At 38.3% G+C, this 219968-nt stretch overlaps 3 protein-coding genes and 1 pseudogene across 5 annotated transcripts; 1 reads left to right on the forward strand and 3 right to left on the reverse strand.

The window, feature by feature from the left end:
* Window positions 1–19415: 19415 nt before the first annotated feature.
* LOC111162385 (C2 calcium dependent domain containing 6) lies at window positions 19416–157230 on the reverse strand. The gene is made up of 17 exons (XM_022526812.1): window positions 156985–157230; window positions 119213–119299; window positions 115842–115893; window positions 113728–113873; window positions 111657–111779; window positions 105907–105951; window positions 104938–105006; window positions 103060–103139; window positions 98797–98937; window positions 90539–90704; window positions 78790–78808; window positions 78475–78518; window positions 76914–77240; window positions 28664–28738; window positions 26131–26341; window positions 22814–26082; window positions 19416–19763 (listed from the first exon to the last, which is right to left on the reverse strand). Exons 1-17 carry the CDS (start codon window positions 157228–157230, stop codon window positions 19416–19418), a joined length of 5448 nt encoding a protein of 1815 aa, XP_022382520.1.
* Window positions 134117–134510, forward strand: LOC111142000 (annotated as a pseudogene).
* A 5589-nt stretch (window positions 157231–162819) lies between the features above and the next one.
* Window positions 162820–182082, reverse strand: LOC111144510 (transmembrane protein 237). Of its 3 annotated transcripts, none has more exons than XM_022498827.1 (13): window positions 181074–182082; window positions 179258–179289; window positions 178645–178655; window positions 177569–177625; window positions 176515–176655; window positions 172796–172910; window positions 171838–171995; window positions 169934–170057; window positions 169451–169642; window positions 167417–167490; window positions 166644–166737; window positions 165684–165805; window positions 162820–163448 (listed from the first exon to the last, which is right to left on the reverse strand). In XM_022498827.1, the coding sequence occupies exons 1-13, from the start codon at window positions 181110–181112 to the stop codon at window positions 163381–163383; spliced, it is 1227 nt and encodes a 408-aa protein (XP_022354535.1). In that variant the 5' UTR covers window positions 181113–182082; the 3' UTR covers window positions 162820–163380. The 3 variants fall into 3 exon arrangements, with proteins under 3 accessions (XP_022354535.1, XP_022354543.1, XP_022354551.1); XM_022498835.1 differs by lacking the exon at window positions 181074–182082 and adding an exon at window positions 180311–180351; XM_022498843.1 differs by lacking the exons at window positions 162820–163448; window positions 166644–166737 and having other exon boundaries at window positions 165693–165805.
* Window positions 182083–182928: 846 nt separating this feature from the next.
* Window positions 182929–219108, reverse strand: LOC111144262 (membrane palmitoylated protein 4). The gene is made up of 17 exons (XM_022498490.1): window positions 218990–219108; window positions 217857–217978; window positions 214345–214422; window positions 212266–212346; window positions 210977–211108; window positions 209997–210078; window positions 208766–208851; window positions 207201–207272; window positions 206579–206775; window positions 203727–203791; window positions 194308–194349; window positions 192319–192489; window positions 190665–190745; window positions 187298–187391; window positions 186811–186919; window positions 185529–185663; window positions 182929–183272 (listed from the first exon to the last, which is right to left on the reverse strand). Exons 1-17 carry the CDS (start codon window positions 219021–219023, stop codon window positions 183081–183083), a joined length of 1773 nt encoding a protein of 590 aa, XP_022354198.1. The 5' UTR covers window positions 219024–219108; the 3' UTR covers window positions 182929–183080.
* Between the last annotated feature and the right edge of the window lie 860 nt (window positions 219109–219968).

Consider the following 219968-nt stretch of genomic DNA (forward strand, 5'->3'; position numbering starts at 1 on the left):
TTTTCGTGTTTATTGGCCAGCTCTCCTCAAGAATGTTTAAGTTACTCCATCAAGTAAGCCATGCCAAGGTGGAAGAGGGAGAGGGCAGGAATACTGTTTGAGGCCCTGAGATCACCTGTAGTGGTGGGGGCTGTAGTTCATTCCACTAACCTCCTCCTGTTTCCTCTAGGCAAGAGAGCTAACAGGAACCATAAAACCTAGGTGGAGAGTTAGTTACAAAGGTGGAGTCTGGAAGCCACAAAGCAGTGCTGCTCAGATCTCCTGTATATTAGAGGAGTATTAGAGTTCTCAAAAGAAACAGTTCTTTGGTTCAATAAGAACCAATAAGATACTTTTTATTAGGAATAAATTTGGCTCATACTATTATGGAGACTAACAAGTCACAAGATCTGCAAGGTGAATGGGCATCCTGGAGACCCGGGAGAATGAATGATATAGTTCCAGTCCAAAGGCTGGGACGCTAAAGACTCAGAAAGAGCTGATGTTTGAGTCCAAAGGCAGGAAAAACCTGATGCCCCATTTGAAGACAGTCAGGCAGAAGGAATTATGTCATACTCAGGCAAGAGTCAGCCTAGTCTTTGAGAGTCAGAACAACGTCTCTGTTCTAGTCAGGTCTTCAACTGATGAGGCCCACCCACATCAAGGAAGGCAGTCTGCTCTATTCAGTGTACAGATTTTGTCAATTTCCTCAAAAAACTTCCTCACAGAAATAGCCAGAATAATGTTTGACCAAATAAATGGACTTCCTGTGGCCCAGTTAAAATGACACATGAAATAGACCATCACAGTAGATATTGATAGCTTCATCCTGAGATCAGTTGCTTTAAAATTTGCACCATAGGCTCTTTGCTTGTTGTATTCATTTTCTATCTCTGATGTAACAAATTACCTACAAATTTAGTGGCCTAAAACAATAGAAATTTATTTTCTTACAGTTCTAACCATCAGAAATTTCAAACGGGTTGAGAGGGTCATATTCCTTCTAGGAGCCCTAGGGAGAAATCTGCCTTTGCCAATTTCTAGAAACTGCCTGCCTGCCTTTGGACCAACATTATTACAGCTTTTGTTTCAGTGATCACATCTCTGACTGACCCTTCTGCCTCTCTCTCGTACTGACTCTTCTTTGGGCCTACTCCAAAAATGCAAGATAATCTCCCCAACTCAAGATCCTTAATTTAATCACAGCATCAAAGTCTCTTTTGCCATGTAAAGTAACATAATCACAGGTTCTGGGAATTAGGATGTGGATATATTTGGGATGAGTGGGGAGGAGAGTCATTATTCTGCCTTACAGCATGTGTCTAAATTCATCTTGCTGTCTGCTTTCTGAAGGACCACACTAGTACAGTAACCTTGGCTTCTATAATACTTCCGCCGGACAGCACTTACAGAACAAATACTTGTATATTTATGTCCCCAGTAGACTGTGGACTCCTTGGGAATATTGTCTGATTCACTACTATATTCCTAGTGTTCAGCAAAGTGTTTGGCATATTGTAGACATTTAATATCTGTTTAAGGAATTCTTCCTTGAATAAAGGTTATGAGGGTTTTTTGTTTTAAAAAGAAGGACTTGAAAAAATCTGAGAGATGTCCATGGTAATTTTGATTTCTATGGAAATTTTTGACTCTTGATATGTTATAATATTGCCACTATGTTACAATATTGCCTTTAGAAGTTTAGTAAGGTAAAGGGACTTCAGTTTTTGTTTAGTAAATATGTCCTTTACTACAAGCCAGGTCAGTAGTTTTCCTCAAGTACTGCTGGTCAATTGCCTGTTAATTCTCAAATCCATTTATTCATTCTTCTCCTCCTCTGCTTCATTGAGAACTACATTTCCCATGCATCCTCACTCTCTGGTTTCCAGGGAGGCACCATTGGAAGATCAGAGTATAAGAGGAGACAGGAGAAATGTATTTATTTCTTACCTTTCATCCCAATTCCCTGTTTTTTTTTGTGGTGTCTCTGGCAGCAGCCGTAACTTCCTTGTCTTCTGGCTTTAGGACTCTGTCACACCACTTCTTGCTGTCCCTTCCATCTGAGGGCTGGTGTCACTTCCTGCTCTTGCTAATCTTTGGATTGCCTCACCATCCCTTTTGGTTTCTCAGCCTTAGTTCCATCACCAATGAAAGCAGCTCCTTGTGTTCCTTCTACTTGAAAGATGCACAGTTACTTTCCCAAGTACACTCTGATTAATACACATACTAACAACCTTAAAGATTACCAGAAATTCTTGGTCTCCAAAAAAAAAAATTACTGCCTCTTGATTATACCATTAAGTGAATGATCAAGAACCCATTTTCCAATTCTATTTAAGCCCCATAGTCTTTATGATTTATGGTAGAAAATTTGAAACTGACCAATATTCTGTAAATTGAAGTTTTTCTCAAGAGTGAACCAAAGTTTGACAAGATACAAATATTGTACTTGATAAGAATAGAACATATAGGAACCTGGGAAGATGGTGGACTAGGAGGATCCTAAGCTCAGCTTTTCCCATGGATACATCTAGATAACAGCCACATAAGTTCACCTAACCTCCAAAACAGCCCAGGCTGGTAGAACAGGCCCTCCATAGTTAATGTAGAGAGGAGGCCACAAGGAAAAAGGGAGGGACACCACAGGCATAGAGAAAGGAGAGGAATGGACCACACTTCAGGCACCCAGACACCGGGGCCCTGCACTAGGAAGATGAGTTACCACAACATCTGGCTTTGAAAAGCCGTGGGGCTTAACTTGATGAGTTTACAATCAGCCGGGCTTAACTCCTGGTACTTTACAGATCAGTGGGCTTAGACCTGGGAGAGCAAGAGGGTGGCAGGAGACTTGAGTCCCCACCCTTAAGGTATGCTATAACAAACAACCCTACTGAGATACAGCATAGAAGCAGCAGTTTGAAAAGTGCCTGGGTACATAGGAAAGAGATTTATTTGCTAATCGCAGAACATATGCTGGAGAGGTAAGAATCTTGAGAAGACTTGTTCAAGGGCAAAAGAGCTGGCAGGAATATTTCTTCACTGCCTTCCAGCCTAGATAGCTGGACATCTACAGGAAACAGCATGAACACTCTCCACCTAGCTTGCTAACGCACCACACTCTGCCCTTACTTTCTCCTGTGGATCCACCCCCATTCAACCTATGCCACCTGGGAAGAGTCTCTCCAAAATGACTCCCGCAATGTCACATCCTGCAGGCAGCCCCCACAGTGACCAGTGCCATTCAAAGTTACTCCTACCCTGGGGAGAGGGGAAGATAACCATACACACCAGTTTGTAGCCCCAACAGTGAGCTGGAGCCAGACATCTAATCTGAATGCCATCACCACCCACAAATAGGGGACAACTCAGGGAGCATGCCCCACAGTTTCATGCAACCCTTAACCCCAGCAAATGGGCTGAGGGCAAGCATCCAGTCCAACTATATGCCCAATGCAGCTCCAGATTCGCCCCTTAACAGCACAGGGACCAAACTCTGCCCACAACAAGCAAAGAGAGCCATTGCAGAAGGCAAATGTGGCTTAATCATAACAGTAGAGTGCATACAACCACACAGAGGAGAAACCCTTGAAGCTCCTTGTTCTGATGAACAGGGGACATTGCACTACAGGACCTCTTCGAAAGGCCACTACTTCGAAGATAAAGAGACGAAGCTGACTTTCCCAATACATAGAACAGAGAGAGAGAGAGAGAGAGAAAATGGGGTGGAGTGGGGCATCAGTGGGGAGAGGACTGTGCCCCAAATGAAGGAACGGGGCAAGCTCACAACCAAAGAGTTAAATGAGATGGATATAAGCAATATGCTAGATAGAGAATTCAAGGGAATGTTCATAAAGATAATTGACATGCAAAAAGTGAGGAGGATCTCGACGAGAACCTCAACAAAGAGATAGGAAAAAAAAAAAAACAATTGGAGATGAACTCAAAAACTAAAAAATAGAGAAAAATAGTAGACTAGAGGATGCAAAACAGATCAGCAAGTTGGAAGACAAAGTAATGGAAAGTGATCAAGCTGAATAGCAAAAAGAAAATAGAATCATAATAAATGAAAATAAGGAACTCAGCGACACCATCAAGTATAATAACATTTGCATTGTAGGAATCCCAGAAGGAGAAGAAAGAGAAAAGAGGGAAGAAAATTTATTTGAAAATTTGCTGAAAACTTCCCTAATCTACGGAAGGAAACACATCCAGAAACAGGAGGCACAGAGAGCCCCCTATAAAATCAACCCAAGGAGGGCCACACCAAGACACAATAAAATGGCAAAGTAGTGATAGAGAATTTTAAAAACAAAAGAAAACAGTTACATACAAGGGAAACTCCGTAAGGCTAACTTCTGATTTTTCAGCAGGAACTTTACAACCACAAGAGAGTAGAATGATACATTGAAAGTGCTGAAAGAAAAAAATCCTGCAGCCAAAAATACTCTATCCAGTAAGATTATCATTCAGAACGGAAAGAGAAAGGAATTCTCACTAAAGCAGCCTAATAAGAAATGTTAAAAGGAAGTAATTATTTCAAGGGAAAGAAAAAAACATAAACAGGAGTAAGAAAATTAGAAAAGGTAAAAACTCCGTCAGTACATACAAACATAATAAAGGTAGTAGATAAGTCACTTATAAGATCAGTACGGAGGACTTCTGGCAAAGATGGGGGAGTATGAGGTCTCTAAACTCACCTTTCCCATGGATACAATTAGATAACACTCGTCAGTATAACCCAGAAAAAGACCAAAACACTGAGAATATCTCCACAACTAAATGTAGAGAAGAGGCCATATTCTTACCAAAGATAGGGTGGGGAGTTAAACACTGCAGGTCTGCCTGCCTGCCAGAGGTAGGGAGCTACAGGTGCAGACCAGGGCAAGAAACAGACTACACACAGAGGAAGCTGCACAGAGAAGAAAAATCGCCTGAGCAATTGGCTTCGAAAATTAGAGGGGCCAAATTCTGTGAGTTAAAACCAGTGAGACTTAAAAGCTGCAACTTTAGAAATCAGTGGTCTTAGCTCTGGGACAGCCCTGAAGGTGATAGAAAGCTGAGACCCTACCTTAAAGAGATAGCATGACACACAGCCTGCAGAGACACAGTTTAGAACCAGTAGTTTGAAAAATGCCTGGAACATATAGGAGGGAAAGTTATTGGCTAATGTCAGAGTCTACTGGGGGACTTTTTCATTAACAAAGGAGCAGGCAAGCACCCTTTCCCTCCCCTGTCCCCCAGCATAAACACACAGCCACCTGTGGGAATGAGCCTTCACTACCTAAATTGCTTAAACTGCATCCCCCTCCCTTGTGCTTCTGTGGATCTGCCCCTTCCACCGAGGCCTACCTGAGCCCTGGTGTTGCAGTTGCCCTCCCCAACTAGACCAGCATGCAAACCTTACCAACATCATATCTCCTGACTGTGCCCGTTGCAGGGCCTTTAACCTGGTGGCAGCAGCTTGTCAACTTCTGGGGAAGATGCACGTACCTTGTTAAAAGTGCACCCACCCCCATGCATGCTTTACAGAGCAGCCTTGGGTGCCCTTATTTCTGCAGCACCTGCATGTGCCCTATGGAAGAGGAAAAGTGCCATCTTGTTAAAAGTGCACACACCACCTAATCCCTTGAAGAACAGAAGATATAGCTGAGTCTCCTACTACACAAAAATAGACACAGAGAGTTAGGCAAAATGAGGAGACAGAAGAATATGCCCCAAGTGAAAGAATAGGAAAAATCACAGCAAAAGGCCTAAGTGAAACAGATATAAGTAATATGCCTTTAAATTTAAAGTAATGATCATAAAGCTACTCATGGGACTTGAGAAGAGTAGAGGACATCAATGAGACCCTTAACATACAGATTTTTAAAAAGTCAGAGACAAAGAACACAATAATTGAAATTTAAAATATACTAGGTGGAATAAATAGCAAGCTAGAAGACCCAGAACAAATGAATAACCTAGAGGACAGAGTTATGGAAAGAAATCAAGCTAAGCAGGTAAGAAAAAAATTATGCAAAATGAGAGCAGACTTAGGGAACTCAATGACTCTCTCAAGCATAACAACATTATAGGGATTATAGTGATCCCAGAAGGAGAAGAAACAGAAAAGAGAGCAGAAAATTTGTTTGAAGAAATAACACCTGGAAACTTCCCAAATTTGGGGAAGGAAAGAGAAATTCAGATTCAAGAGGCACAGAGATGCCCACCCCCAACAAAATCAACCCTAAGAGGTCTACACTAAAAACACATAGCAATTAAAATGACAAATAAAGCAGGGATAAAGAATTTGAAAAGCAGAAAGAGAAAAGAAAACAGTTACATACAATGGGAACCCCATAAGGCTATCAGTGGTTTTTCAAAAGAAATTTTGCAGGCCAGAAGGGAATGGGCATGATATATTCAAAGTGCTGAAAGGAAAAAATCTGCAGCCAAGAATACTCTATCCAGCAAGGCCACCATTCAGAATATTGAGTGTCCCAGACAAACAAACGTTAAAGGAGTTCATGATCACTAAACCAGCCCTACAAGAAGTGTTAAAGGGAACCCTTTTGGGTGGAAAGGAAAGACCATATGTAAGAGTAAGAAAAAGCACAAAAGCAGGAAAAATAAGTAAATCTGTAAAAATCAGTCAAGGAACTCACAAAATGAAGTATGGTACCATATGCCTAAAATACAGAGAGAAGAGTAAAAAAAGGGATTCAAATTTAAGCAACCATTGCTTAATATAGACTGCTATATGTAGATGTGATTTACAAACCTAATGGTAACCGCAAATAAAAAACCAATAACAAATATGCAAGAGAGAAAGGAATCCAAGTTTATCACTAAAGAAAGCCAACTTACAGTTAAAAAAGAGAGCAAGAGAAGAAAGGAATAGAGAAGATCCATAGAAACAAACATAAAACAAATAACAAAATGGCAATTAATACATATCAATACTTACTTTGATGGTAAATGGACTACACAATCAAAAGACATAGGGTGATAAAATAGATAAAAACACAAGACCATTTATGTTGCCTACAAGACAATCATTTCGTACCTAAAGACACATGCAATTGAAAGTGAGGGGATGGAGAAACATTTATCATGCAAATGGATATGAAAAGAAAGCTGGGGTAGCAATACTTAGACAAAACTGACTTCAAAACAAAGACTGTAACAAGAGACAAAGGATACTATATAATCACTAAGGGGACAAGAAGACATACAATTGTAAATATTTATGCAAACAACATGGGAGCACCAAAACACATAAAACAGTTAATAATATAAAGGAACTGACAACAATACAATAATAGTAGAGGACTTTAACACCCCACTTACCTCAATGGACAGATCATCTCAACAGAAAATCAACAAGGAAAGAGTGGCTTTGAATGACATACTGGAAAAGATAAACTTAGTAGATACACTCAGAACATTTCATCCTAAAACAGCATAATACACATTCTTTCCAAGTGCACATGGAATATTCTCCAGATCAGATCACATATAAGGTGACAAAATAAGTCTCAACAATTTCAAAAAGATCAGAGTTACACCATGCATCTTTTCTGACCACAATGCAATGAAATTAGAAATCACAAGAAAAAAATCTTGTGAGCACCAATATATGGAGGTTAACATGCTACTAAATGATGAATAGGTCAACAAAAATAAATCAGGAGGTATAAACAACAACAACAACAACAACAACAACAAAAAACCATGGAGGAGGGAGTCCAAGATGGCAGAGGAGTAGGAGAACTTAATTTTGTGTAGTCCCAGGAATTCAGCCAGATAGCTATCAAACCATAGGGAACATCTGCAAACTCAACCAGAAATCAAAGAAAAGAATAAATGCAACCCTGTGAATAGAAAAGCAACCACTTTCTGCAAGGTAGGAGGTGTGAAGTGAATCTGAAGTGCTATATAGGAAGATAGACCATAGGAGGGAGCCTCCATCAGCTGGCTACTGGCAAGTGATAGAGCACCAGAGCACAAAATCAGAAATTTTAGAAGTCTGTTCCAGTGAGGGACTTGCTCAGGTGGATAAGCAGGGAGTGGAACCCTCCCTGGGACTCTGTGGTCACAGGATCTTCAGGGTCACAGGAAGATAGGGTGCCTGAGTGCAGCAGAGCTCCCAGGTATTGGCATGGGGAAGCCAGCTGCAAAGAATAAGCCTGGGAGTGGGCTCTCAGCGTGGGTTTGCCGTAACCATGATCTGCAGCACAGTCAGGCCACTGTTCTCTAATAGGGGCCCAAGAAGCGGCAGAACTGGGGAGATCCCCCCCTCCTCCCCTGGGAGGAGCAACATGGGAGCATGCTGTAGGAGTCTGCTGGGTTTGGAAACTCCAAACGGGGTCATGTGCCTGAAATAGAAATGCTTGGTCATGGGCAGGGTGAGCACAGAGTGCAGATGGAGACCAGGGAGACAGGAGTGATTGACTGCTTTTCTCTGAGGGCTCACTGAGGAGTGGGGCCCCAAGCAATCAGCTCTGACCAAGATTGGGATGCCACCATTTTCATTCTCATCCTCTAAAGCTGCAGGGAGAGCCTTCAGGGAACAAAAGCTACCGAGAGCAAACCCGAGCAGATTACTTAGCCTGGCCCCTGGCAACGGCAATGCAGTTCCACCTGGGAAAAAGACAATTGAGAATCAATGCAACAGGCCCCTCCCCCAGAAGATCAGCGAGAACATCCAGCCAAGACCAAGTTTACTGATCAATGAGAACTGAAAAACTCCAGTGCTAGGGGAATGCAGCACATAGAACTCATAGCTTTTTCTCTATGATACTTTAGTCTTTCAGCTTTAATTTTTTAATTTTATTTTTTAAATTATTTTCTTTCCTTTTTCAACCTTATTTTATCAACTCCTTTTTAAAAATCATTTTTAGTTTTCATTTTTACAGTCACATTCTATCCCTTTATTATATTTAATCATATTTATTTATTTATTTATTTAATTCTTTAAAATTTTGGGATGTAGTTTCTTCTAACAGACCAAAATATACCCCAAATCTAATGTATGACTTTGTTCTATTCACCTGCCTGATCATATTCTTTTTCTTCCTTTTTTTTGTTTTATTAGTGTTTTATAATTTTCATCTTTACAGTCTATTCTTTCAGTGCACTTAATTTTATTTTTGTATATATATAAGTTTTTCTTTCTTTACTATTTTGAGATGTAATTTCTTCTAACAAACTGACCAAAATACACTTATGAGATAGTGTATTGCTCTGTTCTGTTCACCAATCTGTTTATATCCCTTCTTTTGGTTGTTGTTGCTTTCTCTTTTGTTTTTTCTTGTTTTTTGATTTCCCATTTTTACAGTTATATTCTATCCTTTCACTGTATTTATTTTTGTACATATACAAGTTTTTCTTTCTTTACAATTTTAGGAATCTAGTTTTCTTAAAAAAAAAAAAAGACAGGAAAAAATACACACAGAATCCAGTGTATTAATCTATTCTGCTCACTTGCCTGATTTTTAAAATATTCTATTTTTACTTTTTCCCTGTTTCGGGTCTCTTCTGATGTGTTTAGTGTATATTTCTCTGGGGTCATTGTTGCCATTTTAGTATTTTGTTCTCTCATTCATCTATTCTTTTCTGGAAAGAATGACAAGATGGAAAAACTCACCTCAAAAAGGAGAACAAGAGGCAGCACTGACTGCCAGGGACCTAATCAATACGGACATTAGTAAGATGTCAGAACTAGAGTTCAGAATAATGATTATAAAGATCCCAGCTGGGCTTGCCAAAAGTGTAGAAGACACTAGAGAATCCCCTTCTGGAGAAATAAAAGAACTAAAATCTAACCAAGTAGAAATCAAAAAGGCTATCAAAATGCAATAAAAAAAAGGAAGCTCTAACTGCTAGGATAAATAAAGCAGAAGAGAGAATTAGTGATATAGAAGACCAAACGATGGTGAATAAAGAAGCTGAGAAAGAGATAAACAATTACTGGATCACAAGGGGAGAATTTGAGAATAAGTGATACCATAAAGCAAAACATATTAGAATAATTAGGATCCCAGAAGAAGAGGAAAGAGAGAGGGGGTAGAAGGTATATTGGAGCAAATTATAGCAGAGAACTTCCCTAATCTGAGGGAGGAAACAGGCATCAAAATCCAGGAAGCAGGGTGCCTGGGTGGCTCAGTGGGTTAAGTCTCTGCCTTCGGCTCATGTCATGATCTCAGGGTCCTGGGATCGAGTCCCGTATCGGGCTCTCTGCTAGGCAGGGAGCCTGCTTCCTCCTCTCTCTCTCTCTCTCTCTCTCTCTCTCTCTGCCTGCCTCTCTGCCTACTTGTGATCTCTCTCTGTCAAATGAATAAATAAATTCTTTAAAAAAAAATCCAGGAAGCAGAGAGAACCCTCTTCAAAATCAATAAAAACAGGACAACACCCCAACATTTAATAGTGAAACTTACAAATCTCAGAGACAAAGAGAAAATCCTGAAAGCAGCTTGGGACAAGAGATGTGTAACCTACAAGGACAGGAATATTAGATTGGTAGCAGACCTCTTCATTGAGACCTGGCAGGCCAAAAAGGACTGGCATGGTATATTCAGGGTGCTAAAGGAGAAAAATACACCTCCAAGAATACTTTATCCAGCTAGGATGTCATTCAAAATAGAAGGAGTGATAATCTTCCAGGACAAACAGAAACTAAAAGAATTTGTTATCTTAGAAGAAATATTGAAAGGGGTCCTCTAAGCAAAGAAAGAGCCCAAAAGTAACACAGAACAGAACAGAATGGAACAGAGACAATATACAGTAACAATCACTTTACAGGTAACACAATAGCACTAAATTCATATATTTTAATAGTTATCCTAAATATAAATGGGCTAAATGCCCCCAATCAAAAGACATAGGGTATCAGATTAGATAAAAAAGCAAGACCCATCAATAGGCCGTCTTCAAGAGACTCATTTTAGACCCAAAAACACCTCCAGATTGAAAGTGAGGGAGTGGAAAACCATTTATCATCCTAATGGACATCAAAAGAAAGCTGGGGTGGCAATCCTTATATCAGACAAATTAGATTTTAAATCAAAGACTGTAATAAGAGATAATGAAGGACACTATACCATAATTAAAGGGTGTATCCAACAAGAAGATCTAATAATTGTAAATATTTATGCCCCTAACATGGAGGCAGCCAATTATATAAGCTAGCTAATAACAGAATCAAAGTAACATATTGATAATAATACAATACTCATAGGAACTTTAACATCTCCCTCACTGCAGTGGACAGATCATCTAAGCAGAAGATCAACAAGGAAATAAGGGCTTTGAATGATACAGTGGACCAGATGGATTTCACAGATATATTCAGAACATTCCATGCCAAAGCAACAGAATACACATTCTTCTCAGTGCACATGGAACATTCTTCAGAAGAGATCACATCCTGGATCACAAATCAGGTCTCAACTGGTACATAAATGTCCATAATCTCTTCCATTTCTATTTACTAATAATGAAACATCAGCAAGAAAAATTAAGAAAATAATCCCATTTATAATTGCACCAAGAATAAAATATCTAGACATAAACTTACCCAAAGAGGTGAAAGATCTGTACTCTGAAAACCATAAAACATTGATGAAAGAAGTTGAAAATAACACAAAGAAATGGAAAGACATTCCATGCTCATGGATTGAAAGAATATTGTTAAAGTATCCATCCTACCCATAGCAATCTACAGATGTAGTGCAATGTCTATCAAAATAGAACTAGAACAGACAATCCTCAAATTTGTATGGAACCACAATGGACCCTAAATAGCCAACACAATCTTGAAAAAGAAAAACAAAACTGGAGGTAGCAGGATTCCAGACTTCCAAGTTATACCCCAAAAGTGCAGAAATCAAAACATGATATTGGCATAAGAATAGACACATAGATCAATGGATCAGAATAGAGAGTCCAGAAATAAACTCATGATTATATGGTCAACTTATCTTTGACAATGGAGGAAGGATATGCAATGGGAAAATGACACTCTCTACAAGAAATATTGTTGGGAAAACTGGACAGCTGCATGCAAAAGAAGGAAACTGGACCACTTTCCACCATACACAAAAATAAACTCAAAATGGATTAAACACTTAAAGGTAAGAAATGTAACCATAAAAATTTTAGAAGGGAGCACAGGCAGTAATTTCTCTGACACTGCAATAAAACATCTTTCTAGATATGTCTCCCAAGACAAGGAAAATAAAAGTAAAAAACTATTTGGACTATACCAAAATAAAAGTCTTCTGCACAGCAAAGGAAACAATCAACAAAATTAAAATACAACATAGTGAATGGGAGAAGATACTTACGAAGGATATAGCCAATAAAGGGTTAGCATCTAAAATATATAAACAACTGATGAAACGCAATATCCCCAAACCAAATAATCCAATTAAAAATGGACAGAAGATATGAACAGACATTTCTCCAAGGAAGACATACAGAGGGCCAACAGACACATGAGAGGATGCTCAACATCACTCATCATCAGGGAAATGCAAATCAAAACCACAATGAGGTATCATCTCACACCTGTCAGAATGGCTAAAATAAGAAAACACAAGAAATAGTAAATGTTGGCAAGGACATGGGGAAATAGGAATCCTAGTGCACTATTTTTGGGAATGCAAACCAGTGCAGCAACTGTGGAAGACAGTCTGGAGGTTTCCCAAAAAATTAAAAATAGAACTACCTTATGATCAAGTAATCTCAGTACTAGGTATTTAATCAAGAATATAAAAACATTAAAGGGATACATATGTTTATCACAGTATTATTAACAATAGCCAAATTATGGAAACAGCCCAAGAATCCATTGATAGGTGAATGGATAAAAAAGATATGGTACATATATGTAATTAAATAGTATTCAGCCATAAAAAAATAATTAAATCATGCCATTTGCAGTAACATGGATGGAGCTAGAGAATATAATGCTAAGCAAAATAAGCCAGTTAGAGAAAGACAAATGCAATATAATTTCACTCATATGTGGCATTTAAGAAACAACAAACAAAGGAAAAAAAGAGCAAGACAAAGTAAAAACCAGATTATCAACTATAGTGAACAAACAGATGGATACCAGAAGGGAGCAGGTGGGAGAAGGTGGGTGGGAGGAGGAGTGAAATAGGTGAAGTAAGTAAGAGTACACTGATCTTGAGGAGCACTGAAATATATATGGAATTGTTGAATCACTGTATTGTACAACTGAAATGAATATAACACCGTATATTAATGATACTGGAATGGAAATCAAAGCACAAAAGCAGTAATGTCGATTATATCCATAAAAATCAGTCAAGGGATTCACAAAATAAAAGGATGTAATATATGCCACCATATATACAAAACACTGCATGGAAGGGGGGAATAAATATTTAGTGCTTTTAATACGGGTTCAAACTTGAGGGACCATCACTTAATATAGATTGCTATATGCATAGGATATTATATATAAACCTAATGGTAACCACAAACCCAAAACCAATAATAGGTAAGCAAAAAATAAACAGAAAGGAATCTAAGCATATCACAAAGCCATCAAACCACAAAATAGAGCAAGAATAGAATAGAGAACTACAAAAAAAGAACCCTAAAACAAGTAACAAAATGGCAATAAGAACGTATGTATTAATAATTACTCAATGTAAATGGACGAAATGCTGCAATCAAAAGGCAGGATGACTGAATGGGGGATAAAAGCAAGATCCATCTATATGCTGCCTACAAGAAATTCATTTCAGAGCTAAAGACATATGCAATTGAAAGTGAAGAGACGGAAAAACATTTATCATGCAAATGGAAGTGAAAAGAAATCTGGGGTGACAATATTCTATCAGACAAAATAGACTTAAAAAAAATGACTAACAAGAAAGAAGGACACTACATAATTATAAAGGGAATCACTCAACAAGAAGATAAAATGTTTGTAAACATTTATGCACCAAACATGGGAACATCTAAATACATAAAGCAGCAATTAATATTCATAAAGGAAAAAATAGTAATACAATAATAGCAGAGGACCTAAACATCCCACTTAAGTAAATGGAGAGATTATCCAAATAGAAAATCAATAAGAAACATTTGATTTAAATGACACATTGGACCAGATGGATCTAACAGATATATTCAGAACATTTCATTCTAAAAATTCTTTGCAAATGTACATGGAACATTCTCCAGAATAGATGTTAGGCCATACTATCAACATATTTAAAAGACTGAAATCATATCATACATCTTTCTGACCACAACACTATGAATGTGGAAATCAATCACAAGAAAAAATCTGGAAAGAATACATAGATATGGAGGCACCTGGGTGGCTCAGTGGGTTAAAGCCTCTGCCCTCAGCTCAGGTCATGATCCCAGGGTCCTGGGATAGAGCCCCACATCGGGCTCTCTGCTCAGCAGGGAGCCTGCTTACCCACCCCCCGCCTACCTCTCTGCCTACTTGTGGTCTGTCAAATAAATAAAATCTTAAAAAAAAAAAAAAGAAAACATATACATGGAGATTAATTAACATGCTACTAAACAATGAATGAGTCAACAAAGAAATCAAAGAAGAAATGAAAATATACGTGGAGACAAATGTAAATGAAAACACAACGGTTCAAAAATCTTTGGGATGCACCAAAAGCTATTCTAAGAGGGAATATTATAGAATATAGGCCTACCTGAACAAGTAAGAAAAGTTTCAAAGTACCTAACCTTATACCTAGAAAAACAAGAACAATGAAACCCAAAGCTGCTGGAAGGAAGGAAATCATGAAGACTAGAAGAAAAGCAAATGAAGTCAAAACTTAAAAAAAAAATACAACAGAACAATGAAGCCAGGTGCTGGTTCTTTGTGAAATCAACAAAATTGATGACTGTTAGCCAGACTCATCAAGAGAAAAAAAGAGACAACTCAAAATCAGAAATGATAGAGGAGAAATAACAACCAACCACACAGAAATACAAAGGATTATATGAAAATATTATGAAAAATTATATGCCAACAAATTAGACAACCTAGAAGAAATAAATAAAGTCCTAGAACCATAAAAATTTCCAAAACTATATTGGGAAAAAAAAGAAAATTTGAACACTGCAGTTACTAGCAAAGAAATTGAATCATTAATCAAAAAAACTCTCAAGAAACAGAAGACCAGGACCAGATGGCTTCACAGGGGAAGTCTACCAAACATTTAAAGAAGAGTTAATACCTATTATTCTCTATTAAAAAAAAAAAGAGCAAGGAAAGCTTCCAAATTTGTTCTATGAGGTCAGAATTACCCTGATATCAAAACCAGATAAAGACAGTGTGAAAAAAAACCCCAAACCCAATTTCTCTGATGAATATAGACCTAAAAATTCTCAATAAAATATTAACAAATGGAATCCAACAATATACTTTAAAAAATCATTTGTCACAATCAAGTGGGATTTATTCCTGGGATGCAAGGGTGGTTCAATATTTGCAAATCAACACATCACATTAACAAGAAAAAGGATAAAAACCATATGATCACTTCAATACATGCAAAAAAGCATTTGACAAAGTACAATATCCATTCATGATAAAAATTGTCAACAAATTAATCTCAGAGAAACATATTTCAACATAATAAAGGCCATATATGAAAAACCCACAGCTAATATCACACTCAATTCTAAGTTTTCCCTCTAATGTCAGGAACTAAACAAGGATGTCCATCCTCACTACTTTTATTCAACATGGTACTGGAAATCCTAGCCACAGCAATCAGACAACAAAAAGAAATAAAAGGCACCCAAATTGGTAAAGAAGTCAAACTTTCACTATTTTCAGATGACATGGTATTATATGTAGAAAACCCTATATGTGCTATGGTAAGTGCTGTGAAGTGTGTAAATCTGGTGATTCCTAGACCTGTAACCCTGGGGCTAATAATACATTATATGTTTATAAAAAAATTTTTAAAAATTATTGAAAAATAAATAAGAGAAAAAAAGAAAACCCTAAACCAAAAAACTACTAGAACTGACAAATGAATTGAGTAAGGTCACAGGATAAAAATACATATCAGAAATCAGTTGCATTTCCATGCACTAATAAAGAAGTAGCAGAAAGAGAAACTAAGAAAACAATTCCACTTACAATTGTACCAAAAAGAACCAAATACACGTAGAAATATACTTAACCCAGGAGGTGAAAGGTCTCTACTCTGAAAACTGTAAAACATCAATGAAAGAAACTGAAAATAACACAAATAAATGGAAAGATATTCCTTGCTCATGGACTGGAAGAACCAATATTGTTAAAATGTTCATACTACCCAATGCAATCTACAAACGTAAGGCAATCCCTATCAAAATACCAACAGCATTTTTCACAAAACTAGAACAAATAATCCAAAAATTTATATGGAACCACAGAAGACCTTGAATAGCTAACCAATCTTAAAAAATAAAAACAAACCTGGAAGAATCACAATCCCAGGTTTCAAGGTATACTACAAAACTGTAGTAATCAAAATGGTATGGTGCTGGCACAAAAACAGACACATAAATCAGTGGAGCAGCCAAAACATGGAAGGAGAACAAATGTCTATCAACTGATGAATGGATAAAGAAGTGGTGTGTGTGTGTGTGTGTGTGTGTGTGTGTGTGTATACACACACATGTGATGGAATATTACTTAGTCATCAAAAAGAATGAAATCTTGCCATTTGCAATGATGTGGAAAGAACTAGAGTGTATTATGCTAAACGAAATGAGTCAGCAAACAAATACCATATGATTTCACTCGTATGTGGAATTTAAGAAACAAAACTGATGAACACAGGGGAAGGGAAGAAAAAATAAGACTATGGACTCTGAAAAACAATCTGAAGGGTTTGATGAGGTGGGGGGGTGGGAGGTTGGGGGAACCAGATGGTGGGTATTAGAGAGGGCACAGATTGCATGGAGCACTGGGTGTGGTACAAAAACAATGAATACTGTTATGCTGAAAATAAATTTAAAAAATGATTAAAAAAAAAGATTAAAAACAGAGAAGGAGGCAAACCATAAGAGACTCTTAAATATAGGGGTGAGAGAACGGGGAAATTGGTTGAAGGGCATCAAGGAGGGCAGTTGGTGTAATGAGCACTGGGTGTTATATGCAACTGATGAATCACTAAATTCTATTCCTGAAACAAATACTACACTATATGTGAATGAACTTGAATTTAAGTAAAATTTTGAAAGGAAAAAAAAAGGATCAATGGAACAGAATAGAGGACCCAGAAATAAACCCATACTTTTAAGGTCAATTAATCTACAACAAAGGAGGCAAGAATATCCAATGAGAAAAATAACAGTTTCCTCAATAAATGGGGTTGGGAAAACTGGAAAGCTACATGCAAAAGAGTGAAATTGGACTATTTTCTTACATAGTACCAAAAAACCCAAAATGGATTAAGTATCTAACTGTAAGACCTGTAAGAAACCAAATTCCTGGAAGAAAACATAGGCAGTAATTTCTTTGACACCAGCTGTAGAAATATTTTTCTAGTATGTTTCCAATGGCTAGGGAAATAAACAAAATTAAAATATTGGGACTACACCAAAATAACAAGTTTTTGCATAGCAAAGGAAACTGTCAGCAAAACAAAAACCAACTGAAGCGAGAAGGTATTTACAAACGATATATGTAATAAAACAATATCCAAAATATATATAAAGAATTTATAAAACTCAGCCCCCAAAGAAATAAATAATCCAATTTAAAAATGGACAGAGGAGATGAATAGACATTTCTCCAAAGAAGATAGACACATGAAAAGTTGCTCAACATCACCCATCATTAGGGAAGTACAAATCAAAATCACAATGAGAAATCACCTTACACCTGTCAGAATGACTAAAATAAAAAACACAAGAAATAACAAGTGTTAGTGAGGATGTAGAGAAAAAGGAACCTTCGTGCACTGTGGGGAATGCAAACCAGTGCAGCCACTGTGGAAAACAGTTTGGAGGTTTTTCAAAAATTGAAAATATTATCATGTGATCCAGTAATTCTATTATTGGATATTTACCCAAAGAATACAAAAACACTAATTTGAAAAGATATATGCATCCTTATGTTTATTGCAGCATCATTTGCAATAGTCAAGATATGACAGTAACTCAAGTGTGCATCAATAGATGAGTGGATAGAGAAGATACACACATACGCACATAGAGGAATATTATTCAACCATAAAAAAGAGTGAAATCTTGCCATTTGCAACAACATGAATGGATCTAGAGGGTATAATGCTAAGGGAAAGAAGTCAGTCAGAGAAAGACAAATGACGTATGATTTTACTCACGTAGAATTTAAGAAACAAAAGAAATAAACAACAAAAGAGAGACAAAAAAAATAAGAGACTCATAAATATAGAGAACAAATGTTACCAGAGGGGAGGTGGGTCAGGGGATGGGTGAAATAGGTGAAGGGGATTAAGAGTACACTTACCTTGATGGGCACTGAGTAACGCATACAATTGTTGAGTCACTATATTATACACCTGAAACTAATATAACACTATGTTAATTACAGTTGAATTAAAAAAAAAAAGAGTAGAACCAATTAAGTCTCTGATTTTTTTTTTTTTTTTAAGATAGGGATAGTGGGGTGGGCAGGAGCAGCAGAGGGAGACAGATTCTCCCAGCGCAGATCCCAATGCAGGGCTTAATCTCACAGTCCTCACCTTACGATCAGAGCCGAAATCGAGAGTTGGGTCACTCAACGGAATGAGCCACCCAGGTGTCCCAGGAGGTCTCTGATTTAAATCCTCTGTTGATTTTGCTAATTTTTATGTAGTTTCTACCATTTTATGTAGTTTCCTATGTTTTGTGCTATTAAAGAGGCCCTTTCATAGTGTTTTAAGTTCAAAGTGTTCAGTATAGGAGTCGTCTCAGGAATTACTATAAAATCTGATTAGCTTTATTTATAGTGTAAAAGTTGTACCATCAGAAACTAAAATTAAGAGATGTTCTCTAAGCCCAGAAAATGACATACTTTTGCGTCTTATAGTATAATTAGAACTGAAGAATAAGAGTATATTCATAACAAATGGCTAAACATAAATAATGGCAAATAAAGACTCTGAGAACTGGGTGGACAGGAATAATTAAGAGAATAACAAAGATTTGGGAAATCAGAGAACTATCAACTGGAGTGATACTGCTATATAGTGAAAAGGGGAAAAAGCTGGGAAATAAAACTTGATATGAACTGAATATATATTTCTTGCTCTGTTCCCTAAAGTTCATAAACAAAAACACATTTACATCAAAAGTGCTTCTTTTTCATTTTAATTAAAACAAAATGGTTCTAACAAGGTGAAATTTGGTTGTTGACATCTATCACACAGAAGGACAGATCTCCAAACCATTTTGTTCATTGGAGAAATTGACTGTTGGCCTTACATATTATTCTGAACTTTTAACATTTGTATAATATCACAAATGAACGAACACTTTTCAATATTCTCTTTTAATTTCTTTTTTTGCCTCATTTTCTGGATTTCATAATCTGGGATTGCATCATTTATGTGAACTAAGCCTGCTGAAATCATTCGAGGACTTGTTAATTTTCCGTTGTAGCTCTCTCGCCGTTTGTGAACCTCTGGAGCAGTATTCGGTCTTGCAAAGTGTTTTAACTGATTATGGTTATCATCCGGGCTTTTTCCTAAAAGCCTTGTTCTTGATTTTGCTTGCTCAACATGCTTAAATGAGGTCACGGGTATATCCTCAAATCTATCCGAACAATCCTAAATAGTAAAATAAAAGATCAGGTTGGTGAGTTAGTTTTCTTAAAAGTACATTTTAAATTTACAAGAACTCAAGTGTAGAATATCAATAGTTAAAGACAAAGAATGAAAGCATTAAATATTTTATAGGCAGTCCCCAAATTCAGATCCAACACCCAATGCTCCCTATTAGATACTATCAAAGAAATCATGCTTTAAAAAAAAAAAAGTCGTATTGTTTCAATGGATCTGTTATTTTACAAGGGATAGAAGATATGAAGCTGGAAACCAGAAAAACTTAGGAGAGGGGTCCTTAAGAGTCAGACACCTAAAGGCAGTCTGCCTATTCTAGAATTCTCCAAATTATATTTTCTGCAACCCTAAATATAAATCATGAATCATACTTCATATCATCCAAAGTTTCATTCTTTTAAAGTTAATAAACATCTTCTTTAATACACTTTCACATGCTCATAGAGAGCCTGGCATCTAAGGATAGAGTTATATACTGTTCATATTAAAGTAATAAAAATTGTTATGTACAATCTGAGAGTAAAGCAGTAAAACATTTAGGAAAATAACTGGAAGGATGTACACAAAGTAAATTTTTAAAGAAGATGGTTGGGTTAGGGTGGTGGGATTATGGGCTTTGTTTTCCTTTTCTTTTTTCAAATTTATATAATATGGCTCTGTTTTAGAATAAACCTATAATAACCTACAATTACCCTAACGAGGGTATGGAGTTATTAGTCATTCTTAAACTAGTTTAAACTAGTTTATTCTGCAGTATGAGCATCTTGTCCCTTAACACTTTGCTGAGATGACCACACCAAATGGAAAAGCTACTCTGATTTAGAGAGAAGGTGGGAATGAATTAATAGAATTGGAGGGTGGGGGGAGGTTGTACAGGGCTGAGAATTAGGGCAGCAAGAAAGATTTACAAAAATAGGGGTGCCTGGGTGGCTCGGTGGGTTAAAGCCTCTGCCTTCGGCTCAGGTCATTGTCCCAGGGTCCTGGGATCGAGCCCCACATTGGGCTCTCTGCACAGAGGGGAGCCTGCCTCTCCCTCTTTCTCTCTGCCTACTTGTGATTTCTGTCAGACAAATAAATAAAATCTTAAAAAAAAAGAAAGATTTATAAAAATGAGGTATAAGAGTCTAGAGATAAGTTGTACCTACTTTACATTTTTGCCTGGGTTGCAAAAATGCAAGGAAACATTCTCCCTCTCCCTTTTTAGGTACATGGAACAATTAGGTAAGCCACATTATTAAGGGAATTTCTGCTACTTTGGTGAGTAATACTTAATTCTTGCTTCACAGATGAAATAACTGATTACTAGAGTACCAATAGAGGCATGGAGACACCACAAACGGTTACTTTTCTGGATGCTCCTACAGTTCAGTTTCTCTGTGTTCTACTTTGATTCCTTTAGGAGATTCCTGGATTTTAGAAAAGAATCAGATGAGCCAGTCTTTCTGAGGATCTGAAAAATGCCCTCCTACCATTCAATTCTCTTTTGTCAACTTCACTGGGGAGAAAAGTTTAGGGACTGTTCTTTTAACAGAGGAAAATAAGGATAACTCTATCTCTTCTGCCTACTCTTAGGACAGATAAAGTTTCTGAGATCCTATATGATCTCCTATTATACAATATAAACACAATTTATTGTTTTGTTTGGAAAACTGACATTAAAGATTCAATTTGTCTAAAGGAACTTTAGAAAGTCGGTTCCCAGAACTATGAACCCATCTTCTACCTCTTTTTCCTAGCGGATACACACATTTATGTGTACAACACACACACATACCACTCAATATTAAATTACCAAATTTAAATAGAAAAGAGAAATCCAAAGTTGAAAGCATAAGCTAAATTGATAATATTTTTCCAGCTACTAATTTTACTATTTACTAAAGCTAAATATTTGCTTTACTACAGAAAGCTAATTCAAAGCAACTGTTCTAAATTGGAACTATTTTTCTCATTCAAAGGATTATGCACATCAAATTATCAATGTAATATCATTTTGGGATTTATGAGTTCTCCCAGGTGTAGGGCATGCCTATTTATATACACAAACAGAGAAGAGCAGCAGTCCAGAAAAGTAAAATAAGTCCCTTCCATTCCTAGTTTTTAACCTCAGAATGGTTTGTATAATGTCTGGTAGCAGGTTTACCTTCCTAATTGTTTTCTGTTAATAGGTTCAAATTCCCAAGTTCCTCAGCCCATGATAGAGCAGAGGGGCAACGGGAATAGAAGAGAGCTGAGAAGTTAAAATTTTTCCATTCATGGGGCGCCTGGGTGGCTCAGTGGGTTAAAGCCTCTGCCTTTAGCTCAGGTCATGATTCCAGGGTCCTGCGATCGAGCCCTGCATCAGGCTCTCTGCTTGGCAGGGAGCCTGCTTCCCTTCCTCTCTCTCTGCCTGCCTCTCTGCCTACTTGTGATCTCTATCAAATAAATAAATAAAATCTTTGAAAAAATTTTTTTTCCATTCATAATCCAATAGATTATAAATTTTGCATATCCATAATACTCATCAGGATAACCGGCACATAATATCTTTGTTTACTGAAACGAAGATAATTTAGCAATCTGAAGAATACTATTTATACTTATATCTGCACGAAAACAAATCCCAGCTATGTTTCCATGGGACAGAGCCCCTGCCAAGAGCTGTATAGGTTGTGCTGGCCCAGCAGTCCCCGGGCTTAGGGCTGAGTCAGAGCGGAGACTCAGCCAGTTCTCCATATACAGGGCTCAGGGCTCTGGCTCTAGGCTGTGGCCCTCTACAGAGTCTGCCGGAGGAAAGGGTGGCTTTTTCTGATTCATGCTCCAGAAGGAGTGCCCTTCATCTGTTTCATACAAAGGCAGTCCCTTGCTTTTGTGACTTCATTTCGATCTGGGTGAGGTGAATTTGAATGTCAAAAGAATTCTTGTAAGTTTGACAGTCTGTGTATCTTGGGACAACAAAGGTTACACACATACTTGCATACAGACATACACACCCTAAAGTAGATGATTGACAAACTTTGCCAAATGCAAAAGGAGAAGATTTAGAAAGACAGTATTACATGTATAGTTGTTCTCGCGGTCCAGTGAAGCAATGTCCTTGGAACAGATTTCCTTAGAATTTTCGCGGAGGGCAGTGAGGCTGGTAGTATCTTAACCATCTTGCTGAAGGACTTCTTCTGTTTGTTGCCATGGTCTCTTTCTTTTCGGACCTTGGGCTTTAGATTTTCTCTCTTTAATACTTCTGGGAAGAGGGATGGTTTTGAGTTTTTCTCAGCTTCCACACCTTTGTATTTAAACGACTGTGATTCAGGGAACCTGGCATGCTTTTCATTACAAATTCCATTTGTCCGTACAGAAAGAGTATGTATTTTTCTGTATTGTGCCAATGTTACTAGATGTTTTTTATTATTATTATTATTTCCTTTCAACCTCTGAATATACTGGTCTTCTAGCTTTGATTTCTCCCCAACCTCTAAACTGAAATAACTTAAAATGTTATTCTGCCTGGAAGGAAAATTGTATTTGTATATATATTCTTCATTTTCACTTGACATTTCGTAATTAGGAATTCTTGGATATGGAGACAGTACTGCTTCCGGTTTTTCCTGTGCCATCAGTTTATAGAGATTATGCTCCCTTTTTTCAAGGGACTTCATTTTTAGTGTCCTTTCAAGGCAAATATTTGACTGAGTTGCTTTTGATTTACCACTCCAACCATGTGAGTCTTGAATTTCTGTTTTAAAATAATTTTCTGCTCGAGAAAGCTGCATGAAACCATGTTCTTTCCTTTGTTTCTTAAGCACTATATCTGTAAGTCTTTCTGATGACTTATTTAATGGAATCGCTTGGGTATTTCTGATGAAAGAAGGTTGTACTTTAATTAATCTCAGGGGTTTGGCTCCTTCTTTAGGATAGTGTCTTTTCTGTTCCCCAATTATTGATGGATTTTCCTTAATATTCTGTAAGGAAAAATATTCCTTTTCTTCCTTTTTGGTTAGTTCTGTTTCTACAAGTCTCCCCTCAGGATCTTTTTGTAGAGTAGTTTTTTGAACAATTTTTGAATATTTATTTTGCTTTTCTGAATTCTCCTCCATAAATTGGTTTTCATTTCTAGAAGATAAATCTGGCTTTATACATTTTAATGGTATGGAACTAGAATTGATCAAATTTATACACTGGTTGAGCCCCTCTAATTGCCTTTCTGTGATTAGTCCTGATTTTGAAAGTCTTTCTATTAAAAGGCTCTGGAAGTGTTTGCTTAAATCAGCTTTTAGATTTAATAGTTCATTTTCTGATAAACCTGTAAGATAGTTTTGTAGAGATTTATTTAAGGGGTATTTCATGTTTAATTCAAGTCTCTTCCCAAAACTCCCCCTTGAAATATCTTGTCCTAACTCATGAAATGATATGGAGGCACTTTTAGTTCTTAGAGAAGACATGTTTGAGTTGATAGTCTCAGATTCTGTCTCTCTAAATAAACTGCTTTCTGAAAGGTTTTTTAGGAAATAGTTTTGGAGAATTTCATTTAAGAAAGATCTTAGCTTTATTTCCAAATGTTTATCTATGAAATGATGATTAAAATTATTTACAAAAGACATGATTTCTTTTACAGTTTCTGAATATTTTTCCAGAAAAATATTTTGCCCTTTTGGTTCCACTTTCTCATTCATCAAATACAGATTTTGGTAGATTTTTGGTAAGTCTTCTTTGGTGATGTGTCCAGATTCTGAAAGTCTTTCTACAAGGTAATGTTGGATATGTTTACTTAGTTCAGATTTTAAATTTTTAATTTCTAACTCCGAGAGTTCTTCTAGAAATACACACAGCTTTGGACTCAACATAGGTTTTCTGTCTAATTTATCTGTTTTATCAAAATTCTCTCTAATTTCTTCTAGGTCTTCTGTGTTATTTGGAAAAGGATGCTGAATTAGTCTTTCTAATTCTTTCCCTGGTTGTCTTCTTTCAGACTGATTATATTTGAAAAAAATATTAAACATATGTTTTAAAAAGGATTTTAACATTATTGCATCTGTGTCATTAAGTTTACCCATTAATGAGTTACTTAAATTTTCTAAAGCAGAATTTAGATCATTTTCTTCTCTATTCAACCTCTGACTATTATTTAGCATATCTGTTTTTTTATCTGGTGTTGACTGATATTTTGAATCTTGTAAGGATATATTTTGACCTTCATCCATATATTCATTGCTATTAAAAGAAGTGGTTTCTTTGGGAATGAGGAGTGTATTCTTCTCTAAAAGAGATTCTGTTCCTCTTTGGGTTTCTGAATAATCCTCTGTGGAATACTTCGGCTCTTCTTCAGCAAAGACTGTCTCTGTATCCTGCACAGAACCCTTCTGATATTCTTTATCTAACTCTATCACTTTGATTATCCCAGATTCTAAAAGAGTATCTACAGGAAATGCTTGTATTATCTGGCTTATGACAGATTTGGCCTGTGGCAATTCTATTTCATCATCGTTTTCTTCATAATGAAGTAGAATATTTGAAGATAAACTCTCCCAAGCTGTGGGTAATTGATTCTGCAAATTTACTGGTGTCTCGCTCGATTCTTTCTCTCCTACTTCCAACTCTGAGAAGATAGGTGCTGTGAATATTTGCTTTATAACATAATCATGTGCAATGTCACTTACACCTGGTTTGGATCTAGACACTTCAATTTTTGAATGCTTCTGGAGATTATTTTTTGTAAGTGGAAAATTGATCTCATCAGCCTCCAGGTGTTTATCACCTGGAGGTGAAACAAGTGCTCTTTCTACCTCTGGAGAATTTCTTGGTCCATCTTCAAGTGATGGTCCACTTTCAAGTAAATCTGCAAGAATATCTTTAGTTACTTGTCTTAAAAGAGACTTTGAATGTACCATGTCTTTTTCTGGAAGACAGATATTTGAGTCTTGGACTTTTTCAAATACTTTACTTTCCAAACTACTTTGTGATCCATCATGAATACTCAGAAGTGGAGAACTAGGACTTTTCTTTCTTGCTTCAGTGTCCATAGGAATCTCTGGTTTAGAAAATAATTTATCTGCTAGGTCTTGCAGATTTTTACTTAAAATTGACTTGAGCACCATTGATTGTTTTAAATTTTCTAGGTGGGGAGTAAGACTTAATGATTTTGAGAGGTGATATGTATTCACATTTCCAGTCACTGATGATTCTCCTTCAAAATTAGGTAGAGATACATTTGATAGTCTTTCTTTTAACTTATTCTTAGTATCTAACGTCTTTATTGTGGTCATATTAGGATCACGGGCTAAATTATTCTTAGTGTCTAAAGTCTTTACTGTGATGAAATCAGGATCACAGGCTGACTTTAACTTAGTCTTGGTGTCTAAAGTCTTTACTGTGGTGATACCAGGATCACAGGGCCAGGTTTTATTAGTAGGTGTTGCAGTTTTTGAGTATGTTGGGTAAGGAGGATCTTGGTCTTCATGCTCTATAATCTCTGCACTTGAAGTGTTTCTATATTTGGACATATCTTGGTCTTTCCTTTTACTGACTGATGTTTTGTTGCTTATATTCCTTAGAAAAGGATCAAAACCATTCTTAAGGTTGAATTTCTGGAACTGTAATATTAAAAACAAAAGGTAAGAAATTCTGTAGTATTTAGTTGAATTTATAATAAATTTTCTAGTTAATTTTCTTTGAGCAATCTGTCAAATTATCTATTCATTCACCCACCTTCTACAAAGAGAAAATTGACTTTAATTATTTTAAAATACTTGAAATTGGAATGATGAAAATGTTAATGCAAAATTTTAGAATTCTTAATTCTGATACTATTTTGTGTCCAAGAGCTTTTCGTAACCTAGAATATTTAAAATACTTAAACAGCATTCCTACATAGTTGTGTTTTGTTTTTTTTTAAGAACTTGATTTCCAGTGTTGCCTACACTTACTTAGACAATGGCTAACATCAGGATCTAAGTCCTATCTTATAAATATTTACCATTTTAGTGACAATACATGAAAAAATTAAAATGCAAAGTAAGTAGTAGATATCCCATTAGAAGTATCACAAATAGTTTCTAAAGACTAACTTGGGAGCATGTATCATCTGCTTTTAAGTCTGGAATTTCAACAATGACAATAAGTTCCACCCACTACTTAGCATGTCACAGTAGCATCTTACTTTTTGATGAATACCATACATGTCTTATAATGGTTATGAGAGAGCAGTACAAAAAAGTTCTGGATTGAGAACACAGGTAGCAACCTCTTCGACCTCAGCTGCAGCAACATCTTCCTAGGAACATCGCCAAAGGCAAGGGAAGCAAGGGCAAAAATGAACGATTGGGATTTTATAAAGATCAAAAGCTTTTGCACAGCAAAGGAAACAGTTAACAAAACCAAAAGACAACTGACAGAGTGGGAGAAGATATTTGCAAACGACATATCAGATAAAGGGCTAGTGTCCAAAACCTATAAAGAACTTAGCAAACTCAACACCCAAAGAACAAATAATCCAATCAAGAAATGGGCAGAAGACATGAACAGACATTTCTGCAAAGAAGACATCCAGATGGCCAAAAGACACATGAAAAAGTGCTCCATATCACTCGGCATCAGGGAAATACAAATCAAAACCACAATGAGGTATCACCTCACACCAGTCAGAATGGCTAAAATGAATAAGTCAGGAAATGACAGATGCTGGCGAGGATGCGGAGAAAGGGGAACCCTCCTACACTGTTGGTGGGAATGCAAGCTGGTACAACCACTCTGGAAAACAGCATGGAGGTTCCTCAAAATGTTGAAAATAGAACTACCCTATGACCCAGCAATTGCACTACTGGGTATTTATCCTAAAGATACAAACGTAGTGATCCGAAGGGGCACGTGCACCCGAATGTTTATAGCAGCAATGTCTACAATAGCCAAACTATGGAAAGAACCTAGATGTCCATCAACAGATGAATGGATAAAGAAGATGTGGTATATATACACAATGGAATACTATGCAGCCATCAAAAGAAATGAAATCTTGCCATTTGCAACGACATGGCTGGAACTAGAGGGTATCATGCTTAGCGAAATAAGTCAATCAGAGAAAGACGACTATCATATGATCTCCCTGATTTGAGGGAGAGAAGATGCAACATGGGGGGCTAAGGGGGTAGGAGAGGAGTAAATGAAACAAGATGGGATTGGGAGGGAGACAAACCATAAGTGACTCTTAATCTCACAAAACAAACTGAGGGTTGATGGGGGGAGGGGGGTTGGGAGAGGGGGGGTGGGGTTATGGACATTGGGGAGGGTATGTGCTATGGTGAGTGCTGTGAAATGTGTAAGCCTGGCGATTCACAGACCTGTACCCCTGGGGATAAAAATATATGTTTAAAAAATAATAATAATAAAATTTAAATTAAAAAAAAAAGTTCTGGATTATAGTGAAATTTCAGTGTAATATCCATGGGCAGTTTTGTAGCTCTGGGATCAAGATAGTCTATAACTGAAATAGCCTTTGAGGTGAAGTCTGTTATTCAAATGTTTCAAACATATTCTTATATTTGTTCATACAACCTCTACATTAATCAACTGAAAGGGGGAAAATGTGAAACTGGTATTTCAGTTTATTTCAACTTAGTTGCTCAAACTTCATTGTAGTAGATACATTTTATTACATCTGTTTTTCAAGTTTTAGTTGATATCCAGATGACAGTATAAGAATCCCCTGGGTTCTTCTGAGAAATACAGATTTCCAGGCTCCATTTCCAGATCAAGATTCATCAGGTCAGAGGTAGAATCTGAGAACATGTATTTTTTCAAAGACAGCCATATGTTTCTAATGGGTAGTCTGGTTTAGGAACCACTGAAATATATAAAGTATTAGAGAAGCCTAGTATTTAAATATAATTGTTATTGGGATAGAATAATTCAGGACTCACCTGATATTTTGGTTTGGATTCTATATATTCTGGTCTGAAATATGGTATAACGTTTTCCTTTGGTGAAAAAATCACCTTATAAAAAAAGAAGTTTCAATTTTAGACTGCTTGTAATACAAGGATATTTCCCAAGGTAACTGTATTCTTTCAACAGTTATTAAAGACATAAAAAAACGTAAAACCTAAATATTTTTCTCATAGCTACTATAATTTATTTGGCCAATTATAAGACATCTATACATATATATTTACACATATAACCTTAGCTTCCTTGATACTATAATTTTCACACTATTGAATTTATAAAATCAAAACAGTGCACAGCAACTTCAAGCAGAAACAAAAGTAAAGAAGAATCGGAATCGTCAGAATTAATATAAGCTCATTTTAAAAGGTTGTAAAATGCTTTAGATAATAAATGACATTTGAGGGGCCCCTGGGTGGCTCAGTTGGTTAAGCATCTGACTCTTGATTTTTGGCTCAGGTCATGATCTCAGGGTTGTGAGATCAAGTCCTGCATTGGGTTCATGTGCTGAGTGTGAAGCCTGCTTAGGACTCTTTCTTCCTATCCCTCTGCCCCTCTCCCACCCCTAGGGGAAAAAAAATGGCATTTGATATTGTATTGGGCTAGAAAGCATTTTCAATAATTTCTTAACCTGTAATTGCTAAATGTGTACTTAACACTGCCTAAGGAAACACTTGGTGCTAGATTAAGGTGTATAGGAACAATTATAGAGTCAGAGAACCACTGAATTTTTGGAGACGAAAGGTGCTGCAGAGATAATCCAACCCTACTCCTTGTTTCATACAAGAATCTGAAGTTCAAGTTTGTTGTCCCAAGTTAACCAGATGATTAGTAGTCTAAATCCTAAGTGTCCCAAATTTTCATCTGATATTCCTTTTGCTACACAATCAAGACTGCAGTGACTGAGAATGATGCTTTGGAAGCATCATAATGTGCATGCACACTGCCCACTCATCTAGACCAAATTTGACACCATCTCTTTGAGCATACATAGTACTACAAACTACTTTCAAATATACTCTCTCCTGTAGACAGCAGAAGGTTCATTATATATCAAATTAATTAAAATAACAGTTCAATGAATGATCTTTCCATAAGTAATACTTTTGGTTTTAAGTGTACATTAATATTAAGCAGTTAATAACATGACTTTTCTTAAATTTTCAGCAGCTTCCCATTTTTGTTGCTATTCATTGCCCTAACACATTGACTAAATTATTTCTATGAGTTTCTCAGTCTTCCCCATTAGAGTTTCTCTCCTTCAGACAACTGTGTCTAACTTTGAGTTCTTGAAATACATCTCAGACTTTTCCACATCAGTTCTTTTGCTTGTTTTTTCTTTGCTTAAATTTCCCCTAAAAAACAATTTGAACTCTAACATTTGAAATGTCATTACTTTAAATGAATAGAGTTATAAAAATTAAAAATAAATGAAATATATATGGGAAGTAGAAGAACAGTAAAAAACCAAAACAAAAAAACCCACATGAACTCTTTTTTGTAAAAAACACAAAAGAAAAAAATTCTTCCCTAAGATAAGCTTGAAAGAATGTGTGAAAGGACATAAAATGCTAACATCTCTGGAGGAGAGGAAACAGGACACTATTAACTTTTATTGTTTAACTCTGTATTATTATTTAAATGAACATGGAACACTTTATGAATAAAAAACTCTAGTACATTTATATGAGCAGAAATGCTTTAGGCATTCTTCTCATGAAGCTAGAAAAGAATAATAAAACAAACCAATATAGGAGCTTCAGGATGACGGACTAAACATGGGGCTCTCTTCTTTCCCACGTCCCAAGGTTCTAGTAAATTAACAGAAAACAATATTTCAAAAAGAAAAGTCCCATGGCAAATACAGGTAATCAATAAGGTGAGACACCAGGATTTAGAAAGTTGAGAACATTCAGAAAATTTGAAAGCAGATGAGACTGATTGAATGGAAACTCGCATCAAGAAAATTAGAGCCTTGAACTACAGAAATCAGGTGGGCCTGAGAAGCAAAAAAATTCAAGGACAGCATATACAAAGAGAATCAGATGATAGTACAGTTATCATAGTTATTAATTAGAGAGCTACATTCAGAACAGCTGAATCTTCTCTTTCTCAGCCCACAGAGCACATGCTGCTGGCAGCGTTGTCTTTCCCAATCAGACACACAAAAGATTTAAAAACAAAACAAAACAAAACAAAACCCCAAGGGGATTATGCTAAATGAAGTAAGCCAATTTTATGGTTTCATAAACCATAAAGACAATTTTATGGTTTCACTCATATGTGGAACATAAGCAATAGCATGGAGGACCATAGGCAAAGGGATGGAAATCTGAAGGGGGCAGAAATCAGAGAGGGAAACGAACCATGAGAGACTATGGACACTGGGAAACAAACTGAGGGTTTTAGAGGGGAGGGAGTAACAGGGTGATGGGTATTAAGGAGGACACGTGTCATGTGTCCTGAGTGTTATACATAACTAATGTAATGTGCTCAGTGTTATACATAACTAATGAATCATTGAACACTACATCAAAAACTAATGATGTACTATTCAGTACATACATTTGGAAAGCAAAAAATTGCTTTCCAAAGAAAATGTGCCATCTGTCCAGGTGGAGATCCTGTGAATTTTATGCCTTGATAGGGAAGCAGAATAGAGCTTGCTGTCACTGACATTTCCACATCAGATAACAGCAGGGGTTTAAAAAGAAAATTCCATCAGGAGAGAAACACATGGGTTCTTTGGAAATGTTGTTGGGTCCCCAGCCATCCTGCCTACTCTCTTCCATCACCATATACACTCCTGGGAAGCCTGCCTGTCTCACAGAGCTTACCTATACAATCGACATATTTCTTCATTCGCAAATATAAAATAAGCCAACAAAGTATACCAGATATATGAGGAAATCAATACATGCAAATGAAGAATGAATAAAAGCAAACAGAAAACTGCAGAGTAAATAGAGATATTTCTGAGGAATGTGAGGAGAGGGTGACCCTTGGAAAAGATTCTAAATAGAATCTTGAGAAATTCTAAAAGGTATTGATTTCCACTTAACTATATAATAGGCATCGCAAATTTAACATATCACAAAAGAAAATTCTGGATTACTAATGCTTCTCCCCTCCTTCCTTCCAAAGCCCCACAAAACCTTGGCCTTTCTCTCTTTATTCTCATCTCAATTATTGGTGCTACCATCTACTAGCTAGTAACCCAAGTATCACTATTTCTCTCCTTCTCGTTACCATATCTAATCCAGCATTAAGATTTCTGGTTGCTGCCTTCAAAATATATTAATTACATCTCACCCACAACCCCACTACCACTACCCCACTCACTGTAGCACAAGCCACTATCATCTCTTTCCAAATAGTCTCCTAACTAGTCTCTTATTTTCTGTGACAGAGGCTAATAATTGCCTTCCCACAATATATATTATTTCAAGAACATAATTTTTTTAGCACTTAGGTAGAAATGTTCCCTGCCTTAAAAATAAAAAAAAAAGAGGTACATTTTCCAGCCTCCATTGAAGAGTTACCCTTGTAACTATAAGAGTAACTATGTGACAAGTTTCTGACCAACTACATATAACTGGAAGTTGTTGGAAGAATTTTCTGAGGGGGTATCTTAAAATAGAGGCAAACTCAGCCGACAGGAACCTAATTACCTGCCTACCTATGATAGAAATCAACTGGTCAGTCTTTCACATATCCACCCAGCAAAGTTAAAACATACATACACAATGATTTGCACATAAGGTTTTCCTACTCTCTATCTAGTTCAATGAAGGTAATGGAACTGGGCTGCCACTGCTCAAGACCAAGAGCACTGCCATCTGACGAGGGAGTAGAGCAAGAGTAAAAATGCCATGAAATTTCCTACCATTTTGAAGATGGCTTTTTCCTCATTGGGTATTTGCTTGGTTGCCAAAAACTTTGTCTTCCAGAGCTCCTATGAAGCTGGTTCAGAGAGCTTCTGGATGATTTTTCAGTATTTTTCAGAGGAACAAGAACTTGGAGCTGTTTATTCCACCATTTTTTTTTAAGTATTACTTTCCTTTAACATTTCTTATGGTGGGAGTCTTCTTGCAATTAATTCTCTCACTTTTATTTGCTGAAAGGATATTTTAATTTCTGTTTTGAAAAATGTTATAACTGATTAAAGAATTCTAGGTTGGTGATGCTTTTCCTTCTATTAAAGGTGACATTCCATAGTCTTCTGCCTTACATAGTCTCCAACAAAAAGTCTGTTGTTTTTCTATCTCTTCCTCTATTATAAATGTGCCTTCCTTTCCACTCCCCGTAAGGTCTTCTCTTTACCACTGATTCTCAGCAATGTGATTATGATATGTCTGAGAATTTTTTTAAAGGTCTATTCTCTTTGACTTCATTGAGTTTCTTGGATCTGTGGGTTTACAGTTTTAATAAAATATTAAAACCTTTGACTGTTATTTCTTCAAATGCATTTTTTAGTTTCCCTTCCCTATAAGTCTCCAATTACATGTTCATTTTACCACTTGATATTTTCATACAAGTTACTGATGCTCTACTTTTTAAAAAATCTTTTTCTCATTGTGTTTTGTGTAATTTCTATGTCTTCAGGTTCATTGATCTTTTACAGCACCTAATGTGCTGTTACATCTTTTTTCATCTCTAAAAATTCATTTAGTCTATCTGTACCTTCCATATCTTCCCTTATTAGGTTTATGTTTATTCTACCATTTCGAATATATAGAATATATTTGTCATAGCTCTTTTAACCTCCTTTTCTGTTTCTTCCATCTTCTCTGTCATTTCTAGATCTATTCCTATTGACTGACTTTCCCCTGTATTATGAGTCATTTTTTCTTCCTTTTTTCTTTTTTTGAATGTCTGTAATTTCTAATTGGATGCTTAGAAGGATAAATTTTGCATTTTTGAGTTACTAGATTTTGCTTTATTCTTTAATCTAGTATTTGATTTATTTTGGTACATATTGAGATACTTGGAAACAGGCTCCTTTGAAGTTTGCTTTTAAGCTTTATTGGCGGTGAGGGGGGCATTGTCCAAAAGCCTTTAATGTAGGGCGAACTTAGTCTCTCTACTAAGATGATGGCCTTCTATTTGCTGTCATATGTGTTATGAATCTTTCCTCTCTGGCATGTAGGAAAATGGTTTATTTCTAGCTATGTGAATTCCTAGAATGTTCTACCCAGTCCTTTCTTTTTCTTGCCTCCAGTATTTAACTACTCAGATTAATCTCAAAGACTGAAGGGGACCTCCTTCACAGTTATCTGGAGATTTCTTGCTCCACATTTCCTTCCATTCTGGTACTCTACTCCACAAATTCTGCCTCTGCCCACCAAACTCTAATCTCCATCTCTTCAATTCAGTGAGACCTCCGAACTCTGTTTTGGTTCTCCCTCCTGGTGCTGCTGTGCAGAAAACTGGTGCAACTATAGGGTTTACTTTGTGCTTTTTTCTAAGAAATCACAGTCCCATACTGTCATCTTCCCAATGTCTAAAAACAACTTTTCCATAATTTTTTTCTGGTTTTATTATTGTTTAATGAAGAAAGATAAATCATATCTCTGCCGGCTCCATCTTTATTAGAAGCAGAATTTGGACATTTACTTTTCATGGATCTATCACATACATTATTTGTTCCAGCAGAGATTTATATTTAAATTATAATAATACGATATATAATATATATTATAACAGTTATAAATTAACTTTTCTTGGGTTTAAAATAGACTCAATCTATAAACAAAGCATGGGAGATTTAACTAAAGCCATATAACAGAAGGTATTAGAAACCTTAACAAAGAAATGATAATATAGGAATAACAACAACAAAAGGAAAATGGAAGAGACAGGAAAATGAAACTTTTTAAAAAACCTTTTCATATTTCATAGTGGGAAGTTATAGATAATGCCTATTGGTTTACATGTCAAGAAATATTTTAAACATATTAATCGGAGCCTTACAAATAGCCATTAGAAAAATAAAAACTAATATTAATAAAACTGGGAATAAAAGTCGTAGAAGGAAGGTTTAAAATATTATAAATGCTCTAAATCATCTTTCAGAGTGTGACATCAACATCAACACAACTTCTACCTGCAGTTGATTAGTAGGTAAATCAAATAGAATTTGAACTACATAATTTAAAACTATAATAAAACTTACTAGAAGAACTACAAACAAACTGTTAAAAGTAGTTGTCTTGGGTTAATGAAGCTGATAGTGTAGCTATGGGTGGAGAAGGTTACATTTTTTTCATTTTATACCCTTCTGCACAGTCTGATTTTGGGGGGGTACTGTGTAGGTATAATTTTAATTAAAAAAAAAACAACTGGGGATGGGAAAACATAAAAGCTTGAAATTTACAAAAAACTATGAAGGGCATTGTTTTTTCCCTCCAAAGGACATTCTTAATAGGACACTGATTAAATAATTTTTGTACAGGCTTACAATAAGAGGCAGTAGAATTTAGTTGTTTGCAGCACAGACTTCAGAGCTAGTCTGCCTCAGTTCAAGACTCAGGCTTACCACTTGATTGTCCTCAGACAAATCAGTTAGGTGCTCTATGACTTAATTTCCCACATAAAAAATAAAGTAAAAAATATCTATTTCACAGGACTGTTATGGAGATTAAATGAGTTAATGTATTAAGATACTATTATAAGAACTTGCAATGAAAGTACTGGGTATTATTACAAAAAGAATGAATTATGGAATATAAAAAACAAAATAAACAAACAAAAAAAGAAAATCAGTGTCTTAAATATGGAGAACTCGTGGTTGCCAGAAGAGAGGTAGGTGGGGGGATGGGCAAACTAGATGAGAGGGACTAAGGCATATAAAATTTCCAGTTGCAAAATAAGTAATCATGGAGAGAGGGGGGAGCAGCATGGGAAACAGAGTTAAAGGTATTGCAGTGGCATCATGTGGTGATAGATGGTGACCACATACTTAATGAACACTGAATAATGTATAGAATTGTTGAATCAATATATTGTACATCTGAAACTAATATAACATTGTATGTTAATTATACTTTAATTAAAAAAAACTACTGGTTATTATTAAAATAAAAACATTATGCCACTTAAAATAATGAAATTGATATATAGGTTGTATAAGCAGTGTGTTATTAAATGAAAAATTATGGTACAGATGATTAGCTGATCGTAATAAGCAGTCTGGGAAAGTGCCAGTGGTATATAGGGAAGTCTTTGCAAAACTGACTTAAATAAATGGGAAAACTTCAGTAGACAATGATTTTTTTAAAATTTTAAATAATTAAAACACATGATTATCCATTTGCCAAATTCAAAACACATGATTATCCATTTGCCAAATTCAATTGTTCTGTGCTTCACAGAGAATGAACACTAATGAGTGTAAACTAAAACTAAGACAATAAAAAACAGAATGTCGGTAGGCCAGAAATAATATAGACATTGACAAATTAATCCACCTGTACTTATTACAAATGTAAGATATATAACTACACTGAAAGGGGTAGGAGAAAAAAGGGAGTGACCTTAGTAACTTTGGAAAGTAATGTTTTGACTGGAAATTGTAAGACTAAAGACAAAGTAAACTGTACATAAACAATGTGTGCTAGTAGGTAAGTTTGTACTTCATGAGTGTAGTATAATTTAGTAATTCTAACACTGCTTTGCATTTATACTGGGGTGGAATAAATAAATAAATGAATAATGGATAATGACAACCAGGTTTCTCACTGTGGGAAAGAGAAGTTCCATTAGATACAAGTAAGAAAAGAGGGTTAGAATAAACTCAGTGATACTGGAACCGATTCAGAGATATCAGTATAAACTTACAATTAGCAAAATATATAGAGAGACAGATATATACAGAAACAAGTATAGATATATGTTTATACATGGGTTTGTATACACACATATATTATTTAACTGTCTGCTGAGAAGGCCTAGACATAATAGCAACAATACACCCAATTCCCAGAGCCTGGTTTAAAAATGTCATTCTCCAGTAAAAACCAGGGCTCCTTGTAGAAATGATTGATTCTAGGACTGGGGCAAGAAAATTACAAGACAAACCTGGAATATCTTATAGACAAAAAGTAGGAAAGTACTCAAAAAACAAAAGGAAGGAGGCATGTCAAAGGGGACACAGGACATACTGAAAGAATTCTTATTGGCCAAAGCTGGAAAATTTTACGCAAAAAATAAATAATATCATTTTGGATTATAACAAAAATATAAAATATATTTATTTAGAAATAAAATCCTTCATTAAAAAAAGAAATTAATTGGCTAATATAACTAGGAGATCTGATTCCAGGGACTCAATGTGGCCAAGTCACTATCTCTCCATATCTTTCTTCCTCTGTGTTGGTTTTCTTATTTATTCTCTCTTAGATCACTGCTGGCTCTTGATGTAAAAGCGGAATAAAGACTTCTCTTAATATTCTTATATCAAATTATGTAGTTATCCTTGTAGCCACAGAGGAAGTGTCAAGTTTGCCAGTTACACCAAGGATTAGAGTTGGGGCAGGGATGATACCCTCAAGAAGGGATAAATATACAAAAATATGTTAAGTATATGGATAATTAAAATGTACAGGCATGCCTCATTGTGTTTTGCTTTATTGTACTTCCCAGATATTGCATTTTTTAACAAATCGAAAGTTTGTGGCAATCTTGTGTTAAGCAAGTGTATTAGTGCCATTTTTCTAACAGAATTTGCTCACTTTGTGTTTCTGTGTTACATTTTAATAATTCTCACAATATTTCAGACTTCTTATTAGTTTACTTGTGATTTGTGATCATTTATTATAATGCTGAAAGCTCATATGATTTTTCGTATTTTTTAGCAATAAAGTATTTTTTAAATTAAGTTATGTACATTTTTAAAGATATAATGCTATCGCACACCTAATGGACTACAGTATAGTGTAAGTGTAACTTTTATATACACTGGGAAACCAAAAAATGCATTTGACTTGATTTATTGTGATATTCACATGGTGGTCTGGAACCAAACCTGAAATATCTCTGAGGGTACCTATTGTGTTGAAACAACTGCCTATCTTTTTTTTTTTTTTTAAAGATTTTATTTATTCATTTGACAGACAGAGATCACAAGCAGGCAGAGCGGCAGGCAGAGAGAGAGAGAGAAGCAGGCTCCCCGCTGAGCAGAGAGCCCGATATAGGACTCAATCCCAGGACCCTGAGACCATGACCTGAGCCCAAGGCAAAGGCTTAAGCCACTGAGCCACCCAGGTGCCCCAACAACTGCCTATTTCAGCAAAAATATCAGTAAATTCTTACCTCGTACCAGAAAAAAAAAGTACAAGTTAATTAAATGTAATTAATGTAAACAGAAAAAAGCATACACTAGGAAAACACCTAAGAGAATACTGACATAATCATGGGGAGGAGAAATACCTTCTAAAAAAGATTTAAACTAACAGCCACAAAGGAAAAGTTGTCAGATTTGACAACATGAATATTTAAAAGTGCTATAAGGGCCCTAAAGAAGTTAAAAAACATAGGTAATAAACAGCCTAGATCAAAAGCATTGTTATTCAAAATATATAAAGCATTCTCACATATAATCAAACCCACAACCCAATTTGTATATATAGGTAGAGATTATGAGCAGTTAAATAACAGAAATACAAATAGCTAATAAACACATGAAAATTGTTCCCTCATTAATAATCAGAGAAATGCCAATTAAAATAACAATGGAATACCATTTTTGTGTGAACAGTTAACAAAAACTAAAATGAATAGGGTATGGAATACTGAATATTTCCTTACATTTTGGGTGCAAATGCAAATTAGTAAATCTGGTTTAAAGGATAATCTGGCAGTATAGATATTAAAATTAAATATCCTCATTCATTTTGATCCAACAAGTCTACTTCTCATATTTATCCTATGGTATATTTGTACAGGTGAATAAAGATAATACTTACCATTTAGCAAGTGACTATTATGTTCCAAGCCCTTTAAAATTCTTTGAAATAGATGATAATATAATCATTTTGCAGATGACAAAACTGAAACTCAGATGTAAATTGCCCAAAGTTATATGACCATGAAAGTGGGAGAATCTAGATTTGAACCTAGATATTTCTGCCTGTAAAATCCAAGGTCTTTTTACTATATTAGTCTAATTCTCATACCATCGCCAAACAATGCCTTTAAATGGTAGGTAAAATCAAAATCCCCATTTTCCCCCCACCTTTCTTTCATCCTGACCTTTGGGGAAATGATTTAGCATCCCATCATGGTCAGGGTTTAAATAGAAACTAATTATATCTTGAAAGTCTTAATTTATGAAGGGGCTCTAAAAATGTGAAGGAACTATTGAAAGACTGTCACCTGAATCAGCTATGAGTTGAAAGAGATGTTTGTTAGTCCTTTGCAATTCAGATTAGCACTCCAGATGTTTGTCTCAAAATACTGCATTTCTTTAACACACTGTCTACCTTGGTTCATAAAAAAACTCTTCTTTTAATTTCAAACAACTTCAAACTTTATTTCCCTACAGAATTCTGAAGATTTTGTGACTTTGTGAAGCAATTACCTTAGACTTTTAGGAATTTGTTCTAGAATTCTGATATGTCTTCAGTTTATAAGCTTGTTGCCCTAGGTGACAGATTCTTTCAAACTTTTAATCTGTTAAAGTGTATATAACCTATGTTTTATGGTTTACCAACTTAATTTATATTGTTCAATTTAATTAAGTTTTATCTATTTCATATAAGGTCTGACTACCACCCTAAAGGAAAATACTTAAGGTAAGTTTTCTTTTTCTTTACTTTATAAAAACTAAATTTTTATTTTGAAATACTGCAGTTTCCCATGAGTTCTAAGAAATCAGAGAGAACCCACATACCATTTATCTAGTTTCCCTTAATAGTAACATTTTATAAAACTAGTAAAATATCACAACAGGATACTGACACTGTATAGTCAAGATCCAGAATATTTCCATAAGAATCCCTAATGTCCTTTTATAGTCACATCCACTTTCCTGCCTCCACTCCCTATTTAATGCCTAACAACCACTAATCTATTCTTCATTTTTGTAATTTTATAATTTCAAAAATATTATATAAATGGAGTCATACAGAGTATAACAGTTTGGGATTGGTTGTTTTCACCCAGCATAATTCTTCAGAAATTCATCCAGGTTGTATATATCAATACTTTGTTCCTTTCTATTACTATTATTCCACAGTATGGATGTACCACAATTTGTTTAGACAATCACTAGCTGAAGGACAAACTGGATTGCTTTTACGTTTTGACTATTATGAATAAGGCTGCTAGAGAGTATTGTGCTAAGCAAATAAGTCATTCAGAGAAAGACAAATACCATATGATTTCAGTCACATGTGGAATTTAAAAGATAAAACAAATGAGCATAGGGGAAAAAAACAGAGACAGACTAACAAACAGACTCTTAACTATAGAGAACAAACTGATGATTACCAGAGGGGAGGTGGGGTGGGGTGGGGATGGGTGAAATAGGTGATGGGGATTAGGGTGTGCAGTTGTTGTGATGAGCACTAGGTGTATGGAATTGTTGAATCACTATATTATATACCTGAAACTAATATTACACTGCATATTAACTAAGTGGAATTCAAATAAAAACTTAAAAGACATAAATTATATTAAGTCAACAGGTCAGTCTGGGGAGAACTGGCATCTTTACTATGTGGAGTCTTTCAACCCATGAACATGGTATGTCCCACCATTTATTTGGGCCTTTGATTCCTTCTGCAAACATTTTGTAGTTTTTAACCATACAGATCATGTACATTTTTTTAAAGTATTTAATTTTCTCTGGAGTTACTATAACTGCTATTGTGTTTTAAATTTTTGTTTCTACATGTTCATTGCTAGTATACAGAAATGCTATTGATTTTTCCATTTTGAATTTGCATCCTCCAACCTTGTGGAACTCACTTACTAGTTCTCGTATGTGTTGTTGTTGTTGTTTGTAGACTCTTTGGTATTTTCTAAATAGACAATCATCCATCTAAAAATATAGTTTTATTTCTTCTTTTCTAATCTGTGACTTTTCTTTTCTTGCCCTATTACAATGGATAAAATTTCTAGTACTATATTGAAAAAGAGTAGTAAGAACATGTATCCTTTCTTGATCTTGGAAGAAGAGCATTCAGGCTTTCATAATTAAGTATAATGTAAACTATAGGTTTTTGCAGATATGCTTTATCAAATTGAGGAAGTTAACTTTTAATACTAGTTTGTTGAGAGTTTTTTTTTAAAGATTTTATTTATTTATTTGACAGACAGAGATCATAGGTAGGCAGAGAGGCAAGCCCCGACACGGGGCTCGATCCCAGGACCCTGGGATCATGACCTGAGCCAAAGGCAGAGGCTTTAACCCACTGAGCCACCCAGGCGCTCCTTGTTGAGAGGTTTTTTTTTTTTTTTAATATTTTATTTATTTATTTGACATAGAGAGAGAAGCAAGAGCGAGCACAGGCAGACAGAGTGGCAGGTAGAGGCAGAGGGAGAAGCAGGCTCCCTGCCAAGCAAAGAGCCCGATGTGGGACTCGATCCCAGGACGCTGGGATCATGACCTGAGCCGAAGGCAGCCGCTTATCCAACTGAGCCACCCAGGCGTCCCTTGTTGAGAGTTTTTATATCAAGATTGTATGTCAAGTTCTGTAAAAAGCTTTTTTGGTGTCAGTTGATATCATATGATTTTTCTCCTTTAGTCTATCGATACAGTGAATTACATGATTAATTTTCAGGGGCTGAACCAGCCTTGCCTATCTGTACATGGTGAATTACATGGACTGATTTTTACATGTTGAACCAGTGTTACATGGTATATGATGCTTTTTATATATTGCTGTATAAGCATGTTAATATTTTGTTGAGTATTTATGCATGTAAATTCACGAGAGATATTCATTTGTATTTTTCTTTTTTTCTCCCTCTCTCCCTTCCTTCCTTCTTTCTTTTCCCTTTCCTTTCCTTTTCTTCCTTCCTTCCTTCTTTCTTTTTTTTTTTTTTAAAGATTTTTATTCATTTATTTGACAGAGATCACAAGTAGGCAGAGAGTCAGGCAGAGGGGGGAGGAGAAGCAGGCTCCCCGCTGAGCAGAGAACCCAATGTGGGGCTCGATCCTAGGACCCCGGATCATGACCTGAGCCAAAGGCAGAGGCTTTAACCCACTGAGCCACCCAGGTGCCCCTCTTTCTTTCTTTTTTTCTTTCTTTCTCTTCTTTTGTCCCTTCCTCCCTCCTACCCTCCATTCCTCTCTTTCTCCTCCTCCTTTCTCTTCTCTTCTCTACTCTTCTCTTCCTTCCTCCCTTCCTTCCCTTCTTTCTTTGTTCTTTCCTGTCTTTATTTGGTTTTGTTATAAGACTAATTAATAGCCTCGGGGTGCTTTGGTGGCTCAGAGGTTTAAGCCTCTGCCTTTCGCTCAGGTCATGATCTCAGGGTCCTGGGTCCTGGGATCGAGCCCTGCATCGGGCTCTCTGCTCAGCAGGGAGCCTGCTCCCCGCCCCCTGCCTGCCTCTCTGCCTGTGATCTCTCTATGTCAAATAAATAAATAAATACATACATACATACATACATACATACATAAATAAAATCTTTAAAAAAAAAGACTAATAATAGCCTCATAAAATGAGTTGGGAAGTGTTCCTTCTTCTTCTGTTTTTTGGAATAGATTGTATAAAATTAATGATAATTCTTTCTTAATTGCTTGGTAAAGTTCTCTAGTGAAACCATCTGTGCCGGACAGTTCTTTTCCAGGACCTTTTAAATTACTAATTCAATTTTTTAATGGCCTTAAGACTATTTCGTTCCATTTGAGATCTCCTCTTTTACCCAAGGATTATTTAGAAGTGTGTTGTTTAATTTATAAGCATTTGGAGGTTTTTTCTGTTGTTTGTTATTGATTTCTGGTTTGATTCAATGTTATGTATATGGACAAAGATGGCCTCTATATACTACCACCAACCAGGTTGTTTACATCTTCACAGTAGGCTGAGACCCATTAGCTTAAAAGCCTGCAAGCACCAAATTAAAACTTGTGCACATCCAATTGTTTTAAAAATAACCCTCAAAAGCATATTTTTAACTATTTATAGCCCGCCTGCTTTGCATAGCACATGAAACTGTGCCAACCATATGCTATCCATAGATAAGATAAAACCTGGGGACATAAAGACCTCTGCTGCCTTTGGACTTCTCTGACCCAAAGAGTCCTTGCTGAGCTATTTGCATGAAATCACCTAGACATGCAACACCTTTTCTAAAAACCTTGTCTCCCAGAGATTTCTTTGCCGTCCTTCCCTTCTGAGTGGCGGTGTCTGTGCTATAGCCTCCAGATGGTCTCATGCTGTGAGGGACTTCCGTACATGCAAACCTATTACATTGTTACTCAAATAAGACTTGTGTGTGGTCAGAGAACACAACTTCTTATGGTTTTAATTATTTTAAATTTGCTTAACTTGGTTTTATGAACTAAGATGTGGTCCGTAAAATCTAAATATTCCATGGGCACTTGAAAACAAGTTGGGTAGAGTGTCAGAGCTTGTTGACTTATTGTGTTGTTCAGGTCTTTACATTCTTGCTGATTTTCTGTCTTGCACGTCTATAAATGACTGAGAGTGGGCTGTTGACATCCCCAATTAACTGTGGATTTTATTTCCTCTTTAAGCTCTATCAGATTTTGCCTCATGTATTTTGGCTCTTTTACTTTAGGATTATTATGTCTTCCTGGTGGATTGATACTTTTGTTATCATATAACATCCTTCTGTGTCTCTAGTGATTTTCTTTGTACTGAAATCTATCTAGTTTATCTTATATTAATACAGCCATTATATAATCAATATATATCTGATTAATATAGCTTTTTATGATTAATGTTTGCATGTCATATCTTTTTCCACTCTTTTGTTTTAACTTTCATATTTAAAACAAAATATTTTGTTTATATATTTCTTATAGAAATCATATTGTTGGATCATATTTTTTATTTACCCTGCCAACTCTATCTTTTAAATGATATATTTAGACCCCTTACATTTAAAATAGTTATTGACATATTAGAGCTTAAGTCTGTCATTTTATCATTTTGTTTTCTGTTTATTCCCTCTACTTCTCATTCCTCTGTTTCTTTTTCCTTATTTTTTGTGGGTTAATATTTCTTAGAATTCCCACACTGATTTATGCATACTGTTTTTTAGTATGTTGCTTTTTATAGTTTCCTTAGTGGTTGTGCTATGTATTATATTTACATAACATCACAATCAATGATAATTGATATTTTACCCTTCAAGTGAGGTACAGAAATCTTACTTCTATTTAAGATCCTTCCCTTTAAAAAAAAAAAAGATTTATTTATTGTAGAGAAAAAAAGAGAGATTGGCAGACAAGGGCAGGAGGAAAAAATTTGATTCCCAAACAGCCTAGGTGCTGAGTGCAGAGCCTGACATGGGGCTTGATTTCATGACACTGAGATCATGACCTGAGCTAAACCAAAAGTCGGTTGGTCAGCCCACTGCACCACCCAGGCACTCCTGAGGCCCCTTTATTTTTAAAATATAATTGTCTTAACATTTTCTCTACTTACAATGTGCATCACAGTAGATGGTGTTATAATCTTTGCTTTGACCATCACATATTATTTTAAAACTCATGAGACACAGGATAGTTTGTAATATCTGCCAATTCTCATGTTCTTTTCTTTCTGAAGTCCCAAGCCTTCATTCTGTTCTTTTTTCTTTTCTTTTCGAGATTTTCCTTTAGCGATTCATTAAGAATCTATTTGCTACCAACAAATTCTCTTGGTTTTCCTTTATCTGAGAATATCTTTATTTTTCACTCCTGAAGGAAATTTTTGCTGGGTATAAATTCACATATGTCAGTTCTTCTCTTTCAGTACTTGAAAAAATATTGTGCCACATCCTTCTGGCCTCTATGATTTTAGATGAGAAAATCAGTCATCCTTTACCCTATTACCCTATTACCCTATTCAATACTCTATAGGTAATGCATTCTTTCCAGATGCTTTCAATTTTTTTTTTTCAGTTTTCAAATGTGTAATGATGATGTGACCTGGTGATTTTTTTGGATTTATACTCTTTGAATCTGAAATCTTGAAATAGTTTCTTGAATCTATAGATTTAAGTCTTCCGCCAAATTTGGGAAGTTTTCACAATTATTTTTTAAAATATCTTCTCTTACTCTATCATTTATTTTTCTTTTCCTCTCCACCTTCTCCCCTTCCATCTCCCCCTTCTCCTCCTTTTCCTCTTGCTCTTCTCTATCCTTTTCCTTCCTCTCCCTCTTTCCCTGTCTCTCTCATTCCTTCTGAAGCTCCAGTAATATGAATGTTAACTCTTTTGCTGAAACTCTGTTAATTTTTTCAGTCTATTTTCTTTTTATTCAGACTGTGTAAATTCTATTGATATTTTTTTTTAAAGATTTTATTTATTTGACAGAGATCACAAGTAGGCAGAGAGGCAGGCAGAGAGAGAGGAAGGGAAACAGGCTCCCTGCTGAGCAGAGAGCCCGACATGGGGCTTGATCCTAGGACCCTGGGATCGACCCTGGGATCATGACCTGAGCAGAAGGCAGAGGCTTTAACCCACTGAGCCACCCAGGCGCCCCCTATTGATATTTTCTTAAGTTTACTGCTTCTTTCCTCTGTCATCTCCATTCTGTTATTAAGCCCAAACAGTGAGATTTTTATTTTGGTTATTGTCATTTTCAGTTCTATAATTTCCATTGGTCTTTTCTACAACTTCTGTGTCTCTGCTGATAATTTTTATTTGTATCAAGAGAATTTCTGATTGTTTGATGAAGTATTTTTATGATGGTTGCTTAAAATCCTTGTCTGGTTATTTTAGCATCTGATTCATTTTGATGTTGGCATCTTTTCATTATCTTTCCTCATTTATGTTGTGATTTCCCTGGTTTTTGGTATGCCAAGTAATTTTCAAACATATCCTGGATACATAGAATCTTTTATTATGAGACCCTGGATTCTTAAAAAAAAAAAAAAAATATATATATATATATGTGTGTGTGTGTGTGTGTGTGTGTGTGTGTGTGTGTGTGTGTATGTATACATATATATAAGAATGATTATATACATATATATGAATGAATGATTATATATATATATGAATGATTATGAATAAATGATTATATAATCATTCATTCATTCATTCAAAGTAGGTAGTTACCCTGTTGAGAGGTAGAATGGGGCCAGCCTGGTGAATATATTTCAAATTGGTGAACTTTTATGTGTATGTGTTTGTGCATATTTCTAACAAAGAAATTGCAGGGTTTTAGCCAAGTTGAATATCCCTCTCCCCACATGAACCTTCACTGCCTCCAATCTAGATCCTTGGGAATTGTGGCATGTAGTTCCTCACATCCACAGGTGATCTTTGGCCTTGGCTGCAAGTGATCTAGAGGGGGTGAAGAGTGTAGTACACCTGGGAGTAAAAAAATATAGAGTATGCTTGTGGTCATTTACCTAACACACTACCAACACCTTTGGGGGGATGTCACAGAGCATTTAATAGATAGAAACTATTAGTGATAACAGCAAAAAACCAAAACCTACATGACAAATAGACAAAATATAACATCTGTTGGTGGCTACTTTTTATTACTGTGCCAGGTGCCAGAAGAAAGAAAGATAAGATAAATACTCTACCCCAGTGTAGTAAAGGCTATGGTTATACCATCAGCTATAAAGGATGGGATATTTCTTTTGGTGGTAATATGCTAAAATGGCACTTAAAGTAATCAAGCTCTATCTGAAGCTATTTGTCAAATCATCTTTAACTGTCAGTGCTACTTTGCTTATGCCTATTGCACTTTGTAAATTTATCTCACTTAAAACAATTATTTACTGTAATATAACGGTTTATCCCATTAAGTCTTTCCCACTACCTCATTATAAGGTCTTTCAAGTCAAGAGCTATATTCTGTTCATTTTTGTATCCACAGTTCCTGGTACATAGTAGGTACTCATTCAGAAAGTATTTGTCAAGTGCCTAGGTTTCAGACACTGTTCCAGATAAAAGGAATATAAGACACAGAATCTCCCAGCTCTCAATATCCTTACATTCAGGTAGAAAAGATGGACAGCTATGGTTAAAGATCTTACCTACCCTGGCATTTAGAAGATGGCTTGCACATTGCTTAAGAGTCTCTGAGTCCCTTGGAGACCCTTATGGCTATAAATTTCTGATAAAATTTATCTTTCTGATAAAATTTATCTTCATCAAAATATTTTGAGTTAGATAGACATAAAAATCTCTCTTTAGCTCATTGATCTTATCACAATATGAATTGTTTGAATGGACTTGGTAATACTACTGCTATGAGGGTTCAGTTCATTTCAACCAATACAATGCAAGTTGTATGTGTAAAGCACTGGAAAGTATTTTATATATATTAACTCACTGAATCACCACTTTGGTTAAAAAGGCCTTTCATTACCCATGTCTACCCTCCTTTTCTGCCCCAGGTCCCCGTAAAGTACATTTTTCATGGAATATTCCCAATGCACCCTGTGTGTTAATCTAGTATGCTAGATTATAATTCCTTGTTTACTTTTATGTCTGCTACATTCATTAATATACTTTTGGTTACTCAAAGTCAGGGGAAGAGGAGAAGGTGGTTGATTATATGTGCTCTAGGGCCATATCCCAACTGCCTTACTAACTATGTGACCTTATACAATTTATCTAATCTCACTGAGCTTCAGTTTCCTCATCTGCAAAATACAAACAATAACAATGCCTACTTTATTGTGAGGATTAAATAAAATAATGAATATAAAATGCTTAATGTGGTGCCCATCCATATTATCATTAATTATTAATTAGCCATGGTGCTTCTTATCTAGTAGGTATTCAATAAATGTTTTGTAATTAATCCCCTTTTAACCTTCAGCCAATAGTGAAAAGACTGCTGCCAGAATTCAAGTCTTCTGACTCAAAATCTTGTTCTTCTGTAACAGTAGGATGTTTTGTAGATATTATGCATTTTTTTCCTAAATAAAAGTTTAGGCCAGTAATCAGATGGGATTTTTGTGCTATTTTTAGATGCGGGAATCAGTCTGGAAGAAGTAGTTTTAATTCCAAATCATTAACACATCCAGGATATTTTGATGGTTTATTGGAACAACCAGATTGAATATTAGAATCAGTAATGCCCTGGCCAGTTGGGATTGATGCCTTTAAAGTAACTAAACCTTTTTGCATGGAGTTCAAGATATTCATACATCAAATTCTACCATCTACAAAAGAGTATTAGTATGGGGTTCCAATGTCTTGGATTAAGGAGTCAGTTATTCATTAAATTACAAAAAAAAGCACTTAAATTCTCCCTTTAGTGAGAGATGGTTCTTACCTACTGAGTGCAAAATATGAAGTAAGCCAAATTTTTCTTTCTCTTCTCACCTTCCAAGTCAGTATTTCTTTCTTGCCTAATCATTCCAAGCCGCATAAGCCCTGTCCCATTTCTGAAATATTATTAGCCTGGCGTGGCATTTAAACAGCTGAATCTTAAGCAACTGTAAGTTTTCAAGATGTAGAAAAAAAGAATCCAGTATACTTAATTTCAAGTATTAAAGGACAAATGAGGTGAGGAGAATGGATTCTTTAAAATTGTTCATATCAAAATAGACGGGCAACAAATGTAGGGATCTGAAGGGGCACATGCACCGGAATGTTTATAACAGCAAGGTCCACAATGGCCAACTATGGAAAGATCCTAGATGTCCATCAACAGATGAATGGATAAAAAAGACGTGGTACACACACACACACACACACACACACACACACACACACACACACACTGGAATACTATGCAGCCATCAAAAGAAATGAAATCTTACCATTTGCAATGACGTGAATGGAGCTAGAGGGTATTATGATTAGTGAAATAAGTCAATCAGAGAAAGACAATTATTATATGATCTCTCTGATATGAGAAATTTGAGAGGCAGGGCAGGGGGTCTTGGGGGGTAGGGAAGGAAAAATGAAAAAAGATGGGATTGGGAGGGAGACAAACCACAAGAGACTCATGAAATTTCATGAAACAAACTGAGGGTGGCTGGGGGGTGGGGAGATAGGGATAAAGGCGGCTGGGTTACGGACAGTGGGGAGGGTATATGCTATGGTGAGTGCTGTGAAATGTGTAAGCCTGATGATTCACAGGCCTGTATCCCTGGGGCAAATAATGTATTATATGTTAATTAAAAAAGATAGATGGGCAGAGTAGTCTATCCTTCCCTAGTGCTACTGTGAGTTGCACTAAGCAATAGCTATATGGGAGGAGGCAGAACCAAAGAATTCAAAAGTGTAGTCTGCTAAAGTTAATGTTATGTTTACATTGCTTTATAATAATTTATAAATTTAAAATAAACTATTATAAAATATCTAACAAAGTTCATTTATAATAAATTAATAATAATAAAGTATATGTTTATTGATGAAAGAATGTCAGTAAAAATTCAAAACAATAAAAAAATGAATAATGATTTTTAAGGGATATATCAATCTACTTACTGATTTTCCTTTTTTATTTGTATTTTTTTGTCCACAGGGATAATCTGAAAAAGAATGAAAAAAAAAGATTATAAAAGTAAGTTGGCACAGGTGGCATTTGACAGACATGTTCTACAGGCATATCTCTAACTAATGATGGTATAGCAAAGCAATTAAGAGCATAGGCTCTGAAGTCCGACTGCTTGGACTCAGTCCCTGCAACTAACGATCTGCCTTTGGACAAGTTATCTTGGCTCTCTGTCTCAGTTTCCTCATCTGTCAAGGGATAAAGATCCTATGTCATAGAAATGTGTGACTTAAAGGGCTAAGGCATGTAACACTGGGTCTGGGACATAATAAGCACCAAATGAATGCAAGCTTTGTTGTTTCTGTTACTATCACTACTACTCCCTGTACTCTGACTCCTGACACATTGTACCCTTGGGTTTGTCACCTAATAAGTCCAATTTGATTTTCAATAGTATTGTTAAAGTGCATACATTAAGTGATTAAAATGAAATGTCATCATGATCTAGATTTTTATGTACATAAAAGACTGTCTTTTAGTCATATGATAGTAAATGTTTGTATGGAGTATTACTTTTGTGGTTCTTAATGCTAGTTCAAAAAGTAAGAACTAAAAAACAATAAAAAAACAACTTATCATTGCACTCTAAGTGGTTCTGAATGTTTTTGTGGCTGTTAAATTTTATGCACATTATTCAAAGTGGTGCTTTACTGAATGCTTAAAAGATTGGTTTTACTCATCCTTCTAGGAGCACCTTTTCAGCCTATCCTCTAGCAGTCATTTGGGTAAACTTCCATCACACATTTCCTAAACATATCTACCTCTATAAAGTTATATAGACTGACAACTTACATTCTAGAAAGCTTCCATGGATAATTCTGTATTTCCTCAAGAATTCATGACCATAGAGGAGAATCTTATGAAATAAACTAAAAAAATTTATAAAGTGTGTGTAATGGAACAACTATGGTCTTCAATGATTAATGGTGCTAGACTGAAATATATATATATTTATGTTCAGGGGTGAACGGTATCTCTAAAAGCAGCTCCAAAGTAATGGGGCTAGGCACATTACTCTAATTTGTTTGTTGATAATAATAAATCAAGGAATTCAAAAAGAGCAAATAAACTCTAAATGTACTGCTTTTCATCTCATATAATGTATGTATAGATATGTATTTTTGTGAAAGCAAAACTAACCTGTGCTTTCATTTTTACTTTTTAAAATTTTTTCAAGTTTTTATTTAAATTCTGATTAGTTAATATACAATATAATATTAGTATCAGGTATAGAATTTAGTGATTCATCACTTACATATAACACCCAGTGCTCATACTAGTACCTTCCTTAACCCATCACCTACTTAATCCATCCCCCTAAACAGCCCCCCCCCGCCATGTCCCCTCCAGTAACTCTGTTTCCTCTAGTTGAGGCTGTTTCCTGGTTTTCCTCCTCCCGCTCCCCCGTGTTCATCTGTTTTATTTCTTAAATTCTACATATGAGACACACATTTCACTTTCTGACTTATTTAGCTTATCATAATACTCTCTAGCTCCATCCATGTCATTGCAAACGGTAAGATCTCATTCTTTTTTAAGACTAATAGTCTGTTGTATATATTTATATTCACCATATCGTTTTTACCCATTCACCAGTCGATGGACATGTGGACTCTTTTCATAATTTGGTATTATTGATAATGTTTCTATAAATATCAGGGTGCATGTATCCCTTGGAATCAGTATTTTTTTATTCTTTGAGTAAATATGTAGTAGTGCAATTACTGGATCATAGGGCAGTTCTACTTTTAAATTCCTGAGGAAACTCCACACCTTTTTCCAGAGTGTCTGCACCAATCTGCATTCCCACAAATAGTGTAAGAGGATTCCCCTTTCACTGCATCTTCGCCAGCACCTATTGTTTCTCGTGTTGTTCATTTTAGCCTTTTTGACAAGTGTGAGGTGATATCTCATTGTAGTTTTTATTTGTATTTCCCTGCTGATGAGTGATGTTGCACATCTTTTCATGTGTCTTAGCCATCTGCATGTCTACTTTGGAAAAATGTCTATTCATGTCTTCTGCCCATTTCTTAACTAGATCATTTGGTTTTGGGGTATTGAATTGTGTAAGTTCTTTATATATTTTGGACATTATTCAATATGTCATATTGTATTCATATGTCAATGTATTCATAGGTATTCATATGTCAATGTCATATTATTTAATATGTCATTATGTCATTTGTATGACATGTCATACAAATTATTCAATTATTCAATATGTCAATATGTCATTTGCAAACATCTTCTCCCATTCTGTAGGTTGCCTATTATTTTCATTGATTGTTTCCTTCGCTGCAGAGCAGCTTTTCAATTTGATGAAGTCCCAACAGTTTATTTTTATTTTTGTTTCTCTTGCCTCAGGAGACTTACTTAGCTGTCTAAGGTTGCTATGGCTAATGTCAAAGAGGTTACTGGCTGTGTTCTCCCCTAGGATTTTAATCTTCATGTCTCACATTTAGGTCTTTCATCCATTTTGAATTTATTTTTGTGTATTGTGTAAGAAAGTGGTCCATTTTCAATCTTTTGCATGTTGCAGTCCAGTTTTCACAACATTATTTGTTGAAGAGACAGTCTTCTTTCCACTGGATATTCTTTCCTGCTTTGTTGAAGGTTAGTTGACCATATAGTTGTCGTTTTACTCCTCGGTTTTCTGATCTGTTCCACTGATCTATGGGTCTGTTTTTGTGTGTGTACCATACTGTCTTTGATCACTACAGCTTTGTAATGTAACTTGAAGTCTGGAATTGTGATGCCTCCAGCTTCATTTTTCTTTTTTCAAGATTGCTTTAACTATTTGGGGTCCTTTGCGGTTCCATACAAATTTGAGGACTATTTGTTCCAGCTCTGTGAAAAATGCTGGTTGTATATTGTTCCCTGTCATTAAATGTGTACATTGCTTTTGGTAGTATAGACATTTTTAAAAAAAATTTAAATTCAATTAACCAGTGTATAGCACATCATTAGTTTTTGATATAAAGTTCAGTGATTCATTAGTTGTGTATAATACCCAGTGCTCATCACATCACATGCCCTCCTTTTGCCCATCACCAAGTTATTCCATCCTCTACCCAACTTCCTTTCCATAACCCTCGGTTTGTTTCCCAGAGCCAAGGGTCTCATATGGTTTGTCTTCCTCTCTTATTTCTTCCCCTTCAGTTTTCCCTCCCTTCCCCTATTGTCCTCTGCACTATTTCTTATATTCGCAGAAACCATGATATGCATGAAACCATATGATAACTGTCTTTCTCTGATTGACTTATTTCATTTAGCATAATACCCTCCAGTTCCATTCATGTCAATGTAAATGGTAGATATTCATCTTTTCTGATGGCTGAGTAATATTCCATTGTATATATGAACCACATCTTCTTTATCCATTCATCTGTTGAAGGACATCTCAGATCCTTCCATAATTTGGTTGTATAGACATTTTAACAATATTTGTTCTTCCAATCCATGAGCATGGAATGTCTATCCGTTTGCATCGTTGTCAATTTCTTTCATCAGTATTTTATTGTTTTCAGAATACAGATCTTTTACCTGTTTGGTTAGTTTTATTTCTAGGTATCTTATGGTTTTTGGTGTGATTATAAATGGGATTGATTCCTTGATTCTCTTTCTGCTGCTTCAGATGAAATGCAACAGATTTCTATATACTGATTTTGTATCCTATGACTTTACTGAATTTGTATATCAGTTCTAGCCATTTTTTGGTGGAGTCTCTCTGGTTTTATATATAGAGTACCATTCATCTGCATATAGTGACAGTTTTATTTTTTTCCATGCCAATTTGAATGCCTTTTATAACTTTTTGTTGTCTGATTGCTGTGGCTAGGACTTCCAGTAGTGTGATGAATGAACATGATGAGAGTGAACATCCCTGTCTTGTTCCTGATGACAGAGGAAAATCTCTGTTTTTCTCCACTGAGGATGATATTAGCTTTGGGGTTTTTCTATATGGCCTTCATTATGTTGAGTTATGTTTCCTCTAAACCTACTTTGTTGAGGGTTTTTTATCATGAACGGATTTTGTGCTTTGTCAAATGCTTTTCCTGCATCTATTGAGAGGATCATATGATTCTTATCTTTTCTTTTACTGATATGGTGTTATCACATTGACTATTTTGTGAATACTGAACCACCCTGGTAGCCCAGGAATAAAACCCACTTGATCATGGTGAATGATTCTTTTAATGTACTGTTGGATTTGATTTACTAGTATTTTGCTGAGAATATTTGCATCTGTGTTCATCAGGGATATTAGCCTGTAGTTATCTTTTTTAGTTGGAATCTCTGTCTGGTTTTGGAAGCGGGTAATGCTGGACTCACAGAATGAGTTTGGAAGTTTTCCTTCCATTTCTATCTTTTGTAATAGTTTGAGAAGAATAGGTATTAACTCTTCTTTAAACGTTTGCAGAATTTGCCTATGAAGCCATCTGGCCCTGGACTCTCGTTTTTTGGGAGATTTTTGATTACTGATTCAATTTTATTGCTAATTATCAGTCTGTTCAAGTTTTCTTTTTCTTCCTGTTTCAGTTTTGGTAGTTTATATGTTTCTAGGAATTTATCCATCACTTTCAGATTGTCCGATTTGTTGGCATGTAATTTTTCATAATATACTTTTATAGTTGTTTGTATTTCTGTGGTGTTGGTTGTTACTTCTCCCCTCTCATTTGTTATTTTATTTGAATTCTTTCTCTTTTCTTTTTGATAAATATGGCTGGGGGTTATCTATTTTATTATTTTTTTCAAAGAACCCTGTTCTGCTGTTTTGTTTTTTTAGCTTCTACATCAATTATTTTTTCTAATCTTTATTATTTCTTTCCTTCTTCTATCTTTAGGCTTTATTGTTCTTTGTCTAGCTCCTTTAGGTGTAAGGTTAGATTGTTTCTTTGAAATTTTTCTTGCTTCTTGAGGTGGGCCTGTATTGCTATATACTTCCCTCTATGACCATGTTTGCTGTATCCCCAAAGTTTTGGACCATTGTGTTTTCATTTTAACTTGTTTCTATGTATTTTTAAATTTCTTCTTTGATTTCCTGGTTGATCCATTAATTATTTAGTAGCATGTTGTTTATTCCATGTATTTGTGGTCATTCCAAATTTTTTCTTGTGGTTCACTGCAAGTTTCAGAGCGTTGTGGTTAGAAAATATGCATGGCATGATCTCAAACTTATTGCATTTGTTGAGGCCTGATTTGTGACCTAGTATGTGATTTATTCTGGAGAACGTCCCATGTGTACTTGAAAAGAATGTGTACTTTGCAGGATGCCTGGGTGGCTCAGTCAGTTAAGCATGTACCTTCAGCTCCGGTCATGATCCCAGGGTCCTAGGATGGAGTTCCACATGAGGCTCAGTGGGGAGCCTGCTTCTCCCTCTGGCTGTCACTCCCCTGCTTCTGCATGCACTCTCTGACAAATAAAAAAAATACATTTTTTTTTTTTAAACAAAAAGGGTGTGTATTTTGCTGCTTTAGGGTGAAATGTTCTGGAGGTATCATTTAAATCCATCTGGTCCAGCATGTCATTCAAAGCCACTGTTTTCTTGCTTATATGACATGTACATTGATGTAAGTGGGGTGTTAAAAGTCCCTTACTAATACTGTATCTTTATCAATGAGTTCCTTTATGTTTGTTATTATTTCATATACTTGGTATCTCCATGTTGGGGCATAAATATTTACAATTGTTCTTGTTGGACAGTCCCCTTTATTATGATATAATGTGCTTCATCTCTTGGACAGTCTTTGGTTTAAAATCTAGTTTGTCTGATTTAAGCATTACTACTCCAGCTTTCTTTTGATGTCCATTTGCATGATAAATGTTTCTCCATTCCCTCACTTTCAATATGCAGGTGTCTTTAGGCAGCATATAGATGGGCCCAGTTTTTTTTTTTTTTTTTTAAATCCATTCTGACACCCTATGTCTTTTCATTGGAGCATTTAGTCTATTTACATTCAGAGTAATTATTGATAATTATTGATAATAAATACATGTAGCTCTGTATTTAGTACCATTTTATTGCCTGTTCTGTCATTGTTTCTGGAGATTATCTCTGTTCCTTTCCAGTCTTTGTCACTTTTGGTTTTTCCTTCCCAAAGAGTCCCCTTTAATATTTCTTGCAGGGCTGGTTTAGTGGTCATGAATTCCTTTAGCTTTTGTTTGTCTGGGAAACTCTTTATCTCTCCATCTATTCTGAATGGTGGCCTTGCTGGATAGAGTATTCTTGGCTGCAGGTTTTTCCCATTCAGCATTTTGAATATATCACACCACTCTCTTAAAGCTTGCCAAGTTTCTGTGGAGAGATCTGCTAGTTTTCTTGGTCTTTCCTTATAAGTTAGGGACTTTTTTGCTGCTTTCAGGGTTTATCACTATATTTTGCAAATTTAAAGTATATGTCTTGGTGTTGGCCTGCTTTTGTTGATTTTGATGGAAGTTCTCTGTGCCTTCTGCATTTGGATGTATGTTTCCTTCCCCAGCTTACGGACGCTTTCAGCTGTTATTTCCTCAAATAAACCTTTTTGCCCCTTCTTTTCTTTCCCTTTTTCTGGGACTCCTAAAGTATAAATGTTACTACATTTGATGGAGTCACTGAGTTCCTTAAGTCTACTGTCATGATCCATAATTCTTCTTTCTCTCTTTTGTTCAGTTTCATTATTTTCCATTATTCTATCTTCTGAACCATGTATTCTTTCCTCCCCCTTTTTCATCCTTGTGGTCATTACATCCAGTTTTTCAAATCTCAGTTACTGCATTTTTCTTTTTTTTTTAAATTCTTTGAACTCTGAGGTAAGGGTCTCCCTGATGTCTTCCATGCTTTTCTCAGTCCAGTCCTTATGATTGTTGCTTTAAATTCTCCATCAGACATAAAACTTACATATGCTTCTATTAGATCTCTGGCTTGACCTTTTCCTGTTCTTTCTTTTGGGATGAACTCCTCCTTTTGGCATTTTGTCTAGGTCTCGGTCTTCTCCTGTGTTAGAAAAGCCAGGTATGTTTCCTGCTCCTTAGAGTAATGGCTTTATGAAGAAGAGGTCATATTGTGTCCAGGACCTGGCATTTCAGGGAGTGTCTCTTGTGTGTGCTGTGTGCACTCTGCTGCTGTGTTTTGGCTTCTCTATTCCACAGATTAGTCATCTGCAGAGGTTCTCCTTGCCTGCAGCGGGGAGTGTTTAGATGTTGGGCAGAGTTTTGCTAGTTTCAATTAGGGGTGTTCTGATCTGCTTGTTAAATGAGACCTAATGCTACTTCCATTAGAACTGTAGCCTTGAGGAACTCAATGGTTGGTAGATGGCTGCATGCAGGGGTTTCTACTGATCTTCTGGGGAAGGGGCCTGCTATGCTGGCTCTTAGGCACACTCATCCAAGAAAAGCAGCACCAGCAGAGTGCAGGAGGTGGGACTTGGTATAAGCAGGTTAGGCACCAGTGTTGGCATTGTGCTATTTATTGAAGTTTGTTTATGCTGAAAGGAGGGGGAGGGAAATGGCACCAGCCAGTTGCTTTGTCCCCAGAGCTGGGATTTTGTACTTGCTGCTCTCAGGGAAGCATTCCCAGAAGAGGGAATAATTCCCCCGTGTGTGTTCCAGATGTTTTTCAGATTGCTATTTTCATGTTATCTGTCTTTGGGTTGCTTGCCTTCCTGGAGCCGCTTTGGGTTCTATCCCAGTTGAACCTGCCGACTTTTAAAACTCCAAATTTTAGGGACCTGGTGTGGTGGGGACATGCACTGGTCTTCTGGGGCCAGGTCTCACTGCACCGGAACTGATGTAAGTTTGACCAAGAAGGGAAGTCACGCTAGAGTTCAGGGACATGGGATTTGGAGGAAGCAGGCTAGACAGCCAGTGTCTGAGTTCACTGCCTTCAGTAGGTGTCTCTGCACCTATGCTGGGGGATGGGGGAGGGAAATGGTGCCCACCAGTTCATTTGTCCTCAGACAGGCAACTCTGTGAATGCCACCTCTCACAGATGTGCTCCAAGTAGAGTGAAGTCTCTCTCCCTGTGTGCCTTAGGTGATCCTCAGATCATACCATCTGCACTGGGGTTGCTTGCATGCCTTCTCTCCAGGGTTAAGGCAGCACCTTCAGGTCTCTATTCCAGCCAAGCCCACTAGTGTCTAAAACTCTAAACTTTGAGCCTTGTTGTTTGCTAAAACACAAAAATCAGTCCCTTTCATTTTCCCAGCCAATGGCTTTGGGGAATTGTGCTCCTCTCTCCCTCTCATCTTTCTCCTTGACCAGGGCTCCCTCCCCACCATAGCACCTGTGATCCATTTCTCCCCCAAATCATGTCTCCACACTTCCTACATTCCTCGATGTAGCCTCTTCTCTCCCTCTAGGTGTGCACTTTGTTGTGTCAGTCCTTGGGTCGATTTCTTGGGTATTCAGAATGATTTGGTACTTATCTAGCTGTGTTCAAGGACTGAGGCAAGCCTACGGTCCTCATACTTATGCCGCCATCTTAGTTCCCCCCTCATATAAAGTATTTTTAAAAGTACTGGGTTAATTATGTAAGACGGGTCTGCATGAGTAAACTGAAAATAATAGTTCAAAGTACAACAAACCATTTTTTCTTGATTTATGTATTTATTTTAAAATTCCAGTATAATTAATATACAGCATTATTTTAGTTTTGGGTGTACAATATAGTGATTCAACAATTCTATATGTTATTCTGTACTCATCACAGTAAGTATACCTACACCTATTTCCCCGCTTCTCCTCTGGTAACCACCAGTTTGTTCTCTATGTTTAAGAGTCTGTTTTCTTTGATTTGTTTCTTTACTCCTTGTTTTTTGTTGTTGTTGTTGTTGTTTTTAAAGATTTTATTTATTTATTTGACAGAGAGATCACAAGTAGGCAGAGAGGCAGGCAGAGAGAGAGGGGGAAGCAGGCTCCCCACTGAACAGAGAGCCCGATGCGGGGCTCGATCCCAGGACCCTGAGACCATGATCTGAGCCAAAGGCAGAGGCTTAACCCACTGAGCCACCCAGGAGCCCCATCCTTGTTTGTTTTGAAAGTATAACAAAACCATTTAAAATGTATTTAGGGGTGCCTGGGTGGCTCAGTCGGATCACTGACTTGGTTCACATACTTCTTTTACATAATTTAATTTTCCAATTACTCAGCCTTTCCATGCCTCAGTTGCCTCATCTGTAAAGCTAGGATAGTAGTGTGAACCCTACACAGTTGTGTGAAAATTAAATAAATATATGGAAAGCGTTTACAAAATTATGAAGGTTAAATAAGGAAATATCAGGCAATGGCAAGGAAAGTGTTGACACATTTATTCTTAGTATTTAGTTCTGCACTTTTGTTTTGAAAATGAGAAAATTAAGTTTTTTGTAAGACAAATGATTCCCTAAGGTTGCAGAGTTAGTACCAAGGCAGAGGTGAGGTCCGATTAATCCCCTCATTAATATTTTCTATTATTTGATAGAGTATTTCTTTCTTTTTTTTTTTTTAAAGATTTTATTTATTTGACAGAGAGAGAGAGAGATCACAAGTAGGCAGAGAGGCAGGCAGAGAGAGAGAGGGAAGCAGGCCCCCGGCTGAGCAGAGAGCCCGATGCGGGGCTCAATCCCAGGACCCTGAGATCATGACCTGAGCCGAAGGCAGAGGCTTTAACCCACTGAGCCACCCAGGCGCCCCTGATAGAGTATTTCTTTTTTTCAAGGAATACTTTGAAATAATAGAATAAGGAACCTGTTTGCAATCGTATCAGATTTACCCCAAAGGTTCTTTATGGTTAGAAGAATCCAAAGGGTATTAGAATGAAAGTTTTGTAGGAATCCTATTATGAATACTCAAGCATCCCACTCTCCCAAGTTGTCCTTTTTTTAAAAAAAGATTTTATTTATTTATTTGACAGAGAAAGTGAGAGAGGGAACACAAGCATGGGGAGTAGGAGAGGGAGAAGCAGGCTTCCCACTGAGCAGGGAGCCTGATGTGGGACTTGATCCCAGGACCCTGGGATTATGTCCTGAGCCAAAGGCAGATGCTTAATGACTGAGACACCCAGGCACCCCCAAGTTGTCTTATTACTCCTGAATGTTAATCCAAATCATCATTTTTCTTCTAGAATAAATAATAATTCAGATGTACTTTAAAACTTTCCTGACATTTAAAATATTAGTTCCTGAAACTGACATCCTATGTTTCAAAATAGCTTCCTGCACCCCAACATATATTCTTAGAATTGCTATTGATGTATAGAATAAATGTATAAATACATATACAATAGTGTACATATATGTAAATACAAAAACATATATGCCTAAAGTATTAATTTCTAATCATCTTTATTTCATTATATTCAACTATTCAAATAAGCAAAATTTCCCTTTTGGGGAAAATCTCTGTTCTAAAAACATTCTTGTCAATCACATTTTCATCAGATAGCCCATAAGATGGAGTGTTGAAGAAATTTTGCTTGTTACAAAGAAATGTGCTTGCTTGCTTATTTTTCCTGTCAAGAGTTCTTGTTATCTTATTTTCTCTTCATTTTAATTAGATTACTGTAATCTCTCTGGAACATTCTGTACTAATTTATAAAAAGTTGCTGCCTCACGATGTTCAAATGCCCACCTTACGTTCATTGCTTTGGTTACCTGATTCCCTTAGAAATCTATCATTTCCCTTAATCCCAGTACAGCACAGTAGGGGTCCTTCTAGAACTCTAACCCAAATTTGGTTGTTCCATGCTTATGTATGTAATGGTTGTTAAATATTTTGATTGTATCCTTTGGGTTTACTGATATGTCAAATACGTCTTTATAATGATATCACTGAACATCTTCAATCAGAAAAATATCTTCACTGGGTAGATTTACAGGGTAGATAAAATGTTTGTAAATACACAGAAATCAAGTAAATTGTTTAGTAAATTATAATCATGTAAAGTAAGTATTATCCAGGATTTTAAGGTGATCCTTATTTTGCTTTGCTTGATTTCCAATTAATATTGTAATTCCCATAGGTTTTTTCATGTGAATAACCACAAAGCATCATAGCATAATTTACATTTTGGAGGAAAGTCTTGATAATTATAACTTTATGTGAGTTCATATTCTCTATTTCACTGAATATTTGAAAATCTAAATAATATATATACAAATAATAACTTACCTACAGTATAAGGAAGTTTTATATTTTCATTCAATGTGCTAGTGGAACAATAAGGGCTCTGAAATAAAAACAAAAAAAGTGAATGAAAACTAAATATCAATATGATTTTTAAACAGTATTATTGATGGCTATAAGTAATAAAATGAGATCTAATGTTACCATTTGGCCTTACTATATTAAGGAAAAGAATTCATTTACAATTTAACCTCCAGTGCAACTGGAAATGGTGAGATAACTTGCATAGCTGAAACATTGTATTAGTAGGTTGTTGAGGTAGGAAATGGTAAGCATAAAAGAAAGTGCCATTATTTTATTATTAATTGGGCAGAACACACCCTTTACAGTTAATCATACAGAGGAGGCCACATCAGAAAGGGTAGAAAGGACAGACATGGGGTGGGGTCTAAACACCCAGAGAGATTAACCACAAAAGGGGGACACCACAAGCACAGAGAAGGAAGAAGAACAGATTCCACCCCAGGCACCCCAGGCAAGGGAGACACTTAAAAGACGAATCCCTGCAACATTTGACTTTGAAAACCAGAGAGCCCTAACTTCACAAGTTTTTAAGGTCAGCAGGGCTAAACTTTAGAAACTTTAAAAATCAGCAGGCTTTTCTCTAAGAGAGCCAGAGGACCAGAAGCTGAGCCCCACCTTAAAGGGCCAGTATAACAAACAACCCCACTGAGATAACAACACTAGAGCAGCAGTTTGAAAAGATCATGGGGTACGTGGGTAGGACGTTTAATTTCTTTTTCTAATACACTACTCCAAAGTGACTCCTACCCTGGGAAGAGGGGAAGATAACCACATACACTTATTTGATTGAAACCCAAACATATGTACTAGAGTTGGACATCGGGTCTAAGTGCCGGACTCACCCAACAATGAAAGACTCTCAGGGGACAATTCAGGAAGAGCACCCTGCCATTTGGTGTGACCACAGTCCTGGCAAATGGGCTAAGGGCACTCATCTGGTTTGACTAAACTACAAGCCCAAGAAAACCCCAGACTAGCATCTTAACAGCACTGTCCACAATAGGCTAAGTGGCCATTGCAGCTGACTGGACTGGACGCAAACAGGCTCATTCATAAGAGTTGGGCACATGCAACACAAAGAGGAGACACCCCTGAAGCTCTTGGTTCTGGTGAAGAGGGAACATCACTACAGGACACCAAAGTACCTCTTCTTAAGGTCACTACTTTCAAGATCAGGAGATGTAGCTGACTTGCTTAATACATGGAAACATATACAGAGAGACAAATGGGGAGACAGGAAGATGTACCAAAGGAAAGAACAGAATAAAGTCACAGCAAAGAGCTAAATGAAATGGCTATAGGCAATATGCCAGAGAACTAATTCAGAGTACTGGCCATAAAGATACTGGACTTGAGAAAAAGTAAAGGATCTCAGACTTTCAACAAAGAGATAGAAAATATATAAAAAGAACCATTCAGAGATTAAGAGCTCAATAATTGAAATTAAAAATACACTAGAGGGAATAAATCATAGATAGAGGAAGCAGAAAAAGGATTAATGAGCTGGAAAAAACAGTAATAGAAAACAACCATATGGAACAGAAAAAAAAAGAATAATAAAAAATGAAAATGTATTAAGGGATTTCAATGACATCATCAAGCATAATAGCATTCACATTATAGGTGCCCCAGAAAAGAGAAGAAGGAGAAAAAAATTTATTTGAAGAAATAAAAGCTAAAACACTTGTAGAATCTGGGGAAGGAAACCAACACCCAGATCCAGGAGGCATGGCAAACCCCAACAAAATCAACCCAAAGTGGTCCACACCAACACACATAATAATGAAAATATCAAAAAGTAGTTATAAAGAGAGAACCATTCTTCACTACTAAGTTGATCTCAAGGGGCTCCCCAGGTAACCAAATGGTTTGGGAGAGGGGTGATCTCCTCCATTACTGTGGCACCTGGCAAGGGACTGAGTACAGAGGACCCACCTTTGGTTCCATCTAGCAAGAAGGCTTTGGTGGTTGTGCTGAGTTGGCCAGGTGCTAATTCCACGACCAAGGCATAATGGGCAGCTAAGTATGGAGGGTCACAGGCTCAGGGCCTGTGAGAATCTCTATGCCAGTATATGGCCAGCAACTGCCACCATTAGACCTGCTTTACCAAAAAATGCTGAAAATATTTCTTCAAAATGAAAGGATACTAATTAATAACATAAAAACATATGAAAATATAAAATACACTGGTAATGGTAAGTATACAGTCAAAATCAGGACAGTCTAACACTGTAATATGATGGTGTATTATCACTTAACTCTAGTATAAAATTCATTTTTCTGCATGTGGTTATCTGGTTGTCATAGTACTGCTAACTGAAGAGACTATCTTTTCCTCAGTGAGTATTCTTGGTTGCCTGCCAATTGTTAGTTGACTGTATTTGTGTTGGTTCCTATCTGGGGATTCTGTTTTTTACACCCCCCCCCAAGATTTTTTATTTTAATTAATTAATTTTTAAAATTTTTTAATTTTTTATAAACATATATGGGGATTCTGTTTTATTCACTTAGTCTATGCATGTGTTTTTATGTCAATGCCACACTATATTGATTACTATAGCTTTGTAATACAGTTTAAATTAGTAAGTGGGGGCCCTTTAGCTGGGTCCTTTCTCAAGTTTGCTTTGGTTATTTATGGTCCTTTGTAGTTCCACATACATTTTAGGATTTTTCTCTGAAAAATGTTCTTGAAGTTTGATAAGTATTGCCCGGAATCAATAGATGGCTTGTAATGGGGACATTTTAACAGCATTCATTTATCTGATCAATGAACATAGAATATCTTTCCATTTATTTGCATCTTCTTCAATTTCTTTCATTAGAGTCTTACAGCTTTCAATGCACAGATCTCTCACCTCCTTGTTAAATTTATTTCTAAGTATTTTATTGTTTTTGATGCTATTACGAATAGGATTGTTTTTCTTTTTCAGATATTTCATTGTTAATATATAGACACACAATTGATGTTGTGTACTGATTTTATATCCTCCAAATTTACTGAATTAGTTCTAACAGACTTTTTTTTATTGATGAATCTAGGATTTTCTACATATGGAATGTTATCATCTGTAAATAAAGACAATTTTTCTTCTTCCTTTCTGATTTAGGAGCCTTTTATTTCTTTATCTTGATTTCTCTGGATAGGACTTCCAATACAAATTGAGTAAGGGTGGTAAAAATGTCTTATTCCTGATATTAGACTAAAGCTTTTAAACTTTCATCAGTGAGGATGATGTTAGCTGTGGGCTTGATATATTTTGATCTCTATTATGTTGAGGTATGTTTCTTCCATACCCAATTTGTTAAGATATTTTATCATGAAAGATCTTCTAGTGAAATGTTTTTTTTTCATCTATTGAGATGATAATTTTTATCTCTAATTCTGCTAATGTGGTATATCACATTTACTGATTTGCTTATATTGAACCACCTGTGTATCCCAAGGATAAATCCCACATGATCATGGTAATATGATTACTTTAATATGCTATTGAACTCAGTTTGCTAAGATTTGCTGAGAAATTTTTGCATCCATAATCATCAGGGATGTCAGTCTACAGTTTTTTTTTCTTGTAGCATCTTTATCTGATTTTGGTGTCAGGGTAATGCTGACCTTGTAAGAGGAGTTTGGGAGTTTCTTCTTATTTAATTTTTTGGAGGAGTTTGAGGAGGATTTCTTTTCATTCTTCTTTAAGTGTTTGGTTGAATTCATCAGTAAAACCAACTGGTCCTGGGCTTTTCTTTGTCAGGAGGGTTTGGTTATTTTAATCTCCTTACTCATTATTAGTCTATTCAGATTTTCTATTTATTCATGATTCAGTCTAAGTTGTATGTTTCTAGGAATTAGTTCATTTCTTCTAGGCAATCCAATTTGTTGGATATAATTGTTCACAAGAGTTTCTTATGAGTCTATGTGTTTCTGTGATATCATTTGTAACATGTTTCGATTCCAATTTTATTTGAGTCTTCTCTTAGTTTATCTCTTCAAAAACCTGCTCTTAGTTTCATTTATCTTTTCTATTGTTTTTCTGGTTTCTATTTAACTTATTTCTTTTTGATCTTTCTTATTTCCTCTTTCTGCTTTGGCCTTAGTTTGTTCTTTGTTTTTCTAGTTCCTTGAGGTGTAAAGTTAGGTGTTTTACTTGCAATTTCTCTTTTTTCTTAATTTAGGCATTTATCACAGGTTTAATTGGATTAAATTGTAGATCTCTTTTTCTTTTTCAGTGTATGTTTATTTCCTCTCCTGCATCCACATTTTTTTTCCTTTCCCTTTTTCTTCTTCTCTGTCTTCACCTCTATTTCCTCCTTCTGCTGCTGTTTTTTGGTAAGACTATTTCTCATCTCATTCTATAACACTAGTCTAAATTGGATATCAAAAGTAAACTAAGGCAGGGGCACTTGGGTAGCTCAGTCCATTAAGTGTCTGACTTCAGCTCAGGTCATGACCTTGGCATCCTGGGAGTGAGCCCTGCATTTGGCTTCCTGATCAGTGGGGAGTCTTCCTTCCCCCACTCCTTCCCCTACTTGTGTTCTCTCTCAAGTAAATAAATCTTTTTTTTTTTTTTAAAGACAGCAATGCAAGACATCAAAGAACATGAGAAATCACTGAAATGTGACACTACACACCAAAGGAAAACAATAATTTCTCAGTAACTGGCCAAAAAAATGGAGATCTGCAATCTTCCCAATAAAGAATTCAAAATAGTTGCTTTAAGCAAAGATCAGCAAACAACAAGAAAACAGAGACAAACAATTCAACAAAATCAGGAAAACAATATAAAAACAAAATGGTAAGTTTCATAGAGAAATAGGTCATAAAAAAGAACCAAATAAATTCTGAAGCTGAAGAATAAGTGAAATAAAAAATGCAGTAGAGAAATGGAATCTGTGAACTCAGATTATTTGTAACTAGCTATGACACAAATATAGAACATAAATCAACAGAATAGAATAGAAAGTCAAGAAATAAAACCACAATTATATGGTCACTTAATCTTCAACAAAGGAGGCAAGCATATCCCATGGGAAAATGACAGTCTCTTCAACAAATGGTACTGGGAAAACCGGACAGCTACATGCAAAAGAATGAAATTGGACCACTTTCTTACCCCATACACAAAAATAAACTCAAAATGGATTAAGAACTTAAATATGAGACCCAAAGCCATAAAAATCCTAGAAGATAACATAGGCACTAATCTCTCTGACATCAGCTGTAGCAACATTTTTCTAGATATGTCTCCTGAGGCAAGGGAAACAAATGCAAAAATACACTACTGGGACTACAAGCAAAATAAAAAGCTTCTTGGGGTGCCTACGCAGCTCAGTCAGTTTAGCATCTGCCTTTGGCTCAGGTCATGATCTCAGGGTCTAGGATCAAGCCCCACATTGGGCTTTCTGCTCAGCAGGGAGTCTGCTTCTCCCTCTCCCTTCATGCACTCTCTTAACTAAATAAATAAAATCTTTAATTAAAAATAAAATAAAATAGAATAAAAAGCTTGTACAGCAATGGAAACAATCAACAAAACTAAAAGACATCCTACAGAAAGGGAATATATTTGCTAATGGCAAAATCAATACAGGCTTAGTATTCAAAATATACAAAGAATTTATAAAACTCAATGTCCAAAACCCAAATAATCCAGTTAAAAAGTGGGCAGCAGACATAAGACATCTCTCCAAAGAAGACACATGGATGGTCAACGGACACATGAAAAGATGCTCAACATCACTCATCATTAGGACATACAAATCAAAACCACAATGAGAAATCACCTCACGCCTGTCAAAATAGCTAAAACTAAAAAAGCACAAGAAACAAGTAGTGTTGGCAAGGATGTGGTGAAGAGGATACCCTTGTGCACTGTTGGTGGAAATGCAAACTGGTACAGCCACCATGGAAGACAGCATGGAGGTTCCTCAGAAAGTTAAAAATAAAACTACTCTGTGATCCAGTAATCACACTGCTGAGTATCTGCCCAAAGAATATGACAACACTAATTCAAAAGCTATAAGCACTCTTATATATATTGCAACATTATTCACAATAGCCAAATAATGGAAGAAACCCAAGTGTCCATCAATCGATGAATGGATAAATCTGTAACGTATATATATTTATATATATGGAATATTATTCAGCCATAAAAAAGAATGAAATCTTGCCATTTGCCACAACATGGATGGATCTGGGGAGTATAAAACTGTCCATTATCAAAGACAAAGAGGGTATTTTAAAAGCAGGAAAAGGAAAATAATTCCTTACATACAAAGGAGTCCCCATAAGGCTATCAGCAGAGACCTTGCCAACCAAAGTGCTGAAAGAACAAAAATCTGTCAACCAAGAATGTTTTACTCAGAAAAACTGTCCTTCAGCAGTGAAAGAAATAAAGACTTTCCCAGAGAAACAGAAGCTGAAGGAGTTTATCATCATTAGATCTGCCTTACAAAAAATGCTGAAAGTAGTTCTTCAAAATGAAAAGATGCTAATTAATAACATAAAAAACAAATGAGAACATAAAACACAGTCGTAATGGTAAGTATACAGCCAAAATTGGAACAGTCTAACACTACAATACGAAGGTATATTATCACTTAACTCTAGTATAAAGGTTAAGGGACAAAGTATTAAAAATAACTATATAATAATCTATGAATGGATTCACAATATTAGAAGAGGTAAATTGTGGCAAAAAAATAAAATGTGGCAAAGAATGAAACTGGACCATACACAAAATAAATTTTTTGTGTGTACACCATACACAAAAATAAATTCAAAATGGACTAAAGACCTAAATGTGAGATCTGAAACCAAAAAAAAAGTCCTGTAAGAGAGAGCACAGGCAGTGATTTCTCTGACATTAGCCATAGCAGCTTCTTTCTAGATAAGTGTCCAGAGGCAAGGAAAACAAATGCAAACTACACTATTAGGACTACATCAAAATAAAAAGCTCTTATGTAGCAAAGGAAACAATCAACAAAACCAAAAGGCAACCTATAGAATGGGAGAAGATATTTGTAAATGACATATTTGATAAAGGGCTGGTATCCAAAATATATAAAGAACTTATAAAACTCAATGCCCTAAAAATAAATAATCCAATTAAAAAATGGGCAGAAGACATGAATAGATATTTTTCCAAAGGAGACATACAGATGGCTGACAGACACATGAAAAGATGCTCAACATCACACAAAGTACAAAATCAAAACTACAATGAGGTATCATCTCACACCTTTTAGAATGGCTAAAATCAACACATGAAACAACACTTGTTGGCAAGGATGCAAAGAAAAAGGAACACTTGTACACTCTTGGTGGGAATGCAAACTGAAGCAACATCTATGGAAAATAGTATGGAGTCTCCTCAGGAAGTTAAAAATAGAACTACCCTATGATCTAGCAATTTTACTACAAGATATTTATCCAAAGAATACAAAAATACTAATTCAAAGGAATACATGAAGTTTACAGCAGCACTGTCTACAATAGCCAAATTATGGAAGTAGCCCAAGTGTCCACTGACTGATGGATGGACAAAAAAGATGTGGTGTACACACACATATATATGTACATACATATATATGTATATATACACAGACACACAAAATACACACACACACACACACACACACATATATACACAATGGAATATTATTCAGGAAAAAAGAATGAAATCTTGCCACTTACAATGATGTGGATGTAGCTGGAGTCATCTGAGTGGACTGAAAGTAATATCGTAGCCTGAAAAATTATCAACCAATTACCACCAAAGGTGTCCCAAAGTCCAATGCTGAGAGGAGGTGGGATACTTGCAATGTAAGCTCTCCTACCATAAGTCAAATGGGTCAACATTTGGAAGGAATCAAGTTGGGCATTCAGTGGTAGCCTAGTCTACACATCAGAAACTTCACCAAAGTTGACTTCTTTACTTTGTTCCCAGCTATGAAGGTGAATGTGTTGCTGTATCCAGTATAACAATAACTCCAGGCAACAAAGGTGGCAACTTGGGGAGTAAAGGTTCAATCAGCAGCTTGACTCCAGTCAGTCTCATCAAGAACATGCCCTTACTGTATACATCTGCATAAGTGACCTGGGTGGTTCTTTTCATAGTAGTAATTTGGTTCTGTAGTTTGCAGTCCCAAGAAAAGTGTCTTCAATCTGGCAGTGTGTGATTTTCCAAACGATGAACCAGGCAGCTAAGCCATTGGCACAGCCAAGAAGTAAAAATATAACAAGGTTCTTAAGAGTAGCACTGGCCAGAGTTCTGCCCAACAGAGTCAAGTATCACATCCATTTTTGCTTCTGCATAGCTGACCCTTAAACAGCCATAGTAGCTAATTGACACCATCAGGTTTCAGATTAGCTGAACCATCAGTGAACTTTGCCTAGGTATATAGGGGTACCTCTGTGAATCCCAGGGCTCCCCTGAGTCATTGGCTTTGCTTCAGGTGGCAAATGGAGGGTAAGTTTGGGGTCAAAATCAGTAGCTTCTACTTTTTCATGCAAAACCAGAATGATGCTAGGACCAAGTCAGATGCACCCCTCTAACATACTACTACCACTTGGCCAGTAAAACCATCTGGTTTATAGGCTCCACTCAAAGCATGCTGAATGCTTAATGATGTATATAGAGTGTCTCATACCCACAGTTTAAAAATATGCTGGGCCTCCTTTTTGGTGATAGGTGGTTGGAACAGCACTTTTTCTTTGACTGCTAAAAGAACTGAGAACTGTGAATCTGTCCATATAGTCCCAAGAAAATCTATTTGGCAAGCAGGTCCTTGAAGTTTTCAGGGTTTATCAGCCACCCCTGAAGGCAGCCATGGGTGAGAACTGAGCCACTGAGACAGAGACTTTTGACTTGCTAACCAACAGAACATCTTTAGAAATCAGAGGGTGGAGGCACTCACATATATCCTGATCCACCATTGTGGCAAATGACAAGGACTTCTATACCTGTGGCAGTAATCCTGAATGGGAGAATGTCTTCTGACAATCTGCGAGTGCCTATGCTATGCATGCAACACATCAATTTCATTATATGGTTAGTGGTGAGCACTATAATAGTACATTGGATCAGCAGAGAGGATCCTACCCATTAGGTCACTTTAACTTTCTCCCCCATTGCAAGTTTTGCCCAAACTCAATCAGCTGATTTCAGGTATTTTTTCCCCCTCCTGTAACACAGACTTTCCTTCATACTAGGGGCTACCAACAGTTAGAATAGCCATCAGAAGATTATTATTTCCAGATTGGGAGCACTGAAAGAAAAAGGGTGTGAGGGAGGCTAGCCTGTGGAGGACATCTAGAGCAACTAGAAGGTTTTTGTTTCTTGTTTTTTTTAAGTAGGCTCCATGTCCAGCATGGAGCCCAAAGTGGGGCTTGAACTCACCACCCAGAGATCAAGACCTGAGCTGAGATCAAGAGTAGATGTTTATCTCTCTGAGCTACCCAGTTGCTCCTAGAAGGCTTTTGTTTCTATTTTGGCCCTTTATCTTATCTCAACATCAGAAGCCTCACCTCCCTCATGTACCATCCTGCTTTCAAAGTGCATCTGTGCTCAGGGGCTCAGACCCACTCACCGGGTAGAAAGTAGCAGGTAAGTAGGTGTCCTGGCTAAGTATGAAAATCACATGCAAACTAGCTTGACCCTCAAATGTCAGTGGTATGGCAAAGGTGGTGTTGGCAGTGTACAACACAGGATACCAAGTGCCATCACTCTTGTGTAGTAGATAGTTATAATCACAATATCTGAAACAGCTGGGGCACAGAAGCAACAAGTGGATTCAGTTGGTGATAACTCTAAGTCTCCAACTTCAATAGTGAGTTCACTGGCCATACAGGGATGGGGTATTCAGATAACGCTGCTCTTACTTTCCCTGCTGCCTTTAAATCCTTAATGAAGGCTGTGATTTCCCTATTCCTTCTAGGATTTTGGTCTTTCTGTTGGACCATCTGAAAGGGCACAGGGAGATGAGTTGGGTAGCAACTTACATGTCCCACCAGCACTTCTCTACATGTGGCTCTATAAGATGGAGACAGACAAGTATATAACATAATAATTCCTACCACATATTCAGATGTGGAAACAACAGTACATTCAATTGACCTACAGAGACCCATCCAGAAGGTGATATTAATTTCCTTCTCTATGGTGAACACTGCCCCAACCCTGTAAGTTGAATCCAGCTTATTTTTTCTTCCATACATCTGGATAAGATAGAGACTTGAACATTCATAACCAACAAACCCATAAAAGATTGGGTCCCCACCCTCTCTGAAATTCCCCAGTGCAGTGGCTGCATAGAACCTTCTATCCCCTTTAGGGACAGGAAGATTTTGGCTCCACCTTAAATCATGTTTCTCTTTAAAGCATCTGGGATCAGGTTAAGAGGAAAGGAAGGTGTCAAGGTATTCAGAAGTAGGAGGCCACTCCATGCCATCTAATAAGACTTCACATTTACTTTTGGTTTGGAGCTGTGTAATAGCAACCCGCGGTTCAATCAAATGAACTTCTAATGTTGCTCGTCTGTCCAACACTCTATATCAGGCAACAAGGTCTTCATAGTTGACACCATCTACTTTGCCTTTGGGAATTATTTGATTTGAGAGCTGTAGCCACACTGCATTCTGGATAGATTCATGAGGTGTGTGTGTGTCCTCAGGTGACTTAAGCTTGTTTGGCTTGCACAGTAATGATGCACTGTGTGAAGTCCAATTCAATCGAGGGCATCTGCGGTCCCTTTAACATGATGACATCTCAAATTCTTCCCTGGCTTCCACATAAGGGTTGAGGGAGTTTTCCACGGCACCAGAGCTGACTTCAAGAATTTCTATTTCTTTGGGTCTGTTGCTTTGAGTCAGTGGATCATCGTCATCGGCGTTGTGTACACAATTCAAGGTAGTAAGTGCCCGAACACTAGTCAATGCCTATTATGATTTCCCACCAGGGTTTGTCCGTCTCAAGATAGACAAATCTTTTAGCAGCCAGAACTCAAGACAAAAAACTGAGATCTCTCACTGTTATTTTGGAATGGATACAAGATTATCACCATATACTTCAGGAATACTTACCCTCCTAAGATGGCCCAGCCATGGCCATCCTTCTTTTATAGATATTATATAGCCTACATGCTCATCTCCCAAGAAAACCAGCCAAAGTTTTAATGATTCGTTTGGTTTCTGTCCATAACAGTCATGAATTTCCACTCTCTGATCCTGAGTGTAGGTATGCAACTCTGTAACTGTTGTCTAAGAGCAGAATCCTCTGCTCACTCAGGATTGACCTTGGGACTAATTGTTAAAATGGGACAGACATTGAGGTGGATCATCAGACCGGCAAGGAAGTCTCCCTCCCTGAGGATAATTAGCAACATCCAGGGAACTGTTCAGGCAGCTGTTTTTAAGCCTAACTCCCAACACTTAACTTGCAACCATCTCTCCAATAGTCTAGAGTTAAGGACTATTTATTGACTGACTGATCATACAACTTGATCATCACTTTCCACCAATTCCTGTGGGCTTCCCCCAAATGCAACTGATCAGACCACAAGGTTCTGGTCCTTCATTCAGTATCCCATACTGTCACCAAAGCTGTCAAGAATGTACCGTGCTTGTAAGATAACTAGTTAGCTTGTCACAGTTCCATGGAAGCTGATAGAAGAAGTAAGTTTCCTGGGTCAGAAACAAAAGTTTATTACTCAGAGTAATCACAGCAGCCAGAGTATAAGCACTTTTACATCAGTTCCCCAAGCCTGATTCCCAAAGTAATGCAAAGTGAGCCAGATAACAAGATCACATGCAACTGATTATGTTATAGGAAAAGAATCCTATACCTCTCAGAAGAACCATGGAGAATGTCTCCCCAAAATACGGAAAGATTTATGAAATGATGCCACCAAATATTAACACTGGTAATTTCTGGATGGTAGAATTATGGCTCTTTCTTACATTTGGGGGGGATTGCTTGAATTTTAATAATAAGCATACATCATTTTCAATTTTGTACTTTAAAAATGCATGATGAACCTTCAGATCAAAATGAACATTTGAATACAAAGCTGCTGTGAAATGAGCAAAAAAACAAAAACACGGGAAACTGTGTATCAACTATACTGCAAATTTTTAAAAAAATTCAGAGCTAAAAAAATAGAGGAAAATATGCATGCATACCAGAAAACTGGGAATATTACTAGTTAGAGTTAGGGCAGGAATTAGTATTCCTCTAAAATGGTTTAACAAAAAAAGCCCTACTATTAATGAAAGTGTATTTATGGGTAAGGAACCAATAATGAATGTTGAGGGAAACACTGAAAAGATGTTACCACTCCAGGCAAAGCCTGGTAATAGCTGGAGTCATAGAGCTGGGGCCACTCAGCTGAAGATGTAGATATGAAGGAAAATTTATTGTCAGAACCACAGCACCAAGGCAGGAAAACAGTAGGACAGAAAAACTCAACCTTTCTTTCCCTATCGACCTCCAATGTTCTGCCAGTGTTTGCCATTTCCTGGACCTAACAAGAAATCAGCCAGGATGACAGTCTCATAAGGCATTCCATAGCAGTTATCTTCTTGGAGCATAAAACAAAGAAGGGCAGACAGCAGACCAAGGTGGAGACAAGACAGAAAATAAGCACGGGTGCTCAACAGTCCAAAAATGTTTCTACTATGGTCAAGATGAAAATAGATTAAAAGGCTAACGAAACCACCTGTAATTTACCATATTCAAGTGAAGACTGACTTGGAAGAAAGTGGACAGAACCTTCTACTCCTCAATAGAGACACGCATTTCTTCAAGCTCATAGTACATGCAATTAGTCTAGGGTGCCCAGCTAAGTCAAGGAATGTTGGCTCAATGAATATGAAAACACTGAAAATTCAGTGATGTTCTCTGAAATGTATTGCTTCCAATTATATATATATATATATATATATATATATATATATATATATATTTCTGTTTCTCATAGGCAAATAAAAGCCTAAGAGAGCAATATTAAAACCATTGAAAATATAAAATGACTCCTTTTCCTTTTTCTGAAAAGGAAGGATTTAAGTAAACTATCTCTGACAAAATCCATCTCAGATACTACTGGACAAACAGATCTTCGAGAGAACAGTATGAGCAAAGAGAAAAATGATGAGAAATTTTAAAATTATCTGTTTCAAAAGAAGGTCTACTTCGATTAATTGGAAAAGTTCTCCTACTCCAAAAATCATGGAAACTATTTTTTATCTCTATTTTTATAGTCTTAATTAGTTTGAAGAATTCACAGATGTAATTAGATTAGAAAAACTTCTAGGTGAAAAAAATTACTGAGTTAAAAAAGAAAGTGGATAAACTAATTGTAAAGATGCATTTCATATATGCATGAGTTGGGTTGATTCAAAGAGAAGAATTAGCAAAGATAATGAATTTGAGAGATCATAGAATATTTCCCACCAGTTCCATCAATCATCATGCAAGGGTTTACATTTCATGAATGAAATTGATAGCATAAGGAAGGCAGTTAAATTCAACAAATTAATAAAAGGTTAGTGGCATCACATAACATAATTCCATCTTCCTTAATCCTAGTTTTCCGTAGGCACTAGAACATGATTGCTTAACCTCCCATTCTTTCACCTGCCTTGATCTACCTATGATGCCTAGGACTGAAGCAAACATCTTGTGACCATAAAGTAACAAGCAGGAACATGAAAAAGAGGAAAGGTAAGAGCCTGTTCTGGTCTTTAAAGACGTTGTTAAGCCATTGAACCAATGACAGAAATCCTTGCCTCCTGAATTCATTGATTGGGTTCCAATCAGGAAAATGTGGTTTCAAGGTCAAGATCACAAGGGTGTGACTGTAAGATCTCTTGTTCGGATCTCAAAAAGTTTTTTTTTTTTTAATAAAGATTTTTATTTATTTGACAGAGAGAGAGAGAGAGAGAGCGAGTACAAGTGGGCAGAGGGGCAGGAAGAGGGAGGAGGAATCTCTCTGCTGAGCAGGGAGCCTGACACGGGTCTTGATCCCAGGACCGTAAGGTCATGACCTGAGCTGAAGGCAGCCGCTTAACTGACTGAGCCACCCAGATGCCCCCAGATCTCAAAAAGTTTTAAAATAGTGTTTCACAGACCCACTCGGCTAAACAAAAAATATTCTAAGTATCTTAGGATATCCTGTTAAATCCTCTTGGCTGGTTAAGACAGCATCTGTGATTCTTTTTTATTTTTTTTAAAGATTTTATTTATTTATTTGAGAGAGAGAGATCACAAGTAGGCAGAGAGGCAGGCAGACAAGTGGGTGGGGGGAAGCAGGCTCCCCCACTGGGCAGGACCTCAATCCCAGGACCCTGAGATCATGACCTGAGCTGAAGGCAGAGGCTTAACCCACTGAGCCACCCAGGCACCTTGAGCCTCTATAATTCTTAAGGATATTGTACTACAGCACCTTGGCTCTCAACCAAAGGCAAACTGTGGCCTGTCTTAAAGATATTCAGAAGTGTAACAGTTGGCTAAGATCATAACTTGATAATACAGAAAATCACAAATTAAGAATCACAGCATCTGGGACAGGAACAGAGACAATTTAAATGGAAAGAAGTTTCTGAACCCTCGGCCTTCGGCTTTCTACAGAGAAGACAGAGGCTGCAAAGTTACTCAGTTACCAATATTATCTCTTTCTCATGGAAAGAGAAGGTAAAGCCAAGCCACGAGGGTAGAGGCAAGAGCTTCAAAGTTACTATGGCTCACTCACTGACTGCTGTACGCTTCACTTTCCCCCTTTTCCACCTTTGGAATATAAGTGCCTATGTGTTTTCCTGTTCCTTACTCACTGCGTATACAGGACACAGATAACTGGTCTCTTCAATTCACAGATTTTAAGACTGAGAGGTGCCATACTCAAGCAGCCTCATCCACCTGGATCTGATTTAGATGCTCAAATTCTGTACTTCAAGGCCAAGCCTGATGCAGCAATAGTATGAGGCAAGGATCTTAGAAGGGGAGTAAAAATAGTTTGCATGTGGGAGGCACATGAATGACTTGTGGGTATATATAGTTAATTTGTGGCAGTTAAATCTCCAAATGTGGGCCCCCAATGAACATCACTTTCTAAGATTCCTGCCCTTCTGCAGTCCCTTCCCATACCGAATCAGGCTTGAGCATGAGACTTGCTTTAACTAACAGAATTCAGTAGAAATGACCCTGTGTTTGTTCCATGCCTAGCTCTTATTTTTTTTTTTTTTTAATTTGACAGAGTTCACAAGTAGTCAGAGAGGGAGGCAGAGAGAGAGGGGGAAGCAGGCTCCCCGCCGAGCAGAGAGCCTGACTCGGGGCCTGATCCCAGGACCCTGAGATCATGACCTGAGCCGATGATCTCTGGGGTCTGGCACTGAGCCGCACATTGGGCTCCAGCCCCATGTTGGGCTCCAGGCCAGCACTGGGCTCCTTGCTTAGCAGGGAACCTGCTTCTCCCTCTCCCTCTGCCTGTCACTCCCCTTGCTTGTACAGACACTCTATCAAACTAATTAAATTAAAAAAAGAATTATTCCCCAAATAGAGATATTTAATGAAATTATCTTAGAATTTGGAAGAGAATTTAGAAATGACCTGATATGATCTACCATTCAACAGATGAGGAAATAGGTCTACAGGTTTAGATGTTTAGGTGGTTTAGGTGCCCAAGTTTGCTGAAGTATTTGGAGGCAGAACCTTAGTTAGAATTCAGATTGTTTACCCATTGACCAGTATACATTTTTACACTGCTTTAGGAGCTACCTATAATAGTGATTCAAATAAGAAGTAAAGATCTAAATAGAATAACTGTCATTTTGAGAAGTGCTTTAACCCTTTGAATTTATATTCAAATCATTCACATTTTAAACTATAAAATTATATGTAATAAGAATGTTATTTTCTCTAACAGTTTTATTAAAAATTTCCACTGAAATAATTTCTCCAGATTTTGAATTTCCTTTGAATTTACATCTCCCTGTTGTTACACTTTCAGCTGAATTTTATACCCACCCATGAGACTAGTTTGTACTACGGGTATCTCACACCACTCTGCTTTTCCTTCAAGGGTTTTTTTTCCTCCTTACTTGAATCTAAGTAGGGTAGGAATGTTTAGTATACTTAGACATACTTCCACTTGGGAGACTTTTGAATGCATTTTCAATTTTTTTTTTTTTAAATGAATTATTTTGTTTTCCCTAGTCTTATACTTCTAATACAAGGTCTTCCTCTGGATCTTGGGTTTGAGACCTACCTTTGGATTTTGAATCTGAGGAAACTAAGCTTGTGCTCTTTTTTCTAGCTAAGCTTAAATTGTTGCTTTGCCATCTAAGTTCTGTTGGTGATGACTCTAAGTTCCTCCACTTTATTTTACCTGGATATATATAGCTAGTTTTCAATTTTACCTCTGATGAAGATGAGTCTGTTTTTAAAAGCCTTGGATATCTATCTTTCAATTTTACATCTGATGTTAAGAACATATTTTTTTCCCCCTCCAGCGCAGCTTCTGATTGGTAGTCTTCTAGAGGTGATGTTTGGTTCTCCTCTGTTATTTTCAGGATAGGAATAACAGGCAATGGAGTTTGCTTTGTTGATTCATTTGTTTGCTTTGTTGACTCATCTGTTTGCTTTGTTGATTCATTACTTTCAGGAGCAACAGCACTTGAATTATCTTGATTTGACTGGTTCAGAGTTGGTAGAGTCAGGCTTTTCTTATCATCATTATCCAGCAACTAGAAAATATATCAATAAAGCAAGCTACCAATTAATCACTAGAAAATATTTAAAACTAAGAAAACTGGACTTAAAAAATCATTTGTACTACCTTATTCGTTATCATAAAAAGTGACCATCAATATCTGTCAGTTATTACATTCCTTATTGAAAGAGTTAAACTCTTCACTTGCACGAAACCATGGACTACAGAATATTATTCATTAAGATGATCGCGTAGCTCTTTTTTTTTTTAAAGATTGTATTCATTTATTTGACAGAGAGAGAGCACAAGTAGGGGGAACAGCAGGCAGAGGGAGAAGGAGAAGCAGACTCCCTACTGAGCAGGGAGCCCCATGCAGGGCTTGATCAGAGGACTGCAGGATCATGACCTGAGCCAAAGGCAGACACTACACCATCAGAGCCAACCAGGAGCCCCAATCACACTTTATAAAGCAGTGGTTCTCATATATTCAGATTTTGTAAATCAGCAACATCTTAATAAAGATAATTCAGTCCAACATTTTGCTGTTATTATGCTACACCAATATATTACAATAAAAGAAATTTTAGGGATGCCTGGATGGCTCAGTCCATTGAGTGTCTGACTCTTGATTTCAGCTCAGGTCATGATCACAGGGTCATGGGACTGAGCCCCCTGTCAAGCTCTGCACTCAGTTGATTCTCTCTTTCTCTCTCTCTCTCTCTGTCCTCCTCCAGCACTCAAATATGCACACTCTAAAAGAAATAAATCTTTTTTAAAAAATAAAAATAAGGAAAAAATTTAAAAAATAAGGGAACTTTTAATAGCAAAATAGCACAAAGAAAATATCATTAAATCAAATATTATGTGAACTCTATTTTTGCTTCTATCTTAAATATAGATTATAAATCCATAGAGAAAGTAAAGAATGTGGTTACGTCTGTAGCATCCACTTCCAAGATCATTGTGCAGAATTTCATGCTTTTACTTTTACTTGTTGCCCACTTTCTCTTTATCAACATCTTTTGTCCCCTATCTTTGTATGTATTTTAAAATATTATCATTTTATGTTGTAATTTCCCTTTTAAGAGTGTAACTTAATTAAATAAATAATGTAACTGTAGAGACAGTGCCACAACAGAAATGACCATAAAAACCTGAATAACTTCCTGGGTGCTTTTTTTCCTATTTATAAAAATTTCTTTCTTTATAAATGTTACATCCCCTTATAAAATAGTGATTATTAGAAGTTCTCTTCCAAGTTCCCTCACCTCACTTGGAACAGTTTCAACTTCCTCCATTATAAGAGGGAAATCTGTTAATAAATTAATAGAGTATTTCATTATTATATTATAAAACAAACACATTTAAACATATGTACACCAATGCTATTTTAATTTTTCTCACAAGAACAAAGAACAATTTAAATCAAAGCAGTTATTCAAACATAAATACTATTTAGTAAAAACAGGCTGATGAATCTCTGGGAAGATAGGGGATTTGTAAATTGAAAAAGTGTGGAGATAAAAATGAGTACATGCATTAAGTGGTAAGATTTCAGATCCATCAATGTAAGATATAAAAACATATATACAGTATATTCTGCTACGAGTTAAGAGGAAATAAAATAAATCCCAGATGGTCTGTAATAGGGTTGGGATTGGAAGAAGAGACTGGAATAAAGTTGCATGTAAGCAGAGAAAGTAGGACCATTTGGAAGCTGATTGAAGCTCTTGTAAAATTTTCCTACAAATATAAAGATTATATATTTAGCAAGTAGAAAAGGAAAACCTTTAAAGGAGACAATAAAAATTTGAGATACAAAGGAATGTATTAAGTCTAGTATAACACAAAATTTATTATGGTCACTGTTAGCTATGTGACTGTAGTCAGCTTAGCCCATTTTTCTGAGCCTTGGTTTTCTCATATGTAAAATAAGATTAATAATGCTTATCTTACAGGTGTGATACAAGTACATGTAAGATGTGAGCAGCAATATGGCTAAATGCTTAATCTGTTTGCTCAAATGTACAACGTTCAAATTTAATCCCTATCAGTTGATGGCTATGTGACTTCTGACTTGTTTCTTAATCTTTCTGATCCTCAGCTTTCTAATCTGTAAAACATGGATAAATAATAATAGCACCCTCGGGATGCCTGGGTGGCTCAGCGGGTTAAGCCTCTGCTTTTGGCTCAGGTCATGATCTCAGGTCCTGGGATCAAACCCGCATTGGGCTCTTTGCTCAGCAGGGAGCCTGCTTCCTCCCACTCTCTCTGCCTGCTTGTGATCTCTTTCTCTGTCAAATGAATAAATAAAATCTTAAAAAGAAATAATAGCACTCTCAAATGGCTGCTGTGAGGACTGATTTATAAAATCTAGGTAAAGGCCTGCAACACAATGGTCAATAAATGTTAGCTGAAGCTATAAGAAGCTAGAGAAATACCAGAAAAAAGAAGTCACTAGACTTGAAATAAACTCTTCAGATAAGAAAAAAAAAGAAAGAAAGAAAAAGAAAAAAAATTTGGCAACCAACAGTGACTGAGGCATGTTAACCTCAAATCTTCAACAGTGATACTGAAGATGGAAATTGTGATTCTCCTACACCTGAAAATTGAACGTTTCAAGGTAAAGAGTAGGCTAAAAACACCATAGCTCTGCTAGGCTGGCTGATTCTCAGAGGTTATGAAATGAAGATATCAAAGGCTGAGGTAGCCAGGAAGTAGAAGTAAGGAAGTAGGGAAGTAACTTGTGGCACAAGTCTTGCAACAATAAGTCATTATTTAACACCTGCAGAATCCAAGATTTTACAGATATAGTCTATGCAACTATTTTAACTTACTTTCAATGAATGTTTAATGGAGATTTTTTTAAAGGATACCAAACAATATCTTCCATTATCTTACTGATAATTTGTAAAGAGTTCTCAAATTTAATGCTAATTGAACTTCCCATCTCCCTCTCTCTGTCCTTCCTTACACACATACACACACACACAACCACACCTCTACTTAGAAGAGACCAATAGCCCTAGAGCTAATGTTTAAGAAAAATACTTTTTCACAGATTATAGTTAAGATTTAACTTTTTTCTTGTCCTTAAATGAGGAAAGGAGAATTTTAAAAAAGAAAAACAAACACTCTTGGGTACCTGGGTGGTTTAGTTGGTTAAGCATCCAACTCTTGGTTTTGGCTCAAGTCATGATCTCGGGGTTGTGAGATCAACACCCACACTGGGCTCCAAACTCAACACAAAGTCTGCTTGAGATTCTCTCCCTCTTCCTCTGCCCTCCCCCTGCTCACACACATGCTGTCTCTCTCTCATATAAATAAAATCTTAAAAAAAAAAAAACAAACAGCTCCTAATTGGGTCAAAGTATTTTCTTTGGAGTGTAACAAAATAAATAGTATATACTAAAACTATGAGAAGTATATTTATTTCAAACAAAAAATGAAATCCTCTTAAAGTGAATTACTAATTTTCTTTTTGTGATACAACTATCCTCTTTTTAATTATCTTAATAATAAACACAAATGTGAATAGTTTCTTAACCCGATGCTTCAAAAACTTCAGACTCTGCTTCACGTAGGCTTTTTAGTAACTGCTCGGTATCAGTTTCCTAGAAACAAGAAAAAAAAAAAAGAAAAAGATATTGGAGAAATGTTTAGAGAGCCAATCTGCCTTTATAACTTCTTTTATTATGTTCTTTAGAATTTACAGAAGAATATGGGTTTATGAGGAAAACCATCCAAACAGCACTATTTTAAAGAGAAGTATACCCTGGCAAGGAATTATGTTTCAGGGAGAAGCTAGCTATCCAAGAACTGACAGGGTATTTGAGTGACAAATATATCAGAGAAAAAGATTATGAGATAAATGACATAATATTGTAGCTTCAAGAGATAAAAGAGGATACCCCCAGAAAACAGATTACTTTTTTATTGGAAACCATTATGAGTTGCAAACTAATGTGGATCTTTAAAAAAATTCCAAGAGGAATTATACGGTAGAGTGATCACTGACTCTTACAAAATACTGATCTTTTAATAAGAACCAAAAATCGGAGTCAAGATGTCAAAGAGTAGCAGACCAAGATGACATCTAGATTGTTATCAAACCATTCCGAACACCTACAAACCCAACAGGGGATCGAAGAGAAGAAGAGCAGCAATTCTAGAAACAGAAAATCAATCACTTTCTGAAAGGTAGGACGTGTGGAGAAGTGAATCCAAAGCTACGGGAAGATAGACTGCAGCGGGGAAGGGGCCAGCTCCCAGCAAGTGGTGAGCAATGGAGTACAAAATCCGAACTTTTAGAAGTCTGCTCCACTGAGGGACATCGCTCCAGAGGCTAAGCAGGGGTGGAGCCCTTGCAGGGACAGTGTGGTCTCAGCTCCTGCAGGGTCACAGAAGGATCAGGGGTTTCTGATTGTAGCAGAGCTTGCAGGTATCAGAGCAGAGAAGCCAGCTACAGAGACAGAGCCAAGGAGTGAGCTCTCAGCTCGGGGTTACCTTAAACTGTGATCCACAGCACAGTCAGGCCACTGCTCTTTGAGCAGGGACCCCACAAGTGGCAGATCCAGGGAGACCCATCTTCATCCACTGGAAAAGCAGAGCGGCAGGAATCTGCTGGGTTTAGAGACTCCAAATGGGGCTGTGTGCCAGAGACAGAAATGCTTGGTCACAGGCTGGGTGAGCTCAGAGCGCAGCTGGAGACCAGGGAGATAGGAGTGATTGAGCGTTTCCTCTGAGGGTGCACTGAGGAGTGTGGCCATGAGCTCTCAGCTCCTCCGGGCTGGAGATGGGGAGGCCCCCATTTTCATTCCCATCCTTCAGAGCTCTACAGAAAGCGTTTAGGGAACAAAAGCTCCCAAAATCGAACCCAAGCAGATTACTTAGCCTGGCCCCTGGCAAGAGCAGCACAATTCCACCTTGGGCAAGGATATTTGAGAATCACTACAACAGGCCCCTCCCCCAGAAGATCAAGACCATCCAGCTAAGACTAAGCTCACTGATCAAGCAGAACAGTGGAATTCCAGAGAAGGGGAAAGCAAAGCATGGAATTCATGGCTTTCTCCCCATGATTCTTTAGTCTAGCAAAGTTAATTAGTTTTTTTAATTTTATTTTTTTTCTTATTCTAATTTTTTCCTCTTTCCTCTTTTATTTTATTTTATTATTTTTTAAAGATTTTATTTATTTATTTGTCAGAGAGAGAGAGAGAGTGCGCGAGAGTGAGCACAAGCAGATAGAGTGGCAGGCAGAGGCAGAGGGAGAAGCAGGCTCCCTGCTGAGCAAGTAGCCCGATGTGGGACTCGATCCCAGGACGCTGGGATCATGACCTGAGCCGAAGGCAGCGGCTTAACCCACTGAGCCACCCAGGCGTCCCTCCTCTTTCCTCTTTTAATGTTTTTTTAACTATTTTATCTTAACAGTACCTTTCTAAAGAAAAAATCTTTTTGAACCTTCATTATTATAGTCATATTTTATCCTTCATTGTGTCTAACTTTATTTTTTGTATACATATAGGGTTTTTTCTTTGAAAAAATTTTGGGATACAATTTCTTCCAATAGATTAAAATATACCCTAAATCTAGCACAGGGCTTTGTTCTAGTCTCCAGCCTGAGCACATTCTCCAACCCCCTCCCCGCTTTTTTCTTCTTTCTTTTTCCAAACAACTTATCAATTCCTCCTTTAGGATTCTTTTAAAAATTTTTCATCTTTACAGTCATATTTACAGTCATATTCCATCGCTTCATTGTGTTTACCCTATTTTTGCATATATATATATAAGTTTTTCTTTCTTTAAAATTTTGGGAGGTAGTTTCCTTTTTTAAAAATTTTTATTTATTTTTTAAATTTCTTTTCAGTGTTCCAGAATTCACTGTTTATGCACCACACCCAGTGCTATGGACAGCACATATTGCAGGGAGGTAGTTTCTTCTAAGAGACCAAAATACACCCAAAACCAAGTGGGTGGCTCTGTTCTATTCACCAGTCTAAAATATATATTTCATTTTATATATATATGTATATATATATATATATATATATATATATGTGTGTGTGTGTATATATATATATATATAATTTTTTAAAAAGGTGTGTGCACCTTTTATTTTTTTATTTTTTTTAAAGATTTTATTTATTTATTTGACAGAGAGAGAGATCACAAGTAGGCAGAGAGGCAGGCAGAGAGAGAGGGGGAAGCAGGCTCCCCGCTGAGCAGAGAGCCCGATGCGGGGCTCGATCCCAGGACCCTTGGATCATGACCCGAGCTGAAGGCAGAGGCTTTAACCCACTGAGCCACCCAAGCGCCCCGGTGTGTGCACCTTTTTAAAAAAATTTTTTTAAACTTATTTTTATCCTCTTTCTTCTCCCCACAATTTGGGGTCTCTTCTGATTTGGTTAGCATACATTTTTCTGTGGTTTTTGCCACCCTTTTGGTATTTTATTCTCTTGTTCATATATTCTTATCTGGATAAAATGACAGAAGAGGCAGAAAAACTCACCACAAAAAAAAGAACAAGAGGCAGTACCGAAGGCTAGGGACCCAATCAATATGGACATTGGTAATATGTCAGATCTAGAGTTCAGAATGACTATTCTCAAGGTGCTAGCTGGGCTCAAAAAAGGCATGGAAGATATTAGAGAAACCCTGTCTGGAGAAATAAAAGCCCTTTCTGGAGAAATAAAAGAACAAAAATCTAACCAAGCTGTAATCAAAAAAGCTATTAATAAGGAGCAATACAAAAATGGAGGCTCTTACTGCTAGGATAAATAAAGCAGAAGAGAGAATTAGTGATTTAAAAAAAGACTAAATGACAGAGAGTAAAGAAGTTGAGCAAAAGAGAGACTACAACTAGTGGACCATGAGGGGAGAATTTGAGAGATAAGTGATACCATAACACGAAACAATATTAGAATAATTGGGATTCCAGAAGAAGAAGAAAGAGAGAGGGGGGCAGAAGGTATATTGGAGCGAATTATTGTAGAGAATTTCTCTACTATGGCAAAGGGAACAAGCATCAAAATCCAGGAGGCACAGAGAACCCCCATCAAAATCAATAAAAATAGGTCCACATCCCGTCATCTAATAGTAAAACTTACAACTCTTAGTGACAAAGAGAAAATCCTGAAAGAAGCCCAGGACAAGAAGTCTGTAACATACAATGGTAAAAATATTAGATTGGCAGCAGACTTATCCACAGAGACCTGGCAGGCCAGAAAGAACTGGCATGATATATTCAGAGCACTAAATGAGAAAAATATGCAGCCAAGAATACTATATACAGCTAAGATGTCATTGAAAATAGAAGGAGAGATAAAAAGCTTCCAGGACAAACAAAAACGAAAAGAATTTGTAAACACCAAACCAGCCCTACATGAAATATTGAAAGGGGTCCTCTAAGCAAAGAGAGAGCCTAAAAAGAACAGACCAGAAAGGAACAGACACAATATACAGTAACAGTCACCTTACAGACAATATAATGGCACTAAATATCTCTCAATAGTTACCCTGAATGTAAATGGGCTAAATGCCCCAATCAAAAGACACAGGGTATCAGAATGGATTAAACAAACAAACAAACAAACAAACAAAAAAAAACATCAATGTGCTGTCTATAAGAAACTCATTTTAGACCCAAAGACACTCCAGATTTAAAGTGAGGGGGTGGAAAAAAATTTACCATGCTAATGGACATCAAAAGAAAACTGGGGTGGCAATCCTTATATCAGTTAGATTTTCAGCCAAAGACTATAATAAGAGATGAGGAAGGACACTATATCATATTCAAAGGGTCTGTCCAACAAGAAGATCTAACAATTTTAAATACCTATGCCCCTAACATGGGAGCAGCCCACTATATAAACCAATTAATAACAAAATCAAAGAAACACATCAATAATAATACAATAATAGCAAGGGACTTAAACACCCCCCTCACTGAAATGGACAGATCGTCTAAGCAAAAGATCAACAAGGAAAGAAAGGCCTTAAATGACACACTGGACCAGATGCACATCACAGATATATTCAGAACATTCCATCCCAAAGCAACAGAACACACATTCTTCTCTAATGCAAATGGAACATTCTCCAGAATAGATCACATCCTGGGTCACAAATCAGGTCTCAGCCAGTACCAAAATCATTCCTGCATATTTTGGGATCATTCCTGCATATTTTCAGACCACAATACTCTGAAGCTAGGACTCAATCACCAGAGAAAATTTGGAAAGAACCCAAATACATGGAGACTAAAGAGCATCCTTCTAAAGAATGAAGGGTCAACCAGGAAATTAAAGAAGAATTGAAAAAATTCATAGAAATAAATAAAAATGAAAACACAACTGTTCAAAATCTGTGGGACACAGCAAAGGCAGTCCTGACAGGAAAATATATAGTGATACAAGCCTTTCTCAAGAAACAAGAAAGGTCTCAAATACATAACCTAACCCTACACCTAAAGGAGCTGGAGAAAGGACAGCAAAGAAAGCCTAAACCCAGCAGGAGAAGAGAAATAAAGATCAGAGCAGAAATTAAAAACAACAACAACAGCAACAGTAGAACAAATCAATGAAACTAGGAGCTGGTTCTTTGAAAGAATTAATAAGATAAACCCCTGGCCAGACTTATCAAAAAGAAAAGCGAAAGGATCCAAATTAATAAAATCATGAATGAAAGAGGAGAGATCACAACTAACACCAAAGAAATACAAACAATTATAAGAACATATTATGAGCAACTTACGCCAGCAAATTTGACAATCAGGAAGAAATGGATACATTCCTAGAGGTGTATACACTACCAAAACTGAACCAGGAAGAAATAGAAAACCTGAACAGACCCGTAACCAGTAAGGAGATTGAAGCAGTCATCAAAAATCTCCCAACAAACAAGAGCCCAGAGCCAGACGGCTTCCTAGGGGAATTCTACCAAACATTTCGAGAAGAATTAATACCTATTCTCCTGAAACTGTTCCAAAAAAATAGAAATGGAAGGAAAACTTCCAAACTCATTTTATGAGGCCAGCATTACCTTGATCCCAAGACCAAACAAAGACCCCATCAAAAAAAAAAAAAAAAAAAAAGAATTACAGACCAATATCCTTGATGAACACAAATGTGAAAATACTCACCAAAATACTAGCCAATAAGATCCAACAGTACATTAAAAGGATTATTCACCATGACCAAGTGGGATTTATTCCTGGGCTGCAAGGTGGGTTCAACATCCCCAAATCAATCAATGTGATACAATATATTAATAAAAGAAAGAACAAGAACCATATGATACTCTCAATGGATGCTGAAAAAGCATTTGACAAAGTACAGCATCCCTTCCTGATCAAAAATGTTCAAAGTGTAGGGACAGAGGGCACATACCTCAATATTATCAAAGCCATCTATGAAAAACCCACAGCAAATATCATCCTCAATGGAGAAAAACTGAGAGCTTTTCTGCTAAGGTCAGGAACATGGCAGGGATGTCCATTATCATCATTGCTATTCAACATAGTACTAGAAATCCTAGCCTCAGCAATCAGACAACAAAAAGAAATTAAAGGCATCCAAATCAGCAAAGAAGAAGTCAAACTCTCACTCTTTGCAGATTATATGATACTATATGTGGAAAACCCAAAAGACTCCACTCCAAATCTGCTAGAACTTGTACAGGAATTCAGTAAAGTATCAGGATATAAAATCAATGCAGAGAAATCAGTTGAATTTCTATACACCAACAACAAGACAGAAGAAAGAGAAATTAAGGAGTTGATACCATTTACAATTGCACCTGAAACCATAAAAGATACCTAGGAATAAACCTAACGAAAGAGGCAAAGAATCTGTACTCAGAAAACTATAAAGTACTCATGAAAGAAACTGAGGAAGACACAAAGAAATAGAAAAATGTTCCATGCTCATGGATTGGAAGAACAAATATTGTGAAAATGTCTATGCTACCTAAAGCAATCTACACATTTAATGCAATCTCTATCATAATGCCATCCATTTTTTTTTCAAAGAAATGGAACAAAAAATCCAAAAATTTATACGCAACCAGAAAAGACCTCCAATAGCTAGAGGAATGTTGAAAAAGAAAGCCAAAGGTGGTGGCATCACAATTGCAGACTTCAAGCTCAATTACAAAGCTGTAATCTTCAAGACAGTATGGTACTGGCACAAAAATAGACACATAGATCAGTGGGACGGAATAGAGAGCCCAGAAATAGACCCTCAACTCTATAGTCAACTAATCTTTGACAAAGCAGGAAAGAATGTCCAATGGAAAAAAGACAGTCTCTTCAACAAATGGTGTTGGGAAAATTGGACAACCACATGCAGAAAAATGAAACTGGACAATTTCCTTACACCACACATGAAAATAGACTCAAAATGGATGAAGAACCTCAATGTGAGAAAGGAATCCATCAAAATTTTGAGGAGAACACAGGCAACAACTTCTTTGACCTCAGCCACAGCAACTTCTTTCTAGAAACATCACCAAAGGCAAGGGAAGCAAGGGCAAAAATGAACTATTGGGACTTCATCAAGATCAAAAGCTTTTGCACAGCAAAGGAAACAGTCAAAAAAACCAAAAGACAACTGACAGAATAGGAGAAGATATTTGCAAATGACATATCAGATAAAGGGCTAGTATCCAAAATCCATAAAGAACTTATCAAACTCAACACCCCAAAAACAAATAATCCAATCAAGAAATGGACAGAGGACATGAACACACATTTCTGCCAAGAAGACATCCAGATGGCCAAAAGACACATTAAAAGTGCTCCACATCACTTGGCATCAGGGAAATACAAATCAAAACCACAATGAGATACCACCTCACACCAGTCAGAATGGCTAAAATTAACAAGTCAGGAAACAACAGATGTTGGCAAGGATGCAGAGAAAGGGGAACCCTCCCACACTGTTGGTGGGAATGCAAACTTGTGCAGCCATTCTGGAAAACAGCATGGAGGTTCCTCAAAAAGTTGAAAATAGTGCTACCTTATGACCCAGCAATCGCACTACTGGGTATTTACCCTAAAGATACAAATGTAGTGATCCAAAGGGGCATGTGCACTCGAATGTTTATAGCAGCACTGTCCACAATAGCCAAACTATGGAAAGAACCTAGATGTCCATCAACAGATGAATGGACAAAGAAGATGTGGTATGTATGCACACACACACACACACACACACACACACACACACACACACACACAAACACACAATGGAATACTATGCAGCCATCAAAAGAAATGGAATCTTGCCATTTGCAACGACGTGGATGGAACTAGAGGGTGTTACGCTGAGCAAAATAAGTCAATCAGAGAAAGACAATTATCATATGATCTCCCTGATATGAGGAATTTGAGAGGCAGAGTGGGGGTTTTGAGGGGTAGGGGAGGAAAAAATGAAACAAGATGGGATCGGGAGGGAGATAAACCATAAGAAACTCTTAATCTCACAAAAGAAACTGAGGGTTGCCAGGGGGAGGGGGGTAGGGAGAGGTTGGTTGAGTTATGGACATTGGGGAGGGTATGTGCTATGGTGAGTGCTGTGAAGTGTGTAAGCCTGATGAATTCACAGACCTATACCCCTGGGGCTAATAATACATTATATGTTAATTTAAAAAATTGAGGGGTTTGAAGCAGTGGGGGGTGGGAGGCTGGGGGAACCAGGTGGTGGGTATTGGAGAGGGCATGGATTGCATGGAGCACTGGGTGTGGTGCAAAAACAAGGAATACTGTTATGCTGAAAAAAAAATTAAAAAAAATCTAAAAAAAAAAATTAGAAAAAAGAAAAAAACCAAAAGTCTATAGTTCCTTTAATGAATGAAGAGCCCTTCAAATTTTCCCTAAAATATTAATTCTGTATAAGTGCTGATTAATTTATCCTAAGGTAATACCACTATGCCAAACTAGAATGAGGCACTGAAAAACATTAATATATCAGTATGCTATGACTACCATTTCAAGGCTATAATCTTAGTAATATTTTTATTAATTCACTGAAACTCCTATGAATCCCTATTGCCAGGTCAAAATGTAAAGGTCAGACTGTATTTCTAAATATTAAACCTTACTTTTATATCTGATAAAGGTCTAGTACTCCAAATACAAAGAACTCCTATAACTGAACAATAAAAAAACCCAATTTAAAATCAACAGAGGATCTCAATAAACATTTATCCAAAGAAGATATACAAAAGGTCAGTAAGCACATGAAAAGATGTTCATATTATTGGTTATCAGGCAAAAAAACCACAATGAGGTAACACTTCAAACCCACTAAGAGTTCTATAACTGAAACAAACAAAAAAGGAAAATAACAAGTTTTGGAGAATATACGGAAGCTTCATACATTGCTAGTTAGATGTAAAACTGTGCAGCCGCTATAGAAAGCAGTTTGGGAGTTCCTGAAAAAGTTAAAGAGGGAACTGCTATATGATCCAACAATCCTAGTCCTCAGTATAGACCCAAGAGAATTACAAACGTATGCTCACATAAAACCTGCACAGGAATGTTCACAGCAGCATTATTCATGACAGCTAAAAAGTCGAACAACTCAAATGTCCAGCAACTAATGAGGATAAACAAAACGTGGTACATATCCATATAGTGGAATATTATTTGGCAGTAAAAAGAAACAAAGTGTTGATACATGGTACAATGGGGACAATCCCTGAAAACACTATGCTAAGTGAAAGAAGCAAGTCACAAAAGAACCATATATTATATGATTTCACTCAAATGAAATGTTTAGAATAAGCAAATCTATAGAAACAGAAAGTTGACTGGTTATTGTCTAGAGAACAGGAGTTCTGGGAGGTTTGGTTAAGGGGTGTGGAGTTTCTTTTGTGGGTAATGAGAATATCTGAAAACTGATCATAGCAATCGACATACAACTCTATGAATATAGTAAGGGCCACTGAATTGTATACTTTGATTTTTTTTTAAAGATTTTATTTATTTATTTGACAGACAAAAATCACAAGTAGGCAGAGAAGCAGGCAGAGGGGGTGGGGAGGAAAGTTCCCTGCCAAGCAGAGAGCTCGATGCGGGGCTCGATCCCAGGACCCAGAGATCATGACCCAAGCTGAAGGCAGAGGCTTTAACCCACTGAGCCACCCAGGTGCCCCTGAATTGTATACTTTGAATAGGTGAATTACATCTTAACAAAGCTGTTAAAAAATTAAATCTTACAAATTATTAGTCAATATTTATCTAATGTCACATTACCAAAATAGTAAAGTACATGAGCCATGAATAGCATTTTATATATCAAGAATAAGCAATATCTTATTGCTTTTAATTATCACAATCTTTTTAAAATAAAAAGTATTAGAAGTTATATGTAGAGAATGTATTATGTTAATTACCTTAAGTTCTTTATGGGCCATTTTTGGGTTAAGAACTCTTTCTAAATAGTTAGCTTTTTCTATCCATGTATTCAGATTTCTGTATTCTTTTTTCATTTTTTCCAGCCTAAAGAAATAAGTTATACATTTAAAATGTGACAGAAGAACATATATGGTATGATTCACAAGAGAATACATTCAGTATGATCCACTTACAAAATTTTTCTTAGAGAGGCAAACCAGCAATATTTTGTTTAAGGATACAGTGAAAGGAAAAGGAACAATTACAACAGAAGTCAGAGCTGTAGTTACCTAAGGATGGGTTGGGGAGAAGATGGAATCTCACGAGGGCATACAAAACACATTTTTACTATTGATGATGTTCTATTTCTTTTTTTAAAAGTTATTTAAATTCCAGTTAAGATACAGTGTAATAAGAGTTTCAGGTGTACAGTTTAGTGGTTCAACACTTCCATACAACACCCAGTGCTCATTGCAACAGGTGTGCTCCTTAATTCCCATCACCTATTTAACCCTTCCCCACCACCAGCTCCCTTCTGCTAACCATCAGTTTGTTCTTTATAGTTAAGAAGATGTTTCTTGTTTTGTCTCTCTTTATTCCTCCATGATCATTTCTTAAATTCCACATATGAGTAAGATCACATGGTAAATACCAGTCTTTCTCTGACTGACTTATTCTGCTTACTCTAGCTCCATCCATGTTGTTGCAAATGGCAAGATTTCTTTATCCATTCATCAGTCAGTGGACTTTTGGGCTCTTTCCATAATTTCTATTGTTAATAATGCTGCTATAAACATTGAGGTGCATGTATCCCTTTGAATTAGTATTTTTGTAATCTTTGGGTAAATACCTAGTAGTGCAACTGCTGGATCATAGTGTAGTTCTACTTTTAACTTTTTGAGGAAACTCCATACAGTTTTCCAAGATGGCTGTACCAGTTTGCATTCCCACCAACAGTGTAAGCTGTTAGTAAAGGGGAATAAATTCGCCTTTATTCCACATCCTTGCTAACACCTATTGTTTCTTGTGTTGTTAAATTTAGGCATTCTGACAAACGGAGGTGATATTTCGTTGTAGTTTTGATTTGTATTTCCCTGATGATGAGTGATGTTGAGCATTTTTTCACGTGTCTGTTAGCCATCTGTATGTCTTCTTTAGAAGAGTATCTAATTCATGTGTTCCGCCCATTTCCTAACTGGATTATTTGGTTTTGGGGTGTTGCATTTGATGAGTTCTTTATAGACTTTTGGATACTAACCCTTTATCAGATATACGTCCTTTGTAAATATCTTCTCCCATTCAGTACATGGCCTTGTGGTTTGGCTGACTGTTTCCTTCGCTACACAGAAATTTTTTATTTTGATGAAGTCCCAATTGTTTATTTTTGCTTTTGTTTTCCTTGCATCAGGAGACATATCTAATAAGAAGGTGGTATGACCAATGTAATAGAGGTTACTGCCTCTGTTCTCCTCTAGGATTTTTTTAATAGATTCCTGTCTTATATTTAGGTTTCTAAACGGTTTTAAATTTATTTTTGGGTACAGTTTTAAGAAAATGATCCCATTTCACTCTTTTGCATGTTGCTGTCCAATTTTCCCACACTACTTGTTGAAGAGACTTTTTTTCCATTGGATATTCTTTTTTCCATTGGATATTCTTTCCTGCTTTGTTGAAGATTGACCATTTAATTGTAGGTTCATTTTTCCATTAATCTATGTATCTGTTTTTGTGCTAGTACCATACTGCCTTGATCACTACAACTTTATAAAATAACTTCAAGTCTAGAATTGTAATGCTTCCAGCTTTGCTTTTCTTTTTGAAGGTTGTTTTGGCTATTTGGGGTCTTTTGTGGTTCCTTACAAATTTGAGGATTGTTTGTTCTAGCTCTGTGAAAAATGCTTTTAGTATTTTATAGGGATTGCATTAAATGTGTAGATTGCTTTGGGTAGCATAGATATTTTAACAATGTTCATTCTTCTGATCCATGAGCATGGAGTGTTTTTCCATTTCTTTGTTTCATCTTCATATTCTTTCATCAGTGTTTTATAGTTTTCAGAGTACAGGTTTTTTACCTCTTTGGTTACGTTTATTCCTAAGTATCTCATGGTTTCTGGTGCAATTATAAATGGGATTGGTTCCTTGATGTCTCTTTCTGCTGTTTCATTATTGATGTATGGAATGCAACAGATTTCTGTATATTGATTTTTGCATCCTGCAACTTTACTCAATTCATGTAGCAGTTCTAACAATTTTTGGTGGAATCTTTTGGATTTTCTATATAAAGTGTCATGTCATCTGCAACTAGTGATAGTTTAACTTCTTCCTTGCCAATGTGGATGCCTTTTATTTATTTTCATTGTGTGACTGCTATAGCTAGGACTCCAATATAGTGATATTGTATTTCTTTCATTTTTTTTTTTTTTAAAGATTTTGTTGTTTGTTTGAGAAAGAGAATATACAAGTGAGGGAAGGGTAAGAGGGAGAGAGGCAGGGAGAGAGAATCTCAAGCAGACTCCATGCTGAGCATGGAGCCCCTTGCAAAGCTCAATCTCACGACTTTAAAATGATGACTTGAGCCAAAACCAAGAGTCAGAAGCTTAACCAACCGAGCCACCCAGGTGCCCCAATGTTGTATTTCTTAACCCGAATCATAAATATCTAGGCATCGTCTTATTATGTTTATTTAAACTATATATAGTTTTAGAAGTTATTCAATATATATATTGGTCTCATTATCTAAAGTTTTAATATATATATGTGTGTGTGTGTATGTATATACACACACACAAACAATAAATTATTCAATATATACATGATATTTTCTGCAACAGAACAAAAGAAAAAATAGGAATTTAGCTTCTAATCCAAGAAATTTCAAAAGGCTTTGGTCATCTTGGTTCTTCCCACAGTTTGGCAACTGTGGCCATTGCTGCTATGAACATTGGAGTACAGATAGCCCTTCTTTTCACTACCTCTGTATCTTTGGGGTAAATACCCAGTAGTGCAATTGCAGGGTCATAGGAAAACTCTATTTTTAATTTCTTAAGGAATCTCCACATAGTTTTCCGAAGTGGCTGCACCAACTTGCCTTCTCACCAACAGTTTAAGAGGGTTCCCCTTTCTCTACATCCTTTTCAACACACATTGTTTACTGTCTTGTTAATTTTGGCCATTCTAACTGATGTAAGGTGGTATCTCAATGTGGTTTTGATTTGAATCTCCCTGATGGCTAGTGATGACGAGCATTTTTTCATGTGTCTGTTAGCCATTTGTATGTCTTTATTGGAGAAGTGTCTGTTCATGTCTTCTGCCCATTTTTTGACATGATTATCTGTTTTGTGTGTGTTGAGTTTGAGGAGTTCTTTATAGATCCTGGATATCAGCCCTTTTTCTGTATTGTCATTTGTGAATATCTTCTTCCATTCCATGGGTTGCCTCTTTGTTTTGTTGACTGTTTCCTTTGCTGTGCAGAAGCTTTTGATCTTGACGAAGTCCCAAAAATTCATTTTCGCTTTTGTTTCCTTTGCCTTTGGAGCCGTATCTTGAAAGAAGTTGCTGTGGCCGATGTCAAAGAGGTTATTGCCTATGTTCTTCTCTAGGATTCTGTTGGATTCCTGCCTCATATTGAGGTCTTTTATCCATTTTGAGTTTATCTTTGTGTATGGTATAAGAGAATAGTCGAGTTTCATTCTTCTACATAGCTGTCCAATTTTCCCAGCACAATTTATTGAAGAGACGGTCTTTTTTCCACTGTATATTTTTTCCTGCTTTGTCAAAGATTATTTGACCATAGATTTGAGGGTGCATATCTGGGCTCTCTACTCTATTCCACTGGTCTATGTGTCTGTTTTTGTGCCAGTACCATGCTGTCTTGGTGATCACAGCTTTGTAGTAAAGCTTGTAATCAGGCAACGTGATGCCCCCAGTTTTGTTTTCTTTTTCAACATTTCCTTAGCAATATGGGGTCTCTCCTGATTCCATACAAATTTTAGGATTGTTTGCTCCAGCTCTTTGAAAAATGCTGGTGGAATTTTGATCGGAATGGCATTAAAAGTATAGATTGCTCTAGGCAGTATAGACATTTTAACAGTGTTTATTTTTCTGATTCAATGGCATGGAATGGTCTTCCATCTTTTTGTGTCTTCTTCAATTTCTTTCATGACTGTTCTGTAGTTCCTTGAGTACAGATCCTCTACCTCTTTAGTTAGGTTTATTCACAGGTATCTTATCGTTCTTGGTGCTATAGTAAATGGAATCGATTCTCTAATTTCCCTTTCTGTATTTTCATTGTTAGTGTATAAGAAAGCAACTGATTTCTGTACATTGATTTTGTATCCTGCCACATTACTGAATTGCTGAATGAGTTCTAGTAGTTTGGGGGTGGAATCTTTTGGGTTTTCCATATAAAGTATCATGTCATCTGCTAAGAGAGAGAGCTTGACTTCTTCATTGCCAATTTGAATACCTTTTATTTCTCTTTGTTGTCTGATTGCTGTTGCTGGGAATTCTAATACTAAGATGCCCTTCAACCTACGAATGGATAAGGAAGATGTGGTCCATATATACTACAGAGTATTATGCTTCCATCAGAAAGATGAATACCCAACTTTTGTATCAACATGGATGGGACTGGAAGAGATTATGCTGAGTGAAATAAGTCAAGCAGAGAGAGTCAATTATCATATGGTTTTGCTTATTTGTGGAGCATAAGGAATAACACAGAGGACATGGGGAGCTGGAGAGGAGAAGGGAGTTGGGGGAAATTGGAGGGGGAGATGAACCATGAGAGACTTTGGACTCTGAAAAACAATCTGAGAGTTTTGGAGGGGCGGGGGTGGGTTGGGTGAGCCTGGTGGTGGGTATTATGGAAGGTATGTATTGCATGGAGTACTGGGTGTGGTGCATAAACAATGAATTCTGGAACACTGAAAAGAACTTTAAAAAATAAATAAAAATTTTTTTAAAAAAGGCTTTGGTCATCTTAAGATATAACTGACAAGAATTAAATAGAAAAGAGGGAATGTTTTCCAATTCATTTCATGAGGACATTACTACCTTGATGATAAACTCTAATAAGGACATTATAAAAATAATCTCATTCATTAACATAGATGCAAATGTTAAAAATATAATTTTAATACAAAAAATCCAGTAATATAGAAAAAAGATAATATATTATGAACAAATTAGATTTATTCCAGGCATACAAGGATATTTTGACATTAAAATTAGAAAACATAAATACAATTTAACTGATTAAAGAAGAAAAAACATTTGGCAAAAATCCAACAACCATTTGTGGTTTTAAAGAAACTTAGAAAACTGGAACAAAGTGGAATAATTTACTTAACGTGGTATAGCATATCTATATATAAAAAACCTATATAAGCAAATGCTCTTAACTATTAAATGCTAGAAGTATAGCCTTTAAAGATCATGAACAAAAACAAGGATGTCCACCCTTGCCATTTACATGAGACATAGACTGGCATGGTCCCAGAAAATCCTAGAAAGCAACTCATATTTTTAAACACCAAATGAAAACATTAATAGTGGGAGTTCTGTGAGGCTCAAGAGGCTTTCTAAACTATATCTCCTATTAAAAAATATCAGGAAAATTAATTCCACATAAAACTGAGTAAGATAAAACTATCAGCACCAAGTTCCAGAGTAGTTATAAGAAGAAGAGAATAAGGAGCAGAATAACAACCCGACTTTGAAAGCATGCAAGAAAAATACATGTAGAGTCAGTGAACACAATGGCAAGATGACTCACTGGGACCCATTTTGCTAAGAAGAAGGGATCAGCTGGTGAAGCTACAGGAGCGAAATGAGAGCAGTAGCTGTCACTGTCACTATGAGCCATATAAGCAGAGGTTCTGCAGCTGGAGCCACTGTGTTTAAATGTGGAAGCAGTTATGAGGATCCAGTTGCATACTATTAGGCAAGACATTAAAGAAATTTGCAGTTTCTAATTCAAGATGGTAAGCAGGCTCCTGAACTCACCTCCTCCCATGTATGCATGGTACCTACAGTTCTTTTTTTTTTTTTTTAAAGATTTTATTTATTTATTTGCCAGAGAGAGAGAGAGAGAACAGGCAGGCAGAGTGGCAGCAGAGGCAGAGGGAGAAGCAGGCTCCCCGCCGAGCAAGGAGCCCGATGTGGGACTCGATCCCAGGACGCTGGGATCATGACCTGAGCTGAAGGCAGCGGCTTAACCAACTGAGCCACCCAGTTGTCCCGGTACCTACAGTTCTACAAAGAGCAATTCTCTCTGAAAGAAATCGAGAAATAGGCTGAGCAACTCCTATACATCATGCAAATGAGAAAATACACACATCAAAACAGCTGAGAAAGGATGAGGCACATACCAGAAACTCTACCGCTGGCACAGTGTCATACAAACGGGACAGAACTCTCAACTCCCAGCATCTCCCTGAGGAGAAAAAGGGTTGGACAACACACATAGCACCCCACCTTTCAAGACTCCCATCTGAGGGACAGGCCCCCCCAAACACCTATTTCTGTTAACACAGTTAACACAGTTGTGACCACAAGACCCATAAGGCTACAGAAAAAATAAAAAGTTTTTCATAGGTCTCCTATGACTTACCACGCTATCTGCTCAGCACTCAGCACAGAAGAAATTAGTGCAAAAATAAGTTCATCTCCCAGTTAGTCTCCAAAAAGGCCTACTGTATTTAAAAGCTACTATTTGGAGGTCAGGCTTCTAATTGAGTATGCATCCAGGGGTTGATTGCAATCCTTGTTAGAGACCTGTGGAAGCCCGGAGACACTATCTCTTCCTCTCTCTAGCCCAATCCAGATCATCATTATCTCCCTGGAAGGAGCTTATACAGACATCTGGCACCCCAGACTTTGTGGCCATTGCCAAGGAGATGGGCCCCTAGATTGTTTGGCTATCATAACCAATGGGGCTTGGACTGGTGACAGTCCCACGGAACTTCAGCACACAAAGAAGCAGTTCTCAATGGGTGCAGGAATGACTTCCACCCTAGTGGCTACACCCTAAGGGAGCTGGGCACAAAGGGAGCAGACAAGAAAGCCCTTCTCCTGGTTTCTCCAAGAAAGAGCTCTAGGTACATACTTTCCCATCAGGTGACTTGAGGTTCAGCTTCCAGTCAGCCTGAATCTAGATGTGGAGATCTTCCCCTTTGGAATACTGACAAATCCTGACACACTCTCAACAACTGGAAGCCATTAAGAAAAAAAGGAAAGCTGCTTGGACAATCACAAGGGTTTGAGAGACAGCCAAAATCTTGGGCTGGTTTCCTTGATAAGTTTCCTTCTCATTTCCCACCATGAGACAACTTCATCTAGACTAGGAAAGGTGGCAGTTTCATCTAGTGCTCAGAAACCAACACAGAGAGTGAGGGTAAATGAAGAGAGAAAACAATGAGAACAGAACAGCCACATAAAATTCCAGAAACATTAAGTTCCAAACAAATAAATAAAACAAAACTCTAGAAACAGGCTGTAATGAAATATAATGAGGGGCACTTGGGTGTCTCAGTAGGTTAAGTGTCTGCCTTTGGCTCAGATCATGATCCTGGGGTCCTGGGATTGAGTCATGCATGGGGCTCCCTGCTCGATGGGGAGTCTGCTTCTCCCTCTCCCTCTGCCCCCACTCACTTATGTTCTCACTTACTCTGTTCTCTCTCTCTCTCTCAAATAAATAAATAATTTTCAAAAAAAGAATTCAAAATCATGGTCATAATGATGCTCATTTTTCAGGAGAAAAATTCATAAATGAAGTGAGAATTGCAACAAAGAGATATAAAATATAAAAAAGTACCAAATAGAAATCACAGAGCTAAAGAACACAATAACTGGACTGAAAAATTCAATAGAGGGCTCAAGAGCACTAGATGATGTGGAAGAAAGTACTGGAAAACTCAAAGAGATGGCAAAGGAATTTATCTAATCAGAAGAACAAAAAGAAAAAAAAATGAAATAGAGTAAAGATAGCTTGAAGGACTCATAGGACACAACAAAGTGAACCACCATACGCATTACAGAGTCGATAAACATTGACTTTTCTAAACAAATACCTAAAGCCCATATGCCCCCCCATGCAAAAAAAAAATAATGTCCCACTAACACATAAATAAGATGAAGATTGTTTGGGTTGTGTTGGTATATATGTATGTATGCATGTATGTATGTATGTATTTACCTTTCCCGAGGTTGTTGCTGAAGTTTTTCAAGTCGCACTACAGACGACTGGTTGGGCACTACAGCTGGCGTCCCAACAGTAACATTCAGGTCTGGGGATAGGAATGCTGGATACTCTATCGGTTGTGGTGTAATAACATTTCTGCAAAATGTTTATAATGTTAAATATTGCAATTATACAAAACCACACTTCTAAAATCAGTGGTAGCTATCACTTTTGAATCATTCTCTCTTTTAGACTGTAAGTTCACCTGTCTACCTTGAACCATCAGAGGGTAGAGCTAGGGAAGAAGACAAAGGTCAGAAATCCTGACAGAAGTGCGCCTTTGAATACTCTTACTACTAAGATGAGCAGCAGGGATGAAAAAGGAGATAAGGACCTGGAATTCTAAAGAGAAGTAGACAGTGTTTGAGCCCAGACCTCTCTCCCAATCTTTAGATACAAATTTCTATTTTATGGCCCAGTCAAGTTGACATGTGAAAGTAATCATCACAAGTCCACCCACCCCTTGCCAACCTGGCCCCCATAAGCATCTCTTTAAAACACATTTAATCTCCAAATGAGAACAATTAACAGGTCATAATTCCACCTAACATGATACAACTATCCTGCATACAACCAAAACCTCATTAGCCTCTTCCCTAGAAAAGACTATCAAGTCTTGGGACACTGAAAAAACAAAATAAAAATTTTTAAAAAGTCTTTGGATGATGTTTACTCTTCTTAATATCCTGAAACTTAAAAAATAGTATGCTATAAATTTAACAATACTTAAATATTACAATATAAAGTCAATAAACCTTATGTTACATGAGAAGGAGATATGAGATGGAAGAAGATACATTTATTATATAGATAATTTTTTTTCAGGTCACTTGGCAAATGGGCCAGAGTAGCACACCCAAATAAGGAATATGTTGTCTCCAAAATCCAAAAAGGCCCAACTGGTGTTGTGCCTCTGTTTTGGCTGTAGAAGGGGCCAGATACAACAACTTATCCTTCACCTTAGCAGAATTATTTTGACAATCCCCATACCACTGAATCTTCAAAATTTCAATGAGGTAGAAGAGCCCTGAATTTTTTTAGAACACTTTCCACCCTCTGACATGCAAATGTCCTATCAGACAGTCTAGATTAGTTACTACTTCCTGTTCACTAGGTCCCATAAGCGTAATGGTCATCACTGTGATGGACCTGTGTAATATCTTGTATAAGGGAAAGGCAAGCAAGACTCCTGTAAACTGTGGGGCACCTGAGTGGCTCAGTCAGTTAAGCATCCAGCTCTTGGTTTCAGCTCAGGTCATGATCTCAGGCTCCTGGGATACAGCCCTGTGTCAGGTTCTACGCTCAGTGTGGAGTTTGCTTGGGACTTTTTCTCTCCCTCTCCACTGCTCCTCTCCCTACTCATGCTCTCTCTTTAAAATGAATAAATCTTTAAAAAAAAAAAAGCTTCCTGTGAACTAAATGAATGACATAAGGCTGGAGAAGTTGATACACCTGAGATAAGACAGTAAAGGTGTATCACTCGGCCTTACCAGCTGAAAGAATCTACTTCTGGTTTTTATATGGGGAAAACGGCATTTGCCAGATCAACAGTTTTATACCACGTACCAGAGGATGTGTTAATTTGCTCAAGCAATGAAACCACATCTGGTACAGTGGCTACAATTGGAATCACTGCCTGGTTAAGCTTATGACAATCTACTATCACTCTCCAAGATCTGTCTTATGCACAGGCCAAAATAAGTAACATTTGGATCTTCTGGAACTGGTGTCAGTTTAGAGCCAGTGTCCAGTAGACTCTGAAAGGTCTGATTATTTCCATTTCCCTAATGCATAGTTACCCTGGTAAAAGGCTCTCCTTCCCTTTTGGGAAAGCTTAGAGAAAGATTAACATTATAAACTTTTGTCAGCATACCAGTGTCTCTCTTTAAGGGGACGAAGCCTCCCCTACATTCAAAGGCTTTTGGGTGTGGAAACTGGTTCAACTCTGGGAATTGACTGAGGAGCTATGACTCTGTTTTTATGATCCAGGTCACACTTTCATTCACTTGACCTAGAACTTTTCTGCTTATACAGATTAAGAATTGGGGAGGCTGGCGCCTGGGTGGCTCAGTGGGTTAAAGCCTCTGCCTTCGACTCAGGTCACGATCCCAGGGTTCTGGGATCAAGCCCCACATCGGGCTCTCTGCTCAGCAGGGAGCCTGCTTCCTCCTCTCTCTCTGCCTGCCTCTCTGCCTACTTGCAATCTCTATCTGTCAAATAAATAAATAAAATCTTAAAAAAAAAAAAGAATTGGGGAGGCTTTCTATATATTTTATTTCTAGGAACATCATGATCAACTAGCCAATGCTATAGGTCTGCATGAGTCAAACTGTTCTGATTGCTGCTTTGACTTTACTGTCCACTACAGTAACCACACTCATCTTGCCTTAGGTGGTGGTGCCATCACTGGGCTCTGACACTGCAGGACGCTACACTCCCATCGCATTTGGGTTTCTCAGGTCAGTGACTGCAGCTTCCACTCTAAGGTCTGCCTAACAGCGAAGATCACAGAGCTCTTCAAGGGTAGGGCTCCCCTTCAAATTTAGTTCTCACAGTCATGGTGAAAGGTCTATCTTCTGGAATCTCCCTGGATGAGTGAGTAGGTCTTAAAAACAAATCCTCACCAACATCACCATCTCTTTAACCCTTTGAATACCTTCCTTCTACATTAAGCCAAGGTAGTTCTGGCATTTCCAATCCACCCAAGTGGGCATCTCTTCGTACATGTTTCTGCAACCAAAGAACCAGACTGAGTCTTTTCTAATGCCCTAATCTGTAACATTAAATGCAGAATCTCTGTTTAGTGAGCTCATATCAATAAATTTGCTGTGACCTAACTTTATGTTCCTCCCATCATTACCCCACACCCTATGTGCCAGGGTTCCTTACGTTTACCAGCAGGAAGCTTCTCATCTCATTTGTGCTATAGTTTCTGTTCACAAGTTATCTTTGCACACTAAACCATGAGCTACCAGAGGGCAGGGACCAGGCCTCATTTATTTTAGTATTTGCAATGGCTTGGGGATATAGCAGACATTCAACGAATGTTTACTGAATCCATTGGTGGATAAAGAATTAATGATTGGGGCGCCTGGGTGGCTCAGTGGGTTAAGCTGCTGCCTTCAGCTCATGTCATGATCTCAGGGTCCTGGGATGGAGTCCCGAATCGGGCTCTCTGCTCAGCAGGGAGCCTGCTTCCCTCTCTCTCTCTGCCTGCCTCTCTGCCTACTTGTGATCTCTCTCTGTCAAATAAATAAATAAAATCTTTAAAAAAAAAGAAATAATGATTGATAAACATAAAACATTCAAATTTTACTATTTCAACAAATGACCAATATCAAGTGGGCAAAATTTATTTTTAATGATAATACCCAGTATTGGTGAGACTATAGGACAATAAGCACTTCAGAATATACATTCCCATCCTATACCTAATTTCCTCAATCCCTTTTTTCCCATTTCTTAATCTGGGAAAGCACTATAGATTACACTCGTCAATCTATTTTTACTGTTGAAATTTGAAGTCTGGTTGACAAATTTTAAGTTACTTTTGGTTTGCTAATGACTTTTTTAATAAAGATTTTTAATTTGACAAAGAGAGAGAGAGAGATCACAAGTAGGCAGAGAGATAGGCTGAGAGGGGGAAGCAGGCTCCCTGCTGAGCAGAGAGCCCGATGTGGGGAATGATCCTAGGACCCTAAGATCATGACCTGAGCCGAAGGCAGAGGCTTAACCCACTGAGTCACCCAGGTGCTCCACTAATGACATTTTTTGAACATAAACTTTTTGCTGAAGATTTGGAAAAAAACAATTAGAATGTGTGGAATGGAGGTAACACTACTATATTGTAGAGGAAAACTGACAACTATTAGACGCTTTGATCTTAGAAGTCCGTCACCTCTTTCTAGAAAAGGATATCTCACTGGCCAACTTTCCTTATCAGCCTAACCCGGTCTTCTCTCCTTCAGCCATGAAGCTGGCACTCTCTTCTCTTCTTTATCTTATCTCCAGAACTTCTCATGTCCTTTCGCCAGGGCTATACCCAGAAACCCAAAAATGTCTCCCACCTTATTAAGCATAACAATTCACTGCTCTGTTTTCCTTAGAGTCTAGCCCATTCTGGCTATGTCTTAAGACAACCAAAATGGTCCATAAAATGGATTAAGTGTTTTAAATGGCACATAATCCAATTGTGCAAATAAGACTTCAAACACTTACGTCACAGGATCTATTCTTCCTGGAGGTGGGGCAATATTCATAAACATGGATGGCTCGATAATTTTCTGAAGAGGTTTTAACTGAAGAAAATGGTAAGTGTGTTATAACACGGCTTAGTTACAATTATAGTTCACTCTAATACTATATCCTCTAGGACTACAAAATAGGCCTTAAGATGAAGAAAGAACCCTCTCTAATGATTGCATGGAGCACTGGGTGTGGTACAAAAACAATGAATACTGTTAAGTTGAAAATAAATTTTAAAAAATGATTAAAAAAATGAAGAAAGAACCAATATTTATTGAGCACTAGATATCTGTCAGGAACCTTTTATCTGTAATATTATTTTTAATTCTCTCAATAATCCTATGATGTAGATAACTGTTGCTATTTTACAGAAAATGCTGAGGATCAGTAATTTGTTCAAGGTTACCCAAAAGACATCAGAGCCAGGATTTGAATGCAGCTTTATCTGCTCCCCCGCCACCAAGGGTAGTACCCTTTTTACATTATCAAGACAGATGAGTAGGGGACTATATTACCAAAAAGTTTACAGATATAAAATCAAAATCAAGAACTTTTATTGTATTTCCCACTCTTTTCCACACAATATCTTGGTTCCTTGTTTTTGGTAGAATCTACCTCCATAAAACAATACTTTCCTAATTTATCTGAAAAGGAGACATCTCCCTAAGAAGGTGATTATTACATGTTTTACTTATATTCAGACACAAAACCTACCTCTGAAGTTGGTACTTATAAACTATGTCACGAAAGGAACTCAACAGTTACAAGACCCTATAAGGCCCAATTCATACAAATATAAATAAAATAGGCAGAAGGAAAAGAAAGAAAAATCAAAGCAAAGAAGGAAAAAAGATGAAAAAAAATTGTGCCTAGTGGCTTTCTTCTGTGTATTATTTATTTCTGATTTGAAATGCATTAAAAATCATTATGATATACCATAGGCAAAATTTTAGAATAACATTTTACCAGGGCTGCTCGGTTAACATAACAGTAGGTTTAATAAAAGTAACGTACCACTCTGAATTCCTAATTAAAAGAACAACCAAGACTATAAAAAAATAGCCAAAGATGGAAAAGAAAGAGCATATGCAAAGTATAAGGGTCACAGTCCCTGTATTATAGCAGCACTAATGTGCTTGGATTTATAAATGCCCCAAAGTGGTGATAATACCTGGGAATATGAAGAGTTCTTTCAAACACCTGGTGAGAATATATGTTGGTACACCATTTCTAGAACAATTCTTTGACAAGGTCATTGTTTTTGGACAATAATTTCCATTCTAGGAATCTAGCTTAGGCACATAATAAAAGGACAGGACACAGCTTACTACACAAAAATTTTCACAGGAACATGGATATATGTAATAAATTTAAAGGTCCAGGACAAAGCAAGGAAGATAACTTCTTTGAACATATTACTCTCTTGATAAATCAAGGAGGCCTCAAGTAACACCGGGCACTGAAATACCATGGGGGTAAGGAGCATATGTGATCAGAATAAAAAATGTCATGCAAATATAATCAATTACTCCATTTTTAATAAGCATTTTTATATATAAAAATCCACACTCCTTATATACTTAAAATAATTTTGTTTTCACACATGAAAACACAGACACACAAAAGCAAGTTTTCTGATAAATGCATTTTGAATTAAAGATTATTTTAAAATGTATATGCAAATAAAAAACAGTAGTTTCATTTTTCCTTAAGTACGATGGAGAAAATAGCATTCTTTAAAAATATTCTTTTAAAAAATATATATTTTAAAAATTTTTATCAAACTGGAAAGCAAAGAGGCTCAGAAGAGGTTTTAACTTCAGTGTTATAGAATAAAAAAGAAGAACTAACCTGATGTGAAAATCCATAACCAAAGTTTCCATAGGAGAACATAAATTCCACCGCCACCTTGCAGATAGGCTAAACACACAGCACATTTATTTTATTATTTTATCAGAAAGATATTTTAATGAAAAAGGGGTAGCAAGTAATATTTCTATTTCACAAATCTATGTTAGAAAAACCAAAGTGTGAATCTCCTGGTTAAAAAAAAAATTCACACAAGGAAATACTAGAGAAGAATCTATAGAGTTCCTGAAGGGTTAAAAAACTTTATGTTATAGAATATATGATTATAATATAGAAAACATCAGTTTATAATTAATAGGATCACCCTGAGATACATATACGTGTGTGTGTGTGTGTGTGTGTGTGTACACACACATGCATATGCTTTTATTTACTCACACTTCCATTTACTTCCTACCTCCACTTCCATTTTCAGATGAAATTTTCATCTGGACAAGTGATTTCAAATCTCTGAACCCCAGCTTGCTCAAATGTGAAATGAAAGACGGTGTCAGAGATTATGACCCCAAATGTTCATCATTCTCTGTTCTGGCTATTGGCAGCAGAGTTCTCTCTGAATAGATCAATTAATCAAAATAATAATTTTAAGTATTTAAAAAGAAATTCAAGTGAGAACTGTAAACAACTCTTTAAAATCTCCTCAAGGAGAAAATATTTCCTCAATTAAAGCTGCACAAAGAAGCAGATAGGGCATTTTGCTCTCTAATGCAATTATTTCAATTTTCCTGTTCATCATTTAGCAGTAAAGTAGCATCATTAAAAAAAAAGGTGAAGATGAAGATTTTGTGAATATTGTTCTTTCTGTTTAATATATTTCCATTAATTCAAACAGTGATTGGTAGGGTAACGGAGCATAAAAACAGTACCAGGAGTTAAAACAGTATCAGAGTCAAGTTGTATGAAATGTTAAGTGTATGCACAAAACTTTGGAAATTTCAGTAAAGTTCTTACCATGTTTTTATGCAACATTTCAAATTCTTCAATAAAGCACCCTTTCTGGAAAAAAGAAAAAGGGAAAGAACAATAAAATCCTCAAATACAGAGTCACTCATGTAGCCATCTGTATATAATCTAAAACATTTCACAAATTTTGAAAAATCAGGTAATGATTTTTAATGCACATGTTAACTTAATAGCTAAAATACAACCGTAACGAATGTTTGGAAGAAAATAAAAATTCTAGGCTGCGCCAAAACCAAATGCTAATATTTACATTTATGTTTTAGACAAAAACGTTCCTGCTAGTCGTAGTTTCCCCTTCTCTAAGTCTTAAGGGAAGTGCCATCCCTGCACTCCTTTGGTGGGTTTTTTTTTTTTTTAACAAACATGTATGAATAACTGACTCGTGACAGAACCGAGGGCCTCTCTCATCCCTTGGGGACTGCTGGGATCTTTGTAACCAGGTAAACCTTGGGTATCCTTGGTCCCCACCTCTGGTCATCTCTGCTATCCTATCAGTCCTCCCATCTAATCCACCATCCCACAGTTCCCTTTCTTCCCAGTGTTTTCCACTGCAATTCATGGACTCCCCATTCCATGGTTAACAAACAACCTTACGTCCTTGACTCCTCCACCCAACATGCCCTCTTTGCTTTACCTCAGACTTGGCTTCCACGAAAGATGGTGCTTCCCTCACAGATGCCTCAAGTGAAGGCCCACACTCCCCAAGGCCAAGAGATGGCATAGCATCCCCCATGCTCCCCTTCTACTGCTTCCAGATCATACTAGTTCACACGGACATTAACAGTCTTCCATTTTTAAGCTTCATATTGTCTGGCATGTGTTTCTGACATTCTGGTCACTAATTCTCATTTAGTGAAAACCTCAACACCTGGCTCACACATCCTCTCCACCCCCAAAACCTAGCAATCTGCAGAACTTATTCATTTATAAAGATTTTATTTGAGAGAGAGAGAGAGAGAGAGAGCGCACATGCGCGTGTCCATGCTCAAGAGAGAGTACAAACAAGGGGAGCTGCCGGCAAAGGGGAGAGGGAGAAGCAGGCTCCCCGCTGAACAGGGAGCCCCATTAGAGGCTCGATCCCAGGATCTTGGGACCATGACCTGAGCTGAAGGCAGACACTTAACCGACTGAGTCACCCACTCGCCCCTGCAGAACCTATTTCACACCTGCCCTCTCAGTTCCTGGTGAAGCTATATAATGAAGGACATAACAGCTAGTCATGCAATGGCAGACATCACACAGAATTAGCATATATGTTTTCTTCACATAAAAACAGAAGATTTCTCCAAAAATTCATAAATAACTGCAATTGATTTCCTTAACAATCCTGTCAATCTGCTCTTTATAGCTTCTTTCTCTTGACAGTGTCCCTTTTCCCAAAGTGGGAAGGAGGGGAATATCTCACTGTTTCAAGACTGCCTTTTTCTTCTCCTTCATAAACTGTGCCTCTGCTTCTGATCAGAGAGCTTGACCTATCAATGGATTCATCTCCTTCAGATGTACAGTAAACTTTTAATCATCCTTTCAACTGCGGTAAATGTCTTTGAGTTTTGTCTGTCGGTCTCACTGAGATCTGCCCAATTAAGTCTTCGTTGGAGCCAATTAAAATATTCATCCCGAATGTGCATTTCGTCTGAATCCACTGAGTTTTAGGCTTGCCTTCACTCAGCTCCTCTGGTGAGTTTCAGTGTGTGGCAATAAGCTATTTGGCAACCTCTCCTGATCTGGCTTTGCTCCGCCCAAAGCAAGTTACATGTCTAAGCCTAGTCCAAGAAGGGCAGAGGGGTGATGCTGTACTGCTCAGAGGTACGGGTAGAGGGAAGTATGATTCTGTAGGAGGCACTACTCTAATAATATTCTACACCTTTGAATTTTCCCTTCTCAAATAATTACAGTGGCTACCAATCTTTCTAACTGTTGGATTTATCATTTAGTCCTAGGCTTATTTGGTAAGGATCATATAGCTAAAATAATAACCACAAGTAGTACTACAGTTCATCCCCAAATTAATAATCTTACTCCTGTTATAATCTATACACGAATATTATAAACTCCAATATACTTATATGCTTTAACTGGACACTAAGCCTTAACAATTAGCTAGTGTTTTCTGGTTTCTCCCAGGGCCTCAAAGAAATCCAAGACATTTCAGGGATAAGAAGAAATAAGGGATTCTTGGCACAAGCTACAGACCAATTATTTTTTACAGAGCTTTGCAAGAAAAAATTGTGATTTTTAAAAATTCATCTCAAGGTCTTCATCCTCCCCAATCAGGCCAATTATATTCAGAAAGTCACTGACACTAATTGGTAATCATAACAACACACTGTGTCCTCTTCATGTATACTCATGAAATAACTGTGCACTCAAATGGCTTTCCCATGCTTCCAAACACGATCTATACTTTGGGTCCAGTCATCAGGTCTTCCCAATTCATCTGAGTACTACATTTGACCAGTCTGCACAAGGAATTCTACCCTAGCTAGTAGTTCTAGAATTAAAATATAATCTACTCTTGCATGTGATCCAAAGAGCAAATGATACAACTCAAGCTTTTGAGACAAGACAGATAAGCATGAGTTTGTGGTCTAGAATCATTCTAGGTTATAATATTTTCCTTGACCTTTTACTGCCCTATGCGGTATGGTCTGTGCAGTAGCCTGTGTACCTTGCTGTCCCCAGGCAAACACTTCAGGAAAAGTAGAATCATTAATAAATTAAGAGGCCTTCATGAAAAGATGTTCAACATTATTGGCTATTAGGGAAGTACAAATTAATAGCACGATGAGATCTGACTACAAACCTATCCGAATGGCTAAAGTATAGAATGGTGGCAACACCAAATGCCGAAGAGGATGCCGGGACACTGGATCGGTCATGTCTGGGGAAGATGTGCAATGGCTTAGTCACTCTGGAAAACACTTCGGCATTTCCTTTAATAACTATACATGCAAATATCTTACAAACCAGAAATTTATCTGAGAAACAAACACTTGTACATGAATGCTGATAGCAACTTCAGTCAGATCTGCCCCAGACTGGAAACCCAGATGTTCTCCAATGGGCAGATGGTCAAACAAACTGGGGTACATTCACACCCCGTGGTACTACTCAACAGCAAAAAAGAAATGAACTAGTGATATGCGCAATGACCTGAATGACTTCCTTGGAAATCATGCTGAATGAGAAAAACATGAAAAGATTACATACTACATAATTCCCTTTATGTAACACCCTGGAAATGAGAGAATTACAGAAAGGAAGAACAGATTAGTGATTGCCAGGGGTTAAGGAGGGGCAGAGGCAGGAGCAAAGGAGATGCAGCTGTAAAAGGCAACAACATGAGAAATCCTGGTGGGGGTGGCACGTTCTGTATGTATCTTGGTTGCGATACAGTACCTAAGTTTTGAAAGATGTTACCATCCAGGGAAACTGAGTAAAGAATGCAGAGGATCTCTCTGTATTATTTCTTTCAAGTGCATGTGAATCTACAATTATCTCAAAAGTTTGGTTTTTTTTTTTCTTAAGACCGTGTGTCTATTTACAGTGGGCCAGATTTATCCATGGGACTTATACTCCATTAGGCTACTTTAAATAGAGTGGATACAAAGTAGATTCAAAAAATTTATTATTGGGACGACTGGGTGGCTCAGTGGGTTAAGCCTCTGCTTCGTCTCAGGTCATGATCTCAGGGTCCTGGGAACGAGCCCCCCATTGGGCTCTCTGCTCAGCGGGGAGCCTGCTTCCCCCCCTCTCTCTGCCTGCTTGTGATCTCTCTCTGTGTGTGTCTAAATAAATAAAATAAAATAAAACAAAACAAAACAAAAAGCAAAAAATAACCAAAGACATACCAAACTCCTTATGATCAGCTTTGTACTTCTGGGATCAGACTTTTGACCAAAAGAGGGTAACTGAGAAATTCTAATAAGTAAAATGACACAGTTCTTTCAGTAGAAGCGCCTACAGGAGGATGCTGATAGATATTACACACAGACAGCGTATCTTGAACACACCACAGCTAAAATCAGAAGACTTTTGGGGAAATCCATAAATAACCGACGTTGCTTTCCCTGATGACTCTGTCCATTAAATAACAACGGGTTCTTTACCATATGAGGTAGAAGTTCAACAGAGACTCAGCAATTTATCACAATGTGAAGACTTTTTGCAGAAATGCACTGGAAGGTAGGTTCAAGAAAATTCACAGCAACAATGAGCATAACAGTAAAAAAAAAAAAAAAAACAAAAACAAAAACAACAGAAACGATCCAAATAGCCATCAACAAATTTAAAATTTTATTTATTTATTTTAAAGAGAGCAAGTGAGCATGCGAGCAGGGAGAGGGGCAGAGGGAGAAGGAGAATCTCAAACAGGCTCCCCACTGAGCACAGAGCCCAAGATGGGGCTCAATCCCACGACCCTGAGATCATGACCTGAGCCGAAATCAAAAGCCAGACACTTACATGGTTGAGCAACCCAGGGGTTGCCCTGGGTCAGGGGCCCCGACCTTAACTTTTTAAAGAATCTAAGCTGGTATGTCCCATATTATGTATTTACCATGTACCATCATGGTATTAACTTTTTCCCTACCCCTAAGTTCCTATAAACTAGAAATTCGATCTAGATTCTGATTGGTTTGATTTGGGATGAACATTTTTGATGAGTACAATTCACAGGTAATGCTGTATACTTCATATCGTATGGCCACAGGAAGCATGTGATGTTAAGTTGCCTATAGTTACTTATGCTAAATTCAAGCTCTTGGTTCAAGTGGTCACCAAATCTTCTACTGTAGAGGCACCTTTTCCCCTTTGCAGAAATTAATCTGTAGACTGTTACAGTGGTGTGAAAATATCTTGTTCCCCAATAACCTTTTACCGAATATTTTACGTAGCATTGGTAAGTCTCAATTGAACTAATCATCATTCACTATAAAGAACTGCAAAAACAGTAAATCTGTAATTCTATCATTCTTTCCACACTGACACTCTTCTGTTTCTAAGTTTTTAAATCCCATTTTTCTTCCTCTGCCCTTTTTTTTCTTAAGATCACCAAGATTTATGGATTTTTCTTTATCCAGAATTTATAATGATGTCTTTGATGTTCAAATTATCCTGAAATTGGCCAACAGGAGCCCTTGAAGTCTCGCTCCTGTGTCCTTTGATAAAACTCCATTAGTCTTTGAAGGCCTCCTTGCTTTTGCATCCTAACAAATACTCCTGAAAATCCTTCAGATGGTTTAGATTGGTTCACTAATCAGTTCTCTTCCTTTGAGTCCAGGGCAGTATGGCTGCTGGCAAGTGAGAGAGTAACCCTAGACAGGAGAAAGCAAAAGAGAAAGAACGACAAAATCTGTGTACAAACCTTGCCCCCAACTTCTGGTGACCCCTGAACAGCACAGGCCCAGGGCAGATGGCAAGCGCCCAGCCAAGGAGAAAAACAACTGAAATCTGGGCAGTCAATTAAGAGACAGAGTTTGTGATTTGAGTCCTGTTTAGAAACACTCCAGAAAACATAACAGAACATGCGTATGTAGTCTCCTAGGTTGTACTACTGCCACACAATCAGTTTTTAAAAATATTAGGCTGTTCCAAGCCAACTCTTTTTTTTTTTTTTAATATAGCCAGAGCGAGACATATGAGTTTGAAAGTAGATAATAAACCAAAAGGAGTCCATCAGATACAGATAAATAATAACAATGTGATACCACGGTGAAAAAAACAACCTTGACACTTACCTGAATTACATCATAAAGGTGTACCTTAACACTCCCTAGTAAGAGAGGATATTTTTCTGTACTTCTATATTGCATTAGTTCCAAGTATATATTATTCCGCTGATCATCTTGACGCCTGGGAACCTTGACATAAGATGCATATGGAAAGAATTATCCCGTTTTCAGTCTGAATTTCAGATATAATTTCTGAATAAGTACATCCATAAATTAGATTTTGTTATATATACATCTAATGGTTAGTTTTCACCTTTCAAGCTTCTAAAGTGATTGTCTGGTTTCTAAGTAACAAGCTTACATTAAGTGATATTTTAGTTTTAGATCCTATCAATTAACTGCTTATTGTGGAAGGAAAATATTAATTCTCAACACCCGTCCCCACAATTTTAACATTCTCTTCCTTTCTTTCCTCCAATATGTTATATATAGATCATACTTTTTTTATTAGTTCAATACTTAGTGTTTTGTGTGTATGTAACTATTTTGCAGAGTTTAGCAATAGAATTACAACTATATTTCTTTTTCTCTATCACTTCTTAATTTCCCTTAGAGTTAATAATGTGTTTTGCTTTTTCATATTTGTTTCCTTATTACTAAATTATTCCCAACTTTCCCTTGGAGTTCCATTAAAATTCTCCTCTTAATATGCTCAAACTAATAGCTCCTCTTAAAATAGGGGAAAAGATTTTGATTATGCTAATAAGGATAAGCACCCTATTAATTTATACTATTTTCCAGGATTAATTTCAAGTGTTATTTAACTGGACATATACCCACAATATTCTTGAAAACCTGGCAAGCTCAGGAAAACTATTTTCAAAGTAAAACAAATAGTATAGATCGCCTTTAGCAAAGCTATGTCGGGTTTTTTTTAAACTATGCTTGAAGAGCTATATTCTATACTCAAGACTAAAGCAAAATAAAGTTTTGAAGATTAAAAATGAAGGTTAAAAAACATAGAGCACTGAGGAAATGTTTTAGGATTTCATTAAGATTTAACCAATATAATAAAACTATGAGAACTTACAACTGGACTCATCAATGAATCCTACAGCTACATGAAATAGTGTCGCTCCCTTAAAGAAAACTCTGAGACACATTTAAGATTCTAAGAAGCTTAGCTATAAAGAGACGCAGACTCTTAGCACCGGAAGCTCTAGTGTGAGAGGAAGTTTAATAAAGTATAGTCTGAAGCCGGACTGACTCCATTCCCAGCTCCACCATTTACTAGTTCTAGGACCTTAAGAAAATTCTTTCCTCATTGGTAGAATGGGGATCATAATAAGAGAAAAAAAAAAATATATATATATATAGGGGGGGGTTGTTATAAAGACTAAATAAGCTATCCATGCAAAAACGATTAGACTTTATGTAAGAAGAAAGGAGAGAGGGAAATGAGGAGGAAATGAAAAAAAGAGAAAGGGTATGCTCTGGGCTGAACATGTGTATCCCCTCAAAATTCGTACACTGAAGCCAAAATCCCCAATGTGATGTTATTTGTAGGTGTGGTGTTGGGGAGGTAGTTAGGTCATGAGGGTAGAGCCCTCATGAGTTGGATTAGTGCCCTTACAAGAAGAGACCCAAGAAAGATGATCTCTTTGCTCTCTTCAAAGAGATGGTCAGCAGGAACTCAGAAAGCAGGCTCTCACCAGACACCAGGTCTGCCAGCACCCTGATCCTGAACTTTCTAGCCTCCAGAAAGCTGAGAAATGAATGTCTGTTGTTTAAGCCACCCCATATCTATGGTCATGTGTTATAGCAGCCTAAGCTAAGACAGGATGGAAGAGGACAGAGGAGAGGAGAGCAAGATAGAGAAAAATGCATGTTTCATGAACACTCAGAACCACAGACAGTAAGATCTTAGGGAAGAAGAGCATCAGGATTATGCATTTTCTACTAAGTTGTTTATTTAAAAACAACAATATATCCCATAGTACAGAAATAGAACCCTGTAAAATATCAAAAAAGGCACTGCATTTGTTTCTTTCCTACCCCTAAGAAAAGGATATAATTAGTGTAGATTATTTGAAACTATAAAAATGCATTCTTATCCAGAATAGAACTTTAACATTACCTGTACAGAAAAGTACTTTGTGTCATCAAAATTAACTGTAGTGTACTTTTCACCATTTTGGGATGCCAAGCTACATACTTTTGTACATTTCACAATGTTGTTTATAGAGATGCGAATGAACAAATTATTGAAATGTTGTAAATGGACTGGAAAATACACAGATATTGAGGAAAAAAAATTTGTTGTCATTGTACAATAACACAGTATAAAATTAATCCATTAAACAATTTAGGCAAAACTTAAGAATCAATCAAATAAAGAAAGAAATTGTAGAAGGGGAGGAGGGAGAGAATCTTAAGCAGACTTCCTGCCCAGTGTGAGACTCTGAGATCATGACCTGAGCCGAAATCAAGAGTCATATGCTTAACTACTAAGCCACCAAGGAGCCCTTCTATATGTTATTTTTAAGGTGACTAAACATTTGCAATATATAGTTAAAAACTTTTCTAAGCATAATTATATAGAAATGCAAAAATTCAAAAGTCACTTATTTTTAACATTAAGACAAAATTTAAAGCAGTTTTCTTTTGTGTGTGTGTGTGTGTAGCACGGAACTTTCTCTCTCTTTTTTTTTTAAATTGTGTTAGTTACCATACTATACATCCTTAGTTTTTGATGCAGTGTTCCAAGATTCATTGTTTACGTATAACACCCAGTGCTCCATGCAGTCTGTGCCTTCTTAAATACCCAACGCCACTCATCTCCCCAACCCCCTCCCCTCTAAAACCCTCAGTTTGTCTCTCAGAGTCCATAGTCTCTCATGGTTCATCTCCCACTCCGATATCCCCCTCCTTTACTTTTCCTTTCCTTCTCTTAATGTCCTCCATGTTATTGCTTATGTTCCACAAGTAAAACCATATGATAATTGACTTTCTCTGCTTGACTTATTTCACTCAGCACAACCTCCTCCAAGTAGTTTTCTATTCTTATTCATGTCACTATATACTTCAGTTTACTATATTTTTATCTTTCATAGCACTCCATGCATTAAAACAATTTTGTTTTTATGATTTAACTAATTATCTTCAAAAATCTCTTCATGTAGAATTGTCTTCAATAATTTACTTTAGAGAGGCGCCTGGGTGGCTCAGTTGGTTAAGCATTTGCCTTTGGTTCAGGTCATGATCCCAGTGTCCTGGGATTGAGTCCTGCATCGGGCTCCCTGCTCAGTGGGGAGTCTGCTTCTCCCTCTGCCCCTAACCTCCAACTCGTGTCCTTTCTCTCTCAATCTCTCTCTCTCGCAAAAATAAATAAAATCTTTTAAAAAAACAATTCACTTTATATAAAAAAGAAACACCAAATCTTCATAATGAGACTGGTTTTATGCCATGATAATAAGCAATCAGTTTATTTAAAGGCATCAAGATGAATAAATCCTTCAAACAATGTTTAAGGTAGCACAATTATTACTTAGAAATAATTAACATTATCATCTAAGATATGTATTTTTCCTTTTTTTTGTAAGATATATATTTTTCCTTTAACTTATATGGTGATTGAGGTTTTTCACCATATGGGTGAAAAATTTCTGTCACTTTGCACATCAAAAAATGGAGTTTATTTTCCTCTGCTCTTGAATCTGGTCTGGTCCTGTAACTACTTTAATATGCACTGGACACGATCAGGGCTAGGACTAGGACAGGATAAGAGAGGCACCGGCCACGGTCCAAAATTGAAGGGGACGTCCAAAACTTCAGTAATCAAAATAAATATTTTTTTTTTATTCTAATGTAATATTTTTTTAAAAAGATCAAAATTAGTGCAGAAAAAAAAATATGATGGAAAGACAAGACCTTGGGACTCTATGGCAAGAGAGAAAGTTCTAACCATTTCAGCTTCCCAGCTAAGTCCAGTCTTCCAGCCATCATCCCTGAAACACCAGGTATGTAAATGAGCCATTTTCGACATTCTAGCCTGTTTGAACTGCAGGGCGACCGCAGAGCCTGCTGTGATCATGGGGAGAAGTGGCACCTAGCGAATACACACGGTGATTGATAATAAAATGATGCAGGGTTTAAGCCACTAAGTCTTGCAGTGTTCTGTAAGGCAGCAATATGTAACTGAAACAGATGTATATGATCATGGTACGACTCTTAAATCAAAAGAAAGGATACTCTTAGGCGTGAAATGTCTGCAGTTCTTTATATGAATAGCAATGCAGCCAACCTAAAATAATCAAAGTAAAAACACAGCCAATGAGTTTTTAAAAGTTAACTTTCCTTGCATTTTATTCTATACCAAACTATATGTTTTTAAAAGCTCCACTTTGCTAATTCTCTTCTTAAAAATATTGTTTCCCATTAGAAATATCTCCTTGAGAGAAAACACCAGAAAACAGAAATACAGAAGAAAAATAGGCAGGATTTATTCAAAGTAAAACTAAAATGAATAAGAATACAAAACAAAACAAAAAAAAAGCATTATTAACTTAAATCCAACCATCACTCTTTGAATCACTGTTATTTTATAGTAGGTGAGCACTGACAAAGTGTAGCATCCTGCATATAATAATAAAAAATATGCCTTGGTTCAAATGGTCTTTTTTATCCAGTATCCTAAAACCACTCTATTCATTTAACTGGATCATTCATCCAGTACAATGTCCCAAAGACTGTGAAATATTCATTCTCTCTTGTACAAAGTATTTCCAAATGATAAAGAAAATTATATCTCCTGTTTAAGCATAAAATCAAATAAAAAATGAATACAGGAATATTTGAATACTGATTTGCATTATCACCCAAATATATTTAGCCATGTTTGGTCTTAAAAACCAAGTAAAAACAACAGCAATATTATATTAAACACTGTGAAGCAAAATAAATGGCCCAATAGTATTTTTAAATGTAAGTAAATAATTTTAAAGATTTGGTTTTAAAATAATACAGAAAAAGAAATTAGCATCCAGAACTCCTGGGTGGCTCAGTCGTTAAGCGTCTGCCTTCAGCTCAGGTCATGGTTGGGGTCCTGGGATCCAGCCCCGCATTGGGCTCCCTGCTCGGCAGGAGGCCTGCTTCTCCCTCTCCCACTCCCCCTGCTTGTGTTCCCTCTCTCTCTGTGTCTCTCTCTGTCAAATAAATAAAATCTTAAAAAGAAAGAAAGAAAGAAAGAAATTAGCATCCAGTATTTAATTAAAAGACTATGGCATGTGAATGATGAAATCCTAAGAAGAAAGTACTGTGGTCTACTTCTTACAGAAACTTTGATACGAAATGTTATGTTAAAGGGAAGTTTCCAAGTTTTCAAATGCAAATGTGTGTAATGCATATTACATGATCTAGGCAGGATTTTAAATGGTCCTGTCATAGGTGATCCCATGAATCATCATCTCTTAAAACTGGAATTATATGTGAGGAGGGTAAAACACGGAAGTATAACTACAAGGTTATATTGCATAATGTTACACATTAACATTCTGTGCCTTGGGCAACTACCCCAACTTTCCTTATATTTCAGCAGCTCTTTATACTTTAATATCATAGATTCATATAAAATAAGAAAGAAAAATTTCTATTCAAATATATTCTAATTTAAACTCAATTAGCCAACATATAGTGAGCACATCATTAGTTTCAGAGGTAGAGTTCAGTGACTCAACAGTGGCATTTAACAGCCAGTGCTCATCCCATCATGTACCCTTCTTAACATCCATCACCCAGTTACTCCATCTCCCCACCCACCTCCCTTCCAGCAACCCTCACTTCGTTTCCTGGAGTTAAGAGTCTCTCAAGGTTTTTCAAATACAGAAAAATATTTAACACTTAAAAAGATAATGATGACCATTCCCAGGCTATGGGTGACAAATGTTGCCACTGACTCTGAGACCCATCTGTGGCCCAAAGCTATAACCGTGTCACCAACCCCCGACATGCATGTACAATAGGAAATTAACTAGAAAGGTGTTCGCAAAAGCACTTTCGGCAGCCAATTTGAAGACAGGATTTTTCACATGTTTTCTGAAAAAGGGCTCTATCAGAAAGAGGAACAGTGGGTTGTGATGTAGCTGTCATCGCAGACACACATACAAGCCTTGCCAAATACCTCAGAACAAATCACAGAACTTTCAGAGAGAAAGTCGTGTGACAAATCGTATGCTGAGAGGAGCTATCACATGTCAAACGCCTGTCAAAAACTTCCAGCTGACTTTTAAAAGGAGGTTGTTAATGTCTAGCGATATGTAATTCAACTAAGGAAAATATAAACTATGAAGTCAGAAAGTGTGAATGAAATCAAAGTATCAGCTCTGAAGGAAGGAAGGCGCCACCCTCAGGAGCACTGGTGATGGAGAGCAGTCTGTCAACACAGCGGCATGCATAATAGCTTACAGCCAAAAGTGATTTCAAGTGACTTCTTTTTCTTTTTTTTAAAGATTTTATTTATTTATTTATTTATTTATTTATTTATCAGAGAGAGAGAGAGAGGGAGCACACACAAGCAGGCAGAGTGGCAGGCAGAGGCGGAGAGAGAAGCAGGCTCCCCGCTGAACAGAGAGCCCGATGCGGGATTCCATTCCAGGATGCTGGGATCATGACCTGAGCAGAAGGCAGAAGCTTAACCGACTGGGCTACCCAGGCAGCCTGGAATCTTTTTCTAATTTTAGATTCAAACAGTGACTTTGACCGTGATGTTTCATACATCACTATATAATTACGTGGATAAATGCACACTGTGCTTGTTTTGTAAAAACAAAACATATGCATGAATACAGTTTTACTTTTCCCCCCAAAAATCATGGTGTTAAATTCATCATATATTTTGAAGTCAAGAAAATGTATAGTATATGATAGGATCTAGAGAAGAAGGCCAAGGGGAAACTCTCTCTCTTCATACCCATTAACTGTTCTAATGATGCTCAGGAAGAAAGATAACTGTAAAAGAATACCACAGCATTTAATAATTCTCAATGTACACAGATCCTCATGTCCCATACTCCGTAGCACCCAAAAGAAAAACAGAGATTTTTCTGGTTCTCAGCCTAGTTCTCAGTTGGTCCTACCTGTGTGTTTGGGTGTATGTGTCTGATTCATGAGTATGTCTGTTTTTGTACCTGGGACTTGAAGGAAAGATGTGGGGTCAATTTTTAAATCATAGCTCAAAGCCTCCAAAATCTGACAATAAATATAGTCACCTGACCAGCACATAAAAATACTGAATCTTCGGCCCCATGCCCAGATTCCAAGTTAGCAGATCTTAGGTGGGGACTGAGAATCAATGATTTTAAAATGTATCCCAGATGATTCTGATGTAGTGAGACTTTGGGAACCCCTATATAGAAACAATTTTTTCCCTGTGAATCAAAATGTCTTCCTTAATTTCACTGATTACAGAATGCTTTTCTGACTTGATGAAAAAATGAACAATTCACAAATGTTATCAGAGAGAATCATTTTCTATATATACTTGTTGATTATCAAATAATAATAACTAGTCTTCGCATAAAATAAGAAATAACTTGTACAAGTTTGTGGAGGCAAGTTTCACATACCACATCCCCAAATGGTATCAAAGTTGGAACTTCAGGTGTTATTTCTGGTTCTTTAATTTCAGACCCTTTGAGAGTTATTCTCAGCATCTACGATGTAAATAAATTAACATTAGACTTTAGAAGGCAAAGAAGAAATAGATAAAAGTTCATTTCAACAAATATGAGTATCCACTAAGTAACGGGTATTATTCTAGGCAGTAGGATATTAGTATGAGTAGAAATCTCATCCCTACCCTCAATAAGTTTATTAATAAGTTAGCAGAGAAACAAAATGTAAACAATTAAATATAAAATCATTCAGGGAATCATGAGAGAGGAGAGAAGGGCATAGTACCATGAATAATGAGCTCTGCTTGCTAACTAAAAATGACCACCATCATGATCCCAGGGTCTTGGGATCAAGCCCCGCATTGGGCTCTCTGCTCCACAGGGAGCCTGCTTCCTCCTCTCTCTCTGCCTGCCTCTCTGCCTACTTGTGATCTCTGTCTGTCAAATAAATAAATAAAAATCTTTAAAAAAAATGACCACCATTACCACATTTTAATCTTAACCTGGCATGGACTAAAAACTATATTCCACAGATGGCAGTGATCCTGCTCGCAAGTTATTCCAATATTCGTTCAGTTGATTAGCCTTGGAAGGAACTGCGATTTAATACTTTGGAATAGTAGGTAAAAGGGAATGGAGCAATGGACAAATGGCTTTTGGTTTTGAGTTGTGTCATTTCTCCCGGAGTAACTTCACTAACAGGTATTTGTGAGTTGGTCTTTAACTTTGTTCTTAAGGGCTCTGGTCACTACATACGATGGTTAGCTTTTAAAAATTACAAGACACTTTACTATAGATTGTAAAGGGAAGGAGAAGGAAGGTAATGGAGGGCAGAGGTGAGGGGAATATGGAAAACACCTATGGCAAATCTAGCTTGAAAAGAAGAATTGTATTTAGCCCCAACCTTTGCTAACTTGAATCAACATGGCCTGACTTATAAATGTTAACTTCCCAGGAATCTGTTGTTTTGTGTCTTTGCAAGAATCAACTGTTCCATTGTTAACATATATAATAAATCCTCAATTATGTTAAAAATTTTTGCTTCCAAGTATATAACAAACACTGTAGTTTACTGAAAAAAATTGTATATATGTTGGGTCATTTTGCTAGTGCTGCTGCATCTTATTGGCTTAATGGGTCTTATACATATTTTTATATATTTGTACAATGTGTAGTTTAAGGTAACTGAGTGACAATTACTGTATTGTCACAAAAACACCAAACTGTGGTATATTATATGTGTATTCAGTGTGGACCCTCATGCTTTCTAATGTTATGATAACCTTATTATGAAGTCTACTTTGAATGTGCATTTTAACAAATACAAAATAATTGGGGGAAAATCTTTTGGAACACTCGTGCTTGATTTATCCTTAGCTATGTGGCAAAAATACCAGCCCCACCCTCAGGTCACTACCTTTTTACTTTACTTTCCTTACCTGAGCAGAGTTTTCTTCAGCGGCAGCATGAGCAAAACAACTCTTCGCCAAAATTCTGTTAGAATCTTGAACAAGAGTTCTAAAGACCGGTCTCATAAGGCCTACTTATACCACCTAGAATTTCTCCTGAACCTGCAGAGAATTTTTACTTCAGTTAATTCCACTATGCCTTTCATCTCTGTCACTTTTGGCTCCACTCCGAATAAAAGTACCACATGGCACGTCTTTTAATTAAAAGTCTATATATTCGCTTACGTTGTTCTGCACTTCTTCCCCCAATGACCTTTTGTACCTACTCTCCTCCATTCCAGTTTTATTTGGAAACCCACTAGCCTACACGCTTAGCTTTTCCAGTATATTCCTACTTCCTTAGTCCTAAAAGAAACCTCACTGACTTTAATGAACATTTACTATGTGCCAGCACAGCTGTATGCTGGGCACTGTACTGGTTCCACCCTGAAGTGTTCTTGCCCTTGAGAAATTCAGTCTGTTGTTGAAGACAGAGAGGTGAAAAAAAAATTATGGTTTCTCTACCAGATAAACGATGGCTGAAAAAGAGACTTTTATCTTTACTTTTTCTTTATCCAACCCAGATTTCCTACATGGGAAAAAGAATAACTTATTTGATTGTTCAGATCTCCCCATTCATTCTGCAAACTAAAAGTACCTGGAATTATTAACTCTAAATAATATTTTTTTTTGTTTTTTTTTTTAAGATTTTATTTATTATTTTTATTTATTTATTTGACAGAGAGAGATCACAAGTAGACGGAGAGGCAGGCAGAGAGAGAAAGAGAGGGAAGCAGGCACCCCGCCGAGCAGGGAGCCCGACGCGGGACTCGATCCCAGGACCCCGAGATCATGACCCGAGCCGAAGGCAGCGGCCTAATCCACTGAGCCACCCAGGTGCCCCATCTAAATAATATTTTTTAAATCTTCTTTTCCCCGCCTAACTCAGGAGCAATGACTCTTTTTCACCCTCTGTGGTTCTGTCTGCCTGAAACAAGGACACTCAAAGCAGGGCCCAGGGATTATCCCCTAGAGTAGTGGAAGTAAATATTAGAATTTAACAATTTTCTCTAACGAATAAGAAAGTGAGCACATACAACTATCTATAAGCGGTAGACAAATTCTGAGGAAAAGTGTGAGTTTTATACTCAAAAAGGTCGCACCACACCTTCATGAGTTCAGGGTAGTGCATTTGCTAGTTAGGTGAGTAACTATCTTAAGCAGCATATTCAGTGTGCTTTACAAATAGATGAGGACTGAGCATAAAAAATTTCCTGGCAAAATATTTTTAAAAGTTGGCAAACAAAGATATACCATGTAATTTGGTCTTATAAAAAGACAAGTGTTCTAAATTTGCTAACATTTTCTGGGATAACAAATAACTATCAGCAGTATGTAAACTAACAAATATTTTAAAATGAATATTTCTTTTATTTTTGGCTACTATGAAACTATCTTTTTATTATATTCAGTTGGCCACTGTATAGCACACCATTAGTTTCTGATGTAGTGTTGGGTGATTCATAAGTTAGATATAACACCCCGTGCTTATCACAACACGTGCCCTCCTTAGTACCCATCACCCTGTTATCCCCACCCCCACCTCCCACCCCTCTGAAACCCTCAGTTTGTTTTCTGCGGTCCAGAGTCTCTCACCATTTAATTCCCTCTCTGAGTTCTCCCCCTTCAGTTTTCCCTCCCTTCCCCTATGGTCCTCCGTGCTATTGCTTATGTTACACATATGACTGAAACCATAAGATAACTGTCTTTCTCTGCTTGACTTAACTTCACTTAGTATAATCCCCTCCAGCTAAAATAGATATTTCTTAATCTGTCTTTTCAGAGTAAAGTAGTGACATTATAATGAGTGTAAAAATAACTTTTTTGAAATGAACTCATGTTAAGATAAGAATATTTTGAAAACTACTAGAAATATTTTCATCCAATGTTATTTTCTGTGTGTGCAAATGTGCTATGATCACCTACAAGCTTGGGGTATCACACTTTAACAACTTAGAAACCATTTCCTCATCTGTTTAAAAATCTCACAAAGGAAGGGTTTCAGCAGATTAGGAGACCATTTTTCCTTTCAAAGATAAAAATATGCAACACCTTCCAATTAGTTTGCCAGAACTAATTACTTAGAAAAGATGAAATCTTACTGATAAAATCTGGACTAAAAACTTTGCAAAGTAGAATAGAAATGAGAAATGTGGTTTTACTAAGCGCAACCAGGGTGCACCTCTTCCATTTGAAATTTCAAATACTGAAAGTATCTTTTTCAAATACAATGGCATTAAAAACCATATGCTGAAATAATAAATTTGCCTTAGAATGAGACCTTCAAATTACTACATCACAGATATTAAATCGCACTTTTCAAAAATAGTAGTGCTTATTGAACTCTATACCACTAAGAAACAACATGGAAATCATTTTTTTGAAATAGTGCTTATAATTTTTAATTTTTTGTATATTGTATAATTTATATAGCAAATTACAGTACATTTAAGTAATGTAGAAATAAATATACGAACACCGGTGATAGATGTTCATATGTTTTTTACTGATAAGACAGTGCAATCAAAGCAATTTGGAGACTACTTCTACGGAGTCATAGCTAAAGGCCTATCATATGTCTCACTTTCCCCAATCTGCCTTTCTGGAGGCTGTAAGCTGCCAGTTCCCATGCATATTCCCACCTAGGCCCAGTCTGCTTAGAATGAAACAGGTTACTTTCCCCATTTCATAACATGCTGCCTTCATTCTGAGATGGAGGTAGGACTTCCACAATAGTTTCCAGTTTAGACTCGTTACCAGAAATCCTGAGATAAAACTGACATTAATTTCTCATTTGATTGTCCATTTTTTAGCAAATACTAATGGCCACAACCCTAGAGCAAAAAAGAAGCAGGAGGTAAGATTCCAGTACCAAGTCCCACCCAGGATGCCTACAAAGTATCTCATCAACCCGTGGCAAATAAAGGGAGTGAGGAGAAAGTGTTAGGGAAGGAGGTAATGATAACTTCAAGTGAGCTTGAAGAGGAAAAAATTAAGAACTAGAGGGAGAGAAGCCTAGACAGAATAAATAAGTGTAAAAGCATAAAGAAGAGAGCCATAGTTTAATTACATTATTATATTTATATAATACACATATAATATGTATATGTGTATTATACTGAGATACACATACTTAGGTATAGTAAGTATATATACTTACATGGAAATATATAAATACTATTATACACATGTTTATATTATACTTTTATAGTTATATATGTAAATATTATTGCTTCATTATATACACACACACACACACACATACAGACAGACAGCTATCAAATAACATGAATTTGAACTGTGTGGGTTCACTTATACGTGACTTTTTTCCAATAAATATATGTATAGTAATATAAATGTATTTTCATTTCCTTATGATTTTCTTAACATTTTCTTTAGTGTAAGAATATAGTATATAATACGTACAGCATACAAAATATGTATTAATCAACTATGTCATCAGTAAAGCTTCCAGTCAACAGTAAACATTAGTTCCAAATTTTGGAGGGAATCAAAAGTTATGCATGGATATTCAACTGCATGGAAGTTAGTGTCCCTGACCCTCATGTTGTTCAAGAGTCAACTTTAAATAATTCAGCTCCTCAAATTGCACTATAAATTCAATGCAACCAAAATGAAAGTCCCAAAAAGTTTTCCTACTGGAATTGATGATATTTTCCAAAAATTAATATGGAAATGGAAAAACCAAGAATAGCTTAGATCATCTTGAAGAAGAAAAACAAAATGAAGTATTTAAAAATTGAAGAAATAAGAACATTTTTTCTTAACATTTTTGCTGTCTGAAGACATTAGCAAAAGCATAGATAAATACACCAAAGAAACTGATTAGAGTCTAGAAATAGACCCCAACACAGGCACTGCACTTGTGACAAAGTTGGTAATGCAGAATAGTAGAGAAAAAACACTCTAAGGTAGGTCAAGTAAAAATTACCATGCCAATAAAAAAAAAAAAAAGAAGAAGAAGAAGAAGAAAAGGGAAAAGGTGAGAGAGAGAAAAAAGAAAAGAAAACATGACTTATAAACTCACACCATATACACAAAAATCAGTTACAGGTGAATTGTTGATCTCAGTGTCAAAGGAAAAAAAATAACAAGATAATACATGAAATATTTCCATGAGGTTAGAGTAGATTTCCAAAACAGAACACAAAGAGCAATAACCATAAGAAAAAAGTTTGATACAGTAAACTCCATTAAATTTAATAACTTCTGCTTATCAAAAGATGTCATACATATTTGGAAGAAAATATTTACAATATGTATGGTACAAGTAACAAAGAGCCCATAACTAGAATATATATACATATATATTATATATGTATATATGTATATATATTAATAAGAAAAAGGTCAAGAGTCCAAGAGGAAAATGAGAAAGAAACTTCAATAGGTACCTCACAAAAGAGTATATATAATGGCTAGTAAACATTTGGAAAGGATCTCACCCTCATTAGTCATCCAGGGAAAAAAGTTAACACCACAAAGAGATAGAACTAACATATTTCCTAGAGAGTTAAAAATAGAGACACCAACAATATCAAGTGACAAGGATGTGGGGTCACTACAATTTTAATACACTGCCAGTAAGAATATAAATTGGTCTAGCTTCTTTGAAAAACTATTTAGTATTATGTATTGAATTTGAGCATATATGTAATTATGACCAGAAATTCCATTACTAAATATGTCCTCAACAGCATACCTCTACCTCTCTTTTTTTTAAAAGATTTTACTTACTTATTTGACAGAGAGAGAGACAGAGAGAACACTTGAGCAGAGGGAGGAGCAGAAGGAGAAGCAGGGTCCCTGTTCCAGGAAGCCCGATGTGGGATTTGATCCCAGGACCCCAGGAGCAGGACCTGGGCCAAAGGCAGATTTTAACTGACTGAGCCACCCAGGCACCCCTCTACCTGTCTCTTATAACGGCATTTGTGATTACTTTGAGGGCCTAACTCAGATAATCCAGGATGATCTCCCCAACTCAAAATCCTAAAGTTCATCTTATCTCCAAAGCTCATTGTCATTTAAGGCGTATAAACTACTACAGCTATAAATAATTTTATGCTAACAAATTAGACAACTTAGGTGAAATGGAAAAATTCCTAGAAAGACACAAATTACCAAAACTGACTCAAGAAAAAAAATATCTGAAAAGACCTATAACAAGAAATTGAATTAGTACTAAAACTTCCTAAAAAGAAAAACTCAGGCCCAGACTCTTTCACTGGTGAATTCTACCAAACACTTGAAAAAATTATAACAATCCTTCACAAACTCAGGGAAAAAAAGAGGGAGTGTGGGGAGGAAGAGTTGAAGGAACACTCCCCAAGATATTCTATGAGGTCAAAATTATGTTCATACCAAAGCCAAACAGATAATGCAAGAAGAGAAAACAATAGGTAAAAAATCCCTCAAGAATGAGGCAAAAATCCTCAACAAAATATGAGTAAACCAAATCCAGCAACATATAAAGAGGACCATACACCATGACAAAGTGGGATTTTTCCATCTGAATATTAATTAATGTACTAAGCCATATTAATAAACATGTCCAATAAAGAACAAAAATCACATGATCATTTCAAGAGATGCAGAAAACATATTTGATAAAATCTAAAATTCATTCTTAATAAAAACTCTGAACAGAGTAGAAATAGAAAAGAACTTATCTAACATCACACTCCATGGTAAAAGACTAAATGCTTTTCCCCTAAGATTGGTAAGGCAAGTATTCACTCCTACTAATGCTAATCAGCATTGTACTATAGGTTATATCCAGAGCAGTCAGACAAGAAAAAGAAACAAAAAGCATCCACATTTGAAAGAAAGTAGTAAAACTGCTCTTTATATAGAGGCATTACAATCCCATATATAGAATGTCTAAAGAAATCCACACACACCAAAAGAAATTACTAGAACTAGTAAATAAGCTCAATGAAATATCAGGATACAAGAACAAAATGCAAAAAAAAAATCTTTTGTATTTCTATATAATAACAATGAAAACAAGTATATATGAAATAGCACCAAAATAACAAGAGCCTTAGGAATAAATTTAACAGAAGAAGCATAATAAAGTAATAAACCTAACAGAAAAAAACATTAAGACTTGTGCAACAAAACATTTCTGAGTGCAATTAAAGACCTAAATACATGGCAAATATTACATGTTCACAGATGGAAAGATTCAATACTGTTAAGATATCAATTCCCAATAAAATACACAAACCACTAGTTAACTTAATCAAGAAAAACGAATAAAACACAATTAAGACCTTCCAGTCCATGACAGTAATATGGGAAGACCCACAACTCACTTCCTCCACAGAACACACCAAATTATACCTATTAAAAGAACAATTCCTCCTGAAGAAAACCTGAAGGCTAACTGAAAACCAAAGATAGATAAGTGGGAGAAGAGCAAGAGAAACAGAGATGTGGCAACAAAGGGAGCCCCCCAACCTGATACTATGAATGGCAGTGGGAAGGGATAGTACTGAGGAACTGGGAATAGATTCCTCCATCCTTGGGCAAAAACAAACAAACAAACAAACAAAAACCTACAGTTTAAAAGAGCAAATAAGAGACAACAAAGCCTAGACCAGAACGGTGTTCAGACATGATAATGGGGAGATTCAGTTGTCACAGCGAGCTTGCAAGCTGAGCAAGCCCAGGATCCACAAGACCACACCAGCCCCAAATGCACTGGGGCACGGAAATAACAAAAACAACAACAAAACAAAACAAACAAACAAACAAACAAAAAAACAGGGTTTAAATAGGCCAAGGAACTGGGAATGCTCTCTCCCCTTCCACCTAAGAAGCCCAGACCAGAAGAGGATCTGGCTCACAGTGAGCTCATAAGCTCAGTGAACCTAGAGTCTATAATACTACACCAGCCTCTGTGGTGCTGGGGCACAGAAAATAAGCTACATGTGTAAGTTTTATTTAAAAATTATATTTTTAGTTTTCTAAGATTTTACATTTTTAAAATTTGCCTTGTTTTTTAATTCTTTGGGGGCTTTATTTTCCCTTCCTCCTCTCCTCTCCTCTCCTCCCCTCCCCTGCCCTTCCTCCCTTCCATTCTCCCCCCCTCCTCCTCCTCCTTCTTCTTCCCATAAAAAGCCACCATTTCAACCAGTAACTTGCATCTGCTGCCACAGCTCCAGCCAGCCAGCAACAGGCACCAAGTACACACAGTCTACACAGAGGATACCATACACATAAACACTCCTTCAGGTTTAGGAGAAGTAGTCTTTCTGCCTAATCCTTACAAACAAATAGAGAAAGTCAAGCAAAATTGGGAGACAGAAAAATATACTTCAAAAGAAAGAACAGGGAAAAACTTCAGAAAAAAAAAAAAAAAACTAAATGAAACAAAGATAAGCAGTATGCCTGCTAAAGAATGTAAGTATTCCTGATCTCAGCGGGAAGGCTGCGAGCTTTTTCCCATTGAGGATGATATTTGCTGTGGGTCTTTCATAGATAGATTTTATGAAGTTCAGGAATGTTCCCTCTATCCCTATACTTTGAAGCGTTTTAATCAGGAACGGATACTGGATTTTGTCAAATGCTTTTTCTGCATCAATTGAGAGGACCATGTGGTACTTCTCTCTTCTCTTATTAATTTGTTCTATCACATTGATTTGCGATTGTTGAACCATCCTTGTAGCCCAGGAATGAATCCCACCTGGTCATGGTGGATAAACTTTTTAATATGCTGTTGGATCCTGTTTGCTAGGATCTTGTTGAGAATCTTAGCATCCATATTCATCAGTGATATTGGTCTGAAATTCTCCTTTTTGGTAGGGTCTTTGCCTGGTTTGGGGATTAGGGTAATGCTGGCTTCATAGAAAGAGTCTGGAAGTTTTCCTTCTGCTTCAATTTTTTGAAACAGCTTCAGAAGAATAGGTGTTATTTCTTCTTTGAAAGTTTGGTAGAATTCCCCAGGGAATCCATCAGGTCCTGGGCTCTTGTTTTTTGGGAGGTTTTTGATCACTGCTTCAATCTCGTTACTAGATATCAGTCTATTCAGGTTGTCAATTTCTTCCTTGTTCAATTTTGGGAGTTTATAGTTTTCCAGGAATGCATCCATTCCATCTAGGTTGCTTAGCTTATTGGCATATAATAGTTGATAATAACTTTTGATGATTGTTTCTACTTCCTTGGTGTTAGTTGTGATCTCTCCCTTTTCATTCATAATTTTATAAATTGGGCTTTCTCTCTTTTCTTTTGGATTAGTGTGGCCAATGGTTTATCGATCTTACTGATTCTTTCAAAAAACCAGCTTCTAGTTTCATTGATACGTTCTATTGTATCTCTGGTTTCTACCTCATTGATCTCAGCTCTAATCTTGATTATTTCCCTTCTTATGTGTGGAGTTGGTTTGATTTGGTGCAGCCTTCCCGCTGAGATCAGGAACATGACAAGGATGCCCACTCTCACCACTCTTGTTCAACATAGTATTAGAAATCCTAACAACAGCAATCAGACAACAAAGAGAAATAAAAGGTATCCAAATTGGCAATGAAGAAGTCAAACTCTCTCTCTTCACAGATGACATGATTCTTTATATGGAAAACCCAAAAGACTCCACCCCCAAACTACTAGAACTCATACAGCAATTCAGTAATGTGGCAGGATACAAAGTCAATGTACAGAAATCAGTGGCTTTCTTATACACTAACAATGAAAATACAGAAAGGGAAATTAGAGAATCGATTCCATTTACTTTAGCACCAAGAACCATAAGATACCTGTGAATAAACCTAACCAAAGAGGTAAAGGATCTGTACTCAAGGAACTACAGAACACTCATTAAAGAAATTGAAGAAGACACAAAAAGGGAAAAATATACAGTGGAAAAAAGACAGTCTCTTCAATAAATGGTGCTGGGAAAACTGGACAGCTATATGTAGAAGAATGAAACTCAAACATTCTCTTACACCGTATACAAAGATAAACTCAAAATGGATAAAAGACCTCAACGTGAGACAGGAATCCATCAGAATCCTAGAGGAGAACATAGGCAGTAACCTCTTTGATATCAGCCACAGCAACTTCTTTCAAGATATGTCTCCAAAGGCAAAGGAAACAAAAGCGAAAATAAACTTTTGGGACTTCATCAAAATCAAAAGCTTCTGCACAGCAAAGGAAACAGTCAACAAAACAAAGAGGCAACCCACGGAATGGGAGAAGATATTTGCAAATGACAGTACAGACAAAGGTTGATATCCAGGATCTATAAAGAACTCCTCAAACTCAACACACACAAAACAGACAATCATATCAAAAAATGGGCAGAAGATATGAACAGGCACTTCTCCAATGAAGACATACAAATGGCTATCAGACACATGAAAAAATGTTCATCATCACTAGCCATCAGGGAGATTCAAATTAAAACCACATTGAGATACCACCTTACACCAGTTAGAATGGCCAAAATTAGCAAGACGGGAAACAACATGTGTTGGAGGGGATGTGGAGAAAGGGGAACCCTCTTACAATGTTGGTGGGAATGCAAGTTGGTGCAGCCACTTTGGAGAACAGTGTGGAGATTCCTCAAGAAATTAAAAAATAGAGCTTCCCTATGACCCTGCAATTGCACTACTGGGTATTTACCCCAAAGATACAGATGTAGTGTACCCCAATGTTTATAGCAGCAATGGCCACGGTCGCCAAACTGTGGAAAGAACCAAGATGCCCTTCAATGGACGAATGGATAAGGAAGATGTGGTCCATATACAGTATGGAGTATTATGCCTCCATCAGAAAGGATGAATACCCAACTTTTGTAGCAACATAGACGGGACTGGAAGAGATTATGCTGAGTGAAATAAGTCAAGCAGAGAGAGTCAATTATCATATGGTTTCACTTATTTGTGGAACCTAACAAATAGCATGGAGGACAAGGGGAGTTAGGAGAAGGGAGTGGGGGAAATTGGAAGGGGAGGTGAACCATGAGAGACTATGGACTCTGAAAAACAATCTGAGGGTTTTGAAGGGGTGGGAGGTGGGAGGTTGGGGGAACCAGGTGGTGGGTATTGGAGAGGGCACGGATTGCATGGAGCACTGGGTGTGGTGCAAAAACAAGGAATATTGTTATGCTGAAAAAAAAAATAAAGAATGTAAGTAATGATTGTAAACTTATTCACTGGAGTAGAGCAAAGAGGGAACTCAGTAGTCTGTCAATACAGAGATAGAAAATATTGAAAAGAACCAATCAGAGTTAAAATTACCATAAATGAAATGAAAAACATACTAGAGGGAGTTGACAATAGATTAGAATGTATCAGTGATCTAGAAGAAAAGGTAATGGAAAGCACAAAAGCTGAACAGTAAAAAGAAAACAGAACTTTTTAAAAAAACTGACAACAGATTAAGAGATCTCTTGGACAACATGAAGTGAACACACATAGGAGTCCCAAAAGAATAGGAGAGAAAGGTATTTAAAAAAGTTATTAGAGGAAATAATAACAGAAAACTTCCCTAACCTGGAGATGGAAATAGACATCCAAATCTAAGAAACACAGAGTCCCAAACAATGTAAACCCAAGGAACTCCACAATATGGCACATAATACTTAAAATGTCAAATGCTAGTGAAAATAGTGGAATCAGAGGATCCTAGTCCCACAGACACACCTAGATAATACCCACATCAGTGTAACTAACCCAGAAAATGAAGGGAAGACTGGTGGATCAAGCTCTCCACGGTTAATTGTAGAGAGGAGGCTACATCAAAAAATGGTAGGAAGGGGAGAGACACAGTCAGGAACCAAACTGACCTTCAAGACTGACTGCACGTGGGAGGGACACTGCAGGCATAGAGAAGAAGGAGAAGGAAACCCCATACTAGGTACCCCAGGCATGGGGGACCTGCACTGGGAAGATGGATCCCCATAACATTTGACTCTGAAACTAGAGGGGCTTAACTTTGTAAGTTTTTTACAACCAGTAGGGCTAAACACCAGGAAAATTAAAAATGAGCTGGCTTGGCTCTGCAAGAACCAAAGGGCTATAGAAAACTGGGTCCTTGGCATTAAAAAGACAGCATGACAAAAACCCTGCCAAGTTACAGCACAGAAGCAGAAGTTTCTGAGGCACCAGGGGTATAGAGGAAGATTTCTTTGCTGGTCTCAGAGTCTGCACAGGAAGGATAAGTTCCTTTGTGAAACTTACCTAAGAACAAAGGAGCTGGCTGGTACCATTTCTTTCTCCTGCCCATCAGTCTAGAGTCACTGAAACTTGTGGAAAGGAGCCCAAACACTTTGTTTGTTTCCATTAACTTTCTAACAGTGCTCCACACCCCTATTTTCTCCTGCAGATCCATGCCATCCAACTATCCCCACTAGACAGGAGTCCATCCAAGGAGGTGCCAAAAACATGGCATTGTGCAAGTAGCCCCGTGGCCAGCACCAGTCCAAAGTACTCCCACCCTGGGGAGAGAAGATAACCACACACACCAATTCATCTGTGGCCCAAGGCTGAGGGCAGACATATAATCCGACTGTTGGTCCCAACCACCAATGAAAACCTCACAGAGGGCAGCACACGGAGGGAACCCAGTAGTTCAGGGTCACTACAACCTCCAACAGAGAAACTGGGGGCAAACATCTGGTCTGACTGTAGGCCCTGCCAACCAACAAAGCCTTCCAAGGGCAATGCAGGGAGAGCATCCTGCAGCTCACTGCAACTGCAGTTCTAACAAACAAGCTGAGTGCAAGCATCTGGTCTGACCCAACTCAAGCCCAAGGTAACCTCAGACTGGCCCTTTGCAGCACAGGGACTAAACCTTTCCTGCAACAAGCAAACAAGACCATTGCAGATGACTGAACTGAAGGCAAACAGCTCAACCACAACAGAAAGTACACAGCACACTTAGGAGATACCCCTGAAGCACCTGGTTCTGGTGAAGAGGGGACATTGCACTACAGGGCACTACAGGTCCTTCTTTTCATAAGGCCACTACTTGAATAGCAGATGTAGCAGGCTTTCCTAACATAGAAATAGACACAGATGACCTAACAAAGGAATATGCCCCAAATTAAAGAACAGGACAAAATAAAAGCAAGAGAACCAAAGGAAACAGAGCTAACTAATATGCCTGATAAAGAATTTAAAGTAATGGTCACAAAAATACTCACTGGACTTGAGAAAACAGAGGAGAACCTCAGTGAGAACTTCAACACAGAGAGAGAAAACATAAAAAAGCATGAATCAGAGATGAAGAACACAATAACTAAATTTAAAAATACACTAGAGGGAATAAATTGTCGACTAGAGGAAGCAGAGAAATAGATCAGTGAGCTGGGAGACAGAATAATGAAAAACAATCCAATGGAACAGGAGAAAGAAAAGACATTAATAAAAAATAAGAATAGGTTTTTAAAAAGATTTTATTTATTAATTTGAGAGAAAGACAGAGGGAGCACAAGCAGCAAGAGAAGAAGGAGAAGAGAAATAGGGAGAAGCAGATTCCCAGCTGAGTGGGGAGCCCAACATAGAGTTTAATCCCAGGACCCTGAGATCATGACCTGAGTTGAAGTCAGATACTTAAGCAACTGAGCCACCCAAGTGCCCCTCAAACTGAGCATAGATTAAGGGAACTCAGTGACCCCATCAAGTGTAACAATGTTTGCATTATAAGGATCACAGGAGAAAAGAGAAAGAAGGGAACGAAAAATTTGAAGAAAAAATAATAGCCAAAAACATCCCAAATTTGGAGAAGGAAACAGATACCCAGATCCAAAAGGCATAGAAAGCCCCCAACAAAATCAATCCAAGGAAGTCCATACTAAAACACAAGGTGATTAAAGTGGCAAAAAGTAATTATAAAGAAGGAATTTTAAAAGCAACACAAGAAAACAGTTACATACAAAGGAAACCATTTAAATCTACCAGCTAAATTTTCAGCAGAAACTTTGCAGGCCCCATGAAAGTAACATGATATATTCAAAGTGCTGAAACAAAGAAACAAACAAAAATATGCTACCAAGAGTACTCTACTCTGCTAGGCTATCATTCAGAATAGGAGAGAGAGAGTTCCCAGATGAACAAAAGTTAAAGAAATTCACCACCACTAAACAAGTCTTACAAGAAATGCTAAAGGAGATTGAGTGGGGGAAAAAAAAGATCATAAACAGAAGTAAGAAAAGTAGGAGGCACAAAAGTGATAAAATTAATATATCCATAAAAAGTGGCAAAGAGATTCATAAAATATAAGGATTTAAACAGTGACACTATAGTGATAGGCTACCCACTTCCCATAACTCCATGTGTTCATCCTTCCCATCCTCTTTCCACCATCTTTCCATGCCACCATAATGGTGCACATGAGTGTCCTGGAAGATACTCTCAAGAGCATTAACAATGCTGAAAAGAGAGGCAAACGCTGCGTTCCTATCAGTCCATGCTTCAAAGTTATCATCCAGTTTCTCACTGTGAATGATGAAGCGTGGTTATATTGGTGAATTTGAAATCACTGATGATCACAGAGTGGGGAAAATTGTTGTGAACCTCATGGGCAGGTTAAACAAGTATGGAATGATCAGCCCTAGACTTGATGTACAATGAAAAGATCTAGAAAAATGGCAGAATAACCTGCTCCCATTCTACCAGTTTGGTTTCATTTTACAGACAACCTCAGCTAACATCATGGACCATGAAGAAGCAAAACAAAAAAAAACAGGAGGGAAAATCCTGGCATTCTTTTCCTAGGGATGTAATACATATGTGCAAATAAAATGCCTCAATGGAAAAATAAATAAAAATAACAATGACACTATATATCTAAAATGCTGGGGTTGGGAGAAGAATAAAAATTTAGTGCTTTCAGAATGGGTTCAAACTTAAGCCAATATCAACTTAATACAGACGGTTACATATACACACAAGATGTTATATATAAACCTAATGGTAACCACAAATCAAAAATCTGAAATAGATATATACAAAAAATAAAGAAAAGGAATCCAAGTTTATCACTAAACAAAACCAACAAACCATGAAAGAAGAAAGTAAGAGACAAAAGGAAAAGAACTATAAAAATAACCACAAAACAAGTAACAAAATGGCAATGAGTACATATCTATCAATAATTACTTAGAATATAGAATAACCTATCTAATCAAAAGACATAGGATGACAGAATGAAAAAAAGCAAGACACACATGCTGCATACCAGAGATTCATTTCAGACCTAAAGACACATGCAGACTGAAAGTGAAGGGATGGAGATGCCTGGGTGGCTCAGTTGGTTAAACATCCAACTCTTGATCTCAGCTCAGATCCTGATCTCAGGATTCTGAGTGCAAGCCCTGCACTGCGGTCCAGGCTGAGCACAAAACCTACTTTAAAAACAAAACAAAACAAAAGAAAGCAAAGGGATGGAAAAACATTTACCATACAAATGAAGATGAAAATAAAACCCAGGGCAATGATACTTAATAGACTCCAAACAAAAAAGACTTAAAACAAAGACTGTAACAAGAGATGAAGGACACTACATAATCATAAAGGGAACAAAAAGATGTAACACTTGTAAATATTTATGCACCTAACATGGGAGCATCCAAATACATAAAATACCTATCAACAAACATAAGGAAGTAATTGATGGTAATACAATAATAGGAGGGGACATCAACACCCCACTTATCTCAATAAATCATCCAAACAGAAAATCAACAAGATAACAGTGGATTTGAATGACACATTGGACCAAATAGTTATAACAGATATACAGAACATGCTATCCAAAACAGCTGAACACACATTCCTTTCAAGTGCACATGGAATAGATACCATGTTAGGTAACAAATCAAGTATGAACAAATTCAAAAAGACTAAAGTCATACCATGCATCTTTTCAGGCCACAACACAATGAAACTAGAAATTAACCACAAGAAAAAATCTGGAAAGAACAAAAATACATGGAGGTTAAATAACATGCTATTCAACAATGAATGGGTCAACCAAGAAATCAAGGAGGAAGTCAAAAACACATACAGCAACAAATGAAAATGGGTATACAACAGTCCAAAACCTTTGGAATGCAGGAAAGCTGTTCTAAGTTTATAGCAATACAAGCCTAGAAGGAAGAAAAATCTCAAATAAACAACCCAACCTTACACCTACTAGAGCTAGAAAAAGAGGAACAAAGTAAAAAAATCAGTAGAAGAAAGGAAATAATAAAGATTAGAGCAGAAATAAGTTAAATAAAAACTAAAAAAAAATCAATGAAACAAGAAAGTGCTTCTTTGAAATATCAACAAAATTGATAAACCTTTAGCCAAACTCAACAAACAAACAAAAAAAAAAAGAAAGAAAAAGAAAAAAAGAAAAAGAGGACTCAAACAAAACCAGAAATGAAAGAGGACACTGTAAGAGAATATTATGAAAAATTATATGCCAAATAATGGGCAACCTAGAAAAAATGGATAGATACCTAGAAACATACAACCACCCAAAACTGAAACAGAAAGAAATAGAAAATTTGAACAGACCAATTATCAGCAATGAAATTGAATCAATAATCAAAAGGTTCTGAACATAAGTCCAGAACCAGACAGCTTCAAGGTGAATTATACCAAACATTTAAAGGGATAATAAGTATTTTTTAAGCTATTCCAAAAAAACAAAAGAGCAGGAAAAACATCCAAATTCATTCTATGAGGCCACCATTATCCCGATACTAAAAACAAAGACACTACAAAAAAGGAGAACTAAAAACCAATACCTCTGAAGAACACAGATGCAAAAATCCTCAACAAAGTATTAGCAAACTGAATCCAACAATACATTTAAAAAGTCATTCACTACAAGCAAGTGGGATTTATTCCTGGGATGCAAGGGTGGTTCAATATTCACAAAATAATCAATGTGATATATCACATTAACAAGTGAAAGGATAAAAACCATATTATCATTTCAGTAAGTCCAGAAAACACATTTGACAAAATACAACATCCAATTGTGATTAAAAAAAAAAAAAAACAACTCTCAGCAAAGTAGGTTTAAAGGGAACATACCTCAACATAATAAAGGCCATTTATGAAAAACTCACAGCTAATATCATACTCAGCAGGGGAAAACTGAGAGGTTTTCCATTAATATCAGGAACAAACCACAGATGTCCACTCTCACCACTTTTGTTCAACATAGTCTGGACATCCTAGCCACAGAAATCACAAAAGAAAAAGAAATAAGAGGCATCCAAATGAGTAAGGTAGAGGTAAAACTTTCACTACTTGCAAATGACATGACGCTCTATGTAGAAAACCCTAAATAAAGTCTCCACCAAAAAACTATTAGAACTGATAGATTAATTCGGTGAGGTCAAAGGATACAAAATCAATGTACAGATATCTACTGCATTTCTAGACACTAGTAATAAGGCACAGAAAGAGACATTAAGGAACCAGTCCCAATTATAACTGCATCAAAAAATTTTTTTAAATATGTAGGAATAAACTTAACCAAGGAGGTGAAAGACCTGTACTCTGAAAATTGTAATACACTCATGAAAGAAGTTGAAGACAACACAAACTAAAGGAAAGCTATTCCATGCTCATGTACACACTACCCAAAGCAATCTACAGATTTAATGCAATGCCTATTGAAATACATTTTCCACACAACTAGAACAATTTTCAAAATTTTATGGAAACACAAAAGACCCCAAATAGCTAAAGCAATCGTGAAAAAGAAAAACAAAAATGGAAGTATCACAATTCCAGATTTCAAGTTATACTACAAAGCCACAGTAATCAAAACAGTATGACATGGGCACAAAAACAGACACATAGGCTTCTGGAGTTAAAATGGCAGAATAGTACTGAGACTTGGGGCTTGGCTTGTTCTTCAAACACAGCTAGATCAACATCCAACTATTTTGAACAACTAGGAATACGGTTTGAAGATTAAGAAAACAATCTGCACAGTTGGAGGGAGAAGATGTGGTAGATGTGAAGTTTGGAGCCATGAACCAGGGGAGAGGAAAGTCAAGGGACCGCAAAGGGAAGGGAAACTTTCCTCAGTGCAAAGTCAAAGTCAGGGAGCAAGAGAGAGTACAGCAGGTAGGGACTGCACAGTAAGTAGCAATGAAGAGATCCCCTGGGTCGCACTGGGAGAGATGATGCCCCTTCCTGGAGTACATTTGGAAGGGTGCATTTTGCCTTTCCAAGGACAAAATCTCAGCTGGGAGCCATTGAGTGGTGCTCAACAATAGGGACAGAGGTGCACACAGAGGGCGGATAACATCATAGCAGCTTTTTGTTGTGAACCACTATAGACTTAAACCACCGTGTGCATGCTGAGCAGTTGCTTTTCTAGGACAGAACTGAACAGAGACTGGACACACAGACAGACTGAAGATAACCTCATCACTGTTTATCGCTGTCTGCCACAATAGACTCAAGCCTCTGTGTCACTGCTTTTCTGGGACAGAACAAAGTAAGAGACTGAGATGTGTGCAGATGGCAGATAACCTGGTTGCAGCTTTCTGCTGTGCATCACAGTCAACTCCATCCTCCATGCACAACTGCTTTTCCCGGACAGGATGGTTCTGGGTGTGCCTCAAGGCTCTCCTCTGGGGGAGGGAAGTGGGTCTGCACCTTGCCAGGCCCTTTAAAACTTGGAGTTTTGAATCCCAGCCAATGTCTAGAGATACTATACAGGAGATCTGTGTGCTGGGCATCCCAATGGCCTCAGGAACACACAGGTTAAAGGCAAGGATCTGATGAAAGCCCAGGACACCTGAGATTGTTTGCTTTTCTATGAGGGCCTCCTGAACAGAAGTGGCCAGAAGTTCCCTTCCCCTGGGACGAGAGGGCAGGGTGATGCCATCTTCCTCCTCCACCACCCCCTCCCTCCCCAGCCTACCAGCACAGCAGGACTTCAGAGAGCAAAACAGTATCTCCAGTGGAGGCTGGAGTCCCCTATACTAAACTCTGCCCCCTACCCCTGGCCGGGGCATCTTTACATGGCAAGTCAGCTTATGAGTCAGCTCAATGGGCTTCACTCTCAGAAGACCAACACAGCCCCCCTCCCCACCATGTACCAAGTCTACTGATAAAGAGTGCTCCAGTGTCAGCTTCTTGTGGAAACAGGAAAAGGCTTTTTTTTCTTTCTTTCTTTTTTAAAATTTTACATGTTTACATTTTCTATATTTTATGTATTTTTTTCCTTTTTCCTCTATCTTTTTGTTGGTATTAGGTTTATGATTTTTGCTCATTTGTTGGTTTGTTTGTTTCCTTCTCTTATTTTTCAGATCAGGATTATTTTTTTTTTCTGTTCTTCTTTCTTTATTCTTTTTTCCTTCTTTCTTTCTTATTCTTTGGAATAGGTTTATAGTTTTTTGTTTGGTTGGTTGCATTCTTGTTCTTTTTCCTTCTCTTTTGCCTTGGACCTGTTCCCTCCCCCTTTTACTTTTCTAGGCTTATCTTAACAAAAAAATCAAAGCACACCTAGTTAAAGGTCCAAACATTCCCTTCCACAAGCAAGGAAGAACTCTATAGAGGATGGACCAGTGGAAAAGAGCAGCTAAAACACAACAGCAGGATATATACAGCATATACCAGAAGCATTCCTGAAGTTTTTGTTGTTGCTGCTGTTGGTTTTTTTTTTCTCTCTCTCTTACTTTCTTTTCTAGAAAAAAATGACAAAACTAAGAAATTCACCCCAAAAGAAAGAACAAGAGGTAGTTCTCCCCGCCAGGGATTTAATCAATACATATAAAAGTAGAATGTCTGAACTACAATTTAAAGCAAGTATAAAGATACTATCTGGGCTTGAATAAAGTAGAGAAGACACTAGAGAGTCACTTACTGTAGAGATAAAAGAGGTAAAATCTGGTCAGGCCAAAATTAAAAATGCTTTAACCAAGATGGAGTCCTAAGTGAGGCCATAAAAATGAGGATGAATGAAACAGAAGAATGAATCAGTGATATAGAAGATAATATGGAAAATAATGAAGCTGAAAAGAAGAGGGAAAGAAAAGTATTAGATCATGAAGGTGGACTTAGGGAACTCAGCAATTCTATAAAGTAAAGTAACATACATATTATAGGAGTCCAAGAAGAAGAAGAGCAGGAAAGGGGGCCAGAAGGTTTATTTGAACAAATTATACCTGAGAACTTCCCTAATCTGAAGATGGAAACAGGCATTCAAGTTCAAGAGTCACAGAGAACGCCTCTCAAAATAAAAAGAAAAAAACAGATCAACACCACAACATATTATAGTGACACTTGCAAATTACAAAGATAAAGAGAATATCCTGAAAGCAGATCAAGACAAGAAGTCCTTAACCTGCAAGGGTAGACACATAAAGCTGGCAGCAGACTTGTCCACAGGCAGGTCAGAAAGGACCAGCATAATATATTCAACATGCTAAATGGGAAAAATACACAGCCAAGGATATTTTAACCAGCAAGGCTCTCATTCAGAATAGGAGAGATCAAGAGTTTCTAACATAAACAAAACTAAAGGAATTCATGAACACTAAACCAGCCCTGCAAGAAATAGTAAAGGAGACCCTTTGAGAGAAAAGAAAGTCTAAAAGTAACAGAGACCAGAAAGGAACAAAGACAATCCACAGGAACAGTGAATTTACAGGTAATACAATGGCACTAAATTCCTATCTTTCAACAATTACTCTGAATGCGATTAGACTCAATGCTCTCATAAAAAGACACTGGGTATCAGAATGGATTAAAAACAACAACAACAACAACAAGACCCATCAATATGCTGCTTACAAAAGACTCACTTTAGGTGGGAGGAGCAAGATTGTGGGGGAGTGGGAGACCTAAATTTCATCTGGTCCCAAGAATTCAGGTAGATAGTTATCAAACCATTCTGAACACCTACAAACTCAACAGGGGGTTGAAAAAAAGAAGAGCGGCAACTCTATGAGCAGAAACGTGACCACTTTCTGGAAAGTAGGACATGCAGAGTAGTGAATCTGAGGTGATATATGGGAAGACAGTTGGGGAGGGCGGGTAGGGAGCCTCCATTAGCCAACTACTGGCAAGTGATAGAGCAGCAAATCACAAAATCAGAACTTTTAGAAGTCTGCTCTGTGGAGAGATGTCACTCCAGTGGCTAAGTGGGCAGTGAAACCCTTGCTGTAACAGTGTGGTCTCAGGACCCTCAGTGTCACAGAAAGACCAAGGGTGCCTGAGGGCAGCAGAGCTCCCAGGTATTGGAACAGGGAAGTGGGCTGCAAAGAGTGAGCCAAGAAGTGGGCTCTCAGCTTGGGGTTGCTACAAACTGTGATCCACAGCATAGCTGGGCCACTATTCTTTGAGCATGGACCCAAAAAGCGACAGGTCCGGGAAGACTCTCCTTCCTCCCGGGGAGAAGCAGTACGGGAGTACACCACAGGGATGTGCTGGGTTTGGAAACTCCAAATGAATTCGTGCACCAGAGATAGAAATGCTTGGTCAAAGGCCAGGTGAGCATGGAGCGCAGCCGGAGACCAGGGAGACAGGAGTGATTGGCTGCTTTTCTCTGAGGGCTCAATGAAGGCGGGGGGCCCTGAGCTCTTGGCCTCTCTGGGGCTGGCTGCCATTTTCATTCTCATCCTCCAAAGCTGTATGGAAAGCTTTCAGGGAATAAGAACAACCAAGAGCAAACCTGAGAAGATTACTTGGCCTGCCTCCTGGCAAGGGTGGTGCAATTCCACCTCCAGCAAAGATATTTGAGAATCACTGCAATAGGCCCCTCCCCCAGAAGATCATAAAGAACATCTTCCCAAGACCAAGTTTATTCATCAGTGAGAACTGCAAAACACCAGTGCTAGGGGAATACAGCACATAGAATTCATAGAATTCATGGCTTTTCTCCCATGATTCTTTAGTCTTTCAAAGTTAATTTTTAAAATTTTTCCTTATTTTTTCTTTTTCTATTTTTTTAAAAACTTTTTTTCTTAAAGATTTTATTCAATTTGACAGAAAGATCACAAGTAGGCAGAGAGGCAGGCAGAAAGAGAGATGGGGAAGCAGGCTCCCCGTTGAGCAGAGAGCCCAATGCGGGGGTCGATCCCATGACCCTGAGATCAGGACCTGAGCTGAAGGCAGAGGTTCAACCCTCTGAGCCACCCAGCCTCCCCTCTATTTTTTTCTTCTTTCCTACTTTAACCAACATCTTATCAATTTCTTTTTTAAAATCTATTTTAATTTTAATTTTTACAGTCATATTCTATCCCTGCAATGTATTTAACCTTATTTTTTGTGTAAATATAAGCTTTTCTTACTTTAAAATTTTGGGATACAGTTTCTTCTAACTGACCAAAATATACCCTAAATCTGGTGTATGGCTTTGCTCTAGTCTCCAGCCTGATCACATTCCCTCCATTTAAAAAAAATTTTTTTTTCTTTCTTTTTTCAGCCAACTTATCAATTCCTTTTTTAAAATCTTTTTTAATTTTCATCCTTACAGCCATATTCCATTCATTCATTGTATTAGCCCTTATTTTTGTATATATATATGTTTTTCTTTCTTTAAGATTTTGGGAGGCAGTTTCTTCTGACACACCAAAATACACCCAAAATCTAGTGTGTGGCTCTGTTCTATTCATCAGCCTGATCATATTCATTTATTCTTCTCTGGACAAAATGACAAAACAGGAAAACTCACCTCAAAAAAACCAAGAGCCAGTACCAACTGCCAGGGACCTAAGCAATATGGACATTAGTAAGATGTCAGAACTAGAATTCAGAATGATGATTATAAAGATACTAGCAGGGCCTGAAAAAAGCATACAAGATACTAAATAATGCTTCTTTTCTGGAGAAATAAAATAACTAAACTCCAATGAAGTCAAAACCAAAAAGGCTATTAATGAGGTACAATCAAAAAAGGAGGTTCTAACTGCTAGGATAAATGAGGCAAAAGAGAAAATTAATGATACAGAAGATCAAATGATGCAGAATTGAGAAAAAGAGAGATAAACAACTACTGGATCATGAGGGGAGAATTCAAGAGATAAATGAGAACATAAGACAAAACAATGTGAGAATAATTGGGATCTCAGAAGAGAGGGGGTGGGGGAGAAGGAACACTGGAGCAAATTAGAGTGGAGAAATTCCCTAATCTGGCAAAGGAAACAGGCATCAAAATCCAGGAGGCACAGTGAACTCCCCTCAAAATCAATAAAAATAGACCAATACCCCATCATCTAATACTAAAACTTACAAGTCTCAGAGATAAAGAGAAAACCCTGAAAGCAGTTTAGGACAAGAGGTTTGTAACCTACAATGGTAGAAATTTAGATTGGCAGCAGACCTATCCAGAGACCTGGCAGGCCAGAAAGGACTGGCATGATACACTAAACGAAAAAATTATGCAACCAAGAATACTCTATCCAGCTAGGCTGTCACTGAAAATAAAAGGAGAGATAAAAAGCTTCCAGGACAAACAGAAACTAAAAGAATTTGCAAATGCCAAACCAGCCCTACAGGAAATATTGAAAGGGGTCCTTTAAGCAAAGAGAGAGCCTAAAAGGAACAGACCAGAAAGGAACAGAGACAATATACAGTAACAGTCACCTTACAGGCAATATAATGGCACTAAATTAATATCTTTCGATAGTTAACCTGAATGTAAATGGGCTAAATGCCCCAGTCAAAAGACAGAGGGTATCAGAATGGATTAAAAAAAAAAAAAAAAAAAAACAAGACCAATCAATATGCTGTCTGCAAGAGACTCATTTTATTTTATTTTATTTTTAAGATTTTATTTATTTATTTGACAGAGATCACAAGTAGGCAGAAAGGCAGGCAGAGAGAGGAGGAAGCAGGCTCCCTACTGAGCAGAGAGCCTGATGTGGGGCTCGATCCCAGGACCCTGATATCATGACCTGAGCTGAAGGCAGAGGCTTTAACCCACTGAGCCACCCAGGTGCTCCAAGAGACTCATTTTAGACCCAAACACACCTTAGGATTTAACGTGAAGGGGTGGAAAATCATTGACCATGCTAATAGACATCAAAAGAAAGCTGGGGTGGCAATCCTTATAACAAACAAATTAGATTTTAAGCCAAAGAGTATAATAAGAAATGAGGAAGGATACTATATGATATTTAAAGGGTCTGTCCACAAGATCTAACAATTTTAAATATCTATGCCCTAACATGGGAGTAGCCGATTATATAAGCCAATTAATAACAAAACCAAAGAAACACATTGACAGTAATACAGTAATAGTAGGGGACTTTAACACCCCCCTCACTGAAATGGACAGATCGTCTAAGCAAAAGATCAACAAAGAAATAAAGGCTTTAAATGACACACTGGACCAGATGGACTTGACAGATAGAACATTCCATGCCAAAGCAACAGAATGCCAAAGCAAAAGAACAGTGCACATGGAACATTCTCCAGAATATATCACATCCTGAGTTACAAATCAGGTCTCAGCCAGTACCAAAAGACTGGGATCATTCCCTGCATATTTTTAGACAACAATGGTTTGAAACTTGAACTCAATCAGAAGAGAAAGTTGGAAAGAACTCAAATACATGGAAGCTAAAGAGCATCCTACTAAAGAACGAACAGGTCAACCAGGGAATTAAAGAAGAATTGATAAAATTCATAGAAAGAAATGAAAATGAAAACACAACTGTTTAAAATCTTTGGGATGCAGCAAAGGTGGTCCTAAGAGGAAAATGTATAGCATTAGAAGCCTTTCTCAAGAAAGAAAAAAGGTCTCAAACATACAACCTAACCCTACACCTAAAGGAACTGGAGAAAGGACAGCAAATAAAGCTCAAACCCAGCAGGAGAAGAGAAATAATAAAGTTCAGAGCAGAAATCAGTGAAATGGAAAAGAAAATAACAGTAGAACAGATCAATGAAACTAGGAGCTGGTTCTTTGAAAGAATTAATAAGATTGATAAACCCCAGCCAGACTTATCCAAAAGAAAAGCAAAAGGACCCAAATAAATAAAATCATGAATGAAAGAGGAGAGATCACAACCAACACCAAAGAAATACAAATAATTATAAGAACATATTGTGAGCAACTATATGCCAGCAAATTAGATAATCTGGAAGAAATGGATGCATTCCTAGAGACATATAAACTATCAAAACTGAACCAGTGAGGAAAAGAAAACCTGAACAGACCCATAACTAGCAAGGAGATGGAAGCAGTCATCAAAAATCTCCCAAAAAACAAGAGCCCAGGGCCAGACGGCTTCTGAGGGGAGTTTTACCAAACATTGAAAGAATAACTAATACCTATTCTCCTGAAACTGTTCCAAAAAATAGAAATGGAAGGAAAACTTCTAAGCTCATTTTGTGAGGGCAGCATTATCTTGCTCCCAAAACCAGACAAAGACCCTGTCAAAAAGAATTACAGACCAATACCCCTAATGAACACAGATGCAAAAATTCTCACCAAAATACTAGATAACAGGATCCAACAGTACATTAAAAGGCTTATTCATCACGACCAAATGGGATTTATTCCTAGGCTGCAAGTGGGTTCAACATCCACAAATTGATCAATAGAATACATTAGTAAAAGAAAGAACAAGAACCATATGATACTCTTGATGGATGCTGGAAAAGCATTTGACAAAGTACAGCATCCTTTCTTGATTAAAACTCTTCATAGTGTAGGGACAGAGGACACATACCTCAATATCATCAAAGCCATCCATGGAAAAACCCACAGCAAATATCATTCTCAATGGGGAAAAACTGAGAAAATTTCCCCTAAGGTCAGGAACACACCAGGGATGTTCACTACCACCACTGCTAGTCAACATAGTACTAGAAGTCCTAGCCTCAGCAATTAGACAACAAAAAGAAATAAGTCATACGAATTGGCAAAGAAGTCAAACTCTCACTCTCTGCAAATGATATGATACTTTATGTAGAAAACCCAATAAGACTCCACCCCAAAACTGCTAGAACTCATACAGGAATTCAGTAAAGTGTCAGGATATAAAATCAATGCACAGAAATTAGTTGCATTTCTATACATCAACAACAAGACAGAAGAAAGAGAAATTAAGGAGTCAGCTCCATTTACACTGACATCCAAAACCATAAGATATCTAGGAATATAACTAAACAAAGAGGTAAAGAATCTGTACTCAAGAAAACTATAGAATGCTCATGAAAGAAATTGAGGAAGACACAAGGAAATGGAAAAATGTTCCATGCTCATGGATTGGAAGAACAAATATTGTGAAAATGTCTATGCTGCATAGAGCAATCTACACATTTAATGTAATCTCTATCAAAATGCCAGAAACTTTCTTCAAAGAAATGGAACAAATAATCCTAAAATTTGTATGGAACCAGAAAAGACCCCAAATAGCCATAACAATGTTGAAAAAGAAAACCAAACCTTGTGGCATCACAATTCCAGACTTCAAGCTCTATTACAAAGCTATAATCATCAAGACAATCTGGTACTGGCACAAAAAACAGACATAGATCAATGGAACAGAACAGAGAACCCACAAATGGACTCTCAACTCTATGGCCAACTAATCTTCAACAAAGCAGGTAAGAATGCCCAATGGAAAAAAGACAGTCTCTTCAACAAATGGTGTTGGGAAAATTGGACAGCCACATGTAGAAGAATGAAACTGGACCATTTCCTTACACCACGCACAAAAATACTCAAAATGGATGAAAGACCTCAATGTGACACAGGAATCAATCAAAACCATAGAAGAGAACACAGGCAGCAACTTTTGTGACCTTGGCTGCAGCAACTTCTTCCTAGAAACATCACCAAAAGCAAGGGAAGCAAGGGCAAAAATGAACTCTTGAGACTTCATCAAGATCAAAAGCTTTTGCACAGCAAGGGGAATGGTCACCAAAACCAACGGAAACAGACAAAACCATGTTTGCAAATGACATATCAGATAAAGGGCTAGTATCCAAAATCTATTAAGAACTTATTAAACTCAACACTCAAAGAACAAATAATCCAATCAAGAAATGGGCAGAAGACATGAACAGACGCTTCTGCAAAGATATCCAAATGGCCAAGAGACACATGAAAAAGTGCTCCACATCACTTGGCATCAGGGAAATACAAATCAAAACCACAATGAGATGCCACCTCACACCAGTCAGAATGGTTAACACTAACAAGTCAGGAAACAACAGGTGTTGGCGAGGATGCTGAGAAAGGCGAACCCTCCTACACTGTTGGTGGGATGCAAGCTGGTGCAGCCACTCTGGAAAACAGGATGGAGTTTCCTCAAAAAGTTGAAAATAGAGCTACCCTATGACCCAGCAATTGCACTAGGGGGTATTTACCCTAAAGATACAAATGTAGTGATCTGAAGGGGCACATGCATCCCAATGTTTATAGCAGCAATGTCCACAATAGCCAAACTATGGAAGGAGCCTAGATGTCCACCAACAGATGAATGGATAAAGAAGATGTGGTATTATAAAATGGAATATTATGCAGCCATCAAAAAACCCCAAATCTTGCCATTTGTTATGATGTGAATGGAACTAGAGGGTATTATGCTAAACAAAATAAGTCTATCAGAGAAATAAAATTATCATATGATCTCACTGATTTGAGGAATTTGAGGAAGAAGACAGAAAATCATAGGGAAGGGAGAGAAAAATGAAACAAGACAAAACCAGAGAGGGAGACAAACCATAAGAGACTCTAAGTCTCACAAAACAAACTGAGGGTTGCTGAAGTGGAGGGGAGTGGGAGGGATGGGTGATGGGCATTGGGGAGGGTATATGCTATATGCTATGGTGAGTGAATTGTGTAACACTGATGAATCACAGACCTGTACCCATGAAACAAATAATACATTATATGTTAATAAAAAATAAATAAAATGTCAAGTCTATGGCTTTTAGCCATTTGTTCCAAAAAAGAGAGAGACTCACTTTAGATTCAAAGACTCCTTCAATTTGAAAGTGATGGGGTGGAGAACCATTTACCAAGCTAATGGATATCAAAAGAAACCTGCAGTAGTCATCCTTATATCAGACAAACTGCATCTTACCAAAGACTGTAATAAGAGATGAAGAAGGACACTATACCATAATAAAGGAGTCTATCCAACAAGAAGATCTAATAATTATAAACACTTATACCCCTAACTTGGGATCAGTCAAATATATAAATCGGTAACAAACTTATAGAAACTCAATTGATAATAATACAATAATAGTAGGGGATTTTAACACCCCAATCACAGCAATGGACAGATCATTTAAGCAGAAGATCAACAAGGAAACAAGGGCTTTGAATGACTGCACCAGAATGACTTAAATGATACTTTCAGAACATTTCATTCTAAATCAGCAGAATACACATTCTTTCCAGGTGCACATGGAACATTCTCCAGAATAGATCACATATTGGGTCAAAAACAGGACTCAATGGGTACAAAAAGACTGAAATCATACCATGTATATTTTCAGACCACAGTGCTATGAAACTTGAAGTCAACCACAAGAAAAAATGTGAAAGGACCACAAATACATGGAGGTTAAAGAACATCCCTTTAAAAAAATACATGGACACAAATGAAAATGAAAACATTACAGTTAAAAACTTTTGAAATGGAGCAAAGGTGGTCCAGAGTGAAGTATATAGCAATACAGACCTTCCTCAAGAAGCAAGAAAAGTCTCAAAAATACAATGTAACCAGGGCGCCTGGGTGGCTCAGTGGATTAATGCCTCTGCCTTTAGCTCAGGTCATGATCCCAAGGTCCTGGGATCGAGCCTCGTGTCAGGCTCTCCACTCCATGGGGAGCCTGCTTCCCTCTCTCTCTGCCTGCCTCTCTGCCTACTTGTGATCTGTCAAATAAATAAATAAAATCTTTAAAAAAAAACAATGTAACCTTTACCTAAAGGAACTGGAAAAAGAAAAGAGTAGCAAATAAAGCCTAAATCCAGCAGGAGAAGGGAACTAATAAAGATCATAGCAGAAATCAATAGATATAAAAGAAACCAGAGCATATCGATGAAACTAGGAGTTAGTTCTTTTGAAGAATTCACAAGATTGATAAACCCCTAGCCAGATTTCTCAAAAAGAAAAGAGAAAGGACCCAAATTAATAAGATCATGAATGAAAGAGGAGAGATCACAACCAACATCACGGAAATACAATTATAAGAACATACTAGGAACAATTATATATATAAAAGAGGGCAATCTGGAAGAAACAGCTAAATTCCTAGAATCATAAAAACTACCAAAACAGAAACAGGAAGAAATAGAAAACCAGAACAGACCCATAACCAGCAAGGATACTGAAGTAGTAATCAAGAATCCCCCAACATTGGGGCACCTGGGTGGCTCAGTGGGTTAAAGCTTCTGCCTTCGGCTCAGTTCATGATCCCAGGGTCCTGGGATAGAGCCCCATCGGGCTATCTGCTCAGCGGGGAGCCTGCTTCCTCCTCTCTCTGTCTCTGTCTGCCTCTCTGCCTACTTGTCTGTCAAATAAATAAATAAAATCTTAAAAAAAAATCTCCCAACACTATGGAAAGAGCCCAGGTGTGTATCAACAGATGAATGGATAAAGAAGATGTGAGATATATATATAATAGAATACTACTCACTACAATAGACTACTACAACTTCAAAAAGAACAAAATCTTGTCATTTGTAATAATATGGATGGAACTAGGGTGTATTATGCTAAGTGAAATAAGTCAGAGAAAGTAAAACACCATATGATTTCACTCATATGTGTAATTCAAGAAACAAAACTGATGAACATAGGGGAAGGGAGGGAAAAATAAAATAAGATGGAAACAGGGAAGGTGGCAAACTATAAGAGACTCAACTATAGGAAACTGAGGGTTGCTGGAGAGGATGTGGTGGTAGGAAGGATAACTGGTGATGGGCATTAAGGAGGGCATTTGATGGAATGAGTCCTGGGTGTTATATGTAACTGATGAATCTCTAAATTCTGTCTCTAAAGCTAGCAACAGACTATATGTTAACTAAACTGAATTTAAATAAAAAATAAAAAAAGAAGAAATTCAGCATGCCAGCATTAAAAAAAAAAAAAACAAAACAAAACAAAAAAAACTCCCAACAAACAAGAGTCCAAGGACAGATGGCTTACCAGGGGAATTCTACCAAATATTTTAAGAATATCTATACTTCTGAAACTATTCCAAAAAAACAGAAATGGAGGGAAAACTTCTAAAGTTGTTCTATGAGGCCAGTGTTACCCTGATCCCAAAACTAGAAAAAGACTCCACTGAAAAAGAGAACTATGGCTGATATCCCTGATGAACATGGATGCAAAAATTCTCATCAAGAGACTAGCTAATAGGATCCAACAGTATATTAAAAGGATTATTCACCATTACCAAGTGGGATTTATGCCTGAGCTGCAAGGTGGTTCAAGATTTGCAAATCAATCAACATGATACACCACATTAATAAAAAGAAAGGATAAGAAATATATGATCCTCTCAACTGCTGCAGAAAAGGAATTTGACAAAATACAGCATCCTTTCTTGATTAAAAACCCTCCACAATGTTGGAATAGAGGGAACGTATCTCAACATCGGAAAAGCTATATATGAAAGACCCAAAGTGAATATCACCCTCAACAAGGAAAAACTGAGAGCTTCCCCTCTAAGGTCAGGAACATGGCAGGGATGTCCACTCTTACCACTGCTGTTTAACATAGTACTAGAAGACCTAGCCTCAGTAATCAGACAACAAAAAGAAATAAAAGACATCCAAATCATTAAAAAAGTAGTCAAACTTTCACTCTTCACAAATGACATGATACTCTATGTAGAAAACACAAAGACTCCAGCAGAAAATTGATAGAATTGATATAGGAATTCAAGAATTCCTATTGCAATTATGTCAGCACGACATAAAATCAATGCACAGAAGTCTGTTGCACGTCTATATATTAAAAATGAAACAGCAAAAAGAGAAATCAAGGAATCAGTCTTGTTTACAATTGCACCAAAAACCATATGATTCCTGAGAATAAACCTAACCCAACATGTAAAAGATCTGTACTCTGAAAACTATAAAACATTTACGAAAGAAATTGAGGAAGACACAAAAAATGGAAAAATACTGGAAGAAAAAATATTGTTAAAATGTCTATGCTACCCAAAGCAATCTACACATTCAACGCAATCCTTATAAAAATACCGCCAGCATCTTTCACAGAGATTTCAAATTTTGTATGGAACAATTCCAAAATTTGTATGGAACCAGAAAAGACCACAAAAAATGTTGATAAAGAAAACCAAATGAATAATGTTGACCACAAATATATCAAATATAAATAATAAAATAATGTAGACCACAAATAATGTTGATAAAGAATACCAAAGCTGGAAGCATCACAATTCCAGACTTCGAAGCTGTAATCAAGACCTTATGGTACTGGCACCAAAATAGACAGACAGATCAATGGAACAGAATAGAAAACCCAGAAATGGACCCTTAACTCTATGGCCAGCTAATCTTTAACAAAGCAGGAAAGAATATCCAATAGTAAAAAGACTGTCTCTTCAACAAATAGTGTAAGAAAATTGGACAGCCACATGTAAAAGAATGAAACTGGACCATTTTCTTACACCACACACAAAAATACACTCAAAATGGATGAAAGACCTAAATGTAAAACAGGAATCTATCAGAACCCTAGAGGAGAACACAGGCAGCAATGTCTTTGACCTAGGCTGCAGCACTTCTTGCTAGATAAGTCTCCAGAGGCAAGGAAAACGAAAGTAAAAATGAACTATTAGGACTTCATCAAGATAAAAAGCTTTTACACAGAAAAGGAAACAGTCAACAAAACTAAAAGGCAACCTACAGAATGAGAGAAGATATTTGCAAATGATGTTATGGATAAAGGGCTAGTATCCAAGATCTATAAAGAACTTGTCAAACTCAACAATCAAAGACAAATAATCCAATCAAGAAATGGGCAAAAGACAAGAACAGACATTTCTCCAAAGAAGACATAAAAATGACCAACAGACACATGAAAAATTGATCAATATCACTCGGTATCAGGAAAATACAAATCAAAACCATAATGAGATACCACCTCATACTGGTCAGGAGGCCAAAATAAACAACTCAGGAAATAACAAATAATGGTGAGGGATGGGGAACCCTCTTATACTGTTGGCAGAAATGCAAACTAATGCAGCCACTCTGGAAAACAGTATGGAGGTCCCTCAAAAAGTTAAAAATAAAACTACCCTATAACCCAGAAATCGCACTTCTAGGTATTTATCCAAAGGATACAAAAATAGTTACTGAAGAGGCATATGCACCCCGATGTTTATAGCATCAATGTCTACAATAGCTGACCTATGGAGAGCCCAGATGTCCACCAACAGATGAATGGATGAACAAGACGTATTTGTATAGACTTTTGTTGTCACTTGTCTTACATAAACACATAGAAGTGGGATTCCTGGCTTATATGTTAAGCATATGTTTACTTGTATAAGAAATTATCAAACTTTTCCAAAGTTGCTATTTGGAAACTGTCAAGCTTTTCCAATATGAGCATTGGTACTCCCATTGACAACACACAATGGAATATTACTCAGCCATCAAAAAGAATGAAATCATGTCAATCTCAATGACATGGATGGAACTACAGGGTATTCTGCTAAGTGAAATAAGTCAGTCAGAGAAAGACAAATACCATATGATTTCACTCATATGTGGAATTTAAGAAACTGAACAGAGGAACATAGGGAAAGGGAAGGAAAATCAAGTAAGATAAAAGCAGAGAGGAAGGCAAACCATAAGAGATTCTTAACTATAAGAAACTAATGGAGGGTTGCTGGAGGAGAGGTGGGTGGGGAAGGGGGTAGTTGGGTGACAGGCATTAAGGAAGGCACTTGGTATAATGAGCACTGTGTGTTACATGCAACTGATGAATCACTAAATTCTACCCTTGAAACTAAATATCTTCTATATTAAATTGAATTTAAGTAAAAAATAAAAAGAAAAATACATACAAAGATCAATAGAACAGAACTGAAAGTCCAGAAATAAACTCATGATTATACGGTCAATTAATCTTTGGCAAAGGAGGCAAGAATATGCAATGAGAAAATGACAGTTGCTACAACAAATGGTTGGGAAACTGGACAGCTACATGCAAAAGAACGAAACTGGACCACTTTCTTAATCCATACATAAAAGTAAACTCAAAATGGGTTAAGGACTGAATGGGAGACTTGAAACCATAAAATTCTAGAAGAGAGCACAGGCAGTGATTTCTGTGACATCAGCTGCAACAATATTTTTCTAAATGTGTCTCCTAAGACAAAGGAAACAAAACCAAAAATAAACTATTGAGACTACATCAAAATAAAAAGCTTCTGGGGTGCCTGGGGGGCTCAGTGGGTTAAAGCCTCTGCCTTAGGCTCAGGTCATGATCCCAGGGTCCTGGGATCGAGCCCCGCATTGGGCTCTCTGCTCAGCAGGGAGCCTGCTTCCTCCTCTCTCTCTCTCTCTTTCTCTCTCTGCCTGCCTCTCCGCCTACTTGTGATCTCTGTCAAATAAATAAATAAAATCTTTTAAATAATTTATTTATTTAATAAATAAAAATAAAATAAATAAATAAAATAAATAAAAATAAAATAAATAAATATAAATAAATAAAATAAAAATAAATAAATAAATAAAAATAAAAAGCTTCTGCACAACAAAGGAAATCATCAATAAAACTAAAAGACAACCTATGAAATGGGAGAAGATATTTGCAAATAATGTATCTGGTAAAGAGTTAGTATCCAAAATAAAGAACTCATACAACTCAACAAGGAAACAAGGAAAACAAGCAATCCAATTAAAAAAATGGACAGAGGACCTGATTAGGCATTTCTCCAAAGAATACATACAGATGGGCAAGAAACACATGAAAAGATGCTCAACATCATTATCACCAGGTAAATGCAAAAACAAAACCACAATGGGATATCGCCTAACATCTGTAAGAAGGGCTAAAATAAAAAACATAAGAAACAAGTGTTGGTGAAATGTGGAGAAAAAGGAGCCCTCATGTACTATTGGTGGGAATGAAAACTGGTGCAGCCAATGGGGAAAAGAGCATGGAGGCTCCTCAAAAATTAAAAATAGAATGACCTTATGATCAAGCAATCACATTACTGGGTATCTACCCAAAGGAAAAAAAAAGACACTAACTGAAAAGATATACACACCCCTATGTTTATTTCTGCATTATTTACAATAATCAAGATATCAAAACAACCCAAGTATTCATCCACAGATGAATGGATAAAGAAGATGTGGTATATACATACAATGGAATATTACACTGCTATAAAAAAGATGAAATTGTGTCATTTGAGACAACATGGATGGACCTAGATGGTATAATGCTAAGCGAAATAACTCAGAGAAAGACAAATACCATATGATTCCACTCATAAGTGAAATCTAATAAATAAAACAAATACACAAACAAAAAAGCAGAATAAGACCTATAAATATGGAGAAGAAACTGATGGTTGCCAGAAAGGAGGAGGGAAAAATTGGAGAAAATGGGTCGACAGAGAGGGAGATACAGGCTTCCAGTTATGGAATGACTAAATCATGGGAATAAAAGTCACAACCTATGGAATACATAATTGATGATATTGTAGTAACAATGTACCAGGATAGATGGCAACTACACTTATGGTTAACATAGGACAATGTATAAACTTGCCACATCACTAAGTTGTACAACTGAAACTAATGCAACACCTTGTGTCAGCTATACTTAAAGAAAACCATCTTTTAACAGAATCATAATTGAACTAAAAAAAACAACAACAAACAAACAAACTCTCACACAAGATATAACAAGGTGGAAATACCCAGTGAAACACACGATACCCAGTGAAACACATTCAATAAACCTTCTTTTAATCTCCCCGAGCCTCCAGTCACTTATCCCTCCTTTCTCTTTCACCCGGTTCGTGAAACTCTTCTGACTCCATTTGCTTTCTTCTCCCGCCTACACCCTCAATCCACACCCCCCACATCCATGCCTATCTTTTCCCACTATCTGTGGTAATCTTCAAACATGAACCTAAGAACCGTTGGAGTAGTTTAAGATTTGAGCACAATTCTGGGGCCCCAGCCCTCTTGATTCAGTAGGTCTAAAGTGGAGGCCCAAGAATCTAGATTTTAATAAGCACCCCTGAAGGTCTAGATACCGGTGATCCAAGGATAAAATAAACACTGGTCTGGAGGAAGAGATGCCCTTCTTCCTATCCAAGAAGGATACTGCTTCTTGTGCTTTCAAGCCCAGGCTTTCCCATCGCTCAGAGATTTTGCTGTCCTCACTGCCTACTGTTTCTTCATCTCTCCTTAAACCCTCACAGTCAAACATTTTTTTCAACACAGCCCATCTGATTCATGCCTTTCCCCTGCTTAAAATCCACCAGCTTTTCCTACCTCCTGTAGCCATGGTTCTCAACTCTGGACATCCGTGAAGTCAAATGTATTCTAAGCATTATCTGCAAACTACTGTTTTCCAAAATGTATTCTGATACAATGTGAAATATAACTCAGCGATGTATTTGCTTCCAAGTTTTAAAAAACAGTATTTTGAATAGAAAATGCTAACCCATTTATATAGCTGTTATTACTCTATGATAATCTGCTTTCAAGAAATCATGTGCCATAAAATGCTAAGAAGTCATAGAAAGACTACATGTTGCCTAAATATACAATGTTCCATCTGTGTACCGATGCATAGGCAAATTTATTAAGGAGGCCATCCATTCTGTGCTCAATGGTCTACACTGTGTATCTTACAGCTATTATAATAATTTTAATAACATATTCTCATATTACTCTAAATTTATTGTATAATGAACATCTACAGCACATGAACTCATTCCTCTGCATCTAGGTTTGAAAGGAATTCATCTATAAGAGCATTACAACTAAATTCAAGTGCACATTTCATTTCCTATGCTCTTTTTGTTGTTCTGTCAAAATATTAAAATATTCTATGGTCAAATATTTGGGAAACCAAACTTGGGTAAACACTGTACCCTGCATATAGGTGCACAACTCTGTTCTGACTGTAGGTAGCTGGTGTTGCACCTATCAGCAAATTAAAAACATTGCTGCATGGTAGCTTTTCGTCATTACAGATTTTCCCAGTCAGTAGGCAGTAAAGAGCCAGTTACTCTTCTGTGAGGAACTTTCCTTTTTTTTTGGCAATAAAAAGGAATCCTATTACTTAAAAAGCAGTGGAAATCACCATTCTACAAAATAAAGTACATATTCCTTAAAACGACGTACAACAAACACCTTCTATGGTGCAAACTTCCAAGCACACCCCTCTTACACAACCTTTACAAATTTTTCCTACTATTATAGCTAAATCCTAATATGCTCTCAATTTATCTTAACAATGACCCAAGAGTATTCTAAGTTTCTGGAATTAGGAGGGTACTTTAGAGATCAAGTTATTCAACTCCTTGATTTTACAGAAGACATCATCTTTTTGTGTACCATTTGTTCCTGATACTTTTAACTGTACTATTCTTTTAATAACTTAAGACTAAGAGAGACTGTAAAATTTCCTAATCATCTTCTAATGCTTTGAGAAGGTGAGTTTCGATGTGATTCTCCTTTTCCATTTCCTCCATCCTCTGCCTGTACCACTATATGGTAAACTCAAGCGTCTCACACATTTCAAATATAAATTAATCTTCCTAATTATTAACAGAAGACCAATAATTCACTTTCAGACATGACACAGATTTGCTCCTATAAGTTCATCTGTAAGAACCTCAGGAATTGAAGACAAGGTAACTGAAGTTTCTGGAGTTTAGCCCTTTAACCATATAAATGAATTCCTAATGATGGTGATGACAACAGCTGACAATTCTTTACTCTGCGCTTTGCATTGTTAAGCACTTTACATCATTATCTCCCTCAGATCTTCAGACGACCCTATAAGTAAGGCAGATTGTTATAATTATTATCTAAATTATTGTCTTATTTTAAGTTAATAAAACCAGGCTCTGACAAGTTAAATAATCTTCAAGGTCCCACAACTAAGCACTTCCTCGGTTATGAACACCTTCCAACTTAGGGCAGGTCTCCTTCTCTCCCGCTGCACTGACCCCTGGATCCTTGCCCAGCCCTCTAGGTGGTCAGGGAGGGGTCAGACGCCGACGGCCGGGCCCCACTCACATTCAGCAGCCGGTACCCAGCGCCCTCCTTGTTCTGGTCCTTGGGCATGTTTTGGTCAAGACCATTCATGGTCTTGTTTTGGTCCTGGGTGTAACGAATCGAAGAAAATCCCGACGTTCTGCTGTGCGTATTTTCCAGGTTGGCAGGAGGGCTCTGAAGTATAGGGGCTGTGTACAGGGAACGGACCCGCCCGCCACGGTTATCAGCTGTGTTGGAACCTCTACGCAACTCTTGGGGCGGCTCCATTCCTCCATCCTCTGCGGGACAGGTCTGCGCTTAACTGCCGGCCTGCTAGTGCGCAGGCGCAGTCCTCCAGCCGCCTAGCCAGGACTTTTCCGGCGCATGCGTGCACGCAACGTGCGACTCACGCCTTCTCCTGCCGGAGCTGACTGTAAGAGAGTGAACTTAGTGAACCTGGAGGGTCAGCTGTAAGCACTTGCCTAACTAAGCCATTTCAGTCTCCCTTAGAGGGGAGTCGTAGCATGCTGGTGAACAGCAAGCTTCTTCACCACTGTGATTGAACACCTTAGTTCATTTTCTTGTGGGCTCTTTAAACCATCATAAGCCTCTTTTTCCTAAACCAGTTCCTTCTGGGGGATTTACAATACCAATAATCACCTCCTTACACTGTCACCTGAGCTCCAGATACTATGTTTCCAACAGTCTCCTTGGATGGACATCTTTACTGTCCTGTACACTCATAACACACATTAATATTCATCTTCCCTCCCAGACCTCTAGTATGTTGCAAACTCATTTAATAAGGCAATATCATAGCCACAAAGGCTGAAAACTTCAGACATGCTTTTTAATTCTAACCTTAAATATTTGAACCCTACCCTTTCTTTTTATTGCACCTAGTTTTGGACACTTCACATACACAACTGTAATGATTTACTCCCGGATCTCCCAGCCTGCTGCCATCCACCCTTTCCTGCCCCAATATTAATACAGTTTACCTTTAAAAACAAAAAAGCAATAAAAATGGATCAAACCCAGAAACTTTCAGATCTTCTTCATTAGCCATAAATTTGAATTCCTTAATTTGGAAACCAAGGACATCCAAAAATGCACTCTATCTCAGCATACTATTACTATTCTATTTGGGATCTGTTTTCTTTTATTCAAGAGCCCGCTCAAACTTCAGCTTTCAGTTAAATCTTATAACCCCATATACATACCCTCAAAGCAGAATTGACTGTTGTCTCTAAGCTACGACTTGGCATATCATTATTAGTGGGCTCATGCTATGAGAATTAGTTAATTTTAAAAGACAGTTCTTTGGGGGTGATAGGGCCCCCAATAATGGGTCTGTGATCAAAGGAGCGAGACTGATACAAAGCGAAGGTCAAGCAAAGCTTTATTTCGCGCCAAGCATCGAGAATCAAACCAACCGGTTGGGGCCGTCTCTTACAAAGAGGCAACCCCTCCCAGCCTCACAGACTAACTTTTATAGAGCAAAGGCCATGTGGTTGAGCCTGGCCACACACAGGTGGCCAATGAGATCGCAACACAGAAAACTGCATAGTCATGCTAGGTCACACACTGGTGGCCAATTGAATTTCAACTTACCCCATAGTAGCTATTTGGACTAGCCTATCACCTTGGTCAGAATTGGCACCCAAAAGGCAAGGCCCACTCTCTTTGGTAGCTAGTGAGGCAGTATGCACCCCCAGATTGGATGTCTCCACCTGGCCTGACCCGCCCTTGTATCTGGGCTTTGCTACCTGGGACTGGGTTCCCGGACTTGCTTTTAAGTTCCTCTGGGAGGGGCAGGGTCAATCAAGGTTTACTGCATAAACAACAAAATGGCTCCCTCTGGCTAAGTAGGCCCTTACAGGAGTAAAACTTGATCCTCTCCTTGTACCCCTCAGGGTTCATGGCATAAGAGCCCAAGGCCCCCAGTACCTGTTTGCTGTTATCAAGTCTACGGTGTGTGGTGTTTAACTACTGTGCCAATGAGACTTGCTGCCCACCAGCTCACGATGACTTCCTAAGGGCTCATGTGACGCAACATAAAAAATATCTAACCTGAATCTAGTCAAACTCCTAGACTTAACCTCCAGTCTACAGGAAATTCAGGAGATAGAGAACAAATTGAGTGATGTTATTAGGGAAAAAAAAAAATCAACCAAATTCAAAATGTAGATGGGACATTTGAAAACAAAATGTTTTGGATTCTTTAAAAAAAAGAAACGTTAAGAGGAAGTATAGACAGTCATAGCCACTTAGAAACAGTTTGGCAATTTCTTGAAAAACTAAACCTGTAACTCCCATACAATCTAGCAGTTGCACTCTTGGGCAGTATCCCAGAGAAATAAAAACATACATTCACACAAAAACCTGCACACAAATGTTTATAGCAGTTTTATTCATTAACAGCCAAAAAATGGAATCAACTCAGATGTTCTCCAACAGGGAAATGTTTCAACAAACTGCAGGTTTGTAGGTACAAAGTGTGTACCTATCTTGGAGTACAACTGAGCAATGAAAAGAAATGGTCACTCAGCTTGGATGACTCTCCTGGGCAGAAAAAAGCTAATCCCAAAAGATTACATTCTTGAAATGACAAAATTTTGGAAATTTGTATAGATACACAAACCTACCTAACTGGTAAACTGTAGAGAAATTAACACACACACATACCAGTTGAAGTAATACTAGGGAAATTTGAATAAGATCAGTGTGTTTTATCAATGTCAATATTCCAGATATAATATACGACAGCTTTGTAAAATGTTATTCAGAGACACTGGCAAGGTGTGCAAAGGATTTCTCTGTATTATTTCTCAAGTTTGCATGAATCTACATTTATCTCAGGAAATTTTTCAGTTAAAAATATCACAGGGAGGAGAAAAAAAGGTGAGAAGGCCATTTAAAATTAAGAGATAAAACAACCAAATGAAATGCACAAACCTTGACCACATCTTGAGAGACAACTGGGGAAATTTGAGGATAGACTATTAATGATACTGTGCTATGTAAGCAAATGTTCTTATTTTTGGAGAATGCATGCTTACACATTCCACTGCAGTGACATGATGGTACCAACTTACTTTCAAAAGATTTACTAAGAAAAGGGCGCCTGGGTGTCTCAGTCATTGAGTGTGTGGCTCTTGATTTCAGCTAAGGTCATGATCTTGGGGTTGTGGGTTGAACCCCATGTTGGGCTCCATGCTGGGCAAAGGAGCCTGCTTGAGATTCTCTCCCTCCCTCTACTCCCTCCACCCTTGGTCTCTCTCACTCTTTAAATTTAAAAAAAAAAAAAAAAAAAAAAAAAATTTAGAAAAAAAAAAAGGGGGGGGGGTACACCAGGAAAAATAAATGAGCAAATGTGGCAAAATTTTAACAATTATTAAATCTAGGTTGCTTTACATTACAGTTGCTGTAACACTAGTCTTTCAACATTTTTACATTTGACAGTTTCCAAATGGAAAGCCCTCAGAGCTCTCACATGCATATGGCCTCCTCCTTGCCTCCATCTCCACCAGTAGAAATCCCATCCATCCCATAAAGGACATGCCCATACTCAATCTTACCCACAATACTTTTCTAGATTCTGTTTCTCCTATGCCTATCATGTCTTCTGACTAGAAGTCTCTGGAAGGCAGGTAGTATGTTTTATTCATTTTCTCATCTTTTTGTCCTCTCACAAACCTAGCAATTTGATTGAAATCAAATCATGTATCATAATTTAAGCTTTACATTTCATAGTTGATTATAAATGGTGATGTAGGCCAGAGGTCCCAAGTGCTGGTTAGTCTACTAGCTATTACCACAATCCTGGGACAGATTCTTTTTTTTTTTTTTTTAAGATTTTATTTATTTATTTGACAGACAGAGATCACAAGTAGGCAGAGAGGCAGGCAGAGAGAGAGAGAGGGAAGCAGGCTCCCTGCTGAGCAGAGAGCCCGATGCGGGACTTGATCCCAGGACCCTGAGATCATGACCTGAGCCAAAGGCAGCGGCTTAACCCACTGAGCCACCCAGGTGCCCTGGGACAGCTTCTAAAAAGTGGATTTCTGGGCATCACCTCAGACCTACTCAATATGAATTTCTGGGGACAGGCCAAGGAGTCCCTATGTGTTGTTCTGCTTAAGGGGAGTGGGGAGAGGTAGGTATTAATTTCTGAATACCCTGCACCCCCCAAAACACAAAAGCCTCACTGGGGATCTTGCTTGCTGACACCTCAGGAACTCCATTAAGCCACTCTACCGACATTTGATGCAGAAAGAAGGTGAGAAAAAAAAGATGACTTTGAGCCACTTATGGAGACACGTAATTGGCAGTGAACTTCCTTAAAAAGTTTCCCAGTCATCACGGCCAAAGCTGCTCTTGATCCACTCGTACAGGTCCACCAGAGTATGTACTTGCTGGGGTGATTGGGAGATTTGAAGTCCAGGTCATACTTCCCAGGCCTGAAGAATTTAAAGGCACTACGCCCATGCCAGGTACACTATCATCAACATAGCCCATGTTCCCCATCGCATTCCATAGGATCAAAACTTCCTTCAACCCTGTATTAACTTTCTATTGCTGCCCTAATAAATTCTGACAAATTTAGCAGGTTGAACAACACACACTGGCTATCTTAGCATTCTGTCCATCAGAAGTCTGACATGGGTCACAGTAAATAAAATCAAGGTGTCAGCAAGGCTGAATTTCTTTGTGGAGGTTCTAGGGGATCTGTTTCTTTGCTCATGTGGGATGTTCGCAAAATTCAGTTCCTTAAAGATATCGGACTGAGCCCACATCCATTTTCTTGCTGTCAGCCAAGAACTATTCTCAGCTTCTATAGATCCCCCGTGTCTCTTGACTTGTGGCCCCCTCCTCCTTCACCAAATGTTTTTACGACCTTGTTGACTATATTCCCTATGCTGTACTCTCTATCCCTGTGACTTACTTTGTAACTGGAAGTTTGTACCTCTTAATCCCCTTTATCTATTTCATCCATCCCCCCACCCATCTTCCCCTCAGGAAACCAGCAGTTTGTTCTCTGTATTTATGAGTCAGGTTTGTTGTTATTGTTTGGTCTTTGTTGTTTCTTAAATTCCACATGAGTAAAATCATAGAGTAATCATCTTTCTTTGACTCTTTTAATTTAGCATAATACCCTATAGGTCCATCCCTGTTGTTGCAAATGTTAAGATTTCATTCTTTTTTAAATGGCTGAGTGCTGTTCCATTGTATGTATTTGGCACATCTTCTTTATCCGTTCACCTATGGTTGGATACTTGGACTGTTTCCATATCTTGGCTATTGTAAGCAATGCTGCGATATACATAGGGGTGCATGTATCTTTTCAAATTAGTGCTTCTGTTTTCTTTGGGCAAATACCCAACAGTGGAATTACTGGATCATAGGGTAGCTCCATTTTTAATTTTTTGAGGAACTTCCACACTGTTTTCTAGGGGCTGCACTGGTTTGCATTCCCACCAACAGTACACAAGGGGTCCTTTTTCTCCACATCCTCTCCAACACTTGTTATCCATTCTGATAGGTGTAAGGTGATTTCTCATTATGGTTTTGATTTGCATGTCCCTGATGATTAGTGATGCTGCGCAGCTTTTCACCTGTCTGTTGGCCATGTGTATGCCTTCTTTGGCAAAATATCTACTCAGGTCCTCTACCCATTTTTAAATTGGATTAATTATTTATCAGTGTTGAGTTGTATAAGTTCTTTATATATTTTGGATATTAACCCCTTATCAAATATATCAAATACTTGCAAATATCTTTTTCCATTCAGTAAGTTGCCCTTCCTTCTGTTGACAGTTTCCTTTGCTGTGCAAAGGCTTTTTATTTTGGTGTAGTCCCAATATGAAACTTCTCAGAAAAGGTACATTTTCTTTTTATTAGTCATGAAGTAAAGCATCTTTCAAGCTGAATTACATTATACTTATTACATGATACATAACCACAACCACCAAGCCAATCTGAAAAAAGATAAATTTCGTATTTTAATTTATTCAGTAAGGAGACATTAAAAATAAAGGTCTCTTGCCCTCTTCTATCCTAGTCCCTAAATTTTATTTTTAAACCTGATGTATATTTTGTAACACTAAAGTAATGGCTGTTTCTGTAGTAGAGCTTTTTAAGATAATGATTATAAATGCAACTAATTTGAGAAACAGGAAATAAACACCTCACCTGCTGGTTTCTAGCTCATTACCTCCTTTCTCATTAAGACGATAATGCTAGAGAGATTAATGTTTGGTTATGAGTTGCAGACTCAAGTTTTAACATTTTCCATAATCTTGAGAAAATTTTCAGTACTATATAATCAAAAGATCAATTCCAAATATACCTGTACATATCTTACAAAAATACACTTAAAAACAAGAATAAGAAAAATTCTAAATACTGGGCCATTACTACACTGCAGGTGAGCTGGTGTTACGAAGAGGCTTTGAGTCCTTTATCATTTTCAGGATATTCTTCCACATCAGAAGAGAACATCAACTCTGGGAGAGAAAATGAACAGATCATACTCAGAATGGTTTCCCAGTAACTCAAAAAGAATTTTACAGCTTAGTTTTAAATAGTCTCTCAAAATATTGACATATTTAATATATATAATAGAAAGCCCTCAAGTACAAAAAAGAATTCATGATAATGAAATCTGATTTAAAAGGTAGTGAATGAGAAATGTACAAGTTTGAATTTAAAAATGCTCAAGTTTTAAATGTAAACCAATGGGCACCTGGGTAGCTCAGTTGGTTAAGCAACTGCCTTCAGCTCAGGTCATGATCCTGGAGTCCCAGGATCGAGTCCCACATCAGGCCCTCTGCTCATCAGGGAGCTGGCTTCTCCCTCTGCCCCTCGCCCCTTTCATGCTCTCTCTCTCTCTCTCAAATAAATAAAATCTTTTAAAAAATAAATAAATAAATAAATAAATAAATAAATGTAAACCACTGAAAAGTAAAACATATATAATGGAGACAAGATAATAACTCTTACCAGAAAATTTAAGTCACTTAGACAAGCCAGGTCACTAAACAGCAGAAAGGTCTAACTCTGTAGTGCCCACGGCAATCTACAATGGAGGGACGGACGCAGAGCAAGCATGTGGAACTAACAGAGGCATGTGCCAGGATGTCTTAAATGTGTTATCCCACTTAATCACCACAACAACCCAATAAGCAAAGTGTTATCATCCTCAATTTATATTTACTCATTTTATCTCCATGGAAATAAAATGTTATATGACTCACATGGCCCTAAAAGACAGCAGGATTCTGGAAATACTTAGTAACACGCGCTTCGTGATTTAGGCTCAGTACCACACAAGCCCAGCTGGATCCAGCTTCAATCCCGAACACAGCACAGAATGGTTTATTAGCTGACATTTCTACATTTAAACTATTACTTAGCATACATGTGTAATTTACCAAAATACTAAGAAATATAGAAAAAGAAGACCTAAGGAATTTAATAAAAGAAATTCCTTTGACGTAAATATTAGATGAAAAATTCTATGAATGACTAAAAACAATGCTACTAAGTGAAAACAAAAAACAGCAAAATATGTAAAGCCCAAGAGACTTTAAAAAAAAAATACTTTAAATAAATCAATGGTAATAAAGCAACAGAATATTCACTGGAGGAACATGAGAATTCTGATGCAAAAAGGAACATTTCATGAATAAAAATGCACCAGATTACATCTTTTGTCTTCATTTTTACAAATGGAAATATTAGGATGATTCTCAATTCTAAGACTTCTGAGGTTGTAATTAGTTGATCAAACTGCAGTGAAAGGCTCAAGATATTTAACCAATCAAGAATAAAATCATAACCAAAGTCCATAAAATACCAGAGACTCAGGGTGAAACCATGGAACATCTGCCAAGAAAACGAACGGACACCCCGAACACGAACGGACACCCTGAACACAAAGAGTTCTAAAGCAGCGCACTCAAGGACTGTCGGTTCACTCGGATGACTCCTCTCCTCCTGGCGTTCCAAAAGGAGGCCAGGGACTAGGGATTAGTAAATCCACCCTTCGACTGGGCACACTAAAGCTGGGATTACTAAATACTTCATTAGACAATGAAGGGTGAAGAATTTGTGCCAAGTAGACGAGGAGGTAAGAATGAATACGGGTCTGACAAAGGCCACATAGTTGAAGCATGATTTACTGCAAATTAAGAGATACTTTGATCAGAAGGAAACAAGAAGAAGCGAAGAGCAAAGACTCTACAAAATACCCGAAGGGTTCCGAGAAAAGAAATACCTCTGAAATATAAATATGCACATGGCTGATAGACTTTCTGTAAGTACTTTGAGGCTCCGGCCCTCCTAGACATTCTCTGTTTCTCTTGGCATTGTTTCACTACTTTAGTGTCACTTCTCTTAGTTATTTTATTTTAAATACATCTTTGTTATCAGACTATCATAATCTATATCCATTAAAAGAACATTTATAAAATCAACAGATTTCATGATATTCTCATATTATTTATTTTTATTTATTTATTTTTAAAAAGATTTAGTTGCGAGAGACAGGGTGCAAGCGTGCCCACGAGAGTCGGGGGAGTACAGAGGGAGAGAAACTGACTCCCCACTGAGCACGGTCCCATCCAATAACCCCAAGATCCTGACCTGACCACTGAGATCACAACCCAAGCTGAAATCAAGAGTCAGACACGTTCAATCAACTGAGCCACCCAGGCGCCCCACTATTTTTTCGTTAATACCTTCGCTAAGATCCATGCCTGGTCTATAAGACAAAAAAAGCCAAGAGAGTCCAACCAGAAGGGCCACCACCAGATTCACCACAATCCACGGCTGGAGAACCTGTTCCTCAACACCTGCTGCCCTAAAGGTATAGAAAACATTCATTAGAAATATCTGCATTTGGGTTCATATATTTAAATATAACTATTTAATGAACTTTTAAAAAGTAGCAGCCCTCACCTAGAGAAATAACAAGCATGAAATAAATATATCCTATATAAATTTCCCTATAAAATAACTATACACAAACACACACACACACACACACATACACACAACCATGGGAACAAAGGTTCAAAAGTTACTGAACTCTAAACAAATCTGCTTTATACATTGACAAAAGTGAAAATTTAGTATTGCCAAACAATTTTTCTAAGTTTCCCTTCCAACTACTGTGATGCTACTCATGCCCCTAGCCACTCCGTCAAAAAACACTGGCCCTCTGAGTTTTGTGAACTGGACTCGCAACTCGCCTGTGAGCTTCATGACTGGCCACTGATCTGCGGGGGACGGCTCTCCCTAGACTGCTCTCTTTCTAGCATTGCTTGGTTTTCAGACTCCATTCCAGCCACCTACTCCCACTACTAGGGGATATTAGACCCCCTGACTGGGAGTGGGGGTAGAGGGCTTCTCCAGTTCATTATGTATGACTAATCTTATAACCATAACTTAATAAACCTCAAATAGATTTTTATAAAAAGAATACATTTCATTAAAAATGCAGGTATAAGTAAAAATAGTTATCCACTAACCAATGTAATGGGTATTTTCTTGCCATAACTTTGGAAACAAAAACAGGGCCTCCGATATTATTTATAAATGAGAAATGTAAAAGAGTGAAGGATAAGAATAGTACCATTACTCCCCTTGTTGCTGTTATTATTACCATCAACAATTGCTAATGCTATTGTGAATCTTACCAGAGGCTACCATTAACAGAAGAAGGTGTGTAAAGATGGATTCTGTCACTTGTCATTTGCTGACTCAGAGATAATATAAGAGCAGTAAAGTACACTGAGAAAAAGACAAATGAAATTACTAATAATGTATTTTTAACAACCTAGTTTATTTTGAATTTATAGATCACTGTAAGGTCAAAAATAATCTATACTTTGGGGGATGATGACAAAAGAAATTCATGATCAATTTCAATAAGTTAGCTAGCCTTCTCTTATCCTTAAAGAATATGGGTACAGAAGGGTATTTTGAGATGCTCACTATTTCATCATTAGACATTACAAGAACCTAGAAGATATTTTAAGAAATTAAATGACTTACTCAAGGTCTTAAAACTAATTTTATTCCTGTTCTCATAACTTAGAACAAAATGTATCCCAAATTATTAAAAAGATACAAAATAGAATTTGTTACTGAAATGCCATGTCAGTTAAATCTGTTTGATATCAAGCAGAAAATACAAAACCAAAATATTAAGAAATATAGAACAAATTCAAATTTTTTTTAACAAATTCAACTTTTAACAGTTATCTAGATTAACCTCTATAGAAAAATGATTCTATCAAAATTATGCCTATCATGTTTTTTTTAACTGGAAATTCCACTGAACATCTGTAAGTAATGTTTATAAGTAGTAATATAAAATCATTCTAAAAGTAAAATTAAACTTTTCCTGGTTCAAAATTACAGTGTAATTCAAGTATTACACAATTATCAAATGAAAGTATTTACTCACAGAAAGATGCTAAAGCTGTTGGATCCAGGGCAAGGAAATTTCGGATCGCTACTGATGTTTTAGCAAAGTTGATCCTAGAAAATACAAATGCCTCTTGTCACATTGCACTGGTAAACTTCTCACAAAACTGTACTCCTTGGATTATAGTTTTTTTCTTCTCTATTTTTTTTTTAAAGATTTTATTTATGGATTTGACAGAGAGAGAGATCACAAGCAGGCAGAGAGGCAGGCAGAGAGGGTGGGGGAAGCAGGCTCCCTGCGGAGCAGAGAGCCTGATGTGGAGCTCGATCCCAGCACCCTGAGATCATGACCTGAGCCGAAGGCAGAGGCCACATACGCTGTCTATTATTAAGCTTTAAGTAACTACAGTTTATACTAAATACACATGAAAGAACATGTTATTTACAAAAGCCACATAAAACATTTAACTAGATTAAGCCAACATTGTTTTGGAGTAAGACACTCTAAAGAAACAAATTAAACTTGATCTGCAAAATTTCTTCAGATTCTACCTCTATTACCGGTATCATCAGGCTACAAGTTGCTATTTTTCTTAATGGGTTGAATTGTGTTCGCAAAGACATGATGAACTTCTAACCCCTTATTTGGAAATAGGGTCTCTGCAAATGTACTGAGTTAAGATGAGGTCATTTGAAGGCCCTAATTCAATACAACTGGTATCCTTAGAAGAAGAGACACACAGGAAGACCACTGTATGACAACAAAGACAGAGGCTGGAGTGATGCACCCACAAGCCAAGGAAATCCAAGGATTGCCAGCAACCCGGAGTTCAGGAAAGGCCTGGAAGAGACTCTCCCACCAGCCCTCCAGAAAGGAACCAACCTGGCCAACACCTTAATTTCAGACTTCTAGCCTCCAGACTGAGAATAAATTCCTGTTGCTTTCAGCCACCCAGTTTGGAGTACAGTTGGCCCTTAAACCACACAGGTTTGAACTGCATAGGTCTACTTGTATGCAGATTTTTTTCAATAAATATAGTGCAGTACTGTAAAGGTATTTTTCTTTCTCTTCCTTATGATTTTCTTAATAATTTTTGTTTTTTTTCAGGCTTACTTTTTAATTTTTTTTAAAGATTTATTTATTTGAGAGAGAGCAAGAGTGCAGGCACTGTGTGCACACCAGTGCGACAAGAGGCAGAGGGGGAAAGAGAATCCTTGAGCCCAACGTGGAGCTCGATCCCCGAATCCTGAGATCATAACCTGAGCTGAAATCAAGAGCCAGCCGCTTAAACTGAGCCACCCAGGCACCCCCTAGCTTACCTTTTTAGAAGAATAGAGTACATAACACATATAGTACACAAAATACGTGGTAATTGACTATTTATGCTATTAGTAAGGCTACTGGTCAACAGTAGGCTATTAATTTCTGAGGGAGTCAAAAGTTATATATGAATTTTTGACTTGCAGGAGGTCAGCGCACCTAACCCGTGCGATGTTCAAGGGCCAACTGTACTTCATTACAGAAGCCCTAGAAAACTCATTCAAGGGGCACCTGGGTGGCTTAGTAGGTTGGGCCTCTGCCTTCGGCTCAGGTCATGATCCCACGGTCCTGGGATCGAGCCCCGCATTGGGCTCTCTGCTCGGCGAGGAGCCTGCTTCCTCCTCCCTCTCTCTGCCTGCCTCTCTGCCTGCTTGTGATCTGGCAAGTAAATAAATAAAATCTTTAAAACAACAACAACAACAACAACAACTCATTCAATACCGACAGTCTCACCTATACCTGATTCAGATGATTTAGAAGATGCTATTTGGGGCTATTTTCATTGATTAAATTTGGATGAGATTTTAGACTTAGAGTTGATGCTGGAATGGGTTTGGATTTTAAGGATGCTTTCTGAGTATTCCCACCCCCTCCGCCCCCAACAATCAGAAACAGACTGGTTTTAAAATAAAGTCAAAATAATATTAACATATTATAATTCTATTCTGAAGACTGTCATAGTCAGGGACATATTTTGTTCAACATTTCCACCTGAAGAAAAGTTAGAGGGATGTATAGTCACAACAGTCTTACCTGTCAAAAGTTGAAACTGTACTTAGAGCTAAAAGCAAGTAGAGAAGACTCTGGAATGGATATGCTAAGGACTTGTACTGTTGCAGAAGATTGGAGAGGTCAGAAAGCTGATCTCCTGCTAGGACATATATGAAAACAATGTTCCACACAGCACAGCCAGCCAAGAAGCCGTGAGAGAAGAGACCAATCATCCTGAGTGGAAAAGGGTTTAATTATTACACATGTATTACTAAAGTAAAAAGCTAAAATATTTTTTAAATCTCTTCAAATATAAGAATAAAACTCAACATTTCAAAAAAATAAAAACAAGCCTTTTCTTAGTATACACTGACAGGCAGAAGATTTAACTACAATTAAATGTGTTTAAAAATACACCTATTGACTATTTTAAGTTGTCAGGTTTTTTTTTAACAATATTGGGCAATCAACATCTTAAAAGAAAAATGAGAGAACATTTGTTTTAAGTCCAACAAAAGCAGACACCTGAAGGCCCGGTGGACAGAGAGTGCGACATCTCTGGTCGTCCAGGAAAGCTTCATGTCCATCGACACCTCTATATTTTCTGTGGTCTTTATCAATTCTGAACGATCAGCAGCCTGGAATCGCCCTAAGTACACATTACACAATTATTAACAACTAGCAAGAGACAACCCTGGCCCTGTTTTTATCTTATTTTACACCGTTAGAACCCTGGGACTGAGATTTTGCTGTTTTCTATCTAAAAATTCTCCCTGATCCCGTACCAATTTGAGAAGGCTCTTTTCCTATACTATCTTTTTATCTTTAGGGAAAATAAAGTCCACATACTTTCCTCTCATCCCAAAACAGATGTTAAAGTAACAGTTTTAGAAATCAATTATATTTAATGAAATACAGTAAGGAACTTCCCACTCAGAACAAAGTCTGGAAATCTTAAACATGACATAATCTACAGAAGTCTAATTTTGAGACTTTGGAAGTTTATTAAAGTTTAAATGTCAACATGACAAAGATAAGTCGATGTCTGAAAACCTTCAAATTTCTTAGGAAAAGATGCCAGTGTGTGCGGCATGGCATTCTGTGATGACAGAGAAGAAAAAGGTTGTTTCACAAACTTGAGAAGACTGTTGTGACAAGTATCAGTCCAAGTGCCAGCATAGCCACCCCATGTGCACAGAGCTTCCCCCTTGTACTGGTCACGAGGCTCCTTCTTGCAGATCTACCAATGGACCTCAGGAAGCAGGGAAGGTTCCATTTCAATTACCTTTGCCAAATCTGGCTGCCAACTATTTGGGAGGATGAAAGAGGTGTAACACCTAATTTTCCCTAAGAAAAGACAACTTCTGGGCAGACAACAGGTGTCTTTTATGTGGTCAGTTACTCCAGTAGAGAAGTTGCTGAGATGAGACAAACAAGAGTAAAAATGAGGACTGAATGACGCTGCTTAGTAAACAGACTATAAAAAAATAGATATTGCTTAAAAATGAGGACTGAGTGATATGGCTTAAAACAGAAGTAAATTAAATAGCAACACAATATACTAGTCAAGCATGTGACCAGAAGCCATGAAACCTCCACTCAAGTCCCAGTTCCTCACTAACCAACTATGAGACGTTTCTCATTGGCCAAGAACTTGAAGAGCCCTTAGATGACATCTTACAGAACAGAAATTCTAAAATGGCATAGATGAAATCAAAATTGTAAATTTTTAGAACTAATGTTTATGGCTCATTGAGTTCTTTAGGCAGCATACTCATAGTATATCCATGGGATACACATATGGTCGTAATCATGTTTATGTATGTTTTTCTTAAACACTGGAAATGCAATCTTATAATCCATGCACACTATACAATGTCAGAACTACCTTCCAAAAGAATCTGGAGCTATAAGGTTGTAATTCTTATTTAATATTGTAATACCATCATGTATCTTCTCTCATTTATTTTTAGTTATAAAATTTGTACCATTACCTGCCCCCCCCACCACCACCACTAAATCACCCACAATCCCATAACCCAGAAATAACCAGCATTAATATTTTGGCACATTTCCTTCTAGTCTTTTGTCCTATACATTTTTCTGTAGTTGAGATCAAACTACTTATGTGTGTGTTTTTCATTAAATCTTCCTATGAAATGAAAAATTCTCCCTAAACATTATTTTTAATGGTGCAGATTTTATTTTATAAATATACCATACCTGACTGAAATCATACGCCTTCTATTTTATATTTATTTGTTTCCAGTTTTCACTCTCAAGAATATGATGATCAACTTTGTGTATAAATTTTTGTCCATATCTTTATTTTATCACTAATTCAGATCTCCAGAAATATAATTCCTAAATCAAAGGATACCCTTGTGTAAATCCCAGAAAGCTCATGCTCCAAAACTGGAATGACTTACGGCTTTTTTCCACGAACACTTTGTCTACAGGCTGGCTAACCCCAGTGGGTGCAGTGAATACGGACTGTTGTTCTGGGCCACTTCGCTCATCAGTAATTATGTCTTCATCTTCAACGCCTAGTTCATTGGCATACTGTAATTCTGCTGGTTGGGTTTTCCTGTCATCAGGAAAAACGGATTATTGTTGAATTTTTACAGACCCCTATACCTGTAAAAGAGCCCTGGACTTGGGAGTCGAGAAATTTGGTTTTTACTTAAATGGATCTGTTCTTAACTGTTATGTGCAGCAAGTCACATACATTCATGTGGGCCTCAGTTTTCTCATCTGGAAAATGAAGTGACTGAATTAGATTTATAAGGTTCTTTCTAAACTTAAAATGGTAGGATTCTATATAAATATTGATCACAATATACAGGGTTATTTCTAAATACAAACCATAGTGTTATATAACACTATGGTTTGTAAAAAGTACACTGGGAGTTATATAGTGTTATATAACACTATGTTATATAACACTATATAACTCCCAGTGTATTTTTTTAAACTATGCCATTCTATTTTACCCACAACTTAATTTTCTATACTAAAATACAATTTTATTTATTGTTGAAATAATCATAACCTGAATTCTATTAATATCAGAAAATATATCACAACAGCCTACTTTATTAATATTACCTTCAAATTTCAGTATCTTTTGTATTTAATTTTTGCTACTTATGTGATATTTTCTCTTGATGTTCCTCTTTTTTAGAGAGAGCTCCTAGGGTCCTTAATTAAATACAGTATCTTACTTCGGTTGCTTACTCTCCTCAAATTTATCATTAGTTGGTTTAACTGATATTTTTGTAATCCCACTTACCTTAGAGTATTTAATAAGACTTAATCAAAAGGTACCTCTGAATTAAGTAGCACAGTATCCCTGGAGAATATTTAAAAGAACAAATAAATTCTTACTTTGTCTTCCTTCGAGGTTTTTGAATAACTGTCTCTTCAGCCGGCTCCACATCAATACCATTTTCATTTCGTAATAAAGATGAAGTCTTCTTTTGGGTTAAGGAAGTCTCCAATTCTGAAAATAAAGTAAATTAAATTTTCAAATGACTATCATGTAAAAAGAAAGTAATATATAAAACTTTTATGACAAGGTAACTTTAAAAATTTTAATTAGGCCCAAATTTTTTCACCACTTTACTAATTTTTATAATTTTATACCTCTAAACACCAAAAAAATTGAAATTGTAATGCCAAAAAATATAGAAAAAATTAAATAATCCAACACCCAGAGCACTGGGAGAGACCCCAGATCACCTGCAGTTCACACAAAGGACTCATGGGACTCAGAAGTCATTACACTCACGAGTCATTACAGTCAGTTACAATTATTAGAGGAAAATGACATAAAACAAAATCAGCAAAAGGAAAAGGCATATGGAGCCAAGTCCAGAGGAAACCAGGTATAAGCTTCCAAGAGTCCATTAATGGAGTCACACAGGATGCGCTAATTCCTCCAGCAACAAGCTGACACGTGTGACACTTTCTCTACCAGGGAAGTTCATTACAAACTCGGCACCCAAGGCTTTTATTGGCACCTAAACACAGAGGCACGCCCTGCCTCACACATACCAAAATTCCAGACTCCCAGAAGCAAAGCAAGTGTTCAGCATAAATCATATTGGGTACACAAGTGCACAGTAAACCGCTCTTATAATTTAGGGAAGTTTTATATCAGTGTAGGAACTATTTACCAGCCAAGTTCCAGAAGCCAGTAAAGAGACAGCCTTGCATGCAGGCCTTTCTAATGAGAGCAGCTTCAGGCCTGCTATGTTAACTCATTCCTGAGCACAGGGTATCAAGTTTAAGTAAGTCAATGGAGACTCCTCAGATGCTAGCTAATTCCTCCAACCTGAAAATACTGGCAATGGCTTCCTGGAATGTCCTCAAAGCCCCCAGAATTCTATTTTAATAAAACACTTACAGCTAAAATTGGAAATACAATAGACGTTGAGCCTACCATAGTCATCCCAGAACAAAACAAAGTAAAACTAAAAACACAGAAATCTATAAAGCTCTACCTGCACAGGTGGGTGCATTCTGGAATGACCATGACGGGTGCTCTTTGGCCCAGAACTTAGTTGGGTCCTGAATTTTCTAAAAATGGTCAACTCGCTTCTGTAAATACATTTTTCATAAATTGTGAAACTAGGTTCTGGTAGCCATCTTGATTTTCACATTCGTACCCTCACTGAATTAACTAAGATGGTAGTTTTAATTCAACTATATTTACTGCCAGTAATGAAATAAATTATAGAAATAAATCATAAAACTATCTGAGCATCATTTCTCTCTTCTTCCTCTCTTCTGCCCAGGCACTGGAGTATCCCATTTCAGCTTGCCTCTAAAAACTGAGCTCCATTCTATGGACTTTCCAGTTTCTGCCCTCTCTTCCTGTAATTCTTTCATCCAATCAGGACTCACTATTTTCTAAGAGGCTAAGTAACTGGTCAGGGAAATTATTTTGTAACAAATCATTCATCAGGGACTGATGTTAGTAGGAAAGAGCTAATCTCCCAATCTTTATTCCTTCTCTTTATTTTACTCTAATGAAACCCACTGTCTTCTAATTACTATAAAAATCATAATGCTCAGTGTCTGAAAAATTAATAAACTATAAATGAAGAAAGGAAGACAATAAAAATCATCCCTAGGGGCACCTGAGTGGCTCAGTCAGTTAAGTGTCTGCCTTCGGCTCACACGATTCCAGGGTCCTGGGATGGAGCCCTCAACAAGTTCCCCTGCTTACCCTCTCCCTCTGTTGCTGCCCCTGCTTGTGCTCCCTGTCAAGTAAATAAATCTTTTTAAAAAAAATCATCCCTAATTCTTCCTTCCAAAAAAATCTAACGCTGTCAACACTTTGCTATATCCTTCCATTGTTTTTACTATATATATGGATGCATATACATGTGTTCTGGGTAGAATTGTGTCCCCCCTGACAGGTACGATCAAGTCCTAACCCCCAGTCCCTGTGAATGAGACTTCATTTGGAAACAGGGTCTCTGAAGCTATAATCAATTTAGGGTGAGATCATGTTGGATTAGTATGGGCCTGAAATCTAATGACTTGTATCCTTACAAGAAGAGCAAAATATGGGGGCACCTGGGTGGCACAGTTGGTTAAGCAGCTGACTCTTGGTTTTGGCTCAGGTCGTGATCTCAGCATCACAAGATCAAGCCCTGTATCAGGCTACACGCTCAACACAAAGTCCGCTTAAGACTCTCTCCTTCTCCCTCTGCCCCTCCCACTGCATGTGCACATGCACTCTCTCCCTCAAATAAATAAATCTTAAAAAAAAAAAAAAAAGAGCAAGATATGGACATAGAAGCACATGGAAGGAGGTAAAGACAGAGGTACAAAATGGGGTTAAACTGCCACAAGCCAAAGAACAGCAAGGACTGCCAACAATCACCAGAAGCTAGAAGAGGCGAAGACGGATTCTTTCCTAGAGACTTCAGAGGGAGAGTGGCCCTGCGGACAACTTGATGTCAGACTTCTTTCCTGTCAGACAATAAATTTCTGTTGTTTTAAGTTACTCTGTTAATGATAATTTCTTACGGCACCTGGGAAATTAATATAACATATTTTATAAAAATAGGATCCTTAAAAAAAAGATCCATTGATAGATACTATTATATGCGGATGATGACTCAATAGTACGTTACTTATGGTTTTCTATGTCACTATTTCACCTTAATCCTTTTAACTGGGGACGCCTGGGTGGCTCCGTTGGTTAAGCGTCTACCTCTGGCTCAGGTCATGATCCTGGGAGCCTGGGACCGAGTCCTACATCGGGCTCCCCACTCGGCAGGGAACCTGCTTATCTCTCTCCCTCTCCCTCTGTGTGTGCTCTCTCTAGCTCTCACTCTCTCTCAAATAAATATATATATTTAAAACAAAAACAAAACAACAAAACAAAAAACAATCCTTTTAACAGGTGCTTTGTTTCTATTAAATAGATATGACTTACTTAGCCAGTATCACTTTGTTAGCTATTATTGGTTATTACCAGTTTCTACTCTTATAAATAATGCTGCAGTCAACATCCTTTAATTATGGTAGCTATTGTCATTACTTCTATTCCTAAAAGTTCAGGCAGGTTATACCAATTTATGCTCCTATCTACAGTATACGAATGTCCTCCTTTCGCATCAACACTTACCTAACACTTTTGAATTTTATATGCTGAAAAAACCATTACCAATTGATGGTATTTTGTTTACCTTGTGAGTAGTGCCTGGGACAATGTAAGACTCAATAAATGATGACTATTCTTTCATTGTATTATTGTAAATACTGAAGCTATCCTTACCCCACCGATCTGAAATGTCCATTTTGATCATATACTAAATTTTTATACATACCAAGTTCTGAACTTTCTCTTTTAATTCTGAATTTGTATCCCTTCCCTCACAATATATGGACATATGACCAAAAGAGACCGCCTACAGTGTTCTTGACTTAAACTATTGGAGTTACTCTAATAGTAAAAATTTTAATTAAAAACAAACAAACAAACAAACAAAGCGGTGTGGATGGGGAAGAATGGGAACAGAGAAGTTTCTAATCATACCCCCAAATCACAGCTACTATTACAACGTAACCTTGGTTTCTTCACATACCAAGAGGCAGCCTCGACCTCTTCTGTCTCCTATGAACAGGAGCTTCTTCTGGATGCTCTGTGGATTCTTTAGTTGGTGCCTCACTGCTGTCAGATGGCCTGTGAACAGCAGTCTGAACAAGGCCTTCCAAAGAAGCACTACCTACAGAAAAGCAGAGTGGGGAAACACAGAACCATTTGAGCAGAGATCACTGAGCCTCAAAATGATGAAAAAAACCGGAATGCTTCCTAAATGATGATTAACTTTGTTAACTCTTTGCCTATAAGAATTGGTCTTAACCCACACTTGTATCACATTTTAAGTTATAATAAATTCAGTACTTGCTACATCAAATCAACCATCAAAGTTTCTTTTTATTATATCACTACATACAAATCCTGATATTTTCGCATCTTAAGACTTATAAGAGGCAGCAGGTAGAGTGAAAGGACCAGTTAGAACTGACTGAGGTTTCAAGCCTGAGTGACCAGGAGAGTGGGGAATTCTATTAACAGAAATCTGTGAGAGGTAAAAACTGATATACTGCTGAAGGTAATGATTGGGAACATGCTGAGTTTAAGTTACCGATAAAACATCCAGGATTACTAGTGGATTAACGAAGACAAAAAGAAGTTCACAGAACCTTCAATACCTGGATGATATGGCCCTGCCTTCAGACTCTTGCTCTAATGAAGAAATGCTCTGACTAAAATGAGGGATCCAAGGACCTTGTGTCCAGTATCCCATTCAAAGGTCTGGAACCAATCATAGCCTAAGACAATTTATGTTGTCTAGGGGTTAAAGACCAAAGAGTCCACGAATGGTATAGAAGTAAGAGTTTAAGTGGCACAATCCTTTATTCCATGAATGCTTCTAGACACCCTTCAGGCTGTCCACAACCTTAGTCCTCACCAGCACTAGGAATCCCATTACTTTAAGCTGACCTTGATTCTGTCCTCAACAGAGCAGTGACTTGGGACTGCTGGGGCCTTGCTTCTCCCTGATCTGTGATATCTGTCATTCCTGAAGTCCTGGAAAGACTTGTAATCCCACACAAAAAAGAGCAACATCTTACCTGGTATATTCTTTGTTTTGGGCTTCTTTTTCTTAGGACGACTAAGTGGAATATCACCTATAAAACAGAAAAAAAACAACAGAAAAGTCTGCCTAAAATCAGTCAAAAGGAACTTTTAGTAGGGAAGACCCTTTCCTCTCTTCCCTAGGTCCAGCCAACTTTAGGTCTTTAGGTCTCTCTTCCCTAGGTCCAGCCTACACATTAGGGGAAGAAGACAAGAAAATGACAAATTCAGGGGGTGCTGGCTGGCCTAGTTGGTAGAGCAAGTGACTCTTGATCTCAGAGTCCAGGGTTCAAGCCCCATATTGGGCATGGAGCCTATTCCAAAAAAAAAAAAAAAAAAAAAAGAAGAAGAAATTGACAGAGTCAAAGAAAGCCTAAAGCAAGGTGCCAGTAGCTCAATGCTGGTCAATAATATTAGAAACTGTGACATTTCTAGTATCAGAAAAGTGGGCTCACAAAATACTCATCTGATCCCCTACACATCCCAGCCCTCTTGCACTTAGATGTGGAGGCCTGTGACTGGTTTGGGCCATATACTGTGAACAGAAGCAATCTGCCAAAACATTGAAAGAGCCAGATTTTTCTTCCTTTGCTGAAGCATGATAAGATGGCAGAAGCACAGAATGAAAGCAGCCTGAATCACCACAGCATTAGTGAAGAGTAGTGAAAGACAGTTGCCCTGGATTGCTGCCACAGTGAACCCTGAATTAAACAGAAATAACCTTGTATGATATTAAGTTGGAGATTTTGAGGCTAATATAGCATAACCCAGTCCATCCTGATTAAGTGAGACAAAAGAAAATGTTGTCTCTATTATAGAACTATAAATTAGCCAGTGGTTATGTTCTAGGTGACTCCATTCAAGAATGAGTCAAATATCAATCCTACAACTAGTGTTATATATCAACCCTCATTTAAAAAAAGGGAGTCATAAGAGATTATTTTGATAAAAGAATATTGCAATATTATAAATTATACCATTCAGATTCAACTTTAAGAAAAACATTAAGGAAAAAAATTAATTTTTGAACTCCAAATTTTAAAAGTTTTACATTAAGAGTGAACTAACTCACCTTGATTAGCACTTTATATGCCACCGACCCAATTTAATTAGGAAAAGACAAAAAAAGAAACTATTAATTAGAAATCTATTATATTGTCAGACTGATAATTGACGTCATTATTAATTTAAAATAAAATAAGCTTTCACACAGCTAGTTTATAAACTAGCTTGTTCTTTATAAGTAAAAAGCTCATAAAGCTACTAACAAAATAATCCTAATATTTTCTGAACTTACATATACACATTTCCTACTGTCTATTCATAAAGTGGATTAAGCAGATTAAGAATTCTTATTTTGTCACTGATTAAAATCAGCTTAAGCTCTGAGGAAACTATTCTAGCAAACAAAAGAGGATCAAAAGTCTGATAAACAAGACATTAAAACACTCAGAATGGATCCATTATCTTACTATGTTGACATTCAGGTTTTGAAACAAAACATTTAATTACAACCATTATCCTAATATTCAAGGATTTTTTTTTTTAACCTTTAAACTTTTAGGAAGACTTTTCAAGAAGTCTTTTCTGAATTATTATAATTTTGCAATACTAGTCAATTTTTTCACTTTATTCATTTTGCATTTTTAAAACTCAATAATAAAATTACTGTAACTTATTTTTACCTTGGCACAGGTGGAAGGGCTCGTGGAGGACGCTACCGGGAGAAGAAAATTATAAGTAAAAGTCTCAGAACATCTTTACTTCATTACATCAAATCTTTTGCTAACCCTGTTCATCAAATGAAACCCAGGAAGTACTTATAAGAATCAGATGGGCAATTCTAAACTTGTCCTACCATTTCTAAATTTCATATAAAATCCCTTCCTACACTCCTTTCTATCCAGAGGCCAGGCTCTGTTCTAAGGACTACAGATACATTAATGAACAAAATAAAGAAATCCCTGCTTTTATGGTACTTCCGTTGTACTGATTAAGTATTAGAAGATATAAACGCGCGCGCGCGCACACACACACACACACACACACAAATGAGGATGTGGAGTGCTTCTTCAGTTTAGGGAAAGTCTCTGAGATATTTGAGCTGAGGCCTGAATAAGAAAGGAGAAGAAAGGAGACAAAGGGGAGCAAATACAAAGCCTTTCAGGAGAGAGAAAAGGTTTCAGATAAAAGGCCAGTAAGGCTGTGGCACAGTTACCAAGGGTAGGCAGGGGCCAGATAAATTAGGCTCTTGAAGACAAAAGGGGAAGATTCCAGATTTTGTTTTAATTCAGTAAGAAGCCAATGAAGGTGTTAAACCACACAGTAACATACTTAAAAAAAAAAAAAAAAAAAAACACTGTGAATACAGCATGAGGAATGCGTTTTAGGGCAGAGAATTTAAAAAAACACACCTTAAAAAGGATACTTTACATGAAAATTTGTGTTTGCAGTTCAGAGAGATTACAGTTGAGAAGCATTCTGAAATCTTTCAAAATAAAATACTAACAGAAATGCCTTGAAATCCGTTTAATGCCTTGAAATCCGTTCCAAGTGTCTCATGCTGCTTGCAGAGGACACGGACTCAAAAGGGTTCCACACGACACTTAACCATTTCAAAAGTCCCGCAAAAATGACGTGTCACCCAGCCACAAGGACAACCTTTGAGCCTTCAAAAGTCGGAAGGCTCACCTGAACCCCAAATCCTAATAATTCAGCTCTAACTAAGGCTCGCTTACCACCTGCTTCTTTCCCATTCCGTCTAAAGCCGGGCTTCCCGGCCCCCGCCGGCCGCCAAGCGCCGGAAGCGCACAGCCCGCCCCCCACGGGCTACTGCCGGGCCGGCCGCGAGCAGGCGCTGTGCGTCATCGGACTGCGCGGCACTGGCGGCGGCGGCGCTCCGCCCCTTCCCTGCAAGAGGCGGGTGAGCGCCCGCGGCGGGAGCTGGTTGCGCGTTTGCGGTCTAGCTCTTCGGGAAAGGGGACGTCGGAGTCGGAGCTGACATGCCCGGGAAGAGAGATTCCAGGGGACGTCGGGGAGCAACCACGGTTCTACCCATGGTTTCCCAAGTGGCTGCAGTGATGGGTTCGAGGGAGGCGGGAAAAGACCATGATGAAAAGCCTCCACTCGGAAACTGCGGTCTCTTGCCTGGGTGGCTAAACACCCCCAGGAGAGTCCGCAGGGCAGGCCTAGCTGGCTGTCCCGGAACACCCGGGGGCGGGGAAGGCGACCAGGAGAGGCGTCGTCATAGCAACACGGACCTCAGGCCCCCGGCAACTTCACGCCCGGGTCCTGGCTTCGGAACGAACTTGAAGCGCCCGCTCGGGTGCAAGCCTGTGAGCACCGACGGGGCGGACGCGCAGACACCACGAGCGGGGCTCTCCCTCTGCGACCCCCAGCCCTGCGCACCGGCCCCGCCCCGCCCCGGGGGCAACTGAGGCGTTAGGGCAGCACCCTCCGCCTCCGCCACTTCCCGTGGCCGAAGCGCCCCTCACCGCTCACCGGGAGGGCCTCCAGCCGAAGCCCCGAGTCCGCCCTCATGGCGCTCTCCCCGCCGGCCTCTGTCAGTGCAACCGCCGGCGCCCCGAGCCTGGCTCCCCGCGCCCCCGCCTCCGGCAGCTGCGAGAGGCGGGGACGTGCCCGCGTCTGGTTAGGCCGCAGCTCGGGGACCAGCTCTCCGCCGGGCCAAGCCCCGCCCTCCGAGGCGTCAGAGTTAGGGAGGCGCCGGGTTAGCCCAGCGGAAGCTTCGTGGAATCGCTCTTTTCCAGCGGTGACGTAATGAATCAGGGAGGCCGTCGAGGGCGGGGAGAGACTAGGTACAGCTAAAATCCAAGCCTGCAGCTGGTACCAAGAACGGATGGTCAGCAAGGCCAGGAATGCCTGGAAGAACCAGGAGCTGATAATCACTAGAACCAGAAGGTCTGGAAGGCTAAAGATCAATTAAACTCCTTTAAAAGGAACGACTTGTGGAGCAAACTGTCAGATTCTCCAGACGCTGACTCTTCTTCTATGCCTGACTGCATTCGAAAGGCAAGCTGCCGGCTAATCTCTACAAGAGACCCTTCCACTGCGTGAACAAAATAAGCCGTAAGCACCCAGCTGACCCCTACCAGACTGAGTTTCACTGACTGACTTGGCGTTTGGTTCTTTTAACTTCTTACCCTGTATCTCGTTTATTGTGTGACTTTGTATTTCTTATGTGGCGTATGTGAAGCCAAGTTAAACGGGTAGTGAAATGTCATTCAATATGGAATCCTACACCAAAATCAAAATTCTGTAAACCTGCTTTCTGAATGAATAAAGCTGACATTGTGGAAAGACGCAACTCATGCACAGCCTTTGTAGCGTGCTAGAGACGCCCCCCAACCCCCAAGCCCAATCTTTCAGGATGGGTATATATTGACACAGACAAATAACAGATTTCTTCCAGTTGTGTGTGTGTCTGCCTGTCTGTGTTGATACAGGCAGTTCTCAAAATTTCGCCAATTGCTTATCCTCCATCTCTGTAAATCAAGCTTGGAAAAGCTTTTTCTTAAAACAACATAAATCAAATCCAAGTTCATGTATTATTAAAAGTGACCTAATTTTCTTTGGTCGGGTTTGGGGGGGTTGGGTTTAAATTTTTTTTTTTTTTATAATCACTTTAAGCAAAAAATAAAAAATATTTTGAAGTATGCACTTAGTTTGTTTTATAGTTAGGAAAGAGATTGGAGGGGTACAGGGATGGTGTGGGTATGGGGAACATTAGAGAATGATGCAGAAGACAGATACAGGGGTAGCAAGATTGACTGGAAGTCTCAAGACCTAGGAAAGAAAAAAAAAGAAAGACTTCCTGGAATAGCATTCTCATCTTATGCTTTTCTCAGATATGAGTCTCTAGGACTAAAGTCAATTGCCCTTTCCTAATTTAGGCATGATGTGGATATTGGCTTTTAGGCAAATTAATGATTGTTACAATTCTGATCAAAAGAATAAATTTTTCCTTGTAGAACTGATGTATAAATGATGACGGCAGTGCCATTTCTATAAATTTTCATGTTAGATGTGAAATGTGTACATTAACTCTTTTTTCTTACCGAGTCAGTCAAGTAGGCACTTTTTGGAAAAGCCATTTTCATAAAACAGAAATTTCATGAGGTTAAATACAGTTTCTGGAATTAAGTACTACTTATTTTATTTAGGGAAACTCTCTTATCTGAATTGTACAAAGACCATACAAAATCTATAAAAGGTTTTCATACTCAGTGGCTTAACATTATTTGAATTCTTATCATTGCTACATATGAGGAAAAGGAAAACATTTTTTTCCCTGAAAGCCAAGAAGGTAACTCTATATGTATACAATGCAATTTTGTTTTTCAAATAAGATTAATTAATAAATTGCACCACGTTTACATCTGCATATGCTATAATGGGGCAAATACTACTGTTTCAGATTGCAGCTGTTACTCCAGAGCTCTGTAGTAGATGAATATTGTTAAAACTCCAGCATTAAGCAGGAGGTCTTCCTTAAGACTCAGTATCCGAGGAAACCCATGTTGCTGGTACCCACTGAGGCTCCTCCTGAGCCTTCTGAATGGCAGACACCAACTGGGCACATGCATCTTGCAAGTGGTCATTCACAATCACGTGATCAAAAAATTGGCCAAACTGTGCTTCCATTTTTTGGGCTAAATCCTCCATCTCTTGTAGATCTTCATCCTTTATGAGAGGTAGAAAAATATGGATAGCACAGACTTAATGAGATAAATAGAAATGATGCACAATTTGTTTTGCTGTTACGTTCAGTTGTGAAGCTATTGATAAAAACACTTAGGTCAAATAAATGTCCTCTATTCTAAACCACAAAATTTATGTTTTCTATCTTTAGCCTTACTTAATGTTTCCCTGGTCAAGGTTTTGCAAAACAAAGAAATGGTAGCCAGAACAATCCCCTCAACTTCCCATTTGGACTTAAATTATCTTATTCTATTATCTAAACACTCGAACTGCTTTCAAACTGTTTAAAACAAAACAAAAAAAGAAAGAAAGAGAAAGAAAAAGGAAAAAAAATTATCAGTTGAACATAAAACTTATACATAAATTTCAAAGATGGACTTTTATAAGGTAAAATAACAGTTCCTGAAATTAAATACTGGTAAGAATGACATTATTTTGCCACTTTCAACATGAGTATGGTATGATCTGTTTCTATTGAATTAGATATACCCTAATTGTCCTTTGCTTCATGATGACATGACCTAATTCACCTTTAATATTTTCTATTTCCACTATTATGAAATGCTCATTTAATGAAGGTCAGCTGACCTTCATTTGGCACTATGCATTAAACTCATTGCTGTTATTTTCTTATTTGTCCACAACAATTAAAATATACAACTTGTTGCCTGTACAATCATAAACACATATACAAATGCAGGCACTGAAATGTTGTGACAGTACTCCTTTATAAGATGACCATACTCGTGACCCAGAAACAATTTTGTTAATTTGTTTAGATCACCATAAAAATGGGAACACAATTGTAAATGCTCGTAATATTCAGAGAATATATCCATGGACTTCACTATCTGAAATGCAAACTAAAGAATCAGACTTTCATAGAGTAATCACAAGAAGTATGAAGATAGAATTAATAACAAGGGATTATATAAATATACCTCTTGCTCACTTCAGCATCAATGTATTAAATTGGAAACAATGCAGATTAACATGGACCCTATGCAAGGAAGACATGCAAATTTTTGATGCATACACATTTGTGATGTTTAATTTCAGTTTTATAAGATGAAAAAGTTCTAGAGATCTGTTTCACAATGTAAACATACTTAACACTACGGAACTGTACAGTTAAAAATGGTTAGGACGGGGGGAGCCTAGGTGGCTCAAGTGATAAGTGTCTACCTTCGGCTTGGGTCATGATCCCAGGGTCCTGGGATCGAGCCCCACATCAGGATCTCTGCTCAGTGGGAAGCCTGCTTCTCCCTCTCCTACTCCCCCTGCTTGTGTTCTCTCTCTCTCTCTGTTAAATAAGTAAAATCTTTTTAAAAAGAATGGTTAGGATGGTAATTTTTGTGTTTTATGTGTTTTTTAACATATACACACACACACACACAAATAAGTGTAGTATCTTGATCTAAGTGATGGTTATCTGGGTGCAGGCACACATAAAAATTCATTCAGCTGTTACACATAAGATTTATACATCTTGCTGAATGTTTATGATGATTTAAAATAGTTAAGGTGGATTTAATTTTTTAAAAATTGGAAACTATTCTAGGAAGAATTCACTGATTAATCCCACCTGTCGTAGGCCCTATATAATTTCCATCATCATTAATACATGTTTGCATTTAGAAATACATTTTATACAGATACCTCACATTACAGATAAGATATATTCACTATAGAATTTTAAAAAAGATCTTATTTATTTGTTTGTTTATTTATTTATTTCTTTATTTGAGCGAGAGTATGCACAAGCAGGGAGAGGGGTAAGCAAATTCCCTGCTCAGCAGGGAATGGGGTGGGGGCTCCATCCTAGGACCCAGATCATGACCTAAGTTGAACACAGACACTTAACCGACTGAGCTACCCAGGCTCCCCCTTCACTTTTTTAAAGTAAATTCTCAAACTTTTTCATACAGTAAATAATAAAACGTAAGTGTCAATCTTATGCACACCCAATTTCCATGCGGTTTTGCAAACTGTGGTTGGAGTTCTTTTTTTCCTTAAGCTAGACAAGAAAAAAGAAAAAAATAAGAGCAGCATCATAGCATTTATTAAACTTTATTTAATATCTGCAAATCATGTCCAGTAAAATGGGTAAATAGTAAGGGCATTTTTAATTAGAAACAAAAATCATACTCCTTAACATAGGGATGTTGTAGAAACAATACAGTGAGTTTTCACTAGGAAAAAAAAAAAATACATTCATCTATTTCTTCTGTATCTTACCTTGAACTTCATGTCCACAAAGTAGTCTGTAATGATCTTGGCATTTTTCCGAGATTGCTTCATACAGCTCATGCTAGATGGCTTTATAAATATGACATAGGGCTTCAGTTCCTGGGTTCGAGCTAATTGAATACCCTATACAGAAAAATTAAGTGCACATTTAAAAATAGAAGTCTTAAATTCTTAGAGTCAACACGAACGTTCTCAAAAGTTCTAAGAACAGAAATCAGCAATTATTTTTAGCTAATTTATTTTTATTTCTTCTCCTTTGCCCCCAAGTCCTCAAATCTAAAAATAAGTATTTTAATAATTAAGAGAGAGGGTTCTAGAATCAAAATTAAGTTTAAACTGGCTCTTCCTCTTACTAGTCATAACACCCTAATGAAATCTGAGAATGGGATTCTATACATAATTTCATGGCACAAAGACAAAGACAAACTCTAAAGGTGGATCAGTTCTGTTTCACTCTCACTTCCCTTTCCTCTTGTTATTATGTTATATCGTATACTACCGACACCTTCACACTGACCACCAGCCTGGACCCAAGGAAGAACAACTGTCTTGTCCCCTGATTGTCTTTAATGCATGTGGTATATTTTTAAATGAGTACAAAAAAACCCCAAAATACAAGGATCAAGAAAATGGAGCCTACACATTATGTACTCTTTTTTTTTTTAAGATTTTATTTATTTATTTGACAGAGATCACAAGTAGGCAGAGAGGCAGGCAGGCAGAGAGAGAGAAAGGGAAGCAGGTTCCCGCTGAGCAGAAAGCCCCATGCGGGGCTTAATCCCAGGACTCTGAGATCATGACCTGAGCCAAAGGCAGAGGCTTTAACTCACTGAGCCACCCAGGCGCCCCCACTGTGTACTCTTTATCTTAACATGCTCGCGTCTGCCCCATCCCACATATGGTCTCATAGAGGTAGCTGTAGACGCAACCACACAGGAACCTCCCCTCCCGGTGTCAGGCAACATCTTTTTCCCCCTGCCAATGTCCTTGATGCCTTTGCGATCAAGGTCAAAGCAGAATTCTAACTTTTTTTATAGCCACCAGCTCAGTTCTCTTTTGGTATGTGAGAAGCAAGACTTCTTTCCTAACTAAAGACAAAATATTGGCAAAATGTTCCCTCACATATAATCCCAGCCCTTAGATATGGTAAGTGGTCTTATCCCTAAAAGACTAACAGAATAAAATGTCTCGACCTCAACCTACAGCATGTGCACAAACGCATGACATTCATTACCTTGGGCAGATGGGAAATGCTCCACCACAGACATACCTGGGGCTCTAAGTCCATGACACAGATCTTTCCCTCATCAAGGACTGTTTGAACAGCATCCACACTGGTGCCATATAGGTGGCCTTTGTACTCACCATGCTCGAGCATCCTGCAAGGGTGCCACAAGGAAAACAAGAACTCTTTCTACCAGTAAAATATTACTAGTAGTAACATAGGATATAAATACGTGGACTTTACTAGCACAAGAAATGAAGAATGAGTGGAAAATCAACAGGAGAAAAAAAAAATATTAGGAGATCTAGGACTTAACTCTTTCTCCAAGTCTCTAAAATTTGCAATTCAATTCTGCTCCCACTCCAAACCCAATGAGTTAGTGTACAAGTGTATCAGTTTACATTTCCTTGCTTAACTCTTCAGAAACAAAAGGAATTATCCTGGGAGCTTTAGATAACGCATAAAAATAATGGATCTCTTTTGAAGGTAAAATAACCAAAGGGGAGAACCAGATTCTGAACGTCTAGCTTACCTGTGACTATACACGAGGCTTTCAAATACTTCTTTTGACACATAGTGATACTCACGTCCATCCATTTCGTAACTCTTTTTGGAGCGAGTGGTATCTATCAAAATATGGAATTTTTAAAAGAGCTTTAGAATCTACAAAATGTTTTGATTTAGTACCAATATGCATTTAGATAAAGATGTCCAATCAATAAAAATAAATGAATACATAAACAGATAAATAAAATGCTGGAACCAAAAAGAGAGATCCTGAATTGGTGATAAGAAAGAAGTTCTCACCTCAAAACCAGTTCATCTAGGGGTGCCTGGGTGGCTCAGTGGGTTAAAGCCTGTGCCTTCAGCTCGGGTCATGATCCCAGGGTCCTGGGATCGAGCCCCGCATCGGGCTCTCTGCTCAGTGGAGAGCCTGCTTCCTCCTCCCTCTCTCTGCCTGCCTCTCTGCCTACTTGTGATCTCTGTCAAATAAATAAAATCTTTAGGGGAAAAAAATCAGTTCATCTAGAAACCTTTTTTAAGTGCTCACAGTGTGGACATTAATGTGTCAGGTGTTAAGCCAGGTGGGAAGGCCCTAAGGGGTACCGGCTCTTACTTCAAAGCAGGCATGAGTGGATGATGTGTGAGGCCTAAAGGCCCCAGCACATAAGATATCTTCTGTGTAGCAAGTGCATGTCCCAAGATCCCGTTTCATTTGTCACACACGTAGCCAGATGAAACATTATTATCCAAAGTTTACTAATAAATAACTGAAGATTTTAGAAAGTCACTAACTTGCTTGTGCATACAGACTAATGAAAAGCAAAGTTGCAAACAAGAACCTAGCTGTTCTGACTCCTCCTAGACTAGTATTTTCTACTACACCAGATTGTCTCTGATTTGAAATGGAGAGACCCCATGATAGTCTGCAGTCTTGCCGCAATGTATTGATGGCTCAGTGAGATGGTGATTAATTTGGGGGGATATCCAGAAGGGAAAGATTGGTGGAGACTGAATTCAGTCTTATTCTTTTATTATATATTCTCCAACTTAAATAGTACTTGGTACAGAAACACAAGCTCACTGAGTAAGTAAAAGTGATGTATTATCTGTTCACCTATTTATTCAACTAATGTGTACCGACTCCTTCTGTTCCAGATATGTTCGGTTCTTAGAACACAAAGATGAGCGAAACACAGTTCCAACCCAGTGTCCTATGTATATTGCAAAGCTGGTAGTCCCTTCATCTGCATTACCACAATTTCTCCATGTTCATTGAAAAAATGGAGTTTTTGCATTTGCCAAAGTTTAAGAATGAAATATATGAACACGTGATAATACCAGCGCATGGGAATGACCAAGTAGGAGTTGGAATAGGCCCTAAATGATGAAAGGCATTATGAACATTCAAGAGGCTCAAAAGGCAAATGTCATCTGAGGGTCATTTTTGTTTTTTCTTTTTTTAAAGGAGTTTGTTCATTCGTTTTAGAGAGAGAGTGTACATGTGCACAGGCAACTTGTTAGGGGGGTGGGGAGGCAGAGGGAGAGGAAAAGAATCTCAAACAAACGCCACATTGAGTGCAGAGCCAATGCAGGACTTGATCTCATGACCCCAAGATCACAACCAGAGCCAAAACCAAGAGAGGCGCTCAAGCAACTGAGCCACCAGACGCCCTGGCTTTGTTCTTTATGCAAAGCCTCTCGGCAGATCCTTACAGTTCCCACAGTTATGCCACTTCTCCTATAGCTTCGTATTGAAAAATAATTCCAGTAAAACACTATAGCTCTCAGGTTATAATAAACTATGTAAATATAAACACAAGATGACTCCTCCGTGGTTCTATCTATATTTTATACAGTGGGTTAAAAATCTGTGAATGGGTGCAAAACTAGAGGTATTCATCATAAACTTAAAACTATGCACTCAGTTTAAAAAGCAAAATATGCACATTTTCTCACCTTGAAGGATGGCTAGCCATACTCCTTACAATTCTTCTATGTTCTGTGGGAATTTTATTTTTATCTACGTTCTTGACAAATGGCACTTTCTTTTGTAGTTTTTGTGCTGGAGATCAATGCCCATTCTTACATGTGTGAACAATGTTTGGAAAGCACAAGCTAAGGTATGTGACCAGAAGGCAACATTTTCTGTCACCTACTGCCTTCTGTGGGACAAGACCTTCTTCTGGCTCTGGATGAAAATCTAGCAGTTACCATGACTCTTTTGATTACTCTTAGTTTAAAAAAAAAAAAGGCCACCATCATTTGTGCCACAAAACACAGTCTCAAAGTAATCATAAATTTATTATATTTATATATTTAATATAACTTATATTAAATATATTTATATATTATAAATAACAAATAAAAATGGAATGAAATTCCATTCCCATGTAATAATCAAAATTTTGAATTTCATTCCTATTGTGGGCTTCTCCTCCTCCCCACATCTGGCTCTGACTTGCTGCCGCCACAAAAGTTGCAGTCAGAAAAGCAAGAAGTCAGGAAAGGAAGTAGGATTCACTTCTTCCCTTCCCTTTCATTGCCTTTCTACTGTTCCTCCCCAGTTTTATGTCTATCCAAGGCTAGAGTGCAGAGAGGAGAGGAAAGAGCAGGAAAATGATGCTGATGCTGATGCCGGATACTACAGGTTTCTTTTAGACTTGGCAGACATGTAAATGTGGCTCTGCTCTCCTGGAGGACGCATGGGTTATTCTGCAAACCCTACCACCACCGCCACCACCACCAAGTATCTCAAATCCATCTTTATTCCAGCTCGTCATTTCTGAGTTCTAAAAGGGCAGCAACTTCCCAAACCACAGCCCCTGACCACTCTAAATTCTTCAGATTTTCCAAGGATAATTCTGACACCAGTCTTCTGTGTCCCCTAAACTGCAGGGAACAATACTAAGCTTTCTGTTCATTTCTCTAAGTTCCTCTCTGGAACTGAAGTGAAGGGAAAGCACCCACGTGCACTTGCTCTTACGTGGTATGATCACACAGTTTACATAAAATTACCTCTGCATATATTAAAATTTTAAAAGATAAGATAGGGCATTTAAAGTGCCAAGCACAGTGCCGGGAAGATAGTAAGTACTATTATGACTTAGCTATTATTACCAAATATTGTTAGTTTTCCCGAAGGGTCATCTATATGATTGTTAAGAAATGGAAAAGAGACCGTCACCTTTTAAAAGCCTCGCCAGCAACACGGCCATGAATCAACTCCCTCTATTTAAATAAATATAGTTCAAAATATTGTATAAGGACTATCCCTTGTGTCTTTTATTTTGACAACAAAGATGGTATGGCATAGTTAAAATGAGATCAGTGCATCTGCGGAGGCAAAGACAGTTTGACCAAAACATGAACCGCTAGGAAAGAAAAGGCACACCTACGCGGCACAGCACTCTGGAAATGCTCAGGATTAAGTTCAATAAGTTGTCTTCTCAGTTCATTGACTCCAACCCCAGAAGGTCCTAAACACAAAAAGCCACATACAGAAATCATTAGACGTGGATAAACATAATTGTGTGGTGACATCATCATTTCAGTTCTTCTACTGAAGACATCTGAGAGCAAATGTTTTTCAGGAAATTACATATCTTTTCACAAACGGAAACAATTCCGGAAAGCTCTTGAGCATTTTCCTGGGGACCCAGGGAGTAACCCACACTTCTTCCACATCCCAGAAATCAGCTGGGGAGTTACAGGAACCGGTCACCCCAGCGAAGTAATCTAATGTTGGGAGAATTGCCTGGCCTCGTTTCAGATAATCTGAGACAATCTACCTTTCCCGACAAACGAAGTGTTTATCGCATCACAACCCAGAAATCAGCCCCTAGAATTACCAGTTCTGAGAGTCAGCACCCCATGTCTAACTCAAGTCAGGGCTGAATTCAAGCAGTTACATAGGGTCCGTGCTTAGGCTTAATGCTCTTCCTTTGCCATATTGAAATGTTAAACTTTTTTTTATTTTTAAGATGTATTTATTTATTTCAGAGAGAGAGAGATGGAGAGAGCACGAGGGGGAGAGGCCGGCCGGGGTGGAGAATCTTAGGCAGACTCCATGCCCAGCGGGGAACCTGACGCCGGGCTCCATCTCACAACTTTGAGATCAGGACCCGAGATGAAACCAAGAGTGGGGGTCTTACCCCACTGTGCCACCCAGGCGCCCCAGAATGTTCATCATAAGCTCTAGCATTTTCCGTTTGCACAGAGCCCTGCCGAATCTGCAGCCGGGGATGGCTGCGAGGCGCGCTGTTCCGCTCCACAGCGGCCTCCCTCGGTCACAGTTGGAGCATGCGGAGACACGCGCGAGACTGGCCTTACTACTGCTGCCGGCCGGGCTTGGCAGAGCTCGCGCTCGCGAAAGCAGGTGCCCGCAGCACTGTACTTGCCCTGCTCCGCGGCGCCAGAGACACAGGCCAAAAAACTCCAAACACTGCTCTACAGAAGGTGATTACAAATGTCGTAGGGAAATAGATCTTAAAGATTCTTGTTTCTGATACAGACTGATAATACAGTCTAGGGGACTACTCACCTACGCTTATAAAGTGAACTCTAAACAGGTTTTAAAGGGGCGCCCGGGTGGCTCAGTGGCTTAAAGCCTCTGCCTTTGGCTCAGGGCATGATCTCAGGGTCCTGGGATTAAGCCCCGTCCCTGCTCAGCGGGGAGCCTGCTTCCCCCTCTGCCTCCCTGCCTACTTGTGATCTCTGTCAAATAAATAAATAAAATCTTAAAAAAAAAAAAAAAAAAGACAAGCTTCACATAATACAGCCTGTTATTACCCCGGTACACATACACCGGGCATACGACGCTCCTCTGTCGTCCATAAAAGCGTGGGACCACGGTTTTATTTATAAACACATACATAGAAAACAGGGTGTGTGTGTGTGTGTGTGTGTGTGTGTGTGTGTGTGTGTGTGTGTGTGTGTGTGTTTAAGGTGTTTATATGGGAGTCGCTAAAGAATGCTGCTGTTGCCACCACTCCCAAGGCCACACTGCCGTGTGGAGAAGGAGGCGGAGAGCCTCTGCGGGCAGGGACGTACCGACCAGCACGACGAGGCGGTGCTGCTCCGACGGGCGGCGCTGGTACCGGATCACCTCCTCGTAGGGGGCGCCGGGCGCGGGGAGGCCGCCGCCCGCACCGCCCAGCCCGGTGCCCAGCTGGCCCAGGTGCGACTTGCGGCGACAAAGGCGCATGCTGCGGCGGAAGCCAGCTGCGAGGGTGGGAAGGCACGGGACGTCACGTGCAGCCAGGAGACAGCACGTCCCCCGCCACGCCTGACCGAGCCTTCGGGGGCTGCCGTGGGCGAGTGCGACCGAGCTTCCTCGTGGCCGTCTGAAGGCGGAAAGTAAGACGCAGCGCGAAGGAAGAAGAGCAGGACGCACCCCCTCCCCACACCGTGTTGCCTCGGCGGCACCCAGTGCCCACCGGATGCGCCGGGTGCTGGGCCCCCCGGGGGCTGATCACCTCAAACCCGTTTCCTCCTGGTTTACATTTCATGGAGGAGGAGAGAGGAAAGTAAACCCATCAATAAAAATAAGTGCTTAGAAGGGTCCGGGGATAGAGAGCGATGGCGGTGCTTCCTCACGCAGGTGGTTCAAGCAAAGTGTGTGTGAAAAGCTGACGTTGAGCGGGCGGGAGAGTGAAGCCCTGGAGCCAGGTGAGGAGGCGTCTGGGGGAAAAGCAACCCAGGCTAAGGGAACAGCAAGTGCTAAGGTGCAGAGAAAAGAGGGCTCGGGGAATGAGGGGGAAACACAAGGAGGCCCGAGCGGGGCAGGGTGGTGAGCAGGAGGGAGAATGGTAGGAAATGGGGCTGGAGAGGAAGCAGGGGAGGTGGCCGCGGGCTCCAGCCCGGTGTTGGATTGTGGTTCAGGTGGACTGAGAAGTCACTGGGTGGTAGAGAAATGGGTGTGACATGGTTTATGTTTCTGAGGAAGTCCTCTGTTGCTGTTCCCAGTCCTTCCCTGAGGTAGAGCTTGGGACTCTTTGTGTATAGAAACACACACACACACACACACACACACACACACGTGCACTATATCTATCTATATATGTCGAACACCACGAGTTCACACCAATATCTACAATGCCAAATCAACACCACAGGATCCATTCCAGCCACCTGTCCCCACCCTCGCCGCATGTGTAACTCCTTTCTCTAACACTGAGAAACCTAATTGTCCTCAGTATATTTACTTACTGTATTGGTCACAAGTACCTGTGCAGGATGAGGGACGAGTGACGTTGGCAACCTAGCAGAAAGTGTCAGAGCCCACGCGAGTTGAGGACGCCATCTTTGTAGAGGCTGCGAGGTGTCAGAGCCCAAGTGATGGCCACAGTCCTCCTCACCTTGCTCTGGCCCTGACAACCTGTACCAGTCAACAACATTCCCCGCACAAACACTCTCCTCACATAGTTCAGTGATGCCCCTCCCCAGGCTGCTGCTTCTCCACCTTTGTGTACGCCTGCTCCTTTGGCCTACCTAATGGCATCGGGGCTGAGTTATTCCAAAGGGATGCAGAAAAGTGGACTCATGGGTTTTTTTGTTTTGTTTTGTTTTTAAAGCTCTCTCAATGATTCCAATTATATTCAGGCCTGAGGAACCAACATTTCACTTTACAGACCCTGCTATCTCTTGGAGGAGGCTCAGCATGGGTTTGCGTGAGCCTTTAAATGGGTCCTTCAGAAAGCTCTGCCCAGTTGACAGAAATGTGGCCATTAAAACCAAGTTTAGTAGTCAGAGAATGGGTCTCTTTTGAGTAAAATAAGTGTGTCATGGGACAGTCTGGAAGAGAACCAAAGATTTGTAATGAATAATTAAGACATATCCAGTGGAAAACAGATGAATTGTAATGAACGATCAACACAGCAGAATATTGATCCAAAAAAGGAGTTGGAGGATAGAGGGAAAGCAGAACAAAGAACAAGTCTGGAAATGTTCATCGGCAAAAGAAGCTTTCAGAAGAGTCAAGATGGTATGAATAAAACTTGACAAGTGACAATAACTGGCCTCTTATTAATCATTACCTACCGATAAAGAACTTCTGACCAGAGCCAACAAATTCCTCCTTGTCTGGAACACAGAGAATGGCCCGAACAGAAAATGTGAAGGAGAAGGAGAAGTTTACTTAGAACAGGGGCATGAAATTATCTTCAGATCTGCAAGTGACACATTTCAGTAGACGTCAACACAGCTGAATTCATCTTGAATGGCTTCTTGCCATTTTCCAGTCTCTCACATGCACCAAACTATGTGAAAACTCTTCAGAATTTTACCAAAACACTGAATATATTCTGTCAAGTACAATTGAAACAAAAAGCTATTTTACACTGGTTTAAAGTGACAAGAAAGATACTGAGTCACAGAAAAACAAATAAAAATTAGGTATACATTGTTAAACAGGCCCAAAGAATACTGTCTTAAAGAAGGGAACAGGTAAATTGGCTTTGGCTTCAACTGTAGAAATGGTGTTCTGCAGGACCTATAATTAGTCCTTTTGTTAAAGATGGGTTTTTATTTTCTCCCTGATAAAATGGTTTATTCTGTACAAAATTAGTATTTGCTCTATAGTTGCCAAATGTTTCTCACTGTCCAGGAATCTGAGGGACAAGGGTGAGGAACACTGATCCCAAGGGGACTGAAGCACCTAGAACTTATTTAAACTCCACCTCTGCTTCTACTGGGGTCTCAGAAAAATTCTTAAAACTCCAGGAAAAAAAAGAAAAAAAGCTGTTATAAAAATGTCATTTTCAAATTACTTTTTACAAATATATGTTCCTTTTCACTTATGCAACTCTGTTCTGATCGTGGAAATATATAAAGAGCCTTTGTCTGTAGAATGAATTAACATATACAACCTTTTCTTCTTAACTTTTTAAAAAACATATATTTTAAAATACAAAGAAAACACACCAATATCAATCCCATCGTCTGATAAGTAAGCACATTTTTCTAACTGAAATATGTTAGTAAGGTTTTTTTTTCTTAGATTTTTTTTTCTTTTTCAAATTTTTATTTAAATTCTACTTAGCTAACATATCGTTTAATATTGGTTTCAGGAGCAGAATTTAGTGATTTATCCTTACATATACACCCAGTTCTCAACACAACAAGTACACTCCTTGATACCCATCCCCCATTTAACCCATCCCCCAACCCATCTCCCCTCCAGCAACCCTCCATTTGTTCTCTGTAGTTAAGAGTCTCTTACGGAAGTGCTCAATTAAGGATATATTCATAGCTTAACTACTTTCATTGTTCATTTTTAAATATTTTTCTATGAAATTGAATATCTCACCACTGATTTCACCCTTAAAATATATTCTCTTGAAATGTATCCTGTCACGCATGCACATGGAAGCACTGCAAGATCTTAACTATAGCTCCAGGTGGATTGTCCAGGACATGAAAACAAATAATTACCTTCTGAAAGCTCCTCTGGATATTTGCGTGAGTGAAGAAATAGAAAAAAGTTAAGACTTTGAGAAGATCAAGTTGGCCAGCCAATAAAGACCAACACAAAAGCGAGGCATTCAGGTCACCCCTAGAGCAGGCTGTAACTCGGGTCGGCCTGGGAAGGCGAATGAGAGACATACATACGGTTGGGGGCTGGGGACTCATTGGACCGACTATGCTGCTCGGGGAACAATAACTTTTTCTGCAGCTTACCTACATTCTCTCTGAGGGCATTTTGTCCGGGGAGACTTCTCTTTACTGGTCGGCACAAAATAGGGCTTGAGAGAGAGAGAAATTATAGGAAGGCAACTGCTGTGAGCCTCCTCTCTCCTCTCCAGAGGCCATACGCAGTCCTGTGAAGTGGCCCTCGGGCAGGGACTACAGCAGCCTCTGGCCTGAGCATCCTCCTTCTTTACCTCTCACTGGGTGCAGAGACACACGGCCTTCTCCAGCTGGCCACTGGAGACAGGGGGAACTGAACACAAAGCATTTTCTAGATGTCTTAAAACACCCATCTTCTCTATTGCTTTGTTTTTAATGGCATTACTAATTAGACTATATCATCACCCCCTGGAAAAATGCGAGGAGGTCACAGGGTACCACATTCAGAGAAGAGTTGAGTCCCAAACCAAAGAGATGGAATGATCCACTTAGAGCTCTAAGTAACAGAATTAAGCATCATGAATAAATATCAAGAGATACTTGCTTAGGAAACCTGCCAGCTGGGGGCTCATTGTTCCTTAAATGACCTCCTCAGTGAGTTGGGTTCAGAAGGTACAGGGGCGTTCTCAATCTTTTGACTAAGAGGGGTCCAGAAGGGGCACAGCCCAATAACTAAGCGGGGCCACACGCGTTCTTCTGCAGTGATTAGAGACGTGGCTGCGGAATGCCCATCCAGAGCGAGAGGACTTACAATGCTAACTGTGCTCGTGTACCGCTTACATCCTAAGCACTTTACTTGTATAAGTTATTTTTCTTGCTTTAGATGTGGGGCAGAGGGGTGACGTGAAGGAGGACCCACAGGAAATGAGTCACAGAGCGGGATTCTACTGGGACAGCCTGGCTCCAGTCCCTGGCTTTACCCACTCCCCCGGACCGCCTCTCCGTCCACAGATGCCACAAATACCTCTGGGACTCAGCCACGGTGTTCATGTGTAGACTGTCTTCCAGAAAAATGAGGAGTTGAACACAGAGCAAAGGAGGACTATGATCCAGAGGCAATAAAAATTAAGCCAGTCCCTAACACGGAGCCACGTGTCCAGTGGAATCTGCTTCTCCCTCTCCTGCCGCTGCTCCCCCTGCTTGTGCTCCCTCCCTCTCTCTCTGTCTCTCTCTCTGACAAATAAACAGACCAACTATCTAACTAAAAACAGGAAATTTAGAATCAACGTAAGTGGGAAGTTATCCGGTTATGTGCATACTTCCCAGCTTCCCACAGAGCCCCAAAATGCCCCTCATAAGAAGCACCAATGAGGGCGAAGCATATAATATCTCACAACCATACTGTTGAGATATTTAAACAATCATCGTATGATGTCCCTAAATGTGGGTTTAAATATACCAAAATGTAGAACAGACTCTTAAAAATCAAAACCAAAGACTCATTTTTTACTTACCAGATTCAAATGTTTCTTCATCTATGGTTTCCCATGGAGAAAAAAAACACCAAAAGTGTGATTATAGTACTATCTGTACTGAGTCTATATTTTAATAATCTAATTTCCCAACCCTATGCTTCTGCAGACACACCAACTTCTTGAAATTCTTTCCTAAATCAAGGCCAAGTCCATGGGGTCTCTCTGGCATATTAGAACCTTAAATGAGATACATGGTGTTAAGCAGTGGGCCTACAACAGCAAGCATGGGTGCTGCAGGAGCTTAGAATAAATAAAATAGAAGAGAATAAGGAGAATGTAAAAGAGGCTCAGGGGAGGGAAAGGTAGAATGTCACAGGAAGTGCCAATGGACATCAGACAGCACGTGGTTGCAGTGAGAAGGCTTGCAGGGGGAGGGGGGATCTCCCCTCCTGAAGATTTTGGAGGGGGTAGGGCATAGGCAACAGGAGTGTGGTGAGGAGAAAGAGTATATAAATGGTTTGACTGGATAGGCTTGTTTAGGTTCAAGGAAGGATTCTATATAAATCAACTTCCTCATCAGTTAAACAGTTCTCATTAGTGGAGCACCTGGGTGGCTCAGTTGTTAAACGTCTGCCTTGGACTCAAGTCATGGTCCCAGGGTCCTGGGATCAAGCCCCACATCAGGATCTTTGCTCAGTGGGAAGCTTGCTTCTCCCTCTCCCACTCCCCCTGCTTGTGTTCTCTCTTTCACTCTGTCTCTCTCTGCCTAAATAAATAAAATCTTAAAAAAAAACAAAACCCACACAGTTCTTATTAGTAGTTTAAAGAGATATTAAGGACTAAGAAATGAAAATGTATGTGGAGAGCAGTTTGAAGTATGTAGCGACATTACCAAAGCGTGTGTCCTTGGATCAGACCATAGTGCACTGAGAACACACTCAGCCAGGTGTGAGACAATGTGCTTGCAATGCTGTTCATCGTAGCACTGCTTGTAATAGAAAAGACTGGCCATAACTCAAATGTCTATGGGTAAGTGATTGCATAAATGCACAATAATTTACCTCACCAATAAGCTATTAAAAACAAATGAGGAGGCTCTTTAAGGGCTAGGATGAAAGCATAGATAACACTAAGGAAAAAAAGCCAGGAACAGAACAGCGTGTAGCGTGTACCATCAAAAAATTCTTTTTTTTTAAAAAGGTGTTTTTTAAAAAAATGGTGAGGATGATGGTGGGGAGAGGAGAAAAAAATATACAGCATTGTTTTTATATGCACAGAATATGTCTGGAGGGATCAGCAAGAAATTGAGAGCATGTATTGCCTCAAGAAATAAAACTGAGTAGGGGAGCAGGGAACGGGAGGAAATCTGTACTTTTGTAGTTTTTGAATTTTAAAGCATGTGAACATATTACCTAATAAAAGATTTAAATTAGAGAAAGAAATGAATATTGGTGGAAGTTTTTTAAAAAAACAGAATGTATACTTGATAGGATAAACATGGTGTCAGCATTATTTTGTAGTTGTTCTGGGAAGTATATATGAATCTTTGAAATATCCACTATTTAAAGATTTCATATTGCTCTTTAATTTCTAAAAACTAGATGAGCCCAGAAAGCCAGGACAAATTCACCTCTCAGACTAAAGCCTTTCTAGTAGTCTCTCAACGTTACCTTCCTGATTCTTTAGCCAATCTTAGTTCTGCCACTAAACTAGGGAGATCTTTTCCCAACTTCCAAAAAAAATTAAGTGTAGAAACATAAAAGGTTTTCATACATTTCTCAAAAATTTGGAACCCACTACTAATTATCTATACTAGAATCTATCAGATGTTACCAAACAATAACAAAAAATATATGCTGCTTTTTAAAATTTGGCATTTCAATATTTTATAGTATTTTACAAAGAGCATGGCGGTTTCCAGACATTCTGCCTGAATGTTACTGAACAGAACACCTGAGTATTACTAAGTGTTCCTGTGATCATTTCCAAGACACTCCTTTCTAGAACACTTTCTAGAAGGTTGGTTTGGAGCCTGGAGACCTCCTCATAGCTGTGCCTCCCTTCCAAGTGCCAGGACCATGGGAGAGGAGGGGTTCATTTTACACATTACTTCCAGAGGAAAGGCCTGTGGCCCCATTTGGCTAACTCTGCTTCAGAAAATCTACAGCTAAGACGCTTCATATTCCTTCTGGTGGTAAATCTGTCAAGAGGAAATATTACCTGCTTCCACACACTTCTCATCAATTTTCATGTCATCTAAAAGAGGATGGAAAGGGAAAAACAGAACTTAAAATGTATCCGTACCACAAACAAAATTCCCAATGTATAGACTTATGTCAGTGAAAGACCATTTTACGATAACAATACTCTTACAACTATTCCTCATGCTTGCTCACTCAGAGAGAGAAAAAAGGACTCCACTGTAATAAATGAAAATGAAAATCTATGGTATAGAAGACTACATAACATAAAATGGTAAAAATTTTAAAAGCATCAGCTTTTTGGGACATCTGGGTAACTCAGTTAAGCGACTGCCTTTGGCTCAGGTCATGATCCCAGGGTCCTGAGATCGAGTCCCACATCAGGCTCTCTGCTCAGCAGGGAGTCTGCTTCCTGCTGTTGCTCCCCTTGCTTGTGCTCTCTCTCTCTCTCTCTCTCTCTCTCTCTGACAAATAAATAAAATCTAAAAAAAAAAAAAGCATCATCTTTTTGAGTGAGCAAATTAGTTTATTTAAAGCTTCAGTTTTCTATCTATAAATGGACATGGTAGAAATACCTACCATATAAGAGAGGATTCATTGAGATAATATATGAAAAGCTCAGACAGATGCTAAGTGCTCAATAAATGTTAACTATTTGTACCTTTAGCTGAGATATCCATAACAGGATAAGAGAATATAATTTTTAAAACCACCCATCCTATCCTAATATCCAAAACCCTCTACAACATGACCCAAGCCCAAATTTGAAGGCTGTTATCTACTTCTTTCCTTCGCATGTCTTGTACCCGCATTAGAGTAGCCATCATCAGGTCTCCTCTGGGCCTTTGCTTATGCATACCATAGCTACCATTCAATTCCTTCCATTTATTGAGAGATTATTTTTCAGGTCAGTATTTTATAATAACAGCTGATCCATTAGTTCCTAAGACATCACTAGAGGTTTTATGTGTTTTTGTTTTTGTTTTCTAAGCGGAGAAAAACTACATTTAGTATTCCTGTTTTACAGAGGACAGGAGTGAATTTCTAAAAACAGCACAAGGAACCCTGATTTTTCTAACTTGCAACTCTGGGATCTAAAACAATGATTTTACTCTCTCAAAATCAACAATTCCATACCGTTGGCACAGGTAGGTGTTATGGACTGATTTGTATCCCTCCTGAATTTGTATGTTGAAGTTCTAGCCCCCAGTACAGCCATATTTGGAGACAGGGCCTTTAAGGTTGAAGGAGGTCATACTATTGGGGCCCTAGCCCAAAAGGACAGGACCTTCTTTCTGTAACACCAGAAAGCAGACCCACTGAACCTTGATCTTGGACTTCAGGCTTTCAGAACTGTGAAAAAATAAGTGTCTGTTGTTCAAGACACCCAGTCTGTGGTGTCTTGTGATGGTGCCCTGAGCAGACTAAGACAGTGGGTTTGTTACCCACCAAGGCCACAGAGACCCAGGCTCTCCAAAGCCTGCCCATGTTCCCTGTGCTCTTTCTAATTTCAGAACTGAAATAGGGGAGTAGCTAGGGGACTGCTCCTCTTCCTTATCTCCCCCTCCACAAGCAGATGGCAACTTGCTTTCTTGCTTTTGTGAGTGTGTGTGTGTTTGGCATCATAAAGAGTCCCCTGCGTGTCTGGGCTTGGAGAAGGAGAAATAACAACTGGAAGTTCCATTGTCCCTTCAGGCAGCGCCCTCCAGACGGAAGCTTCAATCCAGACTACACTGCCTGCAACACCTCCCAAAATTCTTACTTTCTCTCCACCTCAATCTTTTCATCCATAAAATGGGAATGATTGCAATTCCTTACGGGGTTATTTTTAAGACCGTGTGTCTAAAACAGTTGACACAAAACAGTGAACCAGTGTCACAACTTTTATAGAATTTTTACCATGAACTGCATCTAAATGTAATCTCTCTTTTCTCCTATTCCTTAGTCTTAGGACAATTATATCATGTGTGTTCTCTGCTTACTGACATCTTTTTTACAAATTAGGATATTAGTGACTGGCACACTACTAGGTATACAGGAAGAGCTTAATAAATAGCTAAACTGCATGGAAGTGAATTAAGAAAACTACACAAAATTTCTGTAAGACTTTGGAGGTGAGGTTTTTTGTTTGTTTTTTCAAATACCATTTCTTACCTTCTTCCATAGAAATTGCTGGGTACAAATATTGGAAGCAGAAAAAAAGACAGCACATTGGTTAATGCTATAGTTTTTCAGGTTGACTTATAATAAGAAAAGTGAAGTGCCAAAATTATAGCAATTGATATTCTGGGCTTAATCTATAGAAATTTGGTAGAGATTTGGTAATGGAATGATAAACAAATATCCTATAGAAACTAATTCATTTATGAATCTTGTTGGAAATGGAGAACTTGCTTCTGGCAAGTCCACTCCCTTCCCACCCTAAAGTTCTGTAAGGATTGTGTTCTACTCATTTCTGAGTTAATGCACTTGCGTTATATTTTGGGAACTCAAAATTTGACTGGAATAAAAGGAAGGGAGGGAGGAAGAAAGGGAGGGGGAAGGGGGGAAGGAAAGAGAAAGAAAGGAAGAAAAGAAAGGAAGGAAGGGATGGAGGAAAGGACAGAGCGAGGGAGGGAGGAAGAAAACAGAAAGGCAATGATTCAAGTGTATGTGCATCTTCAGTAAATATATTTTTAATAGTGATCTGCAAATTTTTCCTTAAAGTTATAAAGTTAACTTTTCCTTAAGTTAAATAATAACTTAAAGTTAAGTTATAAACTTAAATAAATATAAATTGCCTATACCTCTGCATTCAATAACCTCTCCCTGAGATTATTTTCTCCCTATGGTAACATTAAACAGAAAGATACAAAATAATACTATGGCAGCACCATCTACAACAGTTAAAAAGAAAAGAAATGACCTAATAGTTTAGAAACTGATCGCACTCCAACAGGAACAATCCTGTGAGAGGCGACCCTTCAAGTCAGTGGCTCCGTCCTTGGGGCTCTTGGACTCAGAGATACTGGAGTATAGTAATAGGGGCTGCAAATTCTTTTTCAGGATGGACTTTTCCAAAAGTCTAACGTAAATCACACTTAGGCTACACAAGCAAATTAAACATCACCCAGGGGGTCATGCTAAATCAGTTGCTTCAGCAGCTTCTCCACGGGCCTTTGAGAAATGAAGTAGGAAACTGAATTAAAGAAGCACTTCAATCTGGTTTGGTAAAAAACCAAAAACCAAAAACCAAAAACTTTTCCAAAACACGGGGGAAATAACTAAAATACCACTATGACAATCATATCATGAAAAATGTTCCTCATAAAATTTTAGATTAAAAAAAATAGGAAGCGGTACTCCAGCTGTCCGCGGAAGCCGGTAAGATATGTATCCGTAAGGCCATATGGAAACACTGCCTGGACGAAGGAATCATGAGAATGTTTTCTTCTTTCAATACTCTCTCTGTAGTTGTCATCACAAGGTTTCAAAAGAAAAAGAAAAGAAAACCCAATGTGGGGCCGAGACAAGTGAGTAATAAAGTGACCGAGGACTGGCCGCGGGCTCATCTGTGACACTGACGCTACTGTCTGCGTTCTCCCCGTACAGCCTCCTGCAAGGCGCCTCTCCCTCCGCCTGGGGCCCCATCCCCATCCTTCCCCCCTTTCCAGGGGCCGGGGGTGAGGGCCATTTCTGAAGGGCCTCACCCAACCGGTCCCCACTGAGCTCTGCCACGGGGCAGCCCCACCTATTAAGGCATAAAGGAGTTTACGAGCATTTGTCACTGTGGATGCCTTATTCCCCCCTGCTGCCATTTGAATAATACTGTCTAGCGAGCAAGCGGCCTCGATTAAGTAATAATTCAGTCTCACGTTTATTCATCAAAGACAGATATCGCTGCTCAGCAGAGCTTCTGAAGAGTGTGAAATTGACACACCCCCCATGCCTCCCTTGCCAGCTTGGCTATAAGGTGCGTGCTAGCTGCAGAGATCATGGGGGACTCCAAGCTGGGGAGCCATCCCAGAAGGTGTCACCGACATTGGAACATTTATTTGCATTGTCTTCTAAAGCCAAAGGAAAGGAGTTGCAGAGAAGGACTTCAGATGGCCGCAGGAAGTTATCTGGGCAGGGGGTCATTTAGTGATCCTCTCCCGGGCAGGAAGGCAGCCCTGGGAGAGAAGGAGCAGGCTTCCCCATGACACACACACTGGGTTCAAGTTATCAGCACACTCACATATGGTGGGTTTGAGACCGCTGGGGGGCTGGTACGGCTGAGACCACCAGAACTCACGTTGCTTCCTGTGCACAAAGAAATACACCGTGAGGGGGGAAAAGTCAATCCAGGTCAACCCAGGTGAATCAGATCCAGTGTTTCCTAGAATTCTGCTGCCTCCACCCATGGGAAGATGGAGGTTTCTTCTCCAAACACATCCCCAAATAGTCTCTAAATACACAGGCTTTCTCAGCACTCTTTTCCTGCCTCATAGGATCCTTCCAGAGCAACTCTGACTTCTGCTGAAAATCCTGCGGTGACCGAGAGATCACAGGCCCCAGGGCTTCGGTTACTGGCCCAGAGGCCCCTGTCTCTCCCACGGCTTTGCCGGCCTCACCTTGCCTCTGAGTCTTCACGGCCTGTCCTGGTCCCCCCCTGGGCTGGGGGTGTTCTCCAGTTCTCTTAGAGCCACGTGGATTTTGCTCCTTGTGCATTAAGCCAGTAAAGCTGTCATTTCTGTGGGCGCCTTGCAAGGCCCCCACCAGAGCCATAAGGACTAATCTCATGAGGTCTTTATCCTTGTTCGTGGCAGCCCCTACAGCTCGGGTCATCCCTTATCCTCTGCACATTAATTCCTGTCAGGCTCCGCCCACCCCCACCCCAAGCTCTTCCCCACACCGGGTAGATCTCGGGGTCAGTCCTTCCCCGAGTCTCCCTGACTTCAGCCTCTACTGTGAGTGAGTGAGCCCTTTGCCTCGCTCTAACCCAAGCCTGGGTCTCCTAAGGGGGCTGCTCCCCTGTACCTTTCAAGAGGTGGTTAGTTTCCTCTCCCACCGCCAGGGGGCCGCTGGTCAACCAGCTCTGGGGGACCGGCTGGAGCAGATGAGCTGCTCTGCTGATATCTCTCAAGTTAGTACTCTCCTGGTGGCTGATTACCAGCTGCCACCTGACCTTGCTGACTGAGGACAGGAGGACAGAGCACACGGGCTCTGGGAGCTGCCTCCAGCCCACCACTCAGTGCACTTGGCCTCAACTCCATGGGCCTGAGGTGGAGTCTTGGCCATCTCCAGATCATGCTTACTCACTCTCATGCTCTCAACATGATTCTGGCATGATTTCCTTCCGGTTCTCACTCAGTGTTCATTCAGCCTCAGCCAGTGCCTCCCAGTGTCCCAGCCCAGACCTTTTCAGTATCAGTAACTCAATCTCACCTTCCAGCATCCCTTTCTTCTCCCAACATCTCCTGCCTTCCCAGCCCCAATAATCTGCTAACCTCCTGTGCACCTATAACCCATTATCTTACTTCCTTTCCACTGACACTTACTCCCTCATTTCTCTCCTTACTAGCTTAAGCATCAGGGTCCATCATTACAACACTCCCATGCCCTTTTCTAGATTTACTGTTAAATCCAATTCTGCCTCATCCGGACCTGCCTTCCAGGAAGCAAACTGGAGTCATTTCAAATGCATGACATTTAACCTTGCGTGGGCCAATCATGCTGACTGTACTATATTTACCTAATGCATCTGCTGGCAGGTTCTCATAGAAAATGTCGAACTTTCTACTCTCTTCTTCCCAGCACCTCCTTACCCATCCTTATTCTCAGCTTATGACATCACTTCTTATTTCACTGAGGAAATCACAGTGGTTAATAGAGAACTTCCACAAGCTCCCACAATATCCATGTCCACACACTCAGGATTCTCTGCTGTTACTGTCACTGTTTATGATCCTGTATAAGGTCAACCCTTCTGCTTGCACATCATTGAACTTTAAACAGGCCCACTTATACATAGATTTTTTTTTAATATAGTACAGTATTGCAAATGTATTTTCTCTTCCTTATGATTTTCTTATGGATATTTTCTTTTCTCTAGATTAGTTCATTCTAAGAATACAATATATAATACATTTCACACACAAAATATGTGTGAATCCACTGTTTACATTACTGATCAGTTGTAGGCTCTCGGTAGTTAGGTTTGCAGGGGTCAGAAGTCATATACAGGTTTCTGACTGCATAAGGGGCCAGCACCTCTAATCCCTGCGTTGTTCAACTGTCAACTGTACAAGATTATCTCTCCTCAGTCTGCTCAAAGACATTGACAATGGCAATTCTTTTCTCTTTTTTCTCTATCATAAAAGTTTTCCCTGTCACTGGACTGTTCCCACCAGCATTATGAACCTCATCAAAAAAGTTCTCCCCTACCATTCCACTTTCCCAGCTGTTTCTCCACCGCTCTGCTCTGCTTTGTAGTAAAAGGTCTCATGCCATCAATTTCTTCAAATCCCACTCTGCTAGGACTTTGGTACCATCCCTCCATTGAAATTGCTTTTATCAAGATCCCCTGTGACTGCCATATTGCCAGATCCAATGGTGACTTCTCAGTCCTCTCTACAGCAACTGACGTGGTTGATTTTCACCCTGCCTCATTGGTCACTCCTTCTTAATCTCTGTTGTTGGCTCCTTTCATTCGTTGATATCTTAACATTGGCTGAGCCTTGGATCTTTTCCTATCTTCTACCTTTACTCATTCCCTGGGACCTCAAGAACACAAAAGTGAGGGTCATGGGTTCAGATTCAATAACCGAGGATTCAACTCAGCCTCGAATGATTAATAGAGGGAGTTAGAATTATCTTCTTAAGTTTGAGTTTCACAAGTGCTTTTCTCTCTTTTCTAGCCGATCTCCTTGGTATTTAAGATGCTTAAGGTATGTGGATAAGTTGACTTTTGGATTAAGAGGCCAGTGTATGTGTTTATCCATCCACTTGTCTCCCTTTACCCCATCTTAACTGCAGTAACAGAAGCCTGAGAAAACATTTTATTTCCTGAAGGCTCAGTCCTAAGTCCAGGAGTGAGGATTTTCTTACCTCTTCAGAAGGTGGTTAGAAGGTATTAGGCCAGCACAGGTACCAAGGTCTGAGATTTTCCGGGCCTGCCACCAAAGGGCATCATTCTGGTCCACAATCTGAAGGATGTCCCCCTTCTGGAAAGGCAACCCTGCGTCCATGCAGGGGATGGCGGGATCCTCCTGGGGCCAGTACTCCGTCATGGCGCGAACATACACCTGACAGCAGGTGCAAAATGTCCCCATCAAAAGAACCTTTGGCCATGGGTTGTCAAGACTTAAAACCATTTCCCCACTCCTCTACCTACTGTTGCTGTCTTGTCTCCCCATACTCTCCAAAAGGGAGAACTTGCCTCTTTAACTGAGTCTAAGATCCATGGAAAAAGGTGACTTTGGCAACAGAATCTTTTAGTGCCAGGAAGTTTTTGTTCCAGTGTTTCCCATTCTTGATGTTATTTTTTTAAACTTCTTGTACCCCATCTCCTTTTAGCACATTCGTTTACTCATTTGCCTCTCATGTCATCAGTATTGAAAAATGGGCAACACATTATAAAGAAGGGTGTTATGATACAAAATATTAAGTCACTGTCACTGGTATTTGAGAATTTACTGTGTGTGATTATGAAGGCACAGTACATTCTTACCGTCTTCTGGCTATTAACAGGAGGGGCAGAAACTGGAACCACCTTGAACATTATTGTGCCGCGAGACATGGCCTAGAAAACGTCAAAGGGGAGGGAATAATAAGTCACAGGGTCCACTGGGTTACTGGGGTTCCACACAGGGAGTTACAACACACTGTGGGCAGCTTTAAGGATGACATCCCCCCACGGAGATTTTACAAGGGTTCAACAGCTAAATATCACCATGCAGAAGTGGAAATCAGGAAGAAATACAGCCCAGCTTCTGCCTGGCTGTGGGGCTCTGGAGTCTCTGGCCTGCTGAGCCCTACCCTGAGGCCCGGCCTCTCCCAGGAACACTCCATCTTGCAACCTTATTCAACAAGGTCTTCTTCCCGCAGATGCTGGGGAAGGAGATGAGGTCTCAGTCAGACTTCCCTTCCTCAAAAGTCCATCAGTAATTACTTCCTGAGCCCCTGTTCCCACACTAGGCAGCCCACTCTGATGGGGAGAGGGGGGCTCCATAGTCTTCTGGGGAGACTGAGAGCTCCAAGTTAATGGTGGGAACGGGGAGCCCTCACACATTTTGAGGAGACAGGGAACCTCTCAGCCTGATGGGAAAAGTAAGATGCTCCTGCCACAGGCACTGTGAGTCCAGAGAGGAACCAAACCTTGTCCTTACTCAGAGATTTCACAGCTCTGCCATCTTGGCTGTGCAGCTGCCACCAAAGTGGCACGAGTGGAGCCACATGCATCTGTGATGGACAGCTTGTCGAGCTCCATTCGAGGTGGCTTCGTGCCATCCAACACCTTGCAGCAATGGTTATTTGTGAAATATTTCGGTGCCTGGTATACTCCTTATGCCACCATGTCTCATCTCAGTCCCTGAGGCACATCTATGAAAATTTAGAGTTCCCCCAAAACCCAGTTGGGAACCACTAGTCTATATGATGGCTAGTCGTCCACATCAGCCCCACGATTGGGGTATGAATGGGGTTGATGGCAGGGACATACCACTAGGACTGTGATTCAGACAAAGGTTTGAAAAGTTTCTTCCAGAAGAAACCATCATCTGGTCATAAATCCCTGGTCTCAACCACCAAGGACAGTGGCAGGGTGAGCAAGGAAATCCCCCTCCCCACAGGCCAGCCTCCCAAGACATCTCTCCCACCCCGAAGCTACCTCAAGGGAGATGTTAAATAGATTCCAGCTGTATAAAAATGTTGGTGGAGTAAGGGTAGCTTATTCAGGTTCAGAATCCCCTCCAAAGTCTCAGTCTGCCCACCCCAGGCTCAGTTTCCCAAGAAGCAACCCAAACAACAAGGGACGTGGTCTGGGGAAACTGGCAGCCTTCCCGAGGCCGGAAGAGCAGGTTGGCAAGAGAAGTCTCCCGGCAGAAACCAGATTGGGGTGTGGGTTTGGGGGTTGAGCTGCACAGAAGCAGAAAAGTCTGGGGGTCTGGAGGAAGGAAGCTGCCCTCAGGGACCAAAGCGCCCTGACATTACGATGTCTGCACCATGGGCCAGACAGGCTCAGGACAGCCACAGCTTTGCACTGAGTCGTTGAAAAGGCAAACAGGAGACTGTTACCAGAATATGGATCACTTGCTCAGGGTCCAGTCCCTCAACGGGAACTCCATTCACTTCCACCAGTTTGTCTCCGGCATATAACAACCCTAGGCAAACAGGAACACAAAACAAAGAAGGGTACAGGGAACTGGTTAAAAAAAAAAAAATAGAGGTAGCTACACCAAAGATTTTTAGCACACTCACTAACTCAAGCATGCTCTAACATTTAAAAATTTACTCTGAACTAATCCTAATCAACAGACTGGTTATTCTAGGGTACGCTTCCACAAAAGCACAGAGAACTGTATTTTTAACACCTCTTCACTGGGTACTAAGTGATGGTGATATTTTCATTGTTGCTAAACTGATGTTGCAAAACAAGGATAACACTAAAAGTAAAGATGTCAGCGTCATGAGTAAATGATCAATGATGAGGAAAGGGGTGGGGCATTCTTCTAAGAGGAAATGTGGAGGAACATGGTCGGTAGGATCAAGCTTTGAGAAATAGGAAGGAAGCAGGACAGTTGTCAGAGGGAGGAGATGAGATTCAGGATGACATCATGGAACAGAAATCCATGACAATGAAAATGTCAAGACAGTTATGGTCAATGTCAAATGTGCTAGAGAAGTAAAAATAAAACTGAGGCCAAAGGAAGGGCTGGGGGACTTAGCAACTAGGAATCCTTGGGGTCACTGCTCTAAGAATGGTGGGGTATGAAGCCAGTGCCAGGTCTGCAGGGCCCTGGGCAGTGAGGATGCAGGACAGCAGGCACAGAAACATAGCAATGAAAGGAAGAGATTCGGTTGACAAGTAGAAAGAGCAAGCAATGGGCACTGCAAGGTGGGGCAGAGCTACGCCTGTTGAAGGCCAAAGGACCAGGGGAAGAGCAGGAGGTGGGAATATGGAGCAGGCAAACCTGAACTTGCATCCTGACTAGAATTGTGCAACCTCGAGCATGTTACTTACTTAATCTTTTTGAGCCTCAGTTTCCTTTTCTACAGAATGGCCTGCTAATATTAGCTTGTTGGGTCACCACAAGAATGTAAACTGAGTGGACATGAAAATGTGGCCTCAGTGAAGGAGGGGAACAGGATTCTCTGGAATATTTATTCCCTCCTTCTTAGTAACTGAGCAATGCCATGCATAGAAGCCTTGACCATGGTTAAGAAAGAAGGGTTGCCCTGGAAAGACTAAACAACTGAGAGTTTCCTATTTCTCTGGGTATGCATGTGCCCTGCTTCTCCAGCTTACCACTCCTCTCAGCCAGCCCGCCGTGGATAACTCTGGCCACCAGGATGTCCCCTGTCATCTCATGGCGCTTGATGGTAGCTCCCTGGGGAGAGAGTGCAGTGGAATCCCTCTTTTACCTAACATGACCACTCTTCGGGCGGCTTCCTTCAATATAGCTCTGGTTTGGTCAGAAGAGGGTATGTATACCAGCCAGAGCCATTCACTCAGCCTTGGCCAAACAAAGCCTCTATCCCACCACATAGATACAAAAGAATATTTAGATCCTTCCAAGGATAAAGAAAGCTTTTACCATTACAGCCTAATCAAAGATACTGTTCTTAGAAAAATTAATGCCTCACTTAGCTTCCAATTAATAAAGAGAAAATACTTAGGTAAATACAGTGGAATTTAGTGAAATTTATGTACATCAGAGGGCTAAATAATAAAATAAAATATGGGGCACCTGGGTGGCTCAGTTGGTTAAGCGTCTGACTCTTGATTTCAGCTCAGGTCATGATCTCAATGTTGTGAGATCGAGCCCCACATTTGGGCTCTGCAAGGGGCTCCGTGCTGAGTGTGGAGTCTGCTTGGGATTCTCTCTCCCTCTCCTGCCGACCCTCACCTGGCTTGTGCTCTCACCCTCTCTCTCTCTCTTTCTCTCCCAAAAAATAAGTAAAATAAAATAAGTCTTATTTCTCACAGATTTTTCAACAAAGAAAAACACAAAGCAGAAGTCTTTCCTTGTGAAAACATTGTAACATATAACGTGTTTGAAACCACAGGCAAAAATCATTAGGACATCATGCTCTAGCTATTATCACGGATCCCCACGTTATCTGAATACCTCAAACTATACCTGTGACTACAAACAAGAATATTTAACATTATATTAAATGATTACAGGAGATAATGTAGTTCACAATTAACCCTTAGCTCATAATTAACCCTTGGTTCACCATGAGCCCCAATATCATTCTGAGAAGATGAAGTGATTTCCTTACCAGGGGCTGCTGGTTTTTCACTATGCAAACAATCCTCATTGCCTCCTCACTCTCAGGGATATTGTCTGGCAATGGGGGGAGAAGAGGTTCAAAATCTTTCTGAGCCACGGTGTCATGGGCACTGAGAAAGGCCTAGGAACAGAGAAGGCAAGGTGAACAAAGGTCACACAGAGGACACACCCTTCTAGAAGAAGGTGAGCCAACACTCTGTAAGACACACCGCCACCATCACCACAACAACCAACACACGCATGCTGGGCATAGCCTTTTATGTGGATTAACTCAATCTTCACAATCATGCCGTGAGGTGGGTTTATTTATTGTCCTCCTTCATAAAGAGATGAGGCACAGAGAGGGTAAGTGATACATAAGATAGTCTTGCATTTCTCCTAAAATGTACTTTGTCACTTTCTCATTTCCTGCAAACCCAAGTAATCCATGGTGCTCCCATAAGCTTGAACTACAGAATAACTTTTGTAAGGTTTTCCCTAATTAATGCAGAATGGGAGACAGCAATCAAAACATCTTGCTGGTTTCATTTATCAGTGACTCCCAAGGAACTATGAGGAACAGAGTAAGAAAAAGTAGTTTCCTGATTTAGGGTGTGATCAAAGAGTTCCTTCTAATGGCCCATTATGTTAAATGTTCAGTTCATTGGGTGGGGAAGTAGTCATTCCATAGCCCAACATGAGACTGATGGACAGAACTTCACTGGAACTCAGAGAAAACTGTCTAGGGTTATCTTGTGAACTGAAAATTTGACTCATAAATTCCATTGCTCCAAATGCAGAGTCTCTTAAAGTTCTCATTTGTTGCTAAACTGAACTCAAACTCTATGAGTACTATGAGACAGGCTTCTGTTCTACAATCAAACGTTCTTTAATCAAATGTCCTTCATATACTCTCTCATTGAGTTGATCACCCTTACACTATATTTTCAGAACATCTTCACACTCTTCGTCCAAAACTTAAAATATTTCCAAGTTGGAAAGGAAGTATACTACCCTGATTGTCCCCCAGAATTTTGGAGGGGCAATGGCTTTTCAGGGTGGGAACAAGACATCATGGAAAGTTCTGGACGTTTCATAAATATGACAGGCTTGGCTCCATGGCTAACACAGAACCAGTCACATCTGAGTCCCACATCTTTAAGAACAATCTGTTGGTCACCCACGTACAGTAATAGAGCATCTATTCAGAAAGTACATTTCCTATCACCCTTATTTCTTCTTGCCAACTTTGCCCACGTGCCAGATGGGCATATCTTGTCTATTTTAGCAAGCACTTGCCTTAAAGTGTGGATCCTGGAGGATTTGTTTCAGCTCTTGGATCTCAGGGGATTTAGGAGTTTCACGTAATATCCCCACTACCTGATTGGTGGAAAAGCATACACTGTAAAATTTTTTTTAAAAATCTTCATCACCTAGTTAACACCACCCAAGCTGGATGACAGATACATTGACCAGCATGTTATGGACCTAAGAAAAGCTGTTACTAAAATCTTCCTTTTTATCTTTAAAGTCAGGGCCTAGGATCTTCCCTCATTCATTCAACTTTGCTACAGCAGGTAGAATGCAAGATTTGGGGATGGTCTAAACCTCAATGCCTCCATCCTGGCATGCGAGAAGCTTGGAGGAGGAACAAATACAATTTTGTAATATGTATCAAGGCAATTCCCCTCCAGTGGCGCTAAGACAACAGCTTGTTAATATGAATCTTTACGGTCAGGCTAAGTTGTCTGAGTTCTCCAGGCACAGGCTTAAATGCCTGAAGAACTCAGGGAGCTTAATCCCATGGGATGTTCCATTTGTCATGTAGAAAATGGGAATAATAATTTGTTTTTTAGGACTTATTATTTGATTACCAATTCTAATATTTGTTGCAGTAAAAAAGTGTTAAACATTCTAATTCTGATCTCTTTCCTGTTTGGGTGTAGACCTGCTTTCCAGGAGGACATAAAACCTTTCAAGACTTTACTGAACCCCAGGAAACCCCAGCAGTTGAGCCTTATTATATACAGTCAAATGAAAACAGTAGTTTACTAAGCTTTATCTCCATTCCCTAGGATTACATGTGAATAAAATATCATGTGTGTATTTTCCTGGGGACAACTGAGAAGAATTTGAATCGTTGATTACTGGAACTGAGGGTACAGTGTTTGCTTCTTTTTTTTTTTTCTATTTCTTTTAATATGGTTTGTGTAAAAAGTAATAATAAAAGGGATTACACTTATTCATCCATCAGCAAGTATCTATTGAGTATCTACAATGTGCTAGGCACTGTTTTCAGTGATACAAATACAGTGGCAGACAAAAATCCCCATTCTCAAAAAAAAATCTCCATTTTTACTTGATGAGAATTATGAAGATAAATAAAACAGGAAGGTGGACAGGGAGTGCTCTGAGGGGTTGCAATTTTAGATTGGTGACCAGAGAAAGCCATAGTGAGAAGGTGACCTTTGGGTGGAGACCAGGAAATAAGGAAGCAAATCATGTGGCTATATGGGCAAGAGCATTATTGACATGGAATAGCAAGTCCAAAGGGCCTGTGGCAGAAGTCTGTCTGGTTCACACAACCACAAGGGGTTAATCTGACTAGAGCAGAATGAACAAGGGCTAGAGCACTGAGTGTTAAGTCAAAGAGGGATTACGTTATGTTTGGCTATCTATGAACTATGATGTGTACCCTGAAACGGGAAGTCATTGGGAGGGTTTGAAGCAGAGAAGTGACATGATTTGACACACCCTACAAGAAGATCAGTTCAGTTGCTATGCTGAAATAGACTATAGAAGGGCAGGTGCAGAAGCAGACCAGGTAGGAGGCTATTTTGCAATTGTCGGTATATGAGATGATGAAGGTTTCTATTGGTGGCAGCGTGGAAGTGATAAGATTCTGGATATATTTTGAACAAAGACATCATTACTGAGATGGAAAAGGTTGGCAGGGGAGTGGCCTTGGGTGTGGGGAAGATCAGGAGCTCATGGGACACGTTGAGTTTCCAGGGTCCATCAAGCATGCATCTACGTATGTTGGAGAGGAGACCGTTGGATATGAGAGTCTGGAGTTCAGGCAAAGTGCCCACCGAGAGATCTACATTGTAGAGAGATCTACATATACTCTAACAATATTTACCCTCAGATTACATAGGATAAACAAAGTCCAAGGTTTAGAGAAAAAAAAGAGAGAAATGGGTACATGCTAAAAATGTTATTTTTTGTGTTTGAATTTGAAGGACTGACCAATTTTCTTCCTTCTATTGAAGCTCAATTAGAAACACCTGTGAGATGCATCATCCTCAATCCAACTTTGCCATTAGATCCTTTAATTCATTAAAGCCCCGCTATTCTGTGGATTAAAAACCACCTTACCTCGCAGGATAATGTCTGTGCATGAGTTGTGGCAGGAACAAGTTTCTTTTCTTTAAATTCCAGGAGACAATCATAAACCTGCAGAGAGGCAGCGCCGGGAGAATGACATGTTGATAATGGGACCACTAACGTCGGGCGTCAAAAGATCTGCAAGCGGAGAGCCAGGCCGGCCACGGCACCAGCAGTCGAGAGGCTGGTGTGCTGGCCTTTCCTAAGGTGTCTGTCGCTGTCCATCAGAAACGGGCCAAGTCAGGTGGCTCCCACCCTCCAGGGGCTTGGTTATTGGCGGCCACTGGAATCTGATCTTCCCCAGCCAGAGTCATTGATGAAAAGAAATGCAGACATTTACTCTTGTTAAATTAACAAGTGGGGTTTCCAGGATGGAGGCCAATAGGGATTTGGAACCAGAGACCTGTAGGAACCTCTGTGCTGGGCAAAGGCCACGGCATGCGCTGTGTGGCTCGGGGTTCCGCGGAGGATCTGAACAAGAGGCCGGGCACGCTGCAAGCGCTGATTGCACTCAGCTCGTAGCTGTTTGTTTCCTTTTCCTCCCTTAATCATCCAGCAAAGTTTCAGTCACAAAAATTTCAGCTTCAGGGCGTCTGGATGGCTCAGTCAGTTAGCGGCTGCCTTTGGCTCAGATCATGACCTCAGGGTCCTGGGATCGAGCCCTGCATCGGGCTCTCTGCTCAGTGGGAAGTCTGCTTCTCCCTCTCCTGCTGCCCGCCACTCCTCCTGCTTGGGCTCCCCACCTCTCTCTCTGTCAAATCAATAAGTAAAATCTTAAAAAAAATTTTTTTTCAACTTCATCTCTGCTGACCTGAGGGATTTTTTCCCATACTGGGATCTGGAGTTGGCTTAAGGACACTCAGCCATGCCTCGCTCTGTGGTCCCATCCTTCTTCTGTTAGGAATCTACTTTCTCTCACAGATGGAGAGATGAGGCCCAAGAGGCCAGCTGGGCCCAGCCTTCCTCCATCTGGATCTGGGCTGACGGTGCTTCCTTCGGCTCCCTCCAAGCCCTTGCTCAGATCAGCCTGGAAGTGAGAAGGCTGGTGCCCTGACGCAGGGCCTGCAGGGGACACACAGCCTGCACAGGTGAGCAAGGGAATCCCTGTAGTGACAGGAGAACTCCTGTGTGAGCTACTCCCAGGAGGAAAAAACATGCCTGAGAGGAATCAGGAGGGTCTTTTTCTCCCCAGCTTTCTTGAGATGTCATTGACAGATAACACCGTGTGAGTTTAAGGTGCACCATATGTTGGGTTGATATCTGTATGTACACAAAAGGAGTTCCCCAGTAAGTTAACATCTCCGTCACCTCTCATAATGACAACTGTGTGTGTGAGACAGACTGTTGGAGATCTACCCTCTTCGCCACTTTCAAGTACATAATACAGTGTTACTAACTATAGTCATCATGGCCCACATTACATCCCTGGAAGTTATTATTCTCATAACTGGTACTTGGACCCTTTGACCAACATCTCCCCATTTCCCCCAGCCCCAGCTCCTAGTCTCAGTCCCTATTAGCTCTACTTTTTTTAAACTTCACACACAAGTGAAAATATAGATACTTGTTTTTCTTTGTCTGACTTATTTCACTCAGCGAGATATCCATCCATATTGTCACAAAAGGGAAGATTTCTTTCTTTTTTATGGCTGAGTACCATCCCATTGTGTATTTCACCTCCGGGTGTGTATTCAAAGGAAACGAAATTACGAACTCAAAGAGATATCTGCACCCCCATGTTCACCACGGCTCTGTTCACAGCAGTCATGACACGGAACCAGCCTAAGTGCCCAGCAGGAGAGGAACAGAAAAAGAAATCAAGAGCTTTAAAACAAGCGCTGTGAGATCACCTCTTAGTTCACGCTACAGATGTTGCCACTTTCTCTTATTTTGAAGAATGTATTAACATGCATCAAAAGACTGACCACATTTCACACTTAGCTGAAGGAAACACCCACATCCCCAAAAAATAACTTTAAAAGAATCTTTCTTAAAAATACCATTTGAACAAAATTATAATCACATAGTAGATGCTATTGTAGAGTGCATAAAATTTTAGCCATAAATTTTTTAAAAAAGAAATGTTCAGGATTAAAAAAAAGATTAAGATACGTAAACAGAACTGTAGATCTCTCATTTCCTGATTTCAAGAAACAAAGAGGAATACTTTTTTAAGAGTTATTTATTTATTTGGGGGGGAGGGGCAGAGAGTGAGAATCTCCAAGCAGACTCCCCACTGAACAGGGAGCCCAAGGCCAGGCTCCATCCCACCACCCATGAGATCATGACCTGAGCCGAAACCAAGAGTCAGATGCTCAACCGACTGAGCCACCCAGGCACCCCAAAGAGGAACAGTTTCTTAAAAGCATTTTTATTTGTCCTGAGTTTTAGCCTCAAGGAGAAAGGGTTGTAGACCGATCCTAAGGGTCCTGTCGATGGCCATTGTGGTGGCCACTTTGTGATCCCAGGGTCCTCTAGAAGCAAAGGAACTGGGGGAGGAAAGAGGAACTGCCCACCTAAATTAACCCTTCGTAAACTAAGAGGTTTGTGTAGCTCTTCTCTGAGGATTGCTATAATACTGTGATTTATAATAAGAATTATATATTTGGTCCTAATGCTGGCACAGAGCTCTTAAAACCCTTGGAATTCCCAAAGTGAGGAAATTGACAAAGATGCCTTTTTTTATGTTAATGGGGTGACTTCTGGAATGCACCTAAGGTTAAGGGTAGGTTGCCAGGAGAACCAACCATGTAATTAGACTTCAGATTTTCAGTCCCTTCCCCTACCCCCACCTCCACCTCCTCCTCTGGGGAACCAGAGGGGCTGAAGGTTGAATCCATCCCCAGTGACTAATGACTTAATCAACGACCCCTATGTAATGAAGCCTCCAGAAAAGCCCCAAAGGACTGGGTTTGTTAGAATTTCTGGTTTGGTGACCTTGTGGAAATCTAGGGGAGAGTGGAGGCGGGCATGGAAATTCCACACCCCTTCCCACATGCCTTATCCTATCTATTTCTTCCATCTGGCTGTTCTGAGTTATATCCTTCTATAATAAACTGGTAATGTAGCAAGTAAAATTTTTCTCTGAGTTCTGTGGGCTATAGCAAATTAATCACATCCAAGGAGAAGGTCATGGGAATCTCTGATTTATAGACCGTTGGTCAGAAGTACAGGTAACAACCTGGGCTTGTGACTGGCATCTGACATGGGGGTAACGGCAGCAGTCCCAGGAGACGTAACCCTTTCCCTATGGGATCTGATGCCATCTCCAGAGAGAGAGCGGCAGAACTGAGGTCAGTTACAGACATCCACTAGCACCCGGACAACAGTTGCTGGGGGGGCCCCCACCCCCATGTTGGAAGTTCTCAGAACACACAAAGAACTGCCTTCTGAGAAATGTACCAAGCTGAAATTCCCTGCCCATTGACCAGAGAGTGGCCCCGATGGGTGAGCAGTTTCCAGCTCCCACAGCAGCAAAGACCTCCAGGTAATGGGGCGCTCACCTTCAGCAGAGCCTGCAGCCATGGGGAGTGGAGAAGATCGTACAGGAGACACACTCCATTCACGTCTCGGCTGTAGAACAGATTCAGCTCTCGCAGCACAAGCCTCAGGATCTGGGAGAGACCTGGGAAAGGGAGAGGGCAGAGGTGGGCGGCGAGTGGCGGTGAAGAAAGGCAGGTGTAAGTGTGAAAGAGAACTCCGACAGCGGGGACGAATGAGAGGACATGACACTGGGTTTAAGGCCAAGGGCTCTGGTTCTATCACTGTAGGAACTTCCAAAAGTCATCCATCAACCTGAAGCCCAGCGTCCTTGGGGCAAAATAATCTGCTAGCTTTCCCATAGGGTTGTTGCTAACATTAGATGAAATAATAGATCATTTACAGATGTAAGATTTTATGAGAGCAATATTCTTTCCTTTCCCCCACCTTACCAGCCTTTGGTTTATTCCAAAATTATCTAGTAGTTTTCTGGATCCTCCTTCTCTAAGGCAAACAGTCATTTGTTTTCCCCTTTTCTTATTGAAAGTGTTGTTGAAAAACTCTGACTGTTGGAGCGTCTGGGTGGCTCAGTTGGTTAAATGTTAGACTCATGGTTTTGGCTCAGGTCATGATCTCAGGGTCATGGGACTGAACATCCAGTCTCACTCTGCCCTCAGCAGGGAATCTGCTTGAGATGCTCTCTCCTTCTCCCTCTGCCCCTCCCCCTGCTTGTGCCCTCTCTTTCTCAAATAAATAATAAATAAATCTTTAAAAAAAAAAAGTACTCTAACTGCCAATAAGTGTTTAATACAAATCTCAGGATTCCACTGAACAGATTTCAGCAAATGCTGGTTTTTTTTTACATGTTTTCATAGGCCTTCTATTTTTGTAGTGATATTTTTAATGTGAAGTTCCAAGTTTAAATAAAACATTAAGGAAAAGAGAAAAAAGGAGGTTCTGAATCCACTGTGCCAATCACCTTCCTTCGAGCCTTGGAAATTGCTTACATTTATCACTAATACAGGTAGTGTCCAACAAGTTCCTTATAAGAATCACAATAAATCTATCTAGAAGCCCTGTCCCTAAATTCGATCTCACATCTAGAGTGACATTAGAAGGTCTTTCTGGTCCAGGAAGGACTCCGGGCACCACATACCATTCTCCGGATGGGTTGCTGTGGATGGTTTCATGTTCTTCTTGTCCAGTGGATGTGCTCCTCTGTCTGACTGTATCCTTCCTGCCCAAGCTTTCGGGCAGAACTCAGCACTGGGAGCAGACCCGTAAACAGGACACAGCTCACTCGGTCACGCTGGCCCTGCAGCTCTCACGTGCTGGAATATATTTTCAACAACATTTACTGAGCAAGTGGAGCCCTATGCTACATCCAGGGACCCGTGTCCAACAAAACACTTGCCCTTGGCACTTACTCTCTAAATTAATCAACCCTAGGAGTGAGCATTACTATTTCATGGAATACGCCTCCTTTTTTTTTTTTTTTTAACAAGTAACAAACAAATACTTGTTTATTTCTCACCTAGTTAATTTTACTACCCGTCAGAGCTCAGAAGAGCCTTCCTTGGCCGGACTCCACTCAGGGACCCTGTCCCCTCTCACTGCACCTACAGCTCTTCTTGGCACTGATCACAATGGCAAGAGGTGTGGTTACGTCTGAGGCATACTCTTAGAGGTTATTTTCTATTTGGCTTTAGGAAGGATTGGTTTCAAGAAACAGAAACCCAAAATAGTAGTGGCTAAACAGGGTAGAAGTTTATATCCTGCTTATATAAAAGTGTAGAGGCAGAGGCAGTTCAGGGCAGGTAGGGCAACCTTGCTCCATGAAGTGCTCAGAGAATGGGCTCCCTCCAGCTCCCTGCTCTACCTTCCTAGGGTGTGTGGTGGTTCCCATCTTCCTGTTCCAAAATGGTGGTTGGAGCTCCAGCCATCACCTCTACTTTTCAGCCAGCAAAAGGAGGATTAAGAAAATGAGGGCAAAGGGAACATGCTCTCTGTTCTTTGTGGAAATTTCACAGAAGTTGCCTTATATAATGAAAAATCACCTTATGCCCTGGTATAACTTTAAAACACCTCACTGGACTTTCACATTGCTGAAAAAAAAAAAAAAAAAACCACCCTTA

This window comes from Enhydra lutris, unplaced genomic scaffold (genome assembly GCF_002288905.1).
Source record: "Enhydra lutris kenyoni isolate GAN:26980312 unplaced genomic scaffold, ASM228890v2 scaffoldscaffold1, whole genome shotgun sequence".
Classification (NCBI taxonomy): Eukaryota; Metazoa; Chordata; class Mammalia; order Carnivora; family Mustelidae; genus Enhydra; species Enhydra lutris.

Bases quoted from the DNA above. Each gene is read 5' to 3' on its own strand.
- LOC111162385 (XM_022526812.1), bottom strand. From the start codon at position 157,230: ATGGAGCCGCCCCAAGAGTTGCGTAGAGGTTCCAACACAGCTGATAAC. The intron at 105,952-111,656 runs GTAAGTGTCAAG...TCTTTTTTCCAG, and splicing joins ACCTTTATGATGTAATTCAG to AAAGGGTGCTTTATTGAAGA. The intron at 103,140-104,937 runs GTTAGTTCTTCT...CATTTTCTTCAG, and splicing joins GTTATGGATTTTCACATCAG to TTAAAACCTCTTCAGAAAAT.
- LOC111144510 (XM_022498827.1), bottom strand. From the start codon at position 181,112: ATGAGGGCGGACTCGGGGCTTCGGCTGGAGGCCCTCCCG. The intron at 172,911-176,514 runs GTATGTGAAGAA...CTTTATTTTCAG, and splicing joins GAGGTCGAGGCTGCCTCTTG to AATTGGAGACTTCCTTAACC. The intron at 166,738-167,416 runs GTGAGTAAATAC...TCTTTTTCTCAG, and splicing joins AACAGCTTTAGCATCTTTCT to TGTACTTTACTGCTCTTATA.
- LOC111144262 (XM_022498490.1), bottom strand. From the start codon at position 219,023: ATGAAACCATCCACAGCAACCCATCCGGAGAATG. The intron at 217,979-218,989 runs GTATGTGGTGCC...TCCCTTTCCCAG, and splicing joins AGCAACCCATCCGGAGAATG to GTCTCTCCCAGATCCTGAGG. The intron at 186,920-187,297 runs GTAAGCTAGACG...GCACCCTTGCAG, and splicing joins AGCCTCGTGTATAGTCACAG to GATGCTCGAGCATGGTGAGT.